The following is a 276,691-nucleotide window of genomic DNA, read 5'->3' on the forward strand; positions in this document are numbered from 1 at the left end:
GATCCCATGAATCACAGCACGCCAGGCCTCCCTGTCCATCACCAACTCCCTGAGTTCACTCAAACTCATGTCCATCGAGTCGGTGATGCCATCCAGCCATCTCATTCTCTGTCGTCCCCTTCTCCTCCCACCCCCAATCCCTCCCAGCATCAGACTCTTTTCCAGTAAGTCAACTCTTCGCATGAGGTGGCCGAAGTATTGCAGTTTCAGCTTTAGCATCAGTCCTTCCAATGAACACCCAGGATTGATCTCCTTTAGAATGGACTGGTTGGATCTCCTTGCGGTCCAAGGGACTCTCAAGAGTCTTCTCCAACACCACAGTTCAAAAGCATCAATTCTTCGGCGATCAGCTTTCTTCACAGTCCAACTCTCACATCCATACATGACCATGGGAAAAACCATAGCCTTGACTAGACGGACCTTTGTTGGCAAAGTAATGTCTCTGCTTTTTAATATACTATCAAGGTTGGTCATAACTTTCCTTCCAAGGAAGTTGGAAGTGCAAATCAAAACCATCACTTCACATGTCTGTCAGATGGCTATTATCAAAAAGACAACAAACATATGTTGGCTAACATATGGAGAAAAGGAAACACTGCACTGCTGGTGGAACTGTGGATACATATAGCCACTATGAAAAACAATATGGAGATAAATTTTAAATAGAAGTATCATATGGTTCAGCAATTATATTGCTGTGTATTTAATCCAAGGAAAACAAAATTCAAAAAAACACTAATTCATAAATATTTATGCACCTCTGTATTCATAGCAGCACTGCTTACAACAGCCAAGAATGGACACTTGCCTAAGTGTCCATCACCAGATGAATGAATTAAGAATACTATTGGATCATAAAAAAGAATAAAATCTTCCCATTTCTGACCACATGGATGGACCTAGAGGGTAATATGCTATGTGAAATAAGTCTGACAAGAGAAAAACAAATACTGTATGATTTCACTTTTATGTTTAGTCTAAGAAACAAAAGAACAAACTTAACAAGATCAAAACAGTTATAGTTACAGAGAACAAATAGGTGGTTGTGGGGGGGATGGGGGAGGCAAGAAATAGGTGAGGAAGATTAAGAGGTACAAACTTCCATTTTCAAAATAAACGAGTCACAGATATGAAATGTATAATGTAGGGAATATCATCAATAACGATGTAATAAAATATATTATTTATTGAATAAATTCATTAATCAAGAGTTGAACAGATAATTTTTTTTAATTTGTAGTGTTTTAACAAATGTTGTTACCAGAAAAGACTTCTTTTTTTGTAGGAAAGAAGCACTGAAAAATCAGACAAGTCCAAGTTTCACTCTACTTCACTAATCCTGCCATCAGTTCAGTTCAGTTCAGTTGCTCAATTGTGTCCAACTCTCCGCGACCCCATGAATCACAGCACGCCAGGCCTCCCTGTTCTGCCATAATTAACAAGTTAAACTGTAAGTTTCTCAATTCTCCGGTCTGTAAAATAGGTATAATGTTAAAGTTGTTGAAATCTGGATTAATTTGTTTTGAGATCTAGTTGAAATGCCTAAAACACAGCAAGAATTCAATAAATGATGCTACTGGTATTATTATGGTGCTTTTTAGATTTGGTCTAGCAGAAGTTTTGCCAACCAGACTATATTATATAATTTGGTCTCACACTTAAAATAGTAATACACACAATTATTTACTGAGTCCTTACTGTATGGCAAGTTCTATCCTAAATGTTCTCCATGCAATAACTTATTTAATTCTTAGAACATTCCTATGAGAAAAGAAAACTAATATTGACATTTTATAGTCAACAGAAATGGAACAGTCTTTAAGTAACTGCCCAAGATCACACTACCATTAAACAGCAGAGCTGGGCATGAACCCATTTGCATAACTATATAAAACTACGTGAACAGAAATGAGATCAGTGGTTACCAGAGGATGATGTCATGAGGGAAGAAGACACTGGCTACAGAGAGTCAGGAGGGAAATTTTTGCAATGGTGGAAATAATAATTTATGTCTTGATTATAGTGGTGGTTATATGTAAAAGTACATATATGACTGTATGTATTTTTCAGAACTCTTAAAACTGTGCTCATTTTTAAAAGGGTGAACTTTGTAGTAAATTATATCTCAATCACTCTAGTGTTCTTGCCTGGAGAATCCCAGGGATGGGGGAGCCTGGTGGGCTGCCGTCTATGGGGTCGCACAGAGTTGGACACAACTGAAGCGACTTAGCAGCAGCAGCAGCAGGGTTTCTCTGGTCGCTCAGTGGTAAAGAATCTGCCTGCAATCTCCCCTGGAGAAGGAAATGGCAACTCACTCCAGTATTCTTGCCTGGGAAATCTCATGGACAGAGGAGCCTAGCAGGATACAGTTGCAAAAGAGTGGGACACGACTTAGCGACTAAATAATACCTCACTAAACAACTTGAAAAATTAAAAACATGAGAGAGAGAGAGACATACAAACCAAATGCAATGTGTCAGCTTTGATCAGAGTCTGGTTCAGATCAAAGAAGCTACATTAGAACATTAAGCAACAGTGGAAAAGTAAAATATTGACCATTGTATGACTGAGAATTGTAAATTTTCTTAGATATTAAAATGATATTGTTAATGTAAGAGAATGTCCTTACTCCGTTTGTTAAGTATATTCACTTAGGTTTTTCTGACAAAATTATTTTCAGATTCAAAGATTCTACCGGACTGTAACTGCCAAGTTAATAAAGTTTATTGCAATATACAGATAGATGGCAGCAACGTTCACCCAAAAAAAAAAAATAATAATGTTATGCACTATGTCTTAAAGTCCTGCATTGAGCTGGTAATTTTAGAGTGCTGTATAAACTGACCTAGCATTAAGTTTCCTATGTTATTTTGGCACCAACCATTTGATTCTTACTTGCAATTATACATCATTATATAATACATTGCTTCTGTTAACAAGAACGTAACAAATTTCTATTCTCTAATCTCCATTTCTCTTGCCTCTAGTTTACTTCTAGACAATATAACTCTTTTCTCATAAAACAGAGCTTTTGTAATTTAAAACACATTTAGATTTTCAAAAATTTAATACAGTTCTGCATTATAATTTTAACCTTGCAAAGACAAATTACTTTGATGGTACTAGGCAAAAATTTAAACAATGTACATTCATACTTGGGCTTCCTTGATGGCTCAGACAATAAAGAATCTGCTTGCAATTCTGGAGACCTGGGTTAGAACCCTGGGTTGGGAAGATCCCCTGGAGGAGGGCATGGCAACCTACTCCAATATTCCTGCCTGGAGAATCCCCAGGGACAGAGAGGCCTGGTGGGCTACAGTCCTTGGGGTCATGAAGAGTGGGACAGGACTGAACAACTAAGCACTATTGACATAAATGTGCTCTAGGTACATTATTTGAATAGATCATGGGCTTCCCTGGTGGCTTGAAAGGTAAAGACTCTGCCTGCAACTCTAGGAGACCAAGGTTCAATCCCTGGGTTGGGAAGATCTCCCGGAGAAGGAAATGGCGACCCACTCCAGTATTCTTGCCTGGAAAATTCCATGGACAGAGGAGCCTGGTGAGTTACAATCCACAGGGTAACAAAGAGTAGGCACCACTGAGCAACTTTCACTTTCACTTTGAATAGATACATTATTTGAAAAATGCAGTTTATCAAATAGCATTACAGAATTTACCTGATTATATAAATATACACAAATAGAGAAAAAGTGTCAAAAAAGTTATGATACCCATCCAAACAGTGTTAATGGTATAGATAATGGAATAACATGTAATTTTCATTGTGTTCTTTGTGTCTTTCGCTTTTGTCTAAGATTTATGTAAGTTTACTTATAATTAGAAAAAATAAGAAATATTTTAAATATGTATAGGAAATGATATATATTTGTAAACTCAAGTGCCTAAAGAAATTTTAAACAACAAAATGCCAAAATTGTAGCTTGCTGGCAAAACCTAACAGAGATTTACAAGCTGAAAGAAATAGAAAGATAAACTACAAGCAAAGTTGTGAGGCAGAAGCGATGTGCTGTTGATATAGAGAAAATTTGTCAGACACTGAAAAACTGTTCATATTTGCAAAATAGAACTAGATTATAGAGCAATTCCAATGTTAGGATAACATTTCCCTTATTCCTATAGACCTTAGAAAACTGTATTGATCTGGGATAAGTTACATAAATTCATGCTAGCTAATTGAGGCATTTATCAGCTTACAGTATGATTGGAAGGGATGGAAAAGTAATGTATTTTGGGCTTTTAGGAATGATTCCCAAACATACACTACAGAACTGAACCACGAAGAGCCAGTTGCATCAAGCAAAGTGAAAAATTGGGAAGTTGATGTTAATGCTTAGCCTCCAGAACCATACTGACACTGCATAACAAGAAAGTCACCATAATTACCAAACTGCCAAGTCAAGGAAGCCACCAGAAACAAGAAGTCTCCATGAGCAGGAAACATCCTTACTGCTTCTGGCTTCAGAAGCACATTGTACCTGCCCTGATCCTTATCAGAAAACCAGTGTTCCATGGCTTAACTATCAACACTCATGAAACTAGTGATCAGACACTGAGATTTCTGATAACACTGCCACAGAAAAATCAGATGCCTATACACCATGCTCACCCACAGAAAAACCAAAGGACTGAGAAAGAATGAGTTCTGTCTCCCCTCCTCCTTGCCAATATTGAATGCAGGCCCTCTCTAGCTGCAAAGAAGACTGAGAAATGTAGTTTTTAACTTTTAAGCCTCTGCAGTAAAGAATGGCACACTAGCAGGGGTTGCAATGGATGTAAAGCACCAACCTATGGTTAACAAGATTATTGAATTAAACCACTCTGACAGTGTTCATTGGAAGGACTGATGCTAAAGCTGAAACTGCAATAATTTGGCCACCTCATGAGACGAGTTGACTCACTGGAAAAGACTCTGATGCTGGGAAAGGTTAGGGGCGGGAGGAGAAGGGGACGACAGAGAATGAGATGGCTGAATGGCATCACCGACTCGATGGACATGAGTTTGAGTGAACTCCGGGAGTTGGTGATGGACAGGGAGGCCTGGCGTGCTGTGATTCATGGGGTCGCAAAGAGTCAGACACGACTGAGCGACTGAACTGAACTCTGACAGAGCTACTAATGTCACTTCTGTAACAGTGATTCCTCACATTTTTTTTTCTTTCTGTCACAGAAGATCTAGTAGAAACATTTTCTGAATAAAAATGACTTACTATGGCACAAAGTGTTCACCTAATCATTAAAATTTAAACTGTTTTCAGTTAGAATTAAAGCCGTGAAACAGAAATATATTCAGTTTACATATCTTCGAGATTTACTGTAATATATTGCGATACAAATGGCAATAAATTGTCAATAAACATTAAATAAAACAAGGGTCAGAAATCAGGAAGTACTAGCAAGGGACTGGAAACTCTTATTCAGATTTACTGACTGAATCAATTTCAATAAATTGGATAATAAAGTATTTAGAGAACCTTAAATATTGTAAAAAATGTGCATTTACTTTAATTGTATTATAATATAGAAGACTTATAGTTAACAAAGAACATTAAAATATTGGTTTTATATGAGTTAATCCATATACTTCACTCAAAGCTGTTGAGTTATATTTTTCATGTATCCTGATCTAAAGCAAATTCCTGTGATGAAGATGCTGATGATGACTATACTAGTTGGATTTTGAATATTTTCAAGCATTTGATAATAATATAATTGTTATGTTTGTGTGTGTGCTCAGTTGATCAGTTGTGTTCAACTCTTTGTGACCCCATTGACTGTAGCCTGCCAGGCTCCATGGAATTTTCCAGGCAAGAATACTAGAGTGGGTTGCCATTTCTTACTCCAGGGGATCTTCCCAACTCAGGGATTGAACCTGTGTCTCTTGCATCTCCTGCATTGGCAGGCAGATTCTTTACCAACTCTGCCACCTGGGAAGTCCATGATTGTTATACATGGCAACAAAAGAATCATACATCAACCTATGTTCACACATATCAGAAAAAAAATTAATTCCTATCACAGTGGAGGCTAAGAATTAGAATCATAACTTTTTTTCAGCTGGAAAAATTTAACAAATGGTTACCACAATCCATCATACTTGTTATTGACCTTGACTTCAACACAAACCCTGTATTTGAAAACCTCAGTTTCCTGTTGATGCAGAGGCTATATGAGTAACTAAAATACAATGGAACAAATACTATAATAAAAAATTCATAAAATGCTATGGAAATGCAGGATGAGAGAGAGGAATGTTCCTCTTGAGGATGGGGAAGGATTCAGAAAATCTTCACAAAGATATACTCAATCTGGGTCTTCAAGGGCAAGCAGGGAGTTGTATTAACAAGCTGGCAAAAGGCACCAAAGCAAAGTCTACAGTGATTGGAAAGGTATGAGGAGATGGGAAAAACCATGAGTATTAAGACAACTGGGAGCAAGCAAAGTTACTAGAAGAGAGAGTATTTTTAAGGAGTTGATTTAAAAGGGTTAGGAATGACTTTGTGATGTTTGAGCATTTTGTTGGTGCTCAATTAATATTTAGTGCTGATGAAAAAGATAGAATGAATCTTGAAGGACTGAGAATTCATAAAATGTTTGAAGTAGGAAAATGACTGGCTTATACTGCATTTTAAATGGATCAGAGAGGCAAAGAGTGGAAAATAGGAGGATGCTAGAAAGAATCCGGGGCTTCCCAGGTGGCGCTAGTGGTAAAGAATCTGACTGCCTATGCAGGAACTTAAGAGATGCAGGTTCCATCTCTGGGTCACGAAGATCCCCTGGAGAAGGGCATGGCAAGAGCCTGGTCAGCTATAGTCCATGGGGTCGTACAGAGTCGGATGTGACTGAAGCGACTTGGCATGCATGCAGAAAGCAGGCTGTTGCAGCTCTTAAGACAAGAAATGAGGTAGCTGTTATCCCAGAGAAGTGAATTGGTTTGTTCAAGGTCTGGAGCCGGTTAGCAGCAAAACTAGCTTCTCTCCCTCTGCCCCAACACTTTTTCTTTTTCTTTTTTTTTTATTCCAACACTTTTTCTTACCTACAAATTTATTATTCACCACTTAAAACTTGCAATATCTATAAAATGATTTCTATTGTAATGGTGCAGTGGTATAATGATGTTGAAAGTCATGGACAGGTCCAACTGGATAATAATATTTCAGCAGGATTTTTGCATTTTGTCAGTTTTAGGGTGATATAATTTGAGCATTGTTACATTAAGGATTAATTTTACTTGCAAATCAAAGAAACTTACAGAAGCTATTGAACTGGTTTTTCTTTAGTTTATTTTTAAGTTAAGAAAGACATAATTAACTAGATGATTATTTCTCAAAAATATTCCTATCTTTACATTTTTCTAAAGATATTCTTTCTCCCATGAAACTCTCTGGCCATAAGGCCAGTGACTACTTTTCTTCTATTCCAACCACTGACGATTACCAACATCCTGTCTCCTGCCCCTCTTCTTCATTTCTCAGTTCTCATCCCTCCTTTCACTTCCCCTCTGTGTTATAGCTAACAGCTGCCAAGAAAGTGGATTAGGTCATTTGTCAAATTAGTTTTTCCTTTGCCACTCAAATCACTTCCTTAGTATACTGAAACTAAAAATTAATTATGGCTTTGTCTCAAAAAATTTACTTGGACTTATATTTTATCATTTAAAGTTTGGGGTAGCAAGAAACAGGACTCAATATAAAGGCAAGGCAGTAACTCTGAATCTTCATCTCCCAATTGCAGTTGCAAGCTGTCTTCATTTTCACAATGTATCTGAACACTCTTTAGCTTACTGATAATCAGTCTGTATTGCTCTACCTGAGAAGAACTTACTTGTAATTCTATGCAATTGCAATGAGTTTCTCTATAGAATTCCTTTCTCTATAGAACTCCTGTCACAATTAATCCTGACATTCCCTCTAAGTGCTCAGTCACCTGAGAACACTTTGTGGCCCAAAGGAACAAATGTCCCTTGTTCTTTGAAGCTGAATAATTCAGTTTCTCATTTCACTAGCAAAATTTTATTCAGACTATATATCAACTTTTTTTTAAACTTAAGCCAAATTTAACGGAAATCCAACCACTCATATTTCCTTGGACCTCCTGCCCAGATTCCCCTAGATCTCAACAAAGGAAATGCACTAGTACCCCTAAAACTCCAAATCTTGAATAAAAACAGCTCAAATAAAATTTTCAGGCTTATCACTTAAAAGCAATGAGATCCAGATAACAGGAGAACTCACTGTTCTGAGGAGTACTAAGAAGCCAGTGGGGCTCAGTGGACTCATACTCGTGTGGAGTGACAGTCAGGGAAGATTCCAGGTATCTTCTGGTGGGTTATCACTTGTATCTTGCCAACTACACCATGAATGTGAATGAAAAAGTTAATCAATAGTACATCTAAGAAAGAAATGGAAAACTTTATTCAAGCCAACCTGAGGATTATAACCTTGGGAACAACCTTTCAGAAAGTTCTAAAGACTGTTCTGCTTATTAGAGATCAAAACACCATTTTATAAGTTTTTGAGACAAAGTGTTTTAGGTCAAAAACAAATTGACAGTTTACACATGGCAGTACAAAGCAAGTGGTGGGTCATCACATCTCCTTACCAGATTGAGAAGGAAGGTTATCTCCCAGGGAGGCCTGATTAATGCAGATACACAATACTGAACACACTGAAGGGGAGAGAAGAGGCCCAAATGGGCAGAGAACAATTTTATGTTTAAATTTTTCTTATCTGGCTATAAAATAGGAATTTTATTTCATCATACCTCATTTTGTAGACAATCTGATTCCTCACACCTACAGCTGAAGATCCAATAGAACCATACTGGTAGGGAAAACCACATGGTCTTTCCATTAGGAAAGGAGGCTCAGATTGGAGATTTCCTGTATTTGACTGATGAGAATAGGCTAGTCTAACAGGAAAGAATGCTCAAGGCTGCATCCTAGACCTCAAGCAACTCTGTAATATTATGGGTGAAATAGCAAATGGTGGAACCTCTCAAGACCCCTGCAAAACAAACCAGATTTCCTTCCTGTGTTCCTCTTTCCCATCATTCTTTGCACAGTGCTGTACCAAATCCAGTCTCCCAAGGACCATTTTCCACAAGCAAATAATGAATGCATTTGGGCCTCAGTGTAGCTCTATAAATCTTACTAGGTAGCCATACCCCATCTATGTATCATAGCATCAGTGATCCTCTGCTTAGAAAGCAAAAAAAAAAACCAAAATATAAGCTTGAAAATGTACAGCTTTCTCTGCCAGACATATTTTGCCAAATATCCACCGGTAAATGACCAACTCAAAATATTGATTGACAAAGAAGTAAAAAACATCACATCCCCATAACTGCAGTTTACATTTAGTGAACCATCAAAATGGGCATGGGATAAATAGCACCATTTTTCTAAAAATTTAAACAAAATTCAGTTCTGAAATGTGGTCCTCCCTTGCTATCAGTAGGTGATCAGTTCCAGGACCCCCACAGATACCAAAACCCTTGAATGCTCAAGTTTCTTATATAAAATAGCAGAGTATTTGCATATAACCTGCAAAATCCTCTTGTATACTTTAAATCACCTCAGTTATTTATTATACTTAATACAATGTATGAAAATAGTTTTCAAAACATGGGAAATTCAAGTTTTGCCTTTTGGAAGTTTCTGAATTTTTTTTCTAAATTTTTTTATGTATAGTCAATTGAATCCATGTAGAATCTGGATAGAAGACCAGCTGTACCTAAAACAGAAATAGTATTAATACAGTTATCCTATGAAGTAATTTTTAATGAAGTGGAACTAATTCAAGTCATGTCTTCTCGGGATAAAAATGGGCAGCAACAAACAAAAAAGGTGTGAGAAAACAAACATGACCTTGTTGTCTCCCTGAAAGTCCGTAATCTCCACATCTGTTCTTTTCATCCTCTAGTGATATTACTTTTCTGTTTATTTTGCTATTGTAATTCTAAACACATGTAGTTTCCTGAGAGATTACCCTCTCAAAGTTGGTCTATTCCTGTTCTTTCTTACCTCACAGAAAGTAAAGAAAAAAAAGTGTGTATGTGTGTCCTATTGGTGGTTTAAACTCTTAACTGGGACTTCCTCTTTGAACAGTTGCCCTTTCCTCTCACACAAGAGAGATCTCATTTTGTCTGAAACTGGATAAAGTTGAAACAAACCACACACCAACGAGAGGGTATGATGGCTAAGAAGCCCCCGAAACCAGCCCCTCGCAGGATCTTCCAAGAAAGGTCAAAGATTACTGCTCTACCCTTGTACTTTGAAGGTTTTTTATTAGTTAAGCGGTCAGAATACCAGGTAAGTCCATAAATGATCATATTAAACTAGAAGCTTCTGTCTTAATATAAAATTTATTTTATGGTGACATGATGAAACAAGGGCCTCCTTGTTTATGCTAGAATTGAACCTTCTTTCCTGAGGTAAGAAATATGATCCCAATTTGCATAATTTAAATACAACATATGGCTTGAACTCAAATGTGTATATATATGAGTATTATGTATAATAATATAAGGTTCTAATGTTAAGTCACTAATGTAAAAAAAAATTCCTAAATTTCCAAAAAAATGTATTTAAACATCACAGAAGAGTTTAGCTTAGAAGATAAAATGTTTGGTATATATTTTCTCTGCAATGTACTACTATGCTTCCATGATGACATGTACTATTAAGATAAAAATATATTATTCCTGAAATTAAAACTTCTGCTCCTATTCTGTTTGATTGAAGTTTTCAAATAATGATCAAATTATTTTTTATGATAAACTTTTGAAAAAATTGGGACAATGATAAACTTGACAATGTTTAAGATTCTGTATAGTTAGTTATATGTTCTAAGACACTTTCAAGATAGTGATTTTAAAAGATGATACTTAGGGTGCTCTATGGGTAGGTGTACACTAAGCTACATAAATACATTCATTCTAAGAAAATTCACAAAGCACTCTGTATTTTTTAAACATAAAAATGAAAACATAATTAAAATCAGTGCTTTTGAAATACTAATTGTGGATAATTTGAAATGAATAAGACGTTAACACAGAAGTGTCTGTGACTAAAGAAAAAAGAAATAATTAACTTAGGTCAAATTTTATGAAATGCTAACATTAACTGAAGCTAGAAAAAAATTAGATTTTTGAGAAATGCCTTAAGAAATGTTTAATAATAAAAATTTATTTTCTGAGGATTTATTAATGCTTACAGAAAATTTGTGAATGTAAAAATATCTGTAGCAGCACACTCATATTTCTTGTATATATAATCAGATCATTTAATATTGGAGAGGAAAAACATGGTAATCTGTATTCTGTTATGGGTGTTAAACATGAATTAGTAATATCTGTCAGTTACATGCCAGGAAAGGGGAGTTAGGAAAAAGAAATTTTTAGATTGTAATTTAAACTTGTCTATTTATTGAAATTTTTCCAAAGACTTTGTAATGACTGTTTCTGGTACTGGTTTCCTTTAGTGTTTAAAAAGGGCATTCCGTTGGTCTGGATAATAGAATAAACAAGGATTTTAGAGTGTCAGTGTCTTTACCTAATGGTTTTGCCACTTATATTCTGTGATTTTATACAAGTTATTCAATTTCCTTGAGACTAAATTTCCTCAACTATAAAATGGAGAGAATATGACTAACCTCTCAAGGTATAATGCTGGGATACAGTCAGTGCTTAATCAATTCATTCATTTAAGCAGTGTTTATTTTGTGTTTCCTATGCACCAAACATCACACTCAGTTTCAGAGAATATGAATAAAATACAAAACCCCTACCTTCGTGAGGGTTAAGTTAGTCAGAAGTGATGACTCACTTACCCGAATGCCAGTCTAACTTTTCTTAGAAAGCATACTTTGAAATGGAAAGAATAAACTATAGGTGTAAATGTTTTGGAGGAAATTAACTTATGCTTCCACTTGAATTCATAGCACAGTATCTTATACATCAGAGAGAAGAGAGCAAGAGAACAACAGTAATGTGTACTAACAAGGTGGTTTCAAGGATTAAATGGATAACAAATATAAAACACCTGCCTCATACTAGAGATTAGATTCATTCTCCTTCTATTTTATTATCTATCACATTCTTATTAACATACTAAAATCAGTTTTTAATCCAGCTCAAAGGAGGGCCATGGTGATAATTAGAGTGCTTGAAAACAGAAGCAATGAGAAAAAGAATACTGGGATTTCTAAGCAAGTGGCAGCAAAGTACCAAGGAATTTTTGAAAGGGAGGTGAACCAAAGGTAATATAGAAGGTCTTCTTTGACAGGGACACTTTTAAGAATTAAGGAGATTTGCCCTTAAGAAAATGTGCTAACACATACTATTTTAACCGCAATTCCAAGAGGTCCATGGATCTGAGGTCAGGAACCCATAAAAGTACATAATTTTGATGGTGAAAATGTGGGAAAATTTACTTAACCCACAACACTAGAATTCTGGATGATTAATTAGATAATAAAAGCCATTACGTGCTACAATGAGATACCCATGGCATCACAGCTTTTAGAAATGTGCAAAATTCTCATTTTGGGGGGAACTATTTTAAAATAAGAGAGAGTTTGGGTAACATCTCACAGTTTCTTCAAACTGTGATGTGTTCAAATTAAAAACACTGTCAGTTCAGTTCAGTTCAGTCGCTCAGTCGTGTCCGACTCTCTGCGACCCCATGAATCACAGCACACCAGGCCTCCCTGTCTTCTTATTATCCTGAACATAGGATATGACCATTAAAATAGCATCAAAGTAACATTTCTCTGACTAGTCCTCCAACTGCCACTAATTCATTTAGAAAAATTTTAGGACTTGGCTGTGCTCTCAAAAAGTTCTCTATGCTAGTGCTTTCCAAATTTTTATTTTATTTTATTTTGCTTTTTTAAATTTTTTATTGCAGGCTAATTATTTTACCATATTATATTGATTGGTTTTGCCATACATTGACATGAAGCCGCCCCGGGTTACATGAGTTCCCCCTCCTGAACCCCCCCTCCCACCTCCCTCCTCCCCTTATCCTCACTCTGGGTCATCCCTGTGCACCAGCCCCGAGCATCCTGTATCATGCGTCGTACCTGGACTGGTGATTTGTTTCACATATGATAATATACATGTTTCAATGCCATTTTTCCAAATCATGCCACCCTCGCCCTCTCCCACAGAGTCCCAAAGACTGTTCTATACACCTGTGTCTCTTTTGCTGTTTCGTATACAGGGTTATCATTACCATCTTTCTAAATTCCATATATATGAGTTAGTATACTGTATTGTTGTTTTTCTTTCTGGCTTACTTCATTCTGTATAATAGGCTCCAGTTTCATCCACCTCATTAGAACTGATTCAAATGCATTCTTTTTAATGGCTGAGTAATATTCCATTGTGTATATGTACCAAAGCTTTCTTATCCATTCGTCTGCAGATGGACATCTAGGTTGCTTCCATGTCTCCGCTATTATAAACAGTGCTGCGATGAACATTGGAGTATATGTGTCTCAATTCTGGTTTCCTGGTCCTTTCAAGAAAATATTTTGAACATAGATCTCTAACATAAGAATATTAATTTGTTTAGAAATTATGGTGTGCTCCTGTACTAAATCCAAAAAATGACTGACTATATGCAAAAAAAGAAAGATGAAATAAATGAAATACAAATAGATATTCTAAAAGTTTCTTCCCCAGTGAGATCATCTTACATGCTCCCAGGGTTTAGTGCCACACTTTGTAGATTACTATACAACATCCTGGGGTTTCCCTGGTAGCTCAGATGGTAAAGCATCTGCCTGCAATGCGGGAGACCCAGGTTCGATCCCTGGGTTGGGAAGATCCCCTGGAGAAGGAAATGGCTACCCACTCCAGTACTCTTGCCTGGAAAATTCCATGGACTGAGGAGCCTGGTGGGCTACAGTCCATGGGGCTGCAAAGAGTCAGACACGACTGAGCGACTTCACTTCATACAACGTCCTTCCTTAAGCAAAGAACCTTTATTCACTCACAAGAGAAAAAAAGGAAGGAACTTTTTATTGGGGACAGGGGATAGAGAGGAACTTTACTGGATTTGCACTGTCACCCATTTTTACTAGTTATATCAATGAGAAAAGAATCCTGGGTGCCAGGAGATCTATCAGTCCTCTTGCAGAATGTGGGCAATCCCTCATATCTTTTCATCTGTTTCCTGTTTTGTAAAATGGACAGTTACTCTCTTGTATAACTGAATGGGTTGTTGTGATGATCAAATGGACTATATGAATATATTTTCTTGAGGTGTTGACATGGGAGATATGTTAGGCTCCTAATGTCCTGTCTCTCTGGTCCTTATAGTAATTCTTCTGGGTAGAAATTATTTTATCCACTTCAAAATGGGTGAATTGTTGCTCACAGAGTTTATGTTCAAAGTGCCTCACCATAAGGAGCCCAGTTGGGATTTTATTGCAAAGCACTTGACATCATGCTGCCTTTCAAACTAAAGTTCTAATTCCATTTATTGGGTTTCTCGAGGTTGGGGATGTCTCATCACTAGATTCTTCATCACACTGAGCTCAACAGTAAGCTCAGTAGATTTTAAATACAATTGCTTAATGAATGAAAATAACAGTCACCTTAAACTCTAAATACAAGGTCATCTAATGATAATGAAGCTAGTGATAAATTCAAAAGGCCCATTTCAGTATCTTTTCTTACTTCAGCAACTGAACACAACTGACTGCTTAAAAATAAGACATCTTGTATTAAATGTATTTGATTCAAAAACAGGTCCTTCAAATTTAATTTTTAAAATATTTATGTTATCTCTGTAGATATAAATATATACCTAGATGTTGGTCATTACAATTGATATTTATAGATGACTTAAATTATACTAGTTTTCAGGAGCACTTCTCAGAAACTAAATCAAGACTATGACCTGCAGGTCTCTGCATACTGAATGTAAATTAGAAGTATTCTTAGGTTTGTGGCTGTGGTTGGTGTTCACAGGGCCCACTGATATTTATAATCTTCCTTTTCCTCCTGGCTGCCTTTTTCTCAACTCAGTGTCTTTTGTTCTTGCTTCTTCCCTCATTTAATAAACCCTCCTTTATCCTTTCTAAAAATCTATATGTTTATTTATCAGTAATGCTCCCATGTTTCCCTCATTAACTCTGTGCAATTCATACCATTCATTCTCTCACGACTGAACGCCTCTATTTTTCTCAGAAGCATAGATGTATGTATGCATGTATATATAGAGAGAATGCAATAAACTTTGATTTCTATTAGTGATTTTAGTTTTTCTATCTTATGGTAGGTTAACACTGATGAGGCTAATTAAGAAGATTAACAGAGTGGTAGACTTTGATAACTGGCTTTTCTCTTGTTTTCTTTTCCTCCAGGAATCATAAAATCTCAGGTTTGGACTTGATCTCAGATGCCGTATTTCAGTAAAACTAGACAAACTGTGATTCAATTATCTAACCAATATGCCTATATTCCAAACTCCTCCCCACTTCCTCACCCCCATCCTAGTTCCAAAATATCATGTATCCTTGACTTGCTCCTTGCATTGAGAGACTTCCTATTAGAGTGTTGAGGTCCTTTAATGGACCGAAACCTGGTGGTCTGGAGTCGACCGATAAGAAAGTAAAGGAGAGAGAAAGAAGCTGATACTCCTTGGTTTACGTAGAAAGCCAATAAAGCCCCTGGCACGGGGCTTGCTCTGTTCACGAAGGCCTCAGGTGCCCTCTCGAGGAGGTGAAGGCGCAGAGAGCCTTCTCAAGAGGGTCTTAGATGCCCAGACAGGAAAGTGAACCCAGAGGACCTCTGCGCTCCAGGAGGTCAGCCTGAAAGAGAGAGAAAGAGAAAGCAAGACACGGGGACCAAAGCTCTGATGGAGCAGAGGTGTTTTATTCAACATTGTATAGGTATTTATACTGTCTTACAAGATAGCTATTTTCAGCAGAGATAAAAGCAAAACTTACAAGTTATCAAGGAAACATGAGGTCATCCATATGAAAGAGAGAGGGTTGTAAATAATCACTTTTACCATATGGTTCATAAAAAGGAAGAGGGTACTTATCACTGTATAGAAAAACTAATAAAGGAAATGCCTGGATTCCTCAGCCCCTGGGAGAGGCTTGCCTCTCCTCTCAATTCCTGAATATTCAGGAATTAATAAGGAACAGAGAATTCCTGACAGATCCAAAAGAGCACACAGGAAGCCTCCTGTTAGATGCTTCCTGACATTAGAGCAGAATGTAAAAGCCTTAAAAAGAGAGATATGATTTTTTTTAAAGCTCCACAATAAAACTGAATTGTTTTATTATTTAATCTCAAGTCAATTCTGAGAAAAAGTACTTTTTCAACAGAGTGACAATATACTTTCACAGTCGTTACAGAACACTGGGCTGATTGTAGACAGTATAGATTAGCAACTTTTCAAACCAAATTTCTCAATGCAGTTTTCTCTTTACTTAAGACCGTATGAAAACATGATTTCATATAGGAATGACAATGAATTTCATTATTCTAGTTTATAAAATATCTTCTTCTTGTACGGAATCCCATTGAAAGATCTATTTTAGAGATTTTTAGATGCCACCACTGTCACACACCCATGCAAATTACCATGTGGAAAGAATGTTACTCTTATTAATAAATTCTGTCAATATGTGGTTTAGACTCAAGGCTAAAACTGTGTTGACACTTTACCCCAGATTTAAGTAGTCTTTATGATTTTTTTAAAATTGACTTGACTGTCTTGGGTCTTAGTTGTAGCATGTGGGATCTTCAATCTTCCTTCGGCATATGGGATTTTTTTTAGTTGAATCATACAAACTCTTAGTTGCTGCATATGAGCTCTTAGTTCCCCCACCATGGAACGAACCTCTACCTATCCCTCCTGGAGACCCTCTGCCACGTGTCAGGAACAGAGCAGAACATCCTCTCTGTGTGGTTGGCTGAGTTAAGAGATGACAGCAAGGGACTGAGTTGAGGATCCTGTCTCCCAGACTTACCTCTTAGATACTCAATCCTAGTCTCTGCAGAGGAGGTAGTTCTAGCAGTACCATGCAGGATAGATTGGAGGGCAAATGACAGCTGCAGAGATACCAGGCAAAGGGTTATTTCAATGCCTTTAACTTTTTTTTTTAATCCTATGTGAAAATAAGGAAAAAGAAGACTTCTGATGGGGGCTGAAATTAACATTTATTCTGTTGCTTTATTAAACTGCTTGACTCCAAGATGTGTCAGGTATATATTGGCATCTGGATTTCAGACAAGAGGAAGAAACTCTTTGCCCAGTTTTATAATTGCTCCTTTGGGGACCATCTATTGGCTGATAACGTCAATCCTGTGCCCTTTGGAATTGTTCTTTTCTTTGGTCGTCAGTTATTGGTTCAGGAAGCACCAGCAGGTTCATTACATTATATTATAACCCACTCTGTGTTGAGAGGTAGGATGAAGAGGAAAGAGCACAAGACTTGGACAGAGAAACTGTGCTCCAAGTTCTATCTCTGCCCCTGATGTAGGTTGCTGCAAGACTACCATCAGTTTGTTCAATCCTCACTGTATACACTCCCCTTGGAAATGTGACTTTTCTGCTCCTTCCATAAAGAGACTGAATCTGTTTTTCTGCCCCTTGACTCTAGATTGGGCCCTGCTTTGATAAATGTGACAAAAGCAGAGAATCAGGCAGTACTTGCACTTTGGGTTTTGCCCTGTCTTGTCCCTGGGCATTCCTTCTGCCAGCACGTGAACAAGTCTAGGCTGCTGACTGGAAGATGAGACTGCATGGAGTGTGATTCCAGTTGTTTCAGTGGGGTGGTTTCTAGCACCAAAAACCAATTCTTGATTCTCTTGGACATCAACTGGGTGTTCAACAATTCAGTTCAATTCTGAAACTAATTACCTACTCAAATTTAGTGAAGACCCCATAGCTTAGTTAAGAGCTGAGTCCCATGAAATTATCTCCTACTTCAACCACTAGCCCAGATCTCCTGTCCTTCTCACTGAATGACTATAAATCAGGGTTCCCAGAACCCTTTCCCAAGATTTGACAATTTACTAGAATGGCTCACAGAATTCAGGAAAACACTGCTTACATTTACTGAAAAGGGAAACGAACATCTAGATGAAGAAGTTGAGGTCTGGAAGGATCTTAAGCACGCGTATTACTGTCTCTGTGGAGATAAGGTATACCACCCCTCTGGCACATGGAAGCTTACTAAATCTCATTGTTCAAGAGTTTTTATAAAGCTTAACCTCTTCCTTCTTGAGGTTGGTAGGTGGGGCTGAAAGCTCCAACCCTCTAATTATTTGATCTTTTGGTGACTAGCCCATCCTGAAGCTATCTAGGGGTCCCATCCTAAATTACCTCATTAGTAAAAATTCTGATACGATGTAAAGGGGTTCACGAGGAGTAACAAAAACACTTCTACTAGGAAATTCCAAGTGTTTTATGATCTCTATACCAGGAACTCAGGAACAAAGACTAAATATATTTCTTATACTAACACACTCAAGAGTTTTTATAAAACTCTTGAGTCATTTTACAGTCCCAGCCAAGACCCCAAGCAAGTGAATGAGGGCACCCTAGACCATTAAGTCATAGCCAAGTATACCTGGATCCAAAGTATCATCAGTCAGCCACAGGATGAGGAGAAATAGAAAATGCTTGCTGTTTTAGTCCACTAAGTTTTAGGGTGGCTTGTTATACAGGAAAAGCTAATATAGCATTTTATCAGCCGTGACGACAAAGTGAGAAAATAGTTCTATTAAGACCATGATAAAGGTGGTTGCTGTAATTCAGAATCAGTTTAATCTTGAGCTTTCTGAGAGCCAAGGAAAATTAAAGCAAGATGGGTTATAGTGTTTCAATTATTTGAGAAAATATGTATATAAATTCTGAAGAGGTGACCAACATTTTGCTGATCTGAAAAAGGCAAATGCTATGTCATTATTAATGAGATACAAAATACCATAACGTAAGAGTGTCTTCACATTTATAAGCAAAAGAAAAAAATTCCTCATTTGATTTTCTTACACTGATTCTCCATATAAGTCAAGATAATCTAACATCTGAAAACCCAGCTTAGTAAACCCTAAAGGAAGGAAAGATCAACATGCGCATAAAACTAACTGGAATTTTTCAAAACATATTTTTGCAAAGAGCTGGGTATAAAGGTAAGTGTTTAGATGTGGAAGCATTTTTCTTTTTTTAAATTCTTTAACCACTTCCCCCCACCCAACTACCACCCTTGCCATTCTTTTGTAATACAGCCACTCTTCACAGAATGTTACGTTCTTATCTAAATAGCCTTTCACTTGGTCAAGAGCCTTACTAGATTACTTAAATATTTTAAACTTAAAAAAAATTGTTTTCCTATAGAACTCATAATAAAGTGAATATGTTAATTATGAAATGTTCAGCACATGAATGAAATCTGAATTCAAATTTCAGCTTTGTGTTATTTTTATCATTATCAGTTGCTCATATTTCCTTGATCTATATAAATATATTCTATTTATTGAACCTAAACTATGAGCCATGTACTATGCTAAGTGATCTATGTGTTTTAATTCATTCAGTCCTTTCAACTGTCTTGGAAGGTAGACATTAAATGCTTTGTTCTAACCTCATCCCTTGATTACAGGTGCAAGCTTTCATTAAAACTGCACAGAAAGTTGAGTCTTGAATCAATGAGGAAAGTTTTGGAAAATAACATAAATACAAATCAAATTACATCCCTACTACATGCCACATACTAAAATTTGTGAAGGATTTAATGGAGGAATTAAATGTAAAATTAAGCCATAAAAGTAGGTTATTTATCTCAGGATAAAGAAGACATATATCACACAGAAAGTTACAAAGGGAAATATCAAAAATAGTTGAGTATACAAAATGAAATAATGTTTACAATTTTTTCCTGCAGGAGTATAAGCATTACTGGACGGAGTTGAGAGGAACTACACTTTTCTTTTACACTGACAAAAAAAGTACAACCGTAAGTAGACATGTTCAGCTGATTCAATTTTTTTTCCAATAAATACTTGTCATATAGTATTCTGTTATTCCTTTTCTGCCTTCTGAAAGTAAAGATGTGCTAGTATAACCAATTGAAATAAGAACATTTTTATCTGTGATCCATAGTAAAATTTCCTGGGCAACTCAGAAGGTATTACCTCATGTTTTTAACGTTGCATTCTTTTCTTTCTGAGCCTGATACCAAAAACTTAGTTGAGAAGTGAAAATTTTAGCTAAACGTCTGGATTCAAATTGCCTACTATGGGGTAGCAAAGAGTCGGACACGACTGAGCGACTGAACTGAACTGAACTGAAGTGATGGCTTTAATTTCCCCTACTTTTGGTCTTGCTGTAGCATGTATTTATAATCTGAAGGGAACTAGATGATCCCAAAGCCTGGTAACATACAGTATGTCACAATTTAAATTTTCTAGAAAGACACAAACAAACCCCATGAGACAGGACTTTGTAGAGCTCAATTATGTGGATAACAATAAAGAAATTCTGAGATTATTTATTTGTATCAATTCTTAATAATTGATTTATATTTCAATTTATACACAAAAAAATTGAAAATGGTACATTTCACTTTTTCCCACAAATAAAATGTAGCATTTAGTAGCAAATGCATGCCTACCTTGGAACACTATGCTTATGAGATTTTATAATCCAATAACTAAATATAAATATTTTAGACCATGGATGCAGTAGCCCACACTTCTAGAACATGGTTATCACATGACTAGATTGAATGAAAGATACAGAAAAAGAGTCTATGTGATGTATCTTACCTGCAGGCATTTCAGCACCATTAATGGTACACTAACCAGAAGTCATTTTAAAAAACAACAGAACACAAACTTAAAATGGTCATCTTTCACCAGATTTCTGGATAGAGATAAGATTTATATAAAGGTGTTTTCAAATACCATATTATAAATTTTGACAAAATTAATTTCTCTGTCTTGTCTACAAATTCCCACTGATGTCAGTGAAAATAAAAGACCTTGGCCTAAACCTTGTACAATACATGTATGTGAGAGAGTTAATAGTTACTATTTACTTACTCCATGGCAAGAGAGGTACAACTTAGTGATTGGGAGCATGGTCTTTAGGTAGACTACCAGGTTTTTGTCCCAGCCCTGCCCCTGTTCATGGTTCCATTTTGGGATCTTGGGCTATTTACCCAACCCCTCTGTGTCTCAGTGTATCAGATAGGGTACTGGTAGGAAACAGATGACCTCTCAAAGTAGGTAATTCAAAGATAGTTTAATGAAGATACTGTATTCAGAGCAGTGGACAGAAAGTAGGAAAACCACAAAGGATAGTACAGAACCTGAAGCTCTGTAACAGTGCCCCATTACCACACCTATGAGGAGAGGAAAGAGAAGGAGAGTACTGAGAGAGTGGAAGACTGCCTTGAAAAGAATGTGATCTTTGACAGAGGAAGCAATTGTACAGAGTAATAAACATCCGACCTCACTCTCCTTGTTCCTTTGATCTCCTGCCAGTGTTCACCAGTGTTCCAGCCCAACAGAAGTCAGAGGTGAAGGAAGCCCTTCATCTTGTCCACAGAGTTCCTGCTCCTGGTGCACAGTGTTAGATGGTGAAGGAATAAAAGTGACTCTAGAGGAGCAAATGAAAGATCTCCAACATAATCAGTTTCAAACCAAAATTAGGATGGAAACAGTAGCCTATCTCATAAAGTCCCCCCACCCCCGCCCATATTGAAAGCAATAGTAAGTAAAAGGACTTTTCCAGTGAGTCAACCCATCGCATGAGGTGGCCAAAGTACTGCAGTTTCAGCTTTAGCATCAGTCCCTCCAAAGAACATCCAGGATTGATCTCCTTTAGAATGGACTGGTTGGATCTCCTTGCAGTATAAGGGACTCTCAAGAGTCTTCTCCAACACCACTGTTCAAAAGCATCGATTCTTCGGCGATCAGCCTTCTTCACAGTCCAACTCTCACATCCATACATGACCACGGGAAAAACCATTGCCTTGACTAGACGGACCTTGGTTGGCAAAGTAATGTCTCTGCTTTTCAATATACTATCAAGGTTGGTCATAACTTTCCTCCCAAGGAGCAAGCATCTTTTAATTTCATGGCTGCAATCAGCATCTGCAGTGATTTTGGAGCCCAAAAAAATAAAGTCTGACACTGTTTCCACTGTTTTTCCATCTATTTCCCATGAAGTGATGGGACCAGATGCCATGATCTTTGTTTTCTGAATGTTGAGCTTCAAGCCAACCTTTTCACTCTCCTCTTTCACTTTCATCAAGAGGCTTTTGAGATCCTCTTCACTTTCTGCCATAAGGGTAGTGTCATCTGCATATCTGAGGTTATTGATATTTCTCCCAGCAATCTTGATTCCAGCTTGTGCTTCTTCCAGCCCAGCGTTCCTCATGATGCTGGGAAGGGTTGGGGGCGGGAGGAGAAGGGGACGACAGAGAATGAGATGGCTGGATGGCATCACCGACTCTGTGGACATGGGTTTGAGTGTACTCCGGGAATTGGTGATGGACAGGGAGGCCTGGCGTGCTGTGATTCATGGGGTCGCGGACAGTCAGACACGACTGAGCGACTGAACTGAACTGAACTGAAGTAAAAGGACTAAAGAGAGTCTAAAGACTTGAGAGTAGGTGGCATATAGTAAGAATTAAAGCGTTTTACATGTATTATCTCACTTAATTTTCACAACCATCCTACTGAGTGGGTACTATTTTAATCCCAACTTTCTAGATGAGAACTGTCAAATTTAAGATGAAAAAACTTGTACACGATCAGAAAGCTAATGCAAGCGGTATAGCCCAGATCTTGTTCTTGAGCCAGCATTCTTAACCATGACCCATGAAGAGACTGTGGAATAATGAAATTCTGTGGAATCACCCATCTACCAGTTTTGTTAAAAGAGAATGCAGACTTTGGGAAATTTTTTCAGTGATAGTTTAGGAGAAAGCACAGAGATAGAACAAATGAGATCTGTAGATACTTAGCCTATAAGAAGGGAATAAAAGCAATGACAAACCTAAAAAGCATATTAAAAAGCAGAGACATTACTTTGCTGACAAAGGTGCATATAGTGAACACTATGGTTTTTCCAGTAGTCATGTATGGATGTGAGAGTTGGACAATAAAAAAGGCTGAGTGCCGAATAACTGATGCCTTCAAACTGTGATGCTGGAGAAGACTCTGGAGAGTCCTTTGGACAGCAAGGAGATAAACCAGTCAATCCTAAAGGAAATCAGTCCTGAATATTCATTGGAAGAACTGATGCTGAAGCTGAAGCTCCAATAGTTTGGCCACCTGATGAGAAGAGCTGACTCAATAGAAAACACCCTGATGCTGGGAAAGGTTAAAGGCACGAAGGGGGCAACAGAGGATGAGATAGTTGGATGGCATCATCGACTCAATGGACATGAGTTTGAGCAAACTTCAGGAGATGGTGAAGGACAGGGAAAGCTGGCTTGTCCATGGTGTAACAGAGTCAGACACAACTGAGTGATTGAACAACAAGGGACGAATTTAAAGCTGCCTTTAAATATTTGAAAGACTGTCAGGGGTCATGTGAAAGAGTCACTGAATCTGTTTAGTGTTATTCCAGGGAAGAGGGACTAGTTCCCATGGGTGGAAATTGTCTAGGGAAAAACTGTAGCTTAATACAAGAAAAACCTTGCCACAGGCAGAGCTGTGAGGATGTAAGTTTCATGTTGTTCAAGATGTTCCATCACAGGCTGGATGACTACATGGAGGAATACCCTGGGGGAGATTCAAGCATCAGAGGGCAGCTAGATTAGACAGATGGCCACTAAGGCTCTTTCAATACTACAATTAAAAACAAAAGATAAAAAAAAAATTAAAAAAAAAACAAACAAAAGATAGACTCCTTTCTTCTAATCAGTAGATAAGCTTATGATACTTTATCTAATTCCACCATTTCTTCCTCTGTTGCTTCCTCCTTTAGCTTTAGATAATTTATCAGAAAAAGATTCTGTGTAATCTAAAAATTTTGTCCCCCTTCCCTTATACCTCTGCTTCTATTTTTAATTGTTCTTTGTTCATTGAAGATAAATAGATCAACCCAGACTTACCCTCAACCATATCAATACAGGAATAGCTTTGGGAAAAAATTCATTTCCTTATTTTTTATGCCTTACCTTAGTCAGAAAACTAGAATAAGTATACTTACAAGAATATAATAAAATAAATTACATTGGGCACAACAGAGAAGGAAGTAAAAGGAGATAAAAATAAGTCAAGAATGAGGGGGATTTAGCAAAAAATTATAACTAATATAATAATACCTAATAAGATTAGAGATGGTACTAATCTTTCAGCTATTGCAGAGCACGTCTGGTCAGCAGCATACAGACCAGTCCACATAGACCAACTGCTTAGAAGGAATGTTTTTATTATATTAGATCTGCCTCTTACAAACTATGCGATTTGGGGTACGTTTTACATTTTCTCCTTGAACCTTGGTTTGTTTTGTCAAAGTGTTCTCCACGTATTTTCACATCGAAAGAACAGTTGATGACTCCCTGAATTTATCATTAACAGTTGACTGAAGGATAAGAATTATAACTAAAGATTTTGAGCAGATGACATTTATACATTTAATTATTTTCATTATGAATATAATTATACTCTCAGGTCCTTGGAATGCCAGAACATTTCACCGAGTAGTTGCTTATTTTATCACGGTATCAATGGACACCAGAACCAAGGCTTTTCCTTTTATTGGCCACACAAGTGAGGTTTTTCTGTTATTCCCTTGTACCCTGTACTGAAGGACATGGGACAGAGTTATTGCTATAGAATGAGAAAATTATGTAAACTAGAAAGAGATCTCTAGACTGAAAATACAGACAGCTGAATTCTAGTGTGAGTTCCAGTGTTTATGAGAACTTGAATAAATTACTCAAAATCACTGGATCCCAGTTTCCACGATTTTAAATGAGGTTCTTGTTTTTTTTTTATTTTTATTTAATAAATGGTACAAAGCACAATGAGGTTCTTGTGTCAGATTATTTTATGGCGAGAGGATTTATGGTATTTCTCACCCTAGCTAGCTAGGTAGGCTGTGAGTGGGAATAAAATTTGAGTTTCTTTTCCTATGTCTTATAGTTTCACACCCTCTGGTATACTGTGTGGAGGGGTATTGTGAGAGTTCATCCCAGTATCGGACACAATCACCTATTTGTGAGGGCTGTAAGGGTGGAATTTCATGCCATGTATTACAAAAAGAAAAGAATAAAACAGAAATGTCTGAATAGGATCCTTATAACCAGCAGCATGTAAATCCTGAATATTCATTTGAAGACTGATGCTGAAGCTGAAGCTCCAACACTTTGGTCACCTGATGCAAAGAGTGACTCATTGGAAAAGATCCTGATCCTGGGAAAGACTGAGGGTAGGGAGAGAAGGGAGTGACAAAGGATGAGACGGTTCTGTGGCATTACTGACTCAGTGGACATGAGTTTAAGAAAACTCTGGAGGACAGTGAAGGACAGGGAAGCCTGGCCTGCTATAGTCCATGGGGTTGCAAAGAGTCTAACACAACTGAGCGACTGAACTGAACTGAACCAGTAGCATTTGGTAAATGCTGAACAATGGCTTTCCAGGAAAAATTATATATGAACATACATATTTATTATAGATATTACTGATACAGAGAATGTGTAGTACATAGTTAAAAAGTAAAATACATACTCTTCACTAACTTCCATATAGGCAATTAATTCTCACAGAATACTTTGCTGATTTTTCTGAACCTGTATCTGTAGCCAATTATTATTCAATTATGATTTGACAAATGGAGCTGTTTTCCAATCTGCTGTTTCCCTAATATTTTTATTGTCATTAAATTATTATATTTGACATGAATGTTGGCCAATGTTTTTGTTTACATTAATGAGTAAGAGGCAAGCAAAGCAATAATTATGTATGTAAGAATGTCACCCATTTGTCAATTACGTGAGCAACATCTTTGTTGAGTGAGATAATGATTTTTGAATTATGGAAGAATATTTTGTCATTTTTTGTTCTGTTTACAATGAAAAAGCTTGAGAGACAGCAAACTTTAAAATTTCATCTGCAGTATTGACATTTTCCCCTTCGCTTTCTGAAGTTTAGATCAGCAAACTGTGGTCTTTGAGCCAAATTTAGCCTATGGCCTATTTCTGAATAGTCTATAAGCTAAGAATATTTTTCACATTTTTAAAGTGTTGTTTAAAAAAACAAAGAAGCATTTGCAACAAAGGCCATATATGGACACAAAGCCTAAAACATATCCTATCTAGCCTTTGTAGAAAAAGTTTGTGGGCCCCTTGGACAATTAACAAAACAAAACCTAAATCAAACCTTAATTTGTTGTTGTTTAGTCGCTCAGTTGTGTCTGACTCTTTTGAAACCCCATGGAATGTAGCCCACCAGTTTCCTCCGTCCATGGGATTTTTCCAGGCAAGAAATACTGGAATATATAGTGGGTTGCCATTTCCTTCTCCAGGGGATTTTCCCAACCCAGGATTGAACCTGAGTCTCTGGCACTGCAGGCAGATCCTTTACTGCTGAGCCACCAGTAAGGTTTACCAGTTTTCATGGTGTAAAAATTCCCACCGTGACTAATTTCACCCTATCGATGTTATTTCACTGTCCATGGGGTTGGAAAGAAAGGTTCAGCAGCACACCATCACAGTATGTTTATAGCATTTTCACTACATAGAAATGAAGGTATAAATAAATACAAGAGCACAGAGAATATTAGGGTTGGCCAAAAAGTTCTTTCATCTTTTTCCATAAATATGAAAAACCTGAACAAATTTTGGCCAACTTGATAGTAATATAACTAGGAAAACAGGAGTTTTGAATTTTAATTACTTTTGTTGCTAATATGATTTATTAACTTTATGTTTATATAATTTAATTTTTAGTAACAATTGGCTTGCAAAATTCCTGAAAATTTCTCAACTGGCTTTCGCAAAGTATGAGCCAGTTGAGTATACCACCACATAATACATTTTCCAACGCCTTCTGGGTTGGGAAGGGGTGCCACGCACAGCTGAAAGCTAGGATACCATGCCAAGTACAAATAAGTTGAAAAGAAGATATTATTTTTCTTTCTGCTAGAATTAATATCAATGTATACTACTCATGAAGTAATTTAATGAGATTTCCCTTTATTTTTGCAGTATGTTGACAAGTTAGATATAATAGACCTTACATGCCTTACTGATCAGAATTCAACTGAAAAGAACTGTGTAAAATTCACCCTTGTTTTGCCAAAAGAGGACGTACAATTGAAGGTGAGTGAGAAGAAATTAGTCTAAATTAAGTCATAGTTATAAATTGTATTCACCTCTTCAAAATCTTAAAAGGAATTAAAGAGGAATTATGTGAGGAGTACCAAGTCCTATATTTTGTTAACATTTCTTGTCTTTTGCCAAGAACCATAGTTTTCTAAATAAGAATTTGAAAGGTCACATTCCCTGTTTAGTATACAAGCACACTGAAACCATATACTTCTGTCCTCTGGCAAAGTCAGAAATCCATCCCACCTGGTGTTTTTAGAAAGTTGTTCTTGAATTAGCATCTAAGAACTCAGCATTCACTGAGGTCCCAGATGATTCTGAGACACGTCCAACATGATATATGTTTGGAACCACTGAAGTAGACATACTCATATTTCACAAATTGAGAGACATTCTGCTAGGCAAATGGCCTATGTTAATCAAAAATACCAGTGTAAGAAAAGCCAAAGAAGTACTGGACACCTGTTCACGTTTATGGAGACTAAGAAGTCAAAACAACTAAATGCAAAGTGTGACTGGATTGGATACTCAATCAGAAAACAAAAGCTATAAAGAACCATTAGAAAATTGAATGAGAATTGTTATATATACTCAATTTGTGAAATGTGGACTTAATCTTGTAAAACTCTAAATTCTACACAGGCAGAGATCTGTTTGTTAAACTTAGCACTGTATGAAAGTGAAAGAAAGTGAAAGTGAAGTCGCTCAGTCGTGTCCTACTCTTTGCAACCCTGTGGATTGTAGCCCACCAGGCTTCTCCATCCATGGGATTCTCCAGGCAAGAGTATTGGAGAGGGTTGCCATTTCCTTCTCTAGGGGATCTTCCCAACCCAGGGACTGAACCCAGATCTCCCGCATTGCAGACAGACGCTTTACCCTCTGAACCACCAGGGAAGTATACCACTGTATACCAGTACCTACGTAGGAAAAGGTTTTTTCTTGAATTGACATTGAAAGTGAGCCAGTGAAAGTCAACCAACAACTGCAACATAGAGAATTAACTTGCAGTTGAATAAGATGTAGCTGGATTTAATCTTGAAAGCGCTGTCCTTTAGCTTCAGTGTACCAGAAATCACTCATACTCAGGAAATGTGAGGTCCCATTCCCAAGCCTGGGCCTCTGAATCTGCGTTTTAAGCAAGCTCCCTGGATAATTCTGATGTGGCATTTAGAGTATAACCTTGAAGTCAGATGCTCAGATTTGAACTCTGGCTGTTTTATTTGTTAGTGTGTAATTATAGACAACTTACTTAACCTCTTTATTGCCTTTGTTTCTTCATCCAGAAGTAAGTCTTAATTCAGATGTAACCCTCTTACTAAGGCCTACCTGGACTACTTTATTAAAATTGCTGCTGTTTTCCCTTTCCCCTCACCACTAATGGTGTTCTCAATCTCTCTTAATCTTGCTCTACTTTTTATTTCCACTTGACGTTAAAACATTTACTCAAAATTATGTTTATTATTTATTCCTTACTAGACCCTAAGCTCTATGAGAATAAAGAGTTTTTATTCTTAGGTATAAACTAGGAGAAGAAAATGGCAACCCACTCCAGTATTCTTGCCTGGAGAATCCCAGGGACAGAGAAGCCTGTTGGGCTGCCATCTATGGGGTCGCACAGAGTCGGACACAACTGACGCGACTTAGCAGCAGCAGCAGCAGCACTTAAAGACACTCAATGAGTATCTATTAAATGAATAAATCTGTAAAATGAAATTTTTTTAAAAAGTCATTTTTTTGCACAATTGCCATGGCTAAATCAGTTAATATAGGTGAATGCTTAGAACAGTAGCTGCCACTTAATAAATGTTGGCTTTATCAGTAATATTTAGAGCTAAGAATTGGAAGCTTTTAAGGTAACTTACTACTTGGTTGCCTCAAACTTAAAGCCAATCACTATTAAATATCAGTAGGGGGAGTAACTATGAACTGAAAATTGCAGAAATAAGTGTGCCAACACTGACATTTTTTCAAATTAAATAAATATGTACACTTTTACTTGTTTAATAAGCAAACAGATTAAAGCTACGTACTTCTGTCTTCTGACAAAAGAAAATGGTGTGGAAATATTTCATAAAAATACACAATAATGGTTCTAAGAAAAAGGAAATTGAATTATTGCTTAACTGATTTTAAGGGGTTTAAAAAATACTTGACTTTTTAAAACTTTGTGCTTCAATAGAAGACGATGCAGTTTGTCAATATTGCTGGGTTTCGAGGGCTTACATATTTGGGGTCTTATAAAACAGTCATATGAAATTCTAAAGTTATTTTAAGTTAATAAAAGTATTAATGTTTAAGGTTATTCATGTCTTTTCCTCTTTGTCCTTATCTGTTTTTGTCTTCATCTTTAGACAGAGAATACAGAAAGTGGGGAAGAATGGAGAGGCTTCATTCTTACAGTAACAGAGGTAGGAAGGACAAATTTTTGATTGACTCACTCATTCGACAAATATTTCCTGACTGAACACTATGAGCCATGATGACTGAAGGGATTGATGTTATTAGTAATTGGAAAGTACAGATATAAACCTTTACACTTACTCATGAAATTTTTATTTTTAGTGGGTGAATGAAAAGGAGAAAATAAGAAAACAAACCAGAAAATTTAAAATTGTGATAACCATTATGAAGAAAATCAACAGGGCAATGATTCTAGCTGGTGAATAACAGGTGGTCAGAGAGATCTACTTTTCAGTCTTATCCTCTGGACACAGTGGTCCTTTGTGTATTCTGATATTCAGAGCTACATGGTATCTTCTAAAATAACTTCCAGCTCCTTTTTATTCATTTAATATACATTTATAAAATGCAGAGATGGATTTTAGGAATGTGCTGTGCCCAGTTGCTCAGCCACATCTGACTTTTTGCAACCCCGTGAACTGTAGCCTGCCAGGCTCCTCTGTCCATGGAATTTTCCAGGCAAGAATACTAGAGTGGGGTGCCATTTCTTACTGCAGGGGATCTTTCCAATCTAGAGATGGAACCCGTGTCTCTGTTGTCTCTTGCATTGGTCAGGCAGATTCTTTAACACTGGGAAGCCCCAGATTTTATGAATAACATAGGCAATATGACAGGGACAGACTATCAAAATGAAAAGTGACCTTTCAACATTTTAGTGAGTCTTAAGACAAAGGGAAGCTTATCTGTTCCACTCTGTGGCATCTTATCTGAGACAAACAGTAAGATCTACCGACGAACAGTTACAGTCAACTCTTGCAGCAAGATAAATACTATTATTTTAAATAAATCCACTAAGAAACATGAGGTACTTTGAAAACCAACTCCCTAAAGGGCACCATGTTTTCTAATACTCTTAGAGGACGTGAAAACTTCCCATGTTTGTTAGGGTCAGATAAAGACAGACTTTATCCAAAGTTAGTTTCCAAGTAAAGTCTTTACATTCACATGAAATAAGCACTGCACTTTACAAAGATGATGGATGTTGGTTCTTTCAGCCAAAAACAAATAAATGTTGGAGGTTCAACTACCACGTAGCAAAGTCACAGGAAGCTAGAAGAGTGGGATTGTTAGAGATGTAAAAGGAGTATTGACTTGAGGGGAGGGAGAAACTCTTTGGGGAACTGCCTTCCCTCCCTCTGTTGTGGAAAGTCACTGTTGTGTGTGTGGCCTGGCACTTCTTACACTGGAGTACAACATCCCAAAGGTATGTGGTTAGGCATCAAGGAATACACTAAAACTACTGGGAAGAAACTTGGGTTACATTTTTCCTAGAACACTATATTTGACATTTTGGCACAAAATGTTTATTTTTACTTTTTCCCCTGGGATAAGGATAAAAAGCATTGTTTTTAAATTAAAATGTGCAGAATTAAAATAAAATTCATGTGAACTTTCAAAAGGTGACAATTTTTGCCTCAAACGTTGTGCTCTATGGTAGTGGTGTAGTTGCTAAGTCATGTCTGACTCTTGTGACCCCGTGGACTGTAGCCCGCCAGGCTCTTTTGTCCATTGGATTTTCCAAGCAAGAATACTGGAGTGGGTTGCCATTTCCTCCTCCAGATCTTCCTAACCCGGGGATCAAACCTACGTCTCCTCCTGCATTGCAAGTGGATTCTTTACTGCTGAGCCACCACTTGTGCACAATGTTCCCAGATCACTCTGTGTATACATTCATACCATACTGTCGTTAGGGCAACTTTAGTAAAAGTTTCAGGAACATAGTCTATAGTTGAAAGTGCAGAGACACAGCTTTTGAATTAAACTGGAGTTTGAATCCTGGCTCCTCAACTTTCTAGCTATGTGACCCTGGACTAGTTATTTAATCTTTCTGAGCTTTTTTTTTCTTTAATTTGTAAAGTAGGAATAGCAATGTCTATTTTGTAGCATTGCTGTGAAGATTTGCAATAGCATGATGCTTGGGATATAACAGGCAATTGATAAGGGACAGTCATTTCATCAGTTTTTCCCCATTCTTTTTCTCTATTGATATATAAGGGAATGCTTTACTGATTATTAGTTAGTTATTCAGAAGAATACTCTTTAAGATTCATTAGATAATGTGTAAATAGAAAATGAAGTTCTAGTGTTTTCTTCCCACATTCCAAAGAACTTTCTTATACACCACCTGGAAAGTGTGTACCCTACTCTGGAGCTCAAAATGATAATCAGACACAGCTGATTATTTAGGCTAGGTAGTTTCACATAAAGAAAAATATTCTACCATTTAGATTATAACTTTCAAGAGTACATAGCTGGTCATGCTGCTGCTAAGTCACTTCAGTCGTGTCCGACTCTGTGTGACCCCATAAACGGAAGCCCACCAGGCTCCCCTGTCCCCGGGGCTCTCCAGGCAAGAACACTGGAGTGGGTTGCCATTTCCTTCTCCAATGTGTGAAAGTGAAAAGTGAAAGTGAAGTCGCTCAGTCGTGTCCGACCCTTAGCGACCCCACGGACTGCAGCCCACCAGGCTCCTCCATCCATGGGATTTTCTAGGCAAGAGTACTCGAGTGGCTTGCCATTGCCTTCTCCGAGGCGAGCTCTAGGCTGGCCAAAACCCCGCAAGAATTCATAATGAAGTCTAAATCAGGAGTATGAATATAGCTAAGGTGAATACAGATGACGCAATCCAAACACTTTTCTAGAAAAGCTATTAAAAACAAGTTATTAAAAAACCTTAGTAGGTAGAGCAGTATCATAATTCTAATGTGTGAGTGAAAATTCAAAATATAAACACAAATACATCAAAAATATAGATCTCTGATTGATTCTCAGTCATTTAACAAATATTTCTCTCAACCCCATTTGCCATATGGCTGGGGGAACTTATTCCAGGTAACCTTTGGGACAGCTGGGCAACATGCAGGTGCTCTGGGACTTCCCTGACAGTGAGATCCAGTGAGCTCAGAATAAAAAAACGAGAGGTTTGTTGTTACTGGAATCAGCTTGTAGTGCCAGGTACACTTTGTTTTGGACCAGACCAAAAGGAATGTTTCTTGGAAGAAAAAACTAGTTGGTTTAGAGGCAGTTCTAAGACATTAAGATCCTCTATTCAAGATCCTCCCCTCCCATCTCTGTTAGGGACCGAACAGGCTCATCTTTGCTAAAACCAGTTAGTTACTTGGCTGCCTTTCTTGTTTGCCTACTACTTTAATTGGTTTCAGCTGTCAGTTCCCCTACATGTGTCACTCCTTCCTGGGCAAGTAATTAGACTGCATGAAGTCCTAGAGAAAGAAAAGAAAAGGAGGATTGAGACAGAGCGGACACCGAGCTCATCTCCAGAAAAAGGGAAGCAACCAGTTGAAGACTATGAGGATGTACTGAACCCTATGCCAGCGTAAGTGCACCATGAACTCCAGTTTACTTATTAGGTTGTTAAAAGTTTCTAGTTATCAAGAAGAGCTAGTCATTGGACTCATTAAACCAGGAACAATAACTGTCTTGTGGATGTACAGTATATCTCTGAGCTCTTGAGTTCAAGCCACATTTCCTCTTCTATGTTCTATCAACAAAATGCAGACTTGAACTAAGTTTCTTACCACAGAGGAAATTCCCTTCCACCCACACCTTTAGACTAAACAGATATTTTTTTCCAAAGAACAAACCTAAATAAAAATTCTATGTAGAAGGAAGGAAAAGATGTTTTTTCACCATGAAACTCTATGATTGACTGAGTTTCTATCAGGAAATTGGACCAAAGATTCAAGATACCTGAACGTTTTCCTCAATGGGTCAATCAGTGACTAGTCTTGAGCATGTACTTTGAGGAAGACTATTTGAAATGGGCAAAGTGTTATTGGAGATGAAAAGGCACAGAACATCCTAACAACAGCAACAGTCTACATTAGTTTTTTAACTTCTTATATTGTTGAAAGTGTGACTAAGACTGTGACCTCTGGAGTCTAGGTTTTCTTATCAATGAAACTTGTCCTGGTACCATCTTTGACATCAGGTTCTGACATATATTCCACCTGTACTACAACCACTGAAAACTGCTAGCCGTTCTCTTAGCTGAAACCAGGATTAATAGGCTAAAAGTCACCTAGACTGCTTCTTTTTCTTGTTTTTGCTCAATGAAACAAATAATACATGTTTATTACAGATAAAAGATTAAACTCACTCATTGTTCCACCTCTCAGAAATACTTTTTTCAATATCTTGGTGTATTGCTTACGAGTTAAATTTTTTTCTGTTGAAAAACCAGACTTTTCAGTGACTACAATATTTACTATAAGTGCAAAAGAATAAGAAGTGCTTTCTACAAAATTTTACACATAAAAATGCTACCAATGCCATTAAAAACCCATATTATACCAAAGGAGTGAATTCAGACAAACCCTTAAGTATGTTATTTAAAAGAGATCATACAACAAAACAAACTATGTGTGTGTGTATATATATATATATATATATTCTTTTTCTTTTTATAACTTTGAATTTTGTATTGGAGTACAGCTGATTAACAATGTTGTGATAGTTTCAGGTTGACAGCAAAGGGACTCAGCCACACATATACATGTATTCATTCTCCTTCAGACTCCCCTCCCATCCAGGCTGTCCTCAGCAGACACAGCAGTATAGCAGACTTCCTGTGCTATACTATATATATGTTTTGTATCCCTGAAAAGAAACCACCAACAATTATTTATCTAAGAGCCTATTATAAACTGAAACTGGAAATATATTGTTATCTTAGACTTTCAAGTGGTAATGGGAAATATATACTGATCAGTAGATAACTCTTCAGGTCTTCATTGTTTAAAAATAAAGGCTTTGGAGGAATGAAGGAAGCAGGGCCTTACGTATTATATCCGCATACTCCTAGTGGCACAGGCTTGTAATAATATTAATTATATCACATTAACTATAATAATAAAGCTGGAAATGGTAATAAAAGTTAATAACTGTATTTCTTAGAGTTAGTAGCATCTTTTAAAGTAATGATCTTCATCAGTTAAAAAACATTTTTTTTAATCTCACCTCTGTAGATGTTTTTACTCAGTGTCCCGGAAAGCAGCAACTGAGATGCTCGAGAAGAACCCTTCCATGGGAAATATGATCCTGAGGCCTGGCAGCGACAGCAGAAATTACTCCATCACCATCCGGCAGGAGATAGAGTATGTTTAATTTTAAAATGTATGGAATTGTTGAAAACATGATTATCACTTTAGAAAGCAGTCATACAAGTTCAGATCTGCACCTGCTATGTGTTTCATTGGGGATAAACATGTGAACACAAGAATAGGGAGGGAATGTTATATAAACAATGCTAGTCAAAACTAGTATTTGTAGTAGGGAAGAACAGTGAACAGATTATTTGGTCCTGGATATAGTTCTGTTATTCATTTGCTCACTCAACAAATATTTATCGAGCAACTATAAGCCAAGTGATACCCTAGATACTAAGGATACAGCAGTGAACAAAATCCTTGGTTTAAGGGATGTCCTAAGTCACAAAGCTGAACCCAGGGCCATGGTGTGGTGGCTCCTGAGCCTCTTACCTGTGTAGCATCTGATCAAGGCAGTGACTGGATGGAGCCCCTCTTAGCTAGGAGCCAACTCTCAGGTTGGGGGTGTGGGAGAAAGTAGAGGCAGGTACCCTGAGGTCCTGGCCCTTCTCCAGCAGTTCATGAACTTGGCATAGAGCTTAGAATTGTTAGCATCGAATCTGAAGCTGAGACTGAAACATTTCAAATCCTAGCTGTGACAAGCCAAACACTCCATATCTGTCCACCTTTCTCCAAATGCACTCCCCACCCCCAACCAGTCCCTGGAAGGTGCACAGTCTGAGTGCCTCTCTCCTTCTCCATGTGTTTGTTCCTCAATTATTACACAGCATTGTTTTTAAGTTTCATGGAAATGATGTATAATACTCACCAACCTACAGCTTTATGTTTACCCTGAGGACATGCTTTTGGATTAGTCCATATTGTTACTTGGAGATCTTGTCCTCTTGTAGGTCAATATTTAACTCTTCTTTAATGCTCTTCAATAATATTTTATAAATTTTTAATACAGTACTGCATATTTCTTGTTGGATTTTATTCTGAGTCATCTTAAGGTTTTCTAAATGAAATTTTTAAAATTTGAATAATTCTTATTTAGCAAAAAACTTTATCTCACAGATTTTTTAAGAGAAATATAATCTAACAACTTGAAAGTTAAATTAGATCACATAAGTGATTAATTTTTTTCTTTCATACTCTTGGTTAGATTGATTCATTTATATGTGAACCCTGTGCTGCCATTCTGCATGAAAGGAACAAAATCCTGAGATCTAATGGCTCTTCAAAGACTGTATATTTCCTGTACAATAGTAGAAAGATCTCTTTTCCTGTGGTCTAAATATAGTCCAACTTTCAATTTGCATTTTCCATATGAGTGGGCTATGAGAAAGAACAGAGCTTTCTGTTGTAAATATGGGTTGTGACCAAATGCAATGAGTTTCTATTCTTAGGATATGGATTTAATGTCACAGTATTCATTCATATTATATTTAAGTTACATTTAACCTCACTAGAAAAAGTCTGGCAAAGGAGTTCATATCAAAATTACCTAACTGTAATTTTAGTAAACATACTTCTAGTTTAAATTCATACAGAAATTCATGCTTGTATAGCTGATGGTCCTAAGAACTTATAACATTTCATAAAACTGATTTTCTCTCCACTCTCAAGAAAAGTTGCTATCTAGATATCAAGGAGTAAGGTAGAACGGTCAGAGTATTTTAACACAAAAGACAGTATATGGTTATTTAGGCTTTGGGTATAGTTTATACTTGATGAAAGTGCCTAGGAAAAATTTTAACTGTTTTTCCACAAGTATTCCTTAAGAGCCAGATATATCCATGATGTAAAGGATTATTATATGTGTTCTCTAATGTCTCAAAATAGGTCTTTTAGGATGCCTGGATATAATATATTGTTTAACAGGTCATCTAATTTTATTTTTTTTTAACTTTTTTTTTTTTATTGGAGGCTAATTATTTTACAATATTATATTGGTTGGTTTTGCCATACATTGACATGAATCCGCCCTGGGTGTACATGAGTGAGTTCCCCTTCCCGAACCCCCTCCCTCCCACCTCCCTCCTCCCCTTATCCTCCCTCTGGGTCATCCCCGCATACCAGCCCCAAGCATCCTGTAATGTGCATCGACCCTGAACTGGTGATTCGTTTCACATATGATAATATACATGTTTCAATGCCATTCTCCCAAACCATCCCACCCTCACCCTCTCCCACAGAATCCCAAATACTGTTCTATACATCTGTGTCTCTTTTGTTGTCTCGTATACAGGGTTATCATTTGCATCTTTCTAAATTCCATATATATGCGTTAGTACAGGTCATCTAATTTTAAAGGATAGCAGTTATAGAGAGCAGTAGAAGTTAAGCCTGTTAGACTGTGGCGCTTAATGTAAAGACTTTGGCAGAAATCTAGACTATTAGGAAGCACCTGTGTTACCCACACAACCAGTTCACTCTCTTGCAGGTTGTAGGAGAAATGTTCTTTCAGCCATGTAAATTTACACCCCTGTGTCTGGTAAAACACCAACTGAAAAGGACAAGTTGGTTTACAAAGCCATACTTGAAAGTAAAATTATCTCCATCTGTTAATAAATCAACTGTGGGGGGAAAGATTATAGTTCTCAGGAAGAAACAAAAGTCATTCAATGGCAACTTATCAGGTGACTCCTCTTGACATAAGATATCATCCACCTTCACTCAGTCCAGTGATGTGTGAATTCATAAGACATAAAACTATTCTTAGAAGCTTCACAATTTGGTTTTGTTTTCTCAGAATTGTTATGAATACATGGCAAGTTTGAAGTATAAACTCTTTTGGAAGCCATTAGCAAGAAAGCAATAGAAAATACTTACCCCAAATTAATTCCTCTGCAAAATTTGGGGTCAGATGCTAAGATTTTATAGCCAGTTAAGGCCACACATTTTTTTTTTAAAGACAGTTACTTCTTTTATGAGGTTAAAATCAGGACACCTCATTAGAGCAAATTTAACAATCTAGTTTTTTTTTTTCTTCCTCTCCCTTTATTCCTTTGGGAAAACAAAATATGAAAGCAAAGCACAGGTCTGAAATGAGTAAAAACTCAAGTGACTTCAGTGGAATTTTTTTCCTATCTTATTTTTGGCCTTAGAACTTGGTCTTACTAGTTAAAAGTGCCAAGAAGCTCTTAACTTTTGCTGCTTTTCCTCCCACAACTTTGCCAGGGATGATGATGATGGTGATGATGCTATGATGGTTATTATTAGCAACAACAATCACTATCCCAACTTATGGGGTACATTTGTCGGTGTTCTGTTGAGTGTTTGACAAAAACTTCCTTCAAGCACAATAAAAACTGAGACAGTATTTTCCACGTTTTATAAGCAAAGAAGCTGAGACTGACAGAAACTAAGTTAAAATAATGCATTTTAAAAAGTAGTAAAGAAAAAACACAGCTATAATTTACTGTTTACATGTGACAGACACTGTACTAAGGATTTTTCAAACATTAATTCATAACAGCACTGTGAAGAAAGGCATTACCATTTCCATTATATCAATGAAGAAATGAGGCTCAGAGAGTTCACACAACTGAACCAGAATTTGAATCTAGATCTTTCTGTTTATACAGGCCATGCTCCTCAAGCTTTCTATCAGTCTTCCAAGAAATAATAATCATTTATTTCATAGGAATAAAAGAATTCCAGCTGGAATTGGTGAGGGTTTTCAAAAGTATGATTTAAAAAAGTCTTTCATGTAGGGATAAAGATAAAGCCAGAGTCAGACACCTCAAAAGATGGTATTTGTAGGATATCCTCTGTTGAGAAGCTTCCTTCACCAGCCTGTGACTGATTCCTCCTGAAGGTTCAGCACTAGGGAATACATTTTTCCCCCCTTAGGAGGGAAGAGGGTTAGGTTTTATCGTATGTTTTTAGAATAAAGCTTTAGAAGAAGCCTTGGGAATTGTTAGCTGTTTTCCAACATGATACTCAATTAAGAGAAGATCTGGATGTTACAGTAGATGAGGGGATAGTTCCTTAAGTAGAATTATAGATTAGTTCTAGAGGAATGTGATCTGGAAATGGAGAGAGGAGTCATGTGAAAGAACATGGGAGGCTCTGTAGACAAACAATCTGAGAGATAATTTTGCTTGGGCAGCTTCTGAAACTGGAAAGATGTTGAATTAGTTTGTCTTTCAAGCAAACGGAGGCGTAATAAACGCTATTAACTTTTTAACATTAGAGAAGTCTTGGTTCTGACACTACTGCCATATGAATCAAGGGAAATATACTGACTTCTGCTTTCAGTGGAAATTAGTTTTAGCAAACAGCACTATTATATGTGTTACTTTAAAATTCAGTTTTATAAATATTTATTGTGTGCCTAATGCTAGAGTACAAAAATGAATATCCCTTTTAATATAAAGAATATATATTTGATATGCGTATGCCTACATAGGATTTTATAATGTTTTCTACTCTGTAAATTACTAGCATTAAAAAAAATAGTTCCAGCCTGAAAGATTTTCAGCTCTTGATTCCTTTTTTCATCTCAGTTATTCTTTCTCATTCATCCACTCAATGACCCAGGTTTCCTTTTATCCCAAGTGTATAAATGGGCTTCCCAGGTGGCACTAGTGCTAAGAACTCAGCTGCCAATGTAGGAGACATAAAACATGTGGGTTCAGTCCCTAGGTCGAGAAGATCTCCTGGAAGAAGGCATGGCAACCCACTCCAGTATTCTTGCCTGGAGAATCCCATGGATAGAGGAGCTTGGTGGGCTACAGTCCATAGGGTTGCACAAGAGTCAGACACAACTGAATCGACTTAGCACACAGAACACTAGTGTACAACCCCCTAAAAAAAGAGACACAGGAAATGGTGAAGAAAACCCCCCACCCCTTTTTGGCCAAACTAGAATCATGGGAACATCGTTTTTTACTGTACACGTGATATTTTATATTCACTTTAGTTTGATTTGACCGTTATGTACTTCTTTTGGTTTTTCAGCCTGCCAAGAATCAAGCACTACAAAGTGATGAGTGTAGGGAAAAACTACACTATTGAATTGGAAAAGCCTGTAAGTAGCTATTTCCTTGTTGTTGATTAATTTTCTTCTGCTTCTTCCCAAACACCTACCTTACAGAATTCAAAGTAAGGTGGAAAAGCAGACTCTGCCTAGGAGCATAGTGCTGAGAAAAACAGCCATGTTAAGAGGTCCTAAAGGTGGCACACATCCACGGTAAAAAGCGAGATGCAAGAGGAGGTGGAAGAGGCAGTGTAGAAGACCATCTTCTATCAACTCTTGCCACTTCTTTCTCTAAAAATCTTTTTTGATACAGTTGTCTCAAGGAGAGAAAAACATTTTTTACCATCTATTTTACATTCTTCAATTAGAAGTATATAGTATTCCAATATGCTTATTTCTAATGGGAAATTAATCTTTCAGTGTCTGGTCCTTTAATACCTACCATATACGGGCACAAACCTCACCCTACTCCAGGAAGACACTGGTAGGGTAGTGCATTCACTGAATGAATCTACTCATTCTAACAGCCCCATGAAGCTGAGACGGCAGTTAGAGTGTAGCAAGCCCTGCTGGGTGCTAAGGCGTCAGCAGTGAATGAGGCCCAGGTTCGAGGAACGGTGAGGTAATTGACAAATAACACTAGTGTGTGTTGGATGGCGGATGCTATTTAAAAAATAAAACAATACAAAAATTAGGGTTAGGGTTCAGTTCAGTTCAGTTCAGTCGCTCACTCGTGTCCGACTCTTTGCGACCCCATGAATCACAGCACGCCAGGCCTCCCTGTCCATCACCAACTCCCGGAGTTCACTCAAACTCATGTCCATCGAGTCGGTGATGCCATCCAGCCATCTCATTCTCTGTTGTCCCCTTCTCCTCCCGCACCCAATCCCTCCCAGCATCAGAGTCTTTTCTGGTGAGTCAGCTCGTCGCATGAGGTGGTTAGGGTTAGCCCCCCTTTAAAAGTAACAAGTAGTGAAGAAAGGATTGTTCCTTGTCTTCAACCCCTCTTCTACCCCAAATGACATACAGTATTATCACCATTCAGTACTATGTGAGGCACAGAACCAAATACTCTACACACATCACCTAATTTAAGTTTGATCACTACCCCCTGAGTCAGCACCTATTATACAGGTGGGAAAACTGATATTTACACTGGTTTCAGCCAATGAGAATGAAGTAATGTGGCCTGCAGTCTAGGATGCTGGGGAAACAGAGTATCTCTGATGTTAGGCTGCAGTGGTGGGAATTACCCTGTTACAATGAGATATTAAAATACTAAGTCTTCTGGCTTCAAAGGGGTCTTTAGTTTCAAGGAGAAGAAACCAATTTTCTTAAGGCTAACTTAAGCAAAAAAAAAAAAATTAAGAATATAGAAAACTCATAGCATGACCAGAAGGCTAGGAAACCTTCAGGGACTAGGAAGCAGTTATTTGTATTAAGCATCACCTGATTAGGAATCTGCTTTCCTGTTCTTCTACTCAAGTTCAAATTTCACCAGAGGAGCTTTTTGGGCCTAACTTGAGTCACACTCTCATGCAATAACTGGGAAGGATCAGAGTATCCAATTATTGGCCACCAAATTGTATACAACAGGAAAGAGGTAACTTCTTAATAGGGAAGAAGATATGGTTGTATAGGAGAAATAAAATTCATGAATACGTAAAATCTTGAACATTCAGTAAGCCATGGAAGTGAGGAACTGACATGATTTCCTGGAGGATAGGAAATACATAGTAATCTCCATTAAACTTCATTTGAGCTTTCTCTTACTCTATCATTAACACAGGCAACACTGAGACTTCTCTTCCTCTCTTTATACAGGTAACACTCCCAAATCTTTTCAGTGTCATTGATTATTTTGTGAAGGAGACGCGAGGAAATTTACGACCATTTATATATTCAACTGACGAAACCCTTGGTATGTTCTTCACTGTTGTATTAAAAAAAAGAAAACAAAATAACAAAAAACCTATATATAATAGCCACCAGGTAGGATTATAGTCTACTATAATATAGTATTAATGCTGTAATACTATAGGATTATAGTCTATGGTCTATTATATCCTGGTGGATAGAGTACAGGCCCACTCTGGAGAAAAAAACCCTGAGGCATATATTGTAACTACTAGTTTCACTCCCTCGTTCTACTCAGCTTTATCAAATAAGTTTGATAAGAAGAAAACCATAGAGTCATGGAAACCAAACAGAATTTAAAGGTATGGTCTGTCAACAGTGTCAGATGCTTGAGACAGATGAAAATGAATGATGATTAAGGGGAAACTTGGGATTGGTCATTAGACATAGATGACTTGAGAGAAGTCTTATTCCACTGTAAAGGCAGAAGGCAGAGTGCAAGATAACAAGGATTGAGTGGGTGGTGAGGAACTACAGATAAAGATTGTAGTTACGATTGGCTACAGAATTTGTGGGGCCACTTGTTCATAAGTTATTAAGAATTTCAAAACAGTGGTAGCAGACTGTTAAACCAAGCATGGGACCCAGTGCCAGTGCACAGTTCACATGACCACAAAGCTGGCCCTGTTTGTAGTCCAGTTTTTGGCAAAGCAGGGCAGTCTGGATATGACAGTTTCTTTCCATCCTTTTAAACCATTCCTGATACACATGATAACTTGACAAGCTGTAAGCAGCACAGAAAAAAATATCTCCAGCTCGTTTGGATTCAGTTATCAAAACAAACTCCTGTTCTTACAGATTGTGAGGCAAAACAACTTGGTTTGGTTACCTGCATCAGGGCATATCTGGAAAGTCTAATTAAGACAGCCAAGTTTAAAAGTCCAAGTTTTAAAACATGGGTATGACTCTTGTGATGACAAATAGTTTTAACAAACTCAGAGTCTGAAGGAACTTTAGAAAATTATCCAGTAGTGTCTCATTCTATATAGGAATCAATACAAAAAATATTTCTAAAATGTGACCATTCAACTTGTTTGCAAATTTCTAATGATAGCTGCCTCACTGATTTTTGAGGCAGCATAGTTCACTTTTGGTTAGCTTCATTTTAAAGCATTTTTTCTATTAAGTCTGAAACATTCTCCCTTTAACTTATACATATTAATCCGACTTTTGACTTTAAAATGACACATGGTTTTAAAAAAGCCCATCAAATATTTAAAGACAATCACCATGTCCCAGTATCCCTCTGTCCTCTATAAATTATTGGTCCTGTTAGCTCTCTCCCCTCATCTTTGACCTTCTCTATCTTGCAATATAATCACAAATGATGAACACGTTATTATAGATGATGGCATAATACATTACTTGGACTCTACATAAGAAAATACCACCTAGCAGAAATCTCTGGGAATGTGCTATTAATGTGTTTTTCTTTTCTTTTTTTCCTCCAGAGACGAAAGGATTTCCTGTGACATCTTTAAAATAATTTTTTAAAAGTGGGGGGAGGGTGGGGAATCCCAACATTTTTTTTTTCCTCCATGGATGATATTGTGTCAGTTATCTAATGCTATGTAACAAAACCACCCCTAAAACATGGTGGTTATATCAATGACCACTTTATTTACTCACGATTCTGCACATCAGCCACTTGGATTCGATTCATTTGGGCAGTTCTTCTGCTAGTATCTTGATGTCATTTGTAGGACTATAACCAGCTGGTGGCTTGACTGGAGCTAGATGGTCTAAGTTGGCTTCATTCACACATCTGGTGCTGGTGGTCAGCTGGGCCCGGTTGAACCATTCTCTTCATGTGATCTCTAATCCTGAAGGTTAGCCCACATTCTCTCATGTGAGAACTCAGAGCATTTAAAGAGAGAAGGATAGCTGCATGTCCTTGGGCTAAGAATTCTTAGTGATGAGAATTAAGTATGGCTCTCTTGGAGCTTTCATTATAGGAGAAACTGAATTGAATAAATAATCCCAAGTGTGATATATCTTATATACAGGGATTATTTTTCTTCCTTTAAAAAATTTAATTTGCATGCAATAAAATTAAATTTTTGATGTATAGTTCTGGGAATTCTGAATATCATCACCACAATCAAGATATAGAAAGTTCCATCACCTCAAAAAATGCCCTATGTCCTTTCTTTGTAGTTGATTCTTCGCAGACACAGTCCCTGGCAACTACCGATCTGTTTTCCATTCCTATAGTTCAGCATTTTTCCAGAATGTCATATAAATGGTACCGCAGTCCAGAATCTTCTAGGACTTATTTCTTTCAACTCATTATAATGTCTACATTCATGCAAGTGTTGTGTATTATAGTTCACGCTGCTTTATTTATATACTATCATATTTATATAGAATAGTATATAAATACTGGGGAAAATTTCACTGTAGGGAGGTACCAGTTTGTTTATCCATTAACCAACTTAAATATATTAGGGTCATTTCCAGTTCTGGGCAATTATTAAGCTACATAAATATTTGTACACAGATTTTTGTGTGAACATAAGTCTTTATTTCACTTTGGAAAAATATCTAGGAATGAAATTACTGGGTCAAATGATACATGTATGTCTAACTTTATAAGAAACTGTAAAACTCTTTTCACAGGTGGTCCTACCTTTTTACACCTCTACCATCAATGTCTGAGAGCTCTGGTTGCATTGTCAGCACTTCATCTTATCTTTAAAAAAATTATTCTAGTAAGTTTGTAGTGGTATCTCTGTGGTTATAATATGCATTTCCCTAATGATTAATGATGTTGAGTATTTTTTCATGTGCTATTTGCCATTCATGTAATCTATTTTGGCAAAATATACACTTAATTATTTTGACCATATTTTTATTGGGTTATTTGTTTGACAGCTCTGTTCATATTCTTAATACAAGCCCTTTGTCAGATAAATGATATGCAGATATTTCACTTTGTTTTTCATTCCTTTAAAACCATCTTTTGCAGAGTAGAAGCCCATCAACTTTTGCTTCTGTGGATTGCACTTTTTTGTGTTATATCTGACACATTTTTGCCTAGCTCAAAATTAAAGACTGTTTTCCTTCTAACTAACCTTGGAAGTTGTACAGTTACATATGCTGCCTTATGTTGTATTACTTGAGCCAGTCATAAATTCTTGTTTCAAAGTAACTGAAAATATTCTGTCTCCTGATGGTTGGTTGCAAGGTTCTAAGAGAAAAGCACGTGACCATGCAAATATCACTGTGGCCATATTTGGAAATTATCATCTTCCAAAATGTAAATATGATGATTAACTTTAGTCTGACTTAATCTGAATATGCATGTTGCAATACAGAGTTAATCATTAAAAGATAAAAGTTACTAAATTAGTAAAGAAAATAATATGTATAGTTCACGAAAAGAAAAGCCATACTATTTATATTAAGAAAGAATTTAATGGAACGAATTGGTTAAATAGGTTTTGTGAGAATTGAAAATGTCAGCAATGGACACAACTACCAAAGGGAAGAGGACAGGATTATTAGAACCTGGAAATCTAGAAGAGACACCCTGAAGAGAGGCAGAAAAAAGGTAGAGCCTGGGAACCAACCACAACTACTGGAAGCAAAGCCATTACTGTGGTGATAAACTGATGACCAGGAACCAAATTCCAATAGTCAAAGTCTCTTCTCCCTTTCTCCAGCTTTCCAGTCTCCTTCTAGCGCCCCTTAGTGAACCTAAGGGAAGCAAGATAATGAAGGACAAATAGGGTTTACAAAGTTCTAGAATACAGAAGCATATCTAGAATTGAGAGACAACCATTTAATAATACCTGGCATACATAGAAATTTAAAAAGTAAACAAATTTTTAAAAGCAATAGAGAAAAACCATAGAACAAGCTAGACAAAAAATAAATCCCCCCAAAATAAAATGTCAGAAATAAATTAGTCATTATATTAAATGTAAGTAGCCCTTAGTGTTCCACTTTAAAGACAAAGAATATCAAGTTGAACTACCCACACTTTATGCTGGAAATAAAGAAACACTCTCCTAAAAAACCTAAGAGTTGAAGAAGAACAACCCCTAATGAAAATTTTGAAATAAAGTGGGCTGAGTTAATTTGGACTAACATTCTCACTTGAAAATATTTAGGAAAGTTAGACAAAATGTATTTGAAAAAGTATTGGATATCAGAAAGCTAAGTTAGTGAATAATTATCAGGCTAGTATCTGGGAGAAAATAGAAATTCACAAAGGAAATGAATTCTTCATCTGTGAGCACTTGAACCCTGGGAGCTTTTGTAGATTTTTTAAAGGTCACTGAGAAGCTGAGCAAAGCTAAAACATTCAAAGGATTCAAAGGTAGAATGTAGTACCAGCAAAGAGGTGGGGGCTCTGGCTCTGGTAAACCCAGTCTACAATAGCAAGTTTGAAGAAGTTCTGAATTAAGGATTAACAGGAACTAAGGGTACTAGTACAGTCAGCTCAGCTTTGAGTTACATGGATGACTCAGAAAAATCCCAGTCCTGAAATTGTGTCAAAAAGATCCTCAATTCCTAGTGCCTAAGACGACAGAGAATGAGATGGCTGGATGGCATCACCGACTCTATGGACATGAGTTTGAGTGAACTCCGGGAGCTGGTGATGGACAGGGAGGCCTGGTGTGCTGTGATTCATGGGGTCACAGAGAGTCGGACACGACTGAGCGACTGAACTGAACTGAACTGAAGTAATTACCAGAGCATATGAAAAGTCTTATGGACAATGAACATATCACGTTAGGAATCAAACTGCAGTTGCTCTTTGAACAACGTGGCAATTAGGCACCAACCCACTGCACAACTGAAAATCTGCCTATGAGTTTACAGTCTGTCCTCTGTAACTGAGGTTCCATTTCCATGGATTGTAAGATACTGTAGTATGTATTTTGTGGAGAGACTAAAGAGCCTCTTGATGAGGGTGAAAGAGGAGAGTGAAAAAGCTGGCTTAAAAGTCAACATTCAAAAAACTACAATCATAGCACCCAGTTCCATCATTTCATGGCAAACAGATGGGGAAAAAGTGGAAATGGTGAAAAAATTTTGTTTTCTTGGGACCAAAATCACTGGGGACAGTGACTACAGCCATGAAATTAAAAGACATTTGCTCCTTGGAAGAAAAGCTATTAAAAACCTAGATAATGTATTAAAAGGAAAAGATATCACCTTGCCAATAAAGATCTGTATAGTCAAAGCTATGGCTTTTCCAATAGTCACGTATGGATGTGAGTTGGACCATAAAGAAGGCTGAGTGTTGAAGAATTTATGCTTTTGAATTGTGGTGCTGGAGAAGACTCTTGAGAGTCCCTTGGACAGCAAGGAAATCAAACCAGTCTATTCTAAAGGAGATCAACCATGAATATTCACTGGAAGGACTGATGCTGAAGCTTCAACACTTTGGCCACCTGATGCGAAGAGCTGACTCACTGGAAAAGATTCTGATGCTGGGAAAGATTGAGGGCAGGCGGAGATGGGACAACAGAGGATGAGTTGGTTGGATGGCATCACCGACTCAACTGACCCAAGTTTTAACAAACTCCGGGAGACAGTGAAGGACAGGGAAGCCTGGTATGCTGCAGTCTGCATGCTAAGTTGCTTCAGTTGTGTCCGACTCTGTGCAACCCTATGGATTTAGCCCACCAGGCTCCTCTGTCCGTGGGATTCTTCAGGCAAGAATAATGGAGTGGGTTGCCATGCCCTTCTCCAGGGGATCTTCCCGACCCAGGGTGTCCTGCATTGTAGGTGGATTCTTTACCATCTAAGCCACTAGAGAAGCCCATGCTGCAGTCTATGGGGTCGCAAAGAGCCAGACATAACTTAGAGACTGAACAACAGCAAGATATATTTAGTGAAAAAAATCTGCACGTAAGTGGGCCCATTCAGTTCAAAATTCTGTTGTTCAAGTTTGTCTACAAGCAGGTCTTCAAATATAATGTTGGCATAAAGGTAAAGGTAACCACACATACAAGAACACAAGATAATGAGAATTAGCAGAAACAAACATAGGGCACCCAGGAGAGCCTCAGATTTGGGAATTATTAAACACAGACTGCTGCTGCTGCTGCTAAGTCGCTTCCGTCGTGTCCGACTCTGTGCAACTCCATAGGCAGAAGCCCAGCAGGCTCCTCTGTCCCTGGGATTCTCTAGGCAAGAACACTGGAGTGGATTGCCATTTCCTTCTCCAATGCAGGAAAGTGAAAAGTGAAAGTGAAGTCGCTCAGTCGTGTCCAACTGTTAGCGACCCAATGGACTGCAGCCTAATAGGCTGCTTCATCTATGGGATTTTCCAGGCAAGAGTACTGGAGTGGGTTGTCATTGCCTTCTCCAAACACAGACTATTAAATAATAATGCTTTTCATGTCCAGTTAGATGAAAGACATAAAATTTCAGCAGGGAAATTAGAAACTGTGACGTGCTAGGTTTGGATATTTAAAATTAGAAATTTAAGAACTAAAAATACAAAGGGCTAAAAATAAGCAAGATGCATTACAAAACTTAAGTCAGGAAGATTTGTTCCGCCAAGTATCAAAAATAATATATCAGCTATAGTAATGAAGACAGTATACCAACACAGGGATAGAAAATGAACAAAAAATATAGCAAGATATGTATACATATACGGATATGACACATGACCTTGGTGGCACTGCAGAGAAGAACAGACTTCAGTAAATGGTGATGAGGCACTTCCTAGGATATAGAAAAGTAATTCCTCATACATTAAAAACTTAAAAGTATGGAAGTCAAAATGAAAGCTTTAGAAGATAATACAGAGGAGTATCTTTTGAATTTGTGGCTTCAGAGAACAATTCTTAAAAATTCACAAAAAACTCAAGCCTTAAAAAATGTGATACTTTTCAGTAAACAACCATTAAAAAATTCTTTATATCAAAGAACATCAAAGAGAGGGAAAGGCAAGCTAGAGTGGGAAAAAATATTTACAGTTATATAGCCAACTAAGTGGAGAAGGAAATGGCAACCTACTCCAGTGTTCTTGCCTGGAGAATCCCAGGGATGGGGGAGCCTGGTGGGCTGCCATCTATGGGGTCGCAGAGTTGGACACGACTGAAGTGACTTAGCAGCAGCAGCAGCAGCAGCCAACTAAGAGATGGGAATACCAGACCACCTGATCTGCCTTTTGAGAAATCTGTATGCAGGTCAGGAAGCAGCAGTTAGAACTAGACATGGAACAACAGACTGGTTCCAAATAGGGAAAGAAGCATGTCAAGGCTGTATACTGTCACCCTGCTTATTTAACTTATATGCAGAGGACATCATGCGAAATACCAGGCTGGATGAAGCACAAGCTGGAATCAAGACTGCTGGGAGAAATATCAATAACTTCAGACATGCAGATGACACCACCCTTATGGCAGAAAGTGAAGAAGAACTAAAGAGCCTCTTGATGAAAGTGAAAGAGGAGAGTGAAAAAGTTGGCTTAAAGCTCAACATTCAGAAAACTAAGATCATGGCATGTGGTTCCATCAGTTCATGGCAAATAGATGGGGAAACAGGCAGATTTAATTTTGGGGGCTCCAAAATCACGGCAGATGGTGTTTGCAGCCATGAAATTAAAAGATGCTTGCTCCTTGGAAGACAAGTTATGGCCAACCTAAGCAGACATTACTTTGCTAACAATGGTCCATCTAGTAAAGGCTATGGTTTTTCCAGTGGTCATATATGGATGTGAGAGTTGGATTATAAAGAAAGCTGAGCGCTGAATAATTGACGATTTTGAACTTTGGTGTTTGAGAAGACTTCTGAGAGTCCCCTGGACTGCAAGGAGATCCAACCAGTCCATCCTAAAGGAGATCATCCCTGAGTGTTCATTGGAAGGACTGATGTTGAAGCTGAAACTCCAATACTTTGGTCATCTGATGTGAAGAACTGACTTACTGGAAAAGACCTCGATGCTGGGAAAAATTGAAGGCGGGAAGAGAAGGGGACGACAGAGGATGAGATGGTTGGATGGCATCACCGACTCAATGGACATGAGTTTGGGTAAACTCTGGGAGTTGGTGATAGACAGGGAGGCCTGGCATGCTGCAGTCCACGGGGTTGCAAAGAGTCGGACACAACTGAGCGACCGAACTGAACTGAGCCAACTAAGAACAGGATTTATAATGCTCTTTAATGAATCAAAGAAGAAAAAATCTGCCAACACAAGCAAAAAAAGGGCAAAAGAATTTAAAAGTCACTTCACAAAAAAGAAAGAGTGGCCAGCAAACATATAAAAATGTACTCAATTTCACAAGCAACTAGGGAAATGCAGAGTAAAACTTCAATGAGATATAATTGCACATCCAAAAGATTAGCAAAATTTAAAAACAAAAACATAAACCTGTTAACACCAGAGGTGAGCAAAGTGGAAAAGCAAGACATCTCTGTTGCTCAGGGAAAATTTTGTTTTAATCTCATAAAATTTAAGATGTAAATATCCTACAATCAAGGACCATTCCTACGCATATATAGCTAGTTGCACTAGGCAAAGGGACAGGCTACCCACTCCAGTATTCTTGGGCTTCCCTAGTGGCTCAGATGGTAAAGAATCCACCTACAAGGCAGGAGACCTGGGTCCGAACCCTGGATTAGGAAGATACCCTGGAGAAGGGAATGGCTACCCACTCCAGTATTCTTGCCTGGGTAATTCCAAGGACATAGGAGCCTGGCAGGCTACAGTCCATGGGGTCGCAAAGAGTCAGACATGACTGAGAGACTTTCACACATAAAATAATGTTCACTGTGCAACTGTGATCCCCCTTCCCCCCATTCACAGTCAACAGAATGAATAAAGTGTTACATTACTGCAAAGGTAAACTATACATCAATGATGATAAATGAAGTTGTTATAAGCAACAACATGGATGAATCCTATGTTGAATGAAAGAAGAATCCCATCTTGAAGGAAAATATAGTATAATTCTATTTACATAAAATTAAAAAACCATCAAAAGTAAACAGTATTGTTTAGGTACAAACATTGGAGGTAACATTATAAGTAAAAACAAAGACACAGTTATCACAAAAGGTAGAATAGTGCCAATTGCGAGGGTATGTGTGGGGAAGCTGGTTGTGATTAGGAAGGGACTATAAGGGGAGTTTCTGGGCTGCTGTCAATGTTGTATTGATTTGAGAGCTTGTTATACAACTAGTTACTTTAAAATTATTCCCAAAATTGTGTATTTGTATTTTATGTACTCTTTTTAATATGTATATACACACAAATGTGTATATATATAAATACATATATATTTCTTAAATAAAGAAAGCTAAGACATGGCAAGAAAACAAATTATCGACTGGTTACGTACTGGGACACTGCGACTTTCTGATATATGTTTTGAATTTGTTAGAAGTAAAATAGTTAAAGCAATACCTAATGACTGTATACTAAATGGCTATGTATTTACAATCATAATGAAATTTCTGATAATATTTACTGCAGTTGAAAGGTATTAGGTAAAGAGATTTTTCTCCCCCCTCAAGATCTCACTTTACAATTATAAAATAGTGAATTCTAAACTGCTGACATTTTTTTATGCCTTGTCACTGGTGCCATCAGTGACACACACAGAAAATTACACACACACATATTACACACACACACAAAATAAAGATAACATCAATATCCAAGTTCTACCTTTGGGACAATTTAGAGGAACTTATAAATTAGTAACATACTGCTCTGAACTCTAAAAAGTAATAAATGGGCTTTAGTAATCCCCGACCAACAGTCTGGGATTTACCAGATCTTCCCCCTCAATTGTTTTAACAGAATTTCCAGGAGCCAAAAGCACTTGGAAGTAATGTCCCTCCACATCCAGTGAGTGCTGTATCTCCATGACTGCACAACTTGAAAACTAGGAAACACTAAAGCAATACTACTCAAAATGCATAGTAAAACTGGAATCTCCAGAGTCAACTTCAGAACAGGAGTTACAAATATAATGTCAAATTTCTTGATTTATTTTCAATAAGTAAAAAATCACTCAGTGGTACTGTACAAAATCAAATCATTAATTTTTGCACCTGGTATTTCAATCTCATGGTACAGAAATAAAACAGACAATGAAAAAAAAAAGTCATTAAATTCATGCTGGCTTTCCAGTTTAGCAGAACGAAATAGAAGAAATAAATGGCAATATTGCTACCCACAGGGAAAAAAAAGCAATGACAAAATGGTTTCACATTTAATCATAAAATGAACTTACTCTTTGTTGATTTTGTTTATATCTGCTAAAGCACTGATCTCCAGAAATAAGAACTGATAGCCAGGTTCTGTTCTAAATTTACTTCTGAAGAGATGTAAAGTTCTTTTATTACTGCTGCCCTTTAATGTTCCAAGCCATAGAGCTTTGATAGTCCTGAATAATATTAACTTTAAGCACTGTGTTTGCAATATACATGAAGTGAGAGGGAAGGATATGATGAACCAAAATTGCTTATTTTAAAGGTAGTCAGTTCCTTTAGACTCATCCTGTCCACTTATCCTTGCCTCCAATGCAGATTACCCTTTAATCATACAAACTCAGCCTCCATTCCCAAATATATTTTCCCAATTGGATGATGCTTTTACCAAAGAATGAAACAATATACCTGGCTGAGTAAACTATATACAGGTGGAATAAAAGGAAACCTAAGGAGGGAATAGAAAAAGGTATCAAATTGGGCTAATACTGATGTGAATCTAGTTTTTAATTTATCAAAGTACTTATTAATGGTCTGAACAGAAAAACAGAGGAAAAGCAGCTGGAAGGAAATGACATTCTGTGGTACGAAATGCCAATTGTTTTAGGACACATGATAGCATTGGAAGTAAAAGAAACACTTGCTGTTTTCACTCAGTTTACAGTGTTAAGTATACTTTATGTTATTTTAATGAAAACATTTCTATGAATATCTGCAATAGCTCCTAGCAGAAAACAGAAAGTTTCTATCAATAAAGATCTAAAAAAATAAATTTTTATCTTTGTCAACTCCCTTTCTGGGAATGTGGAATTAAATAATACATTTCCCTTTAAAATAAAAAAAAAATTTTTTTCTGTCCATTTGTTCTATGGAAGAAAAAAAAAATCAAGACTCAACTAGTGATAATTTTTTAATTTCTACTCTTCATCTACTTCTAAGGACACTCCATTTACAAAACCTTTTAGTCTTATATACTATGACAGTTAGGTTTAGAGTTCCAAATAAATAAAATAGCCACATTAGAAGGTATACTGATGAATCAAATGACCAACCATATTTATCTGTTTGCATTCGTGGATTCTCTAAGAGGGCTGTCAAGAGTTCATACAGTATCGTTAACATTTAGTTCCGGTTAACACCTGTCATCATGACTTACGACACTGATGCTGTCAACAAAGATCCTGATTTTGGAGAGACAGTGATATAGCAAACTCTGGTAAAATGAGCAGAGGTAACATTTGTACAGTTCTAAATGTCTACTCTTTATCCACTGCTACTATCCCCCCCTCCATTGATGTTAAATTCAAAGCCTAATTTTGAGAGGTGCAGGGAGCCAAATACTATTTGAAGAGAAAAAGTGGGCCTCAAATACTAAACAACAACAACAACAGTTTAGAAAATGAGATTAAGCGTTTTGGATAATTACATTTGTAACTTTCAATTTCTTGATGTTTTATTTCTTCTAGTCTTGGATATGTAATTTTTTCTTCGTTTCATCCAAAGAAGTTAATACACAATTTTTTGGTAGGCATTATAAAGTGGCATTCCAGTTCAAAGTTGCTTGTGATCACATCCACATAAGAAGCACTACACAAGTATATATACTATGCTTCAAAATGCTTTACAATTCTTTACTGTACTTTCCTTTTTTACTGATGGTTCCCTTAAATTAAGGCTTTATCAAAGAGAAATCCATAGCATTTTGAGATGACTTTTTTAGTTCCTGAATTAAGTGCATTCTTTCCAAAATCAAGTAGTCTTAAATTTAAGACAACTTCTGTTCATCAGTGGCATGACTAAAGTAGTATCTTACTGGAGGTCCAGGTAAATCTTCGTCTCCATCAGCATCTGGAGCAAATGACACAGTAAGATCCACATACTTCTTTTCAGCAGAAGGTTTCACAAGTTTATGCATTCTAAGAAAAATAAGCAAGGACAAATAATTTGGTAAAGTCTGTAAAATGAAAGAGTGATTCAATGATTATGTTGTCCAACGAATCTGATCTTGTTTAAATTTACTTTTAAATGTAGTAATTCATCTGCTTTCGTATAATTAAGGAAAGGAATGAATGATTTACCTAACAGTTTTTACCTCTGTTGGTAATGATAAAGAATACAGACCATTTATTAAAAAACACCCCCCCCAAAAAAACCCCATACCAAAAAAACCCAAAATGTAAGCAATGTTTTTAAAAAATGAATATATAGATGGGAAATACAGATTCCTGCTTTTGTGAATGAAGCTTATATTATTAGTGGGGGGAGACGATAATATAGTGACTATTAGTGACATGTTATGAGAAAGGGAACAAGTAGAGCAGAATAAAGGGGATTAGGAGTGCTAGGCTGGGAAAGTGGACAGGATATAGTATTAGATGAGGTTCACAGGGGCTTCTTTAGGAAGTGCAAAGACCAGAGGTGAGAGTTAGTCAGATGGCCATCTCAGAAAGAGTTGTAAGCAAAGGGAAAAACTAGAGCAAAGGTCCCATGCTGGAGACTGGAATGTTCAAGGAAAAGTAAGGAGTTCACTATAACTGGAATATTGTGAGCAAGGACAGAGAAGTATGAAAGGAACTCAGAGGAGTAAGTGGGAACCAGATACTTTAGGGCCTTGCTGCTGCTGCTAAGTCGCTTCAGTCGTATCTGACTCTGTGCGACCCCACAGACGGCAGCCCACCAGGCTCTGCTGTCCCTGGGGTTCTCCAGGCAAGAACACTGGAGTGGGTTGCCATTTTCTTCTCCAACGCATGAAAGTGAAAGTGAAGTTGCTCAGTCGTGTCCGACTCTTAGCGACCCCATGGACCGAAGCCCACCAGGCTCCTCTGTCCATGGGATTTTCCAGGCAAGAGTACTAGAGTGGGGTGCCATTGCCTTCTCCGTTAGGGCCTTAGAGACCACTGTAAAGACTGGCTGATTTTTGCTCCCTCTTCCTTTTTATCTCTGCTCAAATGTCAGCTTATCAAATCAAAATATGACAGGCAGAGGAATTACCAAGATTATCCAACATACCAATACGCTGTAGCAATTTAACACACCTTTATTCTGCTTTATTTTTCCATAGCACTTACCACCATCTGATATTCATGTCTAATAGTTATGCAAACTCCTCAAGAAGGGTAGGGACTTTGCTTCACTCACTGCTTTATCCCTAATGCTCACAAAAGTACCTGGGATAGAGCAGGCACTCTTTGAAAAAATGTGTTGAATAAATGAATGACAATAACAATTGGCATTTTTTTAAATACTTCAGTCTCACCAGCCTAATCCTCAGTGCTTGCACATAAGAGGTGGATCTGCTTTTACTTAGTATATTGATCAAATCAGGTTTTTAAGCCCATTAGTTTCAAAGCTGACTCAGAACTATAATAAATTCACAAGAATAGTATAATTCTATAAATCTCACTTGGAAGGTAGCCTGCAGAGCTTGGTACATTCACTGTCTTTATTTCTGTCATTCAGTTCAGTTCAGTCGCTCAGTCGAGTCCGACTCTTTGCGACCCCATGAATCACAGCACGCCAGACCTCCCTGTCCATCACCAACTCCCGGAGTTCACTCAAACTCATGCCCATCGAGTCGGTGATGCCATCCAGCCATCTCATTCTCTGTCGTCCCCATCCCCTCCCACCCCCAATCCCTCCCAGCATCAGACTCTTTTCCAGTGAGTAAATCATGTACTTTTATCTGAACTTCAATAATCTCTATACTTAATTTTCTAGTGTACATCCAACTTATATTTCAATTTCTGAGAATATCTTGCATACAATGTTTGATACTTACGTTAACTTCAATCTTTTTGCATGACCAGGCATTATAGGAACATAGAGCATTTTGACTCCCTGTACCACCATTGTTGGCTCAATTCCATACTTCTCCTAAAAATGAATACCAAAAAGAGAAACAATCAAAGCTCCATCCAAATGTTATGTGACAATGTTTTACAACCAGTAAAAAGAGAGCAAATTTCTGATAAATAATATTTATAAAAACCTCTAAAAGTCAGACATGACTGAACACTAATGAGATCATGCATAAAAACTAACAGACTCAAAGCAACTAATGAATAATTGTCTCACTTTGACTGCATTTATGAAATCCAAGAGGGTGAAATCTTCTTTTCCATGTATAGTCCATCTGTCCCAAATTGTAAATGATATTCCATTTCTGTTGTAGAAAAATATTCAGAACAGAAACATCACATTTTCTTCCCTTGAGTAATAATAAAAAACCCCAGAAATCCACTATTTGTGATTTAACTAGATATTAACGTAGGAGTAAAAAAAATGAAAATATAACTTAAAATATTCCAAAATCTTACTTCCCCAGTACACTACATAGGTAACCATTTTTATCAGTACCTTGTTATCTTTCCAATGTCTCATTATAAACCAGTATGTCTTAACAACGGAGTTCGGTTTCTCAATAGCTGCATGAGTTTCACTGTGTGGATGTTTCAGTCTCCTACCATTGGACACTTGGGTTGTTCTAATCTTTGGCTATGATAAACAATGCCAGAATGAACATCCTATACATATATCATTTGAGATGAGTGAAACCGTTTATGCAAGTTTGAAATATAGTGCTGTATATGTTTTAATATGGGTTATATTATTTTATATTCTCATCAATAATGTACGAGAGTAAAGCTTTCTCACACTCTTGCCACAATAGTAATTTTCAAATTTTTTGCTGTTAACATTTTAAACTGTAAAAAATGAAAGTCCCAGGGAATTGTTCTGCTTTGTCATACAGCTTTTGGAACTAGATGCTTATTCTCATTATCCATTAGTCAGACACTAGGGGTGGCTTCTAAGTCATCCAAGTCAGGCAGACATAGATAAAACCATAAAAAAGTACAATGCTGAATAGTGTGGCAAATTAATACTGTGCTGACTATACTATGGCTAGTTTAGTCAGCAATGCTTCATGCCAGATGCATAAGAATGAAACTGGACTCCTATCTTCCACCATACACAAAAATTATCTCGATTATCAGAATGAATCGAACACCTGAATTAAGACCTAAAACCATATAATTCCTAGAAGAAACCTTAGGTGGTAAGCTCCTTGACACTAGGTTTTGGTGATGACTTTTTGATTTGACAGCAAAAGTAAAGGCAACAAAATAAAAAATAAACAAGTGGGACTGTATCAAACTCAAAATCCACACAGAAAAAAAAAATCAACAAAATGAAAAGGCAACCTACTAAGTGGGAGAAAATATTTGCAAGTCATGTATCTGATAAGGATTTAATACACAAAATATATAACAAACTCAGACAACTCAACAGCAAAAAATGCATACAATCCAATAACAAAATGGGCAAATGACCTGAACAATTTTCCAGAGCAAACATACAGATGGCCAATAGGTAGATAAAAAGATACTCATTATTACTATCGGAGAAATACAAATCAAAGCCACACTGAGGTATCATCACACAACTGTCAGGATGGTTATCATAAAAAAAACAAAAGGTAACAAATACTGGCAAGGATGTGAAGCAATTCAACCTCTTGTACATTTCTAGTGGGAATGTAAAATGATACAGCCACTACGGAATGCAGTATTTAGGTTCTTAAAAAAAAATAAAAACAGAAATACCATATGATCTAGCAAATCCACTTCTGGGTATTTATCCAAAGAAGATGCCAACACTAACTTGAAAAGGTATCCGTACTCCCATGTTCACTGAAGCATTGTTTATATAATAGACAAGATATGGAATCAATCTAAGCGTCCATTTTTGAGGAATGCATAAAAAAAGTGTGGTGTCATATACAATGAAGTATTATTCAGCCGTAAAAAGAATGAAATCCTGCCATCTGCAAAAATAGAGATGGACCTTGAAGACATTATACAAAATAAGTCTGACAGAGAAAGACAGATACTTTATTACCTCATGTATATGTGGAATTTAAAACAGACAATCCATCTCTCTTCCCCAGAAAACTCAATCAACTAACTAGACAAAAACCAAAAAAACCCACAAGCTCATAGAAACAGAAGCAGGTGGTGAGGGTGAGAGAAATGGATAAAGGTAATCAAAAGGTACAATCTTCTGGTTTTAAGGTAAGTCATGGATATATACATAATGTGCAGCACAGTGACTATAGTTAATAAATACTACTGTATTGCATATTTGAAAATTGCTGAGTGAATAAATCCTGAATGTTCTCATCATAAGAAAAATTCTGTAACTATGTTTGATAATGGATGGTGACTGAACTTATTGTGGTAATCATTTCACAACATATACAGGTGTTGAATCATTGTGTTGTATACCTGAAACTAAATTAATGTTGCATGTCAATTATATAATTAAAAATAAAAAGGAAAAAAAGTGCTACATGAAGATGATGTTATGACCCTGAAGTGATAGAAAAGATATGTATGTGTAGAGAGGAAAAGGAGAGATAAAGCTATTATTTTTCCTTTTAAAAAGTAAAAAAAACCTATTTCACTCTCATTATGCAAGAGAAGCAGACCTTCATGCATACCTGATTTCAGTTTTTCTTACTTCAGATGTCTCTGTAAACACTATGATTGGAATGGCTAAGTTAAGGAAACAATTTTTGTAAGCTTCAAATGGATAGTCACCAGCTACTTTGATCATCTCCAATGCAACCTAGGTAAAAGAAGGTGATCTGATTATATAAATAGCCTAAAACTAACTATGACTTTAATTGCACTTATATAATTTTTATGAATTCTTCTCAAGCATTTCTGTGTAGAGAATAAAAGTAGTTATTAGACTAGAGTAATAAAGAAAAATCTGTAAGTCTAATTAATCTGACCATGAAATCTTTCTACTTTGAAAGCAGACACCAGCATTCAAGAAATATAGCTGTCTGAAATCATTTAATAATAGGAACAATAACTACATAGCTTCTACGAGTAACTCTGCTGCTGCTACTGCTAAGTCACTTCAGTCGTGTCCGACTGTGTGACCCCATAGACAGAAGCCCACCAGGCTCCCCCATCCCTGGGATTCTCCAGGCAAGAACACTGGAGTGGGTTGCCATTTCCTTCTCCAACGTGTGAAAGTGAAAAGTGAAAGTGAAGTCGCTCAGTCGTGTCCGACCCTTAGCGACCCCACGGACTGCAGCCTACCAGGCTTCTCCATCCATGGGATTTTCTAGGCAATAGTACTGGAGTGGCTTGCCATTGCCTTCTCCGACGAGTAACTCTACAGTATAGTAAAATAACTAGCATGGTCCTAAAGATTCTAAATTGTTAAGGAGTTGCTAAGGAAAGACTAACTCGAAAGAAATCCAAATCACTATTGAGAACAGCATTTTTTTAAGGCAAAGAACTAAAATCTAATATTATCAAAGTGTTAAGTCTAGGATAGTTCATTTTATTCAGGAAAAATAAAGCACATGGATTGTATGGAGGATACAAAGATGATTAAGAGGATTATTGCTTTTAAGAAAAATTATACTCTTAACTCAATGGAGCTTATTTTAATAAATGTCTGCATTATCTGTAAAAGTTCAAAACACAAGATTACTGTATTTTCAGAAATACCTTACAATTTTATAAGGTCAATAAGTATCCTTCCTTCTCTAAGATCTCCGAATGAATGATTTAGGGGTGGTATAATAGGGAAGACAGGAAAGAACCAATGATGCAGCAACATTTTCACAGAAAAATAATCTCACCAAGCCAGAAACTGCAGCAGTAGATGTCGCGATAGCAGGTATAATTCTACCTGCTATGCGCTTTGTTTTCAAACGGTCAGCGGGTTCAATACTATACATTTTGGCACGAAGATTTGATGCAGCTGTGATGAAATCTATGTGTCCATTATGATCATCATCTTTTTCAAATGAAAGCACTGCCATCTGAAGGTCACCTGATGATAACAACCAGAAAAACAAAGTATGCTAGTAAGTAATAAAGGCTTTACTAAGTAAAAAACAATGTGGGCTCACTACTGTTGAAGAATCCTTTTTTTTTGTTTAGCTTTATAAGTAACTGAAAAATACCAAAAAAAGAAAGAAGAGTCAGAGAATTGAAGTTATTGAAGGACATGAAAATGATGGCTTTAATACCACCAAATTAGAGAAATTTTGATATTAAAAAACTTTTCTAAAAAATATAAAAATAAAGCCGTGGTGGATTCATGTCAATGTATGACAAAACCAATACAATACTGCATAGTAATTAGCCTCCAAAAAAAAAATAAAGTGGAAAAAAAAATAAAGCCATGAACATTTACTATTAAGCAGTTTACAATAAAAAAGTCAACACTGGGTACTGTTCAAAAACCGATTCCCTAAGTACTACTCTAAAATATTTTACCTCTGATAACTAAGAATAGAGTCAACCGGTCAAATAAAAACAAGTATTTTGAGGGAAGTTTTTTAGATTAATTTGTGGTTCCCCAAATCATTCTGCAGACGGTATAGCTTGATCTGTGATGAAATAAAATGTAAGAAATGGTAATAAGCTTTTTCTAGAATTCTAATTATTAACTTAGGATATCAACTGTTTACTTGCAAAATAAATAGTTGGCTGTAAATCACACAGTTGTTTCCGGCTCTTTGCAACCCCATGAACTGTAGCTCGCAGACTCTGTCCATGGGTTTCTTCAGGCAAGAACACTGGAGTGGGTTGCCATTCTCTTCTCTAGGGTAATTTCCCAACACAGGGATTGAACCTGGGTCTCCCACATTGCAGGGAGATTCTTTTACTGTCTGAGCCCACCAGGGACGCCCTAAATAGTTGGCTCATCTAGGCTTTTTTCTTGAATTTTTACTGGCTTTTATGTAAAATCCCCAAAGTTTGGAAACTGCTGATTTATGTAGTTAAGGATGCTGAGGAGGTCTCAAAACATAAGCTAGTACAGATCTGTTTTTCAGTAATTAAAAGTTCAGTTTCCTATATTTAAGATCATGTAGGCAAGGGTGTACAAAGGTCAGATTTATATTCAGTTCAGTTGCTCAGTCGTGTCCGACTCTTTGTGACCCCATGAATCACAGCACGCTAGGCCTCCCTGTCCATCACCAACTCCCGGAGTTCACTCAAACTCATGTCCATAGAGTCGGTGACGCCACCCAGCCATCTCATTCTCTGTCGTCCCCGTCTCCTCCCACCCCTAATCCCTCCTAGCATCAGACTCTTTTCCAGTGAGTCAACTCGTTGCATGAGGTGGCCAAAGTACTGAAGTTTCAGCTTTAGCATCAGTCCTTCCAATGAACACCCAGGATTGATCCAACCAATGGACTGGTTGGATCTCTTTGCATTCCAAGGGACTCTCATGCCTGTGTATAATTATGGAAGCCAAGAAGAAATCTGTCTATAATTTTTTTTATCCTAAAGTGATTTAACAGGGTCTCGGGTTTAGTCTGGCTTCTCTGGTATCTCAGCCAGTAAAGCATTTGCCTGCAATGCACAAGAGCTGGGTCCGATCCCTGGGTTAGGACATCCCCTGCAGCAGGGCATGGCAACCCACTCCAGTATTCTTGCCTGGAGAATCTCCATGGACAGAGGAGCATGGCGGGCTTCAGTCCATGGCGTTGCAAAGAGTTGGACAGGACTGAGCAACTAAGCACGCACACACACACGCAGGGTTAGTCTCCACAAGGACTCAATTTTTCATTCATTATGCTAGCAGTAAGTTATAAAGCAATGACATAACAGAATCTCAAGGATTAAAAGAATCAGAACAACAAAAACAAAGCAGACTTACGTATCAGCCTTTAAGGGTAAGGAAATGGTGAAGCAAACTGGTGAATTTAGTTATAGTTCAAGATGAACAGTGACTTTCATATGATCATGAAATCAAGTAATATCATTATTATTACGGCTGTTATTATTTAATTTCACAACCTTCTGAGTGTAGAGCTTAGTGAAAATAAAATATTTTTAGCTCAAAATAGTTTTATAAGGATTTCCCCTTACTTGTGGTAGCTTCATTAGATGAAATAGCCTTTTCTAGTTGGAAAACAGCATTCCTCTCATCTTCACTGCTCACAGGAACATGGTCCGGTTTCCTTGCAGTTTCATCTGTTTGAACAACCTTTAAATATATGTACATGTATTCATTAACGATATCACCTCTTACACATAAGTTAATTAACATATCAGCTTTTATCAAACAAGTCATAAAGAGCAAACATTCTATCTAGTTTAATTAGATTATTAACCATTATGGTCCAAAGTATTTTATACCTTATATTGGTAAATAATCTTATATTATTTACATATTTATTATCTACTGCCTCACAGTGACATATAAACTCTATGAGAACAGGAGTTTTTATCTGAGATAATCTCAATATATCTAAAATAAGTCTGCCTAAGTTGAAAATACTGAATATAAGATCTGAGTTCATACAAATTTCTTTAAAAATTCCACACTAAAATAAAGTTAATATTAATCAATAGCTTGCAGTTCTGAAAAATCAACTTCAAAACAAATTATGTATCTCTAACTAGTGCAAAGTTCTTTTGTGTCTCAAAGAAATTGAAGAAATCCACAAATCATAGAATATGGGTGCGTAAAATATTTATTGAATGCTGACAAGTTCTATCCCAAAGAACATGTATTTCTTCTTATAGCTGCATGCTTAGGACAGCACAAAAATGTAATTTATCTTTAAGAAATTACTTATTAAACACGAGGTCAAAGAAGTTCAGATCAGTTCAGTTCAGTCGCTCAATCATGTCCGACTCTTTATGATCCCATGGACTGCAGCATGCCAGGCCTCCCTGAGGCCTACCCAAACTCATGTCCATCAGTTCGTGATGCCATCCAACCATCTCATCCTGTCGTCCCCTTCTCCTCCTGCCTTCAATCTTTTCCAGCATCAGGGTCTTTTCCAGTCAGTCAGTTCTTCGCATCAGGTGGTCAAAGTATTGGAATTTCAGCCTCAGCATCAATCCTTTCAATGAATATTCAGGACTGATTTCCTTTAGGATTGACAAGTTGCATCTTCCTTCCTGCAGTCCAAAGGACTCTCAAGAGTCTTCTCCAACACCACAGTTCAAAAGCTTCAAGTCTTTGGCACTCAGCTTTCTTTATAGTCCAACTCTCACATTCATACATGAGTACTGGAAAAACCATAGCTTGATTAGATGGACCTTTGTTGGCAAAGTAATGTCTCTGCTTTTTAATATGCTGTCTAGGTTGGTAATAACTTTTCTTCCAAGAAGCAAGAGTCTTTTAATTTCATGGCTGCAGTCACCATCTGCAGTGATTTTGGAGCCCCCCAAAATAAATTCTGTCATTGTTTCCATTGTTTCCCCATCTACTTGCCATGAAGTGATGGGACCAGATGTCATGATCTTAGTTTTCTTAATGTTGAGCTTTAAGCCAACTTTTTCACTCTTCTCTTTCATCAAGTGGCTCTTTAGTTCTTCACTTTCTGCCATAAGGGTGTGTCATCTGTGTATCTGAGGTTATGATATTTCTCCTGGCAATCCTGATTCCAGCTTGTGCTTCATCCAGCCTGGTATTTCGCATGATGTACTCTGCATATAAGTTAATATGCAGGGTGACAATATACAGCCTTGACACACTCCTTTCCTGATTTGGAAGCAGTCTGTTGTTCCATGTCTAGTTCTAACTGTTGCTTCTTGACCTACATATATTTCTCAGGAAGCAGGTCAGGTGGTCTAGTATTCCCATCTCTCTAAGATTTTTCCAGTTTGTTGTGATCCACACAGTCAAAGGCTTTGGTGAAGTCAATAAAACAAAAGTAGATGTTTTTCTGGAACTCCCTTGCTTTTTCAATGATCCAGCAGATGTTGGTAATTTGATATTCTCAAACCAAGAAACTAGCTACATCATTACTAAAATACTACTACTTAAAAAAAAAACACATCCAACTCATATTTTACATATTAAATATTATTATAAGTATTTGAGAAATATTAAGGAGTCAAGGAAGCAGTAATTTGTATTTGCCAGAATGTGTAGTTGATATTTTTGGCTGTGGCATCTGTTAACTAGGAGTGCCAGACCCTGAAGCTTTGGGGAAGCTGCTTCAAGGAGTTTTAAGCTAGTAAGTCCTGTTAAAACTGTGGCTTGTTCGCTCAGGATAATATATTACCCCTAAACTTCAATACAGAAAGAAGCAATTCAAACTAGAAAACACTGAAGAGCAGTAAAGACCTGCAAAGTTATTGATGCATATTTCCTTGGTGGCTGTCTAGCAGTTTTGTCCATTACAAACATGGGCTTGGAATTTTTATAAAGGAATTTTGTTTTTCCTTTCTGTACTTCTGTGATTATAAGTCACAAGTATTTCATTCAGAAAGTCCATTTACTTGTACAAAATGAACTACCTACAAGTTTCCTTTTCTCTAAAATAAAAATGCAGAATGGAAGACTGCAAAACCATTTCCTACTTGCATTTTGCATGGAGGCAGTCATTACTCCACATTTTCCAGTATAGTTGAAGGATAAGGGGAACAGAAGGGTTCTGTTTATTGTTAAGGGTTTACAGTTTATTGTCACTGTTAAGGGTTTTGTGGTTTATTTATTGTTTTTAGAGTGCATACAAAAAGGGATATGATGAACTGAAAAAAAAATTTAGTATTTCAAACTTTCCTATTTACCACCTTGGGTAAATTTCATGTTCCACCTTTATTAATACTCCCTGACTCTCTCTCCTTCCAACATATTTGCCTGGCAAAATTCCAACCCTTATTAAAATCCTAGCATCCAAGCAGCTAAATTGCCTTTTCTCCAGACTCATTTGGTGGAATACATTATTGGAACTAACATTAAGTGGATCCTAAGTATTGTCTCTGGAGAAGGCAATGGCAAGCCACTCCAATACTCTTGCCTAGAAAATCCCGTGGATGGAGGAGCCTGGTAGGCTGCAGTCCGTGGGGTCGCTAAGGGTCGGACACGACTGAGCGACTTCACTTTTCACTTTCACACATTGGAGAAGGAAATGGCAACCCACTCCAGCGTTCTTGCCTGGAGAATCCCAGGGACAGCGGAGCCTGGTCGGCTACCGTCTATGGGGTCACACAGAGTCGGACACGACTGAAGTGACTTAGCAGCAGCAGCAAGTATTGTCTCAAAATTATACAACATTTTCTAATTTCTCACTTACCCCATGGCAATTATTCATATCTTTCTTTTTTTGCTCTGCTCAAACATACTCTATCTTTTCCCCATCACTCAGAGTTATTAATGTTTTTTTTCTTCAACTAAGAAAACAACAATCTTTTTTCCCCCTCTCATACTCAAAACAATTCCTTATAAATCCTGTCAGGGCTACAGCAAAATATACACAAAATTCAACCTTGTAAAACTTCCCCTACTTCATTCAAATCACCATCATCTCTTGCCTATAATATCCTAATAGCTTATTTTGCTTCCTCTCTCATGTCCCATATAATCCTTCTTTAACAACCGCCAAGGTCCTTCTTCTAAATATGTCAGATTGTACCCTGTGTTTTAAATCTTCAACTGGCTTATTGCATAATAAAACATAAAGTACTTATCATAACCCTCACTACCTCTCCAGTCTCACTGTCTACCACTCTTCTCTTGCATAGTCTCCTCCAGAAAAATTCCGGCCTTCAAACTCTTTGAAGGCTTTTCTCTCATCTTCTTGCTCTGCTGTTCGCACTGCTTTTTCACCAGATAATAGCATGGCTCTCTACTCATTTCCTTCAGGCTTCTGTTCAGACATAACCGTATCAGAGAAGCTGTCTTCTTTTAGGTCACATAAAATGACACCAGCTCCATCATCTTGGTTTTCCCTGCTTTGCCTTTTCTTATTAGCTCTTCTGCCCATAATGCAATATTACATAATTATTGGCACTTTTAAAAAAATAGTCCATCTTTGGTCCCTTAGAATGTAACTCCTACAAGAACAAGAATTTTGCTCATTATGGGCTTTTCCAGGTTTAGAATGAAAGTTGACACAAGAAGTAGTTCAATGACTATTTGCTGAATGAATGAACTTGAACACATACCTTGTCAGACGGTTTGAATTCCTGAATCTTTACTTCAGAAAGAATATTCAACAGGGTATCTGCTGATAAGTCCTGATTTTTAAAACAGTAATTTTTATCAGCATATTCTTAAAATTCTGAATTCTAAAGCTAAAAACAACCAAAAAATGGTACTTTAACATGCTAAAATATCTGAGTAATTTATAATTGTTTAGACCACATCTGTTTGTAACATTTACTTTTATTTCTATAGAAATATCATCCATAAAGGCTGGGAGGTGGGGGTGGTACATGTAAAAAAGTACTTAATAGTCAACATATTAGTTGACTGAAATCTTAGTCTTTCCACAAATTCTTAAAAAGTTAGTTTTAGGACTGCTTGTGAGTATCACACAGAGTGCCCTGAGATCAGGAACTATCTCTTCAATGTTTTACAAAGTTCCCTGCAGAAAGTTTTACTCAACACACTCTGATTCAATAAATAAATGAATAAATAAGTAAATGGAATTCATATCTTCAGAAGCTGGAAAATATTTACATGATTCAAGATAAACTTAGATGAATTTAAAGCTATATATGTTTTTATTATTAAGAATCTGCTTAGGAAAAACTGAGACAAACCTACAAATTACCACTTTTTTCACAAGAAGGATAACTAACTGGATACCACTATCTTTACCAGACATTTATGGTATATTTTACTGTGTTTTAACCCCAAAAGGGATTAATCTACATTTTTATGTAGATTCAAAAGAGCCAGTGCTAGTTATGAATCTGGCTGATGTTCTCTCATTCAGCCTAGTACCTAAAAGTATAACAATTTATTTAGCTCTATCATGCATTTGAGGATGAAGATTCACTAATGCAGACCTCCCTTTCAAATAAAAAAAACAAAAACAACTGCATTAGATCCTTTATATATTGGTCAATGAAGGCAATGTCTAAGAAAAAAATGTATAAATGATAAAAGTTAGAAATGTTAATATGGGAGAGCATTTTCAGGTTCCCTGGTGGCTCAGAGGTTAAAGCGTCTGCCTCCAATGTGGGAGACCCGGGTTCGATCCCTGGGTCGGGAAGATCCCCTGGAGAAGGAAACGGTAACCCACTCCAGTATTCTTGCCTGGAGAATCCCATGGACAGAGAAACCTGGTAGGCTACAGTCCACGGGGTCGCAAAGAGTCGGACACGACTGAGCGACGGAACGGAACGGAACGGAGATGCACATAGGTTAATTTCACAAAATAAGCCAAACAAATGTTAATAAAGAGAACCACTAAGGAATATTTAAAATTTGTTATGATATAGGTCACTCTGGGTTTTCAAAGTAACTATAATAGTTAAAGTTTGTAGGTCACAAATATTTTAAAAATAAAGATGATTTCTTTTACAAATATTTGTTTCACTACTTAAATTCAGAAAGAAAAATTCAACTCTCTTCTACTTAGTAATGCTGCAGTGAGGTGTTTAGCTTCTGCTATATTAGAAATGGCAACACTACAACAAAATTAAAAGTTTATATCAAAGAATGATTCTTATAAAACACGTTCTGATGATGCAATTAGGCTAGGTCTTCTAATTCTAATTATATCTATCACTTGTTAGGGTTTGAAGAATATCTTACCTCTTCTGTAAATGGAATGCAATAGATTGTAGCATATAATTTTGCAGCATTTAGAAGAAAACTGAAGTGCCTTTTGAAATTAAAAAAATAAAGTGTGAGTGTACAATTTCAAAGATGTTTAATTCATCAGAAACTATAGTCTTTAAAATGTTGAAGATAAGTAATGTTCAGGATTATGTTTTTTTTTTTTTAATCAAGCAATGAAATTCTGGTCTAGACCAAAGCATTGCCAAATCTATAAAGAAGGAAACATCAGATGTTTATTTTCATAAGCACTATTATGCAGGTAGTGATCAAGACTAATCTGGGAAGAGAAGTGGCCAGAAGTAGAAAATTAAAGTATTGAAAGAAAATTCATTTTAATTCATAAAAAAATATTGCAAATTTGGTTTTAAAAGGTGTATAATAAGATCAAACTAAGCAAATGAGTGTGTTTAAAAACAAAAAAGGCATGTTTTGCAGAAGAAGCAGTCAGGATAAGGTGACTAGAATAAGCACCAGAGGAAAAAACAAAGCACAGAGTTACTTGTTGAAAGTACTTAATTAAGCTAAGTGCTTAATTAAAATGTGTACATAAAAGTAAGTGTGTGTGTTTATAAATGTGTATCTAATACAGACAGGATATACAGGTATTTATTCAAAGATCAACTCCTTTGAAAATTAATCTGAGAATATTTAGGAAGTTATTTAGTAGTAATCATTCTCCCCCATATAATCAAAGTTTCTTATATACTGAGTTCATTAAATAGGAGAATATTTGCTTTCATTTTACATTTTTTATAAATAAAGTCAAAAAGATGACACTTTGGTTGCACTTTAGGAAAGATAAAAATAATGAAGTTATTTACCATGTAAATAAACAGATCTATGTGGGGAGAGAAGAATTGTGGCTTGCTTTCTTGGCCAAAATGTTATGTTAATGCTTAGATTAATATGGATGCAATATTTTAACACCAAAATGTTAGAAGTTTTTACCCTGAAATGTAAACCTAAACAGTTAAGAGGTTTACAATGAAGGATGTATATAAAACTGGATATATATACTTACAAAGGTTCATTTAGATCAAATTTTAATGGAGAGGGGGGTCTCTTTGGTGACTGCCAAAACAAACCTAACAAAATGAAAAAATACATTATTTTCAATTTAAGCAGTCAATAATAAGCAGAATTAAACTTTCTCAATACTTACTGCCATCTTTTAATCGTGTGTCCAGAGGGAAACAGTGAAGCAGCTGAAGAGCCTAAAGAAAAAAACTGAATTAAAAACAATCACTACTCATTATTAACTGAAGTAAAAAATAAAAAAGATAAATAAAAAGATATACAGTGAAGTCTCCCAATCACCCTGTACATTATCTGACCATTCTCCTGTCACTGACCCCGACCCTCACTTAGCATAACCTCTAGCTATTTTTTTATTAACACTTATATATTTTTTGCATCTATGACAAACATGAATATAGATTATCCCTTTTACACAAATGGTGGCATACTTTACATCTCATTCTGCCCCTTCTGGAGAAGGAAATGGCAATCCACTCCAGAGGAGCCTGGTGGGCTACTGTCCATGGGATTGCAAAGAGTCAGACATGACTGAGCAACTAAATACCAAACTACTCCTTTTGAAGAGCTAATTCTTAAACAAACCAACTAAAAAATCCAGTAAAAATATATTGCATTTTTTATTTTGAAATGATATGATGTTTGAGATTTGCTTCAAAACCATCTAGGGGGAGGGAGAATCCCAAGGACGGAGAAGCCAGGCTACAGTCCACGGGGTCGCATAGAGTCGGACACGACTGAGCGACAGAACGGAACGGAACGGATACATGAAACAGGATTTCTATGAGTTCTGTGATTCTGTGCATGCATGCCCAGTCATGTCTGACTCTTTGTGACCCCATGGACTGTAGCCTGCCAAGCTCCTCTGTTCATGGGATTTTCCAGGCAAGAATATTGGAGTGGGTTGCCATTTCTTCCTCCAGGGGATCTTCCCAACCCAGGGATAGAACTCACATCTCCTGAGTCTCCTGCATTGGTAGGCAGATTCTTTACCACTGAGCCACCTGGGTTCTCTGAGTTGGTAATTGTTAAACCTGGGTGAACAATATATGAGGAGTACATGGAGATTCATTACATGCTACTTTCTCTATTATTTCTGTGGTTGAATTTTTCCATAATAAAAAATGTTAAAAAAACCACAGACGATAAGGACACACATAAAAAAGAGTTCTTTAGATTTTGAAACATGATGTCACTGATAGTCATGGTTAGAATAATTTCAATGGTAGTGGGGAAAGAAGACACTTATTGGATAGAGATATGGCAACAGTGAGTACAGACCACTTTTCCAATAAGCAGAACAAAAAAAGGAAGTGAAAAGTAGGGTTAAGTATAATTAAAAACGTTTTAAAACAGATGAACTTATTTTACATTTCAATAGGTAAGAGTCTAAAAAGAGGGAGCGATGAAAGACAGTGCTAAACACATTTCAGGAACTGTATGTAACTGGAGAAAGAATAACATCTAACATTTCACTAAATATTTATGGGCATTTATTTATGGGCCAGGTTCTATGCTAAATACTTTGCATATATTAACTCACTTAATCCTCACCACTACACTATGAATCAGGTACCAATTTATTACCCCCATTTTACAATGAGGAAACAGGCAAAATGTGATTGTTAGATTTAGATGGAGAAGGCAAAATTCCAACAAAATTTCTGATGCAATCTCTATTCTCTCGGTCTCTTCTTTTAATTTGAACAAAAATCTTCTTTGAAGAATGATTAAATGTATTCCTTCTCTAGAAGGAATCTGTATTTTAAAACCCATTTTGTACACAGAAAGACAAGAATTACTTAAATGCACAACTGACAAGCCAACGAGTGGAGTTTAAATACATTCTACCTACTGACTCAGGTGGTAAGAATCTGCCTGCAATGCAGGAGACCAGGGTTTGATCCCTGGGCTGGGAAGATCTCCTAGAGAAGGAATGATATCCACTCCAGTATTCTTGCCTGGAGAATTCCATGGACAGAGGAGTCTGGTAGCTACAGTCCATGGAATTACAAAGAGCTGGAACGACTTCGCAACTAACACTTTCACACTTGAATCAGTAACATGTAGAAAGAAATTGGTTGTGTGTCCATCACTTGTTCTCAGTTAATTTATTCATTTATGAAAAGGTTCCAAAAAGAAAGAGTAGACGTTTCAGGTCAATTAAATGAATGTCATAGTAATTAAATAAGCCAAGTTTAGACTTTTTCTAAATGTTTTACAGTATACACATACCTTATGGTTAAAATATTTTTCAAACTTTAATCTTGCTAATTCTACACACTGGGACCAATTTCTAGGTCTTCTGCTAAGTAACTTAATCACTTGAAAACAGCCTTCTAAACTGTGTCCAGTTTGTATCTTCTAGAATGAGGAAAAAACAAAACAAACACATGTCCAATTAATCACACAAACATATACATGCATTTCCTAGGAACTGTTAGCCAACTTTTGAAGTGCTAGCTCGTGTGCCTTAATTTATTATTTTCATATCAAGCTCCTTGTCTCTGTCTTTCTCCTTTCCCTTTTTCTTTTTTGGAGGGGGAATGGGTAAAGACCACATGTAAAATTTTAACTCTCAAACTGTTTCTTATCGCACAAGTCATCCTCACATCTTGCTATCTGTAGTTAATACTATAAATGTACTTATTATAAGAAGTGCTATGAATAATATTTTACACTATAAAGTTGGCCTTTTTAGTGCAGAATTGAAGGAAAGTAAGAAAGCAGCTTTGAAGGTGTCCTCACCATGAGACTAATAAAATCTGAAACCTTGGCCTATTTCTGAAATTTTCACTAGAACTTACCTCAGTTTTTTCCAAAGAGCTTAACAATCTTGTTTTATTATTTGTAGCTGTCTCATCATTATTATCACACCCTTATTAGGCTGAACCATATAAACTGCTGTTCTGTGAGTCAAACATATGGTAAAATAGTGGCAATTCCATATAGTTTGACCAAACTAAAAAAGGAAGGGTTATTTGTGACCTGCTAACTTCAAGATTCCTCAAATACTTACTTACTATGTAAATAATAATGCATAATCTCTGTTTAAGAACGTAAAATCAGTTATTTATAGGCCACTTGAAAGTAAGATTACACTGACAAAATGTTGGGGTTAGCAGATACAAATTATTATATACAGAAAGGATAAACAACGAGGTACTATGGTACAAAACAGGGAACTACATTCAATACCCTGTGATAAACCATAATGGAAAAGAATATGAAAAAGAATGTGTGTGTGTGTATATTTGTATATATATAAAATTGAAGCATCTTACTATACTGCAGAAATTAACACTATACTGTAAATTAACTATACTTCAACATAAAGTGTATTGATTTTTACCTGTAATACTTCTTCTGCAGATGGATACGTTTGCCAAAATTTGTTAAACAATGAAGGCTTGTAGGAAAAGGAACTTTCAAACTATAACAGAGAAGAGGAAAAAAGAATTGTAAATAGGAGCTTTTCTACTTCAGAGAAAAATTTCTTATAAAGTACCTTTATTACCTTATCTCTTGCCCATTGTATAGTGTGTTCAATAGCAGCTGGAAAGGATTTTAGGGTACAAAATGGTATTTCTTCTTCTGGGGGATCCCGCTAATTTATAAAATATGACAACAGTTAGCAGCAATGACAATTTTTAATGGATTAAATTTACTTGAGTGTTTTAAGACCATTAAAAAATAAAATTCAAAAATGAAATAAATCCAACTTTTAAAAAATCGTTTTCCTAGGCATTAAGAGGAAACGTTGATTCTTTTGACACTCAACAGACTTGGTTATATGGCAAGGTAACAACAAACTCCTCTGGTATCATGTAGTACTGTAAGAGACTACCGTATATAATTATTTTATTTTTCTCAAAGCATAAAGGTGACATTTAAAACCTTATAACATTGTTTATTTTGGAAAGTAATTAGAGAATTCCTAATACAGTGCTCAGCATACCATGAGTTTCTTTCTCCAAGGAGAAACAATATTTGCAAACAAGAATCATGTTCTCTTGATACCTGGTATGGTCTCTTACAGAAAGCGTGTATTAAATAAATGACAGATGTCTTTGTTGTGTCATGTGAAAATGAAGAAATCCATATTTATTACAGGGTACTTTTGTATGTTTAGTCTTATTGGCTTACCCAATCTAAAACAACTCACTCTGTCTCTTTTTACTTAGAGGATTTTTTTTTATTATAAAGATTGTGCTTATTATTTTTTAATTTTTATTTCATGGCTGTGCTGGGTCCAGTGTGCAGGCTTTCTCTACTTGTAGCGGGGGTGCCACTCTCTAGTTGCTGTGTGCAGGCTTCTCTTGTTATGCAGCACAGGCTCTAGGGCACACAGGCTTCAGCAGCAGCAGAGTACAGGTTCAGTAGCTGTGGCTCATGGGCTCTAGAGAACAGGCTCAGTAGTTGTGGCACACAGGCTCTGCTGCCCCATGGCATGTGGAATATTCCCAGACCAGACACCAAACCTATGTTCCCTGCCCTGGCAGGTGGACTGTTAACCACTGGACCACCAGGGAAGTCCTTACTTAGAGATTTGTACTTAACTTTGTTGATCTATAAAATACCATGAAATATTTTATAAGCCAAGAGGAAAGTCAGAAGGAACATTTAATTCTAGTTTTCCTGAATATGAAGGCACAGTCTATGAATAAATAGGAGAAGGTTTGGGAAAGCTGTGGTAGTATGAGAGAATCAGGACTTTCAGAAATTGGCAACATCCCCTATTTTGAAAATCTTCCAGAATGACCCTGGCATATCATGATTTTCTACATCTAATTTACTTAAAATCAAACTTATCAACTTTGTCTCTTAACAAGTCTTTACTATATAAACTTCTGATTTCATGAGAGTAGAGGGGAAAACAAATTTTATTAAAACTAAAAAATTTTACTAAACCATATATATCCATTAAATAAAGGGACTGCTTATGCTTATAAAATAATATTCTTTCAATTTTACAAATAGGGCTAACCTTTTTAAAATTCTTTTTAAAGCCTACAATTAGTTCCTAGACTAGTGCTTTTTAAATTATCTCCATATCACTTGTAGAGGTTAAAAAAAAAGTTACATCTATGTCATTTATATAAAATACATGGGTATAAATGGCTTGGTTCCTCATATGGAGAAACTGAGTCTTCAGTAAGATTTTGGGTGGGTCACTAAGGTTTTTAGGAAACCAATCAAGCAGCAATAAGAAACAGAAAACTCATAAGAATAATATTCCAGAAAGACCAGAAACAAAATTCTGATGATTAAAAAAATACATTTAGGGCTTCCAGGTAGCTCAGTGGTAAAGAACTCGCCTCCCAATGCAGGAGACACAGGTTCAATCCCTGGGCCGGGAAGATCACCTGCAGTAGGAAATGGCAACTCACTCCAGTAAGATTAAAATTTACTGGGAAATCCCATGGACAGAGGAGCCTGCTGGGCTACAGTCCATGGGGTAAGTAACAGAGTCAGACATGACTTAGCAAATAAAACAACAACAAGAAAGTAAGTTTAACTACATTTTAAAAAATGTCTATGCATATATGCACAAACATCATTGGCAGATCAAAATCAGAACAGATTAATGATGCTTAACCAAATGTGCTGACTGATAAAGAGAAACAAATCATGAGATAGAAAAATGATAAGATATAAAGAAGAAACATTTACTTAAAAAAGCTGGTGCACTTACATGACTATTATAGGATTCAGTTAAATGAGGTACAATAACTTCAGTGTGTCCCTTAGTGCCCATTGTTCCAGAATCTAAGAGGGGCCGGAGATTTGCTAAGCATCGGCTAAGCAAAAAGAAGGTAACAAACATAGACGTTAGCAATAACAACGTTAAGCAGAGGACATTCTACCAATGTTTACTGGCCATTACACATGCTGATCACTTCTTGGATATAGTATTTTAGGAAACAGATACATTACCACCAAAAACCCATTTATTATTTCCATCCCCTTCCTCCCATAAACTTTGTTGCTCAGTGTAGCAACTCTTGCCTCTACCTTCCATTACCAAAATTTAGTAGTTTAAGAATAAGATACATTATATTTATCTTGTTCTAAAACGCTTACAAAATTGTGGGTTTAACTTTTTTTCTTCTGTATTACTCAATGTATTACTCTTTCTTCTCTTGCTTTCTATTTCTTCTTTGGTTATTTTCTGTATTTTGACTCTCTCTATATATAACTATATATATATATAAATAAAACTGTCTTTTACTATAGGCTTCCCCGGTGGCTTAGTGGTAAAGAATCTGCCTGCAATGCAGGAGCCACAGGTTCTATGGTCGGGAAGATCCCCTAGAGAAGGGCACGGTAACCCACTTCAGTACTCTTGCCTGGAAAATCCCATAGACAGAGGAGCCTGGCAGGCTACAGTCCGTAGTGTCACAAAGAGTTGGGACGCAACTGAAGTGACTGAGCACAAACGCACCTTACTATATCTTTTCAACATTTTCTTTATCCCAAACCTTCTTTCTAAAGAGTTACAATACCTATATTCTATATACTTTCATTTCTTAAAGTTTCTTTTTGTTTTTTGCTGGCCAAGATTACAAACTTTCCACTATACTCTCAACTGGTAAATATTCCTGCTAATAAATCTGCTCTAGCACTCTAACATTAAAGAGTCATATAAATATGTAAGAAAGATTATATAAGGTATATACATCATAGTCATTTATTCATTTACTTATTCAAAAAATATTTACTGAATGACATCATGTATTGGGCACTGAAAATAGAGTGATGGGAAAATAACTAATAACTGAATAAATGATTTAGTGAGGAAACAAATAAATATGCATGTCAATAAAAATAAGTGCTATGAAGGAAGAAAACAGTACTGTGAAAGATTATCAGAGAAGGATCTAATTTAGAATTTAGGGGTTAAAGAAAGTCTGTTTCAATAAAGACATTCAGGCTGAAACTTAAAGGATGAGGGGAAAAAACTAAAGGAAGTGAAGAGTAAGTAGGTAGATTTGGGGTTGACTTTTAGGATATAAACACAATTTCTTGAGATTGAAGGAGAGGTGAAATGTGTTAGATGTTCCCCTGTAAGAATGAAAAGAAAGAATGTGCAGCTAGAATAAGGAGAGCCAGGGAAAAATAGCAAACTTTAAGCTGGAGTCATGGACAGGTGGCAGATACTCTATGAAAAAAATTTAGGTCATTTAAAAGATTTAAAATTTTATCCTATCTATAGAGGAAATCATCACAAGTTTTGGGTTTAAGAATTATAAAAGGAATGTAAAGAATAATCAGGAAATTCAGTAATTGTTCAATAAATAGGTATAAAAAATGAAGTAAAAACAAAACAAAGACAATTTCTATGAACCTGAATTTTAAGAACATACCTGTCTACATATCTCCTGGCTTCCACATTATCTAATGCTGTAATAATTATATCCTGCTTAGTATAGAACTCATCATTGTAAACTGCCTCAGTGGCTGAACATACTTTGTTCAAATGTGCATCTATCTTTAACTGAGGATTTATTTTCAGGGTTGCATCAGCAGCAGTATAGCTTTTAGGCTTCTAAATAACATATAAAAACAGAGGAAATAAATGTTAACAGGAAAAATAGACCATGATTGAACATATACAATTTACATATGAAGAATAATATAATGAAACTCGTTTTCATTTTTAGTTTGTGAAAATTATATTCGTTGTGGTCATACTACATTTAATACTGCATATTAGAATTAATAATTCACACATTATTATGAAAAATATAAACAACCTCTATTTTATAGTTATGTGCCTTAGAATTCTTAAAATATTAGTTACAAGTCCAATTAAAAGAACATTTTTCTCTATTAATGAGATTTGAATTGGTTAAGTGCCTACAAAAAGTTGAGAACACATTCAGCAAAATATCAGAAATGTAAGTTCTGTAGAAAATGAGCTTAGAGGTATGGTAATTTAACATTTTGGTACTAAAATCTTTTTAAAAAATTTACCATTTCTGGATGGATATATTTAAGAAATTATTTGTTTCAGTTTTATAAAAAGATTACACATCCTTTTCTTAAAGATTTAATGATCATTTTTAAAATCACTGGTGTCATTTCAAGTGTTACATACAAACTGTAAACATTAGAAGTTTCAAGCAGACAAGCCTTAATAGTTCTTCTATAATGAAAATGCACAAAGTCCAATGAATGAATATTATGACATAAATTTTAGCTCATTAAAGACCCTGTTACTTAGTTCTTTATATTTGGATAGGTGAACCATTTGGTTAACTATGCCACTTATATAACTATATAAAAGTATGCTTTATCTTTCTGTTTATGATATTTCTAAGCTTATTTACTAAGATTCTCAATGAACTGTAAAACAATAAAGTGAAAAAACATTTCTAAAATCAGAGCAAGGTTACTTGACTATTTCTTTTCCTGACAAATATTTTGACCTCTATAAAAAAAAGACAGAAAACAAGCAATGGTTTACAATCAGAACGGATTGTTAAATAATCAAACAAGATCAAGAGCAAAAAATCTCTTAAACTTTATCTGTTTTATAATAAAACTTAAAAAAAAGTATTTTTGTCTTTTTTTTAAAAAAGGTCAAATTTTTTAAAGTAGGTCAAATCTGTCACCTATAAAAAACTTCAAATTAGGGAACCTATTTTTATATCCTTAGATGTTTCTAAAATTAAATACATGATACATCTTGATTATAAAATGACAAAAATATCGCCCATGATTTACAACTCAGATTTTAACATCCCGAATCAATACAAAAATAATTTATATTTTAAAATAAAATTATGTATTTTCCCTATGTCATTCCCATTATTTGATAATTTGAGAGATTCTAATAAAATAAAGATACTATGCTTGTTCAAGCACCATTTTCTGTTTTTCTATTTAACACAACAGAGGACTTAAATTTGAATCAGTATAACAACACACCTGTATGTGATGAGGACGAAATAAGAACTGTCTATTCAAGTTGGATTTTTCTATCAAGTCAGGATCTGTTACTGTAACCTAATAGCAAAGAAAAAAAATGCCTGAAATTACATAAGAGATAAGTTTAAATTGACTTCACTTTCCTCTGAATGACTAACTCCCACAATTTATAAATCATTTTGGCTGGTGAAAGTTATAATAAAAAATACTCAAAACTGGTTACCAATACTACTGTTTTTATACTTATATTTAAAGATAGTATTTAGCATAGGAACATGTCAAACAAAATAGCTAAAACCAATCACAGATCCTGATCAAAACAACTTTTTTCTTCATAACAAAATAGAGGCTAAATATCACTATCACATTTTAGAAACACGTAATGGGTTAGTCATAGAAGAGTCGGCTCTTTTTTTCTATACATGTTTATTCTCAATCGCGATTGAAAAGAACACTTACATGTTTCAATTTGAAAGGAACTCTTGCTAAAGCAGAGGTATACAAACTACAGTGCAGGCGGCTGTTTTTGTAAAAAATTTTTACTGGAACACTGTCACACCATTTGTTTAAGAATTGATTATGGCTGTTTTTATACTGCAATGGCAGAACTCAGTAGCTCTGATAGACTTAACATCCACAAACCTAGAACAGTTACAGTCTAGTTAAGAAAAAATTTGCATACCTCCATTTTAAAGGATGCAAGATGAAAGTAAACAGAGCCAAGATAATTTTAAAAGTAGTCATAATGCATTTTTCACTTAAGCTAGTATTTGTAGATTTCACTAGAAGCAGAGTGTGTTCCAGCTGTTAGATGTTTACTGGTATTCAAACACATTTTCTTTTAGCTATTTCCCTGATATACAAAGATTTTTGCTTTCAACAGTTCTATGTTATGTGTTAGGTGTTTCCTTGAAATAGGAGGAAAAAAAGCACAGAAAATGTCTTTTAACAGAAAGCTTAACCATAATTAATAATTATATATATAATAATTCTAATTATTGTGATTACTGATTAAAAGGCTTTTTCTTCTACTTCCCCCAACCCCACTTTTTAATCCACCTTCAGTTTTTGTATTTTTTTTGGTCTTCTACTGAATTGATCAAGTATTCTTGACCTGAACGCTCCTTTAACCCCTCATGAACTGGTTATGGAGGCTAAGTCTCTGTTTTTATGCAGTGATATTCAAAATTTTAACAGGTACATGTGACTTAAGATAAAATGAAATTCTCCATTTCCTCTAGAACAATGGAGGATATCGGAACTCTCCCTTCTATTTTCTGTGATATCAAGGCAGCACATTTTACTGATTTTTAACCATCTCATTCCAAAATGTCAACATTTTAATTAAAGGTTTTAAAAATCAATGCTTATTTAAACCTAAGACTGTTGTCAAATGCTTCTACTTACCCTTGCTTCACAAACTGCCTGTATTAATCCCATAATTCATTCACTGAGAAATAGCTAGTGATAATCTTTCATCATTTTACTTGTCAGTTATCTTTATTTCTTTCAAAAGATAATTTAGTTGGGTATAGAAATCTAGGTTGATAGTCACTTGTACTATGAAGATATGCTTCCCCATCTTCAGGTGTGTACTTATTGCTGGTTAAGAAGTCCACCAAGCAATCACTTTTTGTAATCTTTTTCATTTCTGCATTTGATTTGCTTGGGATTAATTTAGCTTTTTAATCGGAACACACTTGTCTCTTCAATTCTGGAAACTTCTGTAATTATCCTTGCTTCTTATCTTTACTCTCTCTGGAAATTCTACGTTTATGTTAGAACATGCAAATGTATCCTCTTTCATTAAAAAGCAAAGACTCTCTCTACACTACATTCTAGGTATTTATATTTATCTCTTAGGCATCAGTTCTCACTTCAGCTACATTTGAATTTTAAGTTCACTGACTATACAGAAATTCTTCCTTGGCTTTTGGTAAAAATTTCCTTCCCCACCTCATGTTTTCATTACTTTCTATGTCTTTGGTAATTTTTAACTTTACGGTCTGTTTGTTATATTATCTGTAGCACTTCTATTTTCTATATTTCCTGTAGAGCTAATTCTTCTATTTTCATGGGCTGATTCTTTCAGGTGGTGGGCTTCCCTTGTGGCTCAGCTGGTGAAGAATCTGCCTGCAACGTGGGAGACCTGAGTTTGATCCCTGGGTTGAGAAGATCCCCTGGAGAAGGGAAGGCTACCCACTCAGTATTTTGGCCTGGAGAATTCCATGGACTATATAATTCATGGGTCACAGAGTAGGATACAACTGAATGACTTTCGCTTTTCAGGTGGTACCTTTTTCTAGAGATTTGTCATTTTCTATTGTGGACTGTCTTGAATGGATGTTGATTTTGCTGTATAGTCCTACGTACGCTCAGTGTGTATCACCATAATGCAGTTTTGCCACTGTTTAATCTAGAGGTTTCAACAGCCCTAAATTTGTTATATTCTTTTATCTGCTTGAAATTTTTATATGATAAAATTTTGGACCCATATACCAGCATGGTGCATGCTGAGTTGCAATTTCTCACAAATGAATTCCCCTTCTATTAATAGTCAATGTACTAGAACATTTGTGAATTACCATAGCTTTTATTTCAGGGACTAATTTCCCTCTTGGTTCCTGGAACCCAGGGATTTCTCTTTACTTCCTTCTAGTTAAGTTTGAATACACATGTAAATATTTTATAAAAGAACAGTTTATATAGTAAGAATAATTTACATAGTATTTGCAATAGGTTCAAAACTGCCCCATTAACTTATCTTGTTTTGTTACTTGAAGTAAGTTGGTTTATTTACTATCACTCTTTTCCTGACTTTTTAAATGCTGATATGTATTATGAATTTCTAAGGGGTAAAGAAGGTGTTACTTAAACTTATGCAACCAAGGAGTTTCTTTTCTTTTTTAGCAATATTTTAAAAGTCAGCAGAACTAATAGTGGTTTGTGGAAAACAATTTAGGAAATGTTAAGCGAGAATGCTATGTGGATCACAAAAAACTGTGGAAAAATCTTAAAGAGATGGGAATACCAGACCACCTGACCTGTCTCCTGAGAAATCGGTATGCAGATCAAGAAGCAACAGTTAGAACTAGACATGGAACAACAGACTGGTTCCAAATCAAGAAAGGAGTACGTCAAGGCTGTATACTGTCACCTGCTTGTTTAACTTATATGCAGAGTATATCTTGAGAAATGCTGGGCTGGATGAGATATAAGCTGGAATCAAGATTGCCGAGAGAAATATCAATAACCTCAGGTACAGAAGACACCACCCTCATGGCAGAAAGGGAAGAACTAAAGAGCCTCTTGATGAAAGTCAAAGAGGAGAGTAAAAAGTTGGCTTAAAGCTCAACATTCAGAAAACTAAGACATGGCATCTGGTTCCATCACTTCATGGCAAATAGATGAGGAAACAATGGAAACAGTGACAGACAACTGTTTTGGGCTCCAAAATCACTGTAGATGGTGACTGTAGCCGTGAAATTAAAAGACACTTACTCCTTGGAAGAAAAGTTATGATCAACCTAGACAGCATATTAAAAAGCACAGACATTACTTTGCCAACAAAGGTCTATTTAGTCAAGTCTATGGTTTTTCCTGTTGTCATGTATGGATGGACTATAAAGAAAGCTGAGCGCCGAAGAATTGATGCTTTTGAACTGTGGTGTTGGAGAAGACTCTTGAGAGTCCTTTGGACTGCAAGGAGATCCAGCCAGTCCATCCTCAAGGAAATCAGTCCTGAATATTCATTGGAAGGACTCATGCTGAAGCTGAAACTCCAGTACTTTGGCCACCTGATGCAAAGAACTGATTCATTTGAAAAGGCCCTCATGCTGGGAAAGATTGAAGGCAGGAGGAGAAAGGGATGACAGAGGATGAGATGGTTGGATGGCATCACCAACTTGATGGACATGAGTTTCAGTAAGCTCCGGGAGTCGGTGATGGACAGGGAAGCCAGGCAGGCTGTAGTCCACGGGGTCGCAAAGAGTCAGACATGACTGAGCGACTGAACTGAACTGAGCAAGAATAATATAACTGTAGGAGATCTGCCTATGACTGTAATAGCAAGCTTAATAAATTATAAAACATGAACTATTCCACAAATTTTAGTCATTTAATTAATATTAAGCATCATGGTAAATCTATAATATCACTACTGCAAGTACGACTACATCTTAAAGGCAAGCAGCATCAATGAAATATATTTTTATTTAAATATATGACATGGTTCTCCAATTAACTCATATTTATCATCTTAATTTATATTATATACCAATGTTTTTATTACTCATTTTTCTTTGATCACCAATTGAAACAATATCTGAGTACTCTGCCACTTTCTCATGTTAACTTCTCTCATCTTAAATATTTATTTAATAAATAGTATCTAATGAAATAACAATATTAATGTGTTTTTATCTGAAAAGCCCATTTATATTTGATCTTCATAATTATGAGGCAAATAGTACAAAAACATTTTCACAGTAAATTAAGAAAGAAAGTGAGGAGCAGAAAACTCAAGTAATTTGCCACAAAGTTAATATGAATTTTGAAAAATGGTCAGGATAGAATTATCCAATTTGCAGCCTAATATCCTACCCTCAAAAATCAATGCTTTGGATCCAGGCAGTCAAATATGGTTCAAAAATGGGCAGCCAGAGAAATATAACCTTTTAAGTCTCAAGGGTTTATATCTTACCATTCCCTTCTCTTTGCCTGTGCCAACACCAAGCAAAGCAAAATTTTTTAACATTTCACAGCCTATGGCTCCACATCCTACCTGTGGAGAAGAAAAAATGTATCAGATTAAATAATATTAAAACTTTTACTTACTAAAGAGCAATTTCATCTTAATTTTCTTCAAATGCTGTTATAATAACATACTTTTAAAAGTAATGTGAATATTAAAAATAATTTTAAAATTATTTTAAAATATTTAATGGTTCATGGTATCATGAGTGTCTCAGCTAAAGAAAAAAATGTATAAATCATAGAAGGAAAAGCATAGTATTTACAATTCTTTTAAACAGAAGACATTTTAATATTCCAAACAAAAGCCAAAGATTGAACTCATTTTTTAATATAAGATGGAAACAGCCAGCATGAAAGAGTGTAACATTCTAATTAAAAAGATTACTTGTTTGCAGAAATTTTTCTAAATTCATTTGATGAATATAACTATTCTAAGACTTTTAAATAAAAACTAACAATAGTTCTACATGTAAGTAAAAGCTCAGCAATAACTGCTGATTTTCAAAATGTTACTTAAAAAAGGAATATTAAAAATCAGCAGTATTTTTAGGACCGATTATAATAGTTATGGCAGGAGAAGTTTTATGCTACTGAGGCGCTTCCCTGCCGAATGCACTAAGACACTTAAGAAAGATCCACCTACATATTCTTACATTTGACAAGAAAAAACAAAGAACCTCCAACCCCTCACAATTTTTAATGTATTTCTAGAAAATCATTTAATGTTCAAAACTATAACATTTGAATTTTATATGCATTAAATCTTTAAGTGATAGGTTGACAAACTCTTTCACAGAAAGAAAGGGCCAGACAGTGAATGTTTTCAGCTTTGTAGGCCAATGGTCTTTGTTACAACTACACAACTGCCACTATTAAAGTATAAAAGAAGCCACAGACAATATATGAATACAGGACTTAGCTGTGTTCTCATGAAACTTTATAAAAACAGGCAGTAGGATGGATTTGGCCTGCAAGCTACAGTTTATAAATTTCCATTTTAAACATTTCCTGAATATCTACTGTATTATTTAGAAATAGTACTCCTTTAACAAATTAATTTGAAGCACTATAGCAGTTTGACTGTACTATTTATTCTCATCATTATTCCCACTTACTAAAAAGATATTCAAATTTTGTAGCTTCTGACATAAAGTGTCTCCAATGCAGGCTCGTAAGGCATCATATCTATCTCCTCTGGAGAAAACAACACAAACCAAGAAAATAGAAAGGCATAAAAAAATTAAGGTTAGTTTCATTACTGCTGGTACCAATTTAATGTTTTACTTTAAATAGAATACTCTTTAGGAGTTTCTTTCAAACTAACAGATAATTTTATTTGAAAAAGAAAAAAACCTCATAAAGAAATCAGGTTTTTCTTTTTTCCATTTGACTAATATAAATCCAAATGACTTGAATGAAGGTGACTTTAGTTTATCTAGAAAAACATTTTTAAGGCAGGGATTTTACAAAGGTTCATAGAGAAGCCTATGGATGGGCTTTGAAGTTGTTAACCCACTTACATTGAAAGCAGAACTTTGGGTTACACGTATTTTTTGGAGAAAGAATAAGCTTTGAACAGATTCTCAAAGAGATCTGTGACCCAAATAAGTGAAGAATGACTGACATAAATAAAAGATGCAGGTATCAACTGTTTTCATCTAAAATTAGAATGGTGTTTTTTTTCTAATTTTTATTTAATAAATGGTACAAAGCACAATGCCATAAACATTAACAGTTAAAATTTCACCAAATGAAAAAAATACTATAGAATACACAGTTGCAAAAAGCTACATTAAGTTATATTAAAACTGCCTCAAGTTGCGAAAAGAAAAAAAAACCCAATGCCATACCTAAGTTATCCTCTCTCAAAATAATGCCATTTATATTATAAACTACAAGCTCCCCATCAAAAGACGGGAACTGCTTTTGTTAATCACTTTGCTATACACCTGAAACAAACATAACACAGTAAATAAAATATAGTACAATATAAAATAATAATAAGTAACAGATCTTTGGGGCTTTACACTGAGTTAGAGTTCCTATCAGAGGGATAACAGCACCACAGCCGCACTGGATCCTCATGAAGGAGGCACACGAATGACTGGGTTACAAGAGGTACAGATATGAGAGCCTCTCACTTCCCAGAAACTACAGCTCACAGAAAACCAACAAAGGCACGAGATACAGACCATTCACTTATGAATGTGTAAAACTCAAGAAAGTCCACATCACTCCTAGAATGGTGTTTTGAAACTTAACCACTCTCATGATACACAATTTAAAACTTTATATTCAATATTAATAAAATGTTTAAGAGATACGGTATTATTATGACACAATTTATACCTGTAGAGGAGAAAAGACTGCAGAAGTGAGTCAATTAGGAGAAAATACATCTAAAACAAATCCATGTTTATACAAAAATTCTTTAATTTTGGTGCTGCTTAGAAATATACAACTAAGGAAAAAAGCAAAAAAATGTCAGTATTACCGTGGGAGAAATTCTTCTCGTTCAGGTTTGCCAAGGGATTCAACAAGATCTGCTGCTTCAATGTATAACTTAAAATAGAATATAAAAACACAGCTTACTATGTAGAAAACTAAACTGCTAGAAAAAGTAATTTTCTTCTGTAGTATGGTTAAATCTGAGGAATTATAAAAAGATAATATTTGATTCAGGTCATTTTAGCCATCTTACAGATGATATATCTTAATCTTAAAAAAAAAGGAAATTTCACCTCCACATCTATTTTCTATAACTACATAAAAACTCAGGAAGCATCATTCAATTTCAACTACATTTGAATAAATAATTCGATTACTTAGATAGGAAAGTACCTATTCTGTATTATTTTCGAACTTGGGTATATTATATGTCGCTTTTAATTACTACATATACTAAGAGGAAGTGGTCTATGGAGCCACAATCTCAGCATCTAAAATAACATCAAACAGAATTAGTTTAAGTTAATGAAAAAAATCACTCAACCTCACTCTAATTTTCATTTTAAGTAATTTATATGGCTAAATTTGAACGTGATCATGAACAGGAATAAATGACTATTTAAAGACAGACTCTACATTAATAACACAATTTACATTCCCTATGCTGTTAACAATTATACCTAAACCACTCTTACACTGAATTTATACTGTGTTAAACCAAATACTTCACCAGCAAAATAGCATTACTTAATAGTATTTGTCAAAGTTAAATTATAAATTTACAAATTTTAATTATTAAAACTAAATTTAAAACTTTTTAAAACAATATGTTCAAAGTTTTTCAAAAAATAAAGGGCCTGAAGAGTGTCCTTTGATACAGTGTTGCCAATTATTCGTTCTGATAACAGAAACCAAGGGTTTTCCATCTTGTGATGCTTTTACCCTACACAGTTCTCAAAACTTTTATCATTCCTATGTTTTTTACCTTTAGAAATTTATACTTAGATGCTAGGGAATCTGAAGATTCATGATGCCAATGTAACTACATGGAACAGTTCAAGAGTCTTGAAAGTGCATGACTGCTAAGCTAACAGCAGTGGAAACCAAATGGAAGGATAGAAAACTCACTTCCTCACTCGCAAATGAGAGAAATACATCCCAGAATGCAACTCTGGGTTAAATCCCAATATGTTCAACAAATGGTTTTGTCAGTTTTTATTACAGAATTAAATTTTGGTGGTACATCATACCCAATTCATGCATGAAAAATATATTTTTGCTTTTATATTGATCAATACTATGTTGTAACTTAGACATTCATTATATGGGTAACTAATTCAGCCTTAAGTATAAAAAATATTAAAATAGAGAACTAACCCACTGGCACAAAGGAGAAAACTTTCCTGTTATAGCTTTCAGTACTTCTTGGCTGGCAACACCTCCTACTGCTGCAGCAAGTGGGGGTAAAAAGCCTTGCGCAGTCCAAGAAAGCCAATGCACGATGTCATGATTTACTTCAGGCTGAAACACAAGCCACAAAAGACAATAATCTTAATAGTATTTGTATGGTATACTCAAAACTGCAATGACTTGATGTGAGAATAATTATAGTTTAACTTTTAAAAGAGCTACTCAATTTCCAGAATAGTTTTTAAATCCTAAAAAAAGTCCCAATCTCATAACAAAAGATCCACTGTCTGTCAGTTAACTTCAGTTCAGTTCAGTTCAGTCGCTCAGTTGTGTCCGACTCTTTGCGACCCCATGAATCACAGCATGCCAAGCCTCCCTGTCCATCACCAGTTCCCGAAGTTCACTCAAACTCATGTCCATCGAGTTGGTGATGCCATCCATCCATCTCATTCTCTGTCGTCCCCGTCTCCTCCTGCCCCCAATCCCTCCCAGCTTCTAACTTAAGCAGTATTTTTCTTGACCAGTACCCATGCAGTTTTGCTTTTTGACTCTCCATGTTATACTAGGGAACAACCTAGAATTAACTAGATTATCAACCATTTATAGTTACTGTTAGAGAACAGTTCTGTGACGTTAATCAGCCAGAATTTTTAAAGACACATTTTAATGAAAAACATGGTAAAACCTTGAACCAGATAAATAAAAATAAAATGATCCAAGGATAAGAAAGGATAAGGAGCTATCATTTTGCGTTAAGTGGTACATAAGAACTAAAACAGTAAAAAAAGTGAGGCAATGTATTGTTAGAAAAGGCAGTTTACATAAGCAACTAAGCCCGTGTATTACAACTATTGAGCCTGTACTCTAGAACCTGGGAGCTGCAACTACTGAGTCTATGTGTTGCAGCTACTAAAGCCTGTGTAAGCTCAATAGTCCGTGATCTGCAACAAGAGAAGCTACCAAGATGAGAAGCCTGCGTACTCCAAGTACAGAGTAGCCCCCACTTGCTCTAACTAGAGAAAAACCCACACAGCAAAGAAGACCCAGCACAGTCAAAAATGAACACATAAACAGAATTCTAAAAAAAAAAAAAAAATCTTAAAAGAAAAGACAGTTTAGAAAAAAAATCAAGAAAGTAATGGCACTTTTACATACTAATCTAAGGGCCACTCATCACAAAGTTCTCATTATCATATTTAAAGATGATGTTTTTCAAAATATAATTTATTAGTATTTTTAAGGAAAAAACGGAGAACTGGATTTTGGAGCTTTTATTTTAGCACAATTTCTTATTTGTCACAAGGATCTGTTCATGAGTTCTGGCTTCTCTTTCTCTTCCTGTTCTTTCAATATAAGTAACTGTAATCTTAGCTCAGATGGTAAAGCGTCTGCCTACAATGCAGGAGACCTGGGTTTGATCCGTGGGTCGGGAAGATCCCCTGGAGAAGGAAATGGCAACCCACTTCAGTATTCTTGCCTGAAGAATTCCATGGACCTAGGAGCCGGGTAGGACCCCATGGGGTCGCAAAGAGTCGGACACAACTGAGCAACTTCACTCACTCACTCACTCAATCTTAATTTAAGATTCAAGTAGGGATCAATTAATCTCTTGAAATTCTATGTGAAATAACAGTATTTGTGTATTTAGGGGGAAATACTGTTAATTCTAAGCTCCTTCTGAGAAGTGCTTCCCTGGTGGTTCAGATCTGCAGATGCAGGAGACCTGGGTTTGATCCCTGAGTTGGGAAGATCCCCTTGAGAAGGGAATGGCTACCCACTCCATTATTCTTGTCTGGAGAATCCATGGACAAAGAAATCAGACAGGCAACATTTCACAGGGTTGCAAAGAGTTGGACACGACAGAGTGACTAACACTTTCACTTTCTTTCTGAGAAATGCACCAGAGAGCACATGTGATTTCAAGTCTTATTTTAAAGCTACAGTAATCAAGAAAGAATGGCAGTAGTATAAAGACAGAAACAACCAATGGAAGACAATACTGAATTCAGAAAAAGCCATACACATATGTGGTCAATGAATTTCTGATAAGGAAGCCAAAAAAAAAAATCAATATAGAAAAAACTGTCTTTTCAATAAATAGGCTAGAATTACTGGATATTCTGATACAAAAAAAATTAATTTAGTTCTATGCCTGACCAGGTAGAAAAAGATGAATTCATAAATGTACAAAACCTACATAATGAGTTCAAAATGTATAATGATGTACACTGTGCAAGGTCTATAAATATAAACTCACAACACAATAAATCTTCTAGAAGAAAATAAAGGAGAAAAGCTTTGTGATTTTGGCTTAAAAAAGGCACAAACCATAAAAAAGAAAAAACCAATGAATTAAACTTCATCAAAATTAAAAATTTCTGTTCCTTGAAAGACACTGTAATAACATGAAAAGACAACCCACAGACTGGAAGAGACTATCTGTAAAATATGTATCTGATAAAAAACTGGTTTCTATATATAAAGAACTCACTTAATCAATAAGAAGAAAACAACCTAATTAAAAAAGGCAAAGGTTTGAAAAACACAAGTTGAATAACGTCAAGTAACTTGCCTACTGTCACAGAGTCAATAAGTAGCAAAACTGGAATTTGAAAGCTAAGAGAACATTAATATATAGAAAATTTTTATGTTACACAATTTTTGACACCCAAACTGAATATTCACCTTCTCTTCCAAGGTTTCACTTATAGATGTTGCTAGTTTCAACAGCTCTTCTGAATCTTGCTGGCATCTAGAATTCAAAATAAAGCACCTCAATGTCAATTTTCTCAATAGCTAACTGAAATTTAAGAAATATCTTAAAAAACTGGAATTTTGCCAACCATGTAACACGAAGTGTTTACTGACTTTAAAGATAGATGGCTTATAAATACATTCCTTCAAAATCATGCTCACTTAAGAACAGTTTATAAGAATTTAGTTTTAAATGTACAAAGCAAAAACTTTGCAACAATACGGAGAAGGTAAAAATTATATACTAGATTTATAATTTAATAGTTCTCAGATTTTTAAGTTGTAGCCTTTGAAGACTTCAAAACAGGAAAAATTTTATTTAGTATAACTCCATTTTTATAGATTGATCTTTCCACTTCTAGGAGAAAAATAGGCTGGGTCAGAAGTGTTTACACAATTTGGTGTATCTAGTAGTATTACAATAAGAAAAAAGGTTGTTTCAAAGAAAGAACATTACCCAATATTTGGCTTGCGACAATAGTTCTCCTGAAACTGGTCCAAGGCAAGCATGGCTGAGTGAATCTCTAAAGGTGCCTATTGAGAATATTAAAAACTGGTCAGCATTTATTGAGTGTATAATATGTGTCAGGCACTGTGCTAACACTTTTAAGACATTATTTAACTTAATCAATAAATGAATTAGCTTGTTACTATTATCTTTATTTAACAGATGAGGAAGCTGAGGCTTGAGAAGTTAAAGGACTCGACTTCAAGCTATATTTAAGAAGTAGATCCAAGTTTTAATCCCAGGCTGCAGGACTAGTTTTCATTATGTTATCCATATGAAACAAAGTAGTATCAACTAAACAAAGGAAACAAAATTTTGGTACGTGAATTCTTTTTTCTTTCCTTATCAATATTTATAAATTCAGAAACTGTTATTATAATTCTTTACTTACCACAAATACATTCACGGGTGTAAAACTGATCTAGTGATTTTAAAAAGCAGAATAAATGCTTCCAAGGTTTTTAGGGAAGAAATATGTATTATATAAAACTCTACATGGTTCAGAAAATCTCTTAATAAGATTAACTTTGCATAAATTAATGAAACCACCTTTTAACTATCAAACCTGGCATATCATAAATGAAAACCTTTTACCTTTTATTCAAACATTTTCCATTATATAAAATCTCATTTTTAATCTAGGAGTCAGCTCGATACACGAATACAACCTTTATTTTTAAAGAATCTAATGCTGAGGCTGCTGGAGTAGGGATAGTATCAAAAAAAAAAAAAAATAAAGAATCTAATGGTCTGACAGAAGTGTGTGTGTGTATATATATATATATACACACACACACACACTATAAATATATAGATAGTTGCTCTCTATATATACAGTTGCACTATATATATATATACACACAGTTGCACTATATATATATTTATATATACATATATATAGTTGGTCTGTTTTAAATTTATAATTGCTTAGCATTCCCAACCCCCACTGCCTCTGTCAAACCTACAGTGTTTGTTTACCTCAGGTTTGCTAAAATCCGCAATAAGGTACTTGGGATGTTTCAGTTGCATCTCTAATGATTCCTAATAGAAAAAAACAAAACAAACAATAGAAAAATCCACTATTACTTCAGAATAAGCAAGTGACTACTTGATAAATGACACAGAGCACTAAAAGCAATGGCTCCTTCTAAAAGGTCTAAGATAAGTTCAGTTCAATTCAGTCGCTCAGTCGTGTCCGACTCTTTGCGACCCCATGAATCACAGCATGCCAGGCCTCCCTGTCCATCACCAACTCCCGGAGTTCACTCAAACTCATGTCCATCGAGTCGGTGATGCTATCCAGCCATCTCATTCTCTGTCGTCCCCTTCTCCTCCTGCCCCCAATCCTTCCCAGCATCAGACTCTTTTCCAGTGAGTCAGCTCGTCGCATGAGGTGGCCAAAGTATTGGAGTTTCAGCTTTAGCATCAGTCCTTCCAATGAACTCCCAGGATTGATCTCCTTTAGAATGGACTGGTTGGATCTCCTTGCAGTCCAAGGGACTCTCAAGAGTCTTCTCCAGCACCACAGTTCAAACGCATCAATTCTTCGGTGATCAGCTTTCTTCACAGTCCAACTCTCACATCCATACATGACCACGGGAAAAACCATAGCCTTGACTAGACGGACCTTGGTTGGCAAAGTAATGTCTCTGCTTTTTAATATACTATCTAGGTTGGTCATAACTTTCCTTCCAAGGAGTAAGTGTCTTTTAATTTCATGGCTGCAATCAGCATCCACAGTGATTTTGGAGCCCAAAAAAATAAAGTCTGACACTGTTTCCACTGTTTTCCCCACTATTTCCCATGAAGTGATGGGACCATATGCCATGATCTTTGTTTTCTGAATGTTGAGCTGAGATAAGTAAGGCTGGGCTAATACGTTTTAACTGAAATGTAAAGTAGCTACCATTCCCTGGTTACTCCTTTTCTGATTATCTCACTTTATATTTTTAATGTTAAATGCAACTGGACAACCTGCTCCACGTAATAAATTTGGGAAACTTAAACATGTGTGGGTGTACTTGAAAAAATCTATTATCTTAATCGAAGAGCTACCATATTTTTTTCTGATACAAAGTTTCAGGACTTGTTATAACTGACAAGACTTGAATAAATACCCTGTTAAAATTTTTTGTATGGATTAAAGAACACACGAAGGCCAAAAAACAAGACAATAAACCACCCCCCTCTGAAAAAAAACCCACCAAACCCAATCTTAAATTTATTGAGGCATAAGTTGAAACATAATTAAAAACTAGGGACAACAGCAAGAGGAAGCAATGCTGGGGCAGATTTGACAAGATGCAGTATTTTAATCTGTTGTTTTGCTCTAACTCTAGGCTGAACAAAACCTTGTGGAGGACTTCAGTTAATATTGATCTGGAAAAGAAGTTAGTCAAGTCAAAATCTTGAGAACTTCCAAGAAAAAAGAGATATATTAGACTATTTATAATGAGAATTGGCCTAAGGATTTAAGCAGCAAGAGGCTCCTTAATTCCTTGATAAAAGTTGCCTCTACATTCTCTTTAAACAGATACATACATTTCCTTTCAATGCCAGGTTATAGGATCTATTTAACATATCTAACATACAACTTCTTGGAATCCAGAAAAATTAAAATCTAAAAACCTGGAGTAACAAATATGATAAATAAAAGAAATATTCCTTTTGCTTTAAAATGTAACTGAATAATAAAACAAAATATATACTGAATCAATGCTTGTTAAATTTTTCAAATACATATTAGTTACATCTTCTGTCTTAGGAAGTAATTATACGAAGTATGATAAACTCTAAATTGTTTTTGTTAATGTCAGTTTATTTCCATTGATTTCATTTTCCTCAAAGTGGGTACAAATTAAAAAACAAAATCTCTTCAACGAGTAATTTTATTATTTTTTTCTCTCCGGCCATTCTTCTGTAAAGAAATATATATAAGAAAAAAAAAATACTTACAAAGCAGAATGTTTTAGAAGTCTTAACTTGAACAGCTATGCCTCCATGTAAATAAGGTTCCAGTTCTGTAGTATCACCAATGCTAAAAGAAAATGGTGTTACCACTAAAAGAAGGAAAAAAAGAAAACCATTATCTACTGATAGGAGTATTTAATTTGAAAGTTTATGATCAAAAAGATGTTTTTCCTAATTTACAAAATTAAGAAAATTTCAGTATAAATCTTTTCTATTTCGGGGGGTGTGTGGGTAGGTGGAAGTTGGGGAGCTAGACAGATTATCTTTCCAATATGAATATAGGGACTTAAATGCAAAAACACCCAAGAAAACTTGGAAAGAAAAAAGGGAATGAGAAGTGCTTATTATTAGATATTAAAATACTTTATGAAGACTCAATAATTAATATACTGGTATGTGTTATATACATAATTGATAATTATACAACTGTTGGCTCATGAATAGAAAGGCAGAAAGATTTATTATTCAGTAACAGACCCACAAAAGACAAAATTAAGGTGGTACCACAAACCAGTATAGATCACCCAATAAATTTTTTGGGAGAAAAGATGTGGGGAAGTACTCCAAATGGAGAGAAGTTTTAAAGGTCAAAAAGATTATTAGATAAGAGCATGGGATAAAAATTTCTTTAAAACTTTGCAGTAAGGAAGGCATTTCTAATTATGATTCAAAAGCATCCAAGGAAACATGGAAAACTTTGATATCATATACACACAGTAAAAGCCATCACAAAGTCAAATGCCACATTACAAAAAAATTTTTGTGACTCATATTAAAAAAAAAAAAAACAACCCTTAGCAAATAAGGGGGGAGTTTCGGGGAAAATGAACAATAATACTCATTAAGAAAATGGGTAAAGGATAGATGACTCACATTAAAGGAAAATGAAACAGCGCTAAAGCTTAAGAAAAGATACTTAACCTCATTCATAATATGTAAAATGCAAATCAAAATTATACTATAACGTATTCAAGAGACCATGAAATACTATGAGCCATAGAGGGGAGAGAAAGAGACTATTCTACATTAATGATATGAAAAGACCATCGAGATGTTTAGTTTAATGGAAATGCACAGGGTTTCTACTCATAAGATGCTACCTTGCATGTAAAAATGCCTGAGGAAAGCCTGGAAGGGCATCTAATAAACTAAGAAGAATGAACAGGTAAGAATGAGAGGGAGCCAAAGGTGGGCAGTAAAGTTTTCATTGTAAACATCTGCCTTCTATTTTTTTTGAATGATTTGCTTATTCAAAAAATTCAATTAAATAAACAAGCCGTGTATACTAACTAGAAAGAAAAGACCAGCAGAGTAAACAGTGAACTTAGTTGCCATTAATTCTGGAGTAAAGGGGAGAGGTCTGAAACAGTACTCATTTTTAACTCTATTTAAAAATATATACCTATACATCAAGAATCAGTTCAGTTCAGTTCAGTCGCTCAGTTGTGTCCGACTCTTTGCGACCCCATTAATCACAGCACGCCAGGCCTCCCTGTCCATCACCAACTGCCGGGTTCACTCAAACTCATGTCCATCGAGTATGTGATGCCATCCAGCCATCTCATTCTCTGTGGTCTGGTTCTCCTCCTGCCCTCAATCTTTCCCAGCATCAGGGACTTTTCAAAGGTGTCATCTCTTTGCATCAGGTGGCCAAAGTATTGGAGTTTCAGCTTTAGCATCAGTCCTTCCAGTGAACACCCAGGATTGATCTCCTTTAGAATGAACTGGTTGGACCTCCTTGCAATCCAAGGGACTCTCAAGAGTCTTCTCCAACACCACAGTTCAAAAACATCAATTCTTTGGCGATCAGCTTTCTTCACAGTCCAACTCTCACATCCATACATGACCACAGGAAAAACCATAGCCTTGACTAGACAGACCTTGGTTGGCAAAGTAATGTCTCTGCTTTTTAATATACTTTCTAGGTTGGTCATAACTTTCCTTCCAAGGAGTAAGCATCTTTTAATTTCATGACTGCAATCATCATCTGCAGTGATTTTGGAGCCCAGAAAAATAAAGTCTGCCACTGTTTTCCCACCTATTTGCTATGAAGTGATGGGACCAGATGCCAGGATCTTAGTTTTCTGAATGTTGAGCTCTAAAGCAACTTATTCACTCTCCTCTTTCACTTTCATCAAGAGGCTCTTTAGTTGTTCTTCACTTTCTGCCATAAGGGTGGTGTCATCTGCATATCTGAGGTTATTGATATTTCTCCCAACAATCTTGATTCCAGCTTGTGCTTCCTCCAGCCCAGTGTTTCTCATGATGTACTCTGCATATAACTTAAATAAGCAGGGTGACAATATACAGTCTTGACATACTCCTGTTCCTATTTGGAACCAGTTTGCTGTTCCATGTCCAGTTCTGTTGCTTCCTGACCTGCATACAAGGTTTCTCAAGAGGCAGGTCAGGTGGTCTGGTATTCCCATCTCTTGAAGAATTTTCCACAGTTTATCATGATCCACACAGTCAAAGGCTTTGGCATAGTCAATAAAGCAGAAGTAGATTTTTTTCTGGAACTCTCTTGCTTTTTCGATGATCCAGTGGATGTTGGCAATTTATATCAAGAGTAAGGTGTTGGAGAAGACTCTTGAGAGTCCCTTGGACTGCAAGGAGATCCAACCAGTCCATTCTGGAGGAGATCAATCCTGGGTGTTCATTGGAAGGACTGATGCTAAAGCTGAAACTGCAATACTTTGGCCACCTCAAGCGATGAGTTGACTCACTGGAAAAGACTCTGATGCTGGGAAATGTTGGGGGCGGGAGGAGAAGGGGACGACAGAGAATGAGATGGCTGGATGGCATCACCAACTCTGTGGACATGAGTTTGAGTGAACTCCGGGAGTTGGTGATGGACAGGGAGGCCTGGCGTGCTGTGATTCATGGGGTCGCGGAGAGTCGGACATGACTGAGCGACTGAACTGAACTGAACTGAAGCATATACTGTTTTAGTCATTTAAAAATGGTTTTCAAGTAACAGGAAAATTACTTTAAAGCAGTAAAGTATCAATTAATAAATATCAGGGGACAAAAAGACTTATCAATTGCTACTCTACTTATATATTCTTTCTCTGCTCAAAGAATTTTTTGTGCAAAATGTGGATTTTCTTTATTTTCATTTCTTGATATCCAGTGGCTTCTCCTTCTATAAATATAGACCCAAGATTTTGATCCAGCACCACAGTCCACCACTGAATGGACCCCAAGACAAAAAAGGATACTCTTAAATAACTGAGTCAATTTATGCAAAAATAGACACAAAATTTTTAATATCAATGATCTGAACCTGTATTTTACATATTTAGATAAAGTTGGGAAACAAAATACAATAGATTTATTACCAAAGCTTCTTAAAAATAGATTCAAAATTGTTTTGCTATAAATAGCTTGTAAGAGGGATTGATTTTTTTTCTCTCCTAAGGATCCATTTTTGCAGTCATTAAAAGAAAAAAAAGCTAATCAGTTTACCACTAGTGTATACACTAATCACATAATTACATGTTCAGATGCCCTAAAGATAAAACTGAGTCACTCTTAGCTGAACAGGTGTAAACATGCTGTCTGTGAGTTACACAATGTAAAGGAATGTTTTTAACTCTTTTACACGTGGCTGGAGGAAAATCATAAACTATGAAGACTGATGATGCCATAAATATATTCTCTTCAATTTCAAATGGCCTTAAATGAAACCTGGTAACTTTTCAATTTTTAAAACTTTTTACTCTCTTCAGATCTCTGGCCTTGGCACCTTATCTCTCCTTTGGGTCATGATTTCATCTTAGTCTACTAACAAAACAGACTCCTTCAGTTTCCTGCCAATGAGTCCACAAATCTGTCTGCAGTTAAATTCAGTTCAGTTCAGTCTCTCAGTTGTGTCCGACTCTCCGCGACCCCATGAATCACAGCACGCCAGGCCTCCCTGTCCATCACCAACTCCCGGAGTTCACTCAAACTCATGTCCACAGAGTTGGTGATGCCATCCAGCCATCTCATTCTCGGTCGTCCCCTTCTCCTCCTGCCCCCAACCTTTCCCAGCATCAGAGTCTTTTCCAGTGAGTCAACTCATCGCTTGAGGTGGCCAAAGTATTGCAGTTTCAGCTTTAGCATCAGTCCTTCCAATGAACTCCCAGGATTGATCTCCTTTAGAATGGACTGGTTGGATCTCCTTGCAGTCCAAGGAACTCTCAAGAGTCTTCTCCAACACCACAGTTCAAAAGCATCAATTCTTCGGCGATCAGCTTTCATCACAGTCCAACTCTCACATCCATACATGACCACGGGAAAAACCATAGCCTTGACTCGACGGACCTTTGTTGGCAAAGTAATGTCTCTGCTCTTTAATATACTAACAAGGTTGGTCATAACTTTCCTTCCAAGGAGCAAGCGTCTTTTAATTTCATGGCTGCAATCAGCATCTGCAGTGATTTTGGAGCCCAAATAAATAAAGTCTGACACTGTTTCCACTGATTGCCCATCTATTTCCCATGAAGTGATGGGACCAGATGCCATGATCTTTGTTTTCTGAATGCTGAGCTTCAAGCAAACCTTTTCACTCTCCTCTTTCACTTTCATCAAGAGGCTTTTGAGTTCCTCTTCACTTTCTGCCATAAGGGTGGTGTCATCTGCATATCTGAGGTTATTGATATTTCTCCCAGCAATCTTGATTCCAGCTTGTGCTTCTTCCAGCCCAGCGTTCCTCATGATGTACTCTGCATATAAGTTAAAAAAGCAAGGTGACAATATACAGCCTTGACGTTCTCCTTTTCCTATTTGGAACCAGTCTGTTGTTTCATATCCAGTTCTGACTGTTGCTTCCTGACCTGCATACAGGTTTCTCAAGAGGCAGGTCAGGTGGTCTGGTATTCCCATCTCTTTCAGTATTTTCCACAGTTTATTGTGATCCACACAGTCAAAGGTTTTGGCATAGTCAATGAAGCAGAAATAGATGTTTTTCTGAAACTCTCTTGCTTTCTCCATGATCCAGCGGATGTTTGCAATTTGATCTCTGGTGCCTGTGCCTTTTCTAAAACCTGCTTGAACATCTGGGAGTTCACAGTTCACATATTGCTGAAGCCTGGCTTGGAGAATTTTGAGCATGACTTTACTAGCGTGTGAGATGAGTGCAACTGTGCGGTAGTTTGAGCATTCTTTGGCATTGCCTGTCTTAGGGATTGGAATGAAGACTGACCTTTTCCAGTCCTGTGGCCACTGCTGAGTTTTCCAAATTTGAGGGCATATTGAGTGCAGCACTTTCACAGCATCATCTTTCAAGATTTAAAATAGCTCAACTGGAATTCCATCACCACCACTAGCTTTGTTCGTAGTGATGCTTTCTAAGGCCCACTTGACTTCATATTCCAAGATGTCTGGCTCTAGGTCAGTGATCACATTATCGTGACTGTCCTGCTCATGAAGATCTTTTTTGTACAGTTCTTCTATGTATTCTTGCCACCTCTTCTTAATATCTTCTGCTTCTGTTAGGTCCATACCATTTCTGTCCTTTATCGAGCCCATCTTTGCATGAAATGTTCCCTTGGAATCTCTAATTTTCTTGAAGAGATCTCTTGTTTTTCCTATTCTGTTGTTTTCCTCTATTTCTTTGCATTGATCACTGAGGAAGGCTTTCTTATCTCTCCTTGTTATTCTTTGGAACTCTGCATTCAGATGCTTATATCTCTCCTTTTCTCCTTTGCTTTTCGCTTCTCTTCTTTTCCCAGCTATTTGTAAGGCCTCCTCAGACAGCCATTTTGCTTTTTTGCATTTCTTTTCCATGGGGATGGTCTTGGTCCCTGTCTCCTGTACAATGTCACGAACCTCCGTCCAGAGTTCATCAGGCACTCTATCTATCAGATCTAGTCCCTTAAATCTATTTCTCACTTCCACTGTATAATCATAAGGGATTTGATTTAGGTCATATCTGAATGGTCTAGTGGTTTTCCCTACTTTCTTCAATTTAAGTCTGAATTTGGCAATAAGGAGTTCATGATCTAAGCCACAGTCAGATCCTGGTCTTGTTTTTGCTAACCGTATACAGCTTCTCCATCTTTGGCTGCAAAGAATATAATCAATCTGATTTTGGTGTTGACCATCTGGTGATGTCCATGTGTAGAGTCTTCTCTTGTGTTGTTGGAAGAGGCTGTTTGTTATGACCAGTGCGTTCTCTTGACAAAACTCTATTAGCCTTTGCCCTGCTTCATTCCATGCTCCAAGGCCAAATTTGCCTGTTACTCCAGGTGTATTCATCCCTTTTTTCCAAGTTACTGAACAAAAAAGTATCTTCACTTGAATACTTCACTGTCACCTCCCCTAAACAGCCTAGACTGTACTCATCTTCTCTCCAAAATCTGTTTCCTTTTTTACATTCCCTAATGTGTAAATGGCAACCCACTCCAGTATCCTTGCCTGGAAAATCTCATGGACAAAGGTGCCTGGTGGGCTGCAGTCCATGCGGTCACAAAGAGTCGGGCATGACTGAGTGACTAATATAACTTAACATAATGTGTGAATAAATAAGGTGTCAGAATCTTCACTTACCTACCACGAGAGAACAGTATGTCTCTTGCTATCTCAACTCCCACTGTAGAGCTGCTATATCTTTAAGTTCCTTGAATTCTGTCTTGTTTCTTATTGTTTGCTTCTGCACAGAATACTCTTGTCACCATTTCCTAAGCCAACGCAACCAGTTATAATCAAGACACCCCAACCCTACTGCTGCTACACCAAAACTGAGCAGGGATCCTTGCTAAGGTTAGAATGCCTTTTCGCTATAACACAACTGCGTAATGTTAGTATCTCCTTACTTTGCGTGGATCACAATAAACTGTGGAAAATTCTTAAAGAGATAGGAATACCTTACCTGCCTCCTGAGAAATCTGTATGCGGGTCAAGAAGCAATAGTTACAACCAAACATGGAACAACGGACTGGTTACAAATTGGGAAAGGAGTACCTCAAGGCTGTATGTCGTCACCCTGCTTATTTAACTTATATACAGACTACATCGTGTGAAATGCTGGGTGGATGAAGCACAAGCGGAATCAAGATTGCCGGAAGAAATATCAATAACCTCGGATATGCAGATGACATCACCCTTATAGCAGAGAGCGAAAAGGAATTAAAGAGCCTCTTGATGAAGGTGAAAGAGGAGGGAGAAAAAGATGGCTTAAAACTCAGCATTCCCTAAAAGTCCACCGGCAGACGAATGGGTAATGAAGTTGTGGAACATATACACAATGAAATATTACACAGCTATAAGAAGGAATGCATCTGAGTCAGGACTAATGAGGTAGATGAAACTGGAGCCTATTATACAGAGTGAAGTAAGTCAGGAAGAGAAACACGAACACTATATGTTAACGCATATACATGGAATTTAGAAAGACAGTAGTAACAATCCTATATGCAAGGCAGCAAACAAGACACAGATATAAAGAACAGACTTTTGGACTCTGTGGGAGAAGGCAAGGGTGGGAAGATTTGAGAGAACAGCATTGAAACATGTATATTACCATATGTAAAATAGACAAGCAATGCAAGTTTGATGCATGAAGCAGGGCACTCAAAGCTGGGGCTCTGAGACAACCCAGAGGGATGGGATGGGGAGGGATGAGGGGATACATGTGCACTTGTGGATGTCTACCCATGGCTGATTCATGTCGATGTATGGCAAAATCATCACAATATTGTAAACTAATTATCCTCCAATTAAAATAATTAAGAAAAAAATCTCAACATTCTAAAAACTAAGATCATGGCATCCAGTCCCATTACTTCATGGCAAATAGATGGGGAAACAATGGAAACAGTGACAGACTTTGTTTTCTTGGGCTCCAAAATCACTGAAGATGGTGACTGCGGCCATGATATTAAAAGATGCTTGCTCCTTGGAAGAAAAGTTATGACAGACCTAGACAGCATGTTAAAAAGCACAGACATTACTTTGCTGACAATGGTCCATATAGTCAAAGCTAGGTTTTTTCCAGTAGTCATGTATGCATGTGAGAGTTGGACTATAAAGAAAGCTGAACGCCAAAGATTTGAGGCTTCTGAACTGTCGTTTTGGACAAGACTCTTGAGAGTCCCTTGGACTGCAAGGAGATCAAACCAGTCAATCCAAAAGGAAATCAACCTTGAATACTCATTGGAAGAACTGACACTGAAGCTGAAGCTCCAATACTTGGCCACCTGATGTGAAGCGTTGACTCATTAGAAAAGATCCTGATGCTGGGAAAGATTGAAGGCAGGAGGAGAAGGGGTCGACAGAGGATGAGACGGTTGGATGGCATCACCGACTCAATGGACATGAGTTTGAGCAAGCTCAAGGAGATAATGAAGGATAGGGAAGCCTAATGTGCTACAGTTCATGGGGTTGCAGAGTTGGACACGACTGAGCGACTAAACAAGTTGGATTGAATGTCTTGAGGTGAAGAACTGGATCAGTGCTTTTGAGTTGATGGTGTGTTCTCAAAAAGTACAGAATCTGAACTATAAATGCACCGAATAATGAATAAGTATAAACAAATTAATAAACATAAACTTACCAGTTATTTGTTGTGTGGATCCATTTAAGCCTGTCATTCCATTAATTTCTCGAAATGTTAGGAACTGTCCTGTTTCAAGTTTGTGAGGATGATTTTCAAGGCAAGTGACAATGCCAGGATTAGCCTAGATAAGAGCAAAACCAAGTTCATATAGTCCTTTTTTATACAAATTCCAAATCTCACATAAAAAGGACCATGCTTTCATAAAATTCTCAAAACAACCAAAATTGCAAGCTATTCTTCTCCTTCCATCATAAACACAAATATTTAAAGAACTGTCACAGAGCAATGACAACCATATCATTTTACTATGAATGCTTATAATTTCTATGTTGAGCAGAAATAAATATCACAAGCAGTTCAAATATTTCACAAATTCAAGGATTCCTGTGATTTATAAAAAATACTCAAAGTGACGGAATTCAAGTTTTAAAGTCATTTATGAAAGACTCATCACTTCATGGCAAATAGAAGGGGGAAAAGTAGCAGCAGTGACAGATTTTCTCTTCTTGCACTCCAAAATCACTGTGAATGGTGACTGCAGCCATGAAGTTAGAAGACACTGGTTTCTTAGAAGGAAAGCAATGATAAACCTAGACAGTATATTCAAAATCAAAGACATCACTTTGCCAACAAAGAGCTGTACAGTCAACACTACAGTCTCACATGTGCAGATGTGAAAGTTGAACCACAGAGAAGGCTGAGCACCAAAGAATTGATGTTTTCAAATTGTGGTGCTATAGAAGACTCTTCAGAGTTCCTTGGATACTGAGGAGATCAAACCGGCCAGTCATAAAGGAAATCAACCCTGAATACTCATTGGAAGGACTGATGCTGAAGCTGAAGCTCTGATACTTTGGCCACTTGATATAAAAAGCCAACTCACTGGAAAAGACCGTGAGGCTAGGAAAGATTGAGGGCAAGAGGAGAAGAGAGCAGCAGAGGATGAAACGGTTGGACAGCATCACTGATTCAATGGACGTGAACTTGGGCAAACTTTGGGTAATACTGAAGGACAGGGAGGCCTGGTGTGCTGCAGTCCATGGGGTCATGAAGAGTCAGACATGACTTACTGACTGAACGACAATAACAACAACATGAAAGACTATGTACATAAAAGATGAGTCTAACTTTGAAAATCAAAGAAATGTAAGAAAGAAGGATGGAAATTTAATGCTAGGAAAGTGGTATTAACAGTATAAAACTGCAACACTTTAAATCAAAGAAATAGTATATAGCCCTGCATATCAGGTAAAAATAGAAGAAATTAGCTTATCTCATCTAAGAGGGTGCATGAGATACAGCAGACACCTAGAAATTTCCTAACTGCATGTAATCCAACCATTGCTTAAATAAGGTGATAATGATTTAATTTACATAAAACCCAATGGAATTATTATTGTCTCTTCCATAATTGTGTAGATTCTAAAAATTCTCTTGCTGTTTAATGATTTGAGAAATACAATTAAGACCACAAACATGTAGAAAAAATTAATGTAATGTGGGCTTACTATTAATAATATCTCGAGAATAATAGAATTCATAAGTACCTTAAGAAGGAAAAATGACTTGCAGATAAGTTAAATGAGGACTAGAGGATATTTTTCTGATTTTTTATGGCTAATTTCCTTCCGTATTTCCTGCACTGTTTAATAAAAGAAAATATCAGTGCAATACAAGATTCCTTGGGGCTTATTCTAACTCTATAATATTCTCAGGGACAAACTAACAATAACTAGTGAAGGTAAAAGGCTGAACAACAAACCATTCTGTAAGCAAACAGATACAAAAAATGACTTTTTAATGAATTTGCCTTAAAAAGTGGTGAGAATGCCAACATTAACACTGGTTTTAAAAATAAAGCATAAAGACAGAAGCACAAATACTATTCAAAGTATATTTTCATTCCTTTGTACTTGGCTTCTTTTGAGTTTTAATGTAAATTGATTATAAAGAGTGCAAATAAAGTTAGTGATTTAGGCTAAAAGGAAACAGTAGTAAAAGTGGATCATAATAATTTCTCCAATTCTTTTAGGTAATAAAAAATTAAGCTTCCATGACATTAAGAGAACACAGTTAGAAAATTCAGAGCTTTTGATTTGATGGTTAATTAACTCTTGAGGTTTCATCCTTCTCCAAATAATGTTTCAGAAATATTTCAGATTAGAAAAGCTTTTGTCTGTGATGACTTAAGTGTCCATCTTCCTGGAGTCAAGAGTGCCAAGCCAAGTGACTTATGGCACACGTAATACATCTATGACCTGACACAATAAATTGTTCAGTAAACACTGACTCACAATTAATGTCCCATAGGAACATGACATAGAACAAAATTAAAATTAATGACATCAGTAAATGCTGATCTACCAATTATTAAATGTTAGATAGAAACCAGAATACTTTCTTAATATTCCAACTTCAATTTTAATCAAATAAAAAAGACTGTGTATTATAATATTTTGCTAATATTACCTTTTTAAAACATCAACTTAAAAATCAATCATAAACAATAATACACATATATAATCATACTTGCGTTATATCTGAAATGAAAATTTCTTTTGGTTCTTCTCCTGTTGTATCTAAAACTTCAAATTCATCACCAAAATCACAAAACAACCGTGACCAAATTCCATGTACATCTGCACTGATGAACTGTGAAATGAAAAAACAAGTTCAAGCTTAATACATTTATATAAAGAAAAAAAACCTCAACTATCTTTGGACCCCTGGGTAACAATTTTATTTATAATTAAGCATATTCTTTGAGATATAAAGTGATCACAAATACGGTAAATTATTTGTAAACTGGTTTCAGAATAAAGAGTTTAGGTATTTAGGACTGGATATTAGTGTCACAAAACTAGAAGCAACACCAGCACATCATTGGACATTCTGTAATCTTTAAATAACAAAAACTCCTGCCTTATCCTAAAAATCAAGCACAGAATATAAGAAAGAGATACCTTGGTTTAATGGTCTAGCAGTGAATTCTTGTTTTTCATTTTAGAAAAACGGAATGGAGTGTCCATTCACCAAAAGTGGTAGAATTAGAGGAAAACAAAAGAGAGCTAAAAGCTAAGAGTGAGTCAGCAGAAAAGGGACTGAGGAACAGAGCACATCGAAGTCAGGAAAGGTAAAAATCAAATTCTTAAACAGTCATAAATGTGTTCTTGAAAGTGATTTTTATTCTATATATATATATATATATACACACACTCTCTGTTCTAAGAAAATATAAAAAATTGTTCTTGTGCTTAGTTATTTTTAGATACTGATAATAAAGAAAAATTCTTAATCTGTAACATACATGATACTGTATAAACTGATACTTTTCCAAGAAAAACTAGCCTATTCATATTTGGGCATAAGAACGTAGCTCATTAAAATGACTTATACTCCCTATCAAATAAACTCATAAAATGGTTAATAGATTACCTTCTACTTGATTATGCACTGCCTTTACTATTGTAATAGGTATTTACAGCGTTCTTTATGAGACATGAAACAGAAAGTTTGCAAACTCAAGAACAACTTCTTTCTTTGCAAAACAACTTTAAAGTATGAATAAATGTATCAATCACACAAACAAAGATTTTAGTTTATAAACTAGTATAATTACTTTATAAAACTTCTGTCCTATTCGAAGTTTAATGACTACTGTATATCTTATTCATCTTAATAATTTATGAACTATGGCACAAATGTTCTATAAGGTATGTATATGCTATGTAAATACCACAGTCCAAAAATTTTCAGCACATATATCTGATACAGTATGATGATAGTTCAGTGCCGATCTCAAAGGAAAAAACAGCATTTTCGTTTTTCCAAAGAAATAAAGGACCCCAACAAAGGAAGTGCAGTGAGTAGTATGTATTCAATTGCAGGGAATGAATTATGATTTGTCCCATCTAGACCTCTTCCCAGTCTTCTGAGTGTCATCACTACTTATCTAATTATTTTGGACAAAAATCTCAGAGTCATTCTTGATCATTCTTTCCTTCACAACTCTCATTCATCCATGCTCAATCCATTAGTGTTTTTTACAAAAGATACCTCAAATTGAACAACTTCTCACAATGTCTATTTTCACGTCTTCTGAAAAAGGCACCAGCATCTCTCAGTTGGACTACTTGCTGCATTAGCCCCTTACAGGTCTGGCCACCTCTATTCTACTTTTACAATTCAACAGTTCTCTTTCTTTTTGGTCTCATCATCCTTTCATGTTCTTAAAAATTATTGACAATCCAATGAGCTTTTGTTTATGTGGGTTACATCTACTGATAATCACTGTGTTAGAAAGAAAACCCAACATAAACAATTCCATCAGCTGTCAGAGCAATGATATCACCATCAATGAGACTCTGGAAAATCTACCGCACCCCATAAGAGAATCAAAGTGAAAAAGGCAAATAACATTTCAGTATTTTAAAAATAGTTTGACCCTCAGTGTCCTTGAACCAACTTTGAAAATCAAAATTAAAAATATTACTCATGTAAAAAGTTTCTTATGCAATTCACTGAAAAGCTACAAATTCTAATAGTGAAAGTGCATTTCCTTTGGTGAACTATGTGTCATTATTAAGTGATATTATCACCTTAATTGGAGGGCACTGAGAACGGCAGAAGTCATTGATCTTCTTCTGCAGTGAAAGTTTCATCTCCGTCAATACGACACACTGTTGAGAGGGATACAAGAAATTAAAGATTAGAAAATAAACAATTATTTTGGTAGTGCACAACTTCTAACTCAGAAGCATCCCAGTTTGCACTCTGCTAAAAATACATTGTTTTCTTTGTAAAAAATACTAACCTACTGTATTCCATTTTAAGATTAACACCTTCAGAGATATAGAACAGCAAAAGTGAAAGTAACATACACCAGCATCTCTAGGTATCTGCAGGGGGATTGGTTCCAGAACCAAAACCTGTGGACATTCAAGCCTCTTACATAAAACGGCACAGTACATACAGGGAAAAACCTGCCCACACTGAATTCAATTACCAGTACAGACTTCTAATTGCTTCACAATTAGAAGCAAACCTTAACATTCTCTATGATATATATGCATCCGAAATGATTGGCAATTTTGCTTTATCTGTTACTGCCATGGAGCTGCTAAGCTACTCATCAGAGTATAAAAGGATAACAATTACATTTTTAAAAAGATACATTAGTTGGCTAAGCTTTCTTTTGTTCAGAGATTCAACAGATTTACAACACAACTTTTGTTTTATGACAATGTTACTAGTGAAACAACAAAGTTCTGTTATTTAAGATAGCAAATTAACATTTTCAATGCTTACTTTTTTATCATTACCCAGTGAGATAAGCAAAGAAAGTTTTATAATCAGATTTTATCGTAACTGAAAAACTCACAAAAGGCCAAAATATTTTATTACGGTCAATCATCTATCAAAAATGGCAAAAGCAGGTCAAATCTTGCAGTCTGGAGCTTTCCTTGATGCTGGTTCCAGGAAATGAATAACTCACTTTCACTACCAATATCCATTTGGGTGGGTGTGGATTTAGTTTTATCTAGCTTAGAACACGATGTGCTTCCTACAGAGAGGTAATTCTCCATAGCTCTCCCACTTGGGATTGCCATGAATGTAAGGCTCTGACCATTCTTTACATGGGCTGTTTCTCAGGATTGCATTTGCCTGGTGCAAACTTGAGAAATGAGATAATGTCTCCCTCTGGGACAAAGAGCAAGCTAATTCACTGCTTGCTATAAAAAGGCAGGTTCCCCGAGCTCAATGTTCCTTTCTTCTAAAGGAACCTACCACATGGGCAGGCATCCATCCACCGAGCCCTCTGCACAGCACAGGGGAGATCTGGAGGAAGGCAGAAGGAAATAAGGCAAATGTCACGCTCACACTTACCAGCTTGGGAGTAATTAAGTCCTTAGTGTCTGACCCAGGAATCTCATGTTTTCTGCTAACATCCATGAAACTGTAACAGGCTAACTTATTAGCTTGCAAATATGGTAAAATCAAATCTTATTAGACTCAGTACATACTGAGTCTAACAGTACTTACTGAGCCTGGTCTGTGTTTCACCAATGCTGGAAAATTCCCAAACATCGTTTATTTGAATAAGTCTTTCTCTAGAAGTCCAACCCCATGAATTAGAGCTTTTTACTCAAGCTATCATTTTTTAAAATTTCTCTTTCATATATTCTTTCTGTGTGCTGTAGTCTCAAAAATATCCTCAGCTCTATCCTTCAGTCCATTAATTCTTATATGTACTGTTTAATCTGCTCATTAAGTTTTAACTTTTAGGACTATTTTTTCCATTTCGAAAAGTTTGGTTATATCTACCTAACTGCTTTCACTGGTATCTTATTTTCATATTGTATTTTTAATCCCTTAAGATTTAGTTTGAATATTTTATAGTCCCCATCCAATAATTCTATTATCTGAAATTCTTGGAGGTTCAGCGTTATTGTTTGCTATACCCACTGACTCTTGATCATGCTGAACTTTTTCCTGTCTTATTATTTTGTATTATGAACACAGCCTCATAGGGGCTTTACATATAGAATAAACTGTGGCCTGGTTGAGGATATATGCCACTAGATCTTTGAGTTTTGTTTCTTTCTGGCATTCCAGTGTATCACCAGCTCAGTACTATATTTTAACGTTAAGTTCTCAGCTTGGGAAATTTAAGTTCATATCAAACTTATGTGAGGGCATGCCTATGGTTAAGAACTCCCAGAGTTTTTTTTTAATCCAGAGCTCCAGAGAGCTCTGTGTGAATCACAACAAATCATGGAAATTCTTAGAGATGGGAGCTTTAGACCACCTTCCCTGTCTTCTGAGAAACCTGTATGTGGGTCAAGATGCAATAGTTTGAATTGGACGTGGAACAACTGACTGGTTCCAAACTGTGAAAGGTGTATGACAAGGCTGTATACTGTCACCTTACTTATTTAACTTATATGCAGTGTATGAGCTGTGCTCAAGTGCTGAGTTGTGTCTGACTCTTTAAGACCTTATGGACTGTAGCCTGTCAGGCTCCTCTGTCCATGGAATTTTCCAGGGAAAAATACTAGAATGGGTTGTCATTTCCTAATCCAAGGGAATCTTCCTGACCCAGGGATCAAATCTGCATCTCTGGTGTCCTCTGCATTGCTAGGAGAATTCTTTACCACTGCACCACTTGGGAAACCCATATGTAGAGTACATCAAGTGAAATGCTGGGCTGGATGAATCACAAGCTGGAAGCAAGACTGCCAGGAGAAATATCAACAACCTCATATATGCAGACGATACTGCCCTAATGGCAGAAAGTGTAGAGTAACTAAAAAGCTTCTTGACAAGGGTGAAAGAGCAGAGTGGAAAACCTGGCATGAAATTCAACATTCAAAAAACTAAGATCATGGCATCTGGTCCCGTCATTTCATGGCAAACAGAAGGCGAAAAAGTAGTAGTAGTAACAGATTTTCTCTTCTTGGGCTTCAAAATCACTGCAGATGGTGAATGCAGCCATGAAATTAAGACACTTACTCCTTGGAAGGAAAGCTATGATAAGCCTAGACAGCATATTAAAAAGCCGAGACATCACAGAGATCCTTATAATCAAAGCTATGGTTTTTCCAATAGTCATGTATGGATGTGAGAGCTGGACCATAAAGAAGGCTGAGTGCCAAAGAACTGATGCTTTCAAACTGTGGTGCTGGAGAGGAGTCTTGAGAGTCCCTTGGATGGCAAGGAGATCAAACCAGTCAATCCTAAAGGAAATCAAACTTGAATATTCATCGGAAGGACTGATGCTGAAGCTGAAGCTCCAACATTTTGGCCACCTGATGCAAAGAGCCAACTCAGTGGGAAAGTCATTGATGGGAAAGACTGAAAGCAAAAGAAGAAGGGGACAGCAGAGGATGAGATGGTTAGATACCATCACTGACTCAATGAACATGAACTTGAGCAAACCCTGGGACATAGTGGAAGACAAGAGGAATCTGGCGTGCTGCAGTCCATGGGGTTGTAAAGAGTTGGACATGACTTAGTGACTAAACAACACCAACAAGAGAAAACAGACAAATTTCCTATTCTGATGGTCAAAGACAGTTCTCACACACCTTTTCATTAAGGGTGTAGCTTTCTGAGGTTCCAAAGAGTTACAAAGAGGTGGTAGGTCTCAATTATATACTGTATCTCATACAGACAAATTTTTATCTAGTTTCTGTGTGACCGTTCCCAATTCCCAAGAAATGTGGTAACTGAGACAAGCAAACTCTGTCCAGAAAGTGAACACAGACACAGTTAACTGATTTCCTTTTAATTACCTATTCAATTTTGGTCTCTGAGCATTCCCCTTATCCTATTTTGACCTCATGCAATCACTGAAAAAGAATTCTAATAAGTAATTCTACTGTAGACAGTCTATTAAATATCTCTGTAGCAGGATGGGATTTCAAGTTATCCAGTCAAGAATGGACATCTACAATGATCTTTAAGTGGGTGTGATACTGTAATTATAATAAGAAATACACATTTTGTCTTCATTCAAGGTTCCTGACACATAGTTGCTACTACTCTCGTGATTTCCTATATAAGAGCTCAGGGGCATCTTTCGTTATATTTAGTTTTGTCCTTCAGGACATATCTTCACAGTGAAAAATGTGAAGTGAATGTCTTGTTTTTCATAACAAGCCCTTTCAGACACACCTGAGTTTATGTTAATGAGATGATTTTTGGAAAGCCCCTAAGGATGGGGGCTGGTTGTTAGGGGAACCAACCTTAGGCTGTGAGGTTCAGAACCTTCAGTCCTATCTCCCAGACCTCTTGCGCTAGAAACTGACTTAATCACTAATGGCCAATGTATACTATTAATCATTTTTGCTGACATAATAAAGCCTCCATAAAAATCCCTGAACCAGGGGCTTCAACATGTGGAGGTACTGGGAAGGTGGCATACTGGAGAGGCCATGGAAACATGGTACCCCTGGCACCCATTCCCCACCCCCTGACCTATGCATCTCTTCTACCTGGCTGTTCCCGAATCATAGTCTTTTACATACAATAAACTCATAATCTAGTAAGTAAACTGTTTTTCTGAATTTGTGTGCCGCTCTAGTAAACTAACTGAACCTAAGGAGGGGGTTGTGAAAACATCTGATTCATAGCCAGCTCTAAGAAGCACACGTAACAACATGAACTTGCAACTGGCATCAGAAAAGGGCTGGAGGATGTGGGTTCTTATAGGACTGAGTCCTTAACCTGTGGGATCTGACACTATCTTCTCCAGGCAGAGTGTCAGGACTGAATTGAACCAAAGGACACCAAGCTACGTGTCCAGTCAGACAATTGCCTGGTGTGCAGGAAAAACGCATGAACATACAGTCACACAAGTGTCAGAAGTATTGAGATCTTAAGAAACACAGGAGTGCTTTTTCCTAGCAATGGGTATCATATCACAGGGAAAAATGCAGTCACTTTCAGATCATCCCAGGTGTTGAGAATTTTTGTTTTTATTTGTTACCTAATGTAGACTGCGGAGAAGGCAATGGCACCCCATTCCAGTACTCTTGCCTGGAAAATCCCATGGGTGGAGGGGCCTGGTAGGCTGCAGTCCATGGGGTCGCTAAGAGTTGGACACGACTGAGCAACTTCACTTTCACTTTTCACTTTCATGCATTGGAGAAGGAAACGGCACCCCAGTGTTCTTGCCTGGAGAATCCCAGGGACGGGAGACCCTGGTGGGCTGCCGTCTATGGGGTCACACAGAGTTAGACACAACTGAAGCGACTTAGCAGAAGCAGCAACATAGACTGAACTGTTGATCAATATTATTTACTTCTATGTACCTGGGTTATATATTACTCTTTGCCTATGGCCGTAGGAAGAGTAGAGTGTGCTTTCCTGCTCCTTTACTCTGGACTTGACCACGTGACCTGCTCTGGTCAATGAACTATTAATGGAAGTAACACAAACAGAGGTTTGAAATGTGCTTGGAACGTGGCACTTGCTCCTTTGTATTTCTGCTACTGATATGAGACCCTGTCTCAGGTAGCCTCCTGGTCCCAGAAGAGCGGCGGTTCATGGACCAGGAATCAGACTGTGGAGTTCAAGTTTAGCTAGAATAGCTGAATTCCAACTGACATCCAGAAGGATGAGAAAGAAATGCATGTTGCTATAAACCACTGAATTTGCGGTTTCTTATGGACGTTACTGTGAAAATAGCTGACTGATATAATTGTTTTGTAATTCTTAGGTCCTTGCCCCAAAACAAAGCACTTTAAAGGTATTATTCTAAGTCTTTTAACCTGAATTTTTTGATCTACTTAATAGACTATATTAAATTAGTTCTATCAGTACTTTATTAATATTTAATGATTTGCCTTCAATTCAGTTCAGTCACTCAGTCGTGTCTGACTCTTTGCGACCCCATGAACCGCAGCACTGCAGGCTTCCCTGTCCATCACCAATTCCTGGAGTTTACCCAAACTCATGTCCATTGAGTCAGTGATGCCATCCAACCATCTCATCCTCTGTCATCCTCTTCTCCTCCTGCCTTCAGTCTTTTCCAGTATCAGGGTCTTTTCCATTGAGTCAGTTCTTCACATCAGGTGGCCAAAGTATTGGAGTTTCAGCTTCACCATCAGTCCCTCCAATGAACACTCAGGACTGATCTCCTTTAGGATGGACTGGTTTGATCTCCTTGTAGTCCAAGGGACTCTCAAGAGTCTTCTCCAGCACCACAGTTCAAAAGCATCAATTCTTCGGCGATCAGCTTTCTTTATAGTCCAACACTCACATCCATACACGACCACTGGAAAGACCATAGCCTTGACTAGACAGACTTTTGTTGGCAAAGTAATGCTTCTGCTTTTTAATATGCTGTCTAGGTTGGTCAGAACTTTCCTTCCAAGAAGTAAGCGTCTTTTAATTTCATGGCTGCAGTCACCACCAGCAGTGATTTCAGAGCCCCCAAAATAAAATCTCTCACTGTTTCCACTGGTTCACCATTTATTTGCCATAAAGTGATGGGACTGGATGCCATGATCTTAGTTTTCTGACTGTAGGGCTTTAAGCCAACTTTTAACCTTGGAATCTGTCAATAACATCTAATACAAAATGGAGTACTAACCTGGTATTTATCTAAGAAGGAGAGATCTGTGGTTTCATTTAAAGGAACAGAAGATGATGTGACATGAACATATGGATTTAATTCTGCAATATGTTGAAGTACAGCTTCAGCCCTAAAAAAACAAAACACATACACACAAAAAAGAAAAAAGACTTTTATTACTCTTTTGTTCATTAAACACATTCAATTTTTCAAATCTGGACATTTGAAATGTCTTTGAAGATATCAGAGAAACATAAATGTTACAAAATTTCAATGGGAATTTTAAACTGGAGAGGAAGAAAAGAAGCTAAGACTTATTTTTACTATACAATCTTAAGATGGAGCACACTGTCATATTCCAGAGTAAGTCACACAATCTCAAAATGTACATACCCTTATAGGCCAGTGCTCCTTCAGTCTCTTAATGATTGAGCAATAATAAAGACCTACTTTAACAATCTCAAAGAAATTCATTCCTAAGTAGCAATGTGACAATATTACAATTTTGACAAACATAAATATTTACATGTCAGTACTTATTTGTCTATAGTAGAGTGAATTTATGGTGATGAGTTAAATAGCTAAGACTGAATTGGTATTCTAGATTTAGAAAATGTTCTAAGTAACTGCAACATTAGAAAAAAAATCCTATGATAACACATCAAGATATCTATCTTTACCTGTTTCTTATGTTCTAAGTAACTGCAACATTAGAAAAAAATCCTATGATAACACATCAAAATATCTATCTTTACCTGTTTCTTATATTAACAACATCATCTTCACAGAGAAAGAAGTTGGTTCCTAGATCCCATGCTTGGCATTTTTCTGTATCATGAATTGTAAGTGCCTTCAAAAAGGAGAAAAATATCTGTTAAATTCAGGAGTAAATCAAGGATACACGCTATCTCCAATATTATTTACACTGGGTTGGAGCTATTAGCCTGTGTAATTAGACAACAGAAAGCAATTAAAATCCAGTTAGATCCATTCGTAGATAATATGACTATAGACATCTGGAAATCCAGAAAAGATCATGGAAAAACTATTTTATTATTATTATTTCTTTTATAAACACAACATTTTTTTTAATAACAGTAGATTATTTTTTGGCCAAGATCAATGTTATATTATCTTGAATATACCTTCATTATTCAACTGTGAAATGAGCTATGATAAATCTTAAAAGCAGGGTTTTGATTACTTAAAATAGTAAAACTGTAATTCCAAGTTACAAAGACATTTATATAACCATATTCTTTAGCTATTAATAGCTGTGTACTAATGACATTAAGAATTATCAATACTTTCCACTTATGACATTTATCAATAACAATTCTCAATTAATTAAGTCAATAATAATTAACATGATGGTCATACTGTAATTCCATATAAACTTACTATATGTTTGCTGTGGGTGTGTATGTATGTATTTTACAGACAGTACTGAACCCTAGTTGACTTTAAAAAATGAATACATTAGGCACATTACCACCATGCACTTACATTATTATGGCACCTTTATATTATGAGAAAAGCTACTTTAAAAAATAGTAAGAGAATTTAAGTTTAGGAAAGTAGCATGTCATATAAATCAACATACATACAAAATTTTAAAATTTCACATAAACAAACTTTTCCAAATGGTCATGTTTAAAATAAGAAAGATACTAACTGGAAGACATATTTTTTAACTTAATTATTTTTTAATTAAAAATAATTACTTATTTTTTAACTTACTTATTTTTAAAATTTTAACTTTTATTTTTTAACTTATTATTTAAAAATAATTTTTAACTTACATTATAAGTCACAAATATGGACACAGGGTATACGGAAATAGAAATATTTAAGCATGTTCAACCTTGCTCAAGAATGAAATACCATTTCTCATTCATCAGCATGGCATAAATCTAAAAGTTTGACAATATGCTCTATTGGTGGGAGTGAAGTAAATCAGGCATTATTAGTGGGCATGTGAAGTAGCACAAAACCTCAATGAAAAAAATCTGGCAATCTTTAGCATAATGACAAGAGCATTTCTCCTTTGATATAGCAATCCCACTTTTAAGAATCTATCACAAAGACACACTGGGAAAAAATACAAAGATACACACACACACACACGAGCAGTAGCTGTAGCACCATTTGTAATAGCAAAAGACTGAAAATAATCAAAATGTCTACCAGTGAAGAACTGTGTATAATTATGTATGATACACCTACACAATGTATATCTATACAGTTATTAAAAAATAATGAAAAAAAATCACTATGGAGTAAAACCAGGATATGCTGATAAGTGGTTAAAAAAAGCTAGGTAGAAGTATGGCACTTTATCTAAGAAAGGCAGGTGAGGATAAATGTGCAAACACACATGTACAGATTTGCATGTCTACGTGCATGAATTTGCTTATATTTAAAAAGAGATTAAAAGAAGGTGACCTAATACACAAAGGACAAAATAGGGTAGAGAGAAGATAGACTTACCTGAACTACTTTGCTTTATAAATTTGACTTAGCATTATTTCTCATACAACAGTAAACTAAATCAAACTAAAAAAGCAATCCCTAAAAATCCCAAGAAAGATGAATAAATGGACGAAACTATTTGAATTTGTTGCATAACTACACAAAAGAATTATTTAACATGACTTAAGAAAGCAATTAATTTGTCAAACCCAGATGGGATATTAAGGATTAAAAAAAAACAACACACCTTAAACTGTTTTCAATAATCATATTGATATTAATAATGCTGGAATTGTTATTCTATATCATAGACAAGTAGAATATAATATGAAAGTGAAAGTCTCTCAGTCGTGTCCCACTCTTTGCAACCCCATGGACTATGCAACCCATGGAATTCTCTAGGCCAGAATACTGGAGTGGATAGCCTTTCCCTTCTCCAGGGGATCTTTCCAACCCTGGGATCGAACCCAGGTCAGCCGCATTGCAGATGGATTCTTTACCAGCTGAGCCACAAGAGAAGCCCAGAATATAATATAGGGTAAAGCAAATAAGTAATCAAGTTCATGTCATTAAGACTCAAATCGTTATGGAACAGAAGAGACAGAAATATAAAAATATGGAGGTGCACGTGATAAATGATGATTTTTTAACCAGTAAATTGCAAGGAAGAAAAAAAAAAATCAGGGAAGGGAGATCTACTGATTAAAATAAACCAAGTTCAGTATATGGGCTTCACCTGGATGCAGATTAGAACAAATCAAATAAAAGAAAGGAAAATATGAACTCTAACTAGATACTTGATGGTTATGGTAGGCAGTCTTTTATGATAGCCCCAGTGATTCATACCTCTTGATATTCAGGCCTTTGTGCTATCTCATCTCCTAAGTGACTTGCTTTTAATGGCTATAGCATAGGTGATGGAATGTCACTTCTGAGATTAGGTTACAAAAGACCCAGCACATTCCCCTCCTTATCTTTTGCTTGCTTACTCTGATGAAACAAGCTGCCATACTGTGAGCTACCCTATGGCGAGGGCCACATGGTAAGGAACTGAGGGTGACCTCCATCAATAGCCAGCAAGGAACTGAGGTGGGAATGTGAACTGGCACATCCTTGCCACTGAATCCTGCCAATAACTACATGAGCGAGCTTGGGAAGCAGACCCTTTCCCCAGCCTCAAGATGACTGCAGGCCCTGGCAATATGTTGACTGGAGCTTTGTGAGAGATGCTCAACCAGAGGAATTAGCAAAGTTACATCCAATTCCTGACCCAAAAAGAAAGTGATATAAATGCTGTAGTTCAAATTGCTAAGTTTTGTTTGAAGATAACAATGATATTTAAAAAATTGTTAACATTTTTAGGTGTGAAAGTGATATTGTGGTTGTTTTCAAAAAACACCCTTATATTTTAGAGCTATATACTAAAATAATTTAAGAACAACATAACAGGTTTTCTGAGATTTATATCAAAATAACTGTGCAGTTAGGGGGCAGTGGGGAATGAGATACAAACAAATTTCTCTATGAGCTGATAACTGCACATACGAGATGTGTACATGGGGTTTGCTAAAACTATTCTCTTTTTTTTAGTATAATTTTGAAATTTTCTATAATAAAAAGTATTATTAAAAAAGGAAAATAGAGAATTAAGACAATTTTTCTACTAAATGAAGAAGCAATAATTAAGCCGAAGTGTAAATAATATCATCACTACCGATGAGGGAAGAAAAAGAAGAGTTCATAACAAGCAATTCTTCTCGCGAAGGACATTTACCCACTTACCTTAATCCCTGCAAGGACAAGATTCTTTGCTATAAAGGGGGAAAAAAAAGGAATAGCTTAATATTAGGATTTGCATATTAGATGTCTTCATGGAGTCTGTTCATATCTCTGCCTGAGTAATTTTAACTGTTTTACTACTCAAAAAAATATGAGTTTCTTAGAAAATACAGATGAACAAAAAGGAATAAAAATAAATTTGATTTCCATAATCAAACCACACTGAGATAATCACTCTTAAAATTTCAGTGTATACGTCCAGACATGCTGTTATGAATATGTGTGTGCTCTCTACCATAATGAATTAATGGATACAGAGAAAGATCATTAACAGCTGTTAACACCACCAAAAGAGAGTCATAACTGTTTTCTCATGGAAGAACGTGAAACAGTCTTGCCAAAAATAAATAATACAAAAAACTGAATCTGATCAAGATTTTGTATCTAACTTCCTTTACAGAAAATAATACAAGGGAAATGAATTAAATTCTTTAAATTATGTTGCTCAAAAGCATCATATAAAATTATGAATAAAAATACTGCTTACCAATTTCCAAACCAAGACCACCCATACCACTTAAGAAAACATGAGACTTGGCCATCTTCTGCATTGCTGTGTCTCCAAGAACATACCTCTGTCGACTACATGTAAAACACAACAAAAACAAATTATTTCACCAAAATTGTATATCCTTTTACACTTATTTGCAAACTAACACCCTGGCGGCTGGATTTTGCCAACAGACTTCTTTTGCATCACTTGCACAGTACTTCAGTTCAGTTCAGTCGCTCAGTCGTGTCCGACTCTCCGTGACCCCATGAATCACAGCACCAGGCCTCCCTGTCCATCACCAACTCCCGGAGTTCACTCAAACTCATGTCCATAGAGTCAGTGATGCCATCCAGCCATCCAGCCATCTCATTCTCTGTCGTTCCCTTCTCCTCCCGCCCCCAACCTTTCCCAGCATCAGAGGCTTTTCCAGTGAGTCAACTCGTCGCATGAGGTGGCCAAAGTATTGCAGTGTTCCTCAATGAACTGTCAAATACATGACATATTTTGAAAAATTAGATTTGGCACCATAATCCATATTCCCTCATGGCTACAGAGTTGAGTAGGAGCTGCCCTATTCAGTGAGGGAGGACTATGTGCTCTAGACTTGTCAAAGTTCCCATCCTTCTTCTCTCATTTATCACTTCTGTGGCCACTACAAGCATCTGAGTTTGTCACTTCAACTTGAAGGATTTATCAGGCAAAAAATTGTTTTCCTTCTTGGAATTTAAGATGACTTAAAGTTGATCATTTTTCAAACATTTTTTTAAAAATACAAAAGCTGACAAATTATATAAAGGACTTTATTAATAATAGTCATCCATCCTAATAGCCACAAGCTAATGCTGCTATTTAGTCACTAAGTTATGTTTGACTCTTTGCAACCCTTTGGACTGTAGCCTTCCAGGCTCCTCTGCTCATGGTATTTTTCAGGCAAGAATACTGGAGTGGGTTTCCATTTCCTTTTCCAGGGGATCTTCCTGACCCAGGGACTGAACCCATCTCTCCAGTATTAGCAAGCAGATTCTTTATCAATGAGCCACCTGGGAAGCCCCTAGTATCAAAATGGGAATCTCAAAAAATACACATTGGCAATTAAAAAAAGCCAGATATAGTAATAAAGTAAGAGTTTACTTCAAAGAACACTGATAAACGATGTTATACTAGTTTCTGAAGACAGGAGCATGCCAATGGATTCTTACCAGAATCATTCTGAATGATGAGTTCAGTATAAATAAATAATTCCAGAACCCCTTGGGTCACACACACACACATACACACACACACATGCTGGTTTAAGGTATGCTCGTTTAATATCTATATTCAGCTATATATATTCAATATAAATACCTGAAAAGGGATCACCTGTCTAGTAAGAAGAAACTTTATAAACACAAGCTATTATTATTATTATTTCCATCCTGATTCCCTAAAATAAATAATGAAATCTACTAGACTTTTCTTTTTAAAAATTTATTTCATTGAAGTATAGTTAATTTACAATGTTAGTTTCCGCTATACAGCAAAGTGATTCAGTTATATATTCTTTTCCATTATGCTTTATTACAGGATACTGAATATAGCTGCCTGTGCTCTACAGTATGAACTTGTGGTTTAACCATTCTGTATATAATAGTTTGCATCTGCTAATCCCAAACTTCCAGTCCATCCCTTCATCATGGCAATCATAGTCTGTTCTCTATTAGACTTCTAAAATTGGTATTCACCATTTTCGCTTCAGAGATAAAACTGATTCATTTATTTATGAAACATTTATTGAACATCTACACAGTATATATGGAAAAGTATATTATAGTCTTACAACCCTTATTTCTGTACCCCTAAACAATATATTTGTGAAAGTGCTGCACTCAATATGCCAGCAAATTTGGAAAACTCAGCAGTGGCCACAGCACTGGAAAAGGTCAGTCTTCATTCCAATCCCAAAGAAAGGCAATGCCAAAGAATGCTCAAACTACTGCACAATTGCGTTCATCTCACACGCTAGTAAAGTCATGCTCGGAATTCTCCAAGCCAGGCTTCAGCAATATGTGAACTGTGAACTTCCAGATGTTTAGGCGGGTTTTAGAAAAGGCAGAGGAACCAGAGATCAAATTGCCAACATCCGCTAGATCATGGAGAAAGCAAGAGAGTTCCAGAAAAACATCTATTTCTGCTTCATTGACTATGCCAAAGCCTTTGACTGTGTGGATCACAACAAACTGTGGAAAATTCTTCAATAGATGGGAATACGAGACCACCTGACCTGCCTCCTGAGAAATCGGTATGCAGGTCAAGAAGCAACAGTTAGAACTGAACATGGAACAACAGACTGGTTCCAAATCAAGAAAGGAGTACGCCAAGGATGTATATTGTTACCCTGCTTATTTAACTTATATGCAGAGTACATCACGAAAAACACTGGGCTGGATGAAGCACAAGCTGGAATCAAGACTGCCAGGAGAAATATCAATAACCTCAGATATGCAGATGATACCACCCTTATGGCAGAAAGTGAAGAACTAGAGACTCTTGATGAAAGTGAAAGAGGAGAGTGAAAAAGATGGCTTAAAACTCAACATTCAGAAAACTAAGATCAGGGCATCTGGTCCCATCACTCATGGCAAACAGATGGGAAAACAATGGAAACAGTGACAGACTACTTTTTTGGGCTGCGAAATCACTGCAGATGGTGACTGCAGCCATGAAATTAAAACTTGGAAGAAAGCTATGACCAACACAGACAGCAAATTGAAAAGCAGACATTACTTTGCCAACAAAGGTCCATCTAGTCAAAGATATGGTTTTTCCAGTAGTCATGTAGTGAGTGAGAGTTCAACTATAAAGAGAGCTGAGTGCCAAAGAATTGATGCTTTTGAACTGTGGTGCTGGAGAAGACTCTTGAGAGTCTCTTGGATAGCAAGGAGATCCAACCAGTCATCCTAAAGGAAATCAGTCCTGAGTGTTCATTGGAAGGACTGATGCTGAAGATGAAACTCTAATACTTTGCCCACCTGATGTGAAGAACTGACTCAATGGAAAAGACCCTGATTCTGGGAAAGATTGAAGGCAGGAGGCAAAGGGAAGGACAGAGGATGTGATGGTTGGATGCCATCGCCGCCTCAATGTATTAAGTTTGAGTAAGCTCCGGAAGTTGGTGATGGACAGGGAAGTGCTGCAGTCCTGCTGCTAAGTCACTTCAGTCGTGTCTGACTCTGTGCGACCCCATAGACGGAAGCCCACCAGGCTCCCCTGTCCCTGGGATTCTCCAGGCAAGAACACTGGAGTGGGCTGCCATTTCCTTCTCCAATGTGTGAAAGTGAAAAGTGAAAGTGAAGTCGCTCAGTCGTGTCTGACCCTTAGCAACCCCACGGACTGCAGCCTACCAGGTTCCTCCATCCATGGGATTTTCTAGGCAAGAGAACTGGAGTGGCTTGCCATTGCCTTCTCCGTGCTGCAGTCCATGGGGTTGCAAAGAGTCAGATAGAACTGAGCGACTGAACTGAACTGAATGTGCTAAAAAAAGTTAACAGAGCAGGCCTGATTATCAGCCTGCTTTTGGGGCTAGCCCCAGGCTGCTGCCTGTGAACTTGGCTTTTGAAATGTTTTCTATATCAATAATTCTACTTCTCTTTTTCCTTGAGTTTCTTGAAATAAAACCTCCTTTAACTTTTAGATATTCTTTTCTAAAATACACATGTAAAACTTTAAATGATTTTAAAAAGCATCCCAAATTTTGATCCTAGTACTTTAAATGATTATTCTTAATTTTAGTTATGATTCTGTTTTTGACTTATGGATTCACCTGAAGTATATTTTTACATTTCTAATTTTATGAGGAATTTTACAATTATTTTTTGTGTTGACTTCTAGCTTGAATACACTGTGAATAGACATCACAATCTACATAATTTCACACTTTAATATTTCAGAATTTCTTTGGTCAGTTTTACAAATGTTCCATTCTTGAAAGGAATGTGTACTCTACAGTTGTTAACATACAACATTCCTTACATGTGCATCAGAGTAATCTTAATAATCATGTTGATGAAATCTATACTTGTTCAGACTTTGTTCGCCTGTTTTCTTGACTAGTAAAAGTAACATTTAAAAAATGCCCCACTATGATTGCAAATTTATCTATTCTCCTTACGTATCAGTACCTGAACATGCTAACATGTGAGAATAACAGCTAACACTCAGCATTTATTATGCACCACAATTTTATTTGTATTAACTCATTAATTCTCACAAAACTACAAAAATTCTATGATTATTCCCATTTTTACAGAGGAAAACCTAAGCACAGAGAAATTAAGCAACTGATAAATAGTGGAAGCAAGATTCAGCCCAGGCAATCTGGCCCTAGCATCCATATTCTTAACCACTATGCTACACTGAATGTAGATTAAGAAAGGCAAGTCATTCTACAAGTCTTACAGGGAGGGGAAAAAAATCAGTTCCTGGCCTAACTCTTCCATAACCCAATTCCCAAGCCCTAAGAACAGTCACCCTCAATTCTTTCGGTTATTTCTTCTAATATTTACACCCTATATTTCTCAATAAACATGTTTGTACTTTATTTATTTTTCAGTTTTAAGTATTATCTATCAACTTCCAACTAAAAAAGATGGCATGAATTTCAATTTTTGAATTCAAATCCAGTCAAATCATTTTCCTGCTTTAAAAACTCTGGTTGGTTTTGTATTTCCCTTATGATAAAGTTGAGACTCCATTAATCACAAAGCTGTTCACAATCTAGTCTCTGTTCAGCTCTCCAGCCTCATTTTTCACCACTCTACCATCACACTCTATGTTCCAGGTGTACTAAAGGCTTTCAGTTCTCCAAACATGGTATAGTCTCTTTGGCTACTAAGACACTTTTCTAGAATATTCCTCTTCCCCAATATTTTATGCCTGAATAACTCCTTGTCCTCAGATCTCAAACTGCATGTTACTTTTCCCATGATGCTTACCCTGATGTCCCTAAGTTTCTTAAGACAGTGTTGGATTATCTTTCTGTGAATCATAACACTACACATTCAATTTATTATAACAATTATCACAGTGTATTTTCACTATTTATTTGCCTATTTTTCCTAGGAGATTGTAGATTCCTTAAGACAGAGCCTGCTTTATTTGCTACTGCATCTCCAGTGACTAACAGGGCCTGGTACATAACAGACACACAAAACTTATTTGCTAAAATTAATGAAAGAAATGAACTGGCAATAAGAACAACACTCGACATTCAGAAAACAAAGATCATGGCATCTGGTCCCATCACTTCATGGGAAATAGATGGGGAAACAGTGGAAACAATGTCAGACTTTATTTTTGGGGGCTCCAAAATCACTGCAGATGCTGACTGCAGCCAGGAAATTAAAAGACGTTTACTCCTTGGAAGGAAAGTTATGACCAACCTAGATAGCATATTAAAAAGCAGAGACATTACTTTGCCAACCAAGGTATGTCTAGTCAAGGCTATGGTTTTTCCGGTGGTCATGTATGGATGTGAGAGTTGGACTGTGAAGAAAGCTGATCGCCGAAGAATTGATGCTTTTGAACTGTGGTGTTGGAGAAGACTCCTGAGAGTCCCTTGGACTGCAAGGAGATCCAACCAGTCCATTCTAAAGGAGATCAATCCTGGGTGTTCATTGGAAGGACTGATGCTGAAGCTGAAACTCCAATACTTTGGCCACCTCATGCAACGAGTTGACTCACTGGAAAAGACTCTGATGCTGGGAGGGATTGGGGGCGGGAGAAGATGGGGACGACAGAGAATGAGACAGCTGGATGGCATCACCAACTCGATGGACATGAGTATGAGTGAACTCCAGGAGTTGGTGATGGACAGAGAGGCCTGGCATGCTGTGATTCATGGGGTCGCAAAGAGTCGGTCACGACTGAGCGACTGAACTGAAGCAGAGGGGATGAATTCTTTTTTTGTGTTCACAGTCACAAGAATTGCATTTAAAAAATATGTTTTTTACATTTGTCTTCATAAATTATTTTTAATATTCTTAGGCAAATAATGAATAGCCAAGACATAAACATGGTTACAAATAACACAGAACATCCAGACAAAGGAAAAGAATTAAAATATATGAGCTAAGGTTGTCCAAAGGATCATAAAATCTCAAATTCTCAACAGGTAACTAAATTACCTGCCTTTTTAATGTTTGACTACCAAGGGGAAGGATACTAAGTGCGTGCCTACTCCGTGTTAGTTAATGTCAGGTACTCTGCAGTTGACACTTAAATCCTATGAGGTGGGATTTAAAGAGCTGAGAGTGTAACTTCAAGCCCACCATTGTTATACTAGAGCTGACGGTATTAAGCGGACATGTATATATCAGTAACTGTATGAGGAAAGAAAGAAATTTCCAAGGCTATCTACTCGACTTTAGGACAGCCCTATTTATTAAAGATTCTCCCTTTTACAAAGGTACTATATCTCCCTGTAGTTTTTACCACTAGTCCTAATTTTACCTCCTTGGGGTCAGAGGGAACTTGTCTAATCCCTCTTCAATGTGACAGCCCTCCAAACATTTGAAGATGGTATTCAGGTTCCAGAGTCTTCTTTCGCCAGGCTAAACATCTCCTGTTCCTTAAACAATTCTAAACATGACATCATTTTGAGTCCCCATCAACACGCTAATCACTTTCTTTTGGATGTACTTTAGTTACCCTCAGGCATTCATAGATTTATGATTATCTCTATCAGTGGAGGCCATGGGAAGTGTCACAAATGAGGTTTATCCAAGTTGAAATCTGAAGACTTGAGTTAAAAATTAATCAAAGAAGGAAAAGCATTCTATGCTAGGAAAAAGAAAAGCATGAAAAAGAATGACAGATAAGAGATACATGGTATATACATAAAACTTCTACTTCTGGCCTTAGTAAAATAAGGGGAACAGATTTATCCTCTTCCTGACTTAAAGAACTGAAAAATGGACAATATGAAACAATTCGGACACTGGACAATAGGCAACTCAGGACAATAATCTCAGAGAAGAAAAACAACTGAGGTGAGCTTTATCCTAGCCATTGCCCAGAGTTTCCAGAAGGTAGAGCAGGAAGGGAAACTTGCAAAGAGCTTGGTGGTCTTCTCACACTGAAGAGAACAGGGTGTGAATTCAAGGCTAGAATTTGTGAGCAGATGCACAGAGAGAATACCAGACAGGCTGTTCTCGATTCTTCCGCCAAGTTAGGGGAGGAAACAACCTCTAGCTAGGGAAAGAACCAGATGAAAAGTCCAAGTGAAACAATCACTGTTTAAACAGGGCCAAAACAGTTTGTGTTCCTCTTCAGCCAAATGGAAAACCTTTTAATACAGAGAGTGCTGGATAAAATAGAAAAGAGTATTACAACAGTACTGGGAGGGAAGTAGCCTCAAAATTGAGTCTTCTCTGGTCTTACCTAGCAAAGATTAAAAGTAAGCCTTGAAAAAAATAAACCTGTTTTCAAGTAATTTAACTGTATCCCTGAAAAAGCTCAAGAATATTTAAAAGAATTCAAGATAATTCAGCACCCAAGGTAAAATTCATAATGTCTAACATACACTTAAAAAAAATTAGATATGCAAAAAAGCAGGAAATACAACTCTAGATAGAAAAATCAATAGAAGAGACTTAGAAATGACATATGATAGAATGTGTGGATAAAGACTAAAACAGTTAAAAATATAATTCGTATGCTCAAGAAGCAGCAAAACTTCCAGAGGTGAAAACTATAAAATGTAAGATGAAAAACACTTGGAATTAACAACAGATTCAACACTGCAGAAGTGAACCTGAAGACACAGCAACAGACTTTACAAAATGAAAAACAGAAATGAAAAAAAACAAAACAAAACTGGGGGATAAAAAGCCCCCCAAACCAAAAAAGCTTAAGTGAGCTGTGGGATAACTTCACTTGGTCTACGTGAAACTGAGGTCCCTGAAAGAGACTGGAGAAAAGGGGAGAGAAAAATATACCTGAAGAACTAAGCAGTTAAAATTTTTCTAGGAGTAGAATAAACTCACAGACCATGATGCAAACAAAGAACAAAACATAAAAAGAAAACTACACTAAGGGACATCGTAATTGTTTAAAACCAGGGATGAAGAGAAAATATTAAAAATCATCAGAGAAAACAGATCATGCAATTTACAGAGGAAAGGTAAGAACAATTGACTTTCTCCCAGGAAGAGTACAAACTGGATGATAACGGCACATTTTTAAAACATTGAAAGGAAGACACTGTCAACCTAAATTTCTATACTCAATTCCAAAAAAAGGAAGTAAAGACTTCATCAGACATATAACAGCTGAAAGAATTCATTGCTGGCAGACTTTCACTATAAGAAGTGTCAAAGTAAATTCTCAGGCAGAAGAAAATGATATTAGATGGAAATCTTAATTTACACAAAGGAATAGAGAACATCAGAAATGACAAAACCCTTTTTTCTTTATTTTTAAAATCTCTTTTAAAGATAATTGACTGGTTAAGCCAAAAACAATAATGTATTGTGAGTTTATAACATTATGTAAAAGTAAAATTTTAAGACAATGATAACTCAAATCCTGGAAAAAGAGAAACAGAAGAACACTGTTGTAACTTTCTTATACCATACAGGAAGTGATGTTAGATCTGAATACACACTGTAGAGATTTACACTATAAATCATAATCACTTTCTGTCTAGTCAAAGCTATGGTTTTCCAGTAGTCATGTATGGATGTGAGAACTGGACTATAAAAGCTAGAGCACCGAAGAATTGATGCTTTTGAACTGAGGCGTTGGAGAAGATTCTTGAGAGTCCCTTGGACTGCAAGGCGATCAAACCAGTCAATCCTGAAGAAAATCAGTTCTGAATATTCATTGGAAGGACTGATGCTGAAGCTGAAACTCCAATACTTTGGCCACCTGATGCCAATGGAAAAGACCCTGATACTGGGAAAGACTGAAGGCAGGAGAAGCGGACGACAGAGGATGAGATGGTTGGATGGCATCACTGACTCGATGCACATGAGTTTGAGCAGGCTCTGGGAGCTGGTGATAGACAGGGAGGCCTGGCGTGCTGTTATTCATGGGGTCGCAAAGAGTCGGACACGACTGAGCAACTGAACTGAACTGAACAGACAGATTAGGCAATTAGAAAACAAATAGCAGAAATAGTATCAACAGAACTTCCTTGGTGGTCCAGTGGTTAAGACTCTGTACTTCCGCTGCGGGGGAAATGTTGGGGAACTAAGATCTCCCATGTCACATGTTAAATATACATGGTGCAACCATGCCTGTAAAAGAGTGTTACACTGAATAAAGAGAAAAACCCAACTATATTCTATCTACAAGGAGTCCCACTTAAATACACACAAAAAAGGAAAGTAAAAGGGTGGAAAAAGATATCATGATACCAATAATCAAGGGAAAAGCAGACTATTTAAATATCAGACAAACAGATTTCAGAGCAAACAAAACTACCAGGATAAAGAGGCACTTCATAATGATAAAAGGGTCAATACATGAAGAGGACATAACAATTCTAAACGTTTATGCACTAATAACACAGCTACAAACTATGTGACGCAAAAACTGGTAGAACTGAAGTATGAAATACACAAACAGGAAATTATGGACAACATCCATCTCTTAACAATTGGTATAAAGAACAGACAGAAAATCAGTAATGTTTCAGAACAGGTGAACAACACTATTAATCAATTTGATCCAATTGACATTGATAGGACAATCCAGTAAATAACAGAATACATATTCTTTCCAAATGTACACAGAACATTGACCAAGATAGACCATATTCTCCACTAAAAAAACTTGTTTCCTGATAACACTGGAATGATTAGAGATCAACAACAGAAAGATCTCTGAAAAAAAATTCCTTACTATCTGGAAACTAAATAAGATACTTAAGGTCTCAAAAATCAATGATCTCAACTTCTACTTTAAGAAATAAGAAAAAGATCAAATTTAAACTAAAAATAAGCAGGAAAGAAACCCTTTAAAGCAGAGAAATTACTGACATACAAAATAAAAAATATTTAAAAAAATCAATTTAACTGCTGGTTCTTTGAGAAGAAAATAAAATTGACAAACTCTAGTCAGAATGATCAGGAAAAAAAGTGAAGACAGAATTATCTTCTCTTACCATTATCTGATAATTATCCTGATAATTACCATTATCAGGAATGAGCAGGGAATATTGTTCAGATTCTATAGACACTAAAAAAGGATATTCAGGGAATATTACAAACAACTTCATGCCACTAAATTCAACCAATGAGACAAATGAACATACTCTTTGAAAGACACAAACTATTAAAGCTCACTCAAGAAGAAAGTGAGCTTTCAGATGATATATCATCTGAAATATCCAAGTTCTATTAGCAAGGCTATGGTTTTACCTGTGGTCATGTATGGATGTGAGACTTGGACTGTGAAGAAAGCTGATCGCCGAAGAATTGATGCTTTTGAACTGTGGTGCTGGAGAAGACTCTTGAGAGTCCCTTGGACTGCAAGGAGATCCAACCAGTCCATTCTAGAGGAGATCAATCCTGAATGTTCATTGGAAGGACTGATGCTAAAGCTGAAACTCCAATACTTTGGCCACCTCATGCGAAGAGTTGACTCACTGGAAAAGACTCTGATGCTGGGAAGGATTGCGGGTGGGAGGAGACGGGGACGACAGGGAATGAGATGGCTGGATGGCATCACCGACTCAACGGACATGAGTTTGAGTGAACTCCGGGAGTTGGTGATGGACAGGGAGGCCTGGCGTGCTGTGATTCATGGGACAGCAGAGAGTCGGACACTGAGCGACTGAACTGAACTGAACTGAATAGTTTAAAACTTTCCCACAAAGAAAACTCCAGACAGATTCCCTGTGAATTCTATCAAAAATCTGAGAAAAAATAATACTGACTGTACACAAACTTTCTAGAAATCTGAAGGAAAAATAACTCTCGGCTTATTCTGTGAGGTCAGCATCACTCTGATTCCAAAACCAGGCAAAATCATTCAGTTAAAAAAATACCCAAACCAGTATCCTTCATGTAACATAGATGCAAAAATTCTTAACAGAATTTCTGTAAAAATACATCATGTGAGTTTAATCCCAGAAACAGAATGCAAGGGTGGTATAATACTCTAAAAGACATCACTGTAATTCATAGCATTAAAAGACTACAGTGGAAAAGCCATATAATCACTTTCAAGAATACAGAAAAAGTGTTTGACAATTACAATACCCCATTTCTGATTAAAAACAACAAAACTCTAAGCACACTAGTGACAGAAGGGCACTTCCTCAACCTAATAAACGGTAACGATGAAAAACCTATAGCTAACATCATACTCCACTACAGAGAGATGAGTGTTTTCCATCAAAGATCGTCAGGAAGAGAGGTTGCCTGTCTTTACCTCTTCAACTCTACCCTGTACTGGAGGTTCTAGTCACAGTAATAAAGTAAGACAAAGAAACAAAAGGCACTCAGACTGAAAAGGAGGAAGGAAAATGTCTTCATTTTCAAACAACGTGACTATCTAGAAAATTCTATGGAATTTACAAAAATTTTACTAGAACTAACAAGTGAAAGATCCACAGAGTCAAAGCTATGGTTTGTATGACAATAATCATGTATGGATGTGAGAGCTGGACCATAAAGAAGGCTAAGCACCAAAGAATTGATGTTTTAGAATTGTGGTGCTGGAGAAGACTCTTGAGAGTCCCTTGGACTGCAAGGAGATTAAAGTAGCCAATCTTAAAGGAAATCAACCCTGAATATTCATTGGAAGGGCTGTTGCTGAAGCTCCAATACTTGGCCACCTGATGCGAAAAACTGACTCCTTGGAAAAGACCCTGATGCTGGGAAAGATTGAAGGCAAAAGGAGAAGGGGATGGTAGAGGATGAGAGATATCATCACTGACTCAATGGATATGAATTTGAGCAAACTCTGGGAGATAGTGAAGGACAAGGGAGCCTGCTGTGCTACAGCCCATGGGTTCAAAATGAGTTGAACACAATTTTAATATGGTTTGACTGTCAATATTGCTGTACTCTCTTTAGTAATGTTATATAGTTACCAGTGCAAAGATCTTGCATAACTTTTGTCAAATTTTTGTATTTTTTATATTATTGTAAATGGCAATTTTTAAGTATCAGTTTCCAGTTATTCATTACTCTTAAATTGTAGCACAATTGATTTTTGCATATTTACTTCTTATCTTACAATCTAGTTAATCTGACTGACTGCTGCTGTTGTTCAGTCTGAGTTGGGTCTGATACAACTATATAACATTACTAAAGAGAGTACAGCAATACCGACAGACATACCATATTAAAGGTTCTTTGACTCGATGGTCATGAGTTTGAGCAAACTCTGGGAGATGATGAAGGACAGGGAAGCCTGTCGTGCTTCATTCCATGGGGTCACAAAGAATCGGTCATGACTTAGTGACTGAAAAACAACTTCTGCTATCTGCCATTTTCCAAGAAAGCAAAAATGCCCCAAACCACCTATATCTTTTCCATGTATATGCATATGAAACAGAGTAAGAAAGCACTAACAGCAGTGCTGGATTCTAGAACTATACTTGGATATTCCCTCATCCTCAAACTTTAAATTACATCATTAAACTTATTGTAACTATTTTTATTTATTCTATATTATAATAAAAATGGATGTGCAGGGGAGAAGGAACTCCATTTATATTTTATATGTAAACATTAAACAGAAAATTAGCCCTCCCCCGTCCACCCACATTCCTATTTCCAGAATACTGCCTTTAGACCATTTCTGTTTCAGTCTTTCTTTCCTAAATAATATTAGCAATTCCCTTTCCTTTGCGTCAGTATCATAAAGTTTCAAGGTTTTATTTGAGCAGGTTTCTTTTTTATTTAGGCGATATGGAAGTGACCTTTCCATTTAATTGGTTTGAGAAGAAATTCCACCATACATTCTACTTTGTATTTGCATCCCCAATAAAATACTGTAATCTCTCTAAAAAAAAAAAAAATCAATATTCCCAAAATTGTATATACATCCTCATGACAGCCTTATTTGTAATAGCCAAAACCTGGAAACAACCCAAAGGCCCATCAACAATTATTAAGTGATTAAATAAATTGTGAAAGTGAAAGTTGCTAAGTCGAGTCTGACTCTTTGCGACCCCATGGACTATACAGTCCATGGAATTCTCCATGCGAGAATACTGGAGTGGGTAGTCATTCCCTTCTCCAGGGGATCCTCCCAACCCACGGATCGAACCCAGGTCTCCCGCACTGCAGGCGGACTTTTTATCAGCTGAGCCACCAGTGAAGCTTATATTTGTACAATTACAAATACTGTACAATTTTGTAAGCCTATATTTGTACAACTTCAAAAATTACAGGGAAGCCAATAAACTGTAGAATAGCCATAAAATAGAAAACTCAGCAACAAAAAGGAACAAATTACTGATACAAAATCATATATGAATCTCAAACTCATTACACTGAGTGAAAGAAGCCAAACTTCCCACAGGTGTACATACTGTGTCATTCCATTTATACAAAATTCTAGAAAATGAAAACTATTCTACAGTACAAAAGGCAGATGAGTGGTTGCCTGGGGAAAATGGAAGCTGGAGTGAGAAGAGAAGAAGAAATTATCAAGGGGCAGAGAGAAAATGTTTAGTTGTGATTGATGCTATGTAAATTGTGATGATGATTTCATGAGTATATACACATGTCAAAACATATCAATTTGTACACTTTAAATATGCTTGATCTACTTTACATTAATTTATATCTCAATGAAACTGTGGGAAAATATGTATTTATGATGGGAGATACTCTTTCATGGGTCTTTCAACTCCAAGATGTCTCTCTAGATAAGACTAGAAGGCGACGTCTTGACTGTTCTTTACTTGGCCTTTTCTCAGGGTTGTATTTAACTCTGAGATACGAGGTGGGACTTGGGAGTAAGGAGAACCAATATCAGGACGATGCCCATGCTCTTTGCTGTATCATTAGTAGCGAAACAGTCTCTGACCCAGATGTTCCACACTTTCTGTTAGAATCCACTGAACAATAATAGGCTAGCTTTCAGCTAGTAAGGGGGGCAAAATCAAATCCTAGATCTTGACAATATTAATATAAATTTTGACAAAGATAAACAATAGAATGTCAGAGGGTAAAGGGGTGAGAAGTGACACGGAAGCGAAAAAGAAAGGACCATAACTCATGGCAAATTAGAAGTTATTGAACTCATAGGTACCATTCCTTCATGATTAATTTTCAATTTGTGTACATTTTCTCATTAAATATGTTGAATAAGTGAGTGGATGAAAAAAATTAATAAATGAAAGAAACAATGACACTTAAAAGGTTAAGGAACCTAATATCATACACTCACAAACAATGAAGAATGATTCAAATTCAGATCTAACACCAAAGTTCAAACTCTTGCCACTACTACACTATATCCAAAAAGGGCTTAAACATATATTATACTGTTTAGCTGGAGAAGGCAATGGCACCCCACTCCAGTACTCTTGCTTGGTAAATCCCATGGATGGAGGGAGGGGCCTGGTAGGCTGCAGTTCATGGGGTCGCTAAGAGTCGAACATGACTGAGCAACTTCACTTTCACTTTTCACTTTCATGCATTGGAGAAGCAAAAGGCAACCCACTCCAGTGTTCTTGCCTGGAGAATCCCAGGGACGGGGGAGCCTGGTGGGCTGCCGTCTATGGGGTCGCACAGAGTCGGACACAACTGAAGCGACTTAGCAGCAGCAGCAGCATACTATTTAGCTTCAACAGTGTGCGGCTGCTGCTGCTAAGTCACTTCAGTCGTGTCCGACTCTGTGCGACCCCATAGGCAGAAGCCCACCAGGCTCCCCCTTCCCTGGGATTCTCCAGGCAAGAACACTGGAGTGGGTTGCCATTTCCTTCATCAGTGTAGATTACAGGTAATCATTTAAAGATTTTAAACTGAGAAGCCATGGACTGTGAGATAAGTGCCAAAAATACAACTTTGAACAAGTTATGAAAGATGGATTAGAAACAAGAATAGTTCTAAAGAGATCACAAATGAGAAAATTATAATAGTTCAATTGAGAAATTCCAGAGCAGGGAGAGAAAATGAAAAAAACTGGAATTAAGAGTTGCTTAAAAGGAACTGAAAGGATTTAAAGAATTGATTTGGAAGATGATAAATAAGTAAAGATCTAGGATGACACCAAGGTTTCTAGCTTAGGTTACTGAATAGGTCTGGCACACCGTTTAATTAAGTTTGGGAATGGGAAGAGAGAAGGAAAAGCGTTCCAGTAACGTTAAGAGATACTTCACACTGAAAATTATTTTCTATTAATAGTTTTTTCATGAAATCTTTAAGGCTAAGACATTATTTTTAAGAGGTATTATTCTCATTTACACATGAGAAGTAAGAGAAGTAGAAAGATTAAATAACTAGTTTTGGTTCATATAAATGTCAGGATTGGATGTGAACATTCTCTTCTAAAGTCAAAGACCTTGTTCACTTCTCTCTACAAAGTGTTTCTCAAAAAGTAGATATTCTAACACAACACTGTAAATCAACTATATGTCAATTTTTTTTTTTAAAGGAGCTATCTGCTGAACATCTTCCTGGTTTACATTTAAAGCATCTTGTATTCATTTTAAAAAGAAGGTACTGAGCTTGGAAGAAGAAAGCTGCAGAAAGAGCACCACTAGCTTAGAGAAATAGCTAAAATTGTGGAAATGGACATGAACCAAAGAATGAACTGAGATAAAAACCCTAAAGTTGGAACCTGGCTTTACATAAAAACAAGAGCAGACTAAGAGAAGTCTGAGAAATCTGAGGAATACAAGCAAATCCAAGAAAACTGTTATCTCGAAAGCCAGAGGAACTTCCTCAAGTATTCCACTAGAATACGCACAGTACTGATACTACTATGATTGTACTAATCCAGAACCTAAGAATGCCCTGATGCTGCTCTGATATTCACCCCTTCTTCATACAGTGGGGCTTCCCTGGTGGCTCAGAGGTTAAAGCGTCTGCCTCCAATGCGGGAGACCCGGGTTCAATCCCTGGGTTGGGAAGATCCCCTGGAGAAGGAAATGGTAACCCACTCCAGTATTCTTGCCTGGAGAATCCCATGGACGGAGAAGCCTGGTAGGCTACCGTCCACGGGGTCGCAAAGAGTCGGATACGACTGAGCGACTTTACTACTTCATACAGTGATCTCTAAACAGGAACCTATATGCAAGAAACATTAAAAAAAAAAAAAAGAGACAGCAAAGTACAGCAAAGTAATAATTTTATCATGATGTGAATTAGTTTTAATTTCCTCCAGTGGAAATTAAAACCTCCCTGGTGTCTCAGATGGTAAAGAATCTGCCTGCAATGCGGAAGACCCGGCCCTGGGTCAGGAAGATACCCTGAAGAAGAGAATGGCAACCCAATCTAGTGTTCTTGCCTGGATTACATGGACAGAGGAGACTGGCAGGCTACAGTCCACGGTGTCACAGAGTTGGAAATGACTGAGTGAATAACACATACATACATACCTCCAATGGAGCATCCTTTGGTAAAAGTAAAGTTAGAAAACCAAGGCTTGAGTACTAAATTGGGACTTATTCATTATCTTTAGCTAAATCGCTGGATTAGCAGGCTCAGGCATATCTTCAGAGAAAAAGAAATGGGCAAATCTATAGAACTGGCTCAAGTCTGTTTAACTTATCTGACAATGCGCTGGTAATAAAGATGCAAAACTAAATAGAGATGTGGCTCAGAATGTTGTCAGGTGTGCTCCTCCAGCCCCCCAAAAACCTTTAGATTCTGAGAATAATTGCAGGTTTAGTTCATCAGAAACTATGAAGTGATTTAAGACTGAGTAATATGAAAAAACTGAAATATATTTAGCAAGACACTTTGTTAAAGTAGGTATTGAAACTGCCCTAAAAATATTTTCTACTTAAATATATATATTGGGTTGGGCAAAGGGTTCCTTCTATTTTCAAGTAAAAATAAAAGATATACTTTTCATTTTCACTTAAAGACTGAAGGAACTTTATTGAACAATGTAGTCACTGTTTTGTTCCACTACCTTCTGCCATTTTCCAGGCAGCTTCATAATTCTATGTTCCCAAAACTTTATCTTTTTGAGCAAAGAACTGTTCCAGGTGCTTTTAGTCTCCAGGGAACAGTACTTGTTGGAGCTGTTTCATTTTCCAGAAGGACCTTATAATAGAGGATTCCCTTCCAACCCCAGGGCTTCCCTGGTGGCTCAAACAGTGAAGAATCTGCCCGCAACACAGAAGACCCAAGTTTGATCCCTGTGTTGGGAAGATCCACTGGAGAAGGGCATGGCTACCCACTCCAGTATTCTTGCCTGGGAAATCCCATGGATAGAGGAGCCTATAGTTCATGCGGTCACAGAATTGCACACAACTAAGTGACTAGCAATACTTTGGCCACCTCATGCGACAAGTTGACTTACTGGACAAGACTCTGATGCTGGGAAATGTTGGGGGTGGGAGGAGAAGGGGACGACGGAGAATGAGATGGCTGGATGGCATCACCGACTCTGTGGACATGAGTTTGAGTGTACTCGGGGAGTTGGTGATGGACAGGGAGGCCTGGCGTGCTGTGATTCATGGGGTCGTGGAGAGTCGGACACGACTGAGCGACTGATCTGATCTGAAGTGACTAGCACTTTCACTTTCCAACACTATGACATACACAACATCACCTTCTCTGGATAAAGAATGGCCTTTGGTGTGGTTGGTAGTAGTTCATTTCGCTTGCCCCATAATCTCTTTCATTCCACATTACTGCACAGTATCTACTTTTCATCACTTATCACAATTTGCTTTAAAAATAGAAAGTTTTCATTACAGAGTTGCATGCAGAAATGTAATCAAGAAGGTTTTTTTCCCCCCTTAACTTATATGAAACCCAAAGTGAAGTGAAGTGAAGTCGCTCAGTCATGCCCGACTCTTTGCGACCCTATGGACTGTAGCCTCAGTTCAGTTCAGTCGCTCAGTCGTGTCCGACTCTCCACGACCCCATGAATCACAGCACGCCAGGCCTCCCTGTCCATCACCAACTCCTGGAGTACACTCAAACTCATGTCCACAGAGTCGGTGATGCCATCCAGCCATCTCATTCTCCGTCGTCCCCTTCTCCTCCCGCCCCCAACCCTTCCCAGCATCAGAGTCTTTTCCAGTGAGTCAACTCGTCGCATGAGGTGGCCAAAGTATTGCAGTTTCAGCTTTAGCATCAGTCCCTCCAATGAACATCCAGGATTGATCTCCTTTAGAATGGACTTGTTGGATCTCCTTGCAGTCCAAGGGACTCTCAAGAGTCTTCTCCAACACCACAGTTCAAAAGCATCAATTCTTCGGCGATCAGCCTTCTTCACAGTCCAACTCTCACATCCATACATGACCACGGGAAAAACCATTGCCTTGACTAGACGGACCTTGGTTGGCAAAGTAATGTCTCTGCTTTTTAATATACTATCAAGGTTGGTCATAACTTTCCTTCCAAGGAGCAAGCGTCTTTTAATTTCATGGCTGCAATCAGCATCTGCAGTGATTTTGGAGCCCAAAAAAACAAAGTCTGACACTGTTTCCACTGTTTTTCCATCTATTTCCCATGAAGTGATGGGACCAGATGCCATGATCTTTGTTTTCTGAATGTTGAGCTTCAAGCCAACCTTTTCACTCTCCTCTTTCACTTTCATCAAGAGGCTTTTGAGTTCCTCTTCACTTTCTGCCATAAGGGTGGTGTCATCTGCATATCTGAGGTTATTGATATTTCTCCCAGCAATCTTGATTCCAGCTTGTGCTTCTTCCAGCCCAGCGTTCCTCATGATGTACTCTGCATATAAGTTAAATAAGCAAGGTGACAATATACAACCTTGACGTACACCTTTTCCTATTTGGAACCAGTCTGTTGTTCCATGTCCAGTTCTAACTGTTGCTTCCTGACCTGCATACAGGTTTCTCAAGAGGCAGGTCAGGTGGTCTGGGATTCCCATCTCTTTCAGAATGTTCCACAATTTATTGTGATCCACACAGTCAAAGGCTTTGGCATAGTCAATGAAGCAGAAATAGATGTTTTTCTGGAACTCTCTTGCTTTCTCCATGATCCAGCGGATATTGGCAATTTGATCTCTGGTGCCTCTGCCTTTTCTAAAACCTGCTTGAACATCTGGGAGTTCACGGTTTACATATTGCTGAAGCCTGGCTTGGAGAATTTTGAGCATGACTTTGCTAGCGTGTGAGATGAGGGCAATTGTCCGGTAGTTTGAGCATTCTTTGGCATTGCCTTTCTTTGGGATTGGAATGAAGACTGACCTCTTCCAGTCCTGTGGCCGCTGCTGAGTTTTCCAAATCTGCTGGCATATTGAGTGCAGCACTTTCACAGCATCATCTTTCAAGACTTGAAATAGCTCAACTGGAATTCCATCACCACCACTAGCTTTGTTAGTAGTGATGCTTTCTAAGGACCACTTGACTTCACATTCCAAGATGTCTGGCTCTAGGTCAGTGATCACGTTATCGTGACTATCTTGGTCGTGAAGATCTTTTTTGTACAGTTCTTCTGTGTATTCTTGCCACCTCTTCTTAATATCTTCTGCTTCTGTTAGGTCCATACCATTTCTGTCCTTTATCGAGCCCACCTTTGCATGAAATGTTCCCTTGGACTGTAGCCTACCAGCTCTTAAGTCCCCAAACATCAATGCAATTAACATAACCAAGCTGGTACATGATTCTTAACACTTGATTTGGATATTTTGAGTATGTCACCTATCTCCTGTGTGATATAATGTTGATTGTTCTCAGTTAATGTCTTGATATGATTGCTATCAACTTCACCTGGTCTACCAGGCTATGGAACATCATCCAACAAGAAATCTCCAGCATGAAGCTTCGCAAATCACTTCTGACATGTTCAATCAGTCATAGCACCTTCTGCATACACTGTACCAAATCTTTTTTTTTTTTGTATTTCAGTTGCATTTTTACCTTTCTTGAACTAATAAAGCATAATACACCAAAAATGCTTTCTTTCTTCCATCTTCAATACTGAAATGGCTATACAAAAATTTACCAATTTTGGTAAGTTTTTTCAAAACACACACTGACATGACAGCTGTCATAATACCACCTAACAAAACTGTTTTGAATGAACTTAAAGACAACTAAGCACTAGTACTACTACTAAAAGACGCTTACTCCTTGGAAGGAAAGTTATGACCAACCTAGATAGCATATTAAAAAGCAGAGACGTTACTTTGCCAACCAAGGTCTGTCTAGTCAATGCTATGGTTTTCCAGGGGTCATATATGGATGTGAGAGTTGGACTGTGAAGAAAACTGATTGCCAAAGAATTGATGCTGTTGAACTGTGGTGCTGGAGAAGACTCTTGAGAGTCCCTTGGACTGCAAGGAGATCCACCCAGTCCATTCTAAAGGAGATCAATCCTGGGTGTTCACTGGAAGGACTGATGCTCAAGCTGAAACTCCAATACTTTGGCTACCTCATGCAAAGAGTTGACTCACTGGAAAAGACTGATGCTGGGAGGGATTGGGGGCAGGAGGACAAGGGGACGACAGAGAATGAGATGACTGGATGGCATCACCAACTCAATGGACGTGAGTTTGAGTGAACTCTGTGAGTTGGTGATGGACAGGGAGGCCTGGTGTGCTGTGATTCATGGGGTTGCAAAGAGTCGGACATGACTGAGCGACTGAACTGAACTGAACTGAACTGAAGCACTACTAGAGCCACCTTACAAAAAAGAAAGAACGAACCTTTTGGCCAACCCAATATAATTATAGCTAGGAGATCACATGGTAAAACAGTTTTCATATAAACAAAATTAAGATAGTCTTTATCTCTTCTTCCAAGGGTATAGGACAAAATAGGACTTGAAATCAACATATCAGCTCCTCCTAAGTTGCTCAAAATTGACTCTGCATCCCACATAAGAAAATATAAAAAGAAATCCAAAATACATAAAAAGCCTATTGTTCCAAATTCTACCTACATAAAATCTATTTTTTCATGATTATATATAGAGAAAATCTAAAAACTTTTAAATGGAGATTATACTATCTTCCATGCAAACATAAAGTATTTAAGAAATTCACTAGAAATGACAGCAATTTATGTGTTTTTAAGTGAAGTGAAGCTGCTTAGTTGTGTCGTGTCCAACTCTTTGCGACCCCATGGACTGTAGCCTACCAGGCTCCACCATCCATGGAATTTTTCAGGCAAGAGTACTAGAGTGGGTTGCCATTTCCTTCTCCAGGGGATTTTCCTGACTGAGGGTTTGAACCCAGGTCTCCCACATTGCAGGCAGATGCTTTACCATTTGAGCCACCAGGGAAGTCCTATGTGTTTTTAAGTTCTCTTTAATTTTGAAAAAGGTATCCTGATTTCATGAAAAAATATGGTAATAAAAAGTCCCACTAAATTCCATTCAAACCACAGCTCTTTAATCACTTCTCCACTGTCTATGCATGCAATGTTGTTAATGAGCTTACACTGAAGTAAACATATTCTCTAGATGCTACTGTATCACTAACTAAAGTGAAATGAATTGTCTTTCATGAGACTCACTCCTGCAGTATCAGGAAATTAAATATGTACTCCTGTCCAGAAATAAGAGGTATATTTGGTAGTGGATAGCAAAATCATTCTTAGTCACATCAACTAAACCTAAAGCAACCAAGATTTAAATATTATTCAAGCTTTCAGACTGTAGTAAATGAAAGAAAGAAACCCTAATTTTTACTTGAGCAGAACTCTTAAAATACATTTTACAAAATTCTGCAAAGGCCTAATGGTGTCTTCGAATAGACTATACTCCATTACGGGAGAACAATGAATGGGAAAAACATTTGCTTCCGTAAGGTTCTTACCTGTATAATGCATCATCAATCTCCACAGATTCTGTTGGCATGTTGGAGAAATTTGTATTTGCACTGAAAAAAGAAAACATAAGGGCAAGTATACCTATTTAATATTCATATTTTGTAATGTAAAATTCAACTATACATGAAGTCAGATTCACCAGGTACTAAAACAGATTTTACAAACCAGACGTATGTTTTATTATTTACCACTTTATTTGGATTTTAAAAATAGGTCAAAATTAAATTCACTCAGTGCTTGCTCTGTGCATAAATTAGAGCCCATAGTTGTTTTATTTTCAGGTGTTACTTTATCATTGCTGTAATTGCTATAAATATCATTGCTATAATATATATTCTGATGGATTTATATTTTAGCAATACTGAGTGGCCCATAAACCTTCCATAATATACATACCCAGAATTTAACATATAATGATGATATCTGATAGCTCAGTTGATAAAGAATCTACCTGCAATGCAGGAGACTCCAGTTCGATTCCTAGTCAGGAACATCCCCTGGGGAAGGGATAAGCTACCCACTCCAGTATTCTTGGGCTTCTCTGGTAGCTCAGACGGTAAAGAATCCGCCTGCAATGAGGGAGACCTGGGTTCGATCCCTGGTTGGGAAGATACCCTGGAGAAGGGAACAGCTACCCACTCCAGCAGTCAAGCAAGACAAAATAATAATAGCTTAGCCATAAAACAAAGTCAAGGACCTTAGTTGTCTTGTAGATGCTAACATCCCCACCAAGCAGAAGTTAACTGAGCAGCAGCAGGTAGACCTCAGATCATTTGGAACCAGGTTGATGACCAAGGTTCCAAAAACAACACCCTGTTATCTCACCATCAAGCAATCAGAGAACTGAGCATGGATCACATATCCTATGACCCTTTCCCTCAGACTGTCTTTAAAAACCCTTCCCTGAAAGCCAATGGGGGAGTTTTTGTCTTTGGAGCAAGGGCTGCCGGTTTTCTTTGCTAAATCCTGCAATAAACTGTACTTTTACTCACTACAACCTGGTGTCAGTAGATTGGCTTTGCTGCACATTCAGTGAGTGGACCCAAGTTTGGTAACACAATCAACTAAATGGTCTCCTTCTGCTGAGGTGGCTCCCTGCTGTATTTTTTTCAAATCACTTATCTTAACTATTTATCATCTGCCTTCCCCTATAGAATGTATGCTCCATTAGAAATTTACTACTGTATTTCAAATCCTTAAAACAGTACCTGGCATTTAATAACAAGAACAAACATTGTGTCACACTGTTTTAAGTGTTTACTAACTCAGTTAACCCTTTCAACAACTTATGAGATAGACACTATTACTATATCCACAGAACAGAGAAAAAACGTGAGACTGACAGAGATTAATTTAAATAACCTGCCCAAGGTCATGGAGCAGGTAAATGGCAAGCCCTGAAACTAAGCAGTCTAGTTCCTTACAACTACACTATATTGTCTACTACCTCTCACAGTGAGGGTTTCCAAGGTGGCTCAGTGGTAAAGAATCCACCAGCCAGTGAAGGAGACACAGGTTCCATCCCTGGGTCTGGAAGATCACTTGAAGTAGGAAATGGCAACCCACTCCAGTATTCTTGCCTGGACAATCCCACGGAAAGGCAGGCTACAGTCCATGGGTTCAGCTGGAGATGACCGAACACACACACACACACACACACCTCTCACAGAAGGCATGAAGAAAGCACTAAAAAAATAATCTGTTAAAAAACTGTGATGTTGTAAAAGTTTCTTGGGAGTCTCTTGGACTGCAAAGAGATCAAACCAGTCAATCCAAAAGGAAATCAACCCTAAATATTCATTGGAAGGATTGATGCTGAAGCTAAAGCTCCAATACTTTGGCTACCGGATGTGAAGAACCAACTCATTAGAAAAGACCCTGATGCTGGGAAAGATTGAAGGCAGGAGGAGAAGGGGACAACAGAGGATGAGATGGTTGGATGGCATCACCGACCCAATGGACATGAGTCTGATAAAGCTCCAGGAGTTGGTGATGGACAGGGAAGCCTGGCGTGCTGTAGTCCATAGGGTCACAAAGAGTCAGACACGACTGATCAACTGAACCGAACTGAAACATACTGGTGTGGCAAGACACAGAGTAATACAACAATTACTGCAGCTCATTTCAATTTTTTCACAGTGTGACACAGAAAGAAAATTGATAATTGGGAAACACAGATGGTTCATGGGCAGAGGGAACCACCAGGACAATTTGAGCCTGAGCTAAAATCAATACCACCTTGGCAAAAGTGTAATTCATTCTAGGTTTTGGGAAGCTCTATGTATCAGTTTCAGAATTCTAAAAACAACGTGATAACACAAAATTCAGTTTCAGAATCTAATTTTCTAGGCCTGGAATACTGATATATAGGCAAAGAATTTGAAAACATATGATCAAAAATGTTATTATTTCTCTTATCATTGTGATATCACCTTCCAGCTAACTAATAAAAACACATAAACAATATACACTGGCACTCTAACAAAATACAAAACTCAGGAAAAAGTCTTGTTACAACTTTCTTATTGATAGTACACTTTCTCTAGCTATCTTCCTTGCATGGAGAGCAACAGTCTAAGATGGTAAAGCTAAGTAAAAATGAGAAGAGTTACATTCTAACTAGTTCTGTCACTTAATGATTATGACTGACACCCACTTTTCAGAAAGTGCTGCCTTACTGGAATCTTTCAAATATCATTCTTCTGATAAGGTCTTAAATGGCAACCGAAAATGCTTTAAATAAGAGGAGATTTTATTGTATTACATAATATCCCCCACGTAAGTCTGGCAGTGCTGGCAATGGCAGGCAATATCATGGTATCAAAGCATCCTTTCAGTCTTCAGTTCAGTCGCTCAGTCGTGTCCGACTCTTTGCGACCCCATGAATCACAGCACGCCAGACCTCCCTGTCCATCACCAACTCCCGGAGTTCACTCAAACTCATGTCCATCGAGTCGGTGATGCCATCCAGCCATCTCATTCTCTGTCGTCCCCGTCTCCTCCCGCCCCTAATCATTTAGACTGGTTAAAAAGCTATAGGCTTGTGAACATTCATATTAGCTCAAAATCAAATATCCACCACTTCTATCTTCGGCACATCGTATTCTGGTAGTGGGCAGAATGTAACTATCCGCTTTTTTAATTATGAAATGACAAACAGGAACTACACGAACGTTTCCCCTCTATTTCTGCAGGAATGGAAAAGACATGAACCTCAACACCAACTGCGAAATAAGAACGGGTAACTCGTGGTTTTTTCCCCTGCGTTTCTTTTTCTTTCTTTTTCCTCTCTCTTGTTTTAAAGAGCAATCAACAGGCCTCAGGGTGTTCTGACTACCACTGATTCATTATTATCGAGTTCCCTCTGATAACAGTTTTCAAAGGAGAATCTCAGCGGAGGACCGTGCACCATGGAGCTCAGCTTTCACTTTATCGAAAAGGAAGGTGTCCCGCACCAGGGCAGGGAAGCTCGCACCGAGAGCCCCTCCCTCCCTCCTACGTCCGGTGACTGGAAGGAATAAGGATGGCAGACCCCAACTAGAACTGAGAAAGCGATGGAAGGGGCGACAAGTGGATTTCCTCCTCAGCAAAGCCGGGAGTCGCAAAGGCCGGAGCCCACGCCGCCACACCTACCCCGCGCGCTCCCCTCGCCGCCCAAGGCCGGCTCTGCCCTGCCCCGCGGCCTCTCGCGCGCTCCCTGCCTGCCCGAGTGGGAGATGCAGAAAGTCGGACCCCTGGTCCTGCCCGCCACGCCCCACTTCGCGCCCACACTCGTTCTCTCACCGGCTGGTCCTCCAGGAGGAGCAAGATGCCTCTTCCCCCGGACGTGCTGCCACCGGCTGGGATCCCTCCATCGCCTCCAGAGACGCAGCCGCAGCTGGCTACTGGGAGGCAGGGAGGAAGGCGGGACCGCGAGGTCAAGGGGCGGGTAATGACGTCACAGGAGGGGCAGGCCTGAGAAGCGAGCAGCCCGGCGGCGCCTTCCCGTCAACCCCAGGGGTGTCCTGGCTTCCGGTTTGGGTGTGGTCCGGGGGAGGGCTGTGCCGCAGGTGGTTGAAGCGCGCCGGGTCGGGGGCGTGTGTGTGTGTGTGTGTGTGTGTGTGTGTGTGTGTTAGGGGGGTGGGGAACGGGGAGTGTGTGTCTGTCTGTCTGTCTGTGTGTGTCAGAGTCTTACCGTCTGACCCATCAGGGAAGCCTGAAGTGGCACTGTAGCGACTTGGTTCTCGCGAATTTAAGCTAAACCAAAACTCATCGCAAGCTAAACACAGGATTCCAGTTGCCAGCGAAGTAATGGAATTGCATAGCAAAATCCTGAAGAGTTTTGTGGCAAGAAGAAACGCTTCGTTTTATTAAAAATAGAAAAAACCGAAAGGCTGGTAATATGTAGCTCCGGATTTCCAGTCTGGAATTCCATTTTAAGACGTTATACGTGTAACATCTGATTTTGTACGTCTATTACATACCAAGCATTTTCACAAATTTGGTAGAATCATGTGATTTTCTTGAACGATGAATGACATATGTCATCCAGGTTGCCTTTAGTTTGTGAGTGAGGGACAAATTTACAATCACTATAAGTGACTTGCCAGATTAAGTACCAAAATATATGTCTAAGAACCTCTCAACTAATTTTTTTTTGGAAGCTACAGAGTGAAAGTAGATGGGGAATATGTCCACAAACTCCTTTTCTGAAGTTCTGGAAATAGAGGCTGTTTCACATAACTTAGGTCATCTAGCCAAAAATGGGCTATTTCAATTTTAATGAAAAATTTCAAAGAGCAAGTTTTTTTTTTTTTTTTTTTGCCAATCTATGATTTTAGAGAAAAGAGTTATTTGTGAGTAAAAGTGATGCTTTACAGCATGTTCTTGGGAGAAATAGTATTTTCTGTTAGCTTTACAACTGGCTTTATCTGTCTTTATGCCTGATGAATGGCAAAGCAGATGCTTACTTTTCTTAGTTCAGGCTCATGTTTCTTTCCTCTCAGGTTTCAGGAAAACTTTTCTAAGACTAGAAAGCTCCTTCTTTCTTGCTTTAGTGTAGTGCTGAAAAGTATGGTGGCTTGATTTCTATAATTTCCTTCGTTTTGGTTGTCCCTGTGTTGCACATGTTTTTATATGTATTATGTATGTTTGTATGTTTGAATAGTTACATCCTCAGGGCATAGTACAATAATTTTGTTTTAAAATCTTTATTTGGGATAATTTTAGATTTACAGAAAATTTGCAAAGGTAAAACAATATCTGTATATGCTTCACTCAGTTTCTTCTAATGATAACATCTTACATAACTGTGGTCCATTGTCAGGACTGAGAAATTAGTATTGGTACAAGACTGTTAACTAGCTACATACTTTATTTGGATTTCACCAGTTTTTCACTAATGTCGTTTTTTTGGTATGCGTCCAATCCAGGATACAATACATTTAGAATTGTCCCGTTTTGATCATCATGTAAGTGTACATTTTAATGAATATCTTCTTGAAATTTTATGTGTAAATTGGATTTCTGAAATAGTTTATATCATAAATTATAAAGATAATAACATCTATACTTTGTTTTATAATTATAGAGGCTATTTACATGTATTTTCCACTTCATACTCCTAAATTATTGACTGTTAGCTCAGAAATGATACTGAGCAGTCACCTAAATATACAACGCCATTGCTTTACAGGGGATGACTCAAAAAGATGAAGAGCTTAAATGTTTTGGATACATTCACATCATTGTAGATACAGAGCTATGACTAGTTTCATCCCTTGTTGTGTATTTCTCTAATATATTATACCCAGATGCCCCAAATTGAAACATCTGTTCTGTGACTGTCATAAAGACTAGGAAGTACTGAGTCCTGAGGTCAGGCCTTCATGAATATGGTTGGAAAGCAGCCAACCTCCTGAGTTTTGGAGCAGACTTCACTGTCCGAAGCTGCTGCAGTAACATTTGAACACTGTCTTCAAGCTGGCCATTTGAAAGAACTCTAGGGAATTCTTTTGTGAAGGAAATAAACTTTCCAAAATGTGAATAATTATCCTCTTAAGTGGTCTATGGATTGGGGTATATGCATATAATATTTTCCTGAAATATTTTTAAAAATATTGCCCATACAACAGTACAAAGACAAATCATTGCAGATTAACAATTGAAATAAAATTTTTCAAGACACTTTATTATTTCATTTATCGATTTATGCATCAGCAACTAGAGATCAGTTCAGTTGCTCAGTCACGTCTGACTCTTTGCAACCCCACGGACTGCAACACGCTAGGCTTCCCTGTCCAATACCAGCTCCAGAAGCTTACTCAAACTCACACCCATTAAATTGGTGATGCTCTCCAACCATCTCATCCTCTGTCGTCCCCTTCTCCACGTGCCTTTAATCTTTTCCAGCATCAGGGTCTTTTCCAGTGAGTCAGCTCTTCCCATCAGGTGGCCAAAGTATTGGAGTTTCGGCTTCAACATCAGTCCTTCCACTGGATATTCAGGACTGATTTCCTTGAGGATTGTCTGATTGAATCTCCTGCTCCCAGCAGCTCTTTCTAATCTGTACAATAACCCTCACCAGTGCAGTTAGGGATGCTTTAATGCTAGATGATTTAATGCTTTAATGATAGAGATAGGAAGCAAAGGTATGGAAATACATACTGAATCTAGGTTATCATCTCCAATAAGACAGGAAGAGAGATATCTATCTTTAATAATTAGTGAAATTCGACGATTTTAGGATAAACATACTCTAAAGATTCTTTATTACCAATTAAGATAATATTAAATAGCAACAGCAACAATGACAAATTACTCCCATGAATCCTCACCCCTCTGCTGGTAAGATTTCATATTAGTTCCAAATGTTGGGAAATTCTGAATGAAGGGGATAGGCAAGAAATAGATTTGCCTACCACCAAGCTTCCCTTGATAGTAGAGGACAAAGGAGCCTGGCATGAGAGTGGGACAGGACTTAGCAACTGAACAACAGGTTCCCCTTGACTGGATCACAAAGCTATCCATGGTCATTCCACCACCACCTTATCTGATAAAGGAATGTGACTGAGGGGAAGTAAAAGTGAAAAGAGGTGGTCTTAACTCACTACAATTATAATATCTTATTTTTGTGATTCTATAAAAGCATATAACCATAGGAAGACTTCTTTTCCAGGGCTCATGAGGGGGCTGAATGAAGAGATTTGAAGTAAAATTTCATTAGTTTCCTAGGAAATCCAATTCAGGCTGCCACATTTTAAACTTATTAATTTACTTTACAATTATTCTCTTGATCTGAAATGATTGTTAGAATTTTAAAAACTCATGCGAATTTCTTACTCAATGGACTAGTTATGAGAGAAAGTCAATAATTAGGTAGAAGCTACCTTCTATGCCTCAGATGTAGATTCCAGCCACTAGAGTTTAGATATTTGGATTTGGATTTTGTTTTTACCCCCTGTTTTGTTTTTTAGTGTTTATTTTGTTTCTTTGTTTTTTATTTATTTTAATTGGAGGCTAATTACTTTATAATATTGTAGTGGTTTTTGCCATGCATTGACATGAATCAGCCATGAGTGTACATGTATTCCCCATTCTGAACCCCCCCACCCTCTTCCCTCCCCATCACATCCCTCAGGGTCGTCATAGTGCACCAGTCCTGAGCACCCTGTCTCATGCATCAAACCTGGACTGGTGATCTATTTCACATATGATAATATACATGTTTCAGTGCTATTCTCTCAAACCATCCCACCCTTGCCTTCTCCCACAGAGTCCAAAAGTCTGTTCTTTAATCTGTGTCTCTTACTGTCTCGCATATAGAGTCATTGTTACCATCTTTCTAAACTCCATATATATGCATTAGTATACTGTATTGGTCTTTTTCTTTCTGACTTATTTCACTCTGTATAATAGGCTCCAGTTTCATCCACCTCATTAGAACTGATTCAAATGCATTCTTTTTAATACCTGAGTAATATTCCATTATGTATATGTACCACAGCTTTGTTATCCATTCATCTGCTGATGGACATCTAGGTTGCTTCCATGTCCTGTCTATTGTAAACAGTGCTGTGATGAATATTGGAGTGTACATGTCTTCAATTCTGGTTTCCTCAGTGTGTATGCCCAGCAGTGGGATTGCTGGGTCATATGGCAGTTTTATTTCCAGTTTTTTGAGGAATCTCCACACTGTTCTCCATAGTGGCTGTACTAGTTTGCATTCCCACCAACAGTGTAAGAGGGTTCCCTTTTCTCCACACCCTCTCCAGCACTTATTGCATGTAGACTTCTGGATAGCAGCCATTCTGACCGGCATGAGATGGTACCTCATTGTGGTTTTGATTTGCATTTCTCTGATTATCAGGGATGTTGAGCATTTTTTCCTGTGTTTGTTAGCCATCTGTATGTCTTTGGATAAATGTCTGTTTAGTTCTTTGGCCCATTTTTTGATTGGGTCATTTATTTTTCTGGAATAGAGCTGCAGAAGCTGCTTGTATATTTTTGAGATTAATTCTTTGTCAGTTGTTTTGTTTGCTATTATTTTCTCCAATTCTGAAGGCTGTCTTTTCACGTTACTTATAGGTTCCTCCCTTGTGCAAAAGCTTTTAAGTTTAATTAGGTCCCATTTGTTTATTTTTGCTTTATTTACATTACTTTGGGAGGTGGGTCATAGAGGATCCTGCTGTGATTTATGTCAGAGATTGTTTTGCCTATGTTTTCCTCTAGGAGTTTTATACTTTCTGGTCTTACATTTAGATCTTTAATGCATATTGAGTTTATTTTTGTGTGTGGTGTTAGAAAGTGTTCTAGTTTCATTCTTTTGCAAGTGGTTGACCAGTTTTCCTAGCACCACTTGTTAAAGAGACTGTCTTTTTTCCATTGTATATTTTGCCTCCTTTGTCAAAGATAAGGTGTCCATAGGTGTATGGATTTATCTCTGGCCTTTCTATTTTGTTCCATTGCTCTATTTTTCTATCTTTGTGCCAGTACCATACTGTCTTGATGACTGTAGCTTTGTAGTATAGTCTGAAGTCAGGCAGGTTGATTCCTCCAGTTCCATTCTTCTTTCTCAAGATTGCTTTGGCTATTCTGGTTTGTATTTCCATACAAATTGTGAGATTATTTGTTCTAGCTCTGTGAAAAATATGGTTGGTAGTTTGATAGGGATTGCATTGAATCTGTAGATTGCTTTGGATAGTGTAGCCATTTTCACTATATTGATTCTTCTGATCCATGAACATGGTATATTTCTCCATCTATTTGTATCATCTTTGATTTCTTTAATCAGTGTTTTATAGTTTTCTATATATAGGTCATTTGTTTATTTCAGTTCAGTTCAGTTCAGTCGCTCAGTCCTGTCCGACTCTTTGCGACCCCATGAATCACAGCACGCCAGGCCTCTCTGTCCATCACCAACTCCCGGAGTTCACTCAAACTCATGTCCATCGAGTCGGTGATGCCATCCAGCCACCTCATTCTCTGTCGTCCCCGACTCCTCCCGCCCCCAATCCTTCCCAGCATCAGAGTATTTTCCAATGAGTCAACTCTTTGTGTGAGGTGGCCAAAGTATTGGAGTTTTAGCTTTAGCATCAGTCCTTCCAATGAACACCCAGGATTGATCTCCTCTAGAATGGACTGGTTGGATCTCCTTGCAGTCCAAGGGACTCTCAAGAGTCTTCTCCAGCACCACAGTTCAAAAGCATCAATTCTTCGGCGATCAGCTTTCTTCACAGTCCAACTCTCACATCCATACAAGACCACTGGAAAAACCATTTCCTTGACTAGACAGACCTTTGTTGGCAAAGTAACGTCTCTGCTTTTTAATATACTATCTAGGTTGGCCATACATAACTTTCCTTCCAAGGAGTAAGCATCTTTTAATGTCATGGCTGCAATCAGCATCTGCGGTGATTTTGGAGCCCAAAACAATAAAGTCTAACACTGTTTCCACTGTTTCCCCACCGATTTTCCATGAAGTGATGGGACCAGATGCCATGATCTTTGTTTTCTGAATGTTGAGCTTCAAGCCAACCTTTTCACTCTCTTCTTTCACTTTCATCAAGAGGCTTTTGAGTTCCTCTTCACTTTCTGCCATAAGGGTGGTGTCATCTGCATATCTGAGGTTATTGATATTTCTCCTGGAAATCTTGATTCCAGCTTGTGCTTCTTCCAGCCCAGCGTTCCTCATGATGTACTCTGCATATAAGTTAAATTAGTAGGGTGATAATATACAACCTTGACGTATGCCTTTTCCTATTTGGAACCAGTCTGTTGTTCCATGTACAGTTCTGACTGTTGCTTTTGTTTCTTTAGGTAGATTCATTCCTAAGTATTCTTTTCATTGCAATGGTAAGTGGAATTGTTCCCTTAATTTCTCTTTCTGTTCTCTTATTGTTAGTGTATAGGAATGCAAGGGATTTCTGTGTATTAATTTTACATCCTGCAACTTTACTCTATTCATTGATTAGCTCTAGTAATTTTCTGGTAGAGTCTTTAGGATTTTCTATGTAGAGGATCATGTCATCTGCAAACAGTGAGAGTTTTACTTCTTTTCCAACCTGGATTCCTTTTATTTCTTTTTCTTCTCTGAGTGCTGTGGCTAAAATTTCCAAAATTATGTTGAATAGTAGTGGTGACAGTGGGCACCATTTTCTTGTTCCTGACTTTAGGGGAAATGCTTTCAATTTTTCACCATTGAGGATAATGTTTGCTATGGGTTTGCCATATATGTGGTATAATCATATATGAGGTTTGTCATTATGTTGAGGTATGTTCCTTCCATGCCTGCTTTCTGGAGGGTTTTTATTATAAATGGATGTTGAATTTTCTCAAAGGCTTTCTCAGCATCTATTGAGATAATTGTATGGTTTTTATCTTTCAATTTTTTTTTTTATTATTATTACCTTACATTAATATATTGGTTGGTTTTGCCATACCTTGACACGAATCCGCCCCAGGTGTACATGTGTTCTCTTTCTTGAACCCCCCTCCCACCTCCCTCTTCCCCATATCCTCCCTCCAGGTCATCCCCGTGCACCAGCCCCAAGCATCCTGTAGCATGCGTCGAACCTGGACTGGTGATTGATTTCACATATGATAATATACTTGCTACCATGCCATTCTCCCCAATCATCCCATCTTCATCCTCTCCCACAGAGTCCCAAAGACTGTTCTATATACCTATGTCTCTTTTGCAGTCTCATATGCAGGGTTAAGGTTACCATCTTTCTAAAGCCCATATATATGCGTTAGCATACTGTATTGATGTTTTTCTTTCTGGCTTACTTCACTCTGTATAATAGGCTCCAGTTTCATCCACCTCATTAAAACTGATTCAAATGCATTCTTTTTGATGGCTGAAAAATACTCCATTGTGTATATGTACCAAAGCTTTCTCATCCATTCATCTGCTGATGGACATCTAGGTTGCTTCCATGTCCTGGCTATTATAAACAGTGCCGCAATGAACATTGGAGTACATGTGTCTCTTTCAATTCTGGTTTCCTCAGTGTATATGCCCAGGAGTGCGATTGCTGGATCATATGGCAGTTCTATTTCCAGTTTTTTGAGGAATCTCCACAGTGTTCTCCATAGTGGCTGTACTAGTTTGCATTCCCACCAACAGTGTAAGAGGGTTCCCTTTTCTCCACACCCTCTCCAGCATTTATTGCATGTAGACTTTTGGATAGCAGCCATTCTGACTGGTGTGAAATGGTATCTCATTGTGGTTTTGATTTGCATTTCTCTGATTATGAGGGATGTTGAGCATTTTTTCCTGTGTTTGTTAGCCATCTTTATGTCTTCTTTGGAGAAATGTCTGTTTAGTTCTTTGGCTCATTTTTTGATTGGGTCATTTATTTTTCTGGAATTGAGCTGCAGGAGCTGCTTGTATATTTTGGAGATTAATCCTTTATCAGTTTCTTCATTTGCTATTATTTTCTCCCATTCTGAAGGCTGTCTTTTCACCTTGCTTATAGTTTCCTTTGCTGTGCAGAAACTTTTGATTTTAATTAGGTCCCATTTGTTTATTTTTCTTTTATTTCCAATATTCTGGGAGGTGGGTCTTGGAGGATCCTGCTGTGATTTATGTCGGAGAAATATACCGAGGATTGGAAGAATAAATATTGTGAAAATGAGTATACTACCCAAAGTAATTTATACATTCAATGCAATCCCTATCAAGCTACCAATGATATTTTTCACAGAACTAGAACCAATAATCTCAAAATTTGTATGGAAATACAAAAAACCTCAAATAGCCAAAGCAATCTTGAAGAAGAAGAATGGAACTGGAGGAATTAACCTGCCAGACTTCAGGCTCTACTACAAAGCCACAGTCATCAAGACAGTATGGTACTGGCATAAAGACAGAAATATAGATCAATGGAACAAAATAGAAAGCCCAGAGATAAATCCACGCACCTATGGACACCTTATCTTTGACAAAGGAGGCAAGAATATAAAATGGAGAAAAGACAGTCTCTTTAACAAGTGGTGCTGGGAAAACTGGTCAGCCACTTGTAAAAGAATAAAACTAGAACACTTCCTAACACCATACACCAAAATAAACTCAAAATGGATTAGAGAGCTAAATGTAAGACCAGATTCTATAAAACTCCTAGAGGAGAATGTAGGCAGAACATTATCTTTCAATTTGTTAATGTGGTATATCACATTGATTGATTTGTGAATGTTAAAGAATCCTTGCATCCCTGGGATAAAGCCAACTTGGTCATGATGTATGATCTTTTTAATATGTTGTTGGATTCTGTTTGCTAGAATTTTGTTAAGGATTTTTGCATCTATGTTCATCAGTGATATTGGCCTGTAGTTTTCTTTTTTTGTGTGTGGCATCTTTGTCAGGTTTTGGGATTAGGGTGATAGTGGCCTCATAGAATGAATTTGGAAGTTTAACTTCCTCTTCAATTTTCTGGAAGAGTTTGAGTAAGATAGGTGTTAGCTCTTGTCTCAGTTTTTGGTAGAATTAAGCTGTGAAGTTCCTGGGCTTTTGTTTGCTGGAAGATTTCTGATTACAGTTTCGATTTCCATGCTTGTGATGGGTCTATTAAGATTTTCTATTTCTTCCTGGTTCAGTTTTGGAAAGTTATATTTTTCTAAGAATTTGTCCATTTCTTCCAAGTTGTCCATTTTATTCTCATATAGTTGCTAATAGTAGTCTCTTATGATCCTTTGTATTTCTGTGTTGTCTGTTGTGATTTCTCCATTTTCATTTCTAATTTTGTTGATTTGATTCTTCTCCCTTTTTTCCTTGATTAGTCTGGGTAATAGTTCATCTATTTTATTTATCTTTTCAGAGAAACAGCTTTTAGCTTTGTTGATTGTTGTTATGGTCACCTTTATTTCTTTTTCATTTATTTTGTGCCCTAATTTTTATGATTTCTTTCCTTCTACTAACCCTGGGATGCTTCATTTCTTCTTTTTCTAGTTGCTTTAGATGTAGAGTAAGGTTATTTATTTGATTTTTCTCTTGTTTCTTGAGGTAACCGTGTATTGCTATGAACCTTCCCTTTACCACAGCTTTTACTGAATCCCGTAGGTTTGGGGTTTTTGTGTTTTCATTTTCATTCGTTTCTCTGCATATTTTGATTTCATTTTTGATTTCATCTGTGATTTGTTGGTTATTCAGAAGCATGTTGTTTAGCCTCCATATGTTTGAATTTTTAATAGTTTTTTTCCCCTGTCTTTGACATCTAATCTTACTGCATTGTGATCAGAAAAGAGGCTTGGAATGATTTCAGTTTTTTTTTAATTTACCAAGGCTAGATTTATGGCCCAGGATGTGATATATCCTGGAGAATGTTCCGTGTGCACTTGAGAAAAAAGTGAAAGTCATTGTTTTGTGGTGAAATGTCCTATAGATATCAATTAGGTCTAACTAGTCCATTGTATCATTTAAAGTTTGTGCTTCCTTGATAATTTTCTGCTTAGTTGATCTATCATAGGTGTGAGTGGGGTATTAAAGTCTCCCACTATTATTGTGTTATTGTTAATTTCCCCTTTCATACTTGTTAGAATTTGCCTTAAATGTTGTAGTACTCCTATGTTGGGTGCATATGTATTTATAATTGTTATATCTTCTTCTTTGATTGATCCTTTGATCATTATGTAGTGTCCTTCTCTGTCCCTTTTCACGGCCTTTATTTCAAAGTCTATTTCATCTGATATGAGTATTGCTACTCCTGATTTCTTTTGGTCTCCATTTACATGAAATGTCTTTTTCCAGCCCTTCACTTACTGTCTGTATGGGCCCCTTTTTTGGGGGTGCGTCTCTTGTAGACTGCCTACGTGGGGGTCTTGTTTTTGTATCCATTCAGCAAGTCTTTGTCTTTTGGTTGGGACATTCAACCCATTTACACTTAAGGTAATTACTGATAAGGATGATCCCGTTGCCATTTACTTTGTTGTTTTGGGTTCGAGTTTATAAACCTTTTCTGTGTTTCCTGTCTAGAGAAGATCCTTTAGCATTTGTTGAAGATTTGGTTTGGTGGTGGTGAATTCTCTGAGCTTTTGCTTGTTTGTAAACCAAAGCCTTTGACTGTGTCGATCACAATAAACTGTGGAACATTCTGAAAGAGATGGGAATCCCAGACCACCTGACCTGCCTCTTGAGAAACCTGTATGCAGGTCAGGAAGCAACAGTCAGAACTGGACATGGAACAACAGACTGGTTCCAAATAGGAAAAGGTGTACGTCAAGGTTATATATTGTCATCTTGCTTATTTAACTTATATGCAGAGTACATCATGAGGAACGCTGGGCTGGAAGAAGCACAAGCTGGAATCAAGATTGCTGGGAGAAATATCAATAACCTCAGATATGCAGATGACACTACCCTTATGTCAGAAAGTGAAGAGGAACTCAAAAGCCTCTTAATGAAAGTGAAAGAGGAGAGTGAAAAGGTTGGCTTGAAGCTCAACATTCAGAAAACAAAGATCATGGCATCTGGTCCCATCACTTCATGGGAAATAGTTGGAAAAACAGTGGAAACAGTGTCAGACTTTATTTATTTGGGCTCCAAAATCACTGCGGATGCTGATTGCAGCCATGAAATTAAAAGACGCTTACTCCTTGGAAGGAAAGTTATGACCAACCTAGATAGTATATTAAAAAGCAGAGACATTACTTTGCCAACCAAGGTCCGTCTAGTCAAGGTAATGGTTTTTCCCGTGGTCATGTATGGATGTGAGAGTTGGACTGTGAAGAAAGCTGATCACCGAAGAATTGATGCTTTTGAACTGTGGTGTTGGAGAAGACTCTTGAGAGTCCCTTATACTGCAAGGAGATCCAACCAGTCCATTCTAGAGGAGATCAATCCTGGGTGTTCATTGGAAGGACTGATGCTAAAGCTGAAACTGCAATACTTTGGCCACCTCGTGCGACGAGTTGACTCACTGGAAAAGACTCTGATGCTGGGAAATGTTGGGGGCGGGAGGAGAAGGGGACGACGGAGAATGAGATGGCTGGATGGCATCACCGACTCTGTGGACATGAGTTTGAGTGAACCCCGGGAGTTGGTGATGGACAGGGAGGCCTGGCATGCTGTGATTCATGGGGTCACGGAGAGTCGGACACGACTGAGCGACTGAACTGAACTGAACTGAACTGAAAGCTTTTGATTTCTCCTTCATATTAGAATGAGATCCTTGCTGGGTGCAGTAATCTGGGTTGTAGCTTTTTCTCTTTCATCACTTTAACTATGTCCTGCCATTCCCTTCTGGCTTGAAGAGTTTCTATTGAAAGATCAGCTGTTATCCTTATGGGAATACCCTTGTGTGTTGTTTGTTGTTTTTCCTTGCTGCTTTTAATATTTGTTCTTTGTGTTTGATCTTCATTAATTTGATTAATTTGTGTCTTGGGCTGTTTTGCCTTGGGTTTATCCTGTTTGGGACTCTGTGGGTTTCTTGGACTTGGGTGGCTATTTTCTTCCCCATTGTAGGGAATTTTTCAACTATTATCCCTTCAAGTATTTTCTCATGGCCTTTCTTTTTGTCTTCTTCTTCTGGAACTCCTATGATTCGAATGTTGCAGCATTTGACATTGTCCCAGAGGTCTCTGAGATTGTCTTCATTTCCCTTAATTCTTTTTTCGTCTCTGCTTCATTTATTTTCACCATTCTGTCTTCCATCTCACTTGTCCTATCTTCTGCCTCAGTTATTCTACTGTTGGTTCCCTCCAGAGTGTTTTCGATCTCAGTTATTGTATTATTCATTATTGATTGACTCTTTTTTATTTCTTCTAGGTCCTTGTTAAACATTTCTTGCATCTTCTCAATTCTTGTCTCCAGACTATTTATCTGTAACTCCATTTTGTTTTTAAGATTTTGGATCATTTTTACTATCATTATTCTGTATTCTTTTTTCAGGTAGGCTCCCCATCTTCTCCTCTTTGGTTTGGTTTGGTGGGCTTTTATCATATTCCTTTACCTGCTGAATATTTCTCTGCCTTTTCATCTTATTTAGATTGCTGTGTTTGGGGTAGCCTTTCTGTATGCTGGAAGTTTGTGGTTCCTCTTTATTGTGGAGCCTGTTCTGTGTGGGTGGGGTTGGATGAGTGGCCTGTCAAGGTTTCCTGGTTAGGGAATCTTGCGTCTGTGTTCTGGTGGGTGGAGCTGGATCTCCTCTTTCTAGACTTCAATGAAGTGTTCAGTAGTGAGTTTTGAGGTGTCTGTGGATTTGGTGTGACTTTTGGCCACCTGTATTTTAATGCTAAGAGTTATGTTCCTGCATTGTTAAAGAATTAGCTTGGTATGTCTTGCTCTGAAACTTGTTGGCTCTTGGGTGGAACTTGGTTTCAGTGTAGATATGGAGGCTTTTGGATGAGCTCTTGTCAATTATGTTCCTTGGAGTCAGGAGTTTTCTGGTGTTCTCAAGCTTCGGATTTAAGCCTCCTACCTCTGGCTTTCAGTCTTTTTCTTAAAGTAGCCTCAAGACTTCTCCATCCATAGAGCAGTGATGATAAAACATCTAGTTTAATGATTCTCCACAGTGAGAAACACCCAGAGAGGTTCACAGAGTTACATGGAGAAGAGAAGAGGGAGGAGGGAGATAGAGGTGGTCAGGAGGAGAAGAGGGGGACTCAAAAGGGGAGAGAACAATCTAGCCAGTCTTCAATTCCCTTTTTGCTCTTCACAGTCTGGAACACTCAGAGAGGTTCATGGAGTTACATAGAGAAGAGAAGAGGGAGGAAGGAGATAGAGGTGACCAGGAGGAGAAGAGGGGGAGTCAAAAGCAGAGAGACAGATCTAACCATTAATTAGTTCCCTAAGTCTTCTCCACAGCCCAGAGCACCCAAAAAGATTCACGGAGTTGGGCAGAGAAGAGAAGGGGGAGGGAGGAGATAGAGTTGACCTGGGGGAGAAAAAGTGAGATCAAAAAGGGGACCGAGCAATCAAGCCAGTAATCACACTCCTAAGTAAAAATGGGTACTGAAGATTGGATTCTTAAAGGTACAAAGTTGATAACAAAAACCAAAAAACAAAGATTAAAAATCTAGAGGTTAAACTCTTGAAAACACAATATTAAAAAAACTAAACAAAATCACAAAAATTATAAAAAATATATATGAATTTTGCTTTAAAAGGAGAGTCATTTTTTGCAAGGTATTAGGTTATAAAAATGAAAAAGAAGTAATAAAGAACTTAAAAATTAAAAAATTTTAAAAATGATAATAGTAAAATATATCTAGGAATTTCTATGGAGCTGTTCAGGGCAGTTTGGGGTCAGTTCAGTTCAGTCCCTCAGTTGTGTCCAGCTCTTTGCGACCCCATGAACCACAGCACATCAGGCCTCCCTGCTCACAGAGTGTATGCTTTCCTGGTCTACACTGCTCAGGCTCCAGGTTGCTCTGCAGGGGAACTGTCTAAAGTGAGCCTTGGATTACATGCACTTCCCAGGTCTAAGCCGCTCAGGTTCAGGTTCTTGTGTACTCCAGAAAGGCACAGACTCAGCTGGGCCTGCATTTTGTGCCCTTCCCAGGTCCGAACAGCTCAGGCGACCAGGTACTTGGCGAGTGCACTCTCCCAACTGGGCAGTGCGTCTTATCACCTCCCTGGTCCCAGCCCCTCGGTTTCCTGGGTGCGCCATGAGGGCGCAGTCTCAGATGTGCCATGTGTCTCCTCTGGGAAGCTGATCTCTGACTGTGACCCTCATGGCAGATGTCAACCGTCCAGGATCCCAGCAAGACTTCATTAGTAACTGGAGACTTGCTCACAGTTTGGTAGAGGATGCTGTCTCTGGGACCAAGATTGCCCCTTGCCTTCCGGCTCTGGCTGTTGCCCGCCTGCGTCTCTGCCTCCAGCTGGGGGAGGGGCCGGTCTGCAGCCAGCTCAGTCAGTCAGTCAGTTCAGTCGCTCAGTCGTGTCTGACTCTTTGTGACCCCATGAATAACAGCACACCAGGCCTCCCTCTCCATCACCAACTCCTGGAGTTCACCCAAACTCATGTCCATCGAGTCGGTGATGACATCCAACCATCTCATTCTCTGTCGTCCCCTTCTCCTCCTGCCCCCAATCCCTCCCAGCATCAGAGTCTTTTCCAGGAGGTCAGCTCTTCGCATGAGGTGGCCAAAGTATTGGAGTTTCAGCTTTAGCATCAGTTCTTCCAATGAACACCCAGGACTGATCTCTTTTAGAATGGACTGGTTGGATCTCCTTGCAGTCCAAGGGACTCTCAAGAGTCTTCTCTGCAGCCAGCTAGCTCTCTTCTAGTATTGGCTCAATCCTTTGTTTTGTGAGCAGGCCAGGCTCTGCCTCAGAGCTTTTCAAGGGAAAGTTCTCTCTGTCTCTCTCTCTTTTTCTTTTCTTTCTGGCTATCCCACAGTTTGGATTGCTATCTCATGTTAGCTCCCTCAGATTGTCTTCAGGGCATTCAGGCCGGGTCCCTAACCTATGCATGCGGCCCACACCTCCCTGTTCAGCCCCCACCCCCCCACCTCCCGCTCTCTGCTGGCAGACGCAAGCCTCTGGGCTACCTCTCTGCTGGGAGTCACAGCTAGGTGCCTAATCTGTGGATTTTTTTTTTTCCTCCCAGTTATGTTGCCCTCCGAGATTCCAAAACTTTCCACAGACCCACCGGTGAGAGGGTTTCCTGGTATTTGGAAACTTCTCTTCCTTCACGACTCCCTCCCCAGGACGGGTCTCTGTCCTTAACTCTTCTGTCGCTCTTTTTATCTTTTATATTTTGCCCTACCTCCTTTAGAAGAGAATGGGCTGCCTTTCTGGGTGCCTGGTATCCTCCCCCAGCGTTCAGACGTTGTTTTGTGGAATTTTCTCAGCGTTCAAATGATCTTTTGGTGAATTTGTGGGGGAGAAAGTGGTCTTCCTGTCCCATTCCTCCACCATCTTAGGACTGCCCTTGGATTTTGATTTTGAAAAAAATAAAATTATTCTTTTCCCTTAGGGCTACATTTATTGTTTAATTGCTATCGTGTAATTACTATATTTAGCCTTTATTCTTTGTGTTTAAATTGTGTGCTATTTAAACTTTGTGGTATACCTTGTTATGATTTTGAGAAGGTAATTGGTGATTATAGCTGGCATTTCTGACTTCTGATCCCCAAAACATTCCCCTCTTGTTCTCACAAAACAAGACAAAAGAAAAAGAGAGAGAGACAGAGAGAGAAGGGAAGAAAAAAAGAACTGATTTAAAAAAAATTTATCAGGTGACTAAATGTTCAGGGAAACCAAGTGCTGCTCTCTGTAAGATAAAATATATCCTTAAGGTGTTTAGGGTAATCCTTTTCTCCTTTGCTAGTGGTTAGTTTAGGGGTGGTCATGTGCTCCAATCCTAGCCAGTGTAAGAGGAAGTGCTGAGGGTTCTGGCAAGGAGAGAAGCACAGTGAGAAGCCACCCTTTGTTTATGTCCTTGAGACTCCTAGTCGGTGACAACTAACTTCTAATTAATAAAGTAAAGCCTAGAGGAAGTAGAGAAAATAACTCAAAGCTCTGAGCTAACCAACTCTGCATGCTTTCTTCTGGACTTCCTGTAACATGAAATGAAAACACACCATTTCTAGTCTGACATTTCTATTACAACAGAAAACACTCTAACAGAAACAGCATAAAACAAAAGTCATACAAACACACACATATAGTATTTATTTTACCTTTTACTCATTACAAAAGCAATATATGTCTATTTTGGAAATTTGGGATATAGGTATTCACAAGAAAGAAAAAAATTTTTAAGAGAAATAACTATGTCAACACTTTTTGCATATATTCTGTTGTTCCTATGCATGCACTTTGTATACTGTATAACTTAAAAATTAAACTCATTGTTTTATACCTAATTTTTAAACTTAATAGCCAAAAGAACTAAATTAAAGATTTAAATCAATTAATCCTAATTAGAGATTAAAATAAATCTTAATTTTATTTAGTTTCCTGTGAACACAAATTATAGTAGTCAGACTAGCTTTAGGAATTGGTTTGACATTGAAACTAGGCTAAAGATAAAACAGATGAAATTCAGATGTATTTTAACAGATGAAATTTAAATGTATTTTAACACAAATATTATCTCTTTGAGACCACCAAGTAAGTTCTGAAGACCAGGGCACTTAAAATTATTTTCTAGTTCATTTACATTGATTTATGCGCCTGGGAAGATAATGTTTGTGGTTCAGTTCAGTTCAGTCGCTCAGTCGTGTCCGACTCTGCAACCTCATGAATCACAGCACACCAGGCCTCCCTGTCCATCACCAACTCCCAGAGTCCACTCAAACTCATGTCCATCAAGTCAGTGATGCCATCCAGCCATCTCATTCTCCGTCGTCCCGTTCTCCTCCTGCCCCCAGTCCCTCCCAGCATCAGAGTCTTTTCCAGTGAGTCAACTCGTCGCATGAGGTGACCAAAGTATTGGAGTTTCAGCTTTAGCATCAGTCCTTCCAATGAACACCCAGGATTGATCTCCTCTAGAATGGACTGGTTGGATCTCCTTGCAGTCCAAGGGACTCTCAAGAGTCTTCTCCAGCACCACAGTTCAAAAGCATCAATTCTTCGGTGATCAGCTTTCTTCACAGTCCAACTCTCACATCCATATATGACCACTGGAAAAACCATAGCCTTGACTAGACAGACCTTGGTTGGCAAAGTAACGTCTCTGCTTTTTAATATACTATCTAGGTTGGTCATAACTTTCCTTCCAAGGAGTAAGCATCTTTTAATTTCCTGGCTGCAATCAGCATCTGCAGTGATTTTGGAGCCCAAACAATAAAGTCTGACACTGTTTCCACTGTTTCCCCATCGATTTTCCATGAAGTGATGGGACCAGATGCCATGATCTTTGTTTTCTCAATGTTGAGGTGGCTCAGAGGTTAAAGCGTCTGCCTCCAATGCGGGAGACCCGGGTTCGATCCCTGGGTCGGGAAGATCCCCTGGAGAAGGAAACGGTAACCCACTCCAGTATTCTTGCCTGGAGAATCCCATGGACGGAGAAGCCTGGTAGGCTACAGTCCACGGGGTCGCATAGAGTCGGACACGACTGAGCGATGGAACGGAACGGAATGGAATGGAGCTTCAAGCCAACCTTTTCACTCTCCTCTTCCACTTTCATCAAGAGGCCTTTGAGTTCCTCTTCAGTTCGGCCATCAGGGTGGTGTCATCTGCATATCTGAGGTTATTGATATTTCTCCCGGCAATCTTGATTCCAGCCTGTGCTTCTTCCAACCCGGCGTTCCTCATGATGTACTCTGCATATAAGTTAAATAAGCAGGGTGACAATATACAACCTTGACATACTCCTTTTCCTATTTGGAACCAGTCTGTTGTTCCATGTCCAGTTCTAACTGTTGCTTCCTGACCTGCATACAGGTTTCTCAAGAGGCAGGTCAGGTGGTCTGGGATTCCCATCTCTTTCAGAATGTTCCACAATTTATTGTGATCCACACAGTCAAAGGCTTTGGCATAGTCAATGAAGCAGAAATAGATGCTTTTCTGGAACTCTCTCGCTTTCTCCATGATCCAGTGGATGTCTAAAACCTGCTTGAACATCTGGAAGTTCACAGTTCTCGTACTGCTGAAGCCTGGCTTGGAGAATTTTGAGCATGACTTTACTAGAGTGTGAGATGAGTGCAACTGTGTGGTAGTTTGAGCATTCTTTGGCATTGCCTTTCTTTGGGATTGGAATGAAGACTGACCTTGATATCTCTGTTTTTTAGACTGAAGTTGAATTTGTGCAATCTTTGTTTAATTCATTGTTGTTTGTTCATGTTATGTATAACTAAACTGAATTGCAAAAGGATATCCATTTTTTAACCTGTTTTATATGCTAAATAGAAGAAAATACAGTCAAGATAGACTCTTAATTATCTGATACATTTGATTACTGAAGATACAAGGAATCCTTATCTTTTATTATGCCTGTTAAATGACTATAATATCAAATATTAAATACTCTTTGTTGAGTGATGTACTTTTAACTTAAAAGTTACATTTACCTTTTGCACTATTAATTTTGATTTACATCCATATTCACATTATAATTTACATACCACAATATTTTATATAATATAGTTATTTCTCCAAAGTTTTTCATACATTTGGAGCCTTAAGAGAGTTTTTAAGGTTAGAATGGTGAGTGATCAAATGGAAATCCAGTTTCAATATTATTATGTATATATAAACACAGTCCATACGGTTGCGACTATGCACAAACAGATGAATACATTCTCATACATTTTTATTATAATAAACTTCTTTATAAATATACAAGGTCAGTTGGGAATTCTTAATTTTTTTGTGACATTGCTCCTTTGGCAGCCTGATTTGACCTATAAACTCCTCTCCGGATAATGTTTTTAAGTGCGTAAAATAATAGAAATAGGAATCAAAGAAAAGTTCCATTGAAATAGTTTTGTGCATAGAGCACAGGTTAAAAACACCTGCATAAACATTTTGAATAGCCCTTTAGTTAATATATTTTTAAAAAATGCCTGAGAACATATCTAAATAAAACAGTTCCATGAACAAAGCCAAACTGACATATGTTTTATAAACACATATCTACTAAAGCCCTTAGATGTATCTCATATATTTTTGCTTTTAAATCCACACATCAGAATTGTTATAAGTTTAGGAGTAAGAATATGCATGAAAAAGAGACAAGGGAGAAGAATGATTTTGTTGTGACTTATCTTTATATTCCTGTGTCATCTAGCAGAACTATATATTCTTGGTATCAATATACACACCTTTAAAGTTAACTGAGTATTTTAGCGCTTTACAAATTTTGAGTCCAGCCAAATTCAGTTGTGGAGTTGGGTCATTGATTGGCTAATTAAAGGTATGAGTTTAGTAAAAAGAAGATATGAATGAAAAAAAAGTAGAAAGAAGGAATTTAATTAATGAAGACAGAATTGGAAAATAATATAGGATGTGAAGAAAAAACCACCACACCCTACAAAACTAGAAGACAAAGTATGAGGAGAGAAAAATAAGGAAAGCAAAGACCTAACATTATTTTAATTAGCAATTTACTTTCCACGGTTCCACAAGGCCTGGAATATATGAAAATTACATTTCATCTTCAATGTGGCACTGCATATCACGTGAATATAGTAATATTTTACCTATTTAAAAAATAAATAGTGGTTGAGTTTCTTTTAAGTCCCTTATATAGTTTTCTTATTTAGTGGATACTAAAGAACCCTTTCATCCTATTCCCCTTTTCATGGAATGTGTGGAGACAGGCCTGAATTAAAAGAGTTATTGTGCCAACATATTTTGGAAACCACATTATTTATTTATTTATTTATTTATTTTTGAACAGAGGAAAATTTATGCGTCGAACCTGGACTGGTCACTTATGATAATATACATGCTACAATTCCATTCTCTCCAATCATTCCACCTTCACCCTCTCCCACAGAGTCCCAAAGACTGTTCTAAATGCCTATGTCTCTTTTGCAGTCTCTTATACAGGGTTTAGGTTACCATTTTTCTAAATTCCATATATATGCGTTAATATACGGTATTGATTATTTAATGCAAATATCAGTGGATGCTAGTTTCACATTTACAGAGAGTTTTTCTTTTCCTTTTTCTAATACTCTTCTGTCTCTTTTGACTTGTAATAGTGAGACTGAGGTTTTCAGAGTTCATTTTACATATCAAATAATATTTTGCTTGTGCATTTGCTTGATCTCTTTTTTTTTTTTTAGTGATTTTTGGATTATGGATTCAGAAAGATCAGAAGACAGAAAAAATCCATCATCTTAAAAGGGAGGGTATATTATTTATAAAACACGATCACTATAGATCTTTTCTTGATTGCATATTAAAACAATGTTGTTATCACTGCACTCAATTACCACAAACTCCATAGACCACATAGCTGACAGGAATGTTCTATCCCCCAGTCCAAATCTGAACCCCTCTGAAACCCCCTTTTATGTGGAGGTTCTTCACAACCTGTACCAGGTGAAGAATAGGATGAAGGAGAACGGTAAGTCTTGTCAAGCTGAAGGAGTGGATAGCGGGTTGGTTGCTGAATACTCCGAACATCACAATGCTTTTGAAGCCACGGAAAAAATCAGATTCATTGCATCTTTTCTTAACCCACAGGAGGAAAAACTAATCATATGGGCCGGGGAAACACTATCTGTGCTTTATGTATTTACTATCTTAGCATAAGATTGTAATTGTTGCTAAGCCCCTTTGCAGAAAAAGGTCTGTGTTTCTCAGTGTTAATTTTTGGCATTTGTTTGCCTTAGGCCATTGTTATTTTAAATATTTATATATTATCATACAAGAATAAAGTGACTAAAAAACCCATATAATGTGTTATAGGAGTTCAGAAAGCAAAGAGATTAATTCAGAACCATGTGATTAAGTGAAAATATTTCATTATTTTTCCTGAAAAAATTATTTTCCTTGTAATTGAGTTTCTGTGATTTCTAAAGGAAGAAGCGTAACATTACCTTAAACTCTGCTTTTACATATGTAAATATGTCACAAAAGCTTTGTGTTTCTCATTCCCAAAAGGGGAAATTCATTTCTTTGCCTTTCTTTGCCTTTCTATGCAGTTTAACAATTATAGAGAGAAATATCCATATATAAGTGGATCAAAGCATGGATTTAAAAAAGCAAAGAGAAAGAAGAAGTGATTTACTGGATCTGACACCCTGTTTACCATGTCAGGATCAAACCAGTACCAAATTCCAAGGACATAGTAGGGAGTCCAGCAGACAGTAAATGAAGTGGCAAATGCAACCGTCATCTTTAGGGTCCTCAGCCGAGCTCGTGGTATATTGTTCTTGGACTGATTCAGTTGTAGTTCTTTTAAACAGAGAAAATAGAAGGTGTTTTTAATGACCAGTTTTATTACAAAGCCAAAATAGAGAAAAAGGAACAGAGAATAGTAATTCAACCTGGTGAATATTAATGGAGGCAAATTGCTAATATTTTTAATAATGACAATATGCTTGCAAAGCATGCTTATATTTCAAGTTTTCCACTCTGCTACATAATAAATAGAAATATTAAAGATAGTAATGCTCTTAAAATTAATTTTCCATCAAACTAATAAGGATTTGAAATATGAGGTTACTCAAATTCTTCAAATAAAAATTTAAGAGAGTAGACTGAGGTTGAACTGAATTTAATTCTCTGCCTTTTGGTTGTTATGCCAACATAGCCACATTTATTTTATAAATTTATAACTTTTCACCTTTCCTGACTGACCAAGCAGGAAGCCCTGTTGCCATCATAGGCAATGTAAGCTTGGTGTAGGCAAGAAACACATGTACTGGATTGGTGTCAGAATCCTAGCTGGCATTAAGGACATTTAAGGAATAATACACAGTGGAGGAGTTGAAGGACATTAGCTCACCTCTTCTTATAAAAACACCAAAATCAGAACTAACTGCTGAACAACTGTTAACAACAACAACAAAAAACCCCACTGGAACCTACCAAAAAAGATGCCCTACATTTGAAGATAAAGAAAGAGACACAATGAGATGGTAGAAGGGGTGCAATAGTGATAAAATTGAATTCCATACACACCAGGTGGGTAACCCACAAACTGTAAAATAATTAGACCACAGAAATTCTCCCACAGGAGTGAAAGTTCTGAGTCCCACATCAGGTTTCCCAGCCTGGGGGTCTGGCTATAGGAGGAGCCCCCAGGGAATCTGTCCTTGAAGACCAGCAGGGTTTGATCTTAGGAGTTAAACAGGACTGGAGGAAACAGAAGCTCCACTATTGGAGGTCACACACGGGTCTTGTGAATACTAGGACCCAAGTTAAAAATGGGGACCTCATAACAGACTGAGTCAGATTTACCTGCTTGTATTGGAGGGTCTCCTATGGAGGCAGGGGGTGGTTGTGGCTCACTGTGAGGACAGGGACACTGACAGTGGTAGTTCTGGGGAGTACTCATTGGTGTAGCCCTCTTGAAGGCTGCCATTTTCACACACTAGACACATGAACTAACTTATGTGATTGGACATGTGAAGGCACATTCATATCTTTGAAAGTTCACAACTTGAAGGTTTGTATACAGAGAATTTACTGTATTTAAAGTGATGAAAAGAAAGAACCCATAACCAAAAATACTCAGCTCAGCAAGGCTCTCATTCAGATTCGATGCAGAAATCAAAAGCTTCACAGACAAGCAAAAGCTAGGGGAATTCAGCACCACGCAAGACCAGCTTTGGAGCAAATGCTAAAAGAAGTTCTCCAGGGAAAGAAGAAAAGGTCACAACTGAAACAAGAAAATTATGAATGGCAATGCTTACTAGTGAAGGCAAGCATACAATAAAGGTAGGAAATCATCTGTAGACAAATACGAAATCAAAACCATTAACTGTGAGGAGAGCATAAATACAAGATATTGGAAAGGCATTTGAAATTAAAAGAACTGCAACTTAAAACAGTTTTGTTTATATATAGGCAGCTATATCAAAACCTTGGTAACCACAAACCAAAAATATACAATAGATACACACACACAAAAGAAAAAGGAATCCAAATACAATACTAAAGTGAGTCTTAAAGGAAATCAGTCCTAAATATTCATTGGAAGGACTGATGCTCAAACTGAAGCTCCAATATTTTGGCCACCTGATTCGAAGAACTGACTCATTGAAAAAACCCTGAGGCTGGGAAAGATTGAAGGCAGGAGGAGAAGGGTTGGATGAGATAAGATGAGGACAAGATGAGATAAGATGAGATGGTTGGATGGCATCACCAACACGATGGACATGAATTTGAGCAAGCTCTGGGAGTTGGTGATGAACAGGGAAGCCTGGTGTGCTGCAGTCCATGGGGTCCCAAAGAGCCGGACATGACTGAGTGACTGACCTGAACTAAAAGTGAGTCATCAATCACAAGAGAACAAAATTGGAAGGGAAGGAAAAAGCTTACAAAAACCAATCTGAAAATAATGAACAAAATGGCAATAAGAACATTCATGTCTATAATTATCTTAAGTGTAAGCAGATTAAACAGTCCAACCAAAAGACAGATACTGGCTGAGTGGATACCAAAACAAGACCCATATATATGCTGTCCTCAAGAGACACACTTCAGATCTAGGGATACATACAGACCACAAAAGAGTCAGGTAAAGCTTAGCAACCACCACCACAGACTGAACGTGAGCGGGTGGAAAAAGGTATCCATTCAAAAAGTAGATAACCAGCAAGGGACTGTTGTATAGCACAGGGAACTCTTCTGTTGTTAGGTTATTCTAAAATAACCTAAATGGGAAAAGAATTAAAAAAAATACATGTATATGTATGACTGAATCATTTTGCTGTACATCAGGACTTAATACCATATTGCTAATCAACTATACTCCAATATAAAATTTTAAAAATTGATACATTTGTTTTTGAGAATGCAACAGATTCTTGAAGCCAAAAAGGTACAACCATGTGCGTGAAGTGAAAGATCAAAATAGTCAATTGCATGTTCCATAATATTTAGCACACTCAACACACACACCGAAATGTGCGTAGTGTGTGGATACACTGTGTGGATACAGGAGATTTGAATGTGATATGAAACAGTTTAACTTTAACAAGTCTATTGGCAACTATATTATGAGTTGTACTTTGCTATATTCTAGGCATCAGGTGTTTGATAAAGTGTTATGATGAACCAGCAGAAAAAATTTGCCCATGCTTCTACTGGGAAAATGAAGTAATTGTCCTTTTAGCTTTAATTCCATGCTGTAACTTTATAATATGGGGAGATATTAAATTACCTCATCTCTAAATTGGGGATAATAAAAGTATTGCCTCATGGGGTGATTTTGAATATTGAAAGAATTAATGTATGTTAATTGCTCATAATAGTATCGCAATACTATTACAATACAATACAATACTATTACAGATAAAATAGTATCTGGCACAGCAAGTGCCACTCCGATTCTCTGGTTGGAGTGTTGCCGTTAACAACTGTCCACCCACAATTAATCTGAGGAATACATACTGTGGGGATCCTGATGAAGGACCCTTGTCAGGGTGAAGATGATTTTTGCATTGCAGATCACCATGATGAGAAGAGGGATGATGAAGAGGCAGCTGAAGGTGAAAAAGTTATAAAAGGCTTGATGCCACCACTGTGGAAAACTGCAATGTGTTACACATTGAGAGAAACCTTCAGTCTGTCCAGAGTCATCTGCTAAATGGATCATCCCAAAGATGTATAACTGTAGGAGAAAATTTAAAAATTAAAAAGGGATGTTGCTTATTGTCAAACAATATTTGCAAGTTTTCTCGAAAGTTTTCTCTTCTGTATTGTACTAATCTTCTAACATGCTATTGCCCAAAGCAGCTGCTAAGCTTCTTGACGTTTGGCTTTTGGCTTTTCTACAAAAAGTTGTAAGTGGATCTTTACTTGAAATATGTTTGGGTAATGTGAATGGATCTGAAGGATTTTGAATTTCTTCTGAAATTATTTCAGTCTTGCAGAACAATCACCAACCAATGATTTAAACCTCCTCTGTATTTCAATTTCAGATGCTATTATGATGAGTAAACTTTTTGCAAATGATTTTATTGTTAAATCTGAACCCCAAAAATCTGTCTGGCATTTAGAATATGCCCTCAAAATAAATATTTAAATTTTATTTTTGGAACATAAGATCTCATTAAAATGGTCAGAAACATGTACAGACAGTTCATTAAAAAAGGGTGTAGCAGTGACCCGTAAGCATATAAAAACATATTTTCAACCTCACTTATGATAAGAGCAGTGTCAATCAATTAAGGCTACACTGATATACCATTTCCCACTATCAAGTCTGGCAAAATTAAAAAAAAAACAGTAACACACTCTCATGGCAAGGCTATAGGGAAACAGAGACTCTCATACATTGCTAATGGGCATGCAAATTGGTACAATCATTAAGGAGAGGAATTTGGCAATAATTACTATACATTTGTACTTACCTTTGACTCAGCAATCTGATGTTCAGGAGTTTACCATGAAGATACACCCCTACTTCCATTATATGAAAATACATTAGCACAGGATTATTCACTGATGCATTGTTTAGAAGTGAAAAACATTGAAAATAATCTAAATACCAATTCATAGAACAGCAACTGAATAAACTATGGTGGACCACACAATGGAGTCCTGTATAGTAGTAAAAAAAGAGGGAGGGAAATTTCTATCTGAAGGGGTGTGTGTGTGTACATATATATACATTTATTCTAGCTCTGTGTGGAGAGAGGCTAAGAACAATGTCATCTAAGTAGCAGTGAGCATACCCCGCTCTCCAGTACCCAGATCTTATTTTTAGTATCATTCTCTACCAAAAGGAATCAGACCTCATTGGCGAAGTGCATAATCCTAAGGCTGGGGCAATCAAAGCACAGTAAGTCGTTGGAACAGCTGCTGTGCCAAAAAGTCTGGAAATGCCCAGAGAATGATGGAGCACGTGAAAAAATTTCAGGCACCAGCTTGAAAAAGGTCCCATTGGTCAAATGTGGGGTAGCTTGAGCATGAAAACAAACAAACAAGCAATCCCTGATAGAAAAGAATAAGAGTTCAAATAAAGAAAAAAACCATGACTCCATGCTGATATAAATGACAAAACCACAATAACAAATACATGGGGAAAGGAAAAAGCTCTTTACTATAGAAAGTCAGTTGCTGCTGCTGCTCCTGCTAAGTCACTTCAGTCGTGTCTGACTCTGTGTGACCCCATAGACGGCAGCCCACCAGTCTCCCCCGTCCCTGGGATTCTCCAGGCAAGAACACTGGAGTGGGTTGCCATTTCCTTCTCCAATACATGAAAGTGAAAAGTGAAAGTGAAGTCGCTCAGTCGTGTCTGGCTCTTAGCGACCCCATGGACTGTAGCCTACCAGGCTCCTCCGTCCATGGGATTTTCCAGGCAAGAGGAGTGGAGTGGGGTGCCATTGTAAATGTAAAAGATGCAATGGAAGTAGTGATTGCCATTTTGTAATTACTATAATAATAATTGATTCAGGCAAGAATCACCAGTAAATGGTAAAAATATGGGTGTAAGCTTGAGGAGAGTAGTTTATTTATGTCATCTCAAAGTATCTACCTGTAGGATACATTGTATTATAAACAGTAAAATAATAACTTTACAGTAGAGGAATAACCAAATAATTATGCTAACATTGCCAATAATGGGACAGATTGACAGCATCTACTTCCTTCTAGAAAGCATTGAGAAGAACTCAGAGTCACCTCTTTGATGTTTTTGTTAAAAATCAAATCAGTCAATCCTAAAGGATATCAAATCCTGAGTATTCATTGGAAGGACTGATGCTGAAGCTGAAGCTCCAATACTTGGGCTACCTGATGGGAAGAACTGACTCATTAGAAAAGACCCTCATGCTGGGAAAGATTGAAGGCAGGAGGAGGAGGGGATGACAGAGGACGAGATGGTTGGATGGCATCACTGACTCAATGGACGTGAGTTTGAGCAAGCTCTGGGAGATAGTGAAGGACAGGGAAGCCCGGGGTGCTGCAGTCCATGGGGTCGCAAAGAGTCAGACACGACTGCATGACTGAACAACAACAACAATGTAAACAAAGAATGTCGCCTACAATATCAGTAAACCAAGGATGTTGTGGCCATCAAGTTATCAGCCACCGCACTGACCCTCAGGAGTGCTCCCTAAGGAGTGGATTCAGGATGGAGAAAAGTAGAAACATGGCCCTAGATAGTTAAGGTGATGTATCAAAGGAACGATTTCAATAAGCCCAAACTCTTGCATTTTTCTGTACTTAGAAAAGCACTGCATTCATTAACCTGAGATGTATGGTTTTTCTTTAATTAGCAATAATCTTCTGATGGTCTGACTACCAGGTTTTTGTTGCAAAGAAGCCTCCTGTTAAAAAATCCTGGCTCCTCCGTTGCCTCTTATGAATTGGGAGCAATCTGAGAGACTATCTTCTAAGCTTAAGTTCTCAAAAATCTACTGAATAAAGCTTATTTCTCAACTTTTAGGTCGTAGATTCTTTTTCAGTTGACAAGTGCACAACTTGAATCTACCCCCAAGAAAATATCAGACAAACTCAAATTGAGGAGCATTCTATAAAATAACTGGTCTGCACTCTTCAAAAATGTCAGTGTCATGAAATACAAAGACAGACCAAGGAACTGTTCTAGTTTAAGGAGACTAAACAGACAACGGTGGCTCAGTGGTAAAGGATCTGCCTGTCAATGCAGAGGACACAGGTTTGATCCCTGGGTTGGGAAGATCCCCTGGAGTAGGAAATGGCTACTTCCTGGAACATTCTGTGGATAGAAGAGCCTGACAGGTTACAGTCCATGGGGTCAGAAAAAGTTAGACACGACAGAACACACAAGCAAAGAGACAAGGCGACTGAACCTCTCGCATAATCTTGAATTTTCTTTCATTAAAGGGGATATTATTGAGACAGCTGAGATATGAATAGGGCATATAGATTAAATAGTAGTACTGTTCAGTTCAGTTCAGTCACTCAGTTGTGTCTGAATCTTTTGCAACCCCATGGATTGCAGCATGCCAGGCTTCCCTTGTCTATCACCAATTCCTGGAGCTTGATCAAACTCATGTCCATCGAGTCGGTGATGCCAACCAGCCATCTCATCCTCTGTCGTCCCCTTCTCCTCCTGCCCTCAATCTTTTCCAGCATCAGGGTCTTTTCCAAGGAGTCAGTTCTTCGCATCAGATGACCAAAGTATTGGTGCTCCAGCTTCAGCGTCATCCCTTCCAATGAATATACAGGACTGATTTCCTTTAGGATTGACTGGTTTGATCTCCTTGCAGTCCAAGGGACTCTCAAGAGTCTTCTCCAACACCACAATTCAAAAGCATCAATTCTTTGGCACTCAGTTCAGTGCAGTTCAGTTGCTCAGTCGTGTCCGACTCTTTGCGACCCCATGAATCACAGCACGCCAGGCCTCCCTGTCCATTATCAACTCCCGGAGTTCACTCAAACTCATGTCCATCGAGTCGGTGATGCCATCCAGCCATCTCATTCTCTGTCGTCCCCTTCTCCTCCCGCCCCCAGTCCTTCCCAGCATGAGGTGGCCAAAGTATTGCAGTTTCAGCTTTAGCATCAGTCCTTCCAATGTACTGTATTAATGTTAATTTCCCTATTTTGATACTTTATACTGCGCTTATGTGCTAGAAAAAATACACTGAGGTATTGAGAGAGACATCATGTCTGAACTTTTAAACAATCCATAAGAATATGCATACAAGAGAGAGAATAAACAAGCAAATGTAGCAAAATGTTAATATTTGGGGAATCTGAGGGAAAACTATCCTAGAAATCTTTGTATGATTCTTGCAACCTTTCCCTAAGTGTGAAATTATATTAAAAAAAGAACTATTTGAGTCAGCAATTAAGGAAACAATGCAAGTGGTTTTCACAAACAGGTTCTAGTTGACATTTATTCATTCTTTCCCAATTTGTCAAGCACACTTCTTACCTCATAATTTCCAAAATTTTCTACTGAAAAACTTCATTTTACCATGAAACATCATTAAAATGAAGAGATAAGAGTGCCCAAGAGCTTTAAAACTGATCGAAAAGGGATATAACCCTGGTCTCCCACATTCCAGGCAGACTCTTTAACCTCTGAGCCACCAGGGAAGCCACTTAAAACTGATAAGTTAATTCAAACAAAAATGTTGCAGGAATTTTTTTTTTAAGTTTTAAGCAAGTGAGGGACAGTATTCATTTTTATTTAGTTGTTGATTGAATTAGTAAACTTAAATTCCATTTAGTTAATTTAATAAGCTCAGAATTTCTTTCCTTTTGGGGGTGGCATAGTGGAAAGAGTATACCTTAAAAAAATACTGTTTTTCCTCTTTGCTTGTAGAGTAGAAAAACTTTAATAAATATAAAACATAATAAACAAAATAAATACAGACATAATAAGATCTAAGTACGTATAATATAAAATACAAGCCTATTTATTTTGTTTGTAATTAAAATGCTGATTTTCAGTTTCTGATCTTTTCAGCTTCAAGGGCAAATAAGAATTTTTAAGTTAATCCACTAGAGGGCGCCCAATGATAATATTATCTATCTTAAAGTCTAGCAAGTTCAGCTAATTCTGTTTTATGATCCAAATCAATTTTTTCCATGTTACAAAGTGACCCTTTCAGTTTTCCATACTTCTTTGCAAACTGGCCTTATTTAAAGTTGAGTTTTGAATTTGACCCAACAGGTGTTGTGAACTGAAATCTTTGGAAGGGTTTTATCACAGAGACCCTGAGAGTCTTCTAATTCTTAAAAATCCTTTTTTCTTTCCACCTCCCTAGTCAGCCTTGGAATCAGATAATCTGAATTTGATTTTCTGCTCTGTATTGGGCCACATTTTCACTTTAATAGTTCATGTTTTTAAGTTATAGTGATGAATCTTTCAATGAAAAGGACTTTATAGTACTATGATTTGAATTTGGTTTTCATCTTTATGTAATGAATGCTTGTTTTTAAAGCAACTCCTTGATCATAAAACTATACTAGATACACTCTGTCATGAAAGATTAACTAAATATATCATGCTATCAAGGAATTAAATATTTCTTAGGGGAGATACAGCATGTATGTGACAACTGTAATACTCAATAGACTGTGACAAGTTCCAAAGGAGAGTTATAGTGTTATGAAAATTCAGAATTTTACTTACCCACAAACTAATTTGTTTTAGGCTTCATTCAGTTTATTTTCAACTCCAAGACCATGTTCATTTGAATGATTAATATAGGGATACACTTTACTTCCGGTCATTCTTTCATACTTGGATGATATTTTAAAAATTTCTTTGTTTCTCCTCTCTCATGCCTGGCCCCAGTTCTCATCAGTGTTTACTTTATTTTGCCCTAAACAACAGCAGTCTGTTCACCTTTATAGTCACTTGCAGATGCTATTCCTCTTAGCATATAGTTTTTAACCTTCGCCTTACCCCATACTAGTGACACCATGACTTAATCTTTCCAAAGGTGATTATCTTTAGATGCTATGCTTTAGGTTCCTCTTGGGATTCCCTGGTGGCTAAGACAGTAAAGAATCCATCTGCAGAGTAGGAAACCTGGGTTCGATCCCTGGGTTGGGAAGATGCCCTAGAGAAGAGAATGGCTATCCACTCCAGTATTCTTGCCAGGAGAATTCCATGGACAGAGGAACGTGGTGGGCTAGGGAGATATAAATAGTACTTAACTCTAGGGACTGTCATGACAATTAACAACTGAATACTTTCAAAGCATCTAGAGTAATGCCTGGCCCATAGTTAGCACTATATAAATCATAGCCATTATTAAAATTTTTTTTGAGGCACACAGTTTATAAATATATATTGCATACATTTACATATTTATAAATTTATACCATATTTTTCCTGATATCACTTAACTATTTATTCTCACCTTAAGATTTTCCTGCCTTTTCCTTCTCTAGCCTCTTACAGGAAAAAGGAGACAGTATTGCACATTGTGGTATAATGATATGCACGCATGCTCAGTGGCTCAGTCGTGCCCAACTCTTTGTGACCACATGGCTCTTCTGTTCATGTAATTTTCCATGCGGGTTGGAAATCCTGGTGGTTAGGATTCTGGGCTTTCACTGCTGAGGCCCGAGTTCAATCCTGCTAGGGGAACTGAGGTTCTGCAAGTTGCACACCATGACCAGAGACAAACAAAAAAACAAAAAGCAACACAGAAGCGTTTAACACAATTCCTGGCACGTATTTATGTACTGAATAACTATTATTTATCAAAATCATCATCACCATTATTGGTATTTCTGCTGCTAGTATGCTATTACTACATTCCAGTAACATTTTTGGCATATTGTACACATGTAATAAGTATTTATTGAGTTTAAGCTGCTTGAGGGGCTTCTCAGGTGACGCTAGTGGTAAAGAACCGTCCTGCCAATGCAGGAGACATAAGAGATGCCACTTCGATCCCTGGGTGGGGAAGATCCCCTGGAGGAGGGCATGGCAACCCACTCCAGTATTCTGGCCTGGAGAATTCCATGGACAAAGGAGCCTGGCAGGCTATAGTCCATAGGATTGCAAAGAGTCAGACGTGACTGAAGTGACAGCATGGACAGAGCATGCACAAGCTGCTTGTGGAGTTCAGAAGAGCCTGCTAGCATTGTAAATTTCTTTGTGTAACAGGCAAGCCTCCACATTTATTCAGACCACACATCTTCACACCAAAGAATAAAGGAATACTCGTATACAACAGACCCTCCAAATCTTTGGGTTCCACATCTGCAGATTCAACCAACTGCAGATGGAAAAATATTCAGAAAATTTTTTTTAGAAAGTTCCAAAGAGCAAGACTTGAACTTGGAAAGCTCCAGCAACTGTCTATATAATATTACATTGTATCTATAATTATTTACACAGCATTTACATTGTATTAGGTATTACAAGTAATCTAGAGATGATTTAAAGTATATAGGAGGGTGTACATCAGTTCAGTTCAATTCAGTCGCTCAGTTGTGTCCGACTCTCCGCGACCCCATGAATCATAGGTTACAGGGAAATACTATACTGTATTTTCTAGAAGGGATTTGAACATCTGGGAAATTTCTTATCTGAGGCCACCATGGTGGGGAAGGAGGATGTCTAGGAACCAATCCGCTAGGGATATCGAGGGTGACTGCATTTCCTCTGAAGCCCTGAGTTACCTACAGAATTAAAAAGGTGTCAACATATAATTCTCCCTAGTAGCACAGAGAAACTAGTGATGTGAAGTCTATCTGCAAATAATCTGCTGCTCTGGAATTCTTGTGGTCTTAGATGACAGTCATCAGAAACCTTGCGTTTTTTAACTGGATATGGACACACCAAATTCAGGAAATGTTTTCTCCTTAACATGTACCTACTAGCCTAACCACAGTCAGTCTTAAGTCAGATATCCTTTCAAGTCCTGTTGGCTGTCTTGCCTTGCCTTCCTCTCCCTTCCTCCTTTTCTTCCTTTTTTATCCTACTTTTAGAAACAATAACTCCAAGACTTGAATCATTATGCTCTGACATATAAAGCTTTTAGAATGAATAAGACAGCTTAGTGACTAGGGAGGACATTGGCCAAAATTACTTATCAGTCAGAATAAATGTCATAATTTTGTGAAATATGAAGCAATCTTTACATAAGCAATTTTGTTTGCTGTTTCTTAAATAATTATTTTATTTTCATACTCATATTTCCGTAATACTTTTTTCTCCTGACTTCAAAAATCCTATTATGAAGGAAGTAATTAAGGTAGGAAAAGACGAAGGAAAGAATAGTAATGCATTTTTAAGACTTTATACTTAAAGTCTTATATATGATTGTGTATATCTTACTCTTTATAGCACTTTTTACAATGACCCTTTTAAACTTGGTTAAGTAATTTACTCAGATAGCTGGTAAGAGACAGCACTGAGATTTGAAACCAGCTTTGTTAAAATTCCACTGCCTTTAAGACTTGCAGGGTTCTTTTTTTTTTTAACATTTTTTTTTTTAGGTAATTAATTTATTTTTTATTGGAGGCAAATTATTTTACAATATTATATTGGTTGGTTTTGCCATACATTGATATGAATTTGCCCCTGGTTTACATAAGTTCCCCCTCCTGAACCCCCCTCCCACCTCCCTCCTCCCTTTATCCTCCCTCTGGGTCATCCCCGCATGCCAGCCCCGAGCATCCTATAACATGCATTGACCCTGAACTAGTGATTCGTTTCATATATGACAACATACGTGTTTCAATGCCATTCTCCCAAATCATCCCACCCTCACCCTCTCCCATAGAGTCCCAAAGACTGTTCTATACATCTGTGTCTCTTTTGCTGTCTCGTATACAGGGTTATCATTTGCATCTTTCTAAATTCCATATATATGTGTTAGTATACTGTATTGGTGTTTTTCTTTCTGGCTTACTTCACTCTGTATAATGGGAGAAAAAGGAACCCTCTGACATTCGCTCTTGTTGTTGGGAATGCAAACTAGTACAGCCACTATGGAGAACAGTGTGGAGATTCCTTAAAAAACTGGAAATAGAACTGCCATACGACCCAACAATCCCACTGCTGGGCATACATACTTAGAAAACCAGAATTGAAAGAGACACGTGTACCTCAGTGTTCATCACAGCACTGTTTGCAATAGCCAGGACATGGAAGCAACCTAGATAGTCCATCAGCAGACGAATGGATAAGAAAGCTGGAATGGAATGAAATATCATTCAGCTATTAAAAAGAATGCATTTGAATCAGTTCTAATGAAGTGGATTAAACTGGAGCCTATTATACAGAGCGAAGTAAGTCAGAAAGAAAAACACCAATACAGTATACTAACGCATATATATGAAATTTAGAAAGATGGTAATGATGGACCTATATGTGAGACAGCAAAAGAGACACAGATGTAAAGAACAGACTGTTGGACTCTGTGGGAGAAGGCAAGGGTGGGATGATTTGAGAGAATAGCATTGAAACATGTATACTATGATATGTGAAATAGATTGCCAGTCCAGGTTCAATGCATGAAGCAGGGTGCTTAGGGCTGGTGCACTGGGATGACCCTGAGAGATGGGATGGGGACGGAGGTGGGAGGGAGGGTCTGGATGGGGAATTCATGTTCACCTATGGCTGACTCATGTGAATGTATGGCAAAAACCACCACAATATTGTAAAGTAATTAGCTTCCAATTAAAATTAAAAAAAAAAAAAAAAAGACTTGCAGGGATATCTGAGGTCTTCAGAGACTAGGCCTGGAGCTGGTGAATGGTCAAACAGAGTACTGGGGCTCCCTTATCCCCATTTGACCAGAACAACTCCACTTATATCTGTTTCATTTATTGAAGCTCCACACAGAATTTCATTTTAAATAAAATTCAATTACAAGCAAAAGTATAAAATTTTGGTCACAGTACACTGAAAGTTCTGGAAATATATCCCTAAACCATCACAGAACTCTGAGGTGATCAGCAAGATGGAAAAGCAAGGTGGTCAGTTTGAAAGTTGGTCATTCTGAACTCTAGCAAAATGTCATATATTCTCAGGTTCCTGGGAACATGACAACTAGCTTGTTAGGTTTTTTTTTCTTTTTCCAGTCTAGCATGAATTAATCAAGTGATAGAATATCCATATATATACCAAAGAATGAATCCAATCCTAAAAGAAATCAATCCTGAATATTCATTGGAAGGACTGATACTGAAGCTGAAGTTCCAATACTTTGGCCACCGGACGTGAAGAGCTGACTCATTAGAAAAGACCTTGATGCTGGGAAAGATTGAGGGCAGGAGGAGAAGGGGATGACAGAGGACGAGATGGTTGGATGGCATCACTCACTGACTTGATGGACATGAGTTTGAGCAAATTCTGGGAGATGGTGAAGGACAGGGTAGGTTGGTGTGCTGCAGTTCTTGGGGTCGCAAAGAGTCGAACATGACTGAGCAACTGAACAACAACAACCAAAGGATGAAAATTAAAAGTCATCCTTTCAAACTCCTTTTAAATTAGCCACGACAGGATGTGCTTTTGTCACTGGGCTTTGTGGAGCGTGGTGAAGCATGAGCTGTACTCACTGTGTCATACAGCCTGGAAATCAAAAGCCTTTCTGATCTCTTGTCTTCCCCATCACGCACACACAACATTAGTCACAGGGTTCAAGCCTCTTTTATTTAGAGAGAAAGAGCAGAGAACTATAATAAAAAGATAAACTGGACTTAACAAAAAGACAGGAGTTCAACAGGTCAAGTGGCACTGGACAAACAATTAAACCTTTTAAGTGAATTCTTTTCAACTGCAGGTTGTACCCACCAGTTGGTTGTAATCAGTAATAAAAAATGAAATGGAACAGAATAGAGTATTTATTTTGTGAAAACTTTTCTCAGTTATAGGTCTATGAGAGATAGATTAAGTCTTCATGTAGTATGTATTTCTTTCTTTCCATTACTGTCAAGGAGGTTTGAAGGACATTGATTTCAAAGGTTCTCTTTGAATGGTCTTTTTTATGTGAAATGGGGATAATAGCATAGCTTTTACGTACCTCACAGAGTCAGTGTAAATACCAAATAAGATTATGAATGTGAGGTCTTTCAGGAAACTTCAGCAAAGTGCTTTATGAATTTAAAGTGCTGCTAAAAGCAAGAATGAGTCATTTGTTTTACAAAATGAAATAGTGTCAATATGTAAATTTTCTTATGTACATCATTTTAATAATGTACAACATGATGGCCACAGTTAACACTGATGTATGATGTTTAGAAAAGTTGTTAAGAGAGTAAATCCTAAGAGTGCTCATCACAAGGAAAGAAACCTGTTTTCTTTTCTTTTCATTGTGTCAGTATGAGATGATGTAAGAAGTTAGCTGAAACTATTGTGTTAATCATTTCACATTATATGTAAATCAAACTATCATGCTGTACACATTAAACCTACATGGTGATGTATACAGACTTCTTCTCAGAAAACTGCAAATGAAGAAAAACAAAAAAATCATTTAATCCTTGCATAAGACTCATGAAAGTTATACGGCTTCCACATTGTTCTCAGAATTTCCCCCAGCTATCTTCTGTTATATACATCCATTCCACATCTATTTATTGATTCATCTATCCAAATTTTGTTTTCATTTTAGTAAAAGGGGAAAGGTTTATTTGATCTGAAGAGGAACCAGAGTATCCAGACATTTTAAATTTATATTTTTGTTGGGTGTCTCATTAGGTGTTGTGAATATGAAATAAATTGAACACAGTAGTTTTCACTGTTGTAGTGGCACATAGGAGAAGGCAATGGCAAGCCACTCCAGTACTCTTCCCTAGAAAATCCCATGGATGGAGGAGCCTGGTAGGCTGCAGTCCGTGGGGTCGCTAAGGGTCGGACACGACTGAGCGAATTCACTTTCACACGTTGGAGAAGGAAATGGCAACCCACTCCAGTGTTCTTGCCGGGAGAATCCCAGGGACGGGGGAGCCTGGTGGGCTTCCGTCTATGGGGTCACACAGAGTCGGACACGGCTGAAGTGACTTAGCAGCAGCAGCAGCAGCAGCAGTGGCACATATCATAATGGCAAAGACAAACAAGTACATAATTACAATGTTTTCTGACAAAGAAACAGTGTGCCATGAGGTCAAAGGAAAGGCAGCAACCATGAAATCTAATTTCCTGTTACTGTCAATCTGTCACTTCAGCCAAACAAGTCTTCTTTGAAAATTAATCACTTTACAACTTTTGCTGAAAAATACATGTGATCCCTGGCTTATTTTTTCCATTCAAATACATTCATCTTTAAAAACTCAGTTTATCCTACTTTTACCCTTTTACCATTCCTTTACCATTTTAACTCTAGTAATTCATCTCTCTCTCTTACACTGGTAATAGGCTTGAAAACTTTTTTGTACATAGTTGTAGTCATTTTGTATAAGTTTTATTTCTATAACTGAATGACATTTTCTGTCTCTTTGTTTCATCAGTACCTGGTTCAGTGTTAGGAACCCAACTTGTGTTTATCTTCTCTAAGAAAATTGAACAATACACAAATACACATCACTTATGGTTCAAATAAATAAAATGGAAAATTTCAGAGCATAAACCTTTGCTAAGAAACCTAATTTAAGTGACATATTTGCTAAATTAATTCTTATATATGCAGTCATTGTGAGAATAATTTTAATATATTTTCTCCAAGGAAATTAAAGCATTTTGTTTTTTTCTGCCATAAAACACATACTGATATACAAAAAATGTTAAGTTAGGAACTGGTGGGAGAATATAGTTATCTAACTTTCTAGTGTCTTGAACTATTTAGTGCATCCTGTGTGGCAGCCTTTGTTTGTTTGTTTGTTTTTTGTTTGTTTTTATGCCAGCTGGCTAGTTTAGAATCTTTAGATAAATTTCTATTTGCATGACAAGTTTTTGGAGGATCACGGTAAACTCTGACTTCTTGACACATCCCTGTACCCTGGATTCATCACAGGGTACATTCACACACATAGAGACAACTTGTTCATCTTTGCCATTTTTAAGAATGCATCGTCTTCTTCAGAGATTTGACTGTTGAAGAGGCAGATTCTGAAGATCCATCAACTGGGGTACTTCTGATAAAGACAGTCTGGAGGGCTGTCTGCTTTCTGAAGGAGAGGGCCTTGCCTGCACCAACAATCATAGAGTTGTGCTCATAGCCTGTTACAGTCTCATCTATCTCCAGAAAAAGCTCAAGTCAACCTCAGGGAAATGTTCAAATATCCAAAAGTCTAAGACGCCCCACATTTCCTTTTATTCAATACCACCCATCTGCAAACTGCAGAACATACTAATTAAGGATAGTTCTCTCTATGCTGCAATGACAGAAGACTCAAGAAGTTCCAAATAAAACAAGTTATGCATACTTTCTACCTATGCAAATTTTATTGTTCCCAAAGATTCTCCCAATTTACCATGTCAACCAGAGAAAAAGAAAATGTAGATGGAAGAATCAAATGAGGATGAGTTCAAATTTGAGAATAGCTTCATTTTGAGGGTGCATTTATACCAGAGAGTATGATAGAAAACTTAACAAATTATTTGTTTAATCATTACAAAGGTGCATCAAGTAGACATTACCTCCATTTTATAAATGCAAGACCTGAAACCCAGAGAGGTTAAGACATTTGCCAAAGGTAACAGAGCAGAGTCAGGATTAAATTCCACACTCTGACTTCCAGAGCCAAAGCTCTTAGAGGTAATACAATACTATCTTTGACAAGACCTTCATTCAGATTTAGATAGGAAATTTGTGATCTCCATAAAAAGTATGCAATATGGTTTACCTGTGGTCCAGCAAAGATGCTACTGAGGAGCCAGGCCAAGCCAATCATGAACTGTCCAAGCTTGCTGTTGCTTTTCACTGCTAGAGGCCTGGTGATGGCCAGGGAGCGGTCCAGGCTGATCACCACCATCATGAAGGCGGGGGCGTACATGGAGAAAAGCTTCAGATAGCTGAGGACTTTGCAAAGGAGCTCTCCAGCATACCATTGAACAGTTATGTTCCACATTCCATCCAGTGGCATGACAATCAGAGTCTCCAGCAGGTTGGCTAAAGTCAAATGTTTTAAAAGCATCTTCATTCTTGAGAGTTTTTTCCTCTTCTCTTTCCTTTGAGTCCAATTCTGAAGTTTCAACAAGAAAGAAGTGTTGAAAATTGTGGAAAGTAGAAAAAGGAAGAAAGTAACTGTCACTCGGATCTTTCCAGATAAGGTCAGGGTGGGGAGGCTGCCCAGTGTTAGTGGGATGCTGTTGTTGATCGCTGAACAGTGGTTTTCATTCTGTTCAGGAGAGTCACCATTTGCCATCCTTTATGGCTGATACTGCTTCAAGACTCGTGTTTCTGGCAGTTCTGATGTTTTATTGTAATTGCACTTGGGGTCCTGTTTTATTTCAGCCTTCTTTGGCTGGTAACGTCACAGGTTTATATTTATGTCAAATTTTGTCCCTGAGATACTTTGTATTTAAAGTGAAAGATCAAGGTGAACTTGTTTTGTGGGCTTGTGATCCAACAAGCTGATAAAGCAAAGCAGACAAACACTTTCTGAGGGCCAAATGTAATTGTAGTATCTCAGCAGATGGCCTGGTTTTCACAACATTTTTCCTAAGTGAAGAAAGATGTTTGAAACTTAATTTTGTATTTAAAATTCACTTAGGATATTATTCAAGTAACTTTAGTGAAGATGTTTTCTAAAAAAAAAATGTTAAGTGTTCTGTTCAATAGATGCAAAATAAAAAAGAAGAAAATATTAAAAGAGAACTTGATCTAGTTGAGATTTGTAATTTAAAGAATCACAAATTTATAATTTCTCAAAAAATTTGTTTTCTTTTCAATCACACAATGCTGAGCATCCAAACACTAGATAAATATATTTATTCAGAACTGTCCTCTATGAAACATCGAACTAATACCTTAACAGTTAGAATCAATTTGATCTAATATTGAGATGCATTCAAATTTATCAATCAATCTTAATGTTTAGATAAAATCATTAACTTCATGAAAAATTTTTCTGTTATTGCTTTGATTTTATAACTAATTATTGTACTTTCCGTTTTTGCACATTATTTCATAGAGTAGCTAGGTATTAGAGGGAATACTGCATAAATGCTTTAACCACGTCTATGCATGTTTATATACAATATACATCCCTTTATATTGTAATTGGATCATTTCATATTAGGGCCACTTAGAAACTTTCTCTGTGTTGTTGCTGTATCTTACACATTGAGTGAGTGCTTGATGATGTTGTTTCCTACTACTGGTATGACTTAGATTGGAATTTATTAAATCACCAAATTGATTTGTCTTGTTATCAGCTAGTTTGCTTCTGTAGCAGCCAAAGAAAGAATAATGTTAAAAGTAAGGGTGGCTATTTTAATTTAGATGGCCCATTCTTGTAGTTTCATTTATTTGTTTGTTGTCTTACATTCATTTATTAAATAAATAATTACTAAATAACTGCTATATATACTCTCTTGGGAGGTGAATGAAACATGAGTATAGCATCATCTGGGCTTCCTTGGTGTCTTAGTGGTAAAGAATCCACCTGCCATTGCAGGAGACATTGGCTCAATCCTTGGACTGGGAAGATCCCCTGGAGAAGGAACTGGCAACCCACTCAGCTATTCTAGCCTGGGAAATCCTATGGACAGAGGATCCTTGTGGGCTATAGTCCACGGGGTCACAAGACAGTCAGCCATGACTTAGAGACTAACCGCCAAAAACAACATAGCATCACCCAGGCCCTGTCTCCTGAAGGAGTCTATTTGGTGTGGGCTCCCCTGGTGGCTCAGAGGTTAAAGCGTCTGCCTCCAATGCGGGAGACCCAGGTTCGATCCCTGGGTCGGGAAGATCCCCTGGAGAAGGAAACGGTAACCCACTCCAGTATTCTTGCCTGGAGAATCCCATGGACGGAGAAGCCTGGTAGGCTACAGTCCATGGGGTCGCAAAGAGTCGGACACGACTGAGCGACAGAACGGAAGGATAGATAAGTGGAGAAGGCAATGGCAACCCACTCCAGTACTCTTGCCCGGAAAATCCCATGGACCGAGCAGCCTGGTAGGCTGCAGTCCATGGGGTCTCTAAGAGTCAGATATGACTGAGCGAATTCACTTTCACTTTTCACTTTCACGCGTTGGAGAAGGAAATGGCAACCCACTCCAGTGTTCTTGCCTGGAGAATCCCAGGGACGGGGGAGCCTGGTGGGCTGCCATCTCTGGGGTCGCACAGGGTCGGACACGACTGAAGCGACTTAGCAGCAGCAGCAGCAGCAGTAAGGATAGATAAGAGTACTGGGCTTATCTTATGTACCTCTTCAGCTTCTTCTATGCTAGCTCCTGGGTTTTGAGCAGCTTAGACCAGTTGCTTACCTGTGTTCTCTTTTGGTTGTCACCACATGCTCAGAAATACTGGCTTCCTCCCTACTTCTAGACCTGGATGAAATATTATACCACAGGACATGGAATCTACTTCCTAAGTGCCTTTCTGTAGGGTCTGGAAATATTTTCTAATGCATTGTTTTGGTTCTGAAATAGAATGCCTTAGAAAAATTAGTGGTGGAAATAGATGAGTTAGAAATCAAGAGGAGTGTGTTTTTTTTAGAAAAATGTAACACATGCATTTTAAACAAAAATATAGCATAAATATCCAGTTCACTTTACTTATTTGTGGTAGTTATATTCTATAAAGTTGCCATGAACCTGAATTAGTGAATACTGAACCATTGATTCTGGTGAAAATACACTGTTAGGTTTCTGCAAGCCAAAAATATCACTTGCATCACACAGGTTCATTTGTGAACATCCTTATAAAAACAAGCCAAAAGTCATCAGTGTTGAACACCTGCTCTTTACACAAGCCTTTTCCAGTATAATACATAGCAGATAATTAAAAAAATTCTTTAACATAATATTATAAATCAACTGTACTTCTTTACAAATTCTTCCCCAAATCCCTGATATGCAGAAACGGCCTCACCTGCAAGTTTGACATATTCCACATTATAACACTATATCATTATATCACAATATCACACTATAACTAGTTTGAAACGTGCAAACTAGCTACCATGAGTTTCTTTGACTTTCAGCCTCACAACAATGCTGTCCAATATACTTTAAGAAATCAGTCCTTAAGATTGAACTACATCTCTAAAAATGACCCAATTTCATTCCTTTTATGGCTGTCATACAGAGTGAAGTAAGTCAGAAAGAGAAAAATAGATATTGTATATTAATACAATGGCAAGCCACTCCAGTACTCTTGCCTAGAAAATCCCATGGATGGAGGAGCCTGGTGGGCTGCAGTCCGTGGGGTAGCTAAGGGTCGGACACGACTGAGCGACTTCACTTTCACTTTTCACTTTCACACATTGGAGAAGGAAATGGCAACCCACTCCAGTGTTCTTGCCTGGAAAATCCCAGGGACGGGGGAGGCTGGTGGGCTTCTGTCTATGGGGTCACACAGAGTCGGACACGACTGAAGTGACTTAGCAGTAGCAGTATATTAATACATGTACATATAATTTAGAAAAATGGAACAGATGAACCTAGTTCCAGGGCAGGAACAGAGACATAGATGTGGAGAGCAGACGTGTGGACACAGCATGAGAAGGGGAGGGTGGGATAAATTGGGTGATTGCCTTTGACATAAATCAGTCAGTTCAGTTCAGTTCAGTGGCTCAGTCGTGTCCGACCCTTTGCAACCCCATGAATCACAGCACACCAGGCCTCCCTGTCCATCACCAACTCCCGGAGTTCACTCAAACTCATGTCTACAGAGTCGGTGATACCATCCAGCCATCTCATTCTCTGTCGTCCCCGTCTCCTCCCACCCCCAATCCCTCCCAGCATCAGAGTCTTTTCCAGTGAGTCAACTCATCACATGAGGTGGCCAAAGTATTGGAGTTTCAGCTTTAGCATCAGTCCTTCCAATGAACACCCAGGATTGATCTCCTTTAGAATGGACTGGTTGGATCTCCTTGCAGTCCAAGGAACTCTCAAGAGTCTTCTCTAGCACCACAGTTCAAAAGCATCAATTCTTCGGTGATCAGCTTTCTTCACAGTCCAACTCTCACATCCATACATGACCACGGGAAAAACCATAGCCTTGACTAGATGGACCTTTGTTGGCAAAGTAACGTCTCTGCTTTTTAATATGCTATCTAGGTTGGTCATACCTTTCCTTCCAAGGAGTAAGCGTCTTTTAATTTCCTGGCTACAGTCAGCATCTGCAGTGATTTTGGAGCCCAAAACAGTAAAGTCTGACACTGTTTCCACTGTTTCCCCATCTATTTCCCATGAAGTGATGGGACCAGATGCCATGATCTTTGTTTTCTGAATGTTGAGCTTCAAGCCAACCTTTTCACTCTACTCTTTCACTTTCATCAAGAGACCTTTGAGTTCCTCTTCACTTTCTGCCATAAGGGTGGTGTCATCTGCATATCTGAGGTTATTGATATTTCTTCCGGCAATCTTGATTCCAGCTTGTGCTTCTTCCAGCCCAGCGTTCCTCATGATGTACTCTGCATATAAGCTAAATAAGCAGGGTGACAATATACAACCTTGACGTACTCATTTTCCTATTTGGAACCAGTCTGTGCTGTTCCATGTCCAGTTCTGACTGTTGCTTCCTGACCTGCATACAGGTTTCTCAAGAGGCAGGTCAGGTGGTCTGGTATTCCCATCTCTTTCAGAATTTTCCACAGTTTATTGTGATCCACACAGTTAAAGGCTTTGGCATAGTCAATGAAGCAGAAATAGATGTTTTTCTGGAACTCTCTTGCTTTTTCCATGATCCAGCGGATGTTGGCAATTTGATCTCTGGTTCCTCTGCCTTTTCTAAAACCTGCTTGAACATCTGGAAGTTCATGGTTCACATATTGCTGAAGCCTGGCTTGGAGAATTTTGAGCATGACTTTACTAGCGTGTGAGATGAGTGCAATTGTGACATAAATACATGTGTCAAATAGAGAGCTAGTGAGAACCTGTGGTACAGCACAGGGAACTCAGCTCGGTGCTCTGCGATGACCTAGTGGGTGGGATGGAGAGGGTGGGAGTGAAGTCAGAAAGGGATACATGTATATGTAAAGGTAATTTGCTTTATTGTATTGTACTGCAGAAGCTAGCACAACATTGTAAAGCAATTATACACCAATAAAAATTACGAATAATTGACCCTTGGCCTAGAGCTTCTGATATTGGGATTCTGGTTGGAATGAAAGACTCAATCTATCATTTAGCTTTGACTCGAGTTGGTGACATGGACGAGACCTGGGTTTGTCCAGCACTATAGCCATCAACCAGAGGTGGCAACTGACCATCTGAGGTTTGGCTTAGCTGAACTGAGATGTGCTTTGAGTGTAAAATGCACAATGGGTTCTGAAGATAGAATAAGAAAAAGTGAATTTAAACTATTTTGTTAAGATCTTTTAGACAATGTTTGTGTTGTCAGTGTAAATACCTTTTGAAGTTATAACATTTTGCCAATTAAAATTATTTTGACTTGTTTAAAAAAAAATCAGCCCTCATTTTTTCATGAATCCACAACTTTCACCATTGTGCAGCTTTTCTATGGTTTCGTCATATACTCTGGGTTTCAGCTTAGCACTCTCTGAAGCAGCCTCATGTACAGATCAGCAAATTTCCTCTTCCCTTTTCTGGATGTACAAGGTTTTTAATTCATTAATGTTGAACTCATGGACAAAGCACTATAGCTTATGAATGACAAGGCCCATCTAACATATACATTTTCTCCATAAGGCATGTTACAGCCTTCTGCTCAGGAACACTGGACAGGACTTCAGCACTACTTTGGGGGGCATAGAAATGTTAATTTTTACATATTTATGACTCAAGATATAGAAGAATATTTTAAGACCAATCAAATAATAAACCTACTATGTTAACTCATGCAAAAATTTTATGACAAATATTTCATTTTAGAGTACTATGCTAGGTAGATAGTTTTAGTTACAACTGTATCATATAACAATATAGTAGGGACGTCAGAATTTGTCAAGGGATCTATTGACTTGGGATAGTTCATGGGATTATCATGCTATTGTGTGTCACTCAAGGTAAGGAAGCCATCAGAAGGGGATTAGCATTAGTACAAAAACTAGAAGGAAAACAAGTAGACAAATTTTCTTGAAAAAATTTTTATAGGCAGTATTATTGCAACTCAGTAGCTTACAACCCACCGATAGGTGGATCTGGAGGAATCCATGTGATTCAGGAGGAGATTGTTTATATGCAATAGAAGGGAGTTTATTGATAACACCTAATCTGTGACTTCCCAAGGGACCCAGATCTACAAATCAACAGAGAAGATCTCCGTAGTAAACTGCAATCCATATTTACTCAAATAATTCCCTTCAGTCTAGAGAGGGGTGAAAGGAGATTTCCATGTTCTGGTCCATTGCTATCACTAAATATTTGTCAAAATCTAATACACAAAAAGTTTTCGTAATTCTAAAATTATACAAATACGTTTAAATTTGAAACATTAAATGTGCATAAAGAGAGGTGATATCAGTTAAATATGGTTTGAAATTACAAACATATTTAACAAGGGCATAATTTTTGAACTTTAATGTACTTCTGCACTAGAGACCAGTTTTGGACATGATCCAGTCTCGATAGTGTGTCACTCGAGTGTAGACTCCAGGCTTGTTTGGAAGGGCACACTCATCTCCCCAGCTTACAATACCGGCAAGGAACCAAGTGCCTTTATAATCTGCACCAACCAGAGGTCCACCAGAGTCACCCTAGAGAGAAAAGGATATATATAATGACTATAATTTAAGTATGAATAGTGCTTATTTTTTTCTCCTGTAGTAAAGAAAGAAGGAAAAGAGCTAAATATTTCAATATTAAAATGATTCTAGTCAAGAACACTTTTTAATTTTATAATCATTTAAATCAAAGACATCAATATATGTCTTTGGCTACAACACTATAATAATAAGAAATACATCTGAAAAATTTCAACTCAGTTATTACCCAGAAGAGATAGTTAAGATATTGTTGCTTATACCATCAGTATGCTGAGGAATTCGCTGATTATCTCCCCAAAGTCTCTCATTTTCACACAGATGTTGAAAAAGAAGTAGATTATATTTACTCACTACCAGCATTGGGCTACTGCTCTTCCAATCTTGGGGAAACACCTGGATCGGCTCCACCTTTGAAATGCTATTACCAGCATTATACTTGCAGTTTTTCACTCCATTCCTTTCCAGTCTACATCTGCTCTTCAACTTCTTGAGAAAGTTAATTTTTGACTCCTCCCTTTTCTCCTAGTGTATTAACTTAACTCCTACTTTCTATCTTCTTTATGTGACTGTAGTGCATGATTTATCCATAGCACTACTCTGCCAACAAAATTCTTAGCTTCTTACCCTCTTCCCCACTACAATCTGGGCCAACCATACACTGTGAAAGAAAATCTTGTCACAAATTTACATCCTTAAACCAACATCTCCTCCCCTATAGTTAGGGGGTCCCTAGATGTATTTCATTCTCATTGTTAAGAAGAGCCAGTAAAAACTCTTCTCATTTCATAATTTTAAAAAATTATTATTTTTCAGTTGTGTAAAATACATATAAAATTACCATTTAAACCATTTTAAGTATGCAATTCAAAGGCATTAAGTACATTCATATTGTGTGATCATCAGCACCACCCATCTCCAGAACTTTTCCATCTTGGACAACTGAAACTGTACACCCAGCGTTGAATGATTACTTCTCATTGTCCCCTTTCTCCAGATCCTGGCAATCACCATTCTACTTTCTGTCTCTCTGAATCTATTTCAAGTGCCTCATATGAATGGAGTTGTGTAGTATTTGTACTCCTGCCATTGGCTTATTTCAGTTAGCATAATGTCTTAAGTTTCATCCATGTTGTAGAGTGTCTCAGAATTTTCGTGATGCTTTTGAACTGCGGTGCTGGAGAAGACTCTTGAGAGTCCCTTGGACTGCAAGGAGATCCAACCAGTCCATTCTAAAGGAGATCAATCCTGGGTGTTCATTGGAAATACTGATGCTGAAGCTGAAACTCCAATACTTTGGCCACTTCATGCAAAGAGTTGACTCACTGGAAAAGACTCTGATGCTGGGAAGGATTGGGGGCAGGGGGAGAAGGGGACGACAGAGAATGAGATGGCTGGATGGCATCACCGACTCGAAGGACATGAATTTGAGTGAACTCTGGGAGTTGGTGATGGACAGGGAGGCCTGGCGTGCTGTGATTCATGGGGTCGCAAACAGTCGGTCACGACTGAGCGACTGAACTGACTGACTGACTGACTGAAGGCTGAATAATATGTAATTTTATTCATATATCACATTTTGTTTGTCAATTTTTCCATCAATGGAAAGTTGTGTTGCTTCAGTCTTTTGACTCTTGTGAATAATGTTGCTGTGAATATGGATGTACAAATATCTGTGTTCCTTCTTTTAATTCTTTTGAGTGAATACTGGGAAATGGGAATGCTGGAATGTATGGTAATCTATTTTTATTTGTTTTTGAAAAATTATTACCATGCTGCTTTCCATATAGGCTCACCATTTTACGTTCCCACAAGCAACATACAAGGTTCATCTCAGAATTTTTAAAAATTTTATTTTCTCACTCAGAACCAGTATCTTACTTAGTTTCAAACTCATGGAATAAGTAGAGAGCAACAGGCAGCAATCTCTCTGTTTCTTGTCCTTGTCCCATTTGATTTCCCAGCTCACCTACATCAGTCCACATCTTTGTTTACTTTCTTTTTCAGGCAAATGGATGTATTTGGTTCTTTCCAGGGTTAATCCCCTCATCTGTTCTTTGAATCAAGAACTTTGAAAAAAAAAGAACTTTGTTCTATCAGTAATTGTTTTGCGTGTTTTTTCCAATATGTCTTCATTTCCTTCACTGCCTTTTCTCTGTAAGCATATATACTTTTTTGTCTGCTTGTTTTGGTTTGTCTACCTGAAAAAAATCACAATATTTCTGGATATTAAAAGCTCTTCTATTGTCCTAATTATCTTCCTTTCATAAAAGGGACTTAACGTAGTAATAGTGTTAGTCGGTCAGTCATGTCCAACTCTTTGCAATCTCATGGACTGTAGTCTACTAAGCTCCTCTCTCCATGGGATTTCCCAGGCAAAAATACTGGAGTGGGTTGCCATTTCCTTCTCCAGGGGGTCTTCCTGATCCAGGATTGAAGCCGGGTCTCCTGCACTCCAGGCAGATTATCATCTGAGCCACTGGGAAGCCCAAACTTAATGTAGTAGTCTATACTGAAGTTTCCAGTTTCTCATTCTTTTCTTTACTTCTTTTTTTTTTAATTGAGTTATAATTAGCATACAATATTATGTTATTTTTAGGTGTATAACATAGTTATTTGATCTTTTATATTGAATACATTATGAATTGATCACCATGATAAGTCCAGGTACCACTGTCACCATGCAAAGTTGTTACAGTATTGTTGACATATTTCTATGTTCTACTTCATTCTTTATTTTATAGCTAGAATTTTGTACCCCTTAATTCTCTTCACCTATCTCATCTGTTCCCCGACTCCTTCCCCTCTGGTAGCCACTAGATTCTTTTTTGTTCCTATAAGTCTGTTTCATTTTGTTTTTCAGATTTCACATATAAGTGAAATCATATAGTAACTGTTACTCTGTCTTGCTTGTTTCACTTAGCACAATACCCTTCAGGTCCATCCATGTTGCTGCAAATGGCAAGATTTCATTCTTTTGTATGGCTGAATCATATTCCATTGTATGTGTGTGTGTGTGTGTGTGTATGTATATATACATCTCATCTTCTTTATACATTCACCTATCAATGGATACTTAGGAAGCTTCCATATAATAAAGTAGTTATATTTTTAATTTTTTGAGGAATTTCCAACTGTTATCCATATTAGCTGCACCAGTTCACATTCCCATCGACAGTGTACAAGGATTCCGTTTACTTCGCAATCACCAACACTTGTATCTTCTTTTTCATAACTGCCATTTTAACAGGTATGAAGTGATATCTCATTGTAGTTTTGATTTGCACATTTCTGATAATTAATGACGTTGAGCATCTTTTCATGTGGCAAGAATAGTATGCAATGGGGGAAAGGCACCCTCTTTAATAAATGGTGCTTGGGCTTCCCTTGTGGCTCAACTGGTAAAGAATCCGCCTGCAATGTGGGTTCTGAGTTTGATCCCTGAGTTGGGAAGATCCCCTAGAGAAGGGAAAGGCTACTCACTCTGCTATTCTGGCCTGGAATTTCACAAACAGTCGGACACGACTGAATGACTTTCACTTTCAGGAAAACTGAACAGTTACATGCAAAAGAATGAAACTGAACGATTTTCTTATACCACATACAAAAATACACTCAAAATGGATTAAAGATTTAAATATAAGACCCAAAATCATAAAACTCCTAGAAGAAAATGTAAGCAGTAATCTCTTTTACATTGGTTTTAGCAATAGCTTTTTGAATGTCTTCTCAGGCAAGAGTAACAAAAGAAAAATAAATGAGACTATATTAAACTAATACTCTTTTAATAAACTTACTTAATCTTTTACTCAATTGGTAGAAAAATTCAAAATGATTTTTCTACCAATGCAGTTTTCCAAACTATACCAATAAACAATTTTTTGAATTTGATAGACACTTTCCAGCAGTTAACTTGACTTTATGTTATGTGTTACTATTACTGCTGCTGCTGCTGCTAAGTCGCTTCAGTCGTGTCCAACTCTGTGCGATCCCATAGACGGCAGCCCACCAGGCTCCCCCGTCCCTGGGATTCTCCAGGTAAGAACACTGGAGTGGGTTGCCATTTCCTTCTCCGTGTTACTATTAACCACACCCTTTATTTCTGATCCCTGGATTCTGGTGAGATCAATTTCTTATGCTTTCAGTTTTTCTGATCATTCTTATCACTTACTGTTAGCCCTTGAAAAGCATGTATACCTGAGTTCTGTTACTTAGATGCTTTTTATTTTATACACTGAATTATTGTATCCATGCTCATGAATATAACTACTGTCCAGATGGCAATGACTTTTAGGTATATCTCTGTAGCCAGAACTCTTTCCTGGGCTCAATATTTTTATTTACAATGATACATTAGACATATGTACCTGGATATTCCATAGGGGCCTCATATTTTACAAACCCCAAATGGAACTTTTACCCTCCTCAACCTGCCTCTTTATCATGCGCACCATCTCTCCAATGGCGCTCAGCTTTCTTTATAGTGCAACTCCCACATCCATACATGACTACTGAAAAAACCATAGCTTTGACTAGACGGACATTTGTTGGCAAAATAATGTCTCTGCTTCTTAATATGCTGTCTAGGTTGATCATAACTTTTCTTCCAAGGAGCAAGAGTCTTTTAATTTCATGGCTGCAGTCACCATCTGCAGTGATTTTGGAGCCCAGAAAAATAAAGTCTGACACTGTTTCCATTGTTTCCCCATCTATTTGCCATGAAGTGATGGGACCAGATGCCATGATCTTAGTTTTCTGAATGTTGAGTTTTAAGCCAGCTTTTTCACTGTCCTCTTTCACTTTCATCAAGAGGCTTTTGAGTTCTTCGTCTCCTTCTGCCATAACGGTGGTGTCATCTGCATATCTGAGGTTATTGATATTTCTCCCAGCAATCTTGATTCCAGCTTGTGCTTCTTCCAGCCCAGCGTTCCTCATGATGTACTCTGCATATAAGTTAAATAAGCAGGGTGACAATATGCAGCCTTGACATACTCCTTTTCCTATTTGGAACCAGTCTGTTGTTCCATGTCCAGTTCTAACTGTTGCTTCCTGACCTGCATACAAATTTCTCAAGAGGCAGGTCAAGTAGTCTGGTATTCCTATCTCTTGAAAATTTTTCCACAGCTTGTTGTGGTGCCCACAGTCAAAGACTTTGGCATAGTAAATAAAGCAGAAATAGATGTTTTTCTGGAACGCTCTTGCTTTTTTGTTGATCCAGCGGATGTTGGCAATTTGATCTCTGGTTCCTCTGCCTTTTCTAAAGCCAGCTTGAACATCTGGAAGTTTATAGTTCACGTATTGCTGAAGCCTGGCTTGGAGAATTTTGAGCATTACTTTGCTAGCATGTGGGATGAGTGCAATTGTGTGGCAGTTTGAACATTCTTTGACATTGTCTATCTTTGGGATTGGAATGAAAACTGACCTTTTCCAGTCCTGTGACCACTGCTGAGTTTTTCATATTTACTGGCATATTGAGTGCAGTACTTTCACAGCGTCATCTTTTGGGATTTGAAATAGCTCAACAGGAATTCCATCACCTCCACTAGCTTTGTTCGTAGTGATGCCTCCTAAGAGCCACTTGACTTCGCATTCCAGGATGTCTGGCTCTAGGTGAGTGGTCACACCATCGTGATTCTCTGGGTCATGAAGATCTTTTTTGTATAGTTCTTCTGTGTATTCTTGCCACCTCTTCTTAATATCTTCTGCTTCTGTTAGGTCCATACCATTTCTGTCCTTTTTTGTGTCCATCTTTGCATGAAATGTTCCCTTGCTGCTGCTGCAAGTCCGACCCACGGACTGCAGCCTACCAGGCTCCTCCATCCATGGATTTTCTAGGCAAGAGTACTGGAGTGGCTTGCCATTGCCTTCTCCGAATGTTCCCTTAGTATCTCTAATTTTCTTGAAGAGATCTCTAGTCTTTCCCACTCTATTGTTTTCCTCTATTTCTTTGCATTGATCACTGAGGAAGGCTTTCTTATCTTTCCTTGCTATTCTTTGGAACTCTGCATTCAAACGGGTATATCTTTCCTTTTCTCCTTTGCCTTTCGCTTCTCTTCTTTTCACAGCTATTTGTAAGGCCTCCACAGACAACCATTTTGCCTTTTTGCATTTCTTTTTTCACAGATGGCCTTGATCCATGTTTCCTGTACAATGTCACGAACCTTCATCCATAGTTCTTCAGGAACTCTGTCTATCAGATCTAATCCCTTGAATCTATTTGTCACTTCCACTGTATAATTTTAAGGGATTTGATTTAGGTAATATCTGGATGGTCTAGTGGTTTTTCCTACTCTCTTCAATTTAAGTCTGAATTTGGCAATAAGGAGTTCATGATCTGAGCCACAGTTAGCTCCAGGTCTTGTTTTTGCTGACTGTATAGAGCTTCATCTTTGGCTGCAAAGAATATAAGCAATCTGATTTCAGTATTGACCATTTGGCGATGTCCATGTGTAGAGTCTTCTTTTGTGTTGCTGGAAGAGGGTGTTTGTTATGACTAGTGCATTCTCTTAGCAAAACTCTATTAGCCTTTGACCTGCTTCATTCGGTATTCCAAGGCCAAATTTGCCTGTTACTCCAGGTGTTTCTTGCCTTCCTACTTTTGCATTCCAGTCCCTGATAATGAAAAGGACATCTTTTTTGGGTGTTAGTTCTAAAAGATCTTGTAGTCAAACCATTACAAGAATGCAAACCACTTCAGTATTCTTGCCTTGAGAACCCCATGAACAGTAGATCATATATAAAAGCAAGTAAGGCAAATAGATTGCTTTGTGTTTGGAGATTAAGATGGGTGTGTTGGAAATCAAAAGATGATGAAATCATTGATGGTGCTGTCAATGGAGTGGCTGAAATAATAAAACATGGATTCTAGGCTGCACAAATTTAGAAGAGGGTCATGGGGTTGAGGGTGATAGACTGGGAGAAAGTTGAGTGAAACAGAATTTATGTTTGTAATGACTTTGAAGAATAAGTTTAATGGGACAGTTGGGAAGATGGGAATAAGTAATAAGAAATGATAATTATGTATTAAAAGTTCTTGTTTGCATGTTGTCTAGCTCCTAGAGTGCAAGAATAATGAGTGAATTGAAAGAATAGGATAAGAATCCTTCTGGATTTATCACTGATTCTGCCTGCCTAGGTAATTACAGTAGTATTTTTGTCAGTTCTAGGACTATTGCTTATAAACAGCATCAGAAGTATTTGAAGTATATTAAGCATATGGAAAGGAAACTTGGTGCAGCATTCAAATTAGAGGCTGTGGAGTCTAATTTCCTGAACTTAATCTCAGTTTTATCATTTAATACCTGTGTTAGTTTAGACGTTACTCGATCTCTTTGTTTCAGTCTCTTCATTTGAGAAATAGGGTGTATTATAGTATAAGCATACATCACAAGATTGTCATAACCCAGCTAAATTATTTTTAAAGAGTTTAAAACAGTGGCTAGCTCATGAAGATGCTATATAAATGTTAAATAAATCAAATATTTAAGGTGTTGGAGCCACCCTAAATCAAAAAAGCTCCACAATCCTTAGCCCTGTGGTCGGATCCAGTTGTGTTTCCCAGTGAAAGAAGACCAGTTGAACTGAAGTTACCAATATTCAGTTGCATCTCTTCATTGCTTATTTGAAATAGATTCTCATCCCCTTTCAGTAAGGGTGATTTAGCCCTTTAATACTTTAATTAGACCTATCATTATACATAAGAAATATAATTTTAATCAGCTACTTTGGCTATAATACATACTTCAGTCCTTAAAGATTATCAGTATTTTGAGACCATTGAACAGATTAATTGGAAATTAAAAACCATAACAAAAAATCCATTTGAAAATAGAATAAGCAGATTTACCTGGCAGGCATCGACACTTCCTTCCAGAAACCCAGCGCACAACATCCCAGGTTTGATTGCACCATCATATACCACTTTCCTGTTGCAGGTATTGTTATCTATAATCTTCACTAATCCCTTTTGGAGTATATTAGGACTTGCTCCTAGGGATAAAATTATATAACTTTTTCTAAAGTCAATATTAATCTCCCTGGCTAGGTTATTAATATCTAACACTGTGTACAATTTCAAAATCAATGTAAAACATATGTTTTATTTAAACTTGTATTTGTGTGCTTTCTTATTGACAAGGAAATAATGTTATGAACACACCCAGCTACTGTTAAAAATGACCATATTTAGAAATACTAAGTGTGTCCATCCATGTTGATGGAATTTTTTAACTTTTGAATTGTTTTGGAAGTTTATATTTATTACACATATACTTTAGAAAATGAAACGAAAAACTCATACTCCAGAAATTTACATTTTATGATCATTTTTAGATTTTCTGCTGTTTGTTACTAAAATCCTATCTTGGAATTTGGGGTTTATTTTTTCTGCTTTTAAATGCATTTATGAACACAAGCACAACAATCTTACATTATTAGGGTGCTAAAGCTGAAACTCCAATACTTTGGCCACCTCATGCGAAGAGTTGACTCACTGGAAAAGACTGATGCTGGGAGGGATTGGGGGCAGGAGGAGAAGAGGAGGACAGAGGATGAGATGGCTGGATGGCATCACCGACTCTGTGGACATGAGTTTGAGTGGACTCCGGGAGTTGGTGATGGACAGGGAGGCCCGGGGTGCTGTGATTCATGGGGTTGCATTGAGTCGGACACGACTGAGCTACTGAACTGAACTGAATTGCACACATTTAGATGGTCTTTTCTCAAGTATTGCTTTGTCACAGAACGCCATTCATTTTACCCCATCAAAAATGTCATATCTTCTGTGGTGCTTACTTTTTTTATGGTACTTACCTACAGAAAATGTGCTGTGTAATCTTATTATATCTCATGATTATTGTCTGTCTTCTTTTGCCAAGAATGTGAGCTTTGTAAGAGCAGGAAATATTTGCCTATTTTAGTTACTAATATATCTAAACAACCTAGTTTAGTACTTGGAATAAAGGCTGTGATCAAAGTAAATGTTTATTAAATGAGTAAATGAATAAATGAAATGGAGGTGAATGAATTGCTTATTCAAGTAATAAGCAATTCATTCAAATATTACATTTCTGTAAAAACTGCCATTGTTAAGGGAAGTGAAGTTACATTAAAAAATGCTAAGAAATTGTAGTTTCTATGTGAATGTCATTGAGGCTGGTTTTCATCTCTTTTAAAATGAACTAGAGAGAGTACTTCTCAGGTTTAGCTGTGATTCTGAGTATTTTTTTAAACTCCTAAAACCAAACCCATATATTGATAGAGGTTTAGGAACTCACCATCAGACTTTAATGTTCCCCATCCAGTGACCACCACATCAGAATTGGGTGGGAATGCATAAGAAGTTTCTGGAAGACATGCTCTTCGGATATTGCTTGTATATAGTACTGGTGAAGACAGACGCACAACAGCGATGTCATTGTTGTGTGAGGGGTAGTGGTAGTTTTCATGAATTATAATATCCTTGACACTTCGCTGTATTTGTGGATCACTTAGAAGGAGCCCGAAACTAACATTCCATTGTTTGGGATCCCTGGCCCTAAAGAAAACAGATTTATTTATTAAAAGTCCTATATATTGGAGTTGTAGGAATTAATATCTTATACTTGCAAAAAGAAATAGGTAAATTTTGAATTCCATAGTGCATATAAATATACAAAAGCAAGGCTGTATGTAAGAAAAAAAGTTAAAATAATGATACCATGAATAGATTTTGAACAAGTCAATACACTCTATTTTAAAAGGTAACTTATAGAAACTATATTTTAAAAAAATTTATTTATTTTAATTGGAGGCTAATTACTTTACATTATTGTATTGGTTTTGCCATACATTGACATGAATCTGCCCCAGATGTACATGTGTTCCCCATCTTGAAACCCCCTCCAACCTCCCTCCCCATCCCATCCCTCTGGTTCATCCCAGTATACCAGCCCAGGAGGATTTAGAAAGATAAATATAACAACACAAGATAAATAAGATTTAATAAATTGTGTGCAAGGATACGAGACAGAGTAAACTTATGGAAATTAAGGATATAGTAAAAATTCTCTTTTATAATGATAAAAAACTATAATAGATATTTCTGATTTTTACTATTACTTGTTAATCAAGGGTTGTATTCAATACATTAAGCACTGAAAAGTAGTGCTTCTGGAACACTTTAAAACTCTCAAGTTTGAGAGGAATTTTTGTTGGTATATAAAACCAGTAAGTGTTATATAAAGTCAACAGAAATTGGTGAAATGAACCATCATACAAAACAGTAAAAAAACTTTTAGTATAAAAAAGCAAACTTTTGGTATAATAATACATCTTTTAAAGAAATAATCATTTCAAACAGATATATATGGAAGGTTGCAGGAGGAACTAAAATACTTATAATTAAGTAAATTAGACCTAATGTAATAGACGAAAAAGAAACAGAAGATCTGTATTCAATTTGGGCTTTATAGTTTCCTTGTGAAATTGAATTAAATAGATTCATCTTAGTGACTCTCAACTGACAGCGATTTTGTCTTCCAAGAGACATTTGCTAATGTATGGAGAGGTTTTTGGTTCTCAGTCTTGAGGGGATGCTACTGACATTTGGTGTCTAGAGGACAGGGATCCTCCTAAACATTCTATAATGGAAAGGATAGCCCCTCACAACAAAGAATTATTTGGTCCAAAATGTGCCACTGTTGATAACATCACTCAGTCTGAATATATCTTTTTTTTTTTTAAAAAACTGATAATTCATTGAATAATTTTGAGCTATACCTCAGAATACTGGATAGTTGGAAGCATAGTTATATGGCGGTATTCTTGAAAGATACCTATCAGACTTTTAGGTACTTGAGTGAATTTGAGAACTTTATGTGGTCCAGAGCTTACTTTATGAAACAGTGAGCAGCAGTGACAAGCCAGCTGTTACTAATCAGAGTGGCTCCACATCGGTGGACACTTTTCTGTTGAAGACTAGCTTGCCAGGGCCATTCTCCTTCCTCAGCATCCGTGCCCCCGGCTATCTTGTTGCCAGAGCGAGTAATTTTGCGATGTCCACAACCTGCTCCAAAATGGAGTCATTAGCACATAACGACATTGATACCACTTATGCATGCATTCTTAAACAATCCACCTTTCTATAAATAAGTCACTATTAACTTTTAATTGAGAAGAAACACAGTCTTGGAGACGTTAATACTAATTTACTGATGTCATGAGATTTCATTCAAAATAGATGGACATCTTTCTCCCCCATCCTCATCCCCTTTGTGAGTGTGTATATCTGTCCTTGCTGTGACCTCCTGAAAGAGGTAGGTGGAATTAAATGTTTAAATTTGGAATCATTGTAAAGCAAATTCAAAGTTGCATGGAAAATGTGTGCTTTTAAAATTCGTGAACAGTTGTTTAAAACAATGATTGCTAGGAAGCATTTATAAGAAAATGTGAATGAATGTGGCTGTGAACGAGATACTGATGAGAGACAGAGTAGACAGAAATGTGTTTCACTTGGATTAAAGGAATAATACATGAAGAGAATTAACCCTTTCCCCAGTTATATACTTTTCAGTATCAAGACTGTGCTTTAGTGTCAATTTAGGTCCAGAGAAACTGCTAGACTCTTATGTCTTTAAAGCAAATCTACAGTAATAGTATAACTTCACTATAATCCTACCCATCTGACCCTCTCTCTGATTCTCTTATCTTGTCTTACTCCATCTAAAGCACCGAGCTTGTCCCTTAACAATTTATGGTACCTTTTGCTAGAGATTCTCAGTCTCTATATTTCTGGAGTATAAGAATCATATCTTTAAAAATAATATATTTCCAGAACCTAATGGAGAGAACTCATAACATAAAAGAAGCTCAAACAAGTTCTCAAATGTTTGTAGAAATGAAGTCTATATAGTGTAATTCATGAGACATCTTAAGATAAAGATATTTGACTACAAAACCCTTTTATGTATAAGGTCTGTTCATAAGAATTTGGAGAATAAATAAAACTTGCCAAAATCAATGCAGTGGTCATAGATTAAAGTAGTGGTTTCAATTGGTGTCAGTTTTACATGCCACCTCCCATCCCCAGAAGTAATTTGGCAGTATCTGGAAACATTTTTGGTTGTTATAACTGGAAGGAGGACAGTGTTTGCTTACTGCTGTCTAGTGGGTAGAGGCCAGGAATGCTGCTAAAAATCCTGTAATGCATGGAACTGTCCTTGAAACAAAAGATTTTCTAACCCAAAATGTTAGTAGTTAAGATTGAAAAACTCTGAATTAGATAAAGGTTTTTGTATCAAGAGTGGGAATATTTAAATTTATTGGAAAGGTTAGATGGTCAATTGTTTCATAGAGATGTTATGCATTATATGTGACAAGATGTACCTTGAGATATTCTTTCCTGAATGTGGAAAGGATTAGAAACACAGAAGAGGGACATGTAGACTTTTAAAAGGCCTTCACTAGTCTCTTGAAATCTTTAAGCTTATATATTGCTTCTGATTCTAGATTGTTCTCTTTGATGAGACGCAAACTTCAGGTTGTTAAGGCATCCTCTTCACAAGCATCACTGAGTTGAAGCAGGGCCTCTGTGGTTGTTATTTTTGAATGAGAGAACCCTCATATTGACTCACTGAGTATGACTCCTTTTTCTTTCCCTCTTTCTTTCCACTCCCTTACCATGGACGCTACTGAGGATAAAGCAAATAATGCAGAACCTAAAACTATAAGGGTTCCTCTGGATCCTCCCTTCTGTTTGAACAACTCCCAAAGGAAGTTGGCTTTTACTCAACTTCTTTCAGAGGAATGTAAAAACAAAGATGCTCTCTGGGCTAGTAGAACTTCCCCTGGGTGACTCTACTTCTCTGTTTCTGCTCTTACTCAGAATTTTAATCTAACTTACATCTGGGCACCAATTTTCATTCCAAGATTTTACTTATTCATGATAATTGCTTCTGTTAAGCTTTTGGATGCCACCTCTGCAGTATTACCTTGTTATTATCTTTGCAAAATCTTACCTGGCACCTTAGAGGTTTTGTTCTGTCAAAACTAGTCTTATGGCAAATTTCAAGGATTTAAGGAATACAATAAAGGCTCTCTGAGTGATAGTTTCAGAAACATCAGATAATCTACCAAGCTCTAACAGCCTCTCTAACATCACTTTTTACTACACTCAAGTTTTTTTTTTTTTTTTTGAAGTATAGTTGACTTGCAATGCTGTGTTAATTTTTGCTATACAGCACAGTGACTCAGTTATACTTATACATATATTCTTTTTCCATTATGCTTGATCACATGATATTGAATATAGTTCCCTGTGCTATACAGTAGGACACTGTTGTTTATCCTATTACTGCACTTTAATATGTCACTTTATGTCACATGCTGCTCTATTCTCTTTCCAACTCTGTCTGATTTTACTTGCTTCTCCCTTCTCCCTTTTTATTTAAAGTAGAGTTAAATCTCAGATAAACCAAGTCAAATTCAGATATTGATACATATGATTGTTTAATGTTCTAGTCAAGGGGATGCACAAATTGGCTGATCTCTTTCTTATCACTGCTTTTATTCCTATGTTGACTACTCTCTACCAGCCTGACAGATTCCTAATTTCGGATTTTGGTCATATAAGTATTGAAGTTTTTTACAGGAATAATTGAGTTTAAAGTGTCTTATTAGTTGCTAAATGATTGTTTCATCAAAATATATCACAGAGGAAAGCAATCTAATACAGATTTGTGTTTAAATATTACCCAGGTTGCTCAGGAATAACTACGCTGTGACTGAAGGATAGCCATTGGGGTTGGTGTCACCTTGCTCTGGAGGGCGATTCCTCTAATCCAGCTGCTCCAGTCAACCTCAGGTAAGAGGAGTGCTTCTCCCCGACAGCATGCTCCAGGTTCTAGTAACCTTGGGGATCACATTTCTTAAAGCGTCTAGCAGACGAGTAGAAGCAGAAGGCCTTGTCCAGCAAGGAGCTGCTTGTATGTAAGGCAGCTAACTTCTCAGCACACTAATGGACTTGGCTTCTAGGATCAGAATTCTATAGCGAGCTCTTAGGCCTGAAGTTTTCATTGGCAGAATAGAAAATGCAAATAGCTGACATCTTCTGAGTGCTCACTAGGAATGTGTACTCTTTTTAAGTACTTACTTGTACCTCCATTTATCATCACAGTACCTTGAAACTGAAAGTCTGAGAAGTTAGGTAACCCATGTGAATTCATCCAGTTAGTAAGTGGGAGACCTGGGGCTCAAAACTAATGTGTAGCTTCGTTTAGATTCTGAGTTTTTTAATTATCACTGCTTAGATCCCTTCTGCCATTATGGCATGAGATAATGTGTTCCTCATTTTAAATCCATGGTATCAGTCAATGTAAGACCAAGTACAATCACCTTCATACAGTTTTTAAAAGAAGGCTTCCCATTGCCCCTTTATGCAATCCACTTCAACTCTCAAGTGAAACTTCTTTTTTTTTGCCATCGAAATTTTTTTACTAGAAAATATCTATTAATGAACTTACATGTATGGAGAAGATTTTCTGCTATTGGCATTGCAATATCTAAATGTCAAGGGAGAAGAAAATGGACATAGTTAGATTTATGAACACATTTAAAAAATATTAACTATTTTGTTTTGGAGAACACATTCTATAGGCATAATAATTTTAGTCAGTCTTGACTATGTGATTTCTATGTTCGTAGGTTGGCATAGAGAGTAATAAAATCTTAGTATTTATTATTCCGTTTCTAAAAAGACTCTCAAGTTCCCCATTACAAGTTATTTGAGTAATAAGTCTGGGTCCTCAAAAATACTAAAATATATGAAAAATGGTGATCTTTCACCACATCTTGAATACAAATCAACCAAATACTAAATGCATTTAACCCCCTTTTTTGGTGCCACTTTGAATGCTCTTGGCCCAATTATCCTGGCCACAGTATGGTTACCAATTCCACACAGATTTGGATCTGCTCATCTCAGGAGTAACAAATGACTTTCTCAAGTCAGTACCTAGGACTTTTCAGTTTCTGCTAGAAGAAAACCACTGGACATTCCCAGATGGACAATAGGAGATAGAGGCAGTAACTCTGTTAGAGCCAGAATAGGATGAGAGTTGATACAAAAATGTTTCCCCTGTTAATCACAGGGGAAATAAAATTCAAAACAGCCAGTGAGATGAAGCCAGGGTTGCTGCTAGTAATGGTCAACTTCCTCTCCCCGTTTTACTCTTTCTGAGCTTTATTCTTTCTCTAACCAGTTACTGCATGCAAGTCTGTGTCTCAGGCTCTGCTTTTTGAGAAAACAGGTTATAACACTAAAATAACTATATAACAGAAAAAATAATGCTTGTAACCAGGAAACAGTGATATGTTGTTACATTTAGTGAATTTTTTGGTGTTACATGCATTTTGCTGTAGTTTGCTCATTTAGAAATTAATACATTTTGTATAGTAAGTTTCCATTATTCAGAACATTCAGTTAAGTGTTCCATTCCACTTCTCATTCATTTTGGATAAAAATATATTTTAATAATAATTTCCTACTCATTCCTAGATATCTAGAGAATATTCTAGAGTAAGATTTACTCCAGATAATTTTGCTATGCCTCTCCAATTCCTGCAAAATTGCAAACCTGTTTAATTCATGTGTAAACTGTGTGAGGAGGTGAGTAAATGAATTACAATTATGTCCCAAGTTTCAGATGCAGAGAACTGTAAGCCTATGAGGCATTTCTTCTTAGGAATTGCTCTTCAAAAAAAAAAAAATAAATCCAGGTGTTCTATGAGTTAAATAGTATAAATACCAAAGTAGGTTCATTTTTTATTGTGCTCTTGATGTCTATAAATCCAGAGGGAGTATCCAGTTATATATGCCAATGACAATTACACTCTTATATTAGGTTGCACAACGAATCAGGGAGACAAAAGAATTCTTTACCAGAAAGTCAACCTGCCTGAACAAAAAGGCAGGAGCAATTCAGCAGTTAGATGGATTATGAGTAAGTATGAGCCACACCTACTTAAACAGATGGCATATTTCCATCTAATCCTTTATGACTGCTTTCCAGAAACTAATTTTTACTTAACATTATACTTGTGCAGTTTGATTTTGAGCTTTATGTGATTGGTAAAATATATCAAACTGTATTAATATTTTGGGAAATAATTAAATTCCCATAATTCAATTGGAAAAAGGTTAATTCCTATGTCTTAAGAATTAATCGTTTAGAAACCCTAATTTATTGACAGACTTTCTTCTTTCTTTGAGGTTTTCTTTATTGATGCATGAATTTCTAAAAAGAAGAAATGTCTTTAAATTAGAACTTACTTTTAATAGCTGTATTATTTTAGAGCTTAAAATAACAAGTATATCTTGGGTAGGTGGAAGACAGGATGATGAATGGGGAAATGACTGAAGTCATCATTGTTTTTGACTGAGTCACTGCTATGGCTGTTTGTGTTTCTATCCTGACCCTGTGAGCCCCTGGCTCACACTTGAGGGCTGGGACTCCTATGGATTTACCTATGAATCAGGGAGTCAGTGCTGTAACCTGAGATAATGTGTTTACAGTGTACCACATAAAGGAAGTGACAAAAAACAACGGTATTGCCCTTGCTAAGGAGGAGATTCCAGCAAAGAATAATATGACAAAGCAGTTTTAAAAAGCAGCTCAGCTAATTTTAGCATTGGTCTTCTCCAATGGGAATGGAATCAAAGGAGAGACATGGACCCTGTTCTCAATGAACTTGGAGTGCTGTGGAAGAGATGTACAATTAAATAGATAACATCATGTGATAAGTGCTATGTTGGATGTATGCATAGAAAATTGGATGCACCTAGCACAGAGAGATGATGGGGAGAATGGGAACAGTTGACAATAAACATTCTTTTTGGGAGGAGTCAAATAATTAATTTTACAGGAGCAAAATGGCTTAATTCACTTACTACTGAAGATTAGGATCTCCTGGAGAAGGGAATGGCCACCCACTCCAGTATTCTTGCCTGAAGAATTCCATGGACAGAGGAGCCCTGTGGGCTACAGTCCATGGATCACAAAAGAGTCAGACATGACTGATCAACTAACACTTTTACTTTTTCACTTTCATAAGTGCTCTCTAAATGGACTTTTGGCTCTGTAGCATTGCAAATCCATGAAGTGTTACAAATCTATGACTATTATTTCATATTTGGTGTCTTTTTGAGGTTAGGAAGTAAGAAATGCAACTTTGGATGCACTGGTAAGAATGAGAACTCTAAAAGTCTGCTATCCAGTGAATATTTTATTTCTTAAGAAAGAAGTCTGAAGCATAATAATAATGAAAACTGAGCTATATGGTTCCAATAAGGAAGAATTTTACAGTAGCAGTGGATACATTTATAATATAAATTTTACATATACCATGGGCTTTAACTCCACTTAGGTGAATTTATTGGGTTTTCCTGGTGGCTCAGATGTAAAGAATCCACCTGCAATTCGGGAGACCTGGCTTTGATCCCTGGGTTGGGAAGATCACCTGGAGGAGGGTATGGCAACCTGCCATTCTTACCTGGGGGAGAATCCCCATGGACAGAGGAGCCTGAGCTACTAAGCAGGAATGCAGGTAGAGTTATTATTTTACATGAATCCAATGTTAATTGATTAACCCTACTTTTCAGATAGTTTTCCTAGGGTTACAACAGTAAAAATATAGAGGAGATCAGCTGAATTATCTTACAAAGTGCATTTTACGAGCTATTTTAAAATATTCATGTAGTAAATTTCTGAAAACCTTTAAACATACAGGGACTTAATGAACAAGGTACTGCTACAAATAAAATTATTTTTTGACACAGAAATGATCATCTCCTACCATGTAAGTTTATTCACAATATATTCACCAAAAATCTACTCGGGAGCATTAATATGACTGATCTACATTGAAAGGCAAAGCAACAGAGCATGGACCTGGATTGTGGTTGAACAAAATCTGAATCCCTCATTCACTCACTGAAGGTTTTGAATAGTCACTTGGCTGCATGCTGCTGCTAAGTCACTTCAGTCGTGTCCGACTCTGTGTGACCCCACAGATGGACGCCCACCAGGCTCCCCCATCCCTGGGATTCTCCAGGCAACACTGGAGTGGGTTGCCATTTCCTTCTCCGGTGTGTGAAAGTGAAAAGTGAAGTCACTCAGTCATGTCCGACCCTTAGCGACCCCATGGACTGCAGCCTACCAGGCTCCTCCATCCATGGGATTTTCTAGGCAATAGTACCAGAGTGGCTTGCCATTGCCTTCTCCCTTGGCTGCATATTTAGCCTCAATAAATCCTTTTCTTTATGTTTCTAATAGACTGAAAATTATCTCTGTGGTTTGATATTATATATCATTTGCAATACTATCAAAGTGATGTAGATTAGTTATTCACAGTACAGATCTTTGACATGTTTGCAATTCTGACTCTGAAGATAAAATTTAAAAATATTTTATTTATATTTAAATAATTATTTATAAATTAATTAAATAGCCAGATGTATACACAGGTGGTAGCTTGAAAGGTAGAACTATTCATTGAAGGAAATATGAAAGATAGGAAGCATCTATTTTTATTTGGATATTACAAATGCTTCTCCAGTTACTTGGTTTTGTTTTTGAAGCAATATAAAAGATTGCTGTAATGGAGAGAGGACAGTACATGTACTAAGAAGTATCTTTAGACAATTATGTTGATGAAGGACTCAATGGATAATGTTGGACAGGAAGTTCATATTTACGATTATCATTTTCAGTTTGGAGAGTTTCTAGTCTGGCTCTCCCACATACCTAGACACTTTGTGTAGTTTGCATTTTGATGCTGCAGCTCTCATGTTGCATCCCACAGAGAATGGCTTTGTGGATTTCTTTCATTTCATACCCATTTATTTATTTATTTTTTTTAGGTAATTATTTTTTATTGGAGGCAAATTATTTTACAATATTATATTGGTTGGTTTTGCCATACATTGATATGAATTTGCCCCGGGTTTACATAAGTTCCCCCTCCTGAACTCCCCTCCCACCTCCCTCCTCCCTTTATCCTCCCTTTGGGTCATCCCCGCATGCCAGCCCCGAGCATCCTATAACATGCATTGACCCTGAACTAGTGATTCGTTTCACATATGACAACATACGTGTTTCAATGCCATTCTCCCAAATCATCCCACCCTCACCCTCTCCCATAGAGTCCCAAAGACTGTTCTATACATCTGTGTCTCTTTTGCTGTCTCGTATACAGGGTTATCATTTGCATCTTTCTAAATTCCATATATATGTGTTAGTATACTGTATTGGTGTTTTTCTTTCTGGCTTACTTCACTCTGTATAATAGGCTCCAGTTTCATCCACCTCATTAGAACTGATTCAAATGTATTCTTTTTAATGGCTGAATAATACTCCATTGTGTATATGTACCAAAGCTTTCTTATCCATTCGTCTGCAGATGGACATCTAGGTTGCTTCCACGTCCTGGCTATTATAAACAGTGCTGCAATGAACATTGGAGTACACGTGTCTCTTTCAATTCTGGTTTCCTCAGTGTGTATGCCCAGGAGTGCGATTGCTGGATCATATGGCAGTTCTATTTCCAATTTTTTGAGGAATCTCCACACTGTTCTCCATAGTGGCTGTACTAGTTTGCATTCCCACCAACAGTGTAAGAGGGTTCCTTTCTCTCCACATCCTCTCCAGCATTTATTGCATGTAGACTTTTGGATAGCTGCCATTCTGACTGGTGTGAAATGGTATCTCATTGTGGTTTTGATTTGCATCTCTCTGATTATGAGGGATGTTGAGCATTTTTTCATGTGTTTGTTAGCCATCTTTATGTCTTCTTTGGAGAAATGTCTGTTTAGTTCTTTGGCCCATTTTTTGATTGGGTCATTTATTTTTCTGGAATTGAGCTGCAGGAGCTGCTTGTATAATTTGGAGATTAATCCTTTATCAGTTTCTTCATTTGCTATTATTTTCTCCCATTCTGAAGGCTGTCTTTTCACCTTACTTATAGTTTCCTTTGCTGTGCATTTATTTCTTTAAGATTCATCTTGAGATGTAGCTTCTGCATGAAGCTTTCTTGCTTATCTCCCTCTTCTCAAATAATTCCTTAGCTTCATATTGCCTTGCCAATTTGGATAGAGTAGTTTTTGATTCAAAATAACCATCACCTGGTAATATTCACTTGTTCATTCTGAACAAACTAAACTTTTTTTCTGAAACTTATTTCAAGTTTCTTATTTTAAATATATCTTTCCTAAAGTAAAAATTATTCTGGGAACTGTATATATTAAAAAAATACAGAGAAATAATATTCAGGCAGTGATTAATACATTCAATTACAACTATGACATAATTTATAGACTTATTTTATGCATTACTTATGAGTAAATCCATGACAATTACATGGTTTTTGAAGTTGAACAAGTGAGCTATCATTATAGACAAACCACAACTATTTTTTTCTTACTCAGAACATGTAGGACTCGCGTGTTTCTTTGGAAATTCTACATAGGAGACAAACAATGCACTCTATTTTAAAATAATAGAAAAATTGGTTTGGGAGAAATTTCTGACATTTTTAAGTTTCTTTGTGGCCTGAATTGACAGACTTGAGAAAGATTTTTCTTTTTTTTAAAAAAAGCTTTTAATATTTTTAATGCCTTATCTTGTTCCTTATTGATTTTATCTCACATTATGAGCTTTAATAAAGGCTCTTCAATGCATATTTTATCAGAAACAGAAATCAATTTAAGAGGAAGAAAACATTAAAAGTGGCATTTAGTATATGGTACTGTCAGCTATTTAATGCAGGCATTAAAGAATCATATGCAACTTATCAGTAATAAAAAATAAAAACTGGCTTTGCACATAATTTTAGTACCTTCACAATCTTACATAAAGTGTTTATGAATGTCAAAAGGTTTCAGCCTTTTGGAATGGAAGATAAAATATTACTATGTTTTAGTAGGAGTAATCCATTATGCTAGTTTGAAAAGATGTCCAAATTTTTCAAAGACATTAAAAAAAGTATTTTTTTATCAAGACTTTTTATGAATGTCTTTTTATAAAAGACTTTTTATTCATAAGACTTTTTATGTCTTTTTATGAATCAAAACTCATACTATGACTCATTTAAATAATATTTGTTATGCAGCAACTCAGAGATCTAGGAACATGAGAGATAGAAGCCAAACTCATCAGTGCAATTAAAAAATGATCATTTTGTTATAATAGTGCATTCAGATGCAGATGCAATAAACACCACTTATATACTCTGGTACCCAATTTCTACCAAAGGTAATATCTTGCAAAGATGTTGTAAAGGTTAACATCTTCAAAACTATACTACAGTATCATAGCCAGGATATTGACATTGATGGTGCTAAATTACAGAACATTTCCATCACCACAAGAATTTGTCACATTGCTCTTTTATAGCCACACCTGTTTTCTCCCACTCTATTCCCTTCTTAGTCCCTGCAAACACTAATTTGTTTCCCTTTCTGTAATTTTGTCACTTCAAGAATGTGACATTCATTAATTCATATAAATAGAAACATACAGGATGTAACTTTTTGGACTGGCTTCTTTAAGTATTCAATTTCTTTTTTTTGTTGAGAAGTATTCCATGTCATGATGTACCTGAGTTTATTTAACCATTACTTGTTGAAGGATACCTAGGTTGTTTCAGCTTTTGGCTATTAGGAATAAAGCTTTTATAAACATTCATACATAAGTTTTTATTTGAACATAACTCACTATTTGTCTGAGATAATGACAAGGAGTGCCACTGCTGGGTTATATGGTAGTTGCATGCTTGCTTATTTTGAGAAATTACCAAAGAGTTTTCCAGAGTGAATATACCATTTTACATTCCCACAGGCATTGCATGAGTGATTCAGCTTCTCCTCATTCTTGCTAGAATTTGTTAGCTATCTCATAAGTGTGTAGCAATATCTCATTGCAGTTTTAAGTTGTATTTCCTTAATGGCTAACAATATTGAGCATCTGTTCATGTGCTTATTTGCCATCTCTGTATTCCTTTTGGTCAAATGTATCTTCATGTTTTTTCTCCATTTTCTAAATGGATTGTTTGTTTTCTCACTGAGTCTTGATAGTTCTTTTTATATTCTAGACTCTAGTTATTTGATGTGTAGGTGCAAATATTTATTCCAAGTGTGTAGTTTGTCTTTTCCTCCTCTTAACAGGTTATATTGCACAGAGAAAAATTTGAACATTGATGAGGCCCAATTCATTATTTTTTCTTCTTATGAAACGTGCTTTTGGTGTCAAGTCTAAAGAATTCTACCTAGATGCCAAAGATTTCCTCCCATATTTTTTCCTAAAAAATATGATCTTGTATATCAATTTGGAGACAATTGCTATCTAATTGAGTCTTTTAATATGTAAAGATGATTTCTCCTGTACCCTTGGAAGTTTTGGGACTGCTGGCCTCTTCAGTTCCAATTTCAGGATATATAAAACAAACCCGTGAGTCTCACCATGCTGTTGGGCCCTGAGGTCACTAGCCAGTCTGGACTCTTCTTATATCTGTTATATTTGTAATACTTAGGAGTCTAAACTGTATTTAGTGAGAGAAATATGAAAAAAGTGTAACCACTCCATCTTCTTAGAAGGTAACATTATGTATCCTTTATTGAATATTTAGAAACCTTTTTTTCTCCTACCTTTTCATCTGTTCTCAATGAAGTTATCATCTCACTGATTACTCAGACTTAAAACTTGGATGTTGTATTCCATTCCTTTCACTGTTGTGTCTCATATCCAGTCATATCCAGTTCTGTCAATTCTATAAACATAATCTCTTTGACATATTTATTATTTCTAATATTATTTTCACTATTATATTTCAGGTTTTTAATTCTTCACACTTGGACAGTTGCAATTCTTTCCTAACTGATCTCTTTGCTTGAAGACTCTCCCCACTAGTTTATCTTACACAATATTATCAGATAAAAATTTTAGAAAAGAGAGCTTTGACTACCCGTCTTTCATGATTTAATGGATTTTCAGTTTAGTTCAGTCGCTCAGTCGTGTCCGAATCTCTGCGACCCCATGAATCACGATTTTAATGGACCCTTTATAACTACCAAAGCATAACCTAAAACTTTAACCTAAAACTAATCACTTTTAATATTTATTATATTATAATACACTCAAACTGAGCATGTGGAATTCTGTGGCTTCAAAGGTTTAAGTTCCTGGGAAATGAAAGGCAGCCAGGACAGACTTGAAAAGAGATAGGAGAGTTGCTCTAGATGCACAGTTGGACTCTTAGGAGTATGTCAGGCAAGTGGGATTTCCAAAAGCCCATAATAAATCTGAACTATTTGGGCTTGATGGTAGCTTCCAGTGCTCTCTGGCAGTCTGTATTAGTCAGAGTTCTCTACAGAAACATATATATTATGAGGAATTAGCTCACAGGCAATTATGGAGGCTGAGAAATCCCACAATATGCCATTTGCTAGCTGGAGACCAAGAGAGTGCTGTCATTCCAGTCAAAGACCTGAGAAATTCACTGCCAGTCTGAGGGCAGGAGAAAACCAATGCTCCAATTCAATCAGCCATACAGAGAGAATTCATTCTTCCTCTATCCTTTTGCTCTGTTTAGGCCCTCAATGGATTGGATTATGCTCACCCATATTGGGGAGGGCAATAAGTTAGTCCATCAATTCAAATGCTCAGTCCACCAATTCAAATGCTGATGTCTTCTGAAAATATCCTCACAGAAGCCAGGAATAATGTTTAAACAGATATCTGGGCACGTGGAATGGCACAGTCAAGTTGGCACAAAATTTACCATCATATAACCTCAGATGAATAATGCCAGACTTTAGTCAGGACAGTAGTGTCTGGTTTGCAGGTGTTAAACCAGGTTTGCATATGTACAAGGATTGTGAGCTCAGTTGTGCCTGACTCTTTGTGACCGCGTGAACTATAGCCTGCCAGGTTGCTCTGTCCATGAAACTTTCCAGGCAAGAATACTGGAGTGGGTTGCTATTTCCTTCTCCAGGGGATCTTCCCAACCTAGGGATCAAATCCATGACTTTTGTGTCTCCTGCATTAGCACGCAGGTTCTTTTACTACTGTGTCACCTGGGAAGCCATGAGTACAAGATTCCAGTAATTTTATGGGTAGGTGACAAGAGCTATCATAGCTATTAGGACACCAGTCCAAATGGCTAAGTTTCTAAGAGAAACTTTAGCTTGAGAATGAAAATGTAAAACCCACAAATTACTAAAATAGAAATGGTTGTACAATACAGAATAGAGAAGCAGATTGGGAATTCAGTCACAAGAAGTATCACGGGAAAGATATGATGGAGATAGCACAGGGCAGAAATTCAGGATTCACCTCAGGTATACTGGATCGAAATTGGCAAGATGAATTTAGAACTTCACTAAAAAAATCTGTGGGGTCTGGTCAGCTAATAGGATGCCTCTTTTGATCTAGAGTGTCAGTCATTCTAGTTAACCTAACAGTTCAGGCAAGTAACTGAATTGGCTCACTAGATGTAGTGTTTTAGCATTAATCATTTAAACTTAGTGTTAACTATCAAAAATAACTATTTGTAAATTATGTTTTTTTCCTTTTTAGAGATTAGAAAATAAGGATGATTCATTTGGAAGATCATTCTTAGCTCATGGATAATTTTGTGGCAGTGTCTCTTGTGGGCCCTATTGATAATGAGTCTTTTAATGAAATGACTATTAATAAGTTTTAAATTCTTTTAAATATCTGGACAATATCTAATAGCTGTATTATTCAATAACATATATTTCAAACTTGCATTTGAAAAATAAATATTATCTGAAACAAATTCCTGGTTTTATTGAAAGACATTTTGAATTGCCAGCAGGAATAGTGCTCCATATCTCTTGGTAAACCTGGAAACATATTCTCTGCAATAAAGTCAACAATCAGGAAACAAGGGTATCTGAGAAGTCAAAAGCTATATCAAAAGATATATAGAAAATATCAGCTCACTAAAGCTTATGTAACTAAATAAGGAAGCTCAACACACCTTAATTGAAAGGCTATTTCATTTTTCCAATTTTAATATAGAAGTTACTATAAAATATTTTAACATATTTGAAATGAAATTGAAGAAAATAGGAGAAAGAACAGAGAAAATAAAAGTGACAGCAAGAATTTGACTTGACATTGAAGTATGAAAATGAACAAATATGAGAGCTCAAAACTCCAATATTGGGGTTTATTTGGTGAAGGCATTAATACCTCTTCATTCCCTAAATGCTCTGAGGGCACTACAATATCCACTCTAAATTAGTGGATGTCCATAGTAATGTCAAAGAAGAGGTGGCAGGTTTGAGAAAGATTTTTGTAAAAATATAATTTTAAAGAGAATTTTTATGTTTTGTTAAAAAGATGAAATATTAACTCTTCAGGATCCCAGGGACAGGGGGAGCCTGGAGGGCTGCCGTCTATGGGGTTGCACAGAGTCGGACACAACTGAAGCGACTTAGCAGCAGCAGCAGAAGGAAATTTGCCTATTTAGAAAGACATTTCAAAGAATTGTCTGTGGTCAAGGTCTTATACTACTGAGACTATTTGAAGAGATGCTTTGCAGATAAAACATGTTTGTGGAGCTGAAGATTGGTTCTTGGTTGAGAAAGGACACTGTGGGAGGCAACATACTTTGAAAAAATGTCCTCTAGAAATTATCTAAGAATTATTGGACAAAGTTGCTTAAAATGTATTACAAATGAACCTATGCAGCATCTCAGGATCAAGCCACAGGAAAAAGGTGTGTTCTACTAACATGATTTATATCTCAGCATTAGCCAGTTACTCACAAATGAGTGCAAGACCAGAGTTTCATTCTTCTTGTAAAACTGTTAATAGTGGGTCAGGATGACCATCTTTTTGTATGAATTTCTATTAGTTCTACATAATTTGAGTTTTTACTTTAACCAATTATGATTTAGCATAAGTATTTAAAACATTTTTCATGCTTAATCAGTGGATGGTTAAGTATAGCAGTATGTACAAGGCATTTTTCTGCCGGAAATAATAATTACTTTTTAAAACAAGTTACAGTCATATCCTTAAGTATGCCCATTAAAGTCATGAGCATTCAACTTTATAAGGCATTTTATTAAAAATCTCACTTCAGCTTATGAGGCTATTTTTGTGTTTTTACAAAAATTGATTTTGATTTTTCCTTCCAGAGCTTCCAGGAGAGAAACACAATATGGTCATCCTTGCAGTTGTGTAATTGGTACATCTAGCATTACATTTTCTTCTTAGCTCTTGGCTTAATAGTTTACGGCAGTGATAGTCAAGTGCATCATATTGTGAGATCAACTTGCTGGGTGATATATCACTTGCAATGCTTTACTTGTTTTTTCTTTCTTTGCATTAAAATTTTAATTACATGAGCAGAAGTATCATATGTATGTTCTGTTTTGATTCTTAAGCTATGAAACAACAAGATCATATAAGCATGACCTTATAATTTACAAAGGACATTATAAAAGAAAAATTGTGTTAACTAATTATAATTATTGAGGTTATCATCTCTAATTTTAAAAGAATGTAATATTGTTTAAGCATAAAGCATAAGTGAATATAAATTTAGGGGTTTGAAGCCATCTGAGAGTTTTTTCAGAAAACTATTCTATCATGGGCAGGGGAAAACTATATGTTGTTTTCTAGGTTTTACGCTCATTGGTCAATTTGAAAATCCTCTGATCTAGGAAGTTTATAATTGATGGAGAAAATGTTGATCTCTCACTGAAGAATACACCATAAATACTGACTGTTAGTACCTAGGACAGTAGTTGCAAGTGTCATTTTCTTGGAATTCATGAGTGAGTGGGAAATTAAATTACATATTATGTTCACAGTTCTTAGTAATTAAGGCATTCTTTACATCTTAAATCTGGGGATAACAATGTTTGCTAGAACACATATGTGCCAAACTTGCCATCAGCCTTTCTCACTTGGGGTTCTGGAAGGGGATTAAGCTCAAAAATCCTAGGTGGCTTTTGTTTGATGAAACTTTTATGCACCTAAGATATCATCCAGATGACTCAGAGTTTATGCATATAGTTATTCTACATGCACTCTCCTAAGCATAATAATATAGGAACACTGGATATTGTATTCAGCAATTCATTGTAGCTTAGAGCACTGGTCAGTGATGTCTTTTTCCTCTGTGTTAGCAGCTTGTATGAAAATGAAATCCACAACCTTGACATACTTAGCAGGTGCTAGGCAACCCAACTAACGAGGCAGCAATAAGGTCAGATTATTCAATAAGATGCTATGACAGTAACCTTGACTACCTAAATAAGCTTTTGTAAATCCCTGAGCCAGAGACCCATTTATGTGGTGACCAGTGAATATTCATAATCTCTTTAAGTAAGAACTGTCTTGAATGTGAGCTTTGTGTTAAGTCACTTCATTGTGATTTTGGAGGACTAGCCCAGTTGGCTTCTGAGTTTGATCCTGCACCTGTGAACGCCCAGTCAGTTTCATGAGACATCTAGCTTCTGATGAGAGGTGATGGGAGGAGAGAGAGGGAGTTTCTAGGCAACAGGTAGAGGCTAAGACAGTACCAAAGCACCGTATGTACTTAAGTGTATTGCACTTACCAGTCACTACTCTTAAGAAACGTGTAGGATGCACTGTAATAAATAAAACTACAGAGAAAAGCCATAAACCTAGAAAATACCTTCAGAAAGTTCATTTTCCTGGGATCCTATGTAATGTTCTTAAAGTCTGGAGGAATACCAGGAATATAATGCTGTTTCTTTACTATGTGAGCTCATGTTTTTAGCAGATAAGTTTCCATAAATATGTCCTTGATGGTGAATTCTCTATAAATTGGAGAACTGCTTTATTTCTCTGTGATTTTTTTTTTTTTGAGCTCGTCAGAGATTGGATAAGATATGTGAGAAGGAAGGCTCTACAAAAGAGCATCTAATATAACCTGAGGAGAGTCACATTTCAACAACATGACAGCTTTTTATCCAGGAGAAGCATATTCAGGTTTTGCTTTTTGATCCTTTTGCTATTCCAGACAAATGAACACTTGGAGTAGATTTTTTTCCACAAACATTTAGTCCCTCATGTAGGCTGGGATACTTTTTTTCCCCTTGATCATATTTGTTGTAGCAGAGAACTGATAGCCTAGCTTAGATGTGCCAGGCGTTGGCTGTACTTTCATCAAGACCAGAGAAACACTGATTATCCTGGGAATGGAGAATGTGTGTCCCTGTCTTTTAGAAACTGTCTTCCACAATATTGTCACATGACCAAGAATAAGAATTACATTATATATAGGAGTGAAAGAAATGAAGTCCATTAAAGGCTTATCAAGAAATAAATTTGCTGTTAAGGAGATTTAAACTCAATTTCTGGAATTTGGGAGTCTAGATTCTTGAGACATCCAAAAGAACTTAGGGAGAAATCATGACCCACAGAACAAGCCATAAGAGTTTGAGTTTAAGATTGCCTTGTTTTGCAAAGAAAACTTGGAACCCAGTGTGACTCTCCGTGGGTACTATTAGATGCTCTGTCATAGAGCCTTCCTTCTCACATAGCTTATCCAACCTTTAATGATCTCAAAAACAAAACCACAGAGAAATAAAGCAGCTCTCCAGCTTATAGAAAATTCACCACCAAGAATATATTTTTGGAAACTCATCTGCTAAAAACATGAGCTCACATAGTAAAGAAACAGGACTCTTTGGCACCCTGATATTTGGGTCCACTCAAAGAAAACTTGGGACTCATATTTGGGACCATGTTAATTTGGGACCATGATAATTTGTGACCATGATAGCTTTTTTTTTAAAAAATCTATCATTAAGTAAAGTTTGATTTCAAGAACAAAGGAATGATATTATATTAAAAATTGATTAACATAGATCTTAATTACTTTAACAGTGGTTAAAAGTAATTGCCATTATCTATTAAATGATAATTAAAGAGAGCAGTATTGTTTTCAATTGCACAATAAAGCACCACACTCAAATTAAAAGGTGAAAATTATTCTGCCCCATACATAAAAAGACTTACCTGAAAATCTAAATGAAGAAGAATCTATACATAATGACCCAGTTTTGCCCTTTAGCTTCTGACGTAAAATGGTTTCGATCTTATCTCGAAATTTTGCAGAAGTATTTGTATAATAAGATTTAAACTTAAGCACGGTGTGTATTATCACCTTTCCTTTGGCTCGGCTGCAAAACAGAAAAAGACAAAGAAATTATACTTTATTACGGAGTCTCTATCATTTTTAGTGGAGTCATTCTATCCTTTGGTTAGCAGAGTTCTTGGCAGTTTTTCAGCTCCTTTAAAGGGAGTGAAAATGGCACTTTGTCGGCATGGTGAAACAGTAAAGAGAGAGTGATTTAGACTCATGGGAACTGACTTTGTATTCTAGATCAACCATTTGCCAGTTCACTGACTATAGCAAGGAGTACTGCACTCCTACTGTTCATCTCTATAATGTGTGCATGCTCAGTCGTTCAGTCGTGTCTGACTCTTTGTGACCCTATGGATTGTAGCCTGCCTGGCTCCTCTGTCCATGGAATTTTCCAGGCCAGAATACTGGAGTGGGTTGCCGTTTCCTTCTCCATCTCTATAATGGGGATGATAATGTCATTTACTGGGCTGTTGTAAACACCACATAAGATAATGTATATGGAGGTGTTTTGAAAAATCTCAGAATGTTATGGTACAATTATTTACTAACATAAATGTATCTATGTTTCATAAATGCACTATGGACCTTGTAGGAAGAGCCAATAGCAAATAATGAAATGAAATGAAATATAACAGGTAAAAATGAGAGAATCATTTATAGTTGTTTTTTTTTTCTTTATTGGTGGAGGCACAGTTGCAAGACTGGGTCAAGTACTCTAACTGTGAATATGTGAAAAGTTTACTTTTTTTTTGGCAAAGCCAATCACAAACACAGATGGCCTAAGATCTCTTTCTCACCCCAGCCTTTATAAACCCTATGGTGCTTTGTTTCAGGGGAGTTTAAACAGTTCTGGCTTCTCTTCTCTGTTGCAAAAGACTTGAACATTGTCTTCCTTGTCTGTTCAGTTTGGTCCGGTGTAATTTGTACTTTGACAGCCCTGTGATGGGAACAATTTTGGCGTGTTTATTGGAGGAATAACAGCAGATCTGCTTGTATATCAACTGTTATACGAGGATGAGGGTATGAGATGAAGTCAGAGAGAAGTCAGGTCATATCAGGTAAGATGATATATATTTTTGAGATATTAGCTCCTCCTGTGTCCTTCTGTACCTGGTTCTCTTATCTTATCCGTTCTTTCTTATATTGAAATCATCACCTCATTTAAAATTTTCTCTTTGGCTTTGTGCCTTCAAATGAAAAACAAATCCATTAACCCTTGCCTGATACTCTCCATGAGCTGGAACTCTTGGTTCTAGTTTAATAATTTTCCAGGAGACCTTGAATATAATTTTTACATTTGAAACCGCTAGTGGTTTTGAAGGCCTAGATTTAACCTTTTGATTATATAATATACAAAGATATTCTGTTAAATATACGATATGAAGGCAAAGGAAAACTTTATTTTTTGTGCATTTCAGGTTGTTTTACATACCTTACTTGGACAACATGGGATTTGACATACTGTCTTCTCAGTCTGGATCCATGAAATGTTTCATTTATCTGTTAAAAGTAAAATGAATAATGACTTAGTTTTTAATTTTCATTGTGGAGAACTTCAAATATATGTGAAAGTATAGAAAGAAAAATGAACCTGATGTACTCATCAGTCAGCTTCACCAAATATCGATAAATGACCAAATCAGTTTAATTTTACTACTACCCACATCCTAGGAATTAAATAATTACTTAATGTCATCAAATCCATAGTGTTCCAATTTCTCTGGATCTCATTTAAAAAAGAGATGCAATGTGTGTGAAACATGTATTTTTTTTAAAATTACCTTTATACTGGCTCAACTAATTCACAAATATTCTTTTATTAAATTTTTATTTATTTTATTTTTATTGGAGGCTAATTACCTTACAATATTATATTGGTTGGTTTTGCCATACGTTGACATGAATCCGCCCCGGGTGTACATGTGTTCCCCTTCTTGAACCCCCCTCCCACCTCCCTCCTCCTCTTATCTTCCCTCTGGGTCATCCCCACACACCAGCCCCGAGCATCCTGTATCCTGCATCGAACCTGGACTGGTGATTCGTTTCACATTTGATAATATACATGTTTCAATGCCATTCTCCCAAATCATCCCACTCTCACCCTCTCCCACAGAGTCCCAAAGACTCTTCTATACACCTGTGCCTCTTTTGCTGTCTCGCATACAGGGTTATCATTACCATCTTTCTAAATTCCATATATATGCGTTAGTATACTTTGGCCACCTCATGCAACGAGTTGACTCACTGGAAAAGACTGATGCTGGGAAAGGTTGGGGGCGGGAGGAGAAGGGGACGACGGAGAATGAGATGGCTGGATGGCATCACCGACTCTGTGGACATGAGTTTGAGTGAACTCCGGGAGTTGGTGATGGACAGGGAGGCCTGGCGTGCTGTGATTCATGGGGTCGCGGAGAGTCGGACACGACTGAGCGACTGAACTGAACTGAACTGAACTGATACTGTATTGGTGTTTTTCTTTCTGGCTTACTTCACTCTGTATAATAGGCTCCAGTTTCATCCACCTCATTAGAACTGATTCAGATGTATTCTTTTTAATGGCTGGGTGTTCATTGGAAGGACTGATGCTAAAGCTGAAACTCCAATACTTTGGCCACCTCATGTGACGAGTTGACTCACTGGAAAAGACTCTAATGCTGGGAAAGGTTGTGGGTGGGAGGAGAAGGGGACAACAGAGAATGAGATGGCTGGATGGCATCACCGACTCTGTGGACATGAGTTTGAGTGAACTCCGGGAGTTGGTGATGGACAGGGAGGCCTGGCGTGCTGTGATTCATGGGGTCGCGGAGAGTCGGACACGACTGAGTGACTGAACTGAACTGAACTGAATACTCCATTGCGTATATGTACCAAAGCTTTCTTATCCATTCGTCTGCAGATGGACATCTAGGTTGCTTCCATGTCCTCGCTATTATGGTACTGGCATAAAGACAGAAATATAGATCAATGGAACAAAATAGAAAGCCCAGAGATAAATCCACACACCCATGGACACCTTATCTTTAACAAAGGAGGCAAGAATATAAAATGGAGAAAAGACAGTCTCTTTAACAAGTGGTGCTGGGAAAACTGGTCAGCCACTTGTAAAAGAATGAAACTAGAACACTTCCTAACACCATACACAAAAATAAACTCAAAATGGATTAAAGATCTAAATGTAAGACCAGAAAGTATAAAACTCCTAGAGGAGAATATAGGCAAAACGCTCTCTGACATAAATCACAGCCGGATCCTCCATGACCCACCTCCCAGAATACTGGAAATAAAAGCAAAAAGAAACAAATGGGACCTAATTAAAATTAAAAGCTTCAGCACAGCAAAGGAAACTATAAGCAAGGTGAAAAGACAGCCTTCAGAATGGGAGAAACTAATAGCAAATGAAACAACTGACAAAGAATTAGTCTCCAAAATACACAAATATTCTTAAATCAATAAATTGTGTGACAAAGTGAGGCAAAAATATTTGCTTCCTTCCTAACAGTATGAAAGGAAAGAATATTTTTCTATTTTGGAGAAGTAAATTCAAACGTTCAAATGTTTATCTTCCATGTTCAGACTTCTTGTGAATACCAATGCCACTAAACAGAGGTGTCTCCAGAAGGAAGAAATGTTTCTAATTTATTTTTGTACTATGGAAGCTCTTTTTTCACATCTGGACTGCAGTCCATTTTCCCTGATCTTTCAGTTATGTGCTACTGGTGGGTTCAAAGCAGTATACATGGAAATCTCTCAGAGAAATTTTATGTAAGAGTCATTTTCTCAGTTGTTCTGGATTTAACCTAATGGATAATTTATTACGAAAGGATCTTCTCAGAGTACAAGACAAAATTTGCACTGTCCATAGCTTTTATTTTGGCAAAGATAGTCCTTCTAAAACAGTCACTTATTATTGTGGTTGCAGAGATTTAATATATCTTATTTTTCTGGCTCCAAAGCAATTAGAAATATTCATTTATTCAATAATATCTGTTGAAATAAAAGTACAAATTAATTAGATAGATCCATACTTTCTAGGAGATTCAATGGAGAGAAATAAGAAGCATATAAAGAAATAAATGTATATATATGATAACTTGAGATAGTGTTAGGTGATATTGAAAATGCAAAATAACATAATGGAGTGACTCAGGGGATACTGTTTGAATGATAAAATAAGATTCTTTTTAAGACATTTGATTGAGACCTGAAAGATGCAAAGTTGATAATCAAGGGGAGAAGAATATTCTAGATGGTGTGAACAGCAGGTGATATAATCCCAGATAAAAATGAGATTAATATTTGAGGGAGAGAAGTAAAGCTGTGACTCAAGTAAAGTGAGTAAGGGAGAGTGTGTAAGTTGAGGTTGCCCTGGTAAATAGCAATGCCATTACAGAGAGCCTATTTGGATAAATTTGTATTTGTTAATAAATTTGGAGGTTATTCTTAAATATAATGAATGGAGGAATCCTGACAACATGGTAACTAAACTATCCTGTATTTTTCTTCAGTTCTCTATTCTAATCTGCCACTCCTGGGGGGCAGGTGTGATTGGGTTTTATAGAAGTCCTACAAACAGGAAGGTGATGAAAAACTTTGTTTTCCGTGGGTCAGGGAAGAACCTAGAGAATAATCTGAGAGTCCTGTGCAAGGACAGAATCATAACAGGCCCTGGGAAGATCTCGGCTGACAGAGGTTTGTGAATATCCAGGGATAAGTTTGATACCGGACCATAAGACTGTGTCTCCATGGACCAACAGAGGTCATGAAGGAACTGCAAAGGGGGCTGAAGCTTTTTTGCTCCTGTTGCTGGGAGAGTACTGGGTAGAAAGTGGGAAGCTGAAAGACTTCCTCTTGGGTCCTTGGTGAGGCAGGAGGCCTGCTGCCCCAATTTCAGCCTATAGGATTTAAGAACATCTTACTTTCTATCTTGTAGGATTGTCTCCAATAACAAGGCAGTGGCCTGAATATACCAACAAGGAAAAATGATAACATAAATAAGGAAACCCAGCAGCCAGAGAAAGGAAATAACAGATTAGGTGCTCAACAAAACAGAACTTCTGGAGGAAACAGCAACCTAAACAACAACGACAAAAAAAGCACTAATGCCAACATTCAGGTAGGTAAAAAAAAAAGATGATATAATATTAAGAAGCACACTTTTCAAGTTAAAATATTTAGTGAGTTGATTTAAAAAGATGAGTGCCATTCTTGAGATACAAATTCGTGGTCTAAAAGGCCAAAAATAATATATACTCTACTTTAAAACAGTAAAATTTAAAAAGAAGAAAGCAAAGAGAAACAAAACACTTAGATCATGATTCCAAAAGTGGCTATGAATAATAGAATCTTAAAGAGAGAAAAAATTATAGTAATATAAGTAGCAGGAAAAAGAGGTTCTGAATTAAATAAAGATCAAAATCTGCATATTCAAAGAGACAGACTGAGTTTCAGGCAGATTTGATATATCAGAGGAATATTTTCAAATTTTAGATACAGAGAAATACTTCTACCAACTTCCATACTGAAGTTATATTGTTGGCCAAAATCTTGGCTTCTCTGACCACTGAAGCTGAATAAAAATTATGGAGACAGGGTTTGTAGGAAATAGAAAAGTGGCTTTAATTCTCAGCTGGCTGAGAGGGGAATACAGTAAGCTCATGCCTCAACAACTGTGCACCCCTCCATGAAGAGTCTAGGGGCTTATATCAGTTGAAGGCTCACATTCAGGAGTCAGTGATGAGGACCAAAGTGTCAGGATTTGTCAAAAACAGTCATCGGCTGGTGTCAGTAACCCAATAATTGAGTCCTGGCAGTTCAGTGGCTCTGTGGCCTACTTTCTGATATGCAACTGCAAGAGGATGGGTGTTGTAAGGGTAGACAGCAGATACAGGCTGTATTTAGCAGAATCAAAGGAAAATAGCTCCTGCAAAGTTAGGAGGCAGAAAAGCAAACTTGCTTACAGACATGCAAAGTTAGGAGAAGTTAAAGTAAAAAAATAAATAAAAAATCTAGGAATGTTCAGGCCTGCTCACTGTTCTCTTTATTTTCTTTGATCTCAGGAAAAGGAAAGAAAACAACTCATTCCTCTTTTCTTCCTTGTCATTGCGACAGTTAAAATATATTAATAGAGGAAATAGAATCAATTTCATCTAGAACATTTGAACATGGAAGCTGGTGGAATAATAGCCTCATACCTGAGAGAAAAAACTGACAATTCAACAATCCTATTCCCGGTCAGGACATAATCTTTCTTTAGATTAAAAGAAAGATACCTACGGATACTTGAAAATTCAGTAGCATAGCATTCACATATCTCAATAGAGAAAAATATATGACTAAGGTTTCTAGGAAAGCAAAATCTAAACCAAAATTGGAGTCTTTATAGAGGGGGAGATGAAGAGGAGAGAGAACAAATCGAGCAATGAAACCTGAGGGGTGTGTGTGAAATACAATGAATGTAAAATTGAAATGCTTGCAGCAGAGACAGTGTACTTTAAGAAACAGGCTAACAATGCTTCAGCAGTTGCAGTGCTATCTCAGCAAACCTACTTATTAGGAATAGGAAAGGCGGGCAGAAGAGGAGAGGAAACAATGCTTCAAAGCCCTATCAGTGGGGAATAGGAATGTGAAGAGAGAAGAAACGTGAAAGTATGTCAAAGGCCTCCTATTCTTGGATTAGGGTTTAGGTAAGGAAAATAACATCTTGATAGGGTTAATAATTTTTTTAATAATAGACAAATATTCATCTTACTGAGTTTCAGGAAAGATAACTATTAACTAAGTACATTGAAATTTTCAAGAAGAAAAACATAGAATGAAAAACAATGAAAATCAGCAAGAATAAGGAAAAGAAACTAAAAAAATATATTATTTACTTAAAGTCTACTGAAAAAGTGACATCAGGTATATTACCTGCTACAATTAATGAGAATCGATAAAACTGTGTTATTAAAGAATCTATCAAATTGCATTCAAAATTAAAACCTAGTTATCTATTATTTAAAAAGAATCATACTTGTAAATAAAAGGATAAAAGACTGTTGAAAAGAAGCTATGAGAAAAAGATGGTATACAATTAATGTGGCACTCAATATAGAATCCAAAAATAGATCCCAGGTTTATATAGGGACTTAGGATACAAAAGAATGGCATTTTATTTTATTTATTTTTCAAATTAACATTAAAATTTTATTTGGAAAAATGTAGTTCATATTAGGGAAGATCTAGGTTTATTTCATGTTTGTACCTGTGTACTCACTGTTTAAGGACTACAGGTTTGAGTTCTCAAACACAGAAATTCTTATATAGTTTATTTTGTATGATTTCCATTATAAGAGAAAATATGTAATGGTATATTTATGATTTTATATACTGCCTTATCAAATATGTTCCCAGTACAAGGGAACTTCCATTTGACCATTTACTGAAATACATGTAAATGAAATATGTGTAAATACTGATGGATCTTAAACAGACCTATTGTGGTGAACATTTCACAATATATATATATACATGGAATCTTGTTATGCACCTGGAACCAACACAACGTTGAAAGTGTTAAATGTCAGTTACATTTAAAAAAAAAGAAAAAACTGAAACTTTAAAAGAATTTTGCATGTCTAATGCAAAATTTTCCACACACTGGATTCTGATCCCATAATACCAATTTATCCTCCTCTGCCACAAACTTCCAGCGCTGATGTTCATGATGCATTCATTATCATTTAAGGGCCCTGACCCTCTTCCTCATGTAATAGTGTTAATTTTCCTGTGAGATGTATAAGTTCTAGAAGGCATCTGTGCAGTAAAGAGTTAACTCAGTAGGCGTAGGAACTTTGTACATTCCAAAGGAAAAGAGAGACCCTTGAGCGGCTTCTGAGAGATAACCTTTGGACCTTGGATTATCCTGCCTGAGAAGTGTCTTATAAACCTGAGATTTTGGGCCACACCAGACTTCAAGTTAACCCAGTGGTCTGTGAGTGATGCTTGCTTTTGTTTGTCTGGGGCCCTGGTCAGGGTGTATCAGTTTCACCTCTGGAGGGGCTACAGACTAAACAGTTAAGGTCAGTCATGTGGCCACTCCATGCTTATGTGATTGGTGACTGTCCCCCAGTAATTACACTGGATGCCATAAGACTTGGATGAGATTCACTGCAGGTGTTGGCAATATTTCCTACGTCAAGCATTTTGTGAATGGGGCTAGTAATTACATGTAGCTTATGAGTTGTTATGATGATTATGCTTAGAACAGTGACAGACACTGTTCTTAAAAAAACAAAAAGCTGTATAAGGGCTTGTTAAATAAAACTAAGGGTTGAGTACTGGAAAACCAGAATTTAGAACTTGAAAACACGTATTGAACATCAGATATGGGATGACAAAGTTAGAGCAAATACCAAAGGGTCAAAAGGCAAAGATCTGGAGCAATAAATAAATAAACACACAGAGATGCATACAAAATGTGAAGTAGAAGGAAATTTGATTTGGTTCAAGACATAGATCCCAGTTGAAATAAAAGTGCTAGAAGATCATCTTGTTGGATTCTGAAGAATCCTACAGAGAAGTAGGATTAGGTATGTGTGCCTCCTCAGTCCCTTCAGTCATGTCCAACTCTTTGTGACCCTATGGACTATAGCCTGCCAGTTTCCTCTGTCCATGGGATTTTCTAGGCAAGAATACTACAGTGTGTTGCCATGCCCTCCTCCAGGGAATCTTTTGACCCAGGGATAGAACCTGTCTCTTTTATCTTCTGCATTACAGGTGGGTTCTTTACCACTGAGCCATTGGGGAAATGCTGGCTTAGGTTTTTTTTTGTTTTAAGTCGCTCAGTCGTGTCTGACTTTTTGTGACCCCATGGACTGTAGCCTACCAGGCTCCTCCGTCCATGGGATTCTCCAGGCAAGAGTACTGGAGTGGGTTGCTGTTCCCTTCTCCAGGATATCTTCCCAACCTTAGGTATAGAGCCTGGAAAATAAATCTCTCCTGCCTCTTTCTTACACTTTGTTCTATAGAAATTTTTTTTTTTTTTAATGAAGCAGTGGAAACACTAGTGGTTTTTTGGTGAAGGAAGAATGTTGTTCTTCTCCTCATGAAAAGATAGCATTTTAATGCACAGGGATTGGTTGAATTATTTAATAAGTACTGCCAACTCAACTGGCTCTCTATACTTGAGAAAAAAAATACATTTGGGCTCCTACTTAGTTAGTTCAGTCGCTCAGTCGTGTCCGACTCTTTGCCACCCCATGAATCACAGCACGCCAGGCCTCCCTGTCCATCACCAACTCCCGGAGTTCACTCAGACTCATGTCCATTGAGTCGGTGATGCCATCCAACCATCTCATTCTCTGTCGTCCCCTTCTCCTCCCGCCCCTAATCTTTCCCAGCATCAGAGTCTTTGACAGTGAGTCAACTCTTTGCATGAGGTGGCCAAAGTATTGAAGCTTCAGCTTCAGCATCAGTCTTTCCAATGAACACCCAGGATTGATCTCCTTTAGAATGGACTGGTTGGATCTCCTGGCAGTACAAGGGACTCTCAAGAGTCTTCTCCAACACCACAGTTCAAAAGCATCAATTCTTCGGTGATCAGCTTTCTTCACAGTCCAACTCTCACATCCATACTTGACTACTGGAAAAACCATAGTCTTAACTAGATGGACCATTGTTGGCAAAGTAATGTCTCTGCTTTTTAATATGCTATCTAGGTTGGTCATAACTTTCCTTCCAAGGAGTAAGCGTCTTTTACTTTCATGGCTGCAATCAGCATCTGCAGTGATTTTGGAGCCCAAAACAATAAAGTCTGACACTGTTTCCACTGTTTCCCCATCTATTTCCCATGAAGTGATGGGACCAGATGCTGTGATCTTAGTTTTCTGAATGCTGAGCTTCAAGCCAACTTTTTCGCTCTCCTCTTTCACTTTCATCAAGAGGCCTTTGAGTTCCTCTTCACTTTCTGCCATAAGGGTGGTGTCATCTGCATATCTGAGGTTATTGATATTTCTCCCAGCAATCTTGATTCCAGCCTGTGCTTCTTCCAGCCCAGCGTTCCTCATGATGTACTCTGCATATAAGTTAAATAAGCAGGGTGACAATATACAACCTTGACGTACTCCTTTTCCTATTTGGAACCAGTCTGTTGTTCCATGTCCAGTTCTAACTGTTGCTTCCTGACCTGCATACAGGTTTCTCAAGAGGCAGGTCAGGTGGTCTGGTATTCCCATCTCTTTCAGAATTTTCCACATTTTGTTGTGATCCACACAGTCAAAGGCTTTGGCATAGTCAATGAAGCAGAAATAGATGTTTTTCTGGAACTCTCTTGCTTTTTCCATGATCCAGCGGATGTTGGCAATTTGATCTCTGGTTCCTCTGCCTTTTCTAAAACCAGCTTGAACATCTGGAAATTCACGGTTCATGTATTGCTGAAGCCTGGCTTGAAGAATTTTGAGCCTGCCTTTACTAGAGTGTGAGATGAGTGCAATTGTGTGGTATTTTGAGCATTCTTTGGCATTGCCTATCTTTGGGATTGGAATAAAGACTGACCTTTTCCAGTCCTGTGGCCACTGCTGACTTTTCGAAATTTGCTGGCATATTGAGTGCAGCACTTTCACAGCATCATCTTTGGGCTCCTACCTTGTACGAATTCTGGAAGAGGAAATGGCAACCCACTCCAGTATTCTTGTCTGGAGAATACCATGGACAGAGGAGCCTGGTGGGCTACAGTCCATGGGGTCGCAAAGAGTTGGACATGACTGATGTGACTGAGCATCACCTTGTACTAAATTATTTCTTTGTGGATAAAGACTTAAAAGTAGGGAGAAAAACTCCCAAGGAAATTGGATACACTTCTTTTTGTGGGCTGTGAAGTCCATTTGAAGCAAGACCAAAAATTCAAAAAATTAAAATAAAGTCAACATCAGATCAGATAAGATCAGTCGCTCAGTCGTGTCCGACTCTCCGCGACCCCATGAATCACAGCACGCCAGGCCTCCCTGTCCATCACCAACTCCCGGAGTACACTCAAACTCATGTCCACAGAGTCGGTGATGCCATCCAGCCATCTCATTCTCCGTCGTCCCCTTCTCCTCCCACCCCCAACATTTCCCAGCATCAGAATCCTTTCCAGTGAGTCAACTCATCACATGAGGTGGCCAAAGTATTGCAGTTTCAGCTTTAGCATCAGTCCCTCCAATGAACATCCAGGATTGATCTCCTTTAGAATGGACTGGTTGGATCTCCTTGCAGTATAAGGGACTCTCAAGAGTCTTCTCCAACACCACAGTTCAAAAGCATTGATTCTTCAGCGATCAGCCTTCTTCACAGTCCAACTCTCACATCCATACATGACCATGGGAAAAACCATTGCCTTGACTAGACGGACCTTGGTTGGCAAAGTAATGTCTCTGCTTTTTAATATACTATCAAGGTTGGTCATAACTTTCCTTCCAAGGAGCAAGCGTCTTTTACTTTCATGGCTGCAATCAGCATCTGCAGTGATTTTGGAGCCCAAAAAAATAAAGTCTGACACTGTTTCCACTGTTTTTCCATCTATTTCCCATGAAGTGATGGGACCAGATGCCATGATCTTTGTTTTCTGAATGTTGAGCTTCAAGCCAACCTTTTCACTCTCCTCTTTCACTTTCATCAAGAGGCTTTTGAGTTCCTCTTCACTTTCTGCCATAAGGGTAGTGTCATCTGCATATCTGAGGTTATACCACATAAATAGTCAGATGGTAAAAAGTACATTTGGGGAGATATTTGCATATGAATAGTAAGGAAAGTTTTTAGCATCTATAATTTACAGAGATATATACAGATTAACAAGGTTAAGCAAATGACACAATAGAAAAACTGGGCAAAGAAAGTGAACAGGAAATTCACACACGAGCAAACCCAAATGGTCACCATGTAGAGAAAAAGATTGTCAACCTCATTACTAGTTAGAGAAAATGCAAATTAAATTAACAATAACATATACTTATCAAATTAGCACAAAGTTAAAACTGTGTACCTGTTGCTGGGGGGTGGGGAGTGGTAGAGGAAGAGTACTCAAATACACAACAGGTGGAAGTGTGAATTAGTTCAACCTTTTGGAAAACGATCTGGCAATGTTTCTTAAAATTAAAAATTCTCATTTGATTAAGGAATCTCAATCTAGAAACCTATCAAATGTATATAAATATAAGGATGCATATTAGAAAGACAATTTTTGCAATGTTGGTTATATTAGTCAAAACCTGGAAACAAAGTAAATAACTAAAAATACAGGAAAAATTGAATATGTTGTGCTACATCCATACTGAGGAATATTATGCAGTCATAGAAAAAAATAGGTTAAACCTTTACATTGACTTGGAGAGTATCTGTGAGATAGATATTACTGAGAAAAGCAAACAAATTTCAGAAGATTGTGTATAACATAAACCCTCTTTAGTAAAATACTGATAAACACTCCTATGGATTTTCTTTTCTTTGTAGGCCAATTGATCAAGGAGGAGAATAAGAAAAGATATATACCATTTTGTCAATGTGAATTACTGGGAGGTAGAGTTTGGGGATGTATGTAGAGGGAGAAGAAGGAGTGGGAAAAAACAGGGAAAAAAACAAAAGGAAGACTGAACTTAAAAAAGAAAATCCATTTATGTGTGTTTACCCTATCCTTCCACTTACATTAGTTTTAATTTTAAGTTTATTTTTTATTTTTACAATTTTATATAAATATGAATGAACTTGAACGTCTTTGGAGGGTTTTAAAGCTGGTAAGTGATGTGATTTGATTTTCATTTTTAAAAGATCCCTTTAGCTCCTGTGTGAATGATAGATTGTAGGGAGATTGTGTGTGTGTGTGTGTGAAGTCGCTCAGTTGTGTCCGACTCTTTGTGACCCTGTGGACTGTAGCCTACCCAGCTCCTCCGTCCATGGGATTCTCGAGGCAAGAGTACTGGAGTGGGTTGCTGTTTCCTTCTCCAGTAGGGAGATTGGGTGAAAGCAAAGAAAACAGTTAGGAGGCAAGTGTAGGGGTTTAGGCAAGAAAAATAATAGGGGCTGCAATTAAGGAGAAAAATAGATAAAGTTATATTTTGGTGATGGAGTCAATAGAATGTACTAATTTGTTGACTGAGAAAAGTGTTTCTTTGTTAAGTGTTTAAGTTGAGCAGGTGGGTTGATTTTGGTGTTATTTACTGAGAAGTGTAAGGCAGGAGGAGAAACAGGTTTTGGGGTAAAGATCTACAGTTCCCTTTTTGAAGTCATCAATGCTGTTGGCTTTTAAACAGAAAGTTTGGATGAGGAAATTAGAGGGAGTACAGATAGAGAAGAGAGAAGAAGATGAAAGAAAGAGGTAAGAAAGAGAAGGGAGGAATGGGGATTCTCTGGAAAATTCAGAAGGGATCACCTATATTTAGAGATCTACAGATGATAGTGTGCATGCATGGTGAGTCACTTCAGTTATGTCCAATTCTTTGCCACCCTATGGACTGTAGTCCACCAGGTTCCTCTGTCCATGAGATTCTCCAGGCGAGAATATTGGAATGGGTTGCCATGCCCTCCTCCAGGGGATCTTCCCAACCCAGGGACTGAACCCACATCTCTTAGATTTCCTACATTGGCAGGTGGGTTCTTTACGACTAGTGCCACCTGGGAAGCCCTACAGGTGATAAGGAACTACCCAAGGCAGCTGGGAAAAGCAGCTAGTGAAGAAGGAAAAATGAAGAAGGAAGTGTCTTAGACACCAAAAAGAGAGAAGGAAGAAGGAAGAAGATAACAATGGGGCTAAGCTCAAGTAAGAAGTGACCATCATATTTGGCAACAGTGAGGTCTTTGGTGACCTCTATAAGAGTAATTGAATGGGATAGAGAGAAAGAAATTCTAATTGGACAGGGTTAAAGTTATGACCAACCTAGATAGTATATTAAAAAGCAGAGACATTACTTTGCCAACAAAGGTCCGTCTAGTCAAGGCTATGGTTTTACCAGTGGTCATGTATGGATGTGAGAGTTGGACTGTGAAGAAAGCTGATCACCGAAGAATTGATGCTTTTGAACTGTGGTGTTGGAGAAGACTCTTGAGAGTCCCTTGGACTGCCAGGAGATCCAACCAGTCCATTCTAAAGGAGATCGATCCTGGGTGTTCATTGGAAGGACTGATGCTAAAGCTGAAACTCCAATACTTTGGCCACCTCATGTGAAGAGTTGACTCACTGGAAAAGACTCTGATGCTGGGAAAGATTGGGGGCGGGAGGAGAAGGGGACGACAGAGAATGAGATGGCTGGATGGCATCACCGACTCTGTGGACATGAGTTTGAGTGAACTCCGGGAGTTGGTGATGGACAGGGAGGCCTGGCGTGCTGTGATTCATGGGGTCGCAAAGAGTCAGTCACGACTGAGAGACTGAACTGAACTGAACTGACTGAAAGTGAGAACAGGTGACAATAAGGTGGAAACAGTATACAAATCTAATTTTTTCAACAAAATTTTACTGAGAAGGGGAGCAGGAAACTGTTGCTGGAGGGGAACATTTTTAGATGAGGGTGTGTGAGCTAGCTACTGACATTGCTGAAGAAAAGACCATGAAATACTGTACTGCACTCTGGAAGAGCAGTATCTTGTTTCCTGTACAAAAGAAAGTGAAAGTCATTCAGTTGTGTCTGACTCTTTGCTACCCCATGGACTATACAGTCCATGGAATTCTTCAGGCCAGAATACTGGAGTGGGTAGCCTTTCCCTTCTCTAGGGGATCTTCCCAACCCAGGGATCAAACCTAGGTCTCTTGCATTGCTGGTGGATTCTTTACCAAATGAGCCACAAAAGAAAATCCTATGAAAAAAGGGAATAATACAACTACTTATATGCTCAGAATAATGCACCTGTTGTCAGCTCTCCTAGGCTGCAGAAATATTTCTGCTGATCTACCTGAGCTATTTCATCACTTTTCTTCTCTCACTCCTTCCTAACACCCTTCCCCCGAATTCTTATTCTCCTTTTTCCCCAAATATTATTTGAATATGAGGGAATGTTTGGGGCAATTGTACAGGGAGCATACCTGTAGCTGCAAAGAAAAGACAGTGACAAAATTCATACCACAGATTGTGATTTCTGTAGATATTCAGAGATGGGAGACAACATTTTGAGTTGGAGTGGTTAGATAATAGCATCCTAGAATTGATAGTAATAAATCAACAGATTCATGGAATTTAAATTTATAAACCACCTTAATCTTAATTGGTCCTGTTCTTCAAATAAGTAAACAGAATCTTGCCCAAGCTAACTACTTATGTAATAGAGTGATTATGCCAGAAATGCAAGCAATATTACTTCCTATATTTTTCAGATGGCTAGCTGATTGTCCTAACAATACTGAATTTGAAAGAACATCTTTATCATAAACTAAAGGATTGTACTGAATTTGTGATTAATTTTCACAGGATTGACATAATTAAAATAAAGTTACATGTTTTTTCCCCTTATTTATTCTTTTATATTGTTTAGCAAGACTTCATATTTTTATTCATATAGATTGTTTATAGTTTGTGTTAGTTTCATTCATGTATATCATATAGATTTTGTTGCTATTAAGTGGAATTTAAAAATAATGTTTATATTTTGTTACTTTTGGTAATTAAGAAAAATATTACTTTTTATACATTGGTCTGGTAATTGGCCAACTTACAAAACTCTACTGTTGATTCTAATAATTTTTCAACTAAGTCTTTTGAGTATTTTAAGTATATAGAATACTGTCAGTAGGCTTCCCTGGTGGCTTAATGGTAAAGGATCCGCTGTTAATGCAGGAAATAATGGGTTCAATCCCTAGGTCAGGAAGATCCCCTGGAGAAAGAAATGGCAACCCACTCCAGTATGCTTGTCTAGGAAAACTCATGGATAGAGGAGGCTGGTGGGCTATATTCCATGGCCTCTCAGAAGAGTTGGACATGACTTAGTGTCTTAACAACAACATTATCAGTAAATAATGACTTTTTCCTTCATTCTTTTCAATGTACATATATTACTTCCTTTCCTTTTTCGAATTGCATTGGAATAGACTTCTAGTAGAATGTTTGATTCAGTCCTTTAATTAATTTACAATATATTATTTCCTGTAGAAATACTTAATACCTAAATTGATTAATTAATTAGGTATCCACTGTGATTTTCTTTCATAACCTTTGTTTTCTCTGATCTCAAGTTTATTCCAAGTTTTTGTTGGACAACTCACTTTCTTGGAGGCCAGTATTTTTATCTCCAGGGAGTTTATTTGTCAGCAACTGTGATGCTGAGATTTTGCTCTTTGAAGATCTCTAGTTTTTATCTTCCAAAAACTCCTCACTCTTTTGGTGGCAACATTTCTGTCATTATAAGACACACTGTTTTTATTTGTTTTCTGTCATTTTAGTGAAATTTGAGGAGATAGAGGGATAAATTCTCACTTTTATTCAGCAATTTTGCTTTGGAAGTCAGGCTAGAAACACTTTGAAGGAATAAGTAATAAAATTTGGTGAAAGGTTAGATAATGGAGAAGGAGGGGTCAAAATTGACCTTAAGATATGGTGGCCAGGTGAGTCTGACAATGGGAACACCATGAATTAAAACCATGGAAAGAGACTAGACTCAAGATCAGAAATGATGACTACTAAATGATCCTTTAAAAAATCACTTCAGAATGAACTCAGACACCCAGCCTTAGCGTATAATATTTGTTTAATAAGGTGTGTATAGATGGATGATGTAGAACCATCCTTTGAGCAAATAGTAACTTTAGGCTTGGGGTGTTCCAAGAAGCTGTAAGGTGGATTTATGAGAGTTTCCCCAGTAACAGTCATACAATTCCTATTTTTAAGAGGCTCAGACTCTTGGCACACCTTGTAGGAAAAGGGTTGTTAGATACTTGACCTGAAACCAAATGCCAAGTTTCAGAAACTCACTTAGTTTCTCACTAACTTATGTTATTGGTCATTATCACCCCCTGACCCTGCAACCATGTCTGCAGACATCCTGCCCTGAGCATCTAGTATTTATTTCTTCTTTCCTAATGTTCCCATTGTACAAAAGAAAGCTGGTACATCAGTATGTTTTGTAAGTTTTCTTCATACCATTTGAAATATGAATAATGTCTCTGTAATATTGGTTGCATTTTTGATAAACCTTGGATCTTCTCAGTTCCTTCATGTTAGAAACTTAACGCACAATGATTTTCATTTAATATATCAGATTTGCATTTTTCTCAATAGCTTGTACTGGAGAGTACACAAAACTTTTCTGATAAGTTTTGAGGGGCATGAAACTGAATGAACACTAACCTAATTTTTACTCAACCTGAGACATTGCTAATCTGTATTAGATGGAACAGGAATCCTGAATATTATCCTTCACTTTGTTACCTTTTAAAAATCACACACCTCTAATTCTGATGAATTCCATAGATAATCTATCACTTGGTAGACTTCAAGAAGAGTCATAAGCATAAAGGTGTATATGCTCATACCAGGTTTAGGTTAGCTCAGCCAAAAATTTGTTATTTGACAAATGCTATAGTTATATAATGACCAAAGATGCTCTCTACTCTTGGATACTCTGGTAAGTGGTTTGATGTGTAAGTTTGGCTGATCTGTTTCTTATGGGTCATCTTAGATACCTTACACATATCAGGTATCATTTTGGTCATCTGTAATCCACTGCATTTATATGTGAAAACTACATGAGAGTTGCTTAAACATTTTGGAATATATGACTGGTCATATAAAAGGTGATGTAATCTGAAGTGTGCTTGAAACTTTATAATGTTCACATGCTCATTAATTATAGGGCAATACATCGTAAAGAAGATACAGGTATCTTGCAGTATAACTTTAGGAAAATTAGCCTCTTTGTGCCTCAGTTTCTTCATACAGAAAATGAGAATGTCAGGAGAATTAAATAAATTAATACATAAAGTGCTTAGACCAGTACTGACAATTAATAAAGCTAATTTTTGTTGTTAAGGTACTGCCTCACTCCTAAATTTTAGAATTTATATTCACTATAGTTGGAAATCATATCTGCTGGGGAGCTACAAAAAATAAGAAATTATAGGTATTCCTTAAGTTTCCCACTGGAAAACCATATATCTAAAACATGAAAATGTTCTGAATGAAGGAACATTTATTCTTGGTAGTAAAAAATAAAAGACTATCATTCATAGTAAAGCAACATCTCTCTTTATTCCTTTTCTTCTTTTAGAGTTAAGCATCACAAGAATTATTTAATGGAAATCAGAAGAAAAACAGGCTGTGTACATTGTAATAGTGACTAATAGCTAAGTTTCGTGAATGTTCAGAACTCCATTTGGTACATTCTGTCTTCATTTGGTTATCACTAGTGGTGTACTTATGGATGTTGTGTATATGATAATACTTATAATACAAAGAACATTGGATTAAATGAAAATAGAAAGGCATGTAAAAGCAGGCATCCTGACCTATGTAAATGAAAAAGTATGAGAAATATTTGGTGATTGTCTTAATACAGGTAGTTAGAAACTGGGAATGAGGGCTGCAAAAGAAACCTGAAACAAGATGTCAGGACATCTTACTGCTTGATTAACCAAGATGATATAATAATAGATTAGACTGATAGTTTTGGAATATTCATTTGTGGAGTAAACATAGGTTAATTTATTTGAATATATTGACTTGAATTTATAGCATAAAAGGTGAATTTCTTAGTGCAGGCATATTTGGAGTTATTTTGAAGTTATACATTAGCTTTGTTATATACTTATAACATTATCTATTAACAGGACTCACTTTAGCCCTTATTCTAATTCTAAGGGCTTACAGATTACTAGAACTTCTGCTAAGATTATGACATATTTAACCTTATGTCATGCCAAGAACATTCCCATGGTATTGTATCTATGTTTGCCATCTCATTGTTAGTTGAAGAAACAGGTGTGGGGAGATGAAATAACTTGTCTTAAGTCATACAGCTAGTAAATGGTTAAACTTAGAATTGAACTTGGAGTTCAGTTGAACAAGGAGTTCAACAAGGAGAACAAGGCTCTGCGTCCAAAGCCTATTTATTAATCAGTGAGTTATATTGATTACTTCCATGTCGTTTCCTTCTTTATCATAAAGCTAAACCAAAAGCAGGACTTTTCTTTCATTTTTTAATATACTAACACTTAGTATAATGGTAGGAGAAGGCAATGGCACCCCACTCCAGTACTCTTGCCTGGAAAATCCCATGGACGGAGCAGCCTGGTAGGCTGCAGTTCATGGGGTCGCTAAGAGTCGGACACGACTGAGCGACTTCACCTTTACTTTTCACTTTCATGTATTGGAGAAGGAAATGGCAACCGACTCCAGTGTTCTTGCCTGGAGAATCCCAGGAATGGTGGAGCCTGGTGGGCTGCCATCTATGGGGTCGCACAGAGTCGGACACGACTGAAGTGACTTAGCAGCAGCAGCAGCAGCAGTATAATAGTAAAAGTTTACGAAGACTCTTAAAGTCTTTGGCTTTATTAGAAACTGGGAGGTACTGAAATTCTGTAGAAAAACTACAAGCTTTTGTCCGAGTTAGGTGTGAAAATGTGCTGTCAAGAATCTGCTCAGGGAAATGGGAGCTGAATGATGCCACCACTACTCTTGCAGAATTTGGTTTGGTTGATAAAATTATTTGAGTTAAAGTGGCATCTATGATAAAGGAAGCGAATGTTAAAGGGGCAGTCAAGACTCTTCATTAGGTTTAATTTATAACAAAATATCAGAGAAGGAAATGGCAACCCACCACAGTATTCTTGCCTGGAGAATCCCATGGACAGGGGAGCCTGGCAGGTTACAGTCTATGCAGTCGCAAGAGTTGGACACCACTGAGCGACTAAGCACAGCACAGCACACATAAAAAATCATACTCTTAAATAAACATTAATGTTTACATACACTGAGGTTTAACAAGAAGATCTTTATTTGGGGTTGTATGTTCTTTTCTACACTGACCATTTCTCTTCCTTGAATGACTGTTCAAATTAGAAGGAGAAACAACATGGCCTTCACCAGGTATCTTGGATATAGTATAAGTTTCATTCATTTAATTTGTAATACATTAAAATCCTTCTTTGAGTGTCTATCACAAGTTATGTGTTTCTTAGGTGTTCTCAAAATATGTCTCTCTTACATTTTTCTTCCCATGCATGTTTTCTAACTGATTTTCTGAAAGGGCTGACTATCTTCATCCAGAACTGAAGTAGTGGCAAGAAATAATATAAAATTATAAATCATTTTCAACTTGGAAGGTGACTTCTAGGATTCAGGCATTTAAAGGAGGATAGCATTAAAAAAAAAAACAATGCTAAGAAAAGAATTTCAACTTACCAAAGATACTATCTTATTATTTAGGTCCGTATATTCTTGTGAATATGGTTTCGCAAACTTGCTGTCATAGTCAATATTATTGACTTTAAAGCTGATATGATGGTAGAAATATGTCTTTCCTGAGGAGAAAAAAGAAAAAACAGTTTTTATTTTGCTCATTGTGTAACTGCTTTCATTTTTAAGAAAAATCTTGTGAAATAGAATACTCCTATGAAATTTCAGGTAACTTGACATTTAAATAGTATTAGTTCCTAGTGATTGTGGAAATAACTTTGACATGTATGTTAAATTTAACCTTGTCAAAGAATGTAAGTCATATTTTAGCATTCTAATAAAATTCTTCATATGAGTGACTGCAGTAATTATTTTAAAATATCTTTCTTATATACTCACTAATAATAGGGAAAAAAAGGCAAAGTAAAATGAGATAGCATTTTTCTTGACTTGTATTGGCAAAAGTGACAAAAATAATAATACTCAAACTGGAGTGCCTATACTTAGATAAAATAGATTTTAAGCTAAAAATAGTATTGAATAATAAGAGACAAAGAAGATCATAACATAATAATATATATAATGATAAAGGAGGTCAATTCATTAAGAAGACATAAAAGATTTAAATACATGTGCACCCAACATCAGAGCATCTAAATACATCAAGTAAATACTGATAGATCTGAAAGGAGAAATAGACAATGATATAATAATTGTGTGTGTGTGTGTGTGTGTAGTCACTTCAGTTGAGTTCAACTATTTGTGACCCTGTGGACTATAGCCCCCCAGGTTCCTCTGTCCATGGGATTCTCCAGGCAAGAATATTGGAATGGGTTGCCATGCCCTTCTCTGGAGGATCTTCATGACCCATTGATCAAACCCTCTTCTCCTTCATCTTCTGCATTGCAGTTAGATTCTTTACCCACTGAGCCATTGGGGAAGCCCCAAAGTTACCAGAAGCAAGAAAACAACAAAATCAGGGCAGAAATAATGTAGAGCAAAGATCAAGGTTTCTTGAAACTTTAAACAAGATCAACAAAACTTGAGCTAGACTGAGAAAAACAGAGAAAAGATTCAAAACCAGAAATTAAAGAGAAAACTTTGAAACTGATACTACAGAAATACAAAGGATCATGAGACTACTATGAACAATTATGCACCAAAAAGTTGATTAACCTAGAAGAAAAGATAAATTTTTTAGAAACATACAACCTGCCAAGACTGAATCATGAAGAAACAGAAAATCTGAATGGACCAACAATGAGTTAGGAGTGTGAACCAATAATCAGAAACCTCCCCAAAGAGAAAAACCCAGGGCTAGATTGTTTCTCCAATGAATTCTACAAAACATTTAAGGAATTAATGTTAATCCTTCTCAAAATCATCTTAAAAATAGAAGAGAAAGGAGCACTTCTAAATTCATTTTGTTGTTTAGTTGCTAAGTCATGTCTGACTCTTTGCAACCCCATGGATTGTAGCCTGCTAGGCTCCTCTGTTTTGCGATCTCCCAGGCAAGAATACCCGAGATGGCAATGGCACCCCACTCCAGTACTCTTGCCTGGAAAATCCGATGGACGGAGGAGCCTGGAAGGCTGCAGTCCGTGGGGTCACTGAGGGTCGGACACGACTGAGCGACTTCACTTTCACTTTTCACTTTCATTCATTGGAGAAGGAAATGGCAACTGACTCCAGTGTTCTTGCCTGGAGAATCCCAGGGATGGGGGAGCCTGGTGGGCTGCCGTCTATGGGGTCGCACAGAGTCGAACACGACTGAAGTGACTTAGCAGCAGCAGCAGCAGCAGGCAAGAATACTGGAGTGGGTTGTCATTTCCTTCTCCAGGGGATATTTCGACCCAGGGATTGAGCTGAAATCTTCTGCATTGCCAGGTGGATTCTTTACCACTGAGCCACCAGGGAAGCTCAAACTCATTTTACAAGGCCAGTATTACCCTAATATCAAAACCAGATTCCGTTCAGTTCAGTTCAGTCGCTAAGTCGTGACCGACTTTTTGCGACCCCATGAATCAAAGCACGCCAGGCCTCCCTGTCCATCACCAACTCCCGGAGTTCACTCAAACTCATGTCCATTGAGTCGGTGATGCCATACAGCCATCTCATTCTCTGTCCTCCCCTTCTCTTCCCACCCCCAATCCTTCCCAACATCAGATTCTTTTGCAGTGAGTCAACTCTTCGCATGAGGTGGCCAGATTAGGACACTGCAATAAAATCCCCAATGAATATGGTACAAAAATCCTGAACAAAATGATAGCAGATTGAATGTAACTATTAATACACATTAAAAGGATCATACACCACAATCAAGATGTATCCCTGGAATTGAAGGATAGTTCAATATACACAAATCAATAAATTTGATACACCACATTAATAGAATGACAGATAAAAATCACTGATTATCTCATTTGAGGCAGAAAAATCATTTGACAAAATGCAACCTTTCACATTGTAAAAAGCTAAGGGAGCAAGCCTCAACATAATGAAGGTGATACATGACAAATCCACGGTCAGCATGATAATCAAGGATGTAAGGTTGAAAGGTCAGGAACAAGATAAGGGTGCCCACTTTCACCACTCCTATTCAACATAGTTCTAGAAATCCTAGCCAGTGCAATCAGGTAAGATAAAGAAATAAAAGGCATACAAATTAGAAAGGAAGAAGGAAAATTGTGATTTGCACATGGATGATCTTATATACAGAAAGTCCTATAGACTCTGCCAAAAAACTGTTAGAACTAATTGAGTCAGTAAAGTTGTTGGATACAAAATCAGTTGTGTTTCTATACACTAACAATGAAACATCTGAAATAATGTGTAAGCATATTGTGATAATCATTTTGTAATATATAAGTGTATAGCAATAACCATTTTGCAATATATATCAAGTCAACTTGTTATATACCTTCAACTGACGTTAATGTCATATGTCAATTATATTTAAGTAAAGCTGGGGAGGAGGAACAAGATGGCGGAGGAATAGGACGGCGAGACCACTCTCTCCTCCACAAATTCATCAAAAGAACATTTGAACGCGGAGTAAAGTCCACAAAACAACTACTGAATGCTGGCAGAGGACGTCAGGCACCCAGAAAAGTAGCCCATTGTCTTCGAAAGGAGGTAGGAAAAAACATAAAAGATAAAAAGCGAGACAAAAGAAGTAAGGACGGAGCTCTGTCCCGGGAAGGGAGGCTTTAAAAAGAGAGAAGTTTCCAAACACCAGGAAACACTCTCACTGGCGATTCTGTGGCGAGCCTTGGAAGATCAGAGGGCCACATAACCCTCTTTTTTTTTTAATATTTTTTTAAAACCCACAGACTACCCGCCAAACGGTAACTCCCAGCGGAGAAGCAGCGCAGACGCCTGCATACGCCATTAGCAAGCGGGGGCTGGGCAGGGAGGAGCCGGCTGAACTGCTTAGAGAAAGGACTGGGCTTGAATGCCACGAGAACAATTTGAGAGAACTGGGGAGAGCAAAGCAGACTGTGGGATAGCTTCCCCATGAAAAGGCGGAAAGCTCTAACCTAAGACTCGGCGAGCCCCGCTCACAGAATAAAGGACTGAGCAGAGCGAGCCGGCTGCGGTCAGCCCATCCCCCATCCCCCGCCGAGACAGGCAGGGAGCGCAGCCAGAGCCGGAGCGGGCAACCGTGGCCCCAGAAAGGCATCTGATACAAACTGCAGGCAGGCTTGTTGCTAATCAGGACTTCTTGGGCTCGGGCCTGTCGATATCCCCCTGAGAAGGTGCACCGGTTGTACACCCAGAAAACTGAGTGGCGGGGACTGGGGAGGCGATAAGTTGCAGAGACAGCGCTCGCCAAACACCTGGTCCCCTGAACTGCTCGGACCAGGAAAGGCACAAAACGCAGGCCCAACCAAGTCTGTGCCTTTGTGGAGTACCTGAGAACCTGAACTTGAGCCGCTCAGACCTGGGAAGTGCATACAACCTGGCGCCGGCCTCGGACAGTTCCCGGCAGAGCAACCTAGAGCCTGTGCAGTGTAGACTGGGACAGCATACGTGCTGTGAGCGGGGTCAAACCCAGTGTGGCCGAGACACTGCGAGCACTCCCCAGAGACACCAGAGATATTCGTCTGCAGCGTTCCTCCCTTCCCAGAACAGGACTGAACAACTGAGCCTTAAAAAGTGTCCACCCACCCCCTAGTATCAGGGAGGAAATTAGACACTGAAGAGACCAGCAAACAGAAGCTAAAACAGAGGGAACCACCTAGGAAATGAGAGATAGAGACGTCTAGAGGCTACTCCAAGAATAAGACCAAAAACCAGAGGCAAGAGACTTAAGGCCGAATCCTGAGAAAACCAGAGAACTCCTGACTCCAGGGAACATTAATCGATAGGAGCTCATCATACGTCTCCATACCTACACTAAAACCAAGCACCACCCAAGGGTCAACAAGTTCCAGAGCAAGACATACCACGCAAATTCTCCAGTAACACAGGAAACTAGCCCTGAGCTTCAATATACAAGCTGCCCAAAGTCACTCCAAACCCACTGACATCTCATAACTCATTATTGGACACTTCATTGCATTCCAGAGAGAACAAATCCAGCTCCACCCACCAGAACACCGACACAAGCTTCCATAACCAGGGAACCTTGACAAATCACCTGTCCAACCCCACACACAGCAAGGAAACTACATAATAAAGAGAACTCCACAAACGGCCAGAAGAGGGAAAGGCCACCCCAAGCAAAGCATTATAAGCAAGATGAAGAGGCAGAGAAATACCCAGCAAGTAAAGGAACAAGATAAATGCCCATCAACACAAACAAAAGAGGAAGATATAGGGAATCTACATGAAAAAGAATTTCGAATTTTGATGGTGAAAATGATTCAAAATCTTGAAAGCAAAATGGAGTTACAGATGAATAACCTGGAAAAAAGATTGAGAAGATGGAAGAAAGGTTTAATAAGGACTTAGAGGAAATAAAAAAGAGTCAATATACAATGAATAATGCAATAGATGAGATCAGAAACTCTCTGGAAGGAACAAACAGTAGAATAACAGAGGCAGAAGACAGGATAAGCGAGTTAGAAGATAGAATTGTAGAAATAAATGAAACAGAGAGGAAAAAAGAAAAACAAATTAAAAGAAATGAGACCAATATTAGAGACCTCTGGGACAATGTTAAACGCTCCAACATTCGAATCATAGGAGTCCCAGAAGAAGAAGACAAAAAGAAAGACCATGAAAGAATACTTGAGGAGATAATAGTTGAAAACTTCCCTAAAATAGGGAAAGAAATAATCACCCAAGTCCAAGAAACCCAGAGAGTCCCCAACAGGATAAACCCAAGGCGAAATACTCCAAGACACATATTAATCAAATTAACAAAGATCAAACACAAAGAACAAATATTAAAAGCAGCAAGGGAAAAACAGCAATAACACACAAGGGGATTCCCATAAGGATAACAGCAGATCTTTCAACAGAAACTCTTCAGGCCAGGAGGGAATGGCAAGACATACTTAAAGTGATGAAAGAAAATAACCTACAGCCCAGACTACTGTACCCAGCAAGGATCTCATTCAAATATGAAGGAGAAATCAAAAGCTTTACAGACAAGCAAAAGCTGAGAGAATTCAGCATTACCAAACCAGCTCTCCAACAAATGCTAAAGGATCTTCTCTAGACAGGAAACACAGAAAGGGTGTATAAACTTGAACCCAAAGCAATAAAGAAAATGGCTACGGGATCGTACTTATCAATAATTACCTTAAACATAAATGGGTTGAATGCCCCAACCAAAAGACAAAGGCTGGCTGAATGGATACAAAAACAAGACCCCCATATATGTTGTCTGCAAGAGACCCACCTCAAAACGAGGGACACATACCGACTGAAAGTGAAGGGCTGGAAAAAGATATTCCATGCAAATAGAGACCAAAAGAAAGCAGGAGTAGCAATACTCATATCAGATAAAATAGACTTTAAAACAAAGGCTGTAAAAAGAGACAAAGAAGGAAACTACATAATGATCAAAGGATCAATCCAAGATGAAGATATAACAATTATAAATATTTATGCACCCAACATAGGAGCACCGCAATATGTAAGACAATTACTAACAAGTATGAAAGGGGAAATTAACAATAATGCAATAATAGTGGGAGATTTTAATACCCCACTTACATCTATGGATAGATCAACTAAACAGAAAATTAACAAGGAAACACAAACTTTAAATGATACAATAGACCAGTTAGACCTAATAGATATCTACAGGACATTTCACCCCAAAACAATGAATTTCACCTTTTTCTCAAGCGCACACGGAACCTTTTCCAGGATAGATCACATCCTGGGCCATAAATCTAGCCTTGGAAAATTCAAAAAAGTTGAAATCATTCCATGCATCTTTTCTGACCACAATGCAGTAAGATTAGATCTCAATTACAAGAGAAAAACTATTAAAAATGCCAACATATGGAGGCTGAACAACACGCTGCTGAATAATGAACAAATCATAGAAGAAATCAAAAGAGAAATCAAAATATGCATAGAAATGAATGAAAATGAAAACACAACAACCCAAAACCTCTGGGACACTGTAAAAGCAGTGCTAAGGGGGAAGTTCATAGCAATACAGGCACACATCAAGAAACAAGAAAAAAGTCAACTAAATAACCTAACTCTACATCTAAAGCAACTAGAAAAGGAAGAAATGAAGAACCCCAGGGTCAGTAGAAGGAAAGAAATTGTAAAAATTAGGGCAGAGATAAATGCAAAAGAAACAAAAGAGACCATAGCAAAAATCAACAAAGCCAAAAGCTGGTTCTTTGAGAAGGTAAATAAAATTGACAAACCGCTAGCCAGACTTATCAAGAAACAAAGAGAGAAGAACCAAATCAATAAAATCAGAAATGAAAATGGAGAGATCACAACCGACAACACAGAAATACAAAGGATTATTAGAGTATACTATCAGCAATTATATGGCAATAAAATGAATAACCTGGAAGAAATGGACAAATTCCTAGAAAAGTACAACTTTCCAAAACTGAACCAGGAAGAAATAGAAAATCTGAACAGACCCATCACAAGCACGGAACTAGAGGCTGTAATCAGGAATCTTCCAGCAAACAAAAGCCCAGGTCCAGACGGCTTCACAGCCGAATTCTACCAAAAATTTAGAGAAGAGCTAACACCTATTCTACTCAAACTCTTCCAGAAAATTGTTGAGGAAGGGAAACTTCCAAACTCATTCTATGAGGCCACCATCACCCTAATCCCAAAACCTGGTAAAGACCCCACAAAAAAAGAAAACTACAGGCCAATATCACTGATGAACATAGATGCAAAAGTCCTTAACAAAATTCTAGCAATCAGAATCCAACAACACATTAAGAAGATCATACATCATGACCAAGTGGACTTTATCCCAGGAATGCAAGGATTCTTCAATATCCGCAAATCAATCAACGTAATACACCACATTAACAAACTGAAAAATAAAAATCATATGATTATCTCAATAGATGCAGAGAAAGCCTTTGACAAAATTCAACATCCATTTATGATAAAAACTCTCCAGAAAGTGGGAATAGAAGGGACATACCTCAACATAATAAAAGCTATATATGACAAACCCACAGCAAACATTATCCTCAATGGTGAAAAACTGAAAGCATTTCCCCTAAAGTCAGGAACAAGACAAGGGTGCCCACTCTCACCACTACTATTCAACATAGTTCTGGAAGTTTTGGCCACAGCAATCAGAGCAGAAAAAGACATAAAAGGAATACAAATTGGAAAAGAAGAAGTAAAACTTTCACTGTTCGCTGATGACATGATCCTCTACACAGAAAACCCTAGAGACTCTACCAGAAAACTACTAGAGCTGATCAATGATTACAGTAATGTTGCAGGATATAAAATCAACACACAGAAATCCCTTGCATTCCTATACACTAATAATGAGAAAATAGAAAGAGAAATTAAGGAAATTATTCCATTCACTGTTGCAATGAAAAGAATTAAATACTTAGGAATATATCTACCTAAGGAAACAAAAGACTTGTACATAGAAAACTATAAAACACTACTGAAAGCAATCAAAGAGGACACTAATAGGTGGAGAAATATACCATGCTCATGGATTGGAAGAATAAATATTGTAAAAATGAGTATACTACCCAAAGTAATTTATACATTCAATGCAATCCCTATCAAGCTACCAACGATATTTTTCACAGAACTAGAACAAATAATCTCACAATTTGTATGGAAATACAAAAAACCTCGAATAGCCAAAGCAATCTTGAGGAAGAAAAATGGAACTGGGGGAATTACCCTGCCGGACTTCAGGCTCTACTACAAAGCCACAGTCATCAAGACAGTATGGTACTGGCATAAAGACAGAAATATAGATCAATGGAACAAAATAGAAAGCCCAGAGATAAACCCACGCACCTATGGACACCTTATCTTCGACAAAGGAGGCAAGAATATAAAATGGAGAAAAGACAGTCTCTTTAACAAGTGGTGCTGGGAAAACTGGTCAGCCACTTGTAAAAGAATGAAACTAGAACACTTCCTAACACCATACACCAAAATAAACTCAAAATGGATTAGAGAGCTAAATGTAAGACCAGAAACTATAAAACCCCTAGAGGAGAACGTAGGCAAAACACTCTCCGACATAAATCAGAGCAGGATCCTCCAAGACCCACCTCTCAGAATATTGGAAATAAAAGCAAAAATAAACAAATGGGACCTAATTAAAATCAAAAGCTTCTGCATAGCAAAGGAAACTATAAGCAAGGTGAAAAGACAGCCTTCAGAATGGGAGAAAATAATAGCAAATGAAGCAACTGATAAAGGATTAATCTCCAAAATATACAAGCAGCTCCTGCAGCTCAATTCCAGAAAAATAAATGACCCAATAAAAAAATGGGCCAAAGAACTAAACAGACATTTCTCCAAAGAAGACATACAGATGGCTAACAAACACATGAAAAAATGCTCAACATCCCTCATAATCAGAGAGATGCAAATCAAAACCACAATGAGATACCATTTCACACCAGTCAGAATGGCTGCTATCCAAAAGTCTACATGCAATAAATGCTGGAGAGGATGTGGAGAGAAAGGAACCCTCTTACACTGTTGGTGGGAATGCAAACTAGTACAGCCACTATGGAGGACAGTGTGGAGATTTCTCAAAAAACTGGAAATAGAACTGCCATATGATCCAGCAATCGCACTCCTAGGCATACACACCGAGGAAACCAGAATTGAAAGAGACACATGTACTCCAATGTTCATTGCAGCACTGTTTATAATAGCCAGGACATGGAAGCAACCTAGATGTCCATCTGCAGACGAATGGATAAGAAAGCTTTGGTACATATACACAATGGAGTATTATTCAGCCATTAAAAAGAATACATTTGAATCAGTTCTAATGAGGTGGATGAAACTGGAGCCAATTATACAGAGTGAAGTAAGCCAGAAAGAAAAACACCAATACAGCATACTAACGCATATATATGGAATTTAGAAAGATGCAAATGATAACCCTGTATGCGAGACAGCAAAAGAGACACAGATGTATAGATCAGTCTTTGGGACTCTGTGGGAGAGGGTGTGGGTGGGATGATTTGGGAGAATGTCATTGAAACACGTATGTTGTCATATGTGAAATGAATCACTAGTTCAGGGTCAATGCATGTTATAGGATGCTCGGGGCTGGCATACGGGGATGACCCAGAGGGAGGATAAAGGGAGGAGGGAGGTGGGAGGGGGGTTCAGGAGGGGGAACTTATGTAAACCCGGGCGAATTCATGTCAATGTATGGCAAAACCAAAAAATATAATATTGTAAAATAATTTGCCTCCAATAAAAAATAAATTAATTACAAAAAAAAATAAGTAAAGCTGGAAAAAGAAAGTTTCAAAGGAACACAGTATTTTTGTCATTATATATTTTTATTCATAAATACTGTATGACTTCTTTTAATTTTCCATTAGGATATCAGGGTTGAAAATCTAGGCCATTAAGACAGTATCAGGCTTTATTAATGTGTTGAACTACTAAAAGAATTTTAAACAGTAGAAAGGAAAGCCATTCCCTAGGTCTGTTATCCATACCCTAGGTTTATTCCCTAGGCCTTTTAGAGCTCTAAGTCCTGAATTAGAAGGTAAAGTGGTAAATTGAGTGCTACTGTTCGCCTTCAAAGAAACTATCAGACTATTGTATTAAAGGATTAGCTTCTGTCCTTCAAATGTAACCTAGACCTTGAGCAAGAAAAATTATGGTCTATGATCTAAGTATTATTTTGATTGGTTTTTCCTTCCTAGAAGAGTCACAGTTTTCAAAGGTTCCAGGTCACATTCTGGGCTAGGGTTAAGAGCTTCAGGGAGGACTATTCTCCTGACCAGTTTTTCTCTATATATCTTTATTCATTTTTGTTTGATTTCTAAGTGGTTTTTAAAACTGAGATTAATTGACATACAACATTATATTAGTTTCATGTGTGGTGGTGGTAGTTTAGTCACTGTCATGTCCGACTCGTGACCCCATGGACTATAGCCCACCAGGCTCCTCTGTCCATGGGATTTTCCAGGCAAGAATACTGGGGTGGGTTACCATTTCCTTCTCCAGGGAATCTTCCCAACCCAGGGATTGAACCCGGGTCTCTTGCACTGAAAGCAGATTCTTTACCAACTGAGCTACCAGAGTTTCATGTGTACAATATAATGATTTAATATATGTACATATTGAAAAATGATCATCATAATAAGTCTAGTTAACATCCTTCCAAGTGATTTTTATACACATTCAAGCTTGAAAAGCAGGGTTTAGATAAGTAGCTCTAAGCCTGTGCTTTCAATTAAGATCACATGTGGACTTTGAAGAACTATCATTCTTTGTGTCCTCTCCCACAGATCTATTTATTGGGCTCAGTGGGAACATGAATGCTGTTTTAATTAAGAGCTTTAGATGATTCTGTGGCCAGGGTTAAGTATCTGGGCTCCCGAGCATATTTATGAGGGTTGGGTTCAGCCTTTGGTCCTAGGGTAGATAACAGGGTCTGTTCTGCGTGGGTTTGGTAGAGGCAGAGTGGTGCAGCCCATATTAGTCATTGTGTAGCAAAATTTGGGACATCTGTGGGAAGGGAGGGTCCTCAAAGACAGAGAAGGAGTAGCTCTCATGTAGGAGTCATCTTTCCTGAATTTCTCCTGAGACAGGGAAGGGTAGATGTTCCTGAATTTCCAGGCCCTTCTGCCTGTGTCCATGGTGGTAGCAGGTAAGGGTCTGTGCTGAAGCCTTTAAAGGCATATTCTGAAGATGCTGCTGTGATTTCTCCACATTATTTCATTTGAGGAAGAAACCTAGAGGAGGAAGTGGAAGAGGAAGACATAGCAGGTTCTCAGGTAAATGTCCTGTTAGGGGACATGTCCTCCTTACTTCTTGAAATGCCATGGTTTTGCAACTGAAAAATTTTACTTTTGTACCTCTGGTGTTTCTGCCTAACAAGTTTTTTTCAACTTATTTTCTTCTTTCCTGTGATAGTCAAGGTTAAGTCTTTATACTACTTCTCTCCTATATCCCAAATTCTTCTTTTCTTTCTCTTTTCAGATTTCTGATGGGCCTTTAGCAATTCCCATCACAAATTAACGACTTGCAACTACAGAAAATTTTCCCTTTGTGTTGGATCACTTGGGAAGTTAGTGATAGCTAAGATTCCTATGTGGGATGAAGTAGGGGCCTGGGATTATCAGTGAAGGGAAATGTAGTGTTTAGTTCTGTACGGATGCTCCATCTGTTTTATGTAGACCAAGATTAAGAAAATGCACATCTAGAGAGGATGGCATTAATGGTTCAGAATAACATAGACTTTTCTAAAAAAGAAGAGTAATTATGAGACACAGCCTCTCTAGAATTCTAAAGAAAGAATATGGGAGTTCTATGCAGCTTGACATTTGAATAAAACTGATGTTTTTATGATTAGATTTAGATTATGATTTGCTTATTTTTCTGCCAATAAATATCACAACAGTTATATGTCCTTCAGCAAATATTAGGCACCTGATATCAGTTTGTCCCATTAGAGCTGATGTTATTCACTTGGTCCACATGCCAGATTTCTCCCCTACTCTTTGTATCTTTCCAAAACTACTGAGAGGTAATAAAAAAAACTGTTGTTCAAGGAAATAGATTTATGTTGAATTTTCTACTTGTGCTATGATAAATAGAATTATTTCTGTGGTCAGGACCATACATATATTGTGGGCTTATAATTTAACTGATAACAGCATTTGTGTACTTGTCCTTGAATTTTCCATCCCTAGCTCTTTCTCACACATGGTGAATCAAAACTGGATTCTAGTGGCCACCAATTGCTCCCATTTTTGGCTGCTATTATCTTAAAAAATGAATCACCTGAAATACTACCAGCTTGGTCCTTGGTTTCTGTTCTCAATGGTTCAGTTCAGTTCAGTCGCTCAGTTGTGTCCGACTCTCCACGACCCCATGAATCACAGCACACCAGGCCTCCCTGTCCATCACCAACTCCCGGAGTTCACTCAAACTCATGTCCACAGAGTCGGTGATGCCATCCAGCCATCTCATTCTCTGTCGTCCCCTTCTCCTCCCACCCCCAACCTTTCCCAGCATCAGAGTCTTTTCCAGTGAGTCAACTCGTCGCATGAGGTGGCCAAAGTATTGCAGTTTCAGCTTTAGCATCAGTCCTTCCAATGAACACCCAGGATTGATCTCCTTTAGAATGGACTGGTTGGATCTCCTTGCAGTACAAAGGACTCTCAATGTTTAGGACTTGTTAAAAGTAGTTCTCTAGACTAGGATCTGGAGAGTCAAAGAAATGCTTTTTTCCAAAGCCTACTAGTTAACATTAAACTTAGCCCTGAAGAGAAAGTCTAGGAAAAGTACCTCATATATTTATTAATATCATTTTGTTCTTTGCTAAGAAGCAAAAACAAAAACAAAGAAAATAAATTTCAATTCAAGAAGGAATAATTTTTGCCTTGACTCTGTTTTCCCTTTCTTTTTCCGTTCCTTGAAAGTGAGATTGCTATTTTGGGATTAACAGTTTCCATTTACAGGTGGCACAGGAATATTTGAAATTTCCTGAATTACTAGTAGTGAGAAAACCATCCAGACATGTTCCGAAACTTTCCTGGAAGTCTTGTCTGCTCATTTCCTCATCAATTACTCACAGCCTAACCTAGATAGAATTTTAACTTCCTGAGAAAGACATTATGTGCTTCTTCTGATATTCTACCTTTTCTTTTCCTATAGAAATAAATTTTGTGATTTTTAGCTGAGGAGATTCTATCTAGAAATAAAAATTATATTTTTCTGCCCCTGTTTATTCCATCTGGGAGTGATGGAGTGCACTTAGGTTCTGACAAATGGAATGAAAGGGAAAATGGTATGTGCAGCTCCTGAAATGTGTTTTTGTTGATAGAAAGCATACTCATCTCCTTTCTACTCTGCCTTCTGTCGGGCTGGAATGAGAATTTAATGGTCAGAACTGACACCATCACCTTGAACATTAAGATCTGGACAATGTAGCTTATGGTAGCATAGCAAGATTGAAGGAGACTGGGTCCCTGAAATCTTGAAGTGACAAACTGAACCTGAGTCACTGACCTCCAAACTTATTTGTATCTTATTTGTATCTCTGAATCTTATATCTGTCTCCTTCCAGATCAGTAGTTCTGACTTTGGTCGAACATTAGAACCATCTGGGAAGCTTTTAAAGTTAAAACTTCCATTCCAGACAGCATTTTTGAGTGGGGCTTTTGTGTTAGTATTCTTTTAAAAAGTTTTCCAGGTGATGCTAAGGTGCAGTCAGGGCTAAAATTTATTACTCTAGATCAGGGATGAGCAAACTATGAAATTTAGCCTGCTGCCCAGTTTTGTATGGCCTTTGAGCTAAGACTCATAGACTATTTTCTTGGGCTCCAAAATCACTGTGGATGGTGACTGCAGCCATGAAATTAAAAGGCACTCGCTCCTTGGAAGAGAAGCAATGGCACATCTAGACAGTGCATTAAAAAACAGAGACATTACTTTGCCGACAAATGTCCCTATGGACAAAGATATGGTTTTTACAGTAGTCATATACAGATGTGAGAGCTGGACAGTAAAAATCGCTGAGTGCTGAAGAACTGATGCTTTCGAACTATGGTGCTGGAGAAGACTCTTGAGAGTCCCTTGGACAGCAAGAAGATCAAACCAGTCAACCAGAAAGGAAATCAACCCTGAATATTCATTGGAAGGACTGATACTGAAGCTGAAGCTCTAAGACTTTGGCCACCTGATGCTAAGAGCTGACTTATTAGAAAAGATATTGGTGCTGGGAAGGATTGAAGGCAAGTGCAGAAGGGGACGACAGAGGATGAGATGGTTGGATAGCATCACCGACTCAATGGACATGAGTTTGAGTAAACTCTGGGGGATGGTGAAGGACAGGGAAGCCTAGTGTGCTGCAGTCCATGGGGTCACAAAGAGTTGGAAACGGTTGAGCAACTGAACAACAGCAAATGAGCTAAGAAGGTTTTTATATTTTTTAAAAGTTGGAAAAAGTAAAAATAATATTTTATGTCATGTGAAAATTACCTGAAATTCAAATTTCAATGTCCATGAGTGAAGCTTTATTGGAAATTAGCTATGTCCACTTATTTACATATTGGCTACAGTAGCACTACAACATTAGACTCGAGTTGTGATAGACTATTATCACCTACAGAGAGGAAATTGTATACTGTCTCACCCTTTACAAGAAAAGTGTGTTGACCCTGTACTAGAAGCTGAGCACTTCAGGAAAGGGACTAATGTGATATTCTAGAAACTCTCCTCCACCTACCCTACTATTTGCATTGAGTACATAGTGGTCACCCAGTGGGGCTTCTCTGATGGCTCAGTTGGTAAAGAATTTGCCTGCAATGCAGGAGATTGCCTGCAACACTGGAGACCTGGGTTGGGAAGATGCCCTAGAGAAGGAAATGGCAACCCACTCCAATATTCTTGCCTGGGAATTCCTAGGGACAGAAGACCCTGGTTGGCTACTGTCCATGGGGTTGCAAGAGTTGGACACAACTTAGTGACTAAATCACCACCACCAGTCACCCAGTGAATGGCTTGTTGGGTTGAGTTTGTATCCAGTTTCAGATACATGGGCTTCCTTGGTGTCTCAGATAGTAAAAAAATCTGCCTGCAATGCAGGAGACTTGAGTTCGATCTTTGGGTTGGAAAGATTGTAGAATATCACATTAGTCCTTTTCCTCTCTGTGGGTGATAACAGTCTATCACAACTCAAGTCTAATGTAGTGCCGCTGCTGCTGCTGCTGCTGCTAAGTCACTTCAGTCGTGTCCGACTCTGTGTGACCCCATAGACGGAAGCCCACTAGGCTTCCCCATCCCTGGGATTCTCCAGGCAAGAACACTGGAGTGGGTTGCCATTTCCTTCTCCAATGTGTGAAAGTGAAGTCGCTCAGTCGTGTCCGACCCTTAGCGACCCCACGGACTGCAGCCGACCAGGCTCCTCCATCCATGGGATTTTCTAGGCAATAGTACTGGAGTGGCTTGCCATTGCCTTCTCCGAATGTAGTGCTACTGTAGCCAATATGTAAATAAATGGACATAGCTGATTTCCAATAAAGCTTTACTCATGGACATTGAAATTTTTTACATTTTTTAAAAGTTGAAAAAAGTAAAAATAATATTTTATGTCATGTGAAAATTACCTGAAATTCAAATTTCAATGATCTTTAAAACAAAGAAATAAAATCTAGGACTTTGGAAACTCTATCAAAGTACTTTACACAGTATCAGGATATTCTATTCCTGATTTTACAGGTGTACTGTGACTTGAGAAAACTTACATTATTAACAAAAATTACTTATTATTTTCATACAAAGGTATTTAATTTTGGATTTTCTCCTCTGTGGAATTTTTTATAAGCCATTAACTTTTATAATTTCTGGGAAACAGGTATTACTATGACTAACTCCAAGAGTGTATCTTAAATATATTAGAATTCACACTCATTTCTTCCATGAGTAGTTTATTCTGGGCCCACTGAAATTACCTGAATTTAATTATTTTAGAATAAACTGCAAGTGGTGATTATGTATACAATATGCAATTCATATGCATATAATATATAAAATATGTGTATTATAGATATTGGGCTACCCTGCTGGAAACAGTGTCAGACTTTGTTTTTTTGGGCTACAAAATCACTGCAGATGCTGACTGCAGCCATGAAATTAAAAGACACTTACTCCTTGGAAGGAAAGTTATGATCAACCTTGATAATATATTAAAAAGCAGAGACATTACTTTGCCAACAAAGGTCCGTCTAGTCAAGGCTATGGTTTTTCCAGTGGACATGTATGGATGTGAGAGTTGGACTGTGAAGAAAGCCGATCGCCGAAGAATTGATGCTTTTGAACTGTGGTGTTGGAGAAGACTCTTGAGAGTCCCTTGTACCGCAAGGAGATCCAACCAGTCCATTCTAAGGGAGAGCGATCCTGGGTGTTCATTGGAAGGACTGATGCTAAAGCTGAAACTGCAATACTTTGGCCACCTCATGTGACGAGTTGACTCACTGGAAAAGACTCTGATGCTGGGAAAGGTTGGGGGCGGGAGGAGAAGGGGACGACCGAGAATGAGATGGCTGGATGGCATCACCGACTCTGTGGACATGAGTTTGAGTGAACTCCGGGAGTTGGTGATGGACAGGGAGGCCTGGCATGCTGTGATTCATGGGGTCGCGGAGAGACGGACACGACTGAGCAACTGAACTGAACTGAACTGAACTGAACTGATGGCTCCGATGGTAAAGAATCTGCCTGCAGTGCAGGAGACCTGGGTTCAATCCCTGGATCAGGAAAATCCCCTGGAGCAGGAAATGGCTAACCATGGCAGTATTCTTGCCTGGAGAATTCCATGGACATAGTAGCCTGGTGGGCTACATTCCGTGGGGTCACAAAGAGTCAGGCACGACTGAGCAACTAACACTTTCACTTTTGTATATACATTACATGCAATATGATGCATATATTTGTACTATATACACATGTATATAGACTGGTATTTCAAACAAGTATATTTTATAGGATGTAACCATAAAAATTTGATTTAATTCTTTAGTATTAAAAAGTCTTACAGTTACTATAAACACAAAACAGGATCTTGATTCAGAAAGTAAAATATCTACGTCCATTTAACAATCAAAATTTGAACTTAATTTAAAGTTGAGATAGTTTCCTTCCCAGCCTCTTTAACCACTGTCTAGCTATTCCTCCTTTTCCACTTAATTTACAGGATTTGGACCCCTGTAGGTGCCTACTTGAATGGTTGAGAATTTGGCATCTAGCTCTTGTGCTCTAGGAACTTAGTTTGAATTTAAAATTAACTTCTTTCTAGTTTTTTTTTTCCCCCTGAATTTTGACATTCATTTTTCTGCTCATTACTGGTGGTGTTTCAACTACAGTTCCGTTACACGAACAAATGTAATAATTCCAGCTTGACTTTACTCATTCCTTAGCATTTAAGTAGCTGGAGATATTTCCCATTCTTTAACTGAAGATCTGATTACCCCTCCAGGTGGCCACTTGAAAAGGACCTAAGGTGATGGGGCTTTTTTCTGGGGTGGTCTGTATCTGTTTCACAGGAAACATTTCACACATTATTTGTCTCAAAGACTTGTTGGTCAAATGGCTCAAGGGTACTGTCTTCTCTTCACTCTGCTAAATGAACACCACGTCTCTTGCCTTTTAGAATGTCCACACGTGAGTCAGAGTCCAGTCCACTCCCTTCTTGGATCTGCAAGTCTTCTTAGGGTTGCATTGGTCTCTTTCAAAGTCCTTCTCTCAGCTTGATGTAAAGGGAAATACATCAACTATTCTTCACATATCAGCGTGGTTGTAGTTGTATGGGAAATTACAGCACACCTATCTCTAAAGATAACCTATTCAAATATCCTTTTCTATCTCCAGTTTCTGGCACTTTTACACACTTGATGAAAGGCAACGTCTGTCTTGAGTGAGCATCTCTTACTCAAAGGTTTACGGGCATATACTATGACTGTACTCTTGTTTTGGCTGTGGTAGCAGCTGGCATTATAACCTACCTAATGATAGCGTTCACACAGTTGTGTCTGTCTCTGGAAGATGAAACAGATGGTAGTAAAACACATAGTTACTGGGGAGATGGCCTCTTTATTCCATTACACACAACTCAGTTTCTCTTTATGCAAGTTCTTGTCCTCTTATAAACTGAAATGAATGTTTATTTAGCCAGAAAGCCTCTTTCTAAATGTATTTTTTAAAGAAAATACTACTATGCTTTACAGCAATTGTTCCCATCCTGTAAGCCATGAATTATACAGGGGTAGGAGTAAGTTGGCAGCAGAGATGGTTCTGGGGGAAAAAAATATATATATGTATATACACCAGGCATTTTTTCTATACCTAATAAAAAGCAATTCTTACACACACATATATATATATTAGTCATTTTCAAACATATATAGATGTAATTAAGCAGGTTAACTAAAAACATTACTAAATTTATATTGTTTATGCCTTTTTAAATTCAATAAGTATTTATTCTCTTGAGGGAATGTAGGAAAAAAATTTTCCCTAAAAAAAGTCCTCATTCACAAAAAGGTTAGGAAAGAGTGGGTTAAAGACAGTAACAGAATAGAACAGAAAACTTAGCACAAAAAGCTATTTTTAAGAAAAACAACCTAGAAGTAAAGCATTAGTAACTGAACTATGTCCTACTCTTTGTGACCCCATGGACTGTAGCCCTTCAGGCTCCTCTGTCCATGGGATTCTCCAGGCAAGAATACTGGAGTGGCTTGCCGTGCCCTCCGCCAGGGGATCTTCCTAACCCAGGGATTAAACTTGGGTCTCCTGTTTTGTACGCAGATTCTTTACCATCTGAGCCACCAGGAAAGCCCCCAGGATGACTCCACATTTTTTTCTATATGTGAAAAATATAGAAAAATATTGTACTGACCTTTTAAATTTTACTCCTTAATAAGAGGGAAAATTCTACTTTTTAGTAAGAATTTTATGAGAAGAAAACTTGGTATAGAGAAAAAGTTACAAACCTTGGGATAAGAAAGCTTAAAATCCCACGTTATAGACTTATGTTTATTTGTTAACTCACCAACTTTCTCTTCAGAAAGTTCTATGTTCAGTAGGGGCTATGACTACTTGATTCAATAATACATTGAATTGAGAACCTAAATCTTTACCTGGAAACCACCAATCAAACCTTTGGATGCAGAATTCCCTACGCCAAAGGTTGCTAAAGAACAATCTCATTAAATGTTATTAACCACAAGAAAAAATTCTCTCTGTCTAGAGGACACTAATAGATGGAGAAATATACCATGTTCATGGATTGGAAGAATAAATATTGTGAAAATCAATATATTACCTAAAGTAATTTATAGGTTCAATGCAACCCCTATCAAGCTACCAACAGTATTTTTCACAGAGCTAGAACAAATAATTTCACAATTTGTATGGAAATACACAAAACCTTGAATAGCCAAAGCAATCTTGAGAAAGAAGAATGGAACTGGGGGAATCAACCTGCCGGACTTCAGGCTCCACTACAAAGCCACAGTCATCAAGACAGTATGGTAGTGGCATAAAGATAGAAATATAGATCAATGGAACAAAATAGAAAGCCCAGAGATAAATCCATGCACCTATGGATACCTTGTCTTTGACAAAGGAGGCAAGAATATTCAATGGAGGAAAGATAATCTCTTTAGCAAGTGGTGCTGGGAAAACTGGTCAGAAACTTGTAAAAGAATGAAACTAGAACACTCCCTAACACCATACACAAAAATAAACTCAAAATGGATTAAAGATCTAAATGTAAGACCAGAAACTATAAAACTCCTAGAGGAGAACATAGGCAAAACACTCTCCGACATAAATCACAGCAGGATCCTCCATGACCCACCTACCAGAATATTGGAAATAAAAGCAAAAAGAAACAAATGGGACCTAATTAAAATTAAAAGCTTCAGCACAGCAAAAGAAACTATAAGCAAGGTGAAAAGACAGCCTTCAGAATGGGAGAAAATAATAGCAAATGAAGAAACTGACAAAGGATTAATCTCCAAAATATACAAGCAGCTCCTGCAGCTCAATTCCAGAAAAATAAACGACCCAATCAAAAAATGGGCCAAAGAACTAAACAGACATTTCTCCAAAGAAGACATACAGATGGCTAACAAACACATGAAAAGATGCTCAACATCCCTCATAATCAGAGAAATGCAAATCAAAACCACAATGAGGTATCATTTCACGCCAGTCAGAATGGCTGCTATCCAAAAGTCTACAAGCAATAAATGCTGGAGAGGGTGTGGAGAAAAGGGAACCCTCTTACACTGTTGGTGGGAATGCAAACTAGTACAGCCACTATGGAGAACAGTGTGGAGATTCCTCAAAAAACTGGAAATAGAACTGCCATATGATCCAGCAATCGCATTCCTGGGCATACACACCGAGGAAACCAGAATTGAAAGAGACACATGTACTCCAATGTTCATTGCAGCACTGTTTATAATAGCCAGGACATGGAAGCAACCTAGATGTCCATCTGCAGACGAATGGATAAGAAAGCTTTGGTACATATACACAATGGAGTATTACTCAGCCATTAAAAAGAATACATTTGAATCAGTCCTAATGAGGTGGATGAAACTGGAGTCTATTATACAGAGTGAAGTAAGCCAGAAAGAAAAACACCAATACAGTATACTAATGCATATATATGGAATTTAGAAAGATGGTAACGATAACCCTGTATATGAGACGGCAAAAGAGACACAGATATATAGAACAGTCTTTTGGACTCTGTGGGAGAGGGCAAGGGTGGGATGATTTGGGAGAATGGCATTGAAACATGTATATTATCATATGTGAAACGAATCACCAGTCCAGGTTTGATGCATGATACAGGATGCTCAGGGCTGGTGCACTGGGATGACCCAGAGGGAAGGGATGGGGAGGGAGGTGGGAGGGGGTTTCAAGATGGGGAACACATGTACACCTGGGGCAGATTCATGTCAATGTATGGCAAAACCAATATAATAATGTAAAGTAATTACCCTCCAATTAAAATAAATAAATTAAAAAAGAAAAAAACTAAAAAAAAAATAAATAAATAAATTTAAATCTGTAAATTCCCATCTAAAAAAAAAAAAGAAATTCTCTTAATAATCTTATTGGACTGCTTTCTTTCCCTCATTCTCAAAATTCCTAATTTTCCCAATAATGGAACCAATAATTCTATGATCAGAAAGTCAGGCATATTGAGTACTCACCATATGTGACAAAACAAACAATGAGTCCGATGACTAGTATGGCGATCACCATCGTTAAGATACCCAGGGTAATTTTTCCACACCTTGTGATTTTCATTTTTGTGTTTGAATCCATTCTTTTGAGCAGTAAGGATACGGAAGCAAGTGTTAATATGAGCAAAATATAGGATACTCTCAGAAACAAACATGGACTTTGATGTAAAATATAAAAGTGTACTGTTTTACATTAATTATGTACTCAGTGGACTGCTGAGCTTGGTGAACAATATGTAGAACTAGTGAATTAATATTGACCTGCGTATTTTTCAGCACATATGGATAATGTAATACTAAAATCAAACTTACTTCATTCAGCAAATATTTATAGATAGCTTACTAGGCATAGTCATAGACATAAAAATCTCTTTCCTTATGAAGATTACATTTTACTAAGGGGATTTAGACAACAAATAGAGTATATTTAATAAATAAGATACATAACTGGTAAAAAGATAATAAGTACTGTAGGAAAAATAGAGCTACATCAGAAATGTGAATGAGGGGGAAAGTGGTAAGAGTAATTCTTAGTGGTACCAGGGTCCAGGTCATATAGGGACTGTTCAGTTCAGTTCAGTCGCTCAGTTGTGTCTGACTCTTTGTGACCCCATGAACCACAGCACGCCAGGCCTCCCTGTCCATGGGTCACTGTAATAATTTTTTTCCCCCTCTGAGTTAAATGTGAACTTTGGAAGTCTTTGAATGGAACACTATGATGATTTGGCCTAATTTCTTAACGAGATCCCTCTGACTGCTTTGTGGAAAGTAAATTATACATGGCAAGGGTGGAAGCAGAGTGACAAGATAAGAAATGATAATAATTGGGGCACAATATGATGTTGACTTGGACCAGAGCTCTGGAGGTGGAGAAAGTGAAAAAAGTTTGAAGTTGAATATATTATGAATACATAGTTGATAGAAGTTCCTGATGAACTGGTGGATGGAAAAGAGATGTGAAAGATTGTTTCCAGTTCTTTCGTTTGAGGGCTTGAGGGAGGGAGTTGTTTACATCTGAGATGTGGAGTCTATTGCTATAGCAGGTTTTTGAGGAGATGATTATTATTATTTCAGTTTTATGTTTTAGATGTTCACTAGTCATCCAAGCGAAGATGCGGGTGGGATATGCAAGTCTGGAGATTTGAATAGAGGTCTGGGCTGGTGAATACATTTGGCACTCCTCAGCATAGAGATTCGGAGAAGGCAATGGCAAGCCACTCCAGTACTCTTGCCTGGAGAATCCCATGGATGGAGGAGCCTGGTGGGCTGCAGTCCATGGGGTCGCTAAGGGTCGGACACGACTGAGTGACTTCACTTTCACTTTTCACTTTCACACATTGGAGAAGGAAATGGCAACCCACTCCAGTGTTCTTGCCTGGAGAATCCCAGGGACGGGAGAGCCTGGTGGGCTGCCGTCTGTGGGGTCACACAGAGTCGGACACGACTGAAGTGACTTAGCAGCAGCAGCAGCATAGAGATTAGGCTCTGGGGTGGCATTAGATGGCATTACCAAAGGAGCTAGTATAACTAGAGAAAAAGATCAAGAGATGATCACTGGGGCACTCCCATTTTAAGAGATCAGGGAGAAAAGGAAGACCAAGCATAGGAGACTGAGAGGAAGCAACCAATGAAGGTAAGAGGAAAACCAAGAAAATGGACGTCTTGGGAGCCAATAGAAGTGTATCAAGGATTGCGTAGGGGATCAACTGTGTCAGATGATTGCCAATGGCTCATAAAATTGATGAGTGCTGAAAATTCATCATTGGTTTACCATTATGAGGTTATTGGTGACCTTGATGCAAGAAATTTTAGGAATAGAAGGGTATGATAGTAGCTAGAGATGGTTTGAAAGAGAATGGAATTAGAGGAACTAGAGACAGTAGGCACTGACCACACTTTCAGAGATTTTGCTGAAAAAGGGAGTAAAGAAATGGGAATATATACATGGTGAAGAAAACAGGATCAAGGAAAGTTTTATTTTGTTATGGAAAATTTAAATATATACATAAAAGTATAGAAAATAGTTTAATAAACATCAATTTATCAATTGCATAGATTCAAAAACATTTTGTAAGTTTTCATCTATTTTTCTGAAGTATTAATAGTTACAGAAAGCGATAATTATAGAAAATAATTGCATCATGACATTAACAATGGAAAAGTAATTTTAAATTTTTTCTACCTAAAAATAAGGGCATTTAAAAATGATCACCATTTCTAATAAAATTAGTAGTAATTTTTAAATATACTATAATATCAAGTTCATATTCCTCAAGATATATTTTACATTTTTTGTTGTTGAGCAAAAATCAGATCAAAACCCTCACATTGTATTTGTTTATTATTTTGCTTATGTCTCTTTTAATCTAGAATACCTTTCATATCCTGCTTTCCTTTTTAAATTTTTTGTGACATTGACTTATTGAAGGTACAGGGTCAGTTGTGCTGTAGAATGTTCTACCTAAGAAAATAAAACACTTCATACTTATATTGATAATATAATACACATTTTAATTTCTATTATATATTTCATGTTTTGTATATACCCACAAGTATAATATTCCAGGTATGCTTGTATGTGTGAAAGACATTGCTGATATATGTTATTGAAATATATGCATTAAAATGACTATACTAAATTTTCATTAGTTTAATTTGATTTTATTTCAGTCTAATTTGATTCATATTAATTTGATTTTTAATTTGTAAATAGAGTCAAGTATCTATCAGAAATTTATTTTTTAGTTAGTTAACAGTCATTCCCTGAAAGGTAATATTCCCTGGAGAAATATTTACTAGATTCCCCACTGCAGATAAATATCCAAATTTTAAGTGTTTTAGATATTTCCTTTTACTAAAAAAGAAAACTCACTTTGACTATTTAAATATTGTTTGTCAAAATTATGTTTGCATCCTGTACACAAAATTAATATCTCAATATTTCTATAGAAATAAGATAGTCATGAACTCTTTTGGTCCATAATAAAATAAAAAACCATAAGGATACCTGACTATGTAAAAGTTTAGAGGAAACAATTTTCAGTTGGACCAATTCACTTACTGAGTTTAGAAGAATATATGACACATGGTTTTTGGAAAAAAAAAAAAGACTAAAGGACATGGTAAAACCTTGGTAACTTAAATTCCTGTAGATGAGTATGTTATCCTAAAGCATCCTCTTCCATACTAAAAGGTATATGTCTGTATGTTTTCCTTAATACAGGTTACCATGGAATAAGTCTCAATGAAAATATGATAAATGGAGTGTGAAATTTGATATGGCAAATACTTGGAATATATTTTCTATTTATCTCAGCTGTGTTCTTAAAACTATATTGAACTACATAAAGACACTGCCTTTGTGGATCATAAAAATTTGAATATTGCCAATTTTATAATAATTCAACCTATAGATACATATACATTTCATTTATTTTTTTTTCTCCTTCTTTGTCTATAAGGTGACAAAACAGTGATTCTTGTAAACAAGAACTTGTTTACTAGGAAGATTGTTTGACTTCAAACTTCTCTTCAATGTAAAGTTCCTAGGATGAGAGATGCATGGCCTTTTGGTGTTGGCAGGGAATTTGCAAATCACCCATTCCTGTTTCATTATTAAAGTGTGGAAATTGTAGGACAATATTTTCTTTTAGGACTTTCTGAATCTAGGGAAGACAAGCATTCTAGGTAGGTAGAGATTTCGTCTTTGATTATTAGCAGTATATTTAGTGATAAGGTTAGAGTTTGGATTAAGATTTTTTCCTGATCTCCAGAAAGAAAATTAAATTTTGTAGGACTCTCCAACTTGCAACTCTCACTTATCTTCCAGCCAAAATCTAAGATCACTGTAGTGATCAAGACAACTATTTTTGATTCACAAATGTAAAATTATGGCTAGTTAATAAAAATTTAAAGGCAAATGAACTTCATTTCTGTCATTATCTGAGTTTTCAAAGATGAAGACGGGTTTTACTGACTTGGAAAATAGTTATCCTCTGAGTGTTTTGTGTGTGTGTGTGTGTGAGGGTATTCTTAAATTCAAAAGAGAAATCAAACCTTGTCACCATTCAGATTCTTTAAAGTATTCTCTAAAAACAACGTGAGACATATTAAATTCCACTTTCTTAAAGTGTTATTATATGAATTGTCTGTTGCAAAATAGATCAACAGAAATTGGGTCTTAGGTGGGAGGTGGCATGAGGAATAGAAAAACATTTTGATTTCAACAACATGCCTATATTTCCTGAGTTTTATTTATTTACCAAGTGTATCTTGAATCCTCACTGGAAAAGACCCTGATGATGGGAAAGATTGAGGGCAGAAGGAGAAGGGGGTGACAGAAGATGAGATGGTTGGATGGCATCACCGGTTCAATGGACATGAGATTGAGCACACTCCAGGAGATAGTGAAAGACAGGGATGCCTGGTATGCTGTATTCCATGGGGTTGCAAAGAGTTGAACATGACTTAGCAACTCAACAAAAATTTTTAAGCCACTCAGGTGTAACAATAATGATATTGAAGATGATTTATCAATTTCAGAAAATGTGACTTAACTGGTGAGTTTTACTTAAAAATTGTTTCCTTGAAGGGATAAAATCAGGGTGTGTCTATACATTATTTCTCGTATATTGTTTATGGAACATAAGGAACTGAGCAAGTTAACATGACAATAAAAGATATTACTTAGAGCCAAGGCCAAACAATTTTACTAGACTTTTTGTTAATTAAATCATAGGGATTAGCAGTCACAATTTAATGGAAAAGATTTCAGGAGTTCTCTTATAGTTACATTAAATATTAATGTGAATGCATAAAGTGACCAATTATAAAGTGTTACATTCTAACCTCTATTTATAAACTGTTCACCTAGAATCTAGATGTTGGGAAGATGTCAAAACCAGAAAAGTTGTTTATAAATCTGGATCAGGCCTAATGGACTTGTCAAGGCATGCATTTTGGAGTAACAGAAAGACTGTAATACATGTGTGAACATTTATCTTTGTGTGCTAATCAAAACTTATCTGTTCATCTGTGTGTGCCATGGAACCAGTCAGCACATTTTTTTGACTTTTGGGCCAATTGCTATCTAAGCATATGGTGTTGCTAATCAAAAGAAATAAAATCTCCTCTTGTTCTTGTTTCTAACTAAAATATTAAATCATACCAGTAAAAATATACAGCAATGAAGCACTTTATATTTCAATGATCAAAAATTAAGACTTAAACTTTTACCTATCACTTCCTATAGGTAAAATAGCATATTATAAATATGAGCATTAATGTCTCTGTATCAACCCACACACATCATTAAATATATATATATATATATATATATATATATATATATAACTATCTTGTGATCTTTCAATTTTCAAAGTTAAGTTATCTTAAAAAGTAAAATGTCCCAAGTTTGCTTCAGCAATTTAAACATACACTTCTCATGAATGTTTTAACTGTGATGGAAAAATTTCTCACAAAAAGAAGCAAAACAGACTCTGATGATTAGAATTTATCAATCTTAATCATTCTTGTTTTTCTTTGATTTGGAATACACTTTGTTCCTATTTCCATAAAAAGTTCATTTTTGAGACTTTAAAATACAAATTAAGCTACTTTAATGAATTTGGCCCCTTTAGAAAATTTCTCTGAGAAGTGAGGGCAAGTCCCCCTGCTGCCGAGCCCCCAAGCCCACCTGTTCTGCAGTGGTGTCCATGCCTGCTCTCTCTGTGGAGGTTGTCCTTTCGCCATCTTCTCCCTGAGTGCTGTGCAGCTCAGTCATTCTCCACCTATTTAGCTTATGAGATTCTGTGGCTACTATGTGTTTTATGATAATGGTGTAATGATAATACTTAGTGTTCATACAACTTTGCATCTTCAAAGCACTTTCTGAGAATTTCCTAATTGTACATTAGTAAAACATGAGCTATTTCATAAATCATAAATACTCAACACAAGTAGAGGCAAAATTTAAAACTCACAGTCATTGTGATTGAGGAAACAATAAGGTCACCTGGTTTGAGAAGGCTAGTCTTTACCTAGTTCTATATTTGTGAATATGAAGAGAGCAGCTGCCCTTCTTATTCCCTTCAGTGGTCCCCAACCTTTCCGGCACCAGGGACTGGTTTTGTGGAAGGCAATTTTTCAACAGATGGGAGGGGGTGATGATTTGGGGATGATTTAAGGGCATTATATTTATTGTGCACTTTATTTCTATTATTGCAATAGTCCCACTTCATATCATCAGGCGTAGATTCCGGAGGTTAGGGAAACCTGCACCTAGATTGCATCAATTTCTTTATTGCCTTTAGGTGGAAGACCAATAGCTCTCCAAGTTCTAACCCTCCACTAGAATCTTAATGTTCTGCAACTCATAACTCTTGTCTCTTTAGACTCATATCACCCTCTCATGACTTCCTCCCTGACATTTTTACTGCTAACCTAACATTCAGTTCAGTTCAGTCGCTCAGTCGTGTCCGACTCACCGCGACCCCATGAATCACAGCACGCCAGGCCTCCCTGTCCATCACCAACTCCCGGAGTTCACTCAAACTCATGTCCACAGAGTCGGTGATGCCATCCAGCCATCTCATTCTCCGTCGTCCCCTTCTCCTCCCGCCCCCAACCTTTCCCAGCATCAGAGTCTTTTCCAGTGAGTCAACTCGTCGCATGAGGTGGCCAAAGTATTGCAGTTTCAGCTTTAGCATCAGTCCCTCCAATGAACATCCAGGATTGATCTCCTCTAGAATGGACTGGTTGGATCTCCTTGCAGTATAAGGGACTCATTAAAGTGCTTTTCATTCTCTGAAGTCCAAAAGGTGCTGATTATTTTTTTATTAAAAGTATATATGGAATAACCAGTAAGTTTTCAGATTTTTAGATATCATTCTGGTTCTTAGCAGCCAATTTAGATAATGTTGTGGAGACTAGATAGGAAACATTCTAATGTTTAGCCACCTAGGAAGAGAAAGAATTTGCCAGAGGCTAGGGACCAGCAGGAAGGGAGAATCCAGTTACACTGGGATCAAAGGCTTCCTTGGATAACAGTCTTTGTTAAAGAGACTCAAACGTAGGATCAAGTGGAGATAATTTTTTTTTTTTTGCTTTTATTTCCAATATTCTGGGAGGTGGGTCTTGGAGGATCCTGCTGTGATTTATGTCAGAGAGTGTTTTGCCTACGTTCTCCTCTAGGAGTTTTATAGTATCTGGTCTTACATTTAGCTCTCTAATCCATTTTGAGTTTATTTTGGTGTATGGTGTTAGGAAATGTTCTAGTTTCATTCTTTTACAAGTGGCTGATCAGTTTTCCCAGCACCACTTGTTAAAGAGACTGTCTTTTCTCCATTTTATATTCTTGTCTCCTTTGTCGAAGATAAGGTGTCCATAGGTGCGTGGGTTTATCTCTGGGCTTTCTATTTTGTTCCATTGATCTATATTTCTGTCTTTATGCCAGTACCATGCTGTCTTGATGACTGTGGCTTTGTAGTAGAGCCTGAAGTCTGGCAGGTTAATTCCTCCAGTTCCACTCTTCTTCTTCAAGATTGATTTGGCTATTCGAGGTTTTTTGTATTTCCATACAAATTGTGAGATTATTTGTTCTAGCTCTGTGAAAAATATCGTTGGTAGCTTGATAGGGATTGCATTGAATGTATAAGTTACTTTGGGTAGTATACTCATTTTCACAATATTTATTCTTCCAATCCACGAACACGGTATTTTTCTCCATCTATTACTGTCCTCTTTGATTACTTTCACTAGTGTTTTATAGTTTTCTATGTACGTCTTTTGTTTCCTTAGGTAGATATATTCCTGAGTATTTAATTCTTTTCGTTGCAACAGTGAATGGGATGGTTTTCTTAATTTCTCTTTATATTTTCTCATTATTACTGTATAGGAATGCAAGGGATTTCTGTGTGTTGATTTTATATCCTGCAACTTTACTGTATTCATTGATTAGCTCTAGTAGTTTTCTGGTAGAGTCTTTAGGGTTTTCTGTGTAGAGGATCATGTCATCAGCTAACAGTGAAAGTTTTACTTCTTCTTTTCCAATTTGTATTCCTTTTCTGTCTTTTTCTGCTCTGAAATAAAAGCAAAAATAAACAAATGGGACCTAATTAAAATCAAAAGCTTCTGCACAGCAAAGGAAACTATAAGTAAGGTGAAAAGACAGCCTTCAGAATGGGAGAAAATAATAGCAAATGAAGCAAGTGATAAAGGATTAATCTCCAAATTATACAAGCAGCTCCTGCAGCTCAATTCCAGAAAAATAAATGACCCAATCAAAAAATGGGCCAAAGAACTAAACAGACATTTCTCCAAAGAAGACATAAAGATGGCTAACAAACACATGAAACAATGCTCAACATCCCTCATAATCAGAGAAATGCAAATCAAAACCACAATGAGATACCATTTCACACCAGTCAGAATGGCTGCTATCCAAAAGTCTACATGCAATAAATGCTGGAGAGGGTATGGAGAAAAGGGAACCCTCTTACACTGTTGGTGGGAATGCAAACTAGTACAGCCACTATGGAGAACAGTGTGGAGATTCCTCAAAAAACTGGAAATAGAACTGCCATATGATCCAGCAATCGCACTCCTGGGCATACACACCAAGGAAACCAGAATTGAAAGAGACACATGTACTCCAATGTTCATTGCAGCACTGTTTATAAGAGCGAGGACATGGAAGCAACCTAGATGTCCATCTGCAGATGAATGGATAAGAAAGCTTTGGTACATATATACAGTGGAGTATTTTTCAGCCATCAAAAAGAATGCATTTGAATCAGTTTTAATGAGGTGGATGAAACTGGAGCCAATTATACAGAGTGAAGTAAGCCAGAAAGAAAAACATCAATACAGTATATTAACGCATATATATGGAATTTAGAAAGATGGTACCCTGAACCCTGTATACAAGACTGCAAAAGAGACATAGGCATATAGAACAATCTTTGGGACTCTGTGGGAGAGGGTGAAGGTGGGATGACTGGGGAGAACGGCATTGTAGCATGTATATTATCATAAGTGACCAGTCCAGGTTCGACGCATGATACAGGATGCTTGGGGCTGGTGCACGGGGATGACCTGGAGGGAGGATATGGGGAAGAGGGAGGTGGGAGGGGGGTTCAAGAAAGGGAACACATGTACACCCGGGGCGGATTCTTGTCCATGTATGGCAAAACCAACTAATATATTAATATAAGGTAATTTGCCTCCAATAAAATAAATTAAAAAAAAAAGTAGAGATATTGTTCCATGTAGACCCTGCCATTGTCCCCTACCAAACATGACATGATGACCTGATCTTTAGGTCATCAGAGTAATCATATTTGTATTATAATGAAAATTCATAATGGCAGTTCTTGTATCAGTTATTAATAGGACCTGGAATGGATACATTTGCATTCTTTAACAGTTTCTATTTTAATTATATTTCTTTGAGCATTCCAGGCTATGCGCTTGTGCTTTTCTTCAAAATCATTCATGTTTTTTTCACTCACTAGCCTATATAAATCCATTAATTCTTTAAGATTAGGTCAATCTACTTTATCTGTGTGTTCTTCTCAAAATACATTGCTTTATTATCTGAAGTTCATAAAAGCATGGGATCTTGCATCTTGCTGAGTTCTTTGTGCCAGCATGGTGCTTAAGCCCTTCAGTAGAGAGACTTCACAGTGTATTGAAGCAGTGGGTCCCTGAGGTAGCCTTGCTGAGTTTGATGGTGACTGAGAATAGTAGAGGATAGTAGTCTATTTGTTCTATGCTTCGAGGCAGTGTGTAGAAATAAATGTATAAGAAAGCTGACTGACTTCTTGGAGATGGTGCCCGCAGTTAACAGCAAGATCTATTGAGTCAGAGTCTTGAGTCAAGATGCAACCCAGGCTTCTGAGAGGACAGGTACGGAGGGTTGAAATTTCTGCAGATGGGGAACGTGTATCTCAGGAGGTGACAGTCTGGCTGACTGTAGGTCAATCCCCTCAGCCCCAGGTGATATAAGCTGGGTCACCTAGAACTCAAAGAAGGGGGAGGAACTATAGTAACCTGCCTAAGAAAACCCCAAACTGCCCAAGAAAACCCTGAACTGGCTAAATCTACCAAGAATAACATATACAGCTGCAATCATGAGGCAGAATTGGGGCTTGAAAGAGATACTACTAAGAAAATTACTTTTCTGGGGGATACACTTGAGTTTATGACAAGACACATGCATTCCAATGTTCATAGCAGCATTATTTACAATTGCCAAGATATGGAAGTAGCCTCAATGTCCATCAACAAATAAATTAATGAAGAAGATGGACTTGGAGGGTATTGTGCTAAATGAAATAAGTCTGACAAGAAAGATGTATGATATCACTTACATGTGGAATCTAAAAAGTACAACAAACTAGTGAATATAGCAAAAAAGAAATAGAATCACAGATGTAGAGAACAGATTAGTGATTTCCAATGGGGAGAGGAAAGAGGGGAAGGGCAACAGGGGTATGGAATTAAGAGGTACAAACTATTATGTGTAAAATAAGCTACAAGGATATATTGTACAATATAGAGAATATAGCCAATATTTTATAATAACTATAAATGGAGTATAACATTTAAAAATTGTGAATCACTATATTGTACTTTGGTAACTTATATAAGAGAAAGCAAGAGAGTTCCAGAAAAACATCTATTTCTGCTTCATTGACTATTCCAAAGCCTTTGACTGTGTGGATCACAAGAAACTGTGGAAAATTCTGAAAGAGATGGGAATCCCAGACCACCTGACCTGCCTCTTGAGAAACCTGTATGCAGGTCAGGAAGCAACAGTCAGAACTGTACATGGAACAACAGACTGGTTCCAAATAGGAAAAGGAGTACATCAAGGCTGTATATTGTCACCTTGCTTATTTAACTTATATGCAGAGTACATCATGAGGAACGCTGGGCTGGAAGAAGCACAAGCTGGAATCAAGATTGCTGGGAGAAATATCAATAACCTCAGATATGCAGATGACACTACCCTTATGGCAGAAAGTGAAGAGGAACTCAAAGGCCTCTTGATGAAAGTGAAAGAGGAGAGTGAAAGGTTGGCTTGAAGCTCAACATACAGAAAACAAAGATCATGACATCTGGTCCCATCACTTCATGGGAAATAGATGGAAAAACAGTGGACACAGTGTCAGACTTTATTTTTTTGGGCTCCAAAATCACTGCAGATGCTGACTGCAGCCATGAAATTAAAAGACGCTTACTCCTTGGAAGTAAAGTTATGACCAACCTTGATAGTATATTAAAAAGCAGAGACATTACTTTGCCAGCCAAGGTCCGTCTAGTCATGTATGGATGTGAGAGTTGGTCTGTGAAGAAAGCTGATCGCCAAAGAATTGATGCTTTTGAACTGTGGTGTTGGAGAAGACTCTTGAGAGTCCCTTATACTGCAAGGAGATCCAACCAGTCCATTCTAAAGATCAATCCTGGGTGTTCATTGGAAGGACTGATGCCAAAGCTGAAACTGCAATACTTTGGCCACCTCATGCGACGGGTTGACTCACTAGAAAAGACTCTGATGCTGGGAAAGGTTGGGGGCGGGAGGAGAAGGGGATGACAGAGAATGAGATGGCTGGATGGCATCACCGACTCTGTGGACATGAGTTTGAGTGAATTCCCTGATGGACAGGGAGGCCTGGCATGCTGTGATTCATGGGGTTGCAGAGAGTCGGACACGACTGAGCTGCTGAACTGAAATGAACTGAACTTATATAATAATGTACATAAACTATATTTCAGTAAAAATATTAAAAAATCAAATGGGCATTTTCATAAAACTTAGTTTCCAAGCGAGATATTTAGACGTGTCAAAGAAAGACATAGAGTGATAGCTTTAAAAATTATTAATATATAGAAGGAAGATGCCATTGAAAGGAAGATGCTACATGCAAATTACAACTCTAAGTATTTTTTTAAACTCCACAATTTTATGTGTTTGAAAGTATCTTCTCTATATATCTAACATTTGTGATGATATACGCTAGCACACTTTCAAAAACTATTTCTCCCTTTTATTTGTCTCATGTACGAGCCTGTTTATTTGGTCCAATTTTGATTTATTATTTAGAAATTTTCAATTTTACTTTTAAAACTTAAGAATATATTTTAGAGGAGCATAAAAAAAAACCTTACTTTGGAGTCAGGGTAAAAAAATCCCTCTAATTAGAGGGGTCTTTCTCATGGAAGAATTATTCTAATTTTCATAGTGTTTGCCATGAAGTGAGTCCTACAATTATGTCTCCATATTGGCATTTATCCCACATATTATGTGAACCTACAAAGAAATGAAAGTCACAATTACATCTGGGTACCTAGAAAAGAAGTCTTCATTTTAATCTCATGCCATTGTTACCCTTCGCAGTCAGGCCCTAACAAGGGTCCTCCTGATCAGGGTGTTGCTCACAAAAAGAAGACCAAGTTCAGTTCAGAAGCAAAGGGAAGCATTATTCCAAGATCTTGGGTGGTTCAGTGGTAAAGAATTCACCTGCCAAGCAGGAGATGCAGGTTCGATCCCTGGGTTGGGAAGATCCCCTGGAGAAAGGAATGCAAACCACTATCTTGCATGGGAAATCCTATGGACAGAGGAGCCTGGTGGGCTACAGTCCATGGGGTTGCAAAATAGTCACACATGACTTGGCCACTAAACAACAAGAATGCAGGGTTGTGAGCTCTTGCTCTAGACTATATGTTCTCCCTGACAGGCTGGCAGCAGGATAGCTTTACAGGATTCTCCTCATCTGGCAGAGATCTTGCTGGGTGCGCACAGTTCTCGCAAGGTGGGTGCTATTCTGACAGGGCCCACACTCTGGATTAGGAGTGCGAGGCACAGCCTTTCTGCACCCGGCCCCCTGCAGCCATCTTGGATCCCAGCGTTGTGCGCAGGTTCTGCACACGTGCCCAGTGGTCAGCTTGGTGGTTCTGTGCTGGGAATGCTAATCCAGCGTGTTAGGTGCAAGGCCTCTGTGTGGGGCCTCTATGGGCAAATGAAACTAGACTAAGCACAAAGGAAGGTCGACCTTACCACCTACTGCTGCTAAGTCACTTCAGTCGTGTCCGACTCTGTGTGACCCTATAGACGGAAGCCCACCAGGCTCCCCCGTCCCTGGGATTCTCCAGGCAAGAACACTGGAGTGGGTTGCCATTTCCTTCTCCAATGTGTGAAAGTGGAATGTGAAAAGTGAAAGTGAAGTCGCTCAGTCGTGTCCGACCCTTAGCGACCCCACGGACTGCAGCCCACCAGGCTCCTCCATCCATGGGATTTTCCAGGCAAGAGTACTGGAGTGGCTTGCCATTGCCTTCTCCACCTTACCACCTAGATTTCATTTATTTTTCCTGTGGGCGTTGCCGGCAGCAACATAGGTAAGTGTTACCCTAAATTTAAAGGCGTTTCATTTTGCAATTGATGTTTCCTGAGTCAGGTTTGGGAAAAAAAATGAAGTCACCGTCAATTTATAATAACAATGCCATGACAATCCACTCGAGTATTCTTGCCTGGAGGATCCCATGGACAGAGGAGCCTGGCGGGCTACAGTCCACGGGGTCACAAAGAGTCAGACATTGTGCGACCAGCGACGAGGACTACTGCTTGCTGAGCCTTCTATAGAGAAAAGTTTTAGAGAAAGGATTGTAAAAAGCTTCAGCGTTTTAGAGGAAAAAATATTTTCTTTTCTGATAAGTGCTATAAACCAAACGGAGATTTCCTTTTTAAACCAGAATAATATAATTATACAGACCTTAACATCTGCGGGATAATTTTAAAGGTTTTTTGTTTTTTTAAACTAGTCTAAGTGGGTGATAAACACATATCTTATGAGCCAATATTTATGAGTTCATGAAATTGCTCTACTGTCAAAAGTAGAGAGAAAGTGATACATTTACGGTTGAAAAGAAACAGGGTTGCATCCTGGAAAAAAAAATGTTAGTGAGATTACCTTATAAGGATGCATAAATCATCATGAAAGTATCAAAATGCAGTTTTTGTTTTTTCAGGTGGCCCATAATAAGTATGAGAGGTGCTGAGTTAGGACAGCATTAGAACTGAAAGGAAGCAAACATTGCAGAAAAAAGTACGCTAGTTTAAAAAAGTTATAGTAAAACACTACTTCTAGCCAACTCACCTGAAACCTAGTTTACCAATACCGTTTGTCCCTGGTGGCTCAGAGGGTAAAGCGTTTGCCTGCAATGCAGGAGACTGGGGTTCAGTCCCTGCGTCGGGAAGATCCCCTGGAGAAGGAAATGGCAACCCAATTCAGTACTCTTGCCTGGAAAATCACATGGATGGAGAAGCCTGGTAGGCTATAGTCCACGGGGTCACAAAAAGTCAGACATGACTGAGCGACTTCACTCTGTACTTTCACATTCCCTGTTTCATTGCACTGACACTTATGGAAGCTAGTTTTCTTTTCTTGCATGGAGGAAGTTTTGTTGGAGGCAGTGGCTAAATGGAGTTCAGGGTATGTGTCAAGGCCCTGGGACTGTCTATACTTAAAGGAGTCAAGGCCAAAAACAGAACATTTTTATTGTAATGAGAAATTAGTTTAGATTTTTAAGGCAGAGGCAATTAGTAAAAGCAGAATGAAGTGTTCAAGAAGCCTTCTACTTACAAACAAAACAATCTTTTACTAAACCATTTTTACTTTTATTTTTGCAAGTACAATTATTTAACCTGAAGCATTGAATATGATTTAACTCGAATCATTTGATATAGTCTTTTGTTACAAAATGGAGTTTTATGTATCTTTTTATTTTACCCTCAAAAATTTATAGTTTAGGAAAACTGCTAATTGTGGAAGAAATAGAGTCAGATATTTGAGTAGTACTATGCTGACCTGCCTCTTGAGAAACCTGTATGCAGGTCAGGAAGCAACAGTTAGAACTGTACATGGAACAACAGACTGGTTCCAAATAGGAAAAGGAGTACGTCAAGGCTGTATATTGTCACCTTGCTTATTTAACTTATATGCAGAGTACATCATGAGGAACGCTGGGCTGGAAGAAGCACAAGCTGGAATCAAGATTGCTGGGAGAAATATCAATAACCTCAGATATGCAGATGACACTACCCTTACGGCAGAAAGTGAAGAGGAACTCAAAAGCCTCTTGATGAAAGTGAAAGAGGAGAGTGAAAAGGTTGGCCTGAAGCTCAACATTCAGAAAACAAAGATCATGGCATCTGGTCCCATCACTTCATGGGAAATAGATGGAAAAACAGTGGAAACAGTGTCAGACTTTATTTTTTTGGGCTCCAAAATCACTGCAGATGCTGATTGCAGCCATGAAATTAAAAGACGCTTACTCCTTGGAAGGAAAGTTATGACCAACCTAGATAGTATATTAAAAAGCAGAGACATTACTTTGCCAAGCAAGGTCCGTCTAGTCAAGGCTATGGTTTTTCCCGTGGTCATGTATGGATGTGAGAGTTGGACTGTGAAGAAAGCTGATCGCTGAAGAATTGATGTTTTTGAACTGTGGTGTTGGAGAAGACTCTTGAGAGTCCCTTGTACAACAAGGAGATCCAACCAGTCCATTCTAAAGGAGATCAATCCTGGGTGTTCATTGGAAGGACTGATGCTAAAGCTGAAACTGCAGTACTTTGGCCACCTCATGCGACGAGTTGACTCACTGGAAAAGACTCTAATGCTGGGAAAGTTTGGGGGCGGGAGGAGAAGGGGACGACGGAGAATGAGATGGCTGGATGGCATCACCGACTCTGTGGACATGAGTTTGAGTGAACTCCGGGAGTTGGTGATGGACAGGGAGGCCTGGCGTGCTGTGATTCATGGGGTTGCGGAGAGTCGGACACGACTGAACGACTGAACTGAACTGATGCACGACTGAGCGACCTCACTTTCACTTTTCACTTTCACACATTGGAGAAGGAAATGGCAACCCACTCCAGTGTTCTTGCCTGGAGAATCCCAAGGACGGGAGAGCCTGGTGGGCTGCCGTCTATGGGGTCGCACAGAGTCAGACACGACTGAAGTGACTTGGCAGCAGCAGCAGCAGCATGCACATTAGAGTACTTCCCTGATAGCTCAGCTGGTAAAGAATCCACCTGTAATGCAGGAGATCTCAATTCAATTCCTGGCTTGGAATGATCTCCTGGAGAAGGGATAGGCTACCCATTCCAGTATTCTTGGGCTTCTCTGGTGGCTTAGCTTGTAAAGAATCCTCCTGCAATGCTAGAAACCTGCGTTCAATCCCTGGGTTGGGAAGATTGCCTGGAGTGGGAAATGACAACCTGCTCCAGTATTCTTGCCTAGAAAATTCCATGGGCAGAGGAGCCTGGTAGATTACAGTCCATAGGCAGCAAATGAGTCAGAATGTGACTTAGTGGCTAAACAACAACATCCTTACCAATGCTTGATATCACCAGACTTTCCATTTTTATCTGTTGGTAAATGTGTAGCTGTGATAAATTACAGTGGCTTTATTTTACATTTCTTTATTTCTAATAAGATTAAACCCCTCATCTTACATTGTCAGCCACTTAAACTTCTTTTTTTCTGATATGCTTTTTCAATCTTTTTCCATTTTTCTTTTGAATTATCTTTTCCCTTTTGATCTGGAGTCATTCCCTATACATTCTAGATATATGGTATCTGTTATGTATATTGCAAATATCTTCTCACTCTGTCATTTTGACTTTTTATTCCTTAATAATGTGTTTTGGATAGAAAGTTCTTAATTTTAAGAAAATCAAATTTAACTTCTTTCATTTAAATCCCTTTCTGTTGTGATGCTAAAATCATTCCATCTTCTCTAGCTATCAAAGTATCTCTTGATTGTCAAGATATTTCCTTCCATTTTTCCAAAAGCTTTATTTCTCACTCCCTCTTCTAGTCATCCAACATAGTTTTTGTCCCCCACTTCCCTGAAACTGTAAATGCCATCAAATAGATATTTCAGGTCTCAATCTCTCTCCAGAGCTACAGATATGTATTTACATTTACAATTGTTTACCTGACCTTATTACTTGTATATTTAAAATAACAGATTCAGAAAGAAATTGTCAATTCTCCACCCCTGAGCCAAACTTTCAGTTCAGTTCAGTTCAGTCGCTCAGTCGTGTCCGACTCTTTGCGACCCCATGAATCACAGCACGCCAGGCCTCCCTGTCCATCACCAACTCCCGGAGTTCACTCAAACTCGTGTCCATCGAGTCGGTGATGCCATCCAGCCATCTCATTCTCTGTCGTCCCCTTCTCCTCCCGCCCCCAATCCCTCCCAGCATCAGAGTCTTTTCCAGTGAGTCAACTCTTCGCATGAGGTGGCCAATGTATTGGAGTCAAATTTACTCCTCCCAAATTTCATCCCAGTGGTTCAGACTCTTAATTTGAGTCAACCTTGATTTTTTCCTTTTCCTTAGCCTCTAAATCTAGTGTATCAGAAACTCTTGTTGTTTCTCCCCACAAATATTTTCTGAATGGCATTATTTGTCACCGTCTTCACTGTTAGCTCTTTAATCCAAGTCAGTCCCATCTTTTCCTTCGATTACTGCATTAGTCTTCTGTCTCCATTCTTCTCTTGTCCTCTTTACCTTTCTCTACAGAGTAGCCAGTGTAACCAAATGAGGTTCATTTGCCTGATGCATAGCAAATCAAATGCTGAGACCACTAAGTGTTGCAACAGAGAAAGTGTTTATTTATTGCTGAACTCAAGTTCCTGTGCCTGATGCACAATGGAACCAAACAAACTGAAACATATTGGAATTTGGGGCAGAGAAAGGTTAATTGCAGGGGCCATGCAAGGAGTATGGGAGGCGCATGGTCAAAACACTTCAACCCCCCAGTAGTCTCTAGGGAAGAATCTTTAA

The 276,691-nt window shown here is 37.5% G+C and overlaps 4 protein-coding genes across 6 annotated transcripts; 1 reads left to right on the forward strand and 3 right to left on the reverse strand.

Moving 5' to 3' along the window:
• Positions 1-10,137: 10,137 nt before the first annotated feature.
• Positions 10,138-43,334, forward strand: STAP1 (signal transducing adaptor family member 1). Of its 2 annotated transcripts, XM_055434031.2 has the most exons (9): positions 10,138-10,330; positions 19,935-20,006; positions 27,219-27,332; positions 29,690-29,746; positions 32,960-33,132; positions 34,784-34,912; positions 39,812-39,881; positions 41,655-41,751; positions 43,199-43,334. In XM_055434031.2, the coding sequence occupies exons 1-9, from the start codon at positions 10,211-10,213 to the stop codon at positions 43,231-43,233; spliced, it is 867 nt and encodes a 288-aa protein (XP_055290006.1). In that variant the 5' UTR covers positions 10,138-10,210; the 3' UTR covers positions 43,234-43,334. The 2 variants fall into 2 exon arrangements, with proteins under 2 accessions (XP_055290006.1, XP_088692495.1); XM_088836369.1 differs by lacking the exon at positions 29,690-29,746.
• Positions 43,335-51,692: 8,358 nt separating this feature from the next.
• UBA6 (ubiquitin like modifier activating enzyme 6) lies at positions 51,693-142,618 on the reverse strand. Its single transcript, XM_055434028.2, has 33 exons — positions 142,463-142,618; positions 138,667-138,729; positions 116,743-116,837; positions 116,199-116,227; positions 112,700-112,794; positions 111,963-112,074; positions 105,463-105,543; positions 103,394-103,516; positions 100,862-100,985; positions 92,308-92,411; positions 90,331-90,393; positions 89,302-89,378; positions 88,776-88,842; positions 86,058-86,201; positions 84,727-84,794; positions 83,348-83,426; positions 82,180-82,260; positions 77,478-77,555; positions 75,911-76,092; positions 74,239-74,344; positions 72,061-72,150; positions 71,896-71,976; positions 70,779-70,907; positions 68,671-68,722; positions 68,530-68,593; positions 67,482-67,551; positions 65,882-65,953; positions 61,844-61,961; positions 59,599-59,792; positions 58,435-58,562; positions 56,010-56,097; positions 55,714-55,808; positions 51,693-53,851 (listed from the first exon to the last, which is right to left on the reverse strand). The coding sequence occupies exons 1-33, from the start codon at positions 142,531-142,533 to the stop codon at positions 53,701-53,703; spliced, it is 3,174 nt and encodes a 1,057-aa protein (XP_055290003.2). The 5' UTR covers positions 142,534-142,618; the 3' UTR covers positions 51,693-53,700.
• A 21,095-nt stretch (positions 142,619-163,713) lies between these two features.
• GNRHR (gonadotropin releasing hormone receptor) lies at positions 163,714-181,445 on the reverse strand. 2 transcript variants are annotated; one of them, XM_055435100.2, is made up of 3 exons: positions 180,924-181,445; positions 167,124-167,343; positions 163,714-163,958 (listed from the first exon to the last, which is right to left on the reverse strand). In XM_055435100.2, exons 1-3 carry the CDS (start codon positions 181,443-181,445, stop codon positions 163,714-163,716), a joined length of 987 nt encoding a protein of 328 aa, XP_055291075.2. The 2 variants fall into 2 exon arrangements, with proteins under 2 accessions (XP_055291075.2, XP_088692190.1); XM_088836064.1 differs by having other exon boundaries at positions 163,823-163,958; positions 167,124-167,215.
• A 6,300-nt stretch (positions 181,446-187,745) lies between these two features.
• On the reverse strand, positions 187,746-264,588 carry LOC129561909 (transmembrane protease serine 11C-like). The gene is made up of 10 exons (XM_055434768.2): positions 264,533-264,588; positions 258,805-258,920; positions 237,437-237,555; positions 218,533-218,600; positions 216,971-217,134; positions 202,412-202,450; positions 198,786-198,957; positions 197,189-197,448; positions 195,760-195,902; positions 187,746-187,907 (listed from the first exon to the last, which is right to left on the reverse strand). Exons 1-10 carry the CDS (start codon positions 264,586-264,588, stop codon positions 187,746-187,748), a joined length of 1,299 nt encoding a protein of 432 aa, XP_055290743.2.
• Between the last annotated feature and the right edge of the window lie 12,103 nt (positions 264,589-276,691).

The sequence above is a fragment of the Moschus berezovskii genome, chromosome 5, assembly GCF_049115385.1.
Source record: "Moschus berezovskii isolate FMDL1 chromosome 5, NW_MosBer_1.0, whole genome shotgun sequence".
Taxonomy (NCBI): Eukaryota; Metazoa; Chordata; class Mammalia; order Artiodactyla; family Moschidae; genus Moschus; species Moschus berezovskii.

What these genes read in the sequence shown, in the direction of transcription:
- STAP1 (XM_055434031.2), top strand. Translation starts at nt 10,211, where the DNA reads ATGATGGCTAAGAAGCCCCCGAAACCAGCCCCTCGCAGGATCTTCCAA. An exon ending in TCATTCTTACAGTAACAGAG is followed by an intron (nt 29,747 to 32,959) that starts GTAGGAAGGACA and finishes AATTGGTTTCAG; the next exon opens with CTGTCAGTTCCCCTACATGT. An exon ending in TTCAACTGACGAAACCCTTG is followed by an intron (nt 41,752 to 43,198) that starts GTATGTTCTTCA and finishes TTTTTCCTCCAG; the next exon opens with AGACGAAAGGATTTCCTGTG.
- UBA6 (XM_055434028.2), bottom strand. Translation starts at nt 142,533, where the DNA reads ATGGAGGGATCCCAGCCGGTGGCAGCACGTCCGGGGGAAGAGGCATCT. An exon ending in TTTCTCCTTTGTGCCAGTGG is followed by an intron (nt 84,795 to 86,057) that starts GTTAGTTCTCTA and finishes TTCTATTTTAAG; the next exon opens with TTATACATTGAAGCAGCAGA. An exon ending in AATTCAAACCGTCTGACAAG is followed by an intron (nt 61,962 to 65,881) that starts GTATGTGTTCAA and finishes ATATATTTAAAG; the next exon opens with GTTGTTCAAACAGATGAAAC.
- GNRHR (XM_055435100.2), bottom strand. Translation starts at nt 181,445, where the DNA reads ATGGCAAATGGTGACTCTCCTGAACAGAATGAAAACCACTGTTCAGCG. An exon ending in GCATCTTTGCTGGACCACAG is followed by an intron (nt 167,344 to 180,923) that starts GTAAACCATATT and finishes TTTCTCCTACAG; the next exon opens with TTATACATCTTTGGGATGAT. An exon ending in CCTTCATCAGGATCCCCACA is followed by an intron (nt 163,959 to 167,123) that starts GTATGTATTCCT and finishes TCTGTTTAAAAG; the next exon opens with AACTACAACTGAATCAGTCC.
- LOC129561909 (XM_055434768.2), bottom strand. Translation starts at nt 264,588, where the DNA reads ATGGCGAAAGGACAACCTCCACAGAGAGAGCAGGCATGGACACCACTG. An exon ending in TGTTTGTTTTGTCACATATG is followed by an intron (nt 237,556 to 258,804) that starts GTGAGTACTCAA and finishes TTTTCTCCTCAG; the next exon opens with GAAAGACATATTTCTACCAT. An exon ending in TTCTTCATTTAGATTTTCAG is followed by an intron (nt 202,451 to 216,970) that starts GTAAGTCTTTTT and finishes CTTGACATTTAG; the next exon opens with ATATTGCAATGCCAATAGCA.